The sequence below is a fragment of the Vicugna pacos genome, chromosome 11 (assembly GCF_048564905.1).
Source record: "Vicugna pacos chromosome 11, VicPac4, whole genome shotgun sequence".
NCBI lineage: Eukaryota > Metazoa > Chordata > Mammalia > Artiodactyla > Camelidae > Vicugna > Vicugna pacos.
The window spans coordinates 26717928-26973712 of NC_132997.1; the positions used below are offsets into that span (position 1 = coordinate 26717928).

General features: G+C 45.7%; 4 protein-coding genes across 10 annotated transcripts; 3 read left to right on the plus strand and 1 right to left on the minus strand.

The window, feature by feature from the left end:
* The first annotated feature begins 56846 nt into the window (after nucleotides 1–56846).
* FAM89A (family with sequence similarity 89 member A) lies at nucleotides 56847–76472 on the plus strand. The gene is made up of 2 exons (XM_015246229.3): nucleotides 56847–57193; nucleotides 75351–76472. Exons 1-2 carry the CDS (start codon nucleotides 56921–56923, stop codon nucleotides 75612–75614), a joined length of 537 nt encoding a protein of 178 aa, XP_015101715.2. The 5' UTR covers nucleotides 56847–56920; the 3' UTR covers nucleotides 75615–76472.
* Nucleotides 76473–85508: 9036 nt separating this feature from the next.
* On the minus strand, nucleotides 85509–99324 carry ARV1 (ARV1 homolog, fatty acid homeostasis modulator). Of its 2 annotated transcripts, none has more exons than XM_015246226.3 (6): nucleotides 99067–99324; nucleotides 94004–94123; nucleotides 91724–91877; nucleotides 88739–88963; nucleotides 87773–87919; nucleotides 85509–85658 (listed from the first exon to the last, which is right to left on the minus strand). In XM_015246226.3, the coding sequence occupies exons 1-5, from the start codon at nucleotides 99274–99276 to the stop codon at nucleotides 87777–87779; spliced, it is 852 nt and encodes a 283-aa protein (XP_015101712.1). In that variant the 5' UTR covers nucleotides 99277–99324; the 3' UTR covers nucleotides 85509–85658; nucleotides 87773–87776. The 2 variants fall into 2 exon arrangements, with proteins under 2 accessions (XP_015101712.1, XP_006212424.1); XM_006212362.4 differs by lacking the exon at nucleotides 85509–85658 and adding an exon at nucleotides 85927–86175.
* A 139-nt stretch (nucleotides 99325–99463) lies between these two features.
* Nucleotides 99464–170895, plus strand: TTC13 (tetratricopeptide repeat domain 13). 5 transcript variants are annotated; one of them, XM_072970963.1, is made up of 23 exons: nucleotides 99464–99817; nucleotides 115648–115742; nucleotides 119007–119082; nucleotides 122728–122798; nucleotides 132845–132910; nucleotides 134688–134780; nucleotides 137451–137567; nucleotides 138758–138868; nucleotides 144465–144547; nucleotides 146369–146510; nucleotides 146841–147015; nucleotides 148697–148853; nucleotides 152026–152156; nucleotides 152859–152991; nucleotides 153687–153779; nucleotides 156297–156380; nucleotides 157209–157293; nucleotides 162618–162727; nucleotides 165057–165192; nucleotides 166145–166224; nucleotides 168344–168422; nucleotides 168568–168647; nucleotides 170139–170895. In XM_072970963.1, the coding sequence occupies exons 1-23, from the start codon at nucleotides 99553–99555 to the stop codon at nucleotides 170251–170253; spliced, it is 2577 nt and encodes an 858-aa protein (XP_072827064.1). In that variant the 5' UTR covers nucleotides 99464–99552; the 3' UTR covers nucleotides 170254–170895. The 5 variants fall into 5 exon arrangements, with proteins under 5 accessions (XP_072827064.1, XP_072827065.1, XP_072827066.1 ...); XM_072970964.1 differs by having other exon boundaries at nucleotides 162621–162727; XM_072970965.1 differs by lacking the exon at nucleotides 115648–115742.
* A 19826-nt stretch (nucleotides 170896–190721) lies between these two features.
* Nucleotides 190722–222044, plus strand: C11H1orf198 (chromosome 11 C1orf198 homolog). Of its 2 annotated transcripts, XM_031681494.2 has the most exons (4): nucleotides 190722–191111; nucleotides 204163–204213; nucleotides 214798–215346; nucleotides 219136–222044. In XM_031681494.2, the coding sequence occupies exons 1-4, from the start codon at nucleotides 190779–190781 to the stop codon at nucleotides 219190–219192; spliced, it is 990 nt and encodes a 329-aa protein (XP_031537354.2). In that variant the 5' UTR covers nucleotides 190722–190778; the 3' UTR covers nucleotides 219193–222044. The 2 variants fall into 2 exon arrangements, with proteins under 2 accessions (XP_031537354.2, XP_072827069.1); XM_072970968.1 differs by lacking the exons at nucleotides 190722–191111; nucleotides 204163–204213 and adding an exon at nucleotides 205204–205332.
* The last annotated feature ends 33741 nt before the right edge of the window (nucleotides 222045–255785 follow it).

Sequence of the window (255785 nt, forward strand, 5' to 3'; positions counted from 1 at the left end):
TAAGACCACTGCTCAGAATCACAAGGAGGCTGCGCCTTTACCTTGCTCCTTCACTGGCTCCATGTTCCTCAGTTCCAAGGTGAGGCTTTTCCATACTTCTTGGGGCTTGTGGGACTGACTCTGCTGATGGCCATATTTTTGGAGGCCTTTTCTGTCTCTAAATTTAAAAATTTTAAAAAAATATTTTATTTTTTAAATTATTGAAGTGTAGTTGATTTATAATGCTGTGTTAGTTCCTGGTGTATAGCATTTTGAGTTAAACATATATATCTGTTCTTTATCATTATAGGTTATTACAAGATATTGAATATAGTTCCCTGTGCTGTACAGTAGAACCCTGTTGTTTATTTATTTTATATATAGTAGTTAGTATCTGCAAATCGTGAAGTTCCAATTTATCCCTCCCCACTTTCCCCTTTGGTAACGATAAGTTTGTTTTCTATGTCTGTGAATCTGCTTCTGTTTCGTAAATAAGTTCACATGTGCCTTTTTTTTTTTAGATTCCACATATAAGTGATATCATATGGTATTTGACGTTCTCTTTCTGGCTTACTCCTCTTAGTATGATCTTCTCCAGGTCCATCCATGTGGCTGCAAACGGCATTATCTCATTCTTTTTATGGCTGAGTAGTATTCTATGGTATAAATATACCACAGCTTCTTTATCCAGTCATTTGTCGATGGACGTTTAAGTTGCTTCCACGTCTTCGCTGTTGTAAACAGCGCTGCTGTGAACATTTGGGTGCATGTATCTTTTCGAATTAGATTCTTCTTGGAGGCCTTTTCTATACAGGATTAGCTCTCTTAGCCCCAATTTCTTTCCCTCCTTCTCCATCCTACACTGGCAGATCTCAGAATGGTTTAGTTTGTCTGTGTGCTGACAGCTAAGGGTCAAGAAGCAAGTGAAGGTGACACCAACATGCACAGGAATCAACAGGTCCCCTCCTCACCCTGAAGACACAGCATGCTGGGAAGGAGCGTTGGGTGCTGAAGAAGGAAGGGAAGAGGCTTCCCGGGGGGGAGCCACTCAGGCCAGGTGGAAGGGAGGATGGGGAAGCGTTGGGGTGGGGTGGATAGAGGCACTCCCCCCAGAGAGCCACTGCTGGCTTATATCCCGTCTTTCCTCCCGAAGCTGCCCTGTCCCCAGTTACTGCTTTGCCAAGATCTATGTCTACCTCCAGGCTTTATCATATGAGAAAGTTGCACCATCAGCCACCCAGGTGCTTAAGGAAAAACCCAGCAGTCCCCGTGGAGTCCTTACCTTTATCTCAGTCTCAGTTCGCCACCAAGTCCTGTTGGTTCTACTTGTGAAACTGACCTGTAATCAGCCCACTTTCCCCCAGTTCCATCTTCACCTCTCTGGTCCAGGCTCCCATCATCTCTCCCTTGGGCTAGTCCAATGCCCTTCTAACCTGACCTCCCTTAGTTCACTCTTGCCTTTTAAACCCAACCCCTATTAAGCGGCTACAGTGATTTAAAACACACACACACGCACGCGCACACTAGCATAGTGCATCACCCTAATCATTGCTTAAAAACCCTTCTATTGCTTCTCCGGGTCTTGTAATAAATTTCAGCTTCCCATTAGGGCCACAGCCCTGTGAGGGCACAGCCTGCCCTGACTCACATGTTTCATCTCCTGTCCTTCTCCCCTTTGCTGCTGGCCTCCTTGCTGCTCCCAGGATGCTCCCAGCCCTTCCTCCCGTCCTGTACTGAGGGTCCCACTGCTGGGAAGCCCCCTACACCCACCTGGCTCCTGGAGAGCCTTCTCTGATCTGCAGAAGGAGCACAGCTTCTCCTTGTTCCTTTCTTTAAATTTTTTTTTTTTTTAACTTAGAGAACTTTTCACGATCTGCAGTTGTCTTGCTTTCTGATTGTCGACCTTCCTGTGGTTTGCTCCCTGACCGGAAGTACAGCTTGGAGGGCAGAGACCACGGCTGTCTTTACTGCTCTGTCCGCAGAGCCCAGCGCAGTGTGTGGTATAGTCAGTCCTAAAGGACACTTGCTATTGAAGGAGCAATAGTGGATAAGTGGGATGACCCGCTGGCCCTGGGGTCTTGCTCAGGGCATGTGTGTCACTTACATTCTTTTTTTTTTTATTAATATTTTATGCATTTATTTTTGTGTTATTTAATCTCTTAATTTTGGCGTGGGGGGGGGAGTAGTTAGGGTTATTTACTTTTGGAGGAGGTACTGGGAATTGAACCCAGAACCTCGGGCAGGACAAACATGCGCTCTACCACTTGAGCTATACCCTCCCCCCACCTTCATTCTTAAACACAAGGGGGAGCCTGGGGCATGGTCTGGGAGGAAGGGAAACCTCCCAGGCTTGGGGGGGCCCCCGGGTCAGCATCAGGGATGTGCGCGCCCAGCCTGCCGGGGGCTGGAGAACAGTGGCCCCTCGCGATCCCGCAGAGGGGTCCCCTCCTCCCTGCCGCGCTGCCTGGCAGTGGAGGCGGCGCCGAGGCTGAGGTGGCCGGGCAGCCTGCAGTCCCACACGTGGAGGAGATCAGCACCGAGCCCCGCAGGGCTCGCTAAGCAGCTTAGACCCCATATCTGCCTCTGCTGTTTGCCAGCCATTCCGGGACATTCCGCTCACCCTCCTCTCTGGCCTCCAGCAGAGGCCGGCTCATAAAGGCCCCTTTCACCACACATGCCTGCGTCGTGTGCACCGCCTGGGGCGACTTAAGAAGGACCTAGAACTGGCTGTGTTTCAAAGACAAGGGAATCTGGTATTTATAGCTTTAGTGAGGGCTTTGGGGTGGAAAACACTAGTAAACTTCAGCTCTTGGAGGTCAGTTCTCTGTGATGTTACTGCAGGAAAAGTGCTGTTTAATAGCAGTGCTAACCGCATCCCTTGTGGAGAGGTTAATAACTTGCTCCCTGCGGTCAGCACACGGCTCCGCCCCTCCCTCCCTCTGCCATCCCCCACGTACCACTGTGGTCAGCACACACATCCTTCCGCAAGACCCACTCTGAGGGCATCCTCAGGCTTATGCTTTGTGATTCTCATTTCCAAGGAAAGGAACAGATTCCTGTTAAGTGGAAGAGTGTGTAGCCCCAAAAGCCAAGAGCGGAATTTGTGGGCTGTCACCGTCTTCTTCTTTTCCTGTTTGGAAAGCCATCATCACCATTAGGAATCCCAGTTACTCTGTGTGTGTGCTGATCAGAAATGATGTGCTGGATCTACTGGGGGAAAAAATGGGGGAAAACTTTCCTAAAAACTGTGGGTGTCTCCACCAGCAATGCTCTGGTCACCAAACTTGCCCAAAAAGAAGAAAATGAAAAGGAAGAATGTAGGACATGAGCTGAGGCCACTGATGGGGAGCCAAAAGACAAGGATATTTGAAATGTCAATGGCCAGAGGTATTTATCTATTCCTGCAAAAAGAAATAGATGAGTCATAGGGGAAACGAAAGTCTCCCCAGAGGCCAGAACATAAAGTCACAGGACAACTCGGCGATGGTTGTCATGCTTCCGGAATATTTATAGCAAAGAAAAGAAATCAGTCTGTCTAAGGTTGGGGAGCAAGTTGTGTTCGAGATGGGAGATCCAGCCCGGAGGGCTGAGGGCCATGCATGCTGCCGCCAATTAGAAGCTCAGGGTGCTCCAGGGGTGTTAATCTCTTACCTTATCTAAACATTACCACCTACTCTGCAGAATGGGCATCTCAGTCCTTATTTTACAGAAATGATTAAATCTTTCTTTTGTAAAGTCACAGAGCTAGTGTCTGGAAGCCCACATTTCCACATTTTTCCCTTCTTCTTCTTTTTTTTTTTAATTGATGTATAGTTGACTTACATGTTGAGTTAGTTTCAGGTGTACAGCATAGTGATTCAGGTATATATGTATATATTCTTTTCCAGATTCTTTCCCTTGTAGGTTACTACAAGATATTGAAAACAGTCCCCTGTGCTATACTGTAGGACCTTGTTGTTTATCTATTTTATATAAGTAGTGTGTCCACATTTTCCCTTCTTGGCCTGGCTGTAGAGTACTACGAGGCGGTCTGGTGTAGTGAACATGGCAAGGATTCTGGAATCAAACAAGCTTAGGTTTGAACCCCAACTCTAAGCACCTGTAGAGGAATTGTCTCACCTTTTCAGTTTAATTTCCTCATCCATAAAATCTGGGGCATTTTCTCAACAAAATACTAACAAACAGAATTCAACAACACATTAAAGGATTCTACCCCATGACCAAATGGGATTTATTCCCGGAATGCAAGGACTAGTTCAGTATACAAAAGTTAATCAGTGTAATACACCACATTAACAGAAAGAAGGGGGAAAAACACATGATCATCTCAATTGAGGCAGAAAAAAACATTTGACAAAATTCAACACCCTTCGTGATAAAAACACTCAACAAACCAGGAACAGAAGGGAACTAACTCAACATAATAAAGGTCATGTGTGAAAAGCCCACAGCTAACTTCATACTCAATAATGAAAGACTGAAAGCTTTTCCTTTAAGAACACGACAGTGCTACCCACATTCACCACTTCTATTTGACACAGTGCTGGACAATACTGGAAGTCCTAGACTGAGCAACTAGGCAAAAATAATAAACAAAAGACATCTGAACTGGAAAGGAAGAAGTAAAATTATTTCTGTTAACAGATGATATGGTCTCATACATAGAAAACCTTAAAGATTACACACACAAACACTCACACACAACTGTTAAATTAATAAATGAATTGAGAAAAATTGCAGGACACAAAAAACAGTCATCTGATGACTATTGGATTTTGTTCTGTTCAGCAGTTGCCTTGTCTGAGTTCTGACCGTGGACTTTGTCTTCCTTATGGCATGGAGCAGCTGGTGTCTCTGCTCAGCTTTTTCAGCTTCAAGCTGCTGCTCTTCTAGCCTTGCACCGGGGGGCGTTCTCCACCTAGGTGGTTAAGAAGTCAGCCAAAAGTCCAGAAGGAGTCTACACTCAGATTTAGGGTTCTGTTCTCCCCGAGGTTTCCTTGCTTCCAGCTGGTCTACCAGCCCCAGCTCTGTTCTCTGACACCATGGGCCATTATGGCAACTTTGACTTTGTGTCGCAGGAGCTGCGCATGAGTTGGAAACACATACAGTCAAAGCGCAGCAAAGGAGTGCCTGATGGAGTTCTGGCTTTCAAGAACACTTTCCTCCCTCACGGCTGCCTTCTATGTCCTTGAGCCTTTTCGGCACTCTCTTACTTATGCATGGGTTAGCAGTCAGCCAAGGATTTGGGTAGAATTTATACTCATCTTCAGTGACCTACCCTCTCTGTGGTTATTTTGCTTCCAGAATTTCCCACTGAACTTCCAGGTGCTCTGCAATCCTCAGTCCTAGCCTCTGACTCTTCAGGCCAGAAAGGCTTCAGCATTTTGCTGCCTAAGCTGAACACAAGTTGCGGAATATGCAGAGTCAAAGGAACGGCAAATACAAGTTTTATCTGGTGCAGCTCTGTCTTCAAATGTAGATTTTTCTCTTGTTTCTGCCTTTCTGCCAGTCTAAGGAAATCCTTAGACTCCCCCAGCCCCCCGCATCCCTCATAGTTTAGCAGTTAGCCAGGGATTTGGGCAAAGTTTATACTCATATTTTGGGGTTCATTCCTTCGAAACTTTCCAGATTTAAGATAGTCTAAACTCTATCTTCTGCCACTTTTTGCTGGTAAAGCTGTAATTTTCTAGAGTAGGATTTGGGGTTTGGGATGAAAAGTGCTCCCAGGCACAATAAGGCAGAATAAACTTGCTAATCTTACTCTTACAATCATCTTTTAAGAGTAAAATTTCCCTGCAGTTTCTATCTATTTGGGTCAATTTCCAGTGCCTTCAGATGGTTAAAAATTTTTTCTTTTACAATTTTTATAAAAATTTTTGTGGGAAGGCTTGTTGAAAAATTTCATGCCACAACATTAGTGGAAGTTCCAAAGAGGTTTTTTTGCTTTGTTTTGTTTGCTATTTGCTTTAATTAGCTTTTCCTCTTTTGGGCAGGGGGGAGAGATAGTATCAATATCAGTTTTGTGATTTTTCTTTTTGCGTACCTATCTTTTTCCCCATTTTCTTTTTTTTTTTAATTGAAGTATAGTCAGTTTACAATTTCTGATGTATAGCATAGTGTTTCAGTCATACATATACATACACATATTCCTTTTCATATTCTTTTTCAAGAATATTGAATATACTTCCCTGTTCTATATAGTAGAAACTTCTTGTTTATCTGTTTTATGTATAGCAGTTAGTATCTGCAAATCTCAAACTTCCAATTTATCACTTCCCACCCCTTTTACCCACTGGTATCCATAAGTTTATTTTCTATGTCTGTGAGTCTGTTTCTGTTTTGTCAAGTTCATTTGTGTCTTTTTTTTTAAGATTCCACATATAAGTGATATCATATGATATTTGTCTTTCTCTGTCTAACTTACTTCACTTAGAATGACAATCTCCAGGTCCATCCATGTTGCTGCAAATGGCATTATTTCATTCTTTTTTATGGCTGAGTAGTATTCCATTGTATAAAGATACCACAACTTCTTTATCCAGTCATCTGTTAATGAACATTTAGGTTGTTTCCATGTCTTGGCTACTGTAAACAGTGCTGCTGTGAACACTGACAGTGCATGTATCTTTTTGAATTAGAGTTCCCTCCAGATATATGTCCAGGAGTGAGATTGCTGGATCATATGGTAAGTTTGTTTTTAGTTTTTTGAGGAATCTCCATAGTGTTTTCCAAAATGTCTGCACCAAACTACATTCCCACCAACAGTGTAGGAGGATTCCCTTTTCTCCATTTTATACCTAATGTCCAGGGCTTTGAGCTGCCCTTAATGGGAGGAATAGGGTACAGTACGTGTACTTTCTTTCCCCAGAAGCAGAAGCCCACCACTGAGCTGTCAGTCTGTTATAACATAGCTGATGACCTAAGCAGGGTCTGGACTAAGGCCGTGGAACAGAGGTCCTTGCACAGGATCCCTCGCAGCTCTCAGGCAATGGAGCTCCTGAGAAGGGACTCAGCATATGGGAAAAGACTAACAGAAATCAGAACTACGATCCAAGAGTCTAGGAAGCATTTTAGTAGTACGGTTGCAGAAAGTGAGGTGCTAGGTGGCTTAGGAGACAAAACAGAGGGGCTTTAATGAGCCAGAGGATCAAGGAAGGCTTGGTTCTAAGCACAGTACTGGAACACATCCAACAGACCCATCCCGACCCATCCCAGGGTCGCGGGCTCCCCTTGGGAAATGGCTTTAGAGTGAATCTAAGGAATCAAGATACCTTGGGAGGAGGATTCCTTTTGCTGAGGATAGGAACCCCGATATAGAGTGTGACCCAGAAAGGAAGCCACCTCTCATCTGATCGGTTGATTGTTAACTTTGGCAAATTGACAGGGGTCTGCACCAAGGCCAGCCAGCTCCGTGCAGCCGCACCTGTGGGGATGGCAGATGTCCTGCTGCACTGGCTAGAGGGACCACAGGCCGGAGGCCCCCTACAGGACAGGCAGCCGTGGGACTCATGAGGCTGAGATCAGCAGGCGCTGGACGCTCCCTTGGAGTGGCTGCTCTGATGGCCATAGGGCAGGTCCAAGTTCCCCCACCTCCACCCCTCATCAAGCAGCTGCAGACTCCTATGAGCACGCCTAGGATTTCTTACCTATATCTAGGAGAGTTTATCCCCTGGGAAAAGCTGCTTTTCTGACTAGTCATGTAAGTGGCCACAGAAGCATCAAGGTTTATGATACTGATGCAGAAATGACCTGACTTGTGAGCGAATACGTTAAAGGAAGCACATTAGTCATTATTACAGCCCTCGTTTGAGTCTTGGGGCTGCGGCCAGGAGGGGAAGTGTGGGTTTTAGAAACGAAAACATCATTTTTAGGCAGGAAGTACTCCAACACCTCCTGTATCCTCACAGCCCTTCACCCATCTGGCTGCTGCCTTGTCACCCCATTTGAATTAGGGTGGTGCAGCAGGCTACGTAAGGACACAAAAGGGAAGGCTGTCTGGAGCTGGAAGCTCTCCACTGAGGTGGGCAAAGCATAACCTGATTCTCATCATCATTTTCTGGGAGCAAAAGAAGATCTCGGTCTTCAAATGCCCTGCAGACACACCCACCACTGACGCTGGAACGTGCATGTCCCCTCTTCAAGAGCATTCAGTCCTACAGTCCCAGATTCCCACTTAGCACTTGATGGAGATTAAGAGTGGAATTTCTCCTTTTGTTGCCTGAAAAAGCCCCTCCACAGGGAATTCAGGGGACACTACACTTTATGGACCCAAGACCTCTAACAAGATGGAAAGAAGCAACAACATTGCCTCCTGCTATCTTGGGCAGATTTCTTAGGGGGAGGAAATTGCGCCATTTTGGTGGAAAATAGACAGAACCCATATATCATCATAGAGTAACATCTTTGATTTTATATAAAACTCAGGTCATTTTTAGCTCTGATTTTCTCTCTTAAGGGCTGTCTCTTTCAGTTACTTAAAGCCAGGACCCCACCGGGACCTCAATCCTGCACTCTGTGTTGCGGTAATTACTCTATGTTCAAGCAATATTGTCTTTAGTGTTGAGAGTGATCTTTCTGCAAAGCAAATCTGATCTTGTCACACAGGGTTAGATGCCTGACCTCTGTGCCCCTGTGACGTATACATCGTTATCAGCACTCTTATCACACTGCATTAAAATCTGAGTGTACTTAATCTGTCTTTACTTGGCTGTGAACTTAACAAGGACAGGACCTGCCTATTACCCATCTGATAACCCTGACATGTGGCCAAAGCCTGAAACACAGATGGGCCTCAATAAATGTTAGTTGAATGAAGGATTGACTGAATGAATGAATGAATGACCCATGACTTTTTATTCTGAAAGGCTGTTCAACATGCTATCACTTGCTTACTTCCAAAGTGTTCAGGCATAAAGATTCAATTAAACTCTGTAAATAGGGTGTTTGGTGATGTGCCGGTCCAGTGCTAGCAACAGAGGTGCAAAGATTAAGAAACACAGTGCCAGGAAGCCTCGAGTAGCTCCCAATCTAGAAAGTGATGCTGCCACCTGTCCGACAGCAGATAAATACCACAGGCTGAAATAGCCTGACATCAGACGAGGTCAGGTCTGCCACCAGGAGATCGGGTTCAGGTCAGATTCTCCTGCTAAGTCAATGAGTTATGAGGACAGCAGCTGGCCTTTTCCAGCGTGCTTCCAGACCAGGAAGCAGGTCTGGGCTCAATAATGCAACGCCACGGAGCAATGACCCTGGGACAGGTGCAGGGGGTGGTCTGGCTGGCTGGGGCTGCGGAGGGCTGGGGGAGAGGATGTGACCTGTGAAGTTCCACTGCCCTCCGAGCTCTCACTTAGACAGTGTGGATATTTGGAATGACTTTTGGTGCATCTTTTAGAGGGTGTTGATAGAATGATGAGATTGCCAAAGCCTGTAAAGCCACCAGTGGTGCCACCCCTGGACTGAAGGCTTTTGCCCTTTACTAAAGTATCATCATGTGCCTATGACAGGGTAGGCCAGTGTGAATTTGGAGACATAAGATCCTTCCCAGTGTCTCAAAATTCACATAGAGTGAAAGGATATTGACTAGAAAGGCTCTTTTCCATTTTCATGATTTTTTCAGAAGCTAGGAAAAGGCATTACAGAGTTAGGTTTAACAAGGAAGATGGGAAGTAATCCCACTCCTGGGCATATACCTGGGGAAAACTGTAATTCGAAAAGACACATGCACCCCGAAGTTTATAGCAGCACTATTTACAACCGTCAAGACACAGAAGCAACCTAAATGTCCATCAACAGGTGACTGGATACAGAAGTTGTGGTATATTTATACAATGGAATATGACTGAGCCATAAAAAAGAGTGAAATAATGCCATTTGCAGCAGATGGATGGACCTAGGGATGATCATATTAAGTAAGTCAGACAGGGAAAGACAAATATTATATGATATGATTTATATGTGAACTTTAAAAAAATGATACAAATTGTATTTACAAACCAAAAATTGACTCAGATATAGAAAACAAACTATGGTTACCAAAGGGAAAAGGGCAGGGAGGGATATATTAGAAATTTGGGATTTAAAGAGACACATTACTATATATAAAATAGATTTAAAAAGACCTACTATATAGCACACGGAACTATATCCAGTTTCTTGTAATAACATATAATGGAAAATAATCTGAAAAAAAAAGTATGTACATGTGTAACTGAATCACTTTGCTGTACATCAACTATACTTCAATAAAAAATAAAGTTTAAAAAATACGAGGGGAGAGGGTAGAGCTCAGTGGTAGAGCACATGCCTAACATGCACAAGATCCTGGGTTCAATCCCTAGTCCCTCCATTAAAAAATAATAATAATAAATAAATTTTGAATACCTAATTACCTCCCCTCCAAAACAAGAAATTAAAAAAAAAAAAAAGGAAGATAGGAAAACTGTTGGTTCACTTAGTTGCTATCAGTGTTTTACTCTTAGGTAGATAGCTCCATTCAACAGTCCCTCAGTCCCTCATGATCAGTCACAAAGTTCAGGACAGAAGGTGAATAGTCACAGGAGAGCCAGACATCAGCCCAGCTCTGGTTGGAATACTTAGCCCCAGGAGGGAGATTGACCAGGGAGGGGTGGGACCCAATTTCTGGTCTAAATATGGTGGAAGCTCCTCACTGCCTCCGCTTTGCAAGAGGTTTTGACAGAGCAAGAGAGAAGGAGAGCCAGCGAGAGAGACAGACAGACAGACAGACAGAGACAGAGAGACAGAGAGCGAGAGCGAGAGAGACGGAGCGGGAGGGACGCAGCGCGTGTGCGGGGCTGGGGCGAGCGGGGTTGGGGAGGGGATCTCTTTGGAAGCCCGGTATGAGTCTGTCATGCTGCATCATCATCACAAAGAGACCAAATCTGAAGTTAAAAATGGCAAAGACTCAAAAGAAAATAAGTCATGCAGACTCGGTAATGACCTAATTAAAAAGCCACTCTCTCTGCTGCCGCGGTCTATTTATAGCCGAAACCGAAGCATCCCTGACAGGAAATAAAAATGACAGCAAACCTAAGCTTTTTAAAGCAGTGGGTTTGGGTTTGCTTAAGAAATCACCCTGGTGCTCGGGAGGCTGGATGTTTTCCTTCATGTAATTTTTCTATTTTCATGCGATTATTGGTTCAATTCTCTTTTCTGCATGAGATGATATTCGTGAGATGTACTTCCCATTCAGGGACTGAGGGGAGAGAAGGGAAAGGATCCTTTTGTATAAAACCTTTTGCTAAATACACGTGAACTTCATACATTCACCATTGTCCTCAGTATACCTTAATGCTTGTTCACAATCCTGGTTTTTCTGGTTATATTGTAACAGCTATTTTTTCCCCAGAAATCACCATAAATAACTTTATTATGTTTTACTAAAATTATCACAAGACCCAAACAATAAGATAAAGAATGATCTAGAGCCTTATACTTAGTGTTAAGAGAAAAAAGCACAGTAAGTGTAGTGTGAATAATCAGAGCCACATTTCTGAAACCCAGGTATCCGGACCTGGATGGAGGACCAGCAAGTTCATCACTGTCCTGGGAGCTGGGGCAGACTCCATCTTTCATGGAAGACTGCTTTAACAGATCTTTCAGATCTGTAAACAGTGTTAACATGAGACTAATTCAGATGTTTCAAAAGAAAAAATTGTATGGACCACCCCCTGCCTGCCATGCCCCAGTGCTGATTTAAAGCGTTTTTATGACGACTATAAAAATATGTATTTAAGACAAAATTTGGAGTCCTGATCCTGTGGCTCTTGTGTAACTCTAAAACCAAGTTGTGGCATTTAATCCCATGTGTCAACTTGAATAGGCCACACTGCCTACATATTTAGTCAAACTCCAGTCTAAATGTCACTGTGAAAGTATTTTTAGATGAGATTGATGCTTAGAGCAGTAGGCTCTGAATAAAGCAGATTTCCTCCACAATGTGGGTGGGCCTCATCTAATCAGTTGAAGGTCTTAAGAGAAAAGACTGCAGTCCCCTAAGGAAAAGGGAATTCTGCCTTCTGATGGCCCTCTGGACTCAACTTGAAACATCAATTCTTCCCTGGGTCTCCAGCCTGCCAGCCCACCCTGCAGATTTTAGATGCCAGCTCCCTCTCATGATTTCCTTAAAACTCTGTCTCTCTGTTTCTATCTCTGTCTCTGTTTCTCTCTCTCCACGCATACACACACACACCCACATCTTGTTGGTTCTGTTTATCTGGAGAACTCTGGCTAATACACAAATCTATAAGTTAGATGCTACAAAACCAATGAAATTGAGATGAACAACATAATGAGACAGAGCTTGTCAGTTTGGTGGCATCTCTGATACTGGGTTTCATGGTGGAAATACGGCTTCTCAAGACTATTTCAATTTTTCTATCTGTTTCTATATTTGACTTTAAAAACACCAATGCCAAGAAAAGTTGCTTATACAAATGCATTGTACAAAACAACAAAAATAACTTCAAGCAGTTTTTTTTTGTAAGTCCTGGAAAATTAGATCTTATATTTAATTAAAAATGTAACAATAAGCAATCTTCAAATAATTCTATAAATGGTTTAATTCATTGGAGGATAAGACTGGAGTTGTAGAATTACTTAAACCTACATTAAATATTATCTAACCTAATAATTGCTGGAATTGGGGAAAAAAGGCTTTCTTTACTGTAAATAAACTGCTTTCGTTGGTGCATTCAAGTACTGGACACTTCATGCCACCGCTCTTAAACATGAATAAGGTGCTGACTGCCAGAAAGCAGAGTCTTCAGCAGCAGCATGCTTGTCTCATCATCTGCACTAGCTGATGAAATTCTTCTTCTAGTGCTCTCTTCAAGCTGTTACAAATCCTTCCTTCATTCAGTGCGTCTTCATAGCACATGGGCTTCAGCTCTCAAACTTCAGATGCAAATGCAGGCACCAAACATTCTTGCGAGTCCTCGTTTACAATCTAGTCCACCAGATCATCCAGAATTTCCTTTTGTTTTTTAAAAAATCATCATTGACATGAAAGCACCATATATTTTAAAATAGTCATATTTCAGGGGGAGGATATAGCTCAAATAGTAGAGTGTATGCTTAGCATGCATGAGGTCCTAGGTTCAATCCCCAGTCTCTCCTCTAAAAATAAATAAACCTGATTATCTCCTCCCCTCCCAAAAAAGTAAAATTTCTTTATATGTAAAGAGCTCTTAAATATTAGCAAAGAGAGATGTGTAATCTTATTGATAGAGAAAGAGAACGAATAAAAATGAAATTACAATGGCACGTAAACAAACGAAAATACTTTGGCTTAGAAAAAATTAAACATTTTAAAAAAGACTTTGGTTTAAGCGTAGCCAATTAAACATACACATTTCTCCTTGCTCCTCTGATACCCTGCGTGTAATTGCAGAAAGTAATGAAAAAGCGCAGCTCCGGTGAGAGAGGAATGAGAGCAGGTGAGTGACATGATGTTGTTTTGGAAGCTGGGAGGCCGAGGTGTGGCTCCTGACTCAGCAGTCAGAGCAGAACCGGAGAGCATCAGAGGGGGGCGCAGGCTCAGCACAGACGCAAGAAGAAGGAAGCCAGTTCACACCGCAGCCCCCAGGGGCCCAGGGACTGGAGGTTCCGGGTACCTCTGAAAACGGGGGCACGGAGCAAGACCCCAGATAGGAAGATCTGTTGAAAGTGATTCAAAGGGCTGGTTATACTTCAGATCCTTTTCCATCGTGTAGCTGAACAACCGCCCCCTCCCAGCCCCGGCAGAGAGTCAGCGGCGGACTCTCCTTCTGAACGTGGGAACGCCAGGTGCGACTCAGCTGGGGCGGAAGTGGACATCCACACAGAGTGGTGACTCCCTCAGCCCAGCTCTCTCCCCATCTTGTGTTCAGAATGTTCATGGGCAGGAGATTGGAGGAATTTTCTCTGGGGGAAATAATGAGTCCAAGAGAAAAGAGCTACAGCTAATGGCCTCTGGGGTGGGGGGTGGGGGGTGGTTCCTACAATGCCTTTCCCACCTCATCACCTTGCAGGGAAGCGAAAAAAATGAAACATTCCCATCCATGCACACAAAGCTTCCAAACAAAGATTTTAAGGTCTCACTTTTAAAAAATTATTTAAAAAATTATTTATTTATTATTTGTATTATTTAATTATTTTTTATTTTGTTGGGGGGGAGTAATTAGATATATTTATTTTTAGAGGAAGCACTGGGGATTGAACCTGGGACCTCCTGAATGCTAAGTACGCGCTCTACCACTTGAACTAAACCCTCCCTGCAAGGTTTCACTTCTAAATATGAATGAACAGTTAAGAATTATGGGTTATGTCAGAAATGCCTAGAACATGAAAGGCAGAAGCACTGAACTTCCTGACAGCAACTCCAGAAGGTAGAAGACAAGGGAGGAATGCCCTCAGATTCTAGGGGAGTTACTTCCAGCCTGGAATTCCATATGCAGCCAAATTAATCTTATTACATTTGATGAACAAGGATAGAATAAAGGCATTTGTAAACATTGCAAAGCCATAAAAATTTAAATCTCAAGTACCCTTTCACGGAAAGCTATGGGACAATGGTCTTCACCAAAACATATTAGTAAGTAAAGAAAGAGGAAGATGGACCGTTAAGAAAATAGAGAATCCAACAGGAGGGAAGGGAAAGGAATTCCTAGGCTTTTCTGGTGAAGAGAATCCCAGAGCAATGACAGTGCAGGAGAAACAACCAAACTGGGGCAAAAGGACGGACGGCTCTAGAGAACATGTCTTGTGGGGATGGGCCATTACTTTATTTGAACATATTGGAGATTTTTTTTTATTGAAATATGGTTGATTAACGATGCTCTTAGTTTCTGGTGTGTAGCATAGCGATTCAATTACATATATGCATGTATATATTCTTTTTCAGGCCTTTTCCTCTGTAGTCTATTACCGTACACTGAATACACAGTAGGATCTTTTTGTTTATCTATTTTATATATAGTAAGTTTTATCTGCTACTCCCAAACTCCTAATTTATCCCTCTCCCGAGTTCCCCCCTTTGATAACCAGAAATTTGTTTTCTATGTCTGTGACTTTCTTTCTGTTTTGTAGGTAAGTTTGTTTGTATCATTTTTTTTAGATTCCACGTGTAAGTGATATATGGTATTTGTCTTTGTCTGACTTGCTTCGCTTAGTATGATCATCTCTATGATCATCCATGTTGCTGCAAATAGCATTATTTCATTCTTTTTTGTGGCTGAGTACATATTGGAGAAGATTTTGTCAAAGGTCTTGAAGATGAAGTATGCATACAAAACTAAGCAAACACCTGGACAAATCGACCAGGTTTGATTGCCCGTGGACGTGTGTCTTCTGGCTGATTCGCTTATTTCCTGGATCGTACAGCTGTCACTTTCTTAGAGAGCTTGTCACCTTGGCTGCTGTTTGGACTATGAAATTCTAGAATCCCAGGGCCTTCCGGCATAGCTGGGGACAGATGCAGGGTTGGACTCTTTTGTTTGATGTCCCGTCTGGTAAAGCTGGACTTCTTACACTTGCTTGGAAGTGAGTGAGCTTCTGGAGTTGCAATCAGTCCTCCATGATAAGTCCATGGATGCAGAAATTTTTAAAATAATTTTTTTTGTTTTATTTATGGGAGGGGAGGTAATTAAATTTATTTATATATTTATTTTAATGGAGGTGCTGGGGATTGAACCCAGGACCTGATGCATGCTAAGCACACACTCTGCTACCACTGAGCTATACCCTCCCTGCTGAAACTAGTTTTACTCTGTACCTTTGGAGATCCCCAAATTAAATTCAAATTAATTGAATTCAATTAAATTCAATAGATACTGTATTTGAAGACTCACTAGAAGCTGGCAGGTTACACACACATGAACACACACACACACACCCAGGAACACACACATACTCACACACACGCGCGCGCATGCATGCAGCCAGAGTGATTTTCCAAGCTGTGTTTCCGAAGGAAATCGAGTTTTAAAAGGTCTCATCCGGACTCACATCCATCAAAATGCCACAGAGCAGCTGGGCCAATTCAGCCCAGCACAGGACCTGCCAGCGAGATCCTACCTTCTGCGTGTGAGTCTGCTGGGAATTTCTGCCTGAATGGGAGCCCAGGACAAGGGCAGCCCGAGGTCACCAGCCCCTTAGAGCAGCCTGGGAATCGGTGGAGCAGGCTGCAGCTGCAGGAAGCCAGCGGATCCTGACAGAGCAGAGGAGGAGGGAGAGATGCGCAGGGATTTGCAAAGCCAAGAGACCCAAGAGAGGTGCTTGGATGTTTTTCCTTCAAGAATGAAGTGCATTCCCTGTGTCCCTCTTCGCGATGTCCTGAGAAGCCCGCTGCTGATGCCCGCTGCTCCAGGGTCAAGTGCCCACCAGTGTTATTCTCCTGGGTGCTTTTATCCTAGTAGGAGGGTTTTTCAGGAGAGAGAGGTAAAGGAAATCACGTGATGCTGTGAGTGATTTTTTTTTTTTAAATTTATGAAGCAGTTCCTTTCAGGATGAGGGAGCAGACGGGTTAGAAGTTGACACCCCAGGTTTTTGGGAACAGGGCACTGTTCTTTTTTGGACAATGTCCAGAACGTCTTCTATGAGGGAGTGTTTAGCTGCCTCCAGGTTGAAGGTGACCAGATAACTGCGCATTTCAATCTCCAACCCCTCAGTAACACTCAGTTGTTAACCCACACCTTGCGACCTAAATCAGGCTTTTTTTTTCTAGGTCCCGGGTTTATCCCTAATGCCTCCATTGCGGTGGTAGCAGGGGAGGACTCATTGCTAGATTTTGTTTGCTAACGCTTAAATCTTGTAACTAATTGAATGAGTGAAAACCATGTGTCATATTCTTTTCCTGTAGTCTCTTTATCTGAGTTCAGTATCAAAGTTTTACTCATCTCATAAAATGATTTGAGGAAAGTTCCTTCCCTGTGTAAGACTGAAATAATCTCTTAAATGTTTGTTCCCTATAACGTGTCTGGATCTCTGATTGATTTTTTAACTATAGATTTTATTCCTTTACTGGTTATAGATTGATTAAGGTTTACTATTGCTTTTTGAGTCATGTTTGATCATTTGTATTTTTCTTGGTGTTCATTTCATCTAAGTTTTTGCAAATTGATTAACATGAAACTATTCAGATTACATTTTAAATTTGCTGCATTTGTAGTCACAGCCCCTCTTTCTTAATAGTTTAATTTATTTGTGCTTTCTTCCTCATCTCCTTGATTAATATTGCCAGTTGGAGCTATTTCATTAGTATTTTGAAGAACAAATTTTTAGCCTTATTAATTCTTTCTACTGTGTGATTGTTATATATTCTCTAAATTTCTGCCAACTGTATTATTTTCTTTCTTCTTGGATTTTATTGTACTCTTTTTTTATCTTATTTTTAAAATTTAACTTATTTATTTACTATTGTATTACTTAATTATTCTATTTTGTCAGGGTGTGGGTAATTAGGTTTATTTATTTTAGAGGAGGTACTGGGGATTGAACCCAGGACCTTGTGCATGCTAAGCACGTGCCCTACCACTTGAGCTACACCCTCCACACCTAAACTTCTTAATTTGGATGTTATACTCATTCAGCTTGAGCTTTTTCTTTCTTTTGTGAGCAGTTTCCTTCAATGTTATAGTTTTTGCAATTTCACAAGTTTTTATACGTGTTAGGTTTGTTATTCAGTTCTAACTTTTAAAATTTCAAATACGATTGCCTCTTTAAACTTTGAGTTGTATAGCAGTGTGCTTTCTGAGATCTTCTGTATAAGGGAGACTTTTCTTGGTATCTTTTTTGTCATGGATTTAATTGCACTGATGACTCCAGTCTTTTGAAATTTCTTGAAGTTTATCTATGACCTAGACCTTGCCAGCTTTTAATATTACCTGTGTGCTGGAAAATAATATATATTCTCAAATTATTGGGTGTAATGTGCTTTAGATATCCATTAATTAGGTTTATTACTGTTCTTTTCAAATATTTTGTATCCTTAGAGGTTTTATTTTGCCTATTCAATCTATCAATTACTAAGAGAGGTATAGTAGAACTTCCCACTTTTGATAATAGATTTGAAATTTTCTCCTCATTGCTCTGTAAAGTATTGCTTTACATGTTGCAATGCTGTTTTATTAGCTACACAAGTTTAGGATTGTTGTATCTTTGTGATGAGTTCTTTCATTGTTGTGTAGTTTCCTCTGTGTTGCTAGTAATGTCTATTTTGTCTTTATTTTTTAAATTTTTATTTATTTTTATTTTGCTTTTTGGTGGGGAGGCCATTAGGTCTATTTATTATTAAGTTTTTTTTTTTTTTAGTGGAGGTGCTAGGGATTGAACCCAGGGCCTCCAGCATGCTAAGCGTATACTTTACCACTTGAGCTGTATCCTCCCCTCTATTTTGTCTTTATGTCTTTTTAAGTCTATTTTGGTTAGAATTTACCTGGCATATACTTCTATGTCTTTTTGCTTTAAGATTTTCCTTGAAAATTTTAAATGATTCTCTTGAAAACAACATACAGGATACAGCTGGATTTTTAAATGTAATCAATGTTTGTCTTTTAATTTTATAGTATAATCCATTTGCATTTATTGTGATTGTTAATATATTTAAATTTATTTATACTATTTATTTTTTCCTTATTTAAAATTTTCTTTTCATTTTTTCTTGCCTTCTTTTGTGTTGATTGGCTTTTCTTTCTTTTTACTATTTTTTTTTACTGTAAGAGTTTGAAAACTTGCTCTAAGAGTTTAAAATTGCGTTGTCCAATATCTAGGTAGCCAGAAGTCATATACAGTCATTGAGCACTTGATATGTGGCTAGTGCAAACTGAAATGTGCTGTAAGTGTCAAATATACATCAGATTTTGAAAGCAGGAGATATGGATTAAAAAAGGAAAAAAAACTGTCATTATTTAAGCATGAAATGATTGTCCACATAGAAAGCCCGAAAGAATCTACAGTACATTATTAAAATTAAAAAGAGATTTCTAACTACATGCTAAATGCAAAAGTCTTCAAATGTAATTTTCCCTCAAATCCATCTATACTTTAATACAACACCAATAAAAATTCCCAATACGGTTGTTTTCTTTCCTGAGACTACGTCTTCCTCACTTTCTTTGCTCACACCGCCCCTTCCTCCTCCTCTTCCTTCTCCTCATTGAATAAAGCCTGTTAATCTAATTCTAGAATTTATAAGGATGAGCAAAGGGTCAGAAAAAGCCATAATGCTACTTGAAAAGAACACAGTAGAGACCTACCTACAAATTATAATTAAGCTATAATTTTCTAAGCTATAATATAGTGTAGAATTAGTGCAGGATATGCCAATACAATGTTTTTAGAGAAAACAGAAATGTGTTTATTTGAATAGATGTCATAAAGCAAAAGTCTTCTATTAATGATTTTGTGTAGAATAGAAAGAACATTTCTTAACCTGATAACATACATTGACCTTCAGATATAATCACTTCAGATTTCAGCACGTGTAACAGTAGACTTTTAGAACATTTTCATTAAATCAGAAAAAAAAGACATAGATGACCACTGTTGCCAGTTCTGTTCAACATGTCAATGTGGCTCCTAGCCCATGTAATAAGACAAGTAAAAAAAAAAAAGGTATCAAAAAGAAAGATTTTTTTGAAAAAAATTGTCATTATTTTCAGAACATGAAATATACAATGTATATTTTCTTAAGACTATTAAGGTAGTCCAGAAAGGTACCTGGGCATAAAATACATACTTCAAAAATCCACAGAATTCCTACATATTGGCAATAACCAGTTAAAAGTGAATTTAAAAAAATCTCATTCTCACAAAAAAATCCCAATAAATTAGTTACACATGTAGAAAGAAGTGCATCTTTGAAAATGATCTTTGTAAGATCACCTTCAAATAATTTAGAAAAGGAATCATACCAAATATAAACTGTCCTCTAGATTATCTGAGTTGAGTGCAATGCCAATTCAAATTATAATAAGATTTAAAAAAACAATGTTTTTAAAAAATATAGCATTAAGTAAAAAGGCCAAATAGAAACTAATTGTGCAGTATAATCCTAACTTTATATTAAAAAGATGCTTGCATAGATGCATACACTGTATATGAGTATGTGTATATCCACATAGTCATTTCTAAATAGTGAGATTGTGATTGGTTTTATTTCCTTTTTTATACTTTTCTGCAACTAGCATGTTTTTATTTTTATTTATTTCTGTTGTGGTAAAATACACATAGCATACAATTTACCATCTTGACTATTTTCGTTTTTTAATTTTATTTTTAAAAATTTATTGAAGTAGAGTCAGTTACAATGTGTCAATTTCTGGTATACAGCATAATGTTTCAGTCGTACATACACATGCATATATTAGTTTTCATATTCTTTTTCAATTATAAGTTACTCCATCTTGACTATTTTAAAGTGACATGTGTACATTAAGTATGTTCACATTGCTGTGCTGACAACTTGAAACTCTGTCCCTATTAAATAGCAAACCCCTCCCTGGAGCATCTGGCAACCACCATGTACTTTCTGTCTCTATGAGTTTGACTCCTCTGGGTGCCTCCTGTCAGTGGGATCATGCTGTATTTGTCCTTCTGTGACCGGCTCATTTCACTGAGCACAATGTCCTCAAGGTTCATCCATGGTGCACCGTGTGTCAGAATCTCTTTCCTTCTTAGGAAGAACATATCTTTGGATTTTAAGAATTAGGAAGAGATCTACTAAGTGTTTGCACTTTGCATAAGCTTTTAAAAAAATTAACACTTTTCTGGTTGTAAAAAAATAATACATGGATCTTTTGCTGTGGAAAACAGTCTGGCAGTTCCTCAAAAAATTAAACATAGCATTGCCTTGTGATCCAGCAATTTCACTGCTGGGAAAGTACACAAAAGAACTGAAAGTAGACATGGGAAGAGGTATCTGTACACTCATGTCCTGAGCGTGTTAAGGGGAAAGTTGACATCAAGTTTTGAGAAACTGTCCAGCCAACTATTGAGTCCTAGTTATTCATTCAACAACAATGTCTTAGGTCAGCCCTCCCTCCCTCCTCTTTGGAGACGGCGTGCACTCTGTCTATGGAGTGTGTACCTACTTTTACTTTAATCTGAGCACCCAACCCCCACGCCTCATGGCCTTTTTCTTGCCTTTTGAAACAGCCTGCACTCTATGCAGTGTGTATCTCTCTAAATACATCTACCTTTACTCAAAAAGAACAAAAAAGAAAAAGTCTTAAAACCCTGAAATTATAGACCCAAGAGACAAAACTCTGCCCAAATCGAGCTCACCTTCCACTGGGCCTTAGATGGAGAGAGATAGTCTGTTTTGAAAATGGGATCCGGTACACCTTTTCCTACAGAGAGCCTTATAGGGAGTGATGCAGTTAAGGTGAACAAAGGGTTAAGGATTTTGGTCAACTAGAACGTAAGCCCATCAAACTGTTTTACAATCAAAGAAGTTTTTTCTGTTGTCATCTTCTGTTTAGAAAAACTGATCCACTGAATTATGGTGAAAGAAATGATTGGAACTGAGCCACAGGGGTGAGCAGGGATGGTAAATTTTGAGGAAGTTGTCCAGGGCTATAAAGTTTGGGGAAATAAGTTTCCAGACAGCAGTGAGAGCACCCCTGTCAGTCCAAGCCCACACTCTTCCGTCCTCATCTTCCTCTGGCCTTGCTGGGGCACACACAGGGGAATTCGTCCACGCTGGTGTGGGGAGAGTTAATGCAAACAGTAATGACATGCTGTTTGTTCCAGTTAATCTGCACAGACGTTTATACTGTTCATGTTCTACATTTTCCTCTGCAGAAATGCCGCCCTCCCCACCGTGTCCCCTCCCCTCCCGTCCCCCGCCTCCTTGCCCCACCATATCATGGCTACACTCACCCATCTCAGCCTCTGCTGGTGTCTGGGTCTTAGCCAGAGATTCTGAGATGAGGGCTTCCCAGGAGGTCCCAGGGTGCAGCCAAGTTTGAGAGCCACTGCTTTTGTCTTTCTTGCAAATGACAGTCACACACATGAGGAGCTCTTGATACTAACAAAAGTCATGATTGGTCCTTCTGTACATGTAAACTGTTCAATCAGTACGAGTGCCCTATGCTGCACGGCATCACTTTCTCTGTATCTTTTGTAATCAAAAAGTGTATTTCTTGTAAACCTAAATGATCTCTCAGAAGGAATCAGATATGATTCTTTTTTTAAAAACGAAGCTTTTCGTTTTGCTAAGCAGCTTGATGGGTTTGTGACTGCAGATTTGAGGGTGACAGTAAGAGAGGACTGAATTTGCACGGTTTTGCAATAACTGTGAAGGACAGAGGGCCGACCGAGGTGGAATCTGGGGAGGAGGAAGAGAAATCTGGGACCTGGTTTAGGGGAGGACCACAAGGAATAACCTTGATTCATCAAGTCATTTATTCAGAAAATATATTTTGAGCTCTTGTCACAGCCCAGAGCTGGGGCTTTTGTCATATTCAGGAAAAATAGGACTTTAGGAGGCCAGAAATATCTACTACCATGCAGATTTTAACCCCCTTGCCATCTCCTCTTCAAAGTCTTCAGTAAAATTTACATTTTTGTTACTGCTGTTGGTCTGGAGCTTGAAACTGGAGACTGTATTTTCCAGTCCAGTGATGCAGTGAATCGTGGAGAACACTTCAGCGAGGCAGATGCACCAGGAGGGAGCTAGTCCCTGGAATCTGTAGAATTTGTACGGAGAACAGGGACTTGGAATGTGGGGTCCAAAGGAATACTGTCTAGATCTCTAAGGCCAGGGAGCCCAATCCCAAATCTGGGTAACTCTTCGTTGTAGCATCTTTTCCCATCACATCTTAAATGTTGGTATTTAACCATGTCCTCAACTTACCCCCTCTTTTCTCAGTCTATGTGTTTTTCCAAGGCAATGTCTTCCTGGTCTATAGCCTCGGAAACCACCTCTATAGATTATAACTCCTCTGTCTCTCTGGTGCCTGCCTGTCTTCTGAGTTCCGATCCTACCCAAGATCCATTAGAATATTTTTCTTTCTCAATGGCATTACCCACTTCTTCCTTCCTAACAGACCTCAGTTTTGATCAGGTGTTCTCCCATCCCCGGACAGCCCCTGTGCCTTGGGGGAAGCGGACCCCAACCCTAGTCCCAGGAATTGGTCCAATTACACAAGGGATGTCCCGTCCCCATTGTCAGCAATGGGTTAAAAATGGGCGTGCAGTTGATACAGCCAAATGAGACAGGAAGAGAGATTTGTAGGAAGCCTCTAGGAAATGGCTTCTTATTCTTCTCTGAGGGCTGTGGGAAGCCACCCAGCAGATGTGAACAAGGAAGCATTTAGTCTCAGTTGCTACTGGCAGCCATTCTCCGAGCTGCTAGAAGAGCCAGCTTGAAAGTGAGGCCAACGCCGTGGATGGCAGAATGGAGAGACAGAAAGGGCATCTTAGATTCCAGAGTAGCAGACCTGTATCACCTCCAGATTCCTTCTTATGTGAGTCAGTAGATTTCCTAATAGTTTCAGCCAATTTTAGTTGGCTTTTCTGTTATTTGCAGCCAGATGAATTCTATTCAAGATGCAGAGTGATTTAAAATAAAAATCTGGTTGTATAAATCTCCTACTTAAAGGCTCCCCACTCCTGGAGACTGCATCCCTCCTCACTGCCTTCGGGCAGAGTGCACTGGATGCCTGTCTGCAAGGTTTGCAAGAGTGGACGGCAAAGATCACTTCCCAACTCTGCTTTGGTGATGCCATGGTGCAGTTTGCAATCGGCCACAGTGGGAGCATTTATACCCAGAAAGTTGGCAAATACTACAAATCAGAGCTTTTTTTTTTTTTTTTCCTCCAGAGAGCTGGTTGTTAAGCATTTACCAGCACACCACTCACTGCCTTCGTCGAACATTCCAGATCTTTTTCAGCTGGCCCAGGGTCTGCCTCTTCAGTTTCTTCTCCTTCCCTTAGATTCTCTGTAGCTCTGGCCACATTGAACCTGCCATTTTACAAATATGCTGTGCTGTCTCCTAGCCTTGAGGTCTTACGTAGGATGCCTTTTCCCTCCCCTTCAGGGCTGACTTCCCCACCAGGCACGTGAGGCACTGTGGCTGGAGCCCACAGCACTGGCAGGGACCCATGAACGTGTCTTAGTTTCTTTCAAAGTCAAAAGACAAAAATGAACTTTTAGATAAAAGAAAGTGCTTTAATACGTAATATTACATATTCATCCTTTACCAGTCCCATCAGTAAAATAGGATTTTAAGTATTTCTTATGGAAGGAACCCACAAGGACAGAAGTGCCAGGAGCACATGCAAGTTATAGCGCGGCCCTAACTCATCTATCTTTCAAATTCATCTCTGTGCAGCTTTCCTGTTTATCTTTTTGTGGGGGGCGAGTATAATTAGGCTTATTTATTTATTTTGACAGAAATGCTGGGGATCAAACCCAGGACCTTGTGCTTGCGAAGCATGCGCTCTGCCCCTGAGCTGTGCCTCCCAGCTATAAAGCTTTTCTAAATCATCCAAATTAATCCTCCTAGCCCTCACAATACTGTTTATACTTTTGAAATAATTCTCAGAACAATGTGGGATATAAATAAATAAAACTCCTGTATAATAAGACATTGTAATAACACTCAGTAAGTGTATGGATGTCTATCCTCTCCGCTAACTTACGAATGTTTTTGAAACCAGTGATTCTATTTGTGGGCAGAAATTCTCGGGTTCTTGTCTCCATGACCCAGCAGGGCAGCGCGGCCTAACCTGAGTGCCTGGCTGAGAAGCACAGTGGGAGAGTTGTGCGTGGCCAGGAAGGCGGTGTGGTCCGTGGCGCAAGCCCTTCGGTCCCGGGAGGCTGCAGAAGGTCCAGGGAGCCATCAGCGCGGGGGAGCGTGGCGAGGGGGGAGCTCGGCAGCCCTACCTCGAGCTGGAGTAGTGTGTGCTGCACCGCTTTATTCTTGGCTTTGATGGAGGCTTTAGAGACAAGCTTGGAAGAGCAAAGCCTCAGAGGGCTTCTGGGTTTTCAAAAGCTTATTTATTCACAGTGATTTGCATAAAATAGCCTCTTAAAGGGGGCACTGTTTTCTTTTTTCCAAAATGTTTATTGGGACATAATGAATCACAGAAATACTCTCTGGCTGCACCATCCTCAAAAGATGATGCATATACATCTGGTCGGAATAAGACACTTTTTTTTTTGATGGTGGGGGTTGGATGGATAAAGTCCCAAGCCACATATTTCCACTCAGGCTACATCTCTATCCTTTGGAAAATTGGAATCTATTCTAAGCTTCCAAGATGCCAAGAGGCCCTGCAGTGGGGTACAGATTCCTTGGATGATACCCCGTTTTTGATTCGTGTTGTTTTGACTTTTCATCTCAGATCACTGAACCGTCAGAGGTGTAAGTTCACTTCCTCGTTTTCTAGCCGAGGAAACAGAAGGTCACAGAGCGGGTGAGGGGCTGGATTGTAATCTGAGTTCCGCCCTCTCAGGCTGGGGTTGCTTCCCCCACTTTCTGTTTCCCCTGCCGCCCAGTCCTCAGGCGTTGCTTCCTTTTTTTTTTTAATTAAAGTTGAGTTGATTTACAATGTTGTGTTCGATTCCAGTGTACAGCAGAGTGACTCAGTTATAGTTATTCATTTTAGGTTATTATAAGCTATTGAATAGAGTTCCCTGTGCTATATAATAGGACCTTGTTGTTTATCTATTTTATATATAGTAGTTAGTATTTGCAAATCCCAAACTCCTAATTTATCCCTCCCTTCCTTTCCCCTTTGGTAGTCATAAGTTTGTTCTCTATGTCTGTGAATCTGTCCCTGTTTTGTAAATAAGTTCATTTGTGTCCTTTTTGAAGATTCCACATATAAGTGGTATCAGGTGATATTTGTCTTTTTCTATCTGGCTTACTTCACTTAGTATGATCATCTCCAGGGCCATCCATGTTGCTGCAAATGGCATTATTTCATTCTTTTTAATGGCCGAGTAGTATTCCATTGCATATACACACCACAACTCCTTTATTCAATCATCTGTCAATGGACACTTAGGTTGCTTCCATGTCTTGGCTGTTGTAAATAGCGCTGCTATGAACATTGGGGTGCATGTGTCTTTTTGAGTTAGTTTCCTCTGGATATGTGCCCAGAAGTGGGATGGCTGGATCATATGGTAAGTCTATTTGGTCTATTTTTAGTGTTTTAAGGAATCTCCGTACTGTTCTCCACAGTGGCTGCACCAAACTACATTCCCACCAGCAGTGTAGGAGGGTTCCCTTTTCTCCACAGCCTCTCCAGCATTTATTGCTGTGGACTTTTTAATAATGGCCATTCTGGCTGGTGTGAGGTGATACCTCATTGTAGTTTTGATTTGCATGTCTCTGATAATTAGCAATATTGAGTGTCTGTTTGTGTCTGGGGCATTGCTTTCAATCCTTTCCGGAACAGAGTGGAATTTGAGTAAGCAAGTAAAAGTTCAAGGATCCAGCAATTGATAAGTGGTTAACTATCCCTGGTCCATTGAGGACCAGGCCCCTGGGCAGACCAACCGAGTTACAGAAGTGAGGGGGGCTCCTGTGGACCTTGAAGTCCTGCTAGGTAACACCAAGGGTAGTTACTTAGTACAAAAGTACCAGCCATTGTGGTCTTGCCTCCGTTTGAGAACATCTTTGTCTTTAAACCTTTTTCTTAACAGCAACAGTTAAATTTTTCCCAGCAAGACATAACCTAAATGTTTGCCCTTTTCCAGGTTTAGAAAAGCTCCAGGTTCATGGGACCTCACATGAGAAGACACAGTTAAACCCCCTCAGCCTCGCTCTCTGTCACTTGGGTTTGTAGGGCACATGAGTTGGAAGGACCATGGGGGCACTTTTCCTAATGTCTCAGGCTGGGGGACGTTAAACCCAAACCTGAGCTGAGGCCATCATATGAGGAAGACAAGACTGCTGTTCCACTATTCATTCTTCAAACATGCCACGAGCTACCCCCATGTGCTGGTGCTGCCCTGGGCGGCAGGGAGCGGCCGGCACAGGGGCCCCAAATACCCAGGAGCTGAAGCCTGGGATTGCAGAGATGCTGTCTCCCTCTTGGAACTGTATTCCGTGTCAGAGTTTCTGGATCCTGCCGTGGAAACTCGCTGAGGGCCCAGGCTGTGGTTTCTCTGGCTCCTGGTTCGCAGTCAGTTGTCTGCTCCATTTGTGCTGTTCCTGACCCGGGTTCTTGGACTCTGTGTGCAATAGAAATTGACAAGAGGCCAGACAAGACCTCAGGCACGGCTTTACTGGGACTCCTGCTGCAGCACCAGGAAGTGAAAACAAGTGACAGGTGTCCTTGCTCCCTCCCTGAGTCGGGGGTTAGCTGGTAGGCCCAGAGGTGGGGCTGGAGGGGTGGCTTAGGCGGTCCGCCCACCCCCTCGGTGGTGCTGCGTGCACGGATCTCACACGGCCCTCTGCTTCTGCTCCTGGCACCTCAGAAGTGACAACTGGGTTTTTGTATCTTGTTCATAACTTGCCCTCACTGCTAGTGCACTCAGTTACATTTAGTCCCTTATTGTTTCTTTGTGTTCTGTTGCCTGAGGAGACGTTTGTCCAGGTGTGAGCCCTGCAGCACAGGGTCCCAGGTCCCTTCCTGTCTCAGTGCCTCAGTCTATCTGCCACGTGCCAAGGCTTCACAATGTGTGCTCAAATGGGGCAAACGGTTTAACAGACACTACCATCAAGGTTCCTAAAAAAAATCTCCAAGAGATTCCAGAGATTCTAGGTAAGTCTAGAAATAAGGAGCACTTGAAGTGGAATCATGACAAGTCCTCTCCTTTCCAGACAGATCCAGAAACACCATCCCCGTTTCCTGCCCAGGGACAGTTAGACAGGAGGGAAGAGGGCAGGCACAGCCATTCAAGGAATGACAGCAATTAACACAATTAAAAAATTCAACCCCCAGTTGGCCTTGAGAATTGAGATGGTGGAAGATTTGGCTTCTAGTAGACCTTGAGCTTCATTATATGCCCATTGTAACATACAAGCATGATAAATTACATGCCCACAGGTGCCATGACAGTCCCAAGGCGGACCACAAAAGGTCAAAGGGTGGGGGGTGGCCAGATTGCTGGGAATCCCAGCCCCTTCCCCGGGGTAGCGGAAGTAGTCCTCCCACTTGTAGGCATGAAGCTACCGAGCTCACAAAAACGCAACACCACGCCTCAAGGCCGCCCTTTTTCGCTCCCTCCTCTTCAGAGATGGCTGCACTCTGTCTATAGAGTGTGCATCTACTTTTACTCTAATCTGAGCACCCAACCCCCACATCCTGTGGCCTTTCTCTTGTCTTTTGAAACAGCCTGCATTCTATGCAGTATGTATCTCTCTAAATAAATCTACCTTTACTCAACTGTGGCTCGCTCTTGAATTCTTTCCTACACGAAGCCAAAGACCCACACTTGGCGGGGCATATCCCAGGGGCTCCAGTGAGACCTGGGACACGGCCCTCTTCATTCCCCACATCCGTTTTTCCTGCATTATTCTCCGTTAAAGCTTGATTTAGGAGTCAGGAGTCAAAGAAAGGAGACTGGAGTGATGACAAAGCGGCTGCTGGTAATGCTGAATTGCTATTATTTTGCTAAAACAATTATTTCATTCAGACGAGGCAGATTCTGCTGAGAGCTTTGCAAGCTCATCTCTGGACAGGCCTTGACCAGAGAGCAGCCCCCGCATTGCTGGCTGCGGCGCACGCCTGCACATGCACCCTCAGTGTCCCCGGCATTCCTGCCACAGCTGGCTGGGTCCTCGCAGGGTTCTGGGTCCTTCCTGCCCCGGTGGGCCTTTGATGCACTGCAGGGAAGCCAGAGTCACACTTTCGCCTTTGTAATGACACTTCCTGCAGCTGGTACTGAAGCCACGTGTTTTTTTTCCCTCCAACATCTGTCTCCCCAACCCTCCCGCGTCTGCCGGCTCCCTTTTTCTGTCCAGCATCAGGAAGGTTTCACAGGTGCCAACCATGGGAGGTGGGCAGGGTCAGAAGGGAGTCTGCCAAGACAGAAGCAACCAGTGGTCCTTAAGACAAGGCCTGGAAAAGGCCAGAGAGAACCGCTTTGCGGATCTGACACAGCACCTGCTTCCATACTTGCTCCTTAACACACGTAAGGTGAGCCCACAGCTCCTGCCAACTGTCTTATCATGTCGTGAGGGGGCCAGAGAGATTAGAGGAGCAAGCAGGGGGCTGATCTGGGGACCGAGCTTTTCTAGTGATGGTGATTTCCAAAATGTTTGTCACGCCATCCGGCCTCTCCCCACTTCCGGGCGTGTGCGGGTTTGCTGTGGCCTCACGGCCTCTCTCCCCCGTGGAGGCTGAGGGCCCACCTCTCACCCGCACGGCCTCACACTCCTGAGGCGCGGAGCAGGGGCTGAGTTCTTTATATCCAGCAGCAGAGGGATGGACAAGCCTTTCTGCCGGGACCTGGGGAGTTGCTTCTTCCAATAGGTCCTCTCTTTGCTTGTTGGACTGAAGCTTTCAACCAAAGAAGCTTAACTGAAGCTTTTATTGAAATTAAAATCATATCCGGAGCCCAAAGTATGCAGAAAAGATGTAACTCAGCATCTTTCCTGGGACAGACCCCCTTCCCCCAACCATGTCCTCTGCCCGCCTCTTGTTTGTGAAAAGACTTTAGCCTCCTCGGCCTCCCCAAGTTCCAAAGAACAAATTTAATCACAGAGGTGAGAAAATGCAGAAACAGAGGAAAAGAGTCACGCAAGACAGAAAATAATCATTTAGCCATTGAACCAAGTCAAGGACCTTTAGTTCCTCCTCAAGGGGCTATAGATGATATTCTAAGCCAAATATTCTGAGCCTTTTTTTTTTTTTGAGCTGTTCTGCAGACACTGAAACCCCCACCAGGTGGAAGAAGTTAACTGCATTCTGACCACAAGCACGGAAGCCCCAGACTGGATGGAACCAGCTTGATGATGCTGACTCTGATGACCTCACCACCAACCAATCAGAAGAACGTCCCCCAGCTGATCACACACCCTACAGACCTCCTCCCTCACTTTGTCTTTATTTTTAAGTATGTTTAGTGTTTTTTAAAATTCTTTTTTTTAATGTACATGTGCTGATTTCTTTTTTAAATTTGCTACAGATTTTATTTTTTATTGTTTCAGAGGGACGTAATTAGGTTTATTTTTTTTTAACAGAGATACTGGGGATTGAACCCAGGACCTCATGCATGCTAAGCTTATGCTCTACCACTGAGCTATACCTTCTCTGCTCCTTTCCATCTTTAAAAACCTTTCCCTGAAATCCATCAGGTCTTTTGAGCACCAGCTGCCTGGACTCCTTGTTGGCCCTGCAATAAACGCTGCACTTTCCTTCACCACCACCTGGGGGCAGTAGATTGACTTTACTGCATGCAGGGGAGGGGACCCACGTTTGGATCGATGACAAACATGACGCCGTGGCTGCTCTGTTGAAGCAGGGGAGGGGTGCTTCTGTCAGCTCCTTCTTTCCTCTGCTTGGGTGCATTTGTGGGGCCACTTGGAACCCCTGGGGCTTCTGTGAACAGAGCCTAAAAGACCACTGTGGTATGAAATGACTCCTCCACCCCGGGGGACTTGGGGTCCCAGGTAAGCACGGGGCTCCTCCTGGCCTCTTGGCTCCAGGGAGCAGAACTGAGGGTACAGGTGAGGGCTCCAACATCAGCCCAACTATGGGGGCAAAGAGAAGATCTTTCTAGAGACTTCAGTTCTCATCCCACCCCTACCAGCCCACCCCCTGCAGAAAAATCACTACCATGAACCTGGCCCTGGACCTTCTCTGGTTTGGTTCAACAGCAGGTCGGCTCAAAGACACCAAAAGCCACGTTCTCTCTATTGGTGTAACCCTGAAGGTCAGGATCCAGCCGCCGTCGGGGGTCCCAGCTTCTGTGCCAGGGGGCGGGCATCGTATTTGGCTCCAGTCTCTTCCTAACTCACCTGGGGGACTACCTTAGATCTTCTCACATCCTCCGCTGGCAAGCATCCTCACTGCCCTCCAGCCCTTGGTGTGCGCACCCAGCTGTACGTGCAGAGGGACTGCCCTGTGCTGGTTGACTGAGGTTCCCCAGGCGGTCCCCTGACCCAGCTCTTTGAGGCTGGGCTCTCACAGCATCCTGAGATTCAGATGCACCAATGGGGTGAGAAGAACTTTTGAACAAGGCTTCTTCTTTTTTTTTTTTTTAATTTTTTTTTAAGTACTATCAGTTATAACGTATCGATTTCTGGTGCACAGCACAATGTCCCAGTCATGCATATACATACATATATTCGTTTTCATTAAAGGTTATTACAAGATATTGAACATAGTTCCCTGTGCTATATAGCAGAAACTTTTTAAAACTATTTTTATATATATAGTGGCTAACATTTGTAAATCTCAAACTCCCAAATACATCCCTTCCTACCCGCTTTCGAACAAGGCTTCGTAACCTGACCTCGCTATGGTGCTATGATTTCCTCAAGCTGAGACTTCCACAGTCCCGCTGCCAGCCAGTGGTTGGATGACATTTCAAACCCAGGTCTGTCTGAGTCTGAGGGGCTGCAGCTCGAGCCCAGCCCCCAGGAAAACAGCTCCTGGTCCCTGGTGCTGAGAGCAGGCTCCCTCTGGAGCAGTTTCCTTTGATCCTGGGCGCAATAGCTGACCAACACCCTTTCCTCCTAGGGCCCCTTCCCATCTCTCCTGAGATTTTCTTTGGTAACCCAGCTCCTACTTGTATGCTCAGTCTTTCAGGAAACTTTGTCCCTGGGACTTTTCCCCCACAACTGGCCCTTGGACTGGTTAAAGGGTGGATGATGAAAGGAACAGAGACCCCCCCCCCCAACAATCTCCACGGTAGTTCAAGGGAGACAGAGAAAGGAGGATGATCCTGGGCCCAAAGAGAAGAAAATTTTGGTCTCAGAAATGAGTTAAGAGCATTCACCCTGATGAGAACAGAACACCGCCCCGGACAGTAGCTGGTAAAGGGTGTGGAGAGATGGTGATCAGAGCAGGGGAAGGGGGACATTTGATAAATATTCCTTAACAGCCGCCCCTCTAACTCCCTTGCTCTTTACCCATCAGTGGGTGAATGATTTCTGTGACTTTGGGTGGGCAGAGGGCAACATTACAGACCTCACCTCCGGACAGAGTCTATGGGCAAAACTGGGGTTAACAGATATTGCAGGAGGATGCTCAGCTGGGAAGGGTATCTTGTATCCTTTGATTGACATGTTAAAGAGAAGGGAAGGGAGGGAGGGAGGAAGGAAGGAGAGAAAAAGAAAAAAAGAAAGCCATTCAAAATTACAAACCATATAAAGGAGAAAACATGTTCCAATCCAGAGAACCACGACTGCATGGGTCTTTTTCAAAATCAACTCCCTAGATTTTCCTGTAAAAAACAAAGAAAGGGGAGCAAGCAAATTAGAATTCCTTCCTGCTTGCTTCTGAAAGGGTCCTACTCTCAGCAAGGCAGACGATAAACAGAGTTCTCTTTCAGCGAACACTGATTAGAGAAATTGCATCCTTTTCAAACAAAGGCCTGTGGACAGACCGGCTGTGAGGATCTTGGTCCTGTCCCCGGCATCCTGTCCCCTCAGCCCCACCTGCCTTGGAAGCCTGCCTTTCCCCAGTTGCCAGCAATTGCTTGTAAATGGCACACTGAGACTGTGCCAAGTGACTGAGTTTTGACCAAGGAAAATCCGGGCAGAAGGTAAGGTGTATTGCAGACACATCTGCTTTTATTTGCAGCCTTCGCACAGATGGAGTTTCAGGTTACTGTTTCCTGCCTTCCTTTGAAAGCAGCTTTGTCTTTTTCCTGGACAGATGCATTGCATTTGCTGTAATCGCACAAGTGTTGAAAGCAGCCATTTCTAAGGTGGCATCTGCTTTTATGACTCACACCACGAAAACATCGCAGGCCAGAAGTTTCCACCCATGTCTGGCCATGTGTTAGTGTAGAGTCATGTAGAAAGAGAAGATGCTGGCTACTTGGTGTACTCGTTTGCTGGGGCTGCCAGAACAAAATGCCGTAGGCCGGGAGGAACACACAGCAGATGCTTATTTCTCACAGTCCCGGAGGCTGGAAGTCCAAGATCAAGGTGACAGCAGGGTGGTTTCCCCGGAGGCCTCCCTCCTAGCAGATGGCCACCTTCCCCTGGGTCTCCACACCACTTTCTCTGTGTATGTGTCTGGGCCCAAATCTCCTCTTCTTACAAGGACACCAGTCGTGCTGGATCAGGGCACACCCCGATGACCTCATTTTACCTCCATTACCTCTTTAAAAACCTGTCTCCAAATACAGTCACATTCTGAGGCCATGGGGGTTAAGACTTCCATGTATGAATTTAATTTTGATTGATTGATTGATTGATTTTGCAATGAACAGTCTGAAAATGAAATTAAGGAAACGATTCCATTTAAAACATCAAAAAGAATTAAGTAATTAGGAATACATTTAACCAAAAGAAGTACGAGACTTGTACAATGAAACCTACAAAACATTTTTGAAGGAAATTGAAGAAAACCTAAATAAATTGAGACAGTCTGTACTCATGGACTGATGGCAATGCATTCCAAACTGGTAGCATCTAAATTCCCACCAAAAACCTAGAATGCTTTTTTGGCATAAATTTACAAGCTGACCCTAAAATTTATATGGAATAATAAAAACCCAGAATAATAAAAACAATCTTGGGAAAAAAAAGAACTAAGTTGGGTGATTCACATTTTCTGGGTTCAAAAGTCAGTACAAAGGTAATCAAAACAATGTGGAACTGTCAGAAGGAGAGATGAATGAACTAGAACTGAGTCAATAAATAAAACCTCATTAATGATCAATTGACTGTTGACCAGGCTCCCAAGACAATTCAACAGGAAAAGAACAATCTTTTTTACAAATTATGCTGAGACAACTGAGTAACCAAATGCAAAGGAGTGAAGTTGGACTCTTTCCTCAACCATGTACAAAACTTGAATTAAATGTATCATAAACCTACATATAAAAGCAAAAACTTGAAAACTCTTAGAAGAAAATACAGATGAAGATGTGCATAACATTACATTGGGCAACTTTTTTAGACACAAGCAAAGAAAAAATGGCTAAATTAGATTTCACCAAAAATAAAATTCTTTTGTGCATCAAGAAAGTATAAAGATAACCAACACAATGGGAGAAAATGTGTAGAAATAATTTATCTGATAGAAGGCTAGAGACTTTGTATCTAGACTATATAAGCAACTATTGCAAATCTAGTTTTAAAAAAAGGATGATAACCCAGTTTAAAAATAGTCAAAAGATTTGAATACAGAATTCCCCAAATAGTATATACAAATGGACCCTAAGCAGAAAAAGAGGCTTAATGTCATTAGCTGTTAGGGAAATGCAAATAAAAACCACAATGAGATGCCAATTCACACTCACTGAAATGACTAAAATAAAAAAAGACAATAATGTGTGAAAAAATTGGAATTTTCATAAAATTCTGATGGGAATGAAAAATGGTGCCAATACTTTGGAAAACAATTTGACAGATCCTCAGAATGTTAAACATCAAATTATCGTATAACCCAGCGATTTCATTCCTGGGTATATGCTCAAGAGAAATAAAGACATGAACACACAGAAATTTGAAGAAGACTGTTCATCACAGCAGCATTTTTCACAATAGCCAAAAAGTAGCAACAGCCCAAATGGCTATTTAATGAAAAAGAAACAAAATGTGGTATATCTACATAATGGAATCTATCTTCAGCCATTAAAAAAAATGAAATACTGATACATGCCATAACATGAACTTTGTAAATAATACACTAAGTGAGAGAAGCCAGACATAACGGACCACATATTTTATGCATCATATGAAATTTCCAGAATAGGCAAATCCATAGAGATATAAAGTCAGACTAGTGGTTTTCTAGGGCTGAGGAGTCCGAGGCTGAATGCGGAGTGACTGTGAACGTTATGGAGTTTCTTTTTTAAGGATGATAGAAATATTCTAAAATTAGTTTGTGGTGATCATCACACAAATATGATTATAGATTTTACTATACTGCATTGCACACTTTAAGTGGATGAATACATGGTACATATGACACATATATATATGGATTACATCTCAATAAAGCTGTAAAAATAAAGCAAACAAAAAGTCTTAGCATATTTTAAATTCCTTCCAAATTCCCCTCCGCATATGCGCACTCCATATTCTTCTCTGGTATTTTAAGCTACAGTGCATGTTGAAATAAACAGAAACGTTAGGCTCATTCTTTTTCCTACAGCCAATATTAAGTTTACCACCAAACGTTATGATTTTTCACACTTGCTCTTTTAATTACATTTCTTCCCTCTTCTTCAATGTAGTTTTTAAAAAATCTTGCAGAAGTCCTTTCAGGTCCTGGTCCATGGGCAGTACAATTTGCAAGTCCTTACGTATCTGTATTAGCCCAGGCTGCTTCCACTTACATGGCTCTCGGTCTGGTGATGAAGCAGATACGCCCTCACATTCTTTCAGAGATACTGGAGGTGACTATCCCTCTGTACCTCAGCACCGAGCTTTCACACCAAACTGTCTGAACGCTGTCGCTTCGCCTGGTTGGTTTTAGTCATCACCATCTGCACTGCATGTAGGTGCTCCATCATGGAATGACGTCGTCTGTGGCATCCTCTGGGCCTGGCCTAGCCGCCACTGGCTTGGACTCCTGTCGTGTACGAATCTGGGGGGACACAACTCAGCCCATAACATGCGGTAAAAATCATACTACTATTTTAACTTTAGCCCTTTCTGATGTAAAGAATGTTCTAAGGTTCTGGAAAAAAAGCCCCAAACCAGCCAAAAGCCATTCAACCACTTCTGCAAACGCTAGTTGAGGACTCTGGCTTGTTCAATGGGAACTTGCCATCCTAAGTACTATGTTATGGGCAGCACTGTCTATGGCAAATCATGAGATGCATCTTCCCATCTGATGCTTATTTAATGACCTCAGAGGACTTCATAGATTAAAGCAATGAGTGATGGATAAAGGATAAATAGATCCCTTAAGCTCTTAAAACTTCCATTATTACAAATGCATGGAGAAGACCATTTGATGGGTTTCTGAGCTCAGAAGTTGCCATTTGTGTGTCTGAAACAAATGTCTGTCTTTGTGCAGCACATTCTCCCACGTCAAGGGCCGTTAATTTTTTTTTCCTTTCTTGATGAGACTTTTCTATTTAGGTTTATTGGATCTTTCAAACAAAAGCTTTAAGTCAGGGTCATATGAGGTAGCATTATGATAGAAGAATTTCTTGTGTGACCAGGTCAATGAAGGAAGAGATTCCTAGTTTCATTGAAGAAAAGACATGTGACTCACCTCTGCACATGCTAATGGAAACTCAATTCCTCAAACTATCGTCTAGGAAAGCAATATCGCAAATACTTCTACCTCGAGGACAGAACCCGTGTTCATCACCAGTTTTCTCTTCTCACCACGCCCCCACATCCAAGCTTACAGCTCCCACCTCTGATTAATTCTCAGCTGGTGTCTTTCTTCTGATCTTAGAACCTCGAGACTTCTGAGCACTACTTTTTCCACTTAATTTTCACACAGGTAACTTGAACACAACATGACCCAAAGAGAAACCATAAACTTACTCCAAAACCTGCTCTTCCCTCCTACAGAGTCCCTGTTTGGTCAAATGACACCATCATCAGTCTGGCTGTCCTCCCATTCAACTTGCCAGTTCCTGCAAATCCTACTTCTTAGGACCTCTGGAATGCATGCCAGTCTCTCTTTCCTTGTGGCTAGTGTCTACACTCTGCCCTCAAGTGTCCTCTCATGGAGCACTGGAAAACTAACTGGTGCAGGGCAATACCGTGGTTAAGACCATGGTTGAGCGATAACCAATATCATGGTTTGAGCTTTAGAAGGTCTCGATTCAAATTCCAGCTCTGTCAGTTAATAACTGGATGACTTTGGACAAAAGACTTAATCTCCACAAGCCTCTGTTTCCTCATCTGTAAAATACAAAAAAATGTCTAAATTCATGGCGTGGTTAAGAAACTTTTAGGTGAGATAACATATGCAAAGTATTTGGAACTGTACTTGGAATATAGTTCTTCCATATCTGATCATTGAATTGCTCTGGTTGCAATATTTCAATGGCTCTCAGTTTCCAAGGCCAGCCACATTACCTCTCCAATCCCCAACTTAAAAAAATTTTTTTTAAATTGAAGTATAGTTGATTTACAATGTTGTGTTAGTTTCAGTTGTACATCATAGTGATTCAGTTATACATACTTACACATCTTTTTCATTATAGGTTATTACAAGCTATTGAATATAGTGCCCTGTGCTTTACAGTAGGATCTTGTTATTTATCAATTTTATATATAGTAGTGTGTATAAGTTAATCCCAAACTCCTACTTTATCCCTCTCTTTACCCCTTTGGTAACCATAGTTTGTTTTCTGTCTGTGAGTTTATTTCTGCTTTGTAAATAAGTTCATTTGTATCATTTCTAAAAAGATTTCACATATAAGTGATACCATGTGATACTTGTCTTTTTCTATCTGACTTACTTCACTTAGGATAATAACCTCCAGATCCATCCATGTTGCTGCATATGGCATTATTTCATTCTTTTTTATGGCTGAGTAGTATTCCATTGTATATATACACTACATCTTCTTTATCCAGTCACCTGTTAATGGACATTTAGGTTGTTTCCCTGTCTTGGCTACTGTGAACAGTGCTGCTGTGAACACTGGTGTACATGTATCTTTTTAACTTAGAGTTTTCTCCTGATATAAGCCCAGGAGTGGAATCGTTGGATCATATGGTAAGTCTATTTTTAGTGTTTTAAGGACCCTCCATACTGTTCTCTATAGTAGCTGTACCAATTTACATTCCCACCAGCAGTGTAGGAGGGTTCCCTTTTCTCCACACCCTCTTCATTATTTATTATTTGTAGACTTTTGAATGATGGCCATTCTGACTGGTGTGAGGTGACACCTCATTGCAGTTTTGATTTGCATTTCTCTAATAATCAGCAACATTGAGCACCTTTCCATGTGCGTGTTGGCCGTCTGTGTTCTTCTTTGGAGAAATGTCTATCAGAAATGTCTGCCCATTTTTTGGTTGGGTTGTCTGCATGTTTTTACCTCATCTGTGTTTGTGCTGTAATTCTGATTCATGTACTTACCTCCCTCAATGGCATCACTTCACCAAGGATAATTTGGCTTTATAGTAGCCATCCTCAGGGAACTTTTGATGGGAATAAAATTATTTACTTAAAAGATACCTTAGAGCAAAGAGGAAGTGCTTACAAACATCCAACGTTATACATTTTTTGTTTGTTTGCTTGTTTGGATTGATCTAAGAAAGTGTCCAAAAGAAATTCTGGTTCTCAATCTGCTTCCTTAAGAGATTTCTTGACCAAAGCAAAGAAAAAAAAATGTGAAAATCATAAACCTGTGTGTCCTTTTGTTAATCCCTTAATCACAACTCAAATCTCACTGCCTTTATTGTTACTATTCCTCCTTCTCCACGCTGTGCTCCTCTATCTCCTCGGCACCCCCAGCCCCACCCCCCATCTGCCCTTCTTCCTTTCTGAACAGCAGAAACATCAAAGTTCAATTTATCTTTTCCATTTAAATCCTCCTCAGAACAGAGAAGACCCCCTTGTGGCTGATGCTAAGCCCTGTTCTTGCTCTGAGCTGAGCGCTGTCATCAAAGTCTTTCCAAAGCCTTTGGAGAAATTAGATAGGATGGAGAGATATTTACAGAGAAGTTGAAAAATAGTCCTAAAACCTGTAATCCAGAACTCACGGATCTATACCATTTAGTTCATTCATGAGAAGGAACCTCAGCTGCCAAAAAAAAAAAAAAAAAAAAAAAAAAAGAGTTGAAAAGGCAGGGAGGGTCTGAGGATGACTTAAAAGGGCAGAGAAAGCCAGAGGGATTTTGAACAGCTGTAGACGCTGAGTAACATTTTTTGGATGCCATCTCCTGCTCCTTCCTATGTAAACACATCGGTCCTGCAAGCAAAGAAAAGAGGATCCTTTGGAGAAGGAGGAACAGGCTTTTCCACCTTTGGACAGCATCCGGAAGTAGCTCCTTAAGCAAATGTGGCCCCAGCTCTCCTCCCTTTTAGTAAATAGACTTAATCCAGAAATAAGTGCTTTAATATACAAGCAAGAGCCAGAATGGGAAAGAGACTCTTTGCCAGCCCTGCAGGTCCCTGCTGAGAACTCCAAAAGCAAAAATAAGTCTTGGAATAAATTCACGATCTTACAAAAGTGTCTGACCCTTTGCCTGTTTTGCAAATGAAGTTTCGGCGGAACACAGCCACCCTCATCTGTTGACATGTGGCCTCTCCCTCCTTTCACAACTGCGGAGCTGAACAGTTGCAACAGAGATGTCACGCTTTTTAAAGTCCAAAATGCTCACTGTCTGCCCCTCGGCAGCAAAAGGTGGCCAACCCCTGGTACGGAGACTAGAATAGATGGACACCCCCCCAGCCGTTACTCCCCAGACGAGAAATCTCTAGGCAAAGACATTTCTAGGAAGGATGTTAGGAAAACAACTGCTCGGCGTTAGGTAAGAAACTAAACGGGGGGTGGCGGTGGGGGTGGAAATAAAGTCAGTGACCAACTACATTGCTCCAACAGGGAAGTACGTACCTAATTTTCTGTTTTACCCTTAAATCAGAAGGAGAAACTTCTCAAAATGTTAAAGGCAACCTTGCAAATTTTTAAGTAATTCAGGGGCTATATATAAACTTTAAACCTACCGCTGTCTTAGTGTCAAGAACTCGTCAGCTGGTGGGCATCTCCAGTAACCCTTAGACGTCCCCAGTCCAGAACAGTCATACGTGGACCTGTAACTAAGGAACAGTCCTTCCTCTTTACGATGCAACAGCACTAACTTGATAGGGAGGGGTTTACGGTGCAAATAAAAATGCCAGATTAAATATTCTCTGGAGGGTCTCCTCCCTGAAAACTCCCCTATTCACAGTGAGATCATAGGGAATTTGGCTGTTGATTTACTGTTACTATAGTATCTGAATCAAGCCCAAATTGGAGGTATCAAGAGGATGCAAAAAAAAAAATGTTTAGATACAGGAGGATTTAGGAGCTAAAACAATTAAGGTTCAGGCTGATTTATCGACATCTCTATCCAGACTCCACAATATCCTGTTAAACGAGCAGCTGAAGAAGGAACGACACCAATCATTAAAAGCCTAAAAGAGAAAAAAAAAAAACTCATTATTCATGGCTTGTACCAGTCCACCTGACATTCTATCCTCCCTGTCAAAAAGGCCAATGGGTAAAGATATAGATGCATTCAGGGCTCGGGGTCATGAATAGAACAGACGTTCCTTGCTCCCCTGTAGTACCAAACCCACATCTAATTTCATCCTGGTGCCTCCCGAGGCTGTGTATTCAACAGTTGTAGATTTGCATTCAGTTTTCCTCAGTGTTCCTTTAGATCCAAAGTCAACGCTTGTTTCTGTTCCCCTGGGGAATTAATAACATGCCTGGACCCGGCTGCCCCAGGCGTTGAGAAGCCCCTGTCCTACTTCTCACAAGTCTTTAGCCAGGACCTCAAGGACCCTCCATTTCCCTCTTATCCAATATAGGATGGTCTTTGTTGTGTTCTAAAGGTGAGATGAGCTCTAAGGGTGATTCATTCTACCTCACTGTTTCAGCTCAGAAAGGGGATCAGTTTCCAAAGAGGAGTTACAGTGTTGTCAAAGTCCATGTCCTAGGACACGCTTTATCCCAAGGAGGTAAATCTCGGTCCCCACACACTGCAGGACCTTCCAAATTTCCCCACGCCAGTAACTAAGAGACGATTAAGAGGACTCCTGGGTCTCACTGGCTGCTGCAAGCAGTGACCTCCAGCTTCTCTGAAATTACCATGCCCCTGCGTGACTTAACCAAGCCCTTCGTAGCTGAGTCTCTTCCCTGGGACTCTAAACGTCAGTAACTTACTTTAATCTCTCTTGAGCCAGTGGCAAAGCTGATCCATCTGCATGCAGTCAGAACAGAAGCCAGACCAGCCAAACTAGGTTTGTCTCTGTGTGTGTTTAATTGTGATAGAGTAAGTGGATCTCATGTAAAATTTTCCAGTTGAACCATTTTTAAATGGACAATTCAGTGGCACTCACCATGTTGTGTGATCATTACCACTAGTTCTACACAATCTTTTGTCAACCTTTCATCTTTCTAAACAGAAACTCCATAATCCTGAAGCAGTAACTCCCCATTCCCCAACCCACAGACCTGGGTAATCTCCAATCTACTTTCTGTCTCTATGATTTTGATACTTTACATAAGTGGAATCATACATCTGTCTTGTAGAATATATTAGAACCTCATTTCTTTTTGTGACTGAATAATATTCTTTTGTATATAACTTGTTACTCATTTGTCTAATGATGGATACATTTGCTGTTTCTATTTTTGACTATTGTGAAGAATGATGCTGTGAACTTGACGGACATATCTCTGTACTGTTTAGGTCTGTGTTTTCAATCCTTTGAGTTATATTCTAGGCGTGGAATTGCTGGCTCATAGGGTAATTCTGTTTAATTTTCTGAGGAACCACCAAACGTTTTCACAGAGGCTTCATGATTTTACATTCTGATAAGCCTTGTATGAGGAATCCAGTTTCTCTACATCCTTGCTAACTAATTATACTCATCCTAGTAGGTGTGACGAGGTAGCTCCTTGTGGTCTAGATTTGCATTTCCCTATTGACTAATGGCATTTTTTTATATGCTGACTTCCCACTTGTGTATCTTCTTTGGAGAAATGTTTACTCATGTTCTTTGCCCATTTTCTTCTTTGATTTTTTCCCCTTGAAGGAAGGACTGGGGATTGAACCCAGGACCTTGTACATGTTACACACATGCTCGACCACTGAGCTATACCCTCCTCCCTTTGCCTGTTTTAAAACTGAATTGTCTTTTTGTTGTTGAAATGCAGACGTTCTTTATATAGTCTGAATATTACACCTTTTCAGATATATGATTTGCAAATATTTTCTCCCATGCTGTGTGGGATGGCTTTTAACTTTCTTGATAGTATCCTTTGGTACCCCAAAGTCTTAGTTTTGACTTCATTTTTTTTTCTTTTTTCGTTGGTTATGCTTTTGGTGTCAAACTTAAGAACACATTGCCAAATCCAAGGTCGTGAAGATCTTCCCTATATTTCTTTCTTAAGAGTGTTACAGTTTTGCTCTTAAGTCTTGGACCCATTTCTTATTTTCTTTGATCCATTTTGAGTTAATTTTTTAATTTGGTATCAGTTAGGAACACATTTCATTCTTTTGCATGTGAATATCCAGTTTTCTCAGTACCATTTGTTGAAGAGACTGTTCTATGTTCACTGAATCGTCTTGGTACCCTTGTGGGAAATCAACTGATCGAGGATGTGAAGATTTACTTCTGGGCTCTCAATTCGATTTCATTGATCTGTGTGTCTGTCCCTATGCCAGTTCCACAGTGTTTGGGTTACTGGAGCTTTGTAGAAGGTTTTAAAATTGGAAAGTGTGGGTCTTCCAAGTTTGTTCTGGTTCCAGGGTCTCCTTTTAATTTGATGATCCTTCCTGCTGAATATCTTTGTTATTCATTGAAAATATACAATATTTCTCAGCGCATAAGCTTACCTCCTATGAAATCCTGTTCCTTCCTCCCTTATATATTTTCACTCATTATTATACCTGGAACCATGGTATTCTTTTTTTTAAAAAATTTTTTTATTGAGGTATAGTCAGTTCACAATGTTGTGTCCATTTCTGGTGTAGCATCATATTTCAGTCATCCATGTAAGTACATATAGTTCTTTTCAGTAGGATCTGTTTCATTATAGGTCACTACAAGATATTGAATATAGTTCCCTGTGCTGCACAGTAGAAACTTGTTGTTTATGGTACTCTTCTCCTATTACTTAAAGAAGGGGAACTCAGAACTATCTAATGTCTGTTCATGAATGAACAGACTTATTATAAATTTTAGAAAAATGCAGACTTAATTTTGTTGGTTGATTGGCCATAACTTCAGACTGAACCAAGAAAATATCCTGTAACAAACTCACTTTATCTCTAGAACGTGGTTTCTTGGCAGCTGCAAAATCTTTCCAGATGGCAGAATTCACTGTACTCACCAGGGCTTGCCAGAGAGCTCCAGATAAGAGGTTTAATATATGCACGGAAAGTAAATACACATTTGGGGTAGTCCATGACTTTGGAATGCTTTGGAAACAAAGAGGACTCTTACCCTCAGCAGAAACCCTAGTTAGGAACAGGAGTGTGGTGGGAGAAGAAAAGAGTGAGGCATGGGGGCCCTGAGCCAGAGTGAGGACCACCTCCTTTGTGCAGGTGTCAGTGACCTTTCCATGTTCTTCTTTCCATGTAAACACTGAACCTAGTGTAAAGCTGCTGGTCATTCGTTTGTTTGCTTTTTGTTTTTTATTTAAGCAGAATATGAGGCCTGGTAAAGGGAATGCAGATGAGAACAAAGACAAAACTTTTTGCCTCCTGTGTGAATATGACTTACTTTGCAGCTAACATACTCTGGCTGTACAATTCGAGAAAGTTTTTTCGGTGCTTACCTAAAAGGACAAAAGGCTGGGAAGGAGTTAGGCTGCCTCCAATCCCCTGTGCTGTTTCTACGGCAAGGAAGACTGAAATACAACTGGAAGGAAGCTTTCAGGAAGGAGAGACTCAAGGAAGATTCAGCTTTAAAAAATAGCAGATTTGAGAAATGGGCGAATTCTTTATTCTTCCTAGATTTACAAAACGACAATTTAAATTTCAGATACTCCCCCTGCCCCTGCCTTAGTTGCATCCTCAGATGATGCCTGTGTAATTCTTGTTCTGGTCTCCTTCTTAAAATCCAGTACCCAGAAATGAAATGAGACCCAGCCTCTTTCTTTGACTCAGGGAAAGATGACTCCTTCTGAATGCATCTCTCTTTGCTGTCCTGAAAGTTTCCCTTTAACTATGTAAGCCTAAAAAGTGTATTTGCTGCTGGCTACAGTGGAACTGTGTTCTTGGCGTCTTTTCTACCTAATTGGAAAAGCTAAGTGAAGACGTTCTGGGAATAGTTCCCAGGGAACTACAGCTCCTGGAGACCAGAAGCTCCTACAGTCAGAGTATCTGAGCCCAGATCTGGCTTCCAGGCCATTATACCAAGTATCCTCAGGCAAGCCACTTAATTTCACCCATAAAATATGGATAATAATATGCACTCCCATCTGCTTAATCAGCTGTTATGATGACAAAATGAGATAATGTATGAGAAAGTGCTCTCTAAAAAGGGCACAGTACAGATACAAACAGTAGTTTGTATATAAAATAGATAAACAACAAGGTCCTACTGTGCTGCTCAGGGAACTATATGCAATATCTTATAATAAACAATAATGGAAAAGAGTATGAAAGAATCTATCTATCTATATATATATAGATATGTAGATATGTAGATATATATATATAGATAGATATAGATATAGTATAACTGAATCACTTCGCTATATACCAGAACCTAACATAACATTGCAAATCAACTATACTCCAATTTAAAAAAAAAGACATAATACAAAGAATGGTTATCTGTCAGTGGTGGGATTATAAGCCAACTGATTTTCCTCTTTGTGTTATCTATAATTTATACTTTAAAAAAATTTAATTTGCATTATGTTATATATTTTAAAAAGAAAGCAAGCAGTGCCACACAGATAAAAGTTATTAAGATTAATCTTTTGAGAGTAAGCTCTAATTTTATACATTTTCCTAATAAGATGCATAAATTGCCAACTTTAAGCCTCACACTGATGGTCTTAGAGTGTCTCTGTGGGATGTGAGCATGTGGAAAATAGTTACGCTGTGTATATAAACACCAAGAAAAATCGAAATAGGACTTTTCAGTCATCCTTGAGCAGGCCTAGGAACCAACCTGGCAAGAGGGTTCCACAGGCTAGACATCAGACAGGGAGCTTCGTACCCGAGACCAGGAGGGCACCAAGCCGGGCACCAAAGGGGGCCAGAGCCAGGCATGGAAGTCCACGCACAGCCCCGAGGGAGATCAGCTTGAAGGACACCCAGACTGGACAAACAGAGTGGGTTTCTGACAGTTGTCTAGAGCATCTGTTCCCATTCAGGACTGTTTGTATAATCCAGCTGGCAATCTGGTGGGTGGATAGCTGCACTGAGGGAACCAGAGACTGACTATAAATCAAAGGATGAAGTCAGTTGGCTAAGGATGTGGAAGAGAATGCACCTGGGCCCAAAGGAGCAAGAAATGAGGCCCCAAGTGGGAAGGGTGGGCACTGACAGAGGCCAATGGCCTGAGGATCATGATAAATAAAGGAGGAGATTACCCAGAGGGCAGGCGCCAAGAGTACGGGAAACGCTGAGAGGTCTCCTCCTTCGTAGTTTTGCCTGGAGCCCGCCTGGGGAAGGGCAGGGGGCAGTGACTGCTTTTAGATTTCTAGGCCCATAGATTTACCTGCCCCTGGACTTCTGATTGGAAGCTCCCCATATACTTCGGAACTCAGTATTTACCCAACCGACGTCTTCGTTGTCTCCTTGGAAGACCGTTGCTCCTCCTTATGTTCCTTCTCTTTGGGAGAATCAGCCTGTTTACCTGCTGCCTGAAACAGAAAGCTGGGCTCACCCATGACTTCTCTCTCCTCCCCCAGACCCAGTCAGTCCCTGACACCTGGCAGTCTGACCACCGCCACTCCACCCACAACAAAGGTGCCTTGTCTGCCTGTGTTCTGCTATATGACCCCTGTAACAGGTGTTCAAGAGGTAGTTACTGAATGAAAGAATAAGTGAATGAAAGATCCTCACTGCTATGACCTTGATTAAGACCTTCATCTTTTCAGATGAGCCGCTATGATCGTTTAGAAAAGATAGTTTGGGACAGCAAGCAACAATGCATTGACCTTCAATCCATTGACCACAATTCTGCCAAAGGGATCTTTTTAAAATACTCCCAATTCTTGTTATTCACAAGTTATGTCTATGAAGTTGCCACAAATGCTGAATTAACAAGTAGTGAACCATTGTTCCTAAGGGGAAATATAGGATTAGGTTCCTGAGAGCCTCTGGTCATAACACTGTCATCAACTCATCAGTAGATAACCTTGTTTTCCGTGCATTTCAGTTTAAAGATATAGCTTGTTTAGTGTATCATGCTGATTCATTAACACTGAACTCACAGCCACGGCACTACAATGAATGCCTGAACAACCTTATCTAATACACAGATTTTCTCCGTAGCGCACATTATAGCCTTCATCCCCTTACAAGCTTTAGACGGCACTTCAGCACTCAGCATGGAGACCATTTTAAATGACAGAATTGCCAACAAAAAGCACAAAAATGCAAAAAAAAAAGTGGTACTAAGTGGACTCCAGAAAGGTCACTTCTTTGGAGTTGGAGCTGAAGCAGGAAGGCAGAGTTTGCCCCATCCACCTCACCTGGGGACGTGCGTGTGGGGAGAGTCAGGTCTGTCACTTCTCTGCACACATCCCCAGATCATCACAAAAATGCTGCAAGTATTGATTTTGAGGTTATACACAAACTTTACCAAGTAGGTAAAGTCGCAGATCCAGAACCCGTGAATAACAAGAAGACACCACAAAACTCCATCATGTCGCCCCCTGCCTCAGCCTGTAGGGCTGGGCTTTGCCACTTCAATCATAGGACCAATTACGGATATTTAACTTCTGAGCTGACATGCTGGCCTCCTGTGCTTCCTGAAGGGAGAAACTGTATTCCTAACACATAACACAGTGGCTGGCGCATGGTAGTTATTTAATACATAGATTAAAAAAAAAAGTGAATGAACCAATGAAGTGAAAAAAATGAATAATGGTAGATCTCAGGGTATCTAGGATAGATGACAGAGAAGCCATTTCTTTAAAACTTATTTTCAACTTATTATTGGCCTGGAGTGAGTGCATAAATCTACTTAACTGATTAATTACACTTTGGTACCAGAGTCTCACTAGAAAAATATACAAGATAGGCAGCCATTGGCTGGGTCACGCTGCTCGTTGCTATGCAGTTGGGTTAACTGGCAGAGCTGAATAAAGCACAGCTCACTTTCACTCCGCTGCACAGAACACTGATGACTTTGTCTGAATCCATTCTATCTGATGCTCCCGATTCAATTTACATCCCAGGTTCCCTTTGCTCTTTGTGTGGATTCCTGGCCAGTGTGTGCTGAGAGCTTTTGGTCTTCTTCCTCCTTCTGTCCAGTGAATTGTAACCCTGTTACTTGATAGTCATTGAAACAGTGAGCAGTGCCAAGTGGGGAAACTCCGCGATTTTTAGTTTCAGTGAAGCTGTTATCAGAACGAGATTTGCAAATAGTGTTCCAACCACAGGATTCTTGGAAACACTCACCGTTATTAAGGGGGCTTTTGAATGGCTGATTTCAACTTGAATCCTGTCAACCAAGTGGCTTTTATTGTTTGTGACAGTCCCAGTGACCAGTATGGTCATTCTTTCAACTCTCATTTAGTCAGGATTAAAAAGGAAGCATGCATAGACATTCTCTGAGGATAATTCTCAAATCTCTATGTACCACCAGTCATCAAATACTCTGGGTTTTTTTTTTTTTTAATGTCTCTCGGGGAATGGGGTTATCGCTCAGTGGTAGAGGGCATGCTTGGCATGCACAAGGTCCTGGGTTCAATCCACAGTGTGTCTGCTATGGGGGGAAAAAAGGTCTCTCATATCTCCTCTCCACTTCATCCTCACAGCCAGGCCCTTGGTCAAGGGGCCAGTTTTAACTCCTGCGTGGACTAGAACATTCACTCCTTAATTGTTCTCGTCTTCTTCCCCCCTCCCCAACTGCATCCATCCTGGACCCCTGCCACGTTAATACTCTTAAACACAGATTTCGCTTTCTACCCTCCTCCACCACGTGTGGACGGTGGACTCTGTTTTCTCTACGCCATCTTGCAAGAATTCCAGGATTAAGTGATTCCTGGCCAAGAGACAAAAACACAGTCATCCCATTCCCCAAATGGATTTGGATGACGACTGGTAATAAACTCAGGTCTAACTCCAAGAGGAGACGGTGGACACGAGCCAAGGTGGGTCCATGAGGAATCGCACATGACCTGGCACCACACTTAACGCTGGATAAAGGTCACTAGCATCTTACCACATCACTGCTGCCTGGACAGTTGGACATGTTTTATTGGGAAAATGACTTTTCTCTTTGTTTCCATGCCTCTGCCCTAGTAGGGTCAGCGATAAATACATGAGAACTTTTGTTTGAAAAAAAACGAAACACAAATCTCACCATTCCTGCACTACGGGGATCTACACTCTGTCTCTGCTGAGCGAGTTCAAGAGCCCGAGCCCTCGACCTGGTCTCTGCAGCATCTCATCCTCAGTTTTCCTCTCCATTCAGATGAGCAGCCTCCTTCTTCCTCACGGGCCCACTCCATCTCCACGGCACCGCTTGCTGGCTCGGGTGGGCCCCGGTCCTGGAAAGCCTGTCTTTTACTCTTTAAAGGCCCAGAGAAGTCCAGCTCCTCTTCCAAGGCCTTTCATATTGATGGACCCCCGTTCGTGAACGCCGGTGGTCTGTCGCCTTCTATTTTGGCACTTAATTATTCTACTATGCTTGTGCTGTGTTTAACCCTTTCATACACGTAGCTCTAAATTATAAGCTCCTGGGGGTTTCCAGGACTTATTTTAGGCCAACTCTGTCCCAAATACAAGCCTTATATGTAGTCACCGATTTTTCTAGTTGCCATATAGAAAAATAAACAGGTGAACTTAATTTGAATAACATTTTATTTAACCCAATTCGTCCAAAATATTATTTCAACGTGTCATCAGTATAAGCAGTGGTTAATGAGATATCTTACATTCTTCATGTCACACAAAGTCTTTGGGATCCAGTGTACTGAACGTCTCAGTTTGGACCAACCACATTTCAGATGCAGTAGTCCTTTGGGGCCAGTGGCTACCATGTTGGACTGTACTCTTAGCCCTTCATATCCCGCACGGTTGGGTGACGGTATAATGTACACAAAGAGTGTGACTCAACAGATTGCTGTCACCCTGGAGGAAGGTCTCTGGCACATGTCCTTGACCCTGATCTGTTTGTTTTTCTCAGAGATGGCTTGGATAGTGCAGAGTGGTTGAAAACACCAGCTCCACAATGTGTGTATGGTTAACAAGAGTGGACTGTACACGTAAACATAAGAGGGTGGATTTCATGTTATGTGTTTATTACCACAATTAAAAAAAAAAAAAGAACATCCTCTCTGAGTCAGAGAGACCTCAATTTCAAATCTCACTTCCACCACTAACTACACACGTGGATGTGAGTCAGTTAATTTCCTTCTCTCTGCTTGCATTGTTCATAAATGGGGATAATTACCCCAACCTCGAAGGAGTGTTAGAAAGAGTAGATGAGATGCTGTCTATCAAATGTTTACTCCACTACACAGAGCATATTAAACCCTTAAAAAATATTAGGCTTCACCACTATCATTATCACCATAAATGGTATGTTTATTAATTTGGCAGATGAGATAATTCTGGGAAAGACAGATATTAAGTTAGATTAAAGAATCAAGATTCAAAAAGCTTTTCACAGACAGATTCATAGGTTGAATGAAACAAGCTGAAATTTATATAGGTAGGTGAAAATATTGCATTTAGGTTAAAAAAAATCTAACTACACAAAAATAAGCTGTCATCTGTCAGTAGTCCATATGAAAAGAGGCACTTTATTTTATAAATTAAAATTTAATTTAATTCTATAAATTAAAAATTTTATTTGACTAAATATACTTAGGAATGAAATTATCATTGTCCTTTTAATTTTGTTAGACATTTAAAGTAACATGGAAACAGTGCGGGAGGGTGTAAAGTAAAAGGTTAAAACTCTCCCTCTCACAACCTCTGTTTCCCACTCCCTTGAAGTAGGGAGCCATTTTCTTACATGTCCTTCCAGAAATGTCTTCTGCCTAAATAAACACATATTTCTTTATCTTTTTGCCCCCTCCTGTTCATCTATCTGCCTTGGGTCAATTTTGTGATCAGCCCAGACCGAGAACTCCAGAAGCATGGACGGGAAAATATCCTCCTCTATGAACAAGCAGGTGTCTGAAACCATGTTCCCGATGGCCACCTGGCTCCATTTTGGATGCCTGAACCATAGTTCACCTCATTTGGATTTTTAAAGAACTTTATTTTCATCATAATTTTTTAAAATGGAAATACTGGGGATTGAACTCAGGACTTCAAGCATGCCAAGCGTGTGCTCTACCACTGAGCTATACCCAACTCCCCCTCCCCCATTTGTTTATTCTTTTAAAATCTTAACACTTATGGGGATAGACTATTATTCTCTTGTGCAATTTACTTGAAAAGGAGTTTTAAAAAAAGTTGGATTAAAGTTCAATATTATTTCGAGGTGGGATGTGTCAACTCCAAACTTTAATTTGATTTTTTTTTTAAATTGAAGTACAGTCAATTACAATGCATCAGTTTCTGGTGTGCAGCACAATGTCCCAGTCAGGCATATACATACATACATTTGTCTTCATATTTTGATTTTAAGCTTCAAAAGAAGTAGGCTAGCAGTAAAATGGAGGAAAGAGTCCAATGCTATTTAGAACTTGTCAAACACATCTGGGATTTTTCACTTTCATGTGGACACCACCTTTCAAGAAAAGTACTGACAAACTGTATGTGTCTGGAGGAGAGTGATTAAGGGGGGAAAGGTAATTCAAAACCATGTCTTCACAGAAGACCAGCTGGAGGACTTCAGGATTTTTAACCAGAAGAATCAATATCCCAGAGGAATGTGCCCGCTGTTTGTATGGGAGGAAAAACAGCCATTCTAATGACCTCAAGGAGCAGTGCTTGAGCAGAACCATGATTCTAATAGCTGGGGGCATATTTTGACTAAGTAAAGACTCCGGTGGACATAAATGAGACAATGCATGTAAATGGGCTTTTTAAGTTGCCAGCTTGGAGGAAAATTCTTTCTAAAAATCAGAAAGGTCTGACGTTGGAATGGACAAGCTTCCCCAAGTGTGACCCACAATCATTTCAGATGTTTAAGGAGAGGCTGGCACCCCATTAACAAAAATAATCACCACGTTCTTAAAGCATTTCACCCATTATCTCAGAGAGATTTATTAGTCTCATTGAGCCTGGCTCATTGCCTGGCACAAAGTAGGTTGAAGTGCAAAGAAAGAACGGAGGAAGGGAGGGAGGGAGGGAGGAAGAAAGGGAGAAGTGAATAAATGATATTAATACCATCTTATCCACTGTCTTATAATCAAACATGAAGCATTATCATTAATATTGTCCTGTCACCTAAGCATCTTGCCTCTTCTTTGTGTTTTTCCCTCCCGCTCACGTGTCTATTTCAGTCTCCTGGACTTCTCACGCACACTGCACTTGGCCTCCCCTCTCCCACTAGATTTGATTACTGCTGAAAACCCTTCCGTTCCTTCTCATCTCCGAAGGGCATATTGTTGTCTGGTTAAGCTCCTCCGTGAGGTGCTTCATCTTGCACTTCAGAAAATCATGTCTGTAGCAGATTCTTCCCAAATGTTCTAATTCATTTACCACATTTTTTCTAGGTTTCTGCACTCTCTAGCTTCTTCTTTCTTTTTTTGATTTCAAAGGGCTAGTGAGGGAAAGTGTTTCTAAGGACTGGTGGAGGAGAGGTGCTCTCTCTTACGATCTGTTGCATTTCAAGTGTTTTAACCATCACTTCTAAGTGCCCACACTGGTCCAGCCTTTTACGCAACCAAACAGCTACCTGGATCCTGCCTCTGGCTTCTCCCCAGTAAGAAGACAGTAGCTTGTGGCAAGGTCCCATTATTTTATGAGCTGAGCAATCAGCTACCTTTAATGAACACCTTATTCCTTTTTCACCAGATGGGACTCTGACTAACACCTCCTAAATGTTGCACAGGTCAGATGAGAACAACCCATGAGGAATCTATCAAGTGCTAGTATTTCTGTTTCCTGTCCGTTGCTTTCTGCCACCTAAAGCAGGCTTTCATTTCCTCTCAATTCAAAAAATGCGTTAGCCTCTCAACTACTCCCCCAGCCTCTAATCTCTGTCTCCACCCCCAACCTGCTGGACACCCAAGTGCCAGTCTGATCCTCTAATGCTCAGATTGCGTTGCTTTAAAATGCTCAATAGCTCCCCACTGCCTAAGGAATAGAGCACGCAATCTGAAACCCTCCCCAGTCTGAGGTCAAAGCCACAGCTCTCACCTCTCTTGGAGCCCTTTGTCTCACAAATGCCACCCACCTTCCAACCAACTAAGACGCTTTCCGCCCTTCCCTGGTCTGGCTTCACTTACCCCAAGTCTGCTTACACATCAAGCTCAGTCTAAGTGAACATGCTCCTGGGATAACTTTTCGGAACCCCACAAGGGATCTTCCCCCGCTGGGAATGCCAGTGTTTGCTTTCTATTTCTGTTACAATGTTACCTCTCCTGATGGATGGTAAAGGCCTGGCAGTCATGGACTGAACCTCACCCATCTTTATGTTCATTGCAGAGCTTGGCACTGTGGTTTACACACAGTAGATATGTTACTAGAGCGTAGGTTCTTGTCTCATCACAGAAAGAATTTGGAGATGAGACAAGAGGTCAAGAAAGCAAAGGGAGCACTTATTAAATGATAGCACACTCTCAAGGGGAGAGCAGGCAGACTCAGGTGTGTAGCTGCACTGAGTTTCTTTGGCAAGCTGGTTACATGGGGTGTAAAAATGATTGGGTGGAATAAGTTCATTGGGGAGGGAGGCATTTGGGGTCGCATTTTCTGATTTTTATCCCAGCTCCACCTTCCCGAGGGGAGGAGGGATTTTTGTCCTTATTTAGTCTTGATCGGAAGTGTCATGGCGCCAGTGCATGATGGATACTTCATATCTGCAAGGCTAATTTTATTGTAATGAAGGCATAATGAGACTCAATGTCTGCCGGAGAATCTTCTGCCATCTTAGACCTAGTTGGTTCTAACCAATTTATGTCCTATCCTCAATGGCTTTGCCATTCTTTTAATGGTTATGCCCTGCCCCCTTCCCTCCTGCCTCAGGCACTCAACAAGTTACATCTAATAATACTTTCTTTAAAAAAATGTTTTTGTATCACTAGGTGCCTAGCATTGTGCCAGGTCACATAGCAGCTAAAAAAAAAAGACTTGCCCTTGTCCCTAACTAAATAAACAAAATGTTGTTCGGGTGATAAAGCAACAATTTAAAACCTATATGGAAGAATCCATGATTACACGCTGAGTTCTCGGTTCCACTTCGTGTATACACGGTTGTATATAAAGATCTTCAAAAAGCTTTGTGTAAACTTACGAAAAAAATTGTTTAACTTTAAAGATCCTTTCAGTTTACTTTTTTGTTTGTTTGTTTTAGGTGGTGGTGGGTAGGTAATTAGGTTTGTTTGTTTATATGGAGGTACTGGGGATTGAACCCAGGAACTTGTGCATGCTAAGCACACACTCTACCACTGAGCTCTACCCTCCCCATCTTGTGTATGCTTTTTAATTTACAACTTGCTTTAGAAATGACAGAAACATAAGAAATTACATCTTGAAATAAATACATTTGCTAAAATTGTGGCCAAATATATCACACAATGGCTCTCAGAGTATTCTAATTTTAGATCCTGCAACAAGTGAAAAATGTCTACCATGGACGAGAAGACAAAGTTCTCTCTCGTTAGCAGAATTTAAGGCCATCAGCTCCAAAAAGAAAGCTCAATCGGATTTTTAATCTGTTTGTCAGGTTAATCCTATTCTAATCACAACCCAAGTCATTAAACTTTTAGAATGATTACAAAAAAGCACAAAAAGACTCATGATATTCCAGAAGGCACACACCAAATGGGCAGGGGTTAGGGGTGGGAGGGAGAAGTGGCTGGATTAGTGACAGGACAGGACGGAGGGAGATGAGTGTGCCTCCTGGTGAGTCCTTGAAAATACCCACCGAGTTCACAGTGCGCGGCTGAAAAGGCTGGGAAGCAAAGCTTAGATTCACAGAATGTCATCAGATGTCGGCGACTTTGAGGTCCGTGCTCCCAAGTCCAGGTCCTGGACCTTGATCTACAAAATCTAAGAAGGGGTGTGGGTTAATGAATAGACCACTGAATTAAAAGTCTTTATGGTCTGACTTCCAAGAGCCCGTGAACAGCAAAATTAAGCAAAAGGCGGGGGCGGGGGGGGGGGGGGAGGCTGATTAAGCTGAGTAGGAGATGGCTGGAGTTCATTCTGGTTTGAGGTCAGAATGCTGGTGTTTCAGAATTAAATGAAAGCAAAACCACATATTTTCTGAAGTTTTTTGTTTTAAATTACTTCATTCCTGTTATAAGCACGAACCTTAAAAGATATCTGATATTTATTTTGCCATTGAATAAGCAGGTACTACCTAACATGCCCATGGATACAAAAATATTTGGTGAACTCTTGCATAATTACATTTTGGGTTTATACAAATAAAGTCTTAATCAGTACTACAGAAATTCTATTTCTGTAGAAATTTCTACTCACACTGGACGTTATTTGTTGATATAAATGGGACTATTTCAATGTGTTCAATTCATTGAGTAGATACCAGAACACAGAGCCTACGTCTAAAACTGTAGGGCTGGCATCAAGTAAACTGTCCCTCTTGGTCCAATACCAGGGACAAGGTGCTGCCATCCAGCTGGCCCCACTCCACTTTCCTTCTTGCCACCCGTAATCCTCTCAAGTATGTGCTTTCAAATGATTTCAGTGCCCTGATGCTCTGAAATTACTTCTTTTCTCATTGCACCATCACATAACCAAACCTCCTATCACCTCACTCCAGAGATTTCTGCTAGCTCCTGCAGGATAGACAGCAACATGACACATGAAATTAAAGGAATTCATGCCAGGGTGTGAATGAAAGGTCAAATGTACCATCCCTTTCCCTCCCTTACTCCTACACAAGCAAATCTGCAACTCTCCCAGACACCCACTGTTTAAATAGGGGAGTGAATGAATACCAGAAATCTGGAAATGTAAGTAGGCAATTAGTGGAAGATGAGGCATTGTGATGAGATGGAAAATTCTGGGCACTGAATAGGGTAGGAAGCTTTCCTGATACCCTCAAATCACACTGCTTGCCCTGCGGCTTCTACACGCTAGTTTCACCCACTTGCCAGGGGCCAGTGAGAGCTCCTGCCAAGCACTGATTCTGGAGAGGGCTCTGTGGGGTGGCAGATTAAAGGGGCCAAAACCCCACAACAGTGCAGGGCTTTTATGTTGAGTGTCTGAAGTGCTCAGAACACTTTATAATTATGATCCTATTGAATGTATTTAGAACAATGAAGTCTCTTTTGTAAGTAAAACCAGTAATCAGTGAGTAATAAAGTTATCCACTCTGCATATGCAGCATTAGTTTTAAAAATTTATTTATTTATTTTATTGAACTATAATTGGTTTACAATGTTGTGTTAGTTTCTGGTGTCCAGCAGAGTGATTCAGTTATATATATATATTCTTTTTCATTATAGGTTATTACAAGCAATTGAATATAGCTTCCTGTGCTCTACAGTAGGACCTTTTTGTTTATCTATTCTGTATATAGTAGTTTATATCTGCTAATCCCAAACCCCTAATTTATCCCTCTCCCATTTCGCCTTTGGTAACCACAAGTTTGTTTTCTGTGTCTGTGAGTCTTTCTGGTTTGTAAATAAGTTCGCTTGTGGTTTTTTTTTTTTTTTTAGGGTCCACATATAAGTGATACCATGTGGTATTTGTCTTTCCCAGCCTGACTCACTTCTCTTCGTATGGTAATCTCTAGGTCCATCCATGTTGCTGCAAATGGTATTATTTCATTCTTTTTTATGGCTGAGTAGTATTCCCTTGTACACACACACACACACACACACACACACACTATGCTAGTTTTTAATCTGCAGTAGCACTGTCTCCGCAAATCAGTCCCTCTTTACCTTTTCTGTCTCTAATCTGGTTCTAGCATCTGTCATTTTTCTTCTTCCTTGAAAGGGTAGAGGGTGTTTTGCTCTCTTTTGTCTCCCTCTCTGAGATGTGAGTCCTGAGTGTTTATTTTTGCCTCAGAGTTGATGGATAGTTTCTGAAACTTAATCCTCTTCTTCACTCTAACATTCACATTTAGAATTACTTCGTGTCCACAGTCAGGCTGAAAGACGTGTTTTTTCTTGTTCTGAAGCTCCCCGAGTGAACCTGGCGCTCTTCTTGGTGGCCGTCAGCAGGACTGGACGTTGCCATTTACTGAGTAGGCCAGCTCGCCCTGCAGTCTGGGTCTGGGGACACAGCCCTCCTGGCAGGAAGTGAGACTTAACCAGAGGCGGTCTGGATTCTGCCCTCGGGGACAGGCAGGGTCCTGCGGCCAGAGTCCGACCTCCTCCCCCTCGGTCAGCACGGACCCTGGATGGATCCTGGCCTCCAGGGACGGTGACGGCGAGCAGGAAAATCAGCACTGCCAAACCCTCTCCCTGACGTCCTGCCCGCCCAAGAGGGAGCCTCTGTACCCCGACTCCCCGCACCAGCCGGCCTCCTCAGGTCGCGTAGGAAGTGGCCCACCATCATCAGTAATTACGAGCAGCTTTGGGGGCTGGTCGGGGAGCCCACCTGGCCGGGAGTGGGGCGGCCGGCGCAGGGCCCGATGCCGCAAGGAGCGCGGGCAGGTGAGGCAGGAGTCTCGGGACGGTGAGCCGGGGCCTGGGGAGGGGCGCGGGAGAGTCGGGCGGGTGGGGCGCCAAGGGGGTGGGGCGCGGGCGGGACGCAGGGAGGGGCGGGGACGAAGACATGGGGCATGCGGGGCGGGGCGGGGCGGGGCGGGGCGAGGGCGGGGCGAGGGCGGGGCCGCGCAGCTATGGGGGGAGGTGGGCGGGGCGCCTCCGGGAACGGGGCGGGCCGCGGAGCCTGGGCCCGGACCGCGGCGGCAGGCGCGTGGGCTGGCCGGGCGGGATGAGTGGGGCCGGGGCGGCCGGCTCGGTGCGCGGGTTGCGGGTGGACGGGCTGCCGCCGCTGCCCAAGAGCCTGAGCGGGCTGCTGCACTCGGCGTCGGGCGGCGGCGCGTCGGGGGGCTGGAGGCACCTGGAGCGGCTGTACGCGCAGAAGTCGCGCATCCAGGACGAGCTGAGCCGCGGGGGCGCCGGAGGCGGCGGGGCACGGGCCGCGGCGCTGCCCGCCAAGCCTCCCAACCTGGACGCCGCGCTGGCCCTGCTGCGCAAGGAGATGGTAAGGGGTCCGCGGGCTGGGGCGGGGGTCCAGCCCGTCCCGGCTCGCCGTCCCGGGAAAGTTCGCCGGAAGTCCCCGCGGCACCCGCCAGTCTCAGGCTCTTTCGCTCAAGGCGCCGGCGCCGAAAGAGGGGCACTGTCCTCTCGACTACCCACTTTTGCTTGTCCTCTCTATGCCCACGACTGGACTCTCGCCCAGGGAGGGTCCCCCTCTCCAAAGGCAGACCGGGCGCCCCTAGTCCGGCCCCAACTGGCTCAGAGACCCGGTGGCGGGGGGCGCGGCGTGGGGCTCGCTCTTGGCCTCGGTGCGGGGACGGCTTGTCACCCTTCCCTAGAGTGCGGGCGACCTCCTCGGTGGGGGAAAGGCCTTCACTGCGCCCGAGGGCCTGAGAGCTGTGAGCGGCTGTTCCCTGCCCTGAAGGGGACAGCTTTTTGTCCGTTCGAATGTAGACAGCAGATTGGACCAGCTCAAGCCCCCTCCACCGCGCCGGAGGCGGCGCGTGCGGAATCGGATTACCACGGGGCGCTCCGGCCCACAGATGGCCCCGAAACGGAACGCTCACCGCGACCCCTCCGCGCGCTGTGTGCCGATGCCCCAGGCCCGCTGGAGAAAGACGGGGAGGTGCGTCCTCCCCGTCTGGGTGAAGCCCGAGTGGGTTCTGAGGCTTGTTTCTGGGCCCCAAACAATGGGGCTTGGTTTGTCTCAGTCCTTGGGAAGCACGTTAGGCGTCTGTGGACCAGGACATATGAGCACGGGCAGGGGCTTGAGTAGCAGGGAGCCCTTCTCCAGCTTTCTCCAGGCACAGGCTAGCTCAGAAGAGAACAGAAAAACTTCCTCCTTCTAACCCCCGTTGCTGGCCCCTGATCACCCTCCCCCTGCCGTCTTCTCTCTTTTTAGAATGTGACCATTCCTTTCACCTAGTGCAGATTTTCCCTTGTTCCTGGCATAGGTAAATATATACTTTAGTAAGGAAATATAATATATGAAAGTTGCTTTCTCCCCAAGAATAAATTTGCCAAAAATTTTATTCTAGGAATCCTTTAAATATGCATCTAGTGCATTAAGATATCGTTTAGAAAAATTCACTGTATGCATTTTTTTTCAGGAGCATATCTGTTCTGAAAACTAAGAATTAAGCCTAGAAAAACAGCCTTAACACTTTTTAATCAATGAGATATTGTCTTCCCACTCTGCAGCTGCCATTGAAGTGATTCCCAATTCTCCAGGAAAGGATTCTTTAAGCCTCTTACAGAATGACTTACGTTCCAAGCGAACAGTTTTTCTTTATTAATAAACACTCACTGATACCAGCATTGCACAGCCAGTGAATGGCATTTTAATTAGATGACTCTACACCCAGCCTGTTTACAGTCTGAACTTGGATGCAGCATAAAAGGGGGGTGAAAGAGGAAGACTGGTCCCGGTTAAGTTACACACTGGAACAGAGACAGGAAAACCTCAGGCCGGTCCTGTTGTGAAGCCGTCTCTGGTTTATAAACACGCTCTGGAGTCCTGCATACTCCCAAGCGGTGGCTTGGAGTAAACGTGCCATTCCCGAAAGTGTTTTTTTCCAGGTCCCTCCGCAGCCTCATAATTATGCCTTTGACCAGAGCTCTCTCTAAGCCTAACTATTTGAAGCACAAGGAAAATAAACAGCCCTCGTGGGTCTGTCTGATATTCAGCCGAGGTAAAGATGGAATATGGCTCCAGGGCCTTGACAAGTCCCTTTCAAGCAATGTCACAAGGTCTTTAGAAGCACTCTGGTCTTTTGGCTTTTTGAGATTTACTAACCTGGGGCATTCGGGGTCTGAGCGGTCACTTCAAACTGAGGCTTCCACTGGCTGGGTGAGGGGCTTGCAAGATTAGAAGTGGGAGTTCATGCCTGAATGATCTGCCCAATAGTTGGCGTTGATCTGTTTAATTTGAAGGCCTGGGGTCAAATCTCTGGCAAGGGACGGAACTAGACGTTCTGGCAGAATGTGATCGGTCCCTTTTTTGAAAGTCCTGTGCAAGCACAGAATAAGGGCCAGCTTCCAGCAGCAGTAATGTGGAAGGCCTCAGGGGCACAGCATTTTAACAAGGGAAAAGGATGTCAGGAGAGCAGCAGCAAAGCTGGATGGACCAATGCTCCCATTGGAATAGCGCAGGCGTGGTCCTTCCAACTGTGAGAGGACAGGGGACGGGCCAAATGGGTGGCGGGGCCAAAGCCTCAAGTAGCAAAGGAGGGAGTTAAACAGGAGAGCTGCACTAAGAGGAGTTAACCCGAGAGCAGGGTGTGCAGGAGGGTGAGCTGGGTGAGGGAGGTGCTAGAGCGGCGTGCATAGAGGGGATGAGAGCCTCCAGCCGCGTGGGGACCTGGAAATGTGACACAGGAATCCGATGGGTCTCACAGACACAGAAAACACACTGATGCTTACCAAAGCAGGGGTGGACACATTAGGAGTCGGATTTGTAGATACAAACTAGTATATAGATAAACAACAAGGTCCCACTGTATAGCTCAGGGAACTATATTCAGTATCTTATAATAACCTCTAATGAAAAAGAATATGAAAAGGAATATATATATATATATATATATATATATATATATATATATATCTGAATCACCTGAAACTGTACACCTGAAACTAACACAACACTGTAAATCAACTACACTTCAATTTTTTAAACAAATGTATCAAATGGAAGATACTTCCTTGAGGCAGAATCTGCAGGAATAGATGACTGAATATTACAGTCAGGGATGATGAAAAGGGGTCAGAGGTGACTTAAGTTATTTTTATGGCAAGTGCAGCTAAGCAAAATTATTGAAAATTGTAGTCCTAGCACCTAGAGATAATCACTGTTAATATTTGGGGGTGTCTCCTGGGGGGCACAAGGTGACACTTTCCTTACATCATCTTACTTAATTTTTATAACTTCTCCACGAGATGGGGCACTGAAAGTCTAAAGTTTTAAAAATATGACTCAGAATTTAAGTAACTCACCTAAGGTGACCAGCTCAATAGGATGTCTCTGGCTCCGAGAACCTGTTCAGTCATTGCATTTTCCTGCTTTTAGGGGCACGTACTACAGACATTTTCCAGGTCAACGTAGATGATAATGTCTTCAGTAACGGCAGAGCGTGCCGTTACCGGGCAGTGATAACCTTGATAATCCAGCTTTGGGAAAGTGGGGTTCATCCCAGCCACGGGGGAGTCAGGAGGAGTGGATGCTTAAGGGGGAAGGTGCTTTGCCATTACATCAGCAGAAGGGTATGTCAGACATTGCAGACTGTGGAGCTGGAGCCTGCAAGGGAGAGTCTGGCCTGGAGATAACTGATCGGGAGGACAGCGAGGGCAGAACCTGGGGAAGCTGGTGTCCAGGGGAGCCTGGGTGGTTCTGGCCCATGTCTGGCGACGCCCTGCTCTGCTCTGAGTCCTGGCTTCCACTCCAGGTTTCAGCACTTCCTGTCCTAGGGCCTTCCCCCCCCCCCCACCCCGGGGAAATTCTGTCTGAGCTGCTGAGTCCCCTTCCCCTCCCACAGCGGACCCATTTGGAGAGCCCTGAGGGCCACACAGATGGTTATTGCTCTTCAGACCTGAAAACATCCTTTAAAACAAGAAGCTGAGATTGCTGGGTTTTTTTTAAACATCAGAGAATATTTTTAGATCTTATTCAACAGATGTTTAGCGGGTGTCTGTTAGGGATAAAGTGCTGTGGAGGACACAGGGATGAACAGGGATGAACGGCAACTCTCCGGGGGTTAAGGAGATCATAACATCTGGCAGAGGCGGGCATCTTTACAGCAGTGTGATGGCTGTAGTGTAGACCACTTCTCATTTTTCATGACCAAACCCTCTGTATGGGTGATAGAGACTCAGTTTGAAGCAACTCTTGCAAGAGGAGAACCTTGTCGCGGGGCTGGGTGTATGCAGAGACAGGATGAGAACCAGGCTTCATAGGGACCCCAGGAAGGGCCCTGTATTCTTCCTCCCCTTGTCTTCCCTTTACATTTTTTTCTTATATTTTGGAACGTGGCTGCCGACCATCCACGCTCTCAGTTTCAGCCGCGCTTCTTCCAGTTTGTAAGTACTGTGTGGAAGGAAGCCAGTGGGCCCAGCTGTGGACGGGGGGAGGTCCGGCCAACCGGGGCCAGCTAGTGGGGACCGAAGGCAGAATGCTGTTTCACTAGGATGGTGTGCCCAGCTGGATGGGAGGTGGGGGCTGGGGCATCCCCCAAAGAAAGAACAGTTTGCAGAAATAGAAGACTACCCCCCCAGCAGCCTCTTAAGGTCAGCCCATCAAGCTTAGGTCCCCAAAAGAGTCACGTGAAAGCGTAGAGACAGATAGAGCCTCAGATGGGGAGGGGGTGCGGAACAGGAGATGGCGGGGGAGCATCTCTGAGGATCCTCGGTTCTGCTTCTCAAATCAGCAGCAATAGGTTCGAGGAGCTTGGACTCAGAACCTCTTTGTCTCTTTTTTTTCTTTTTTTCTTCCAACTCCCCAGTTACTTTGGTCACCTACCAGCGCATGAGTGGGAGGTGGTGCGCACAGAACTTTACAGTTCCTGAACTGCGGTGGCTTGGGTGAAGAATTTAATCTGAGGAAAAGGGTTTGACTTCTGAGAGCAGCAGCATTTAATCCCTCCCACATCTTAGTTGAGACAACAGCATGTCCCCTGGGCTTGTGCAGTGAACTGTATCCTGCGAGACAGGCATTCGCTCTAATAGCCCAAATCCCAGTAGAGCTCAGTCCCCACCCACACATGAAGCCGGTGCCTCAGAGAGGGGGTTTGAGTCTTTAGACCGGTTTATGGTGGAGGTCCAGTCTTGAGTCAGGCCTGTGAAATACCTTCTGGAAATAAGAGCATCAGCTCCCAATGTAGCATTTTTGATTGATGTTGATCAGAGGAGACCAGGGATGTCCAGTGACCTTTATTATTGTCCTTTTGTTTTCACTGGTCTTCTCATCAGCGTGGTTTATCGTGGTGTTCCCCAAATGGACCACTGGCCCTGGAATCCCCGGTGCTGCTTGCTAAAATGCAGATTCCTGGGCCCCTTCCTACACCTCCAGAATCAGAATCTGGGAGAAGGCAGAATCTGCATTTTTACCAAGCTCTTTAAGAGTTGGGACGTTAGAGGTGGGGAAGGTATAGCTTAAGTGATAGAGCGCATGCTTAGCATGCACAAGGTCCTGGGTTCAATCCCCAGTGCATTCATCGAAAAAGACTAGCTGAATAAATAAACCTAATTATATTCCTCCCCTCCAGCAAAAAAAAAAAAGTTGGGAAGTTAGAGAACTATATTCAATATCTTGTAGTAACCGATAGTGAAAAAGAATATGAAAATGCATACATGTATGTATATTCATGACTGAAACATTATGCTGTACACCAGAAATTGATACAACATTGTAAATTGACTATACTTCAATTTTAAAAAGCGCAAATTAAAAAAAAAAAGGTGAAAAAAATGTTGGGAAGCTCAGGAACCAGGCATCAAGAGCTTGAATTCTGTTATTAAATTCTGTGATATGATTTGGGCAAGCCTCTTAATTATTCTAGGCTACAGATTCCCTGTTGGGAAAATGACAATTACATGCCATGAAGGATCCTTTTGGCCATAGTAGTATAATTCTATTCCCCTCGTGTATTTATGGGCTTTTTCAGTGCCAACGGAAGTTTGCTTTGTCATAAAATAATGCGGGCACAGGAGCAAGGTCTACCTAATGCAGCGTGCTTCGTGCCCCCGGACCTTTGCACAGCTCTGCCTGCCTGTTGTAAATCCACTTCATGCAAAGAACAGGAGGCACAAAAGGAAGAAGGGTGCAAATTTGCTGTTCTTGGACTCCGTCCATCACAAATTTGGCTGTCTACATGGTTCTTAAAGACTTCAGAGTCTAATTCTCCCCATCCCGGTATCCACCCAATAAAAGCAAAAACTGAATGTCTTTCCAGTAGTTTGTACATGTGAAAGCACCCCTGTGTCTCTGGGGTCATGGACCTGGTTTCATTCACTTTGGAGGTTGTCGCTAAGTAAGTTATACACATAGTCCCACGATTTGAAGGTGTAAAGGACTGAAAGATAGTTTTTTTATACCACTTTAAACTTTTATCTATCACTGTACCTCCCTGTAGAAACTATAGGTTCACATTTTTCCTAACTCAGAAGTATCTCACAAATAGCACAAGCCTTCTGCTTTTTCTCCCCCTTTTGGTGAAAGGCAGACTCTGTGAAGCATGACTGTAAAAGTGCCCCAGTTGCTGGCACTTTGGGGACCTCTTCATTTACAGAGCCTCTCTGCATCCTGCAGCCATCGGTGTCCCCTGCTCCGGGCCCACGTCCAACATGGCTATAGATCTTCAAGGCTGGATGGGCAAGGATGTCCAGAGAGGGCTCTGGAAGAGGACTGTGGCCCTCATGCAATTACTCACATCCAGTAGCTGTCGGGAGCTTTGCGGTTTTGCTCCGGGAAAGCCCACCTCAACTCCGCAGGGGCTTCAGGCCCCAATGTGAGAAGCTAAATTTTTCACGATCCTGGGCAGGACATCTTACAGACAGACCACAGAGCCCCGGAGCAGGAAAGCAGCCCTGAGGCTGGCGGCTCAGGTATTGGCCCCCTCTTGCTCAGCGTCCTTTCTCCAGAGCCCCGGCTGCCTGTTCACCTCCATCTTTGCCCATGTTTCCAAGTGGTACGTAGGCAGGGCTCACAAAGACTGCTCCTTCTCAAAGGTCGCTCCGTCTTTCCTGTAGCTCATTCATTCCCCAACAGACACAACACAGAGATGTTCATTCTCCCCCAGGAACTTTGCAGACAGGAAGAACCCTGAGCCTTCCTGATGGTTCTACAGAAATTCATTAGGAGAGGTGGCCTTCCCAGGGTTGGTGAGCACTTTCTGTTCACTTCCTTGACTGGTCCTAAGAGCCGTGGGCTGGCCTGGTTTTGCTGGTGCGAGAATCCTGTCTTCCAGGGTTCAGGGAGGGAGGTGCTGTCCTTGGCTGGAGAAGTAGGGTGCAGGTAAGGGCGTAGGCTCTGTCCTCTGATCAGTGCTCTCTAGGGGAGGAGTAACCCCTGTGGTATGCCAGGCCTGTCCCAGCCTGGGGAGGCTGAGCTACGGAAGATTACCAAAATACACACGAAGAAGCGAACCTTGGAAAGAGGGTGTTTGGTGTTTTCTTAGGTTGTTGACTGTGCTTAGAATTGGTGATAAAATAACCAAGTTCCTACAGTTAAAGAGGACCTGCCAGTGCTTCACCTGCCCATGTTTAACGTTCCTTGTGACCACAGATAAACGAATTAAAACAATAAGGTATCATGTTTTACCTAGAAGATCAGCAAAAACTGAAAAGGATGATCGCAGTGATGGTGAGGGTTTGGGGAAATAAACACCATGAAACAGAATGGACACCAGCCACTTTCTCTTGCTTTTTCTGTCAGTTGTCTAAAAAGTACTCATTGCTGATGTGAAGTGTTCTATATATTGTCCAAGAACTCAGTTTTCTGATTTTTAGCCTCAGATTTTCTTCCTTAATTGCATCTACTCTTACAGAGAGGCCAATTCATTGGATATCATTCAAGAAGCTGACAAAATACAGGCTAACCTGCAGTGCGTGTTGAGTTCCCACGTAACTCATTAGTAAGTCGTGTTCTCCCCTCCGGTCCCACCTGGTGTTCAGATCAGCAGCAGCATGTCGGCATTCCTCATCTTGGGTAATGGACTTTCAGACCTTGGACGCACATCCTGGATGAATGGTCTGCTGTTTGCGGCCCCAGGATTGAGATGAATTGCAAGAAAGGCAATCCATTCTGCTTCTCGGCCCTCTCCCCTGCAATTTCATTTTTCTAAGTTTATCTTACAGAAATAGTCACACAAGTGAGTAACAATGCTTGTACATGGATATCTTTTGCATGATATATGAGTGTTATATAATAATATATCATAGTGATGGAGTCCTATGCAACTGTGGAAAAGCATGTGGTAACTATGTAAATGAACACAGATGTTCACAGTATGGAAAAGTAAGTTACAAAGCAGTACGTGTGTACCTTTGTGTATGTGGTAACTGTAGCTAAAAAAACAAATTGGGTATGAACAGTGTCTTGAGGGACACATGCTAAACAGCTGGAAGTGGATATCTTTAGAAAGTGGTTCTTAGAGTATGGTCTGAGGACACCCAGGGGTCCCCAGATTCTTTTGAGGGTCCATAATTATGTGGTGGTCATATTGACACATGAGTTTTTACAGTAGTACCTAAGGAAATGTATCAACAATTGGAAGATCTGAATAATTCAGTGCGTCAGTTTTCCACATTTTTCATGTAACATGTTTGATGTTGCAGTCACGCATGGTTCAAAGAGCCATTCAGAGTGGGAGGTTGGTGGATTTTAACGTAACGATATGAAAAGTTCATTGGCACAGTTTCAAATTCCACACTGCAGTCAGCCTAAGGATGATGTCAAAGAGAAAATACCCACAGTTACCTGAAAGGCTATTAAAATGCTCCTTTTTTCCCCCAGTTACATTGTCTGTGTGAAGGCAAATTTACTTCAACCAAAACAGCAGGTCACAAAGGGTGACGTGCAGAAGCAGATAAGCCAGACATTAAAAAGATTTACAAAACATCATTCATAAAATTATTATTTATGTTAACATATAATGGTTATATTATTTTTGAATGGATTAATACTGAAGTTTTTTGGCTGTAGTTACTAATAAGGTACCTGTTGAGAAGTATAACCCACATAAACAGGAGGTTTTTGGGGACCCTCAATAATTTTAAGAGTGTTAAGGAGTCCTAAGACCAAAACATGTGAAGGGTGCTGCTTTAACATGGAAGCAGGGAAGACTGGTTCATATAATTATGAGCCATTGCATTTTTCTTTTTTTATTTGAAGTGTAGTTGATTTACAATGTAGTGTTCATTTCTTGTGTACAGCATAGTGACTCAGTTATACATGTATATAGTTCTTTTCATATTCTTTTCCATTATAGGTTATTACAAAATATTGAATATAGTTCCTTGTTCTCTACAGTAGGACCTTGTTGTTTATCTATTTTATATATAGTAATGTGTATCTGCTAATCTCAAACTCCTAATTTATCCCCCTCCCCTTTCCACTTTGGTAAACCAAAGTTTGTTCTGTACATCTGTGAGTCTGTTTCTGTTTTGTAAATAAGTTCATTGTTTCCTTTTTTTTAGATTCCACATATAAGTGATATCATATGGTGTTTTTCTTTCTCTGGCTCACTTCACTTAGAATGACATTCTCCAGTTCCATCCATTCTTTTTTATGGCTGAATAGTATTTCATTGTATGAATATACCACAACTTCTTTATCCAGTCATCTGTCCATGCACATTTAGGTTGCTTCCATGTCTTAGCTACTGGAGAATCATTGCATTTTTAATACAGTTAGAATGTTTTATTTTTGTAGTGGCGGGGTGGGGGGAGTAAAAGAATGTGCAAAGACTTTCTTAAAGAAAATGGTTGATCACTTTTCTATACCTATGCGTAAGACAGAATGAGAGGAAATGGGCTTAATCGGTTAGTTTAGATAAACAAGAATGTCCTTATGAGAACCATTGAGTCACAGTATGGGCTCCATCCATCATTGTGGATGCCATAAGCAGAAAATTCAACTTAAACCACCTTTCCTAGTCAAGGCATTTATGGGAGGGTGTAGAGGTGGACTGAGCTTTGAGTCTGCACCCTGATCTGTTTTCTGTCTCTGAATCACAGTGAATCTTCTGAGTCAGCCCTCAGCTTGGTGTGGCTACAGCATTAACGGGAGACAGGCTGACCCAATGGCATCGGTGTGCTTCTGCTCAGGGCAGGAGCCACATGACGGTCAGAAGCGTGCTTAGTGAGGCCAGAATCACAGTGTACCAGGGAGCTTGGGCCCTGCAGGGGCACTTCTGTCCAGCTTGGGCAGATGAGTTAATAGCCCGTTCTCTACCAGATCTCATCACCGATGAAGCCTTTCTCTTTGGTTTTCCTTTTCTAAACAGTATGCAGGTCAGCACCTTTCTGTCAACACATCCTTTATTTAGAAATCAGCTTACAATCCATTAAGTCACTGCTGCCTTTATTACATTTCAGTCCTGTGGATGCAGACTAGACACCCTGATTAAATTTGGGGCATTTACTAAGTCTTATCTAAAATAAATTTATAAGCCATTCGTCGTGAATTCTTATTCATTACTCTTTTATTTTTGGTTACTTATTCTTTTCTTTTTTTAATTGAAGTATAGTCAATTTACAATTTTGTGTTAATTTCTGGTGTAGAATATAGTTATTCAGTTATACATATATATATTCCTTTTCATATTCTTTTTCATTATAGGCTGTTATAAGATATTGAAATATAATTCCCTGTGCTATACAATAGGACCTTGTTTATTTATTTTATATATAGTAGTGTGTATCTGCAAATCCCGAACTCCCAACTTATCCCTCCTCACCTCCTTTCCCCTCTGGTAGCCCTAAGTTTGTATTCTATGTCTGTGAGTTTGTTTCTGTTTTGTAAATAAGTTCACTTGTGTCATTCTTTTATATTTCACATATAAGTGATATGCTGCTTTTCTTTCTCTTTCTGGCTTACTTCATTTAGTATGATAAGCTCTGGTTCCATCCATGTTGTGGCAAATGGCATTATTTTATTCTTTTTTATGGCTGAGTAGTGTTCCACTGTATAACTATACCACATCTTCTTTATCCAAGTCACCTGTAGATGGACATCTAGGTTGCTTCCATGTCTTGGCTCTTGTAAACAGTGTTGCTGTGAACGCTGGGGTGCATGTATCTTTTCAAGTTAGAGTTTTCTCTGGGTATGTGCCCAGGAGTGGGATTGTTAGATCATAGGGTAAGTCTATTTTTAGTATTTTATGGAATCTCCACACTGCCCTCCATAGTGGCTGCACCAAACTGCATTCTCACCAACAGTGTTCATTACGTTTTAAAAAGATAAGTTTAGAAGTTCTCTCCTTGTGAGTCAGTATGTGTTCATAGTAGGAAATCTGGAAACTTCAGCAAAGCCGAAAAGTCAAGTCGCCCGTGACCTCGGCAGCGTGCTGCGCCGCAGCTGACTTCTCACGGCACAGAAGGCTGTGAGTGTCCAGTCCCGCTTTCCAGAAGGGGGAAATTCTACTAACAGGCATTTTCCCTTCCAGTCAGAAGCCTGCACGTGTGTGTGCCTATATGTGTAAAGTGAGATGATCGTACTAAACAGGCTGTGCTGTACCTTGAACCTTTGTGCCTGACAGTGCGTTGGTCCGTGCTCGGTTTTCATTGCATGCCTGAAACAGACTTTCTGCACCTGTCCCCATATGTGTGGGCTCCCTGTAGTGTAATTTCTGATTCTTTAGCTTAACTTCAGATCTAGACCACCCTGGCCGTCTGTGAGATGGGGTATTTTTCATCTTAGGTTGAGGAATTGAAGTGATAGGAGACAGTGGCCTGGCAGGGGACGGGGGTGGCTCCTTGCAGAGTGATCCCAGCCCAGGAACCAGGAACAAGTAAGACCATTGCCTGCATGTTTGTTCTGTTTTCTATTCATTGCTGTATTTGGGAAGGAGTTGCTTTTATGTCTCATAACCGTCCTAGGGAATTACCCCAACTTTTACTTTCTGTTTCTTTAGTAAAACAATTTTTCTTTTTTAAAAAAAATTATTACTGAAGTATAGTCAGTTACAGTGTGTCAGTTTCTGGTGGACAGCATAATGTTTCAGTCATACATATACATATATATTCATTTTTATATTCTTTTTCATTATAGGTTACTACCAGATATTCACTATAGTTCCCTGTGCTATACAGTATACACTTGTTGTTTATCCATTTTTGTGAGGAATCTTCTTGTATTTCAAAGTAAGAGATATTCTGCCAAAGTTCTCTAGGTGTTCTGTGTGAACTGATCTGTCTGTAGTTGTAATTTTTGGTGTATTTGTGGGAGAGGGTAAGCGAGCATCCTTCTACTCTGCCATGTTGGCAACCCCCAGACTGTTTTTCTTAAAAACAATGTTTTACTTCTAAAAAATATCCGAAAGTTTCCCCTGATGCTTTGTTTCTAATCCACAGACGTTTCCCATTCAAGTTTTCTTTCATCTGCTAAGCCTTGCATCCTAATGGTAATGCTTCTATTGTCATCTGGAAGTCAGGGAGAACTTCCTCCCGACAGCACCCCGCAAAGATAGGCAGAGACTCAGTGACCTGAAGCCCAGCTGGGAGCCTCCGCCCTGACGGAGGTGCATTCACGTGGCCAGCACATTGTGAATTCTGGAAACAGGACTGTTCGGCCCCATTGTTGGAGATGCTGTGGGTTGGCGAGCCACCTGTGTGTGCAGCAGGAGGGGTGCTGACAGCTGTGTTTGTGGGAAAAGATCAGGAAGGAAGCAGGAAGCCTGAACAGAGTGAGGAAGGAATCGTGCCGGCGGTTGAAAGCCATGGAGACTGGTTGATTGTTCTTGATTGTCTTGGAAGTCTGGAATAAGGGTCTACAGATTACAGAGTCTTAGAATTCTGTATTTTTCTTACATGAGCCTAACTGAATGTTTCAACTGTGCTTTCAAGAAAGACCGTGTGTTCTGAATCCAGCTGTGATGTAGGGGGTCAGCCGTCCTTCAGGGACACGTGGGAACACATCTCTGAGGTGGCAGCCTTCCCCTGCGGAATGAGGGCAGTGGTGGGGGTCCGTGGGCTTGCTGAGGGCACGTCCCCCACCACCTGCCCCAACACACCTTTTCCTGGAAGGAGGAGAAGTTCTTGTTTGTCGTGACTTCAGCATGTCCTAAAACATAGCTGCAGGCAAGTCCTCTTGGCTGGCGCTCCCCTCCCCTTCCCACATGCCCAGACCCTCTCCTTCAGGGTTGAGAGCCTGCCTTCTGGGTGTGTCCCAGCTGCGGATGGCGCGACACTGTAATGAGTGCTCAGGAGGGAGACTTGGTTTTGTGCCTTCTCCCATCAAGCAAGAGGTGAATGCTTTTTTGATGAGACCCACGTGGCCTGCGGCTGTCCTCAGGGGCACCTTGGGGTGTTCTGTGCCCAAAGAGCTGCCTTGAGGGTGGAATCAGGGACCTGCGGATTCTTGCGCAACCCACTGCCAGGTGTTCTCCTGGAGGGCATCCTACGTCCCCACAGCACAGTGCTGTCCTTTGGTCAATCAGCATCTGAGAGTTTCCTCTTCGGGGTACTCTGGTGTTGCAGGTCCAAAGGGAGGTGGTCGCTGCATGATGCGCTTGTCCTCTGTTAGGAGAGGGAAGACCGTGTGTGTCGCTGCAGCAGGAGGTAGAGGCGGGAAGAGAAGGCAAGCGGGGAGCGAGCGACGCTGGTGGCTGAGTCCATCCAGGTCTCAAGCGTGGAGGAGAAGCTGGTGGGGGGTCAGGCGCGAAAGGAGGCTCTGACAGATGTGGTGGGGACAGCGGGGGGGACAGTCAGGGAGAAGGGGCTCAACCTGACCGCTGCATCAGGTGCGGGTAGGGGAGAATAGATTCAGACCAGATTATGGGACGCCAGCTCGGGATTGGCACCTCACGTCTAGAAAATTCAACTGAAGTGGTTAAACCACCACTTCCGAGGGAGAGGTGTCCCGGCTGGGAAGCCGGGGTTGTGCCTGTGGCCACTTGCCTCATGTCCTCCAGCTCCTCTGGGGGATTGCTGGTGAATTAGAGGACGTTTAACCTAGTCCTCGAAGGAGGAGGTCCTGAGACACCAGGCGGGGTGTGGACGTGCGTGCGCACGTGTGTGTGTGTTTAAATGCCTGTTAAATTAGTCCAAAGGCTTGGCCTCCGCTGGCTTGTGTAACAGGCGTGTGCGAGACCGCGCTGGATTCCTGGGCGGGTCAGACTTGGTTTCTAGGCCGGCGTTCCACCCAGTGACAAGGCAGCTTTGGGAGTCGCCGGGCGGCTGCGATGCAGAAAGTTCCATGGCACCCGACTCCCCGCCCGGAGCGTCACCCACGTGGGCCTGGGAATGCCGTGGAAACAGCAACCTGAGCAGAACAGCCTGGAACCGCGCCCTGGGAGGAGCAGGGCGTCGTGGGAAGTCAGCCTCTGCAACCAGGCGGGGGCTGTAGACAGAGCCCTGGGGTCCGGGCTCCTGGATCCCCCGCGCCTGCCTCCAGCCAGCGCTGGAAGGTCAGACCCCGGTTGAGAGCACTTCGCTCCTGCTACTTCTCTCTTTGTCCTTTATTCACTCCCGAGTGGAAAGCGGTCTTGGAATCACCCAACCCTGCCGCGATCAGAGTGACCCAGTAGCAGCATCTCCAGGATTCTAGGTGATTGTTTTCCACGACTTTTGGAGCAAATGTGGGTGTGACTCTGGAAGACGTGACTTCCTTTATTAAAGTTTATATTCCTTGTATGTGTGAAATCCTAGAGAGGGTAGAGACATGTGACTTTGCTGAGTCTGCATCTTGTGGCTTGGTGGTTGTACTCCAATCGGGAAGCTGTGGACCAGTCTTGGCAAGTCCGGAGGAAAGGACTCGATGGTTAATGGAACAGAACATCATTACGAGTAGTTGAAGGGCTGAGGATATTGGCTTGGAGAAGACAAATTGAAGACAAATTGTTCCTTTCAGGGGGTTGGGCCAGTGGAATGAGATTATTTTCAAATGTTTAGAAGGTGGTTAAGAAAGAGTCATTACATTTGTATGCGCAACAGTTACACCGAGCATCGAAGGCTCTGTACAACTTCCAGGCTGGGAGAGTTGGACTTTGTATAAACAATAGTTATGTCTGTTTCAAATGAATGAACTGGTTTGGAAGATCCTCCTCTTTGGGGTTTGAAGTAGGACATGTGAGGTCCTTTCCTCCTTGAGAGTCTGCAGTTACCGCTGGGCTCCTGACAAAGCAGGTTTGCTGGGGAGCGAGCATCCTGTGTGGCTGCAGCAGCTCCTCGCCCCACATGGCCGGCCGGGGGTCTCGCTCCGGATTCAGGATGGAGTGGGGGATGGAGGTCGGGGCGGTACATGGGACGCTGCCCTTGTTGGAGCCCCGCCCCGAGGTACCTGCCATTCCCTTCCATGGTGAGGCCCTGCAGGCTAGCAGCACGGAAAACAATGAGACAGGCAGCGGTGGTAGCAGGCAGAGCCCAGAGCCGGTACCCAGATTCTGCGCTGCTCCCGGAGAGTCACTTCTCTCAGGACAGTGAACAGATGTGTCCTGGGAGAGGCAGACAGATATTTATATCAAGAACCTTGGTTCTTTCCTGGAGCTGGACTTCAGCATCATCTGGGCAAGTTTTAAAACACAAATGCCAGGACCTACTTCTCCTCCCGAAATACACACATACATGTGTCCTCGCGTGCACACACACATACTCACAGACTCATACTAATCAGGGAGAAGACTGATGGTGTCTGACCCAACAGTGGGACATTGTGGCCACCTGGTCACCCCTTGGCTTACCCCTGGCTTCCCTGTTCAAGGTGTCCTTTTTTTTTTTTTTAAATGGAAGTGTGATTGATTTACAGTGCTGTGTTAGTTTCTGGTGTACAGCACAGTTATACATACACATATATACTCTTTTTCATTCTAGGCCATTACAAGGTATTGAATACAGTTCCCTGTGCTATACTGTGGGACCTTGTTGTTTATCTGTTTTGTATATAATAGTTTGTAACTGCTAATCGCAAACTCCCAATTTATCCCTTCCCCGCTTCCCCTTTGGTAACCATAAGTTTGTTTTCTAAGTCTGTGACTTTCTGTTTTGTAAGTAAGTTCATTTGTATCATTTTTTTTAGATTCCGCATATAAGTGATATGTGATTTGTCTTTCTCTGACTTACTTCACTTAGTATGACAATCTCTAGGTCCATCCATGTTGCTGCAAATGGCATTACTGCATTCTTTTTTATGGCTGAGTAGTATCCCATTGTATATATATACCACATCTTCTTTATCCAGTCATCTGTTGATGGACATTTAGGTTGTTTCTATGTCCTGGCTATTATATAGTGCTGCTGTGAACACTGGGGTGCATGTAGCTTTTCAAGTTAGAGTTTTCTCTGGATATATGCCCAGGAGTGGGATGGCTGGATCACAGGGTAAGTCTATTTTTAGTGTTTTAGGGAATCTCCATACTGTTCTCCATAGTGGCTGCACCAAACTACATTCCAGTAACAGTGTAGGAGGGTCCCCTTTTCTCCACAGCCTCTCCAGCATTTATCATTTGTGGGCTTTTTAATGATGGCCATTCTGGCCGTGTGAGGTGTACTTTTGAGAGGAGGATACCATGGGGTCAGGTCTGTCCTCTCAGAACAGCTCAGGAAACTGTTTCTCCTAGGCGGCTGCCATTCATTTGGGACTAAGAAGCAGTGATTTATGACAGAGCCTCAGTGTTTGAGAAGCCACAGATTATCTGATCTAAATCCTCCATTCATAGGCAAATTGAGGACCAGGGCCCCCAGAAACCCATTGAAAGTGGCAGGGTTGGGCCTTGAGGCCACACCCCCAGCTTGTGGTCTCTTCCTAGGAGAACCTTTTAGGCGTTCTAGCGGGGAGGGTAGGTATCGCTCAGTGGTAGAGGGTATGCCTAGCAAGCACCAGGTCCTAGGTTCAATTCCCAGTCCCTCTAGTAAATAAATAAGTATACAGTGCTGTATGTCAATTATATCTCAGTAAGGAAGGAAAAAAATTAGGGTGGAAGAAATTCTAGAACAATGGCAAACTGCTGCAGAAACAACAGGACCTGCCTCTCCAGCTGGAAGTCCTCCCTGGAGCATCTTAGCTAGAATGCTAAGTCAGTGTCGGCTGGCTCCGTTTCTCTGGTCTGTTCAGCTGTAGTAAAAGCCCAGTGGCTGATGGTGAACAGAGTGGCCTGGAATTTAACACCCAGTCTTGTCACCAGATGAATGAACGCTTCTTCCCTCGTGTGGAAAATCTCATTGCTGGGTAACTGAAGACGAAACCCTCCGACACTCTGTGTTGTCCTGGGTGCTCATTCTCATGCATCTTGAGTGCTGGAGCCTCATGCCTAGTACACAGGAGGCATTTGATTCCTGCTTAATAAAATGGCTGGTATTTCATTTAATATACATAATAATATATATATATATATATTTCATTTAATCCTCCCAACAGCCCTGTAAGAGAAATTATTCCTTTTCAACATCAGCAAAGGCATAGAGATGATAACTTTCCCAAGGGCCAAGAAGCAGAGGCAGGTCTCCCAGCGTCTTGTTTAGAGTTTCTTCCATTGGACTCAGCACGGTCGGCCTCCTGGCAGCATTGCCCGGTGTCACCGACACCAGCGGCCCAGACCTGCTGGGTCAGAGGCTGCAGGCTTAACGAGATCCCCAGGTGATTCTGGTGCACAGGAGAGCGTGGCCGCACTGGTCTAGGTGGCATCTCTAGGAAGTGGATTAGCCCTTCTCTGTCTGGGATGGATGGAAACGATGCACTGCCTGTCCTGACTGTGCCCTTTTCCCTGGGGTGGGCCTTGGGGAAGGGAGGGACTTGCAGATAAAGCAATATGTGGCTTTTCAGTGTTCTTTGTTCTGTCCCCACTTGTGAAAATAGGAGAATCTGTAGAGGCCCCGGGTCTAACTAGACTTACGCACTCTGGGGAGTGATTGCACAGCCATCTCGGGGGAAGGCTGACCCTTGTCGGGAGGCGAGGGAGTCTGACCACCTGTGAGCCTGCAGACGAGCTGGTCAGAGGGCGGGTGCCCCGGGGGACAGCGTGTAACACTGACCGGTGAGCCACCGGCCCTGCAAGGGGACTCCTGTCCCAGGGAGTAGAGAATGACTGCAGGAAAGGCACACGCGGGTCTTCTCGGAATCTGATTGTGGCCGGAGGAAATGACAGCCTTGCATCTTGGCGCCCAAAGTGAAGCCAGCTGGGGCTTCCAGAATGTGCAGTGCTGTTGCTCCGCAGGGCGTGCCGGAGCGCCGGGGGCGGTGGGGGGCGGTGGCGGGGGAGCGGGATTCTGCAGGCTGGGGCCTGCTGCCCCGCAGGTGTGGTCCTTCCCCGAGTCACTGAGTAATGTCTGAGGTGTGGGCGTCACATAATTAAGGTTTTCTCAAAACGGGAGAGCCAGCACATTCAAGGGGTGCTCTGAGTCGTCTGCCGCTGGGAAGGAATGTGTTTGGCACGAGCGGCTGGCTGGCTACATGGGCAACTAAAAGTGAAAGGCAGTGCTGATTTCCTGTTATTCCCCCTGCCCGTTCCCTCAAGGTCGGCCTGCGACAGCTGGACATGTCCCTGCTCTGCCAGTTGTACAGCCTCTACGAGTCCATCCAGGAATACAAGGGGGCCTGCCAGGCGGCGTCCAGCCCGGACGGCACTTACGCTCTTGAGAACGGCTTCTTCGAGGAGGACGAGGAGTACTTCCACGAGCAGAGCCCCCTCCAGGATGGGAGGGGGCGGGGCCCTCCGAGGGACCTGCCACTGCCCAGCTCCCGGCTCCCCGGTGGCGACTGGATTCTGGAGTCCATCTAGAGGGACCGAGGAGGGAGATGACTCTCAGCCTGCTCTCCTCCTCTTGCAAGAAAGCCCCTCTCTGCTCCTCCGTTGTGGGCGGTCCTCAGGCCCTTGGGACCAGGGCTGCCAGTTTAATTTACGGGCTGGGAGATCCGGACAGATGCTTGGCGGCGGTCTGTTCGGATGGCCAGTTTCCGCTTAGGTGATGGGGAGGCCCGCAGTCCTCTCCCACCCTGGTCCTGAGGCACTGTGGCTGAGGATTTATCCTGAGGGCATAGCAGGAGGGTCCCCAGAGAAGACCTTCGTGGGTATTTCGTGCAAGATGAGATGACGTGTGTATAGCTAGTTGACTTTCTTCCAGAGGCCTTGCCTCCCATTTGCAATGTATTTAAGCTCACCTTTCACTGGTCCCTTCCCTCAATACATTCTGCCGCCTTCCTCGCTGTTTCATGAGCTTTGAAGCCCCTTGGCCGAGCTTTATTTATTTGTAAGCTGCCTTACTAATTGTCTGGGAGACCCAGAGGTTTTTACTGAAAAAGTAAACATGTTCAGGTCACGCCAATCAATTGCATTCCCTTAACCTGTCAAAAAATTTTTATATCATTCTTCATCCAGCAGACATAGGAAGAAGGAACATTGTACAGAGATACATTGAATGGGGGAAGAAAACTGGGGCAAGCCTATGTTTTGCATCATTCATTGGAAGATAGTGAACGTTTTTTGGTTTTAGAGATTCTGATCGCCAGCTAGTATGTTAGAAAGCAGACTCTTCCACTCAAACAGTGATCACCTGAAGCCTTACTGTATTTATTAACACCTTTTATGAACATTTTACACTTTGTAGGTTGCAGAGGAGGATAAAAATGCTCAACTCTCTGTCTGTGCTTGTGTATTCTTTTGGTCAGAACTAAGCAGCAGCCACTTTCATAACTTGAATGCCTTGAATCCAATCCACCTACTGCAAGAAAATTGCAGTTTTTTTTTTGTTTGTTTTGTTTTATTTTTTTTTTTTTGCCATTAAGAATTTGGAAGAAGCTGTATTTGCTCAATTGGCTCCTTCTTGGGGCTGTTCGACCCACAGCAGACCACCGCTCACAGGAGGGCTGAGCGCTGTTTAGTCACGGACTGTGCCGGACTGCGGGCCTCCCCTTCGCTTTTTTGCTTATTTAGTGTTCCTTCTGGGTCAGAGACAGGAAGTAAAATGCATCCTCGTGAACCAGCAGATTGCCAGGTGGTCATGTACACCATCCTGTTTCAGGCCCTGGGGTCAGGTGCAGAGAAGGAAAAGCGTTCCTGCTCATTTCCTGTGTTGAATGTAGTCGTTAAAACCAGGGATGGCCCTAAATTGCCGCCAGCATGTGACGTGACCGGTCGGTGGGGACGGGAAAAGTGAGAGGCATGAAACCAGAGGACCTCCCTCGGCTTGCCTTCTGGACCCTCTTCCTTGGAGGCTGGGCCCCTACTGAACAATGAGCTGAACTTGAAATCAGCTGTCTTCCACCTTGACCATGAGAATGACTTGGGGGAGGTTTTAGAACAATATTGAGCCTGGCTCGAGACCGCTACCCCCACCCCAACTCCCCCACGGGCCTCATTCTGATTTAATTAGTCAGGAGAGAGTCCGGGCTTCTGTAGGGTTCTAGAAATCCACCCCCAGGTGACTCTACTGTAGATTTAGTTGAGATCCAGTGTTCAAAATGTGGTCCATGGAGTCGGCGACACTGAGAGCAGGACTCAGCATCTCACCCCAGCCAGCCTTCTGCCCCAGGCCCTGCCCCACGATCCTTCTGCACAAAGTTCAGAAAGTGCTGCTCTGTGTCTGCCCAGCACCAGCCCTGTGGCTCCAAGAGGGCTGCAGCGTCTACTTGGAGCACTGAGGAGTTGCCTGGCCTGGCCCAGGGCCTCCGAGAGGGTGAAGCTTGCCGGGCTGGCTCCAGCTCGGGGAGCCCTGTAGCACGGAATGCGGGCAATCCCAGGGTCTGCTGCCTCTGGGTCCTTCGGGAACCGCAGTGATTCCTTGGCCTGTGAATTTGCGCGTGCTCCTCTCATCACTGCAGGATAGCCTGTCAGAGCTGGAATGAATCAAGGCAAGCTGGAGGCCTTTCCTTTCCTGTTGGGCTAGCACACTCCTCGCTCTGGGAGTGGGGCGGCGTCTGTACAGAAACCACTGCAGTTTTTAATACTCTGCTTGAAATATATATCAATCACTCCCAGACATTCTCTTATTCCAAATGTAGTGTACTGCTGTAAATATGGCTTGGCAGGGAATATTACAATTTCCCAAACCATAAAGTGTTTTCTAACATACCCTCCTTATGAAGGTTCCACAGATGATGAGAAAATAAATTCAGCCTGTGTCCTTTTTGGCTCCCTGGCATCCATCATTACCTGTAAGTTCCGAGCGGGACTGTCTTGTTGCTCAGCAGCCAGCAGAGAACCTGGCAGGTGATGAGATGGTCCAGCATGACCTGATGACAGTTGAAGAAGCCGTGGGTTGCTAGGTAAGGCGACGTACCTCGGAGTTAAAGAAAAGAACCACCAGGTTTCTAAGGCATATGAGCCATGAACCCAGACAGAATTGTTGATAATTTGAGTCTTGCAATTTACAAATGTCTCAGTTCCTCTGTCCCTGATGGAATTTGCAGTCAACCAACCCGACTCCTGGCTTCCATGTGTCTGTAACCTAGGGCAGTATCATTCTTCCAAGTAACATTTAGCACTTTTTCTGGGTCACATTGATCCAGGCACTGAGGACACAGGGGAGTAGTGTATCCCCACTTCCCCAGAGAGCCTAGCACGTGACGTTAGGTACTGCGGTGGGGGAGGTACCGCTGGCCACTGATTCTCAGAATCAGACCCAGCAACTCCTTGGGGATGTTGGCGGAGATAACGTCTGAGCTGGCTCTGAAGTAGGAGGACATTCTTCAAGAGGCAAAGAGTGAGAAGGCAGACAGGGTGGCTTCAGCATAGGCCCCCAAACCTTTTATGTGTGCTTTCACGAGACATTGTCCTTTTTGCCTAAAGCCAGGGCAGACTGACAGCAGAGCTGGAGTTCTCAGATGCAGCTTGGGCTCGGCATTGAAGACACAGGCAGGGGAAATTTCAGGGGATGATCCGGGACTGACCGCCCCTTAACCTTCATCGCAGTGATTTGTGTTTAATTATGTGTGGTGCGGGGTTTTCTCCTGGCTCGTGGTCTGACGTCTATGTGCACAGGCCTCATTTCTTTCCGAGGCTGTGATGAAAAACAACTGCCAAGTGTCTGGGTGACCAGAATCTCTATGGCAACCAATGTCCCTGTAGGCGAGTTGGCAGTTGAATTTGAGTCTCTTCTTTCTGCCCAAGGAAAACTGATTGACTCTAAAAGCCCAAGCATGTCCAGGCCTCTTGTCTTCATGAAGGAGTGTACTTTTCTTTTCAGTTTTATTAGGAAGATTATTACAGTTTGACTGCACATATACATTATATTGCATGTAAATACAATATACTGCATATTTTTTCAGTTTACATATGTGTACTGATCATTGTTTCTAAGAACAGATTAGAGCTTTAGCTTCTTAAACTTAGTCAGTTAGCAAAGGAATAAAGCCAACCACAAAATAGGAATCAACATAATGTGGGAATCCAATCATAAAGGACAGCCAGATGTGCTCACACATATTCAAGAAATCCATCATCTAAGTTATAAATAATAAGTAGTGTATCTGTGTCCTTGTTTTTTGTTATTATTATTTTTAGATTTCACATATGAGCGATATCATATGACATTTTTCTTGCTCTTTCCGGCCCACTTCACTTAGAATGACGATCTTCAGGTCCGTCCATATTGCAGCAAATGTCATTATTTTATTCTTTTTTATGGCTGAGTAGTATTCCACTGTATATATACACCACATCTTCTTTATCCAGTCATCCATTGATGGACATGAAGGAGTGTACTTTCAATTCAGAGGGTTGTATCAGCCCATTCTTTATGGAGGTGGTAGAGCTTCTGTTGGAAGGTAACATCTGGAGGTTATACCTGACAAAGAGCTGGCACCTGCTGGGTCAGTGTCATGGGTGAAAATGCAAGCATGAGGGCCTCCCGACCACCTCATGTGGGCTTTGAGAAGAGTGTCCCCAACCTGCCTGATGCCTTTGTTTTTACCAACTGTGATAAGGATGCAGGATTTTCCCATCTCACTCCCCTGGCCACCAGGTCTCTGAGGACAGGTCCCTGGATACCCAGGTGCCAGTCTGGTTCTCCTGACTCTCAGAAGGGACTGCACAAGCAAGCCTAGTGTCTACAGAACGTTGAGCAAAACCTTTATGAAATACACAAAGGAAACAATATTAGCAAAATGAAAGCCTGGAGCAATAGTAGGGAAGGAGGAGGTAGAGCCTTAGAGAGGCAGGTGCCTGCCAGAGGAGAGGACAGGGGAGTGTCAACCAGAGAATCTGCTTCGCCGACTTCAGGCAGAAACGCAAAGACCCCCTCTCCCTGCTTCCATCCGATCTCCAAGACAGAAGCGCGAATAAAAGTCAGTGACCAACGGGGCCTCAGGAACACAGAAGCCGCTGTCACCGGGAAGGCTGATTTTGGTGGGAGGAGTACTTAGAGTACTTGCATTAGAAATAGACATGGTTAAAGCCACAGTCAGCATACGACCTGGGAGCACTTCCCAATTCTCTTACAAGGACGCAGCATTGGAGAAGAGAAGTTAGAACTTAGCTCTGCTCTGCTCTGGGATTTAGAGACGAGAGCAGCTTATTTATCCTTCACTCCTTTCTCTTGCCCTCAGGATGGCCCTCAGGATAAGATGCTCAGGGAGAAAGAGGGGAGGGTTTCTAGAGCATCATTTGGGTTGGAGACAAGAAAGCTCCTATGAAATCCCTAAGTCCAGCATCATGGTAGGAAAGTCATGGGAATTTTTTTCCCACTATTTTGCAGGAGGAGTGGGTAATTAGGTTTATTTTATTTATTTTAATGGAGGCACTGGGAATTGAACCCAGGGCCTCATGCATGCTAAGCATACACTGTACCACCTCCCCAGAAAGCCATGGGGATTTGAGATTGAAGGCAGGCTGGGAAGAGTGCCCGTTCATCTGGTGTGTGTCCCTGTGCCTGGATGGAGATGGAGGTGAGTTTGGAGAATGAGGAGGGCGCTTGCTCACCAGACGCCCCCCTGCAGTTACTGTATGTCTCCAGCCAGCAATACTGCCCACCGCGGGGCTCTGGTCCTCCCTGGGGCTGATCCTCATCTGCCTTACTGGCAGAAATACCAGGGAAAACAGGTCCAACTCATTCCCCCTTGTGGTCAGACACCTTGTGACTTCTAGACCAGCTTCCATCAAAGACACACCCTAAATGACTGTCTCATTAATCAGTAACTTACCCCAGCTCAGGCACCCTGACCAAAGTACTTACAATGTGCTGGGAACTCACATTGGAAGGAGCCCAACTTAAGACCTAGAGGTTGAACGTATCTCCCCCAGCTGCGGAAGGAAGAGCAGAGACCCGCCCCCCAGGGCAGGAGACATGCTCTAGTACAGACCTGTGCCTGGCCACACATTTGTTTATTTCAGATGGATTGATGTGACTTACACACCACATTTGTGTCAAAAACAACTTAAGAGGAGGGTATAGCTCAGGGGTAGAGTGCGTGCTTAGCATGCATGAGGTCCTAGGTTCAATCCCCAGTACCTATGTTAAAATAAAGAAAGAAAAACCTAATTACTTCCCTCCCCAAAAATAAATAAAAAATTTAAAAAAAACAACAAAAAATCTAAGGCTGCTTTATAAAAATTCATGCAATACAATGCATTTTTTAAAAAACAAAAGTGGGCTTAGAAATTAGCACAAAGGGAACACAAGGGCAGGAAAGGGGAGATGGAGCCAGGTGCAGAATCAGCACAAGGAGCACCTGCTGTAAGAAAGACAAGTGGGTCTATTTGCCTGCAGAACATAAATGAAGGAGCGTCTGACCTTGAATTCAAATTAAAGCCACAGATCGATGGCGAAGGCTCAGCCCCAGAGCAGGTGTTTGCTGGGGTGTTTCCCTGCCAAGTGTGTCCAAGCAAGGTGACTTCTGGAAGACAGGGAGGAGTCAGAATGGCATTCTTTACATGTTGCCAGGGAATCTTGAGAGGTGCATGGAATCCGCTCCCAGCCAATGCAGAGAGAGCTCCTTGTTGTGCCCTGAAATCTGCCCCCCTGTGACTCTGATGAAGCCACAGATAAAAGGGTTAAGCTCCATAGGTGAGTCCTGCTCAGATATGGGAGGTTGTGTGTGTGTGTTGGGTGTGGGGCTGCTGTTAGCCAGATGATTTTGTGGTAGGCTGAAAAACAGCCCCTCAGAGATATCCGGGCCAAAGATAGAATTGCTGGAACTTGTAAATATTACCTTATTGGGGGGGGGGGGAGAAAAGGTCTTTGCAGGTGTGATTAAGTTAAGGATCTTGAGATGACCAGAGTAGCCTGAATTACCGAGGTGGGTCCTGAATGTCATCGCAGATGTCCTCAAAAGAGAGAGGCAGAAGGAGATTTGACTCCAGGAGGAGGAGGTGATGTGAGGATGGAGGAGGGATTGGAGTGATGTGCCCACAAGCCAAGGACCCGCAGCAGCCATCCAAAGCTGGAAGAGGCAGGGGATGAATTCTCCCCTAGAGCCCCTGGAGGGAGGGTGAAGCTGACTCTGGACCTCCTGCCTCCAGCATTGTAAGAGTAAATGTGTTGTTTTAAGCCGCAAGCTTGCGGTATTTGTTGGAGCAGCCCCAGGAAACTAACACAGGCTCTTTCCTCTTAGCCATTTATCTCCGTCATGACGGGGCAGCATCATTTAATCTGCTGGCCGAACACACTGTGTGACCCAGTTCAGGATGCCCAGGATATAGTTCAAGGATGGGCTCTTAGAGGCAGCTTCTGGGGTTATCGTGAGGATTAAATGAGTTAATAATTATAAGACCTCTAAAATAGTGCCTGCCACAAAGTATAAAGTACATGTAAATACTTGTTCAATAGGAATTTTAAAAAATACCCTGTTTTGGGTACTGAGGTCCTTGCTTTCACAGTGCTTTTCCTCTGCTGGCTTCTCAGGAGCCAGAGAACATCTCAATTTAGTCCTGGGTTACAACTTGCCCTTCAGAATGTGTTGCCAGCCTTGTGAATAAGGGTACGGCTGGGTGTGTTTGGTATCAGAAAAGTAACGGCACGACTCTTAAGGAGCTCAGCAAGTCAGCCTAGGAAAGATGTAAAATGCTCTTTCTCTTTTACGGCTTCTACCTTGGAGACAAAGGACTAATACTTCATCTGGTTCTAGTCTTTGGAGTTCTCTGTTTATTTGAAACTCTTGTTCTCTATTCCTAACTATACTTGAAAAACATTATCATTTTTCTTAACGAGGAAATAGTGACCGGGGTATTCTCCATTAGACGAGGAGTAGAGACCAAGACAGACCCGAAGGTCCCCCATTGACTAGCAGTGGAGACCGCGGTTTTAGTCCCAGTCCTGTCACTACATGCCTGTGTGACCATGAGCACATCGCTGTACCAATCCAGGCTTCAGCTTCTTCGTGTATCGCTGTGATTTTTAAAGTTACCAACTTTTCTGATTTGTTTACCTTGTTTTGTTGTAAATATCTAAAAAATCTCTTTCTTTGGCTCCTATGTACACCACGATGTTTTCTTCCCAATGTGGTTCAAAGGGCTTCAAATACTCTTTGAAAGTCTTTTCACAAAAGACCACTTGTCTGTTCTTTTGGTACCTTATTCATCCATGTTGCAACCTCATAAATTGAGGACTTTTTCTCCTCTGGTTCTTGGTTATGTTGAAAACTCAGGAGCTGGCGATGGGGTCTCTCCATGGGGCCACTGTGTGATGATGACAAATCTGCAGCTATGATTATGAGGCAGCTTTTCTAGGCCGGCTTTGCATGCTTTTTCAATAAAAGTGTGGATATCTAACGGTCATTTAATTTTTATGCCTTTGAGGGGATTTCCATACAAATACCTTTTGTCGTCCTTGTTGTGAGACCACAGTTCAGTGATCAGAGGGGAGGGATGGCTTGGAAGATGCAAACCTCATTCTGAAGCACCAAGGATGGCCATTCCCTCCGTCCTCCTGGCAAAACTGAGAACCCGGCTATCTCGGGACTCATATTTAAACAATCTTTAAAAAGAAGTCGGGGCAAAATTGAACAACTGTAAGATCTAGGTGGCGGATATGTGTGTTTTGACTGTACAGTTCTTTTGTACCATTGAAAATTTTCATAACGTTGGATGTGCAGGACCACTGAGAGCATGTAGATGAGATGAACTTCCGGGGCTGGGCAGCGGGATGGGGCTTGGGGACGGAGGACTGGGTGCTCTCAGGGTGCCGACAGGCCCTTGGAAGGCAGCCTCTCTGCCTTCTTTCCTGGAGTCTTGCCCTTTCTTTTCTCACACCAGGGAGTGATATAATTAATAGTACGCTGGGTGGAGTCTAAGATCAGAGCTGGATCAGAAGGGTTTCCCTTGCAGTCCTTACCACATTCTGCAGCCCTCAGCTACCTACCGTTCATGGACACCTCACTTGTATCGAGAAAATGGGTTTTTAATGCTTGTTTTGTTTTTAAAGATGAACAAATACGTTTATAGTGATCAGGACCGACCGGGATGTATTGAGTGTGAATTTACAAGCAGGTGATGTGTTTCTCTTCACTTACCTGAGTTAACAAAAATTTGAAAAGCTATGATCAGTTTATTTATTTATTTATTTTTGGTCACTCTTTCCCCCAATACTTGTTTTTTAAATTTTTCCCTTTTGGTTGTATGTCTTTGAACCGTATTTTCTTCCTCTCTCCTTAATGTTTACAGGCTCCACCTGGTGGTCAACAGTCCTCTCCATCCTAGGGCCCTTCTGTTACGTTTTCCCAATTGGTTTTGTTCTGTTTTTTACTTTGGATGCTTCTTTTTAGCCATGTTGGCTTCACTGTCCTGGGGATAAACTACAACTCAGGAGGCCCTTCAGAATCCAACCTCTCTGTGTCCTCCTGGCATCACCTGTAAAAATCCCACTGCCCACACCCCACCCTGCTGGACTGTTGGTGTTCAGTTTCCTGTGCATGTGCAGTATACTCTCTGCTCTCCAGGAACCTGCATTCATCATTATCCTCTCCGCCACAGATACTGGAAAGTTCCTTTCCTTTCCCCCTCTCGTTGGAAGACCTTCTTGACTTCTAAACATGCAACAGGTGTTCCTACTTTGCCTTTCCCAGGAACCCTATATTCACCCCTTTATAACACTTGAGACACTGGGCTGCAGTTACCCACTCATATTGCTAAATCCGTCTCTACTCAGTAAATTTCAAGAGGATCATGTCTTTTTTTAACCGCTGTATCCAGAGTGTCTGACCACACACAGCAGGTGCTCAGTAAATAATGAAAGAACAAATGAACGAAGCCAGGAGAGAGGAAAGGAGAGAGCAGATACTTAACTACTTCTTTAATCACAGCTTTACTGAGATGCCATTCACCCCTGTAGAGTGTACAGAGCAGTTGTTTTCAGTTATTTATTTTGGGATCAGCTGATTTTAAAGCCACTGAGTCACAGGGGAAAGCTACAGAATTCAAAATTCACAGCAGCTCAGTTCACTGTGACTTTATTAAAAGTGTTTCTATTGTTGTAAGAATATGAGACATTACTTTCAACATTAACACTTAAGTTAAAAAGATAAAAATATGTCGAAGGAATGAAACACAGATCTTCGCAGACCATGAACTCACGCTCCTCTCAATTCAGATGCTCAGCTGAACTGCCTACAACGTATCAGCCTTCACTTGGCGTACACACCACTCCCTGTGGCGACACCCCTGGTGTTGGTGTGAGTGTGTCTGTGTGTGTCTGCATGTGGTCTGGTTGTTTCCTGCCTGTGGGGGTGGGGTGGGGGGAGGGGCAGGAGTTTCTAATAACCATTGCTTTCTTTTTCAGGAAGTACATCCAGATCTTTGCTTCATTTGTCTCAACAGTAAGGAGCAACTTGGTCTGTAGTTTGTCTTTTAGTTTACGGATGCAGCTGGTCATGCCACGGAGAGTAAGGAATGAAACTGTGGATAATAAATGAAGTATTTAGGATGGCACATTCTGCTGAAAGTCAAATCGACAGATACTTATCAGGGCAGTCCCTGTTGAACGGGATGTGATAGTCCCTGTCCAACGGGATGTGACAGTCCCTGTCCAACGGGATGTGACACAGAGTAACCTCGGGTCTGGTCTCTCCTGGCACCAAACTGTTACCCGGGTTGCAGGAATCAGGCACAAAGACGTGGAATTTCAATAGAAGACACAAACACGTATAATACATGAGCTAACACACAGGAGGATAAGGGTTTCACACGACTGTTAAGAACAGGTGACCTTTTCCTAACCAGAAACGACAATGGATAGTTAGACGAGGAGGAGCAGTGACAGAAGCAGGGGCAGGGTGCTGGGTGCTAGGAGCCGGGATGGTCTCAGGAGATCTGGAACTCGACTGTGGGCACTGAGCTGGGCACCAGAGACTTCAGTTTTGGAGTCTTCATTCCACGGAGAAGCAGGTGACTGTCTGGTGAGGTGCTCCAGGCCCTGGGAAAGCAGGAGACGTGTGTGGATAAGCAGAATGCGGTGGGGAACATGGTGGGAACATGCTGGTTGGGAGAAGTCAGGACTGGGTTGTGGAGGACCACGTGAAAGCTCAGAGAAGACGGAAAGGTCTTCCTCAGGAAGAGACTAGAAACTCCTATAGACAGTAAGATAGAGGGAGAAATTCGGGGGGACACCGGGAGGGGTGCTTTGTAAAGATGGGCTCAAGGCCGGTGAGGAGGTTATTGTAAACTTTTAAGCAAGAGGTGATGAGGGCTGAGCTGGGGTCTGACAAGATGAAAAGCTACCAGGAAAGGGTTCTCACTTGGTGGGCAGAGGGGCCGGATACGGACTTCCACTGTAGAGGAGATGGCCGGGCCGTCCTGGCATCACTAGAACGCAGTGGAAGGGCTGAGGGGGTCCGGGCTGGAAGCCGCCTAAGCTGGGGGGATGGGTCAAGCCCCGCTCCCGGGGACAGGCGGGGGGTGGGGTGGGGGAGACAGGCCCAACAGGAAGGGCCTGGGCAGCAGCTTCCAGAGCAGGGCTGGGAGCAGGAGGACCCCGATGGGGCTGGCGGCTGGCTGCCTTCTGATTTCAGGAGCACCGACTCAGGAGACCGGGGGGAACCACATTTCACAAAGAGGAAAGGTCGTGAAGAACAGGCTGAGAGTGGCTGTTCCAGAAGAAAGAGTGTGTGGGCACATGGGCAGGAACCACTGCAGGGGAGAGAGGGCAGTGCAGGGCAAGGCGTCTGGAGAGTGGAGGGAAGACGGAGAGGGAGCGGGGCGGGAGGGAGGGACCTCAGCTCTCCGCCACCCCCCACCGCCTGCCCTGTGCTCCCTTCACCACCCGCCGCCCCCTCACTCCCCAGCACCACTCTCAAGGCTGCCCCTGTATCCTAACACAGATGCAGGGAGGGGCCGGCTGTGGTCCAGGCGGCTGACGGTGACCAGAGCGGGGAGGACATCTCCAGGCTGGAATCAGCCCCGGTGGGGGGGTGGGGGGGAGTTGAGCATAACTCCCAAACAGGAGGGAGTGGAGGACAGATGAAGACAGATGACCGAAGAGGTTCTGATGTCAAGAAGAAGGAAGCTCAAGGAGTCGGTAAGTCTCGATTCTGAGCAAAGTCAGAGCAGACATGGGAGTGGGGAGTGCGGGAAAGACTCGAGAACAGCTGCTTTCAGGCCCCGGATGAAGGGTTCCCTGGAGGTGACCCCGAGGCAGAGAAGCTGACGTCTGGGCATGTGAGGACGGCCAGGACGGGCCACCAGGCTTCCTGGAGAAGATGCTGGACTCACCCCAGCAGCTCTCAGGGCACAATGACAGAGGGCAGGAAGCTGATGGATTTCAAGGGACTCCTGGAGGCTAATGCACCAGCTGCCTGTAGGTTCCAGGTATGGTCAAAAGAGAGGGGAGGTGGGTCAGAAGTAGAGCAAAGTCGGAGAGGTAGAGAGGTAGAGAAAGCAGCCAAAGGCAGGGGTGGTGGGAGGGAAGGGAATGGCTGGAAAGGGTCAGAGACAGTTGTCAGCGGTACAGACTTCAGTGTCTGAGGTCTTAGTAGGAAGGCGTCTGCACACGTGAGCCCCCAGATGCTCTGTACCTCTTCAGAAGTCCTGAGATTTATAGATGGCACAGTCACTTCCGACGGCCCACTCCATCCTCTGGAAGAAGTAGACCATGGCGCTCTCCACCAGTAAGCCACTCAAGATGGCCAAAAAGGAGAGCTTACGGCTGATGTTTAGGGTCACTGAGAAAGGAAAGGCAACTGATAAGTTTTGAAGAGTTTAATTAAGTTACACTGGCCTGTCAACTATGTGCTAGTATGAATGAACTTGTTCTGTAAAGCTGACTCTGCAAAATCTCTATTCGTTCTTACTCATCCATGCTGTCCCCTTCTCCCCCGTTTCCATCTGCAATCCTTTTGAAAACCAAAGCATCTCCTTATAATAAACACTAAGCTGCTCCTCCTCAACTCAAGACACTGATTCTCATGAGTATTAAACAGAAGAATTAAAAATAAATTCTAAGGTTATAAAGAGAATAGTAGGGGAAAAAAAGGATACTGTTGGTGTTATAGTTTACAAGAGGATAAACATCATAGGAAGTCTCAGGTAACAGGTTCATTTAAAATTGCACGTCTCACAATGTATGGGAATCTGAAGACACCTGGGGCTTCTTATCCTTCCTCGGTGTAGCAGGATCTGTCCTGAGTTGGGAGACAGATACCTGCCACTCCAGCCTGGCTTGACACCTGCCCCCATGTAACTGTGGAGAAGTCACCACAAGCTCATTCATAAAGAGGAGGTGATGATGGCTGCCCTGCTCTCCCCACGGGACAGAGATCATGCGTATGAAAGCATTTTGAAAAGTGAAAAGTACCACATGGTTAAACTGAACAAATACCGCATGCATGCGGTGCACAGGGCACTATGGAAATGTCAGGCATTGCTAGTCTATGAAGAATTCCAGCGTTTAACACGTTATATAAAAACTGCGCTCTAGAAACCAGGCTTTACGTGTTTCTAGGAGTTGAAAGCTGAGAAGACGGGCTAAAACAGAAACATACCTCTAATTGCCTGAAAGTTTGATGTAAGGACGAATACTTTAATGAGCCTGAGGCACAGTGGGGTGTAGTCATGCTCCCAGATGACAGCTGGGATCAGTAAGAGTTTTCCATAGCTAGATAACAACAACGCTTTCAGCAGCAAAACGAAGTTGGGTGTTTTTTTCGCTGTTAAGGGTCGTTCGACCCACAGGAAGGTAAAAATGCCGGTGAAATAGGCAGCTTGTTCTAAGAGGAAATGGAAAATAAAACTATGAATGTCCCAGTCCAAACCATAGCCCCCTAAAAACAAAAAATCCACAATTCCAAAATACAGCTTCTCATCGGCCGCCCTTAAGAAATACTTTATCAAGATCAAATTTTCTTCTCTTCTTCTTTTTTAAGCAAACCCCTGCCCTTTGTGTCAGATCCTGCTGGTATGATTTCAGAAGCATATTTCAATGATTCTTTCATGAAGCACTTCATCATCCTTTGAGGAGAAAGTAACTCCGTGAGAATTTTAATTCTTAATTTTCCAAGGTTCCTTCTAGGAAGTAAGATTCTGTTGAAACATCTTCAGCCCTAGAGATCACCACAGAAAGACAGACAGGAGAAAGGCTCTGTAGCCTGAAAGGTGGAAGCTGTCCTAGGAATTACACTTGAAGACGTTTCCCGTTGTTCATTCTTCCACTATTTATTGAGTGCCTGTATCTATAAGATTTTGAATACTCAGTTACCTAGATTCACAACTTCTTTTACTCGTTTTAAGAACCTTCTTGAGTGTAATTCCTTATCCTTCCAGAAAGGATTCATAGACAGAGTCCAGATTAGAAGAAGACAGAGTTCCCTGAGGGGGGAGGGTATAGCTCAGTGGGTAGAGCACGTGCTTAGCATGCATGAGGTCATGGGTTCGATCCCCAGTACCTTCGTTAAATTAAAAAAAAATAATAAATAAATAAACCTAATTACCCCTGAAATTAAAATAAATGTTAATACATTAAAATTAAAAAAAAAAAAGAGTTCCCTGGTGTCCCGTAGTCAGAATGCAGCACAATCTGTTCCTTTTCCATCAACCAGGAATTTCACATTGCTTTAAACTGCATTATTCTTTGTATTAAGATTGCTAATGCTCTGATTACCCCGCTGGGTCTGTCCCTAATTCTGTTTCCTCCTATATGCTGTGTTATTGAGGTTTCTGCAGAATCAGGTTTTGCTGGAACACATGTATATTACTATAGGAGAAACAACTGTATTCTTTCTAAAATGTTTCATAACTGACTACAGCCAAAATAAAGAGGTTCCAAATCCAGGTGATTATGATCAATAAACATGATTGAGGATGGTTAACCCACACGGAATTTCATATATTCTTCATGAGAGACGCATTTTCTCCCTTCAGAATGACAGACGGGCTTGTCAACTGCAATGATCTGCTCCAACAGGCAGATCTTCTAGTCTGAGTTTTGAACCAAAATAAAATAAAATAAAATAAAAACACAATAAAGAACTCCCTACCAATGAGAACCATCTCAGCAGTGGTGGGCTGTCTCCCATTACTGGAGAGACCGCCTGGCAGGGATTTGGACAGGAGGGCTTCCCGCCCGGGACAGAGGGCAGGTGAGGTTCCCTCCACACCTTTCTAGCTCAGAACGTGGTGGATTTAGGAAGCGGCCCCAGCCCTCGGGCTCTGTACCATCTTTCACGAGGCAGATGCTAGGGAGCCCCACCTCCCAAAGGCTTCATGCATCAGCGGGGCTCAGCAGGAGCAGCGGTGGAGGAAGGGCTGCAGGGGAGGAAACGCAGGATGGGGCGCCGGAGACACCACCCCGTGGGGGTTATTGAGGGGACCATTTGTCCTTCCTACTTCAGTTTCCACAGCTGGAGATAGGAAAGGCGCCCCAACCCACCTACCAAAGAGGATGGCGGTGAAAACCGAGTTGATAATACTGTAAACACAGTGCGTAAGTTACAAAATGCTGTATCTGGGTAAAATACTCTTTGCAAGTTGTTTCAGGGACTTGAAACCTAACTATGGATTAGATTAAGACCATAAAAATGTTAGGTAACAGTAGGAAAAAAAATTCCAATCAAGTGTCCAAATAGCCACTGTAAGGTAGGCGCTACAGAAATACCAAACTTTGAAAACCAGCCTGGTTTGCTTTTTAGAAATGATGGGCATAAAGCAGTTTATCTGTAGAGATTTAGGAGGCTGTGCTTTAAAGCTTAAGATTCTGTTGGGTTCTGGTTCTTTGTTTAGGGGATGTGTTCAAGGATGTTTTTAATATTATTATGTACATTTGGGAATTCTCGGCATATAGCTGAATTTTAAAACCACAGGACTGGATGAGAGGGCCAAGGGAATGAGGGCAGAGACAGAAGGAAAAAGGACAGAAGAGAACACCCAGTCCAGAAATATGACATTGGAGTGGGCGGCAGACTTAACATTACTAAAATAATATTTCATTATAATGAAAATATTTTAGAAGCAGGAAAGCATGGAAACTGGTCAGTAATAAAACAGTCACAGAAATTAACATAACTCTGACCTACGTCACAAATTCAAATTCTGAAGAAAAGCAATTTCGGAACTTAAAAATTGGTGGGAAGCAGCCCCTTCCCCACATGCAGTCAGATAAATGACACATTTTCCCTATTAAGTGCACTGTGTTAGTACAATGTAACTAGCGTACTACACTGACTAAGGTCTGGCAATTATCAATCTGTTTTAATAAAGATGAGATTCAGGTAATCTTCAAATTGGATAATCAGAACTTAAACATATGCTCTGATCTGATAAGCGTCATTACTTCCATGCTGTACGTGTGGTAACAAATAAAAAAGAAAGCAGGTAATTTAGACAAACTCACCTTGCAAGTTAGTGGTACAGCTGCAAACTTAGTCTCAAATCCTCTGACTAGTTCTTCTTACCAGTGATTAAGACTATGTATCTTAATTTTAAAAATCAGAATAGTAGGTTAAGTAAGAATAGAAAGCATGGCTTCTCCCTACCTAGAGAAGCAATTGCAAACATTCTATAGAAATCCCACTCCTTGGCGTATCTGATAAAGTCGTCAAGATCAGTGCTCTGGCTGGAATCTTGAAGCTGCCACCATCGCAGGTACGCCTCACAAAGCAAACAGAAAACGCAGAGTTTCCCGTGCATCTGGAAGTCAGAGAGACACTGCCTTTCAGTCCGGCAAAGAAACACTTAATCGTGCTTACTACCAACAGGCGCGGACATAGCTAACTTCTGTCGTTTCGGAAGATGGTCCATCTGGTAGCTTTTCAAAGTCAGAGATGCCCAACTGAGTGTGTAACTGCATTCAGTTTCTAACCAGTAGTTCTTAATCAGCAACGTTCACCAGAATCATCACGTGGGGAGATTTTGTCAGACACAAAGGTCTAGGCCCCAGTTTTGATTCAGAATCTGTGGAAGTAAATCCTAGACACGCAGATTTTGAAACAGTTCTGGGCAGAAGGGTGAATTCTAATGTGCACCCCAAGTTAAGAATCTGCTTTAAATAGTAGTTTACCCTTCACTGTATTTTCTTTCCTCCCTCTTCCTTCCTTCCTTCCTTTCTTTCTTCCTTTCGTTCTTTTCTTTTCTTTCTCTCTCTCTCTCTTCCTTTTTCTTTCTTTCTTTTCTTTCTTTCTTTCTCCTTCCTTCCTTCCTTCCTTCCTTCCTTCCTTCCTTTCTTTCTTTCTTTCTTTCTTTCTTTCTTTCTTTCTTTCTTTCTTTCTTTCTTTCTTTCTTTCTTTCTTTCTCTCTTTCCTTTCTCTCTTTCTTTTCTTTTCTTTCCTTCCTTCCTTCTCTCTCTCTCTCTTTCTCTCTTTCTTTCCACCAGAGAAAGGTTTATTACAAGCACCAAGCAAGGAGAAGGGGCAGCTTGTGCTCAAAACCCCAAACTCCCTTCATCGTATTTTCAACATTCGTCTGATACACAGAATCAAGCAAGAATTTACGTGACTCAGCACTGCCGACAGCAGCAACAACAGATATAATCTGAAGATTTCATGAAACTATTAGTCTGAACATGAATTAAAAAAAAAAAGCTGCCCCTGGGCTGGATGAGTATAAATTAGTGAAAGACAGCAATTAAAAGCTAGTGAATCAGATGGAAGTTCTAAAGAGTCTGAAATTTTTGGCAAAGAGAAAATATTAGGCGGCAAGAACTGGCTCTTTTCTCTACATTTCTTCTGTGGGTTAAATTTTATTCATATAAAGTGGGGGAGAGAAAGTGTGCGTGCCAACCCAGAGGAGCCCAGGGACAACGAGGGCTGTGAGCGTCTGAGGCTCCTCCAGTCGGCACACGGGTTCTCCTGGCTGCACTTTGGAATCGCTTGGGGAGTTTTCAGAACTACTGATGCTGGTTCCCACCCTCGAAGATTCTGATTTAACTGTTCTGGGTGAGACCCTGGCTTGGAAGAATAAACTGCCATCCTCTCCCTTTCTTCCTGGTGATTCTACCATGTAGCAAAGTTTGGAGACTCGATGCTCCAGTCATTTAAAAGCTGCCTGGGTTATTTAACTTGGGGGACAGGGATAAATAAATTGCACTCTTGCTATCCATGTGAGCCCAACATGAGCGCTTCCTGACGTAGCGAATAAAAATACAGGACACCCAGATAAATATGCATTTTGGATAAACAATAAACACATTTTTTGCACATGTATGTTCCATGCAATATTTAGGACATATGCTAAAAAGTTCTTCATTGCTATCTGACTTCCAAGTTTAGTTGGGTGTCCTGTATTTTAACTGGCAACCCTACCCAAACTATTAAAAGAGTTCACAATTCAATATGCTAAATGCATATTTAGAAAAATCCAGCTTTTATATATTAGGACTTTTCTCATTTTTCACCCCATGCATTGCCTCAGTAGCAGAGTATAACATGCAATAAATTATTTTAAAAATATTTTTCTTTTAATGTTTGCTTACTCCCTTTAGGTGTAATTCTCTCCCCACCAAGTTATATTTCATTTTACTCTGTTCGAAATTATTCATGTCTGTTTCAAAAGGTAACCAACTAAAAGGCAATCCAGATTCAGTTTCATCAGTTTCCTGCCAGGGACCACATTCTTAAGTATACACTAAACATTGTGCACCTTTTAAAAAATTAATGCCTGCTATTTCTAGAAATTTCCAGACATCATTGAGAGAACAGACCCACCCTTGTTAGAACTTCTTTCTTTAAATAACGTTCTTTAATTCTGTTCAAAATTATTATCTTCAAATGCAAAATCATCCAGTAAAATTGGAAAATAAAAACACCATCACAACTTACGTTTATTTTAGTGTTGAAAAGAATATGCCTGTAGGCCTGGGCTTTGCATAAAATTGCATTAATCAAGATGATAACAGGATCATATTCAATGTATTTGTCTACGGGTTTCTGGCAGGATTTCTGAAAAGATGCAACACCATATTAGAACAAGCAAATTCAAACATTCTGAAATCTTAAAGGATTTCAAAACAGCAGCGTCTATTTTGGGTTTGTATAGCAATAAGGCTGCATCAGCATTTATCTAAATAAGCTCCCATTCAGATATGAGATGTTCATTTATATGAGACCTGGTTTCAGAAATGACAAAATATGATCTTCTTGGTTAGAAATATCAATCTTTTAATCTCATATTTAAGAAGCTAAAAAGATTTTTTTAAAGACTGATTTTAGGCAGGAAAGTATCTCAGAAAATTCCACTTTTAATTTATATGAATTATTTCAAATAAATATATTTACAATGTACTTTCATTGATAAATTGTTGCCTGTGGGCTAGATGACCCCAGCTGTGTGGTTCTTGAAACATGATTTGGAGAAAAGGGTTCAGAAAAGTAACCCTGCACCCAGAGCTTCTGAGAGCTACAGGGGGGTAAAGATACAGTGACACGGTGCCAGGAATTCTGACGTAGCGCATACCAAGAGAAGCCTGTCTTTTTCTTCAATACATTGAGAATATGGAAATAAAATGGGTCTTTCTCTGCTCCAGTAGACACTGGAGCTTGCTGGGCTGTGTAGCCTGGTTCTGAGTTACCCAAATCAAGGCTCCCTGGGCTTTTAGCAACTCCTATTAAGTGGCTTTTTTGGGGGGAGGGGAGGGGAACACATGTGATTACAATGTTATGAAATCCCAACACCATGAGACCATATGAAATACAAGTATAGGAGAGCAAACTCATTACAAGTGTGACATTTGAAACAGTAGCTACAAAGCTGCATCAAGGCTGCATCAATGAATGGCTACAACTGAAACCCAAAACATCTCAAAACTTTGAGAGGATAAAATAGAAACAGAAGTGTTACATATGCAAACATACTAGGATGGCCTTTTATTTTATTTTATCTCTTTTTTTAAACACTTTTTATTGATTTATAATCATTTTACAATGTTGTGTCAAATTCCAGTGTAGAGCACAATTTTTCAGTTATACATGAACATATATATATATTCATTGTCACATTTTTTTCTCTGTGAGCTACCGTAAGATCTTGTATATATTTCCCTGTGCTATACAGTGTAATCTTGTTTATCTATTCTACATTTTGAAATCCCAGGCTGTCCCTTCCCACCCTCTGCCCTCTTGGCAACCACAAGTTTGTACTCTATGTCTACGAGTCTGTTTCTGTTTTGTATTTATGCTTTGTTTGTTTGTTTTTGTTTTTGTTTTTTTTTTTTAGATTCCACATATGAGCAATCTCATACAGTATTTTTCTTTCTCCTTCTGGCTTACTTCACTTAGAATGACATTCTCCAGGAGCATCCATGTTGCTGCAAATGGCATTATATTGTCGGTTTTTATGGCTGAGTAGTATCCCATTGTATAAATATATCACCTCTTCTTTATCCACTCATCCGTTGATGGACATTTAGGCTGTTTCCGTGTCTTGGCTATTGTTAATACTGCTGCTATGAACATTGGGGTGCAGGTGTCATCCTGAAGTAGGGCTCCTTCTGGATACAAGCCCAGGAGTGGGATTCCTGGGTCATATGGTAAGTCTATTCCTAGTCATTTGAGGAATCTCCACACTGTTTTCCACAGTCGCTGCACCAAACTGCATTCTCACCAGCAGTGTAGGAGGGTTCCCCTTTCTCCACAGCCTCTCCAGCATTTGTCATTTGTGGACTTTTGAATGATGGCCATTCTGACTGGTGTGAGGTGATACCTCATTGTAGTTTTGATCTGCATTTCTCTGATAATTAGTGATATTGAGCATTTTTTCATGTGCCTATTGGTCATTTGTATGTCTTTCTTGGAGAATTGCTTGTTTAGGTCTTTTGCCCATTTTTGGTTTGGGTTGTTTGGTTGTTTCTTATTAATAGGATGGCCTTTTAATTGTATCAAAGTGCTAGAAGAAAAATGGAGTGCATTGAACATTATTAACCTAGCATTCCCAATGTAATGAAGAATTAGATTCAATTCCAATGAAAAGTTTCTCAGGCACAAGAAAAAATGCTCAATGTCACTAATTATCAGAGAAATGTAAATCAAAACTACAATGAAGTATGACCTCACACCAGTCAGAATGGCCATCATTCAAAAGTCCACAAACGACAAATGCTGGAGAGGCTGTGGAGAAAGGGGAACCCTCCTACACTGCTGGTGGGAATGCAGTTTGGTGCAGCCACTGTGGAAAACAGTATGGAGATTCCTTAAAAGACTAGGAATAGACTTACCGTATGACTCAGGAGTCCTGCTCCTGGGCATATATCCAGAAGGAATCCTACTTCAAAAAGACCTGCACCCCAATGTTCATAGCAGCAGTATTAACAATAGCCAAGACATGTAAACAGCCTAAATGTCCATCAACAGATGACTGGATAAAGAAGACATGGTATATTTATACAATGGAATACTATTCAGCCATAAAAACTGACAACATAACGCCATTTGCAGCAACATGGATGTTCCTGGAGAATGTCATTCTAAGTGAAGTAAGCCAGAAGGAGAAAGAAAAATACCGTATGAGATTGCTCATATGTGGAATCTTAAAAAAAAGAAAAAAGAAAAAAAAAAGAACATAAATACAAAACAGAAACATACTCATAGACATAGAATACAAACTTGTGGTTGCTAAGGGGACGAGGGGTGGGAATGGACAGCCTGGGATTTCAAAATGTAGAATAGATAAACAAGATTACACTGTATAGCACAGGGAAATACATACAAGATCTTGTAGCTCACAATGAAAAAAAATATGACAATGAATAAATGTATGTTCATGTATAACTGAAAAATTGTGCTCTACACCGGAATTTGACACAGCATTGTAAAATAACTATAACTCAATAAAAAATGTTATAAAAGAAAGTTTCTCCACTTCATTCATGTCATTACAGGAAGTATGTATGTTTTTCAGGTCATCAAGTGAACTCATGAAGAGAGGTGTGCTATTACCTCAAATTTAAATCTACCTAATAAATCGGAGGCATAAGAGGTTTAGGCCTTTTAGCCAAGCAAAGAGAAACCCAGTGTCTAACCAGAAGCCACAGACTCAGAAATCCTATATACATATGAAGAGCAGTTTTCTAGATCCCCTTCCTGTGCTACTCATGTGCAGAACACTTCTTCTCTTTATACAAATATGAACGGAAAAGACCAGAAATGTTACTTTATTTTAAAATGAAACTGCAGACTGCTCAGGGACCCTCTCTCTGTCCTTTAAAAGGACATCATTTAAACCCATCTTCAGACAGCATCGGAAGTCTAAGATGGGATTTAGACATTTTTTAGACAGAGGTAGGCAAAAAATAGCAGCAGGAGACACAGCAGTGTAGTCATTCCCTTTGCAATCCCTTGTTTGACAAATGTGTTCAGAGTGGCTATTACATTCAGAACAACAGCTCTCTTTACTTAGCCATTTCCATGGACCAGGCACTCCTGGGGTGCTAGATATCTACTTTGAGACAAAAGCTGTATCCTCAAGGACCTTAGAATTTACAAGGGGAAGGCAAATAAACATGCTATTCTAAGTGCTACAATGGCACGAGCACAGGGTAATGTGAACCCCAACAGAAGAGGCAGAAAATGAGCAGGAGCTAAAGAAGGAAGTGGGGTCAAGAATTTTTTATTTTTTAATGGAAGAAATGATAGTACTTATGTTGGTGGGGATGATCCGGCAGAGAGCAGAAGAGCATTGCTACAGGGGTGTCCTTAAGTAAGTGAAAGAGGATAGGATTTAGTGCACAAGTGGAGGCATTGGCTTTAGACAGGTGTATGAAGAGTTCATGCATAGGAACAGGAGGGAAGACTGAGCATATGAATAATGAACTCGGTTTATGTGGTTGCAAAGTTTGTAGAAGTTCTCTTTTCTTAGCGAAGCAGGAGAGGATATATGGGAAACTTGAGGAGAGAGAAGGTATTCTTCAGAAGAGTAGGAATGGGGATGGACTAGTGAAATGTACCAAGATGGCCAGACAGCATCAAGGCCCACATGAGGTTAGTGGTCATGAATATAAGGTGTTTTCTCCCCACCAATGCCCAGCTGCGGGGGTGCAGAGACAGATTAGGTAATACGCAAATAACCAGGGTTGAAATTTTGCCAAGTGAGGGAAACAGTTTGAGAGAACAGGAAATTGAGATTGTATGCACCAGAGGTTGACAATAAGTAGGTACACATTCACTCCCTCGTATATTACCACGGGCAATGAGGATTATCAGAAAATCATCAGGAGATCAGAAAAGGGATAAAAATGCATTGAGTGCCTATAATGTGACAGGTTCTTTGCTGATGGCCCCTTGAGAAATTCCAATTTTGTGATTTTTACAACGTGAGATCATTCTCTATAAATAGACTATGAAAGCAGAATTTTTACTTCCTCATTTTGGGTTTTTGTATTCCCAACGTCTAGCATAATGTTTTGTATACAACCTTGTACATTCAATGACCACAATGGACGAAACCTGAAAAAGTATTCTAGGAGAATTTACTGTCGGTTATTAAGTGCAGAGACGGTAACATTTATCCATCTAAAGGGAGAATACGGATGAAATAGCTTTGGCTTGAGCCCAAATGTCAACCTAATCCGATCTCTAAATTTCTCTGCGCCACTCCTGCACCCATGTCCTTCCAAGGATCCGCTCGCCCGGATCAGCAAACGTGAGCCGTGTGAGACAAGCGCTGTAGGGAATGACTTCTCTGCCACCGTACGTACTCATGCAAAGGCTGGACGGAGCCAGGAACGGGAATACCAAGCATCGAACTGTAGTCTTATTAGATGACCCTGAAACTCGTTGACTTTTGATTTTTATCACCCTAAAAAGCGGATACAGATTGCATGGCCTCTCAAGGTCCCCAAATCTCGCCGCGCCATTTTCTTCCCGAGGACACCCCACACCTGACAACTCACACAGATGGTTATCTTCAGCACGCCATGGCTATAGTCTCGGTACAACTCCTTGGCCTCTTGGTTGCATTCGATGCACCTGTACTGGCAGGAGGCCGAGGCAGCAGCAGCAGCAGGAGTCACTGCCACCCCATCCGGCTTCCCCTTTCCTGCTGTCACCCCCTCGGTGTTCCCCTTGCCCGGCCGAAGCCCACTCCGCCCACCAGTGCCCATTTCCACGCAACTGCGGCACAGAACTTCCGATTCAGTGGCGGGGAAGACGTCAGACGCCAGACCGGAAGCCTTGCGCCGCGCGGTGCTTGCTGGGACTCGTAGTCCCAGCACCGGAAAGGGAGGCGCCAGGTTGGCCGACCTGGGACTACAACTCCCAGCAGGCAATGCCACTCCCCTTTGCCCGCCCCCTTGCCACGGCCCACCTGCCTGCCGCGGGTTAAGGCCGGGAGGCCGCAGCGCGCGGCGAGGGCCGCCGCACATGCGCTTTGAGGGAAGATGGCACCTGCCGGCTGCTGCTGCTGCGGCTGCTGGGGCGGCGCTGTGGCCGCCGCGGGCGCGGCCCGGCGCGCCCTGGTGCTGCTGCTGCTGGGGGTCCTGTCCGCCGGGCCGCGGCCGGGCGCCCTGGCCACCGAGCACTACTCGCCACTGTCCCTGCTCAAGCAGGAGCTGCAGCACCGGCAGCAGCAGGAGGCCCCGGCAGGCGGCGGCTGCAGCCCGCAGTCCGGGGACTGGGGGGACCAGTACTCGGCCGAGTGCGGCGGTGAGTGGGCGGCGGCGGGCGGGCGTCCGGGCGCGCGGAGCGCTGGGGCCGCGGGGCCGTGGGGGCTGCGGGCTCCGGGGCCGATGTGCGGGCCGCCCGGGCCTCGCCGCCGCCGGGCGCGGCGTGTGCCCCTGCGGGAGCCGGCTCCGCGAGGTGTCACGCCGGGGCCGCTTCCCGCCGCTCACACCCACGCCGCTGCGCGCCCTCCTCCTGAGGCCGCCTTGGGGAGGGCGGTGAATGGTGAAAAAGCTGACAGCATGCACCCGAGGCCAGGGAGTCCTGTCCGCAGTCCTGGCAACTGTTGAAAGGGTGGAGGAGGAGATGGCAGGTGACCCGGGGCAGCCCCGGTCCCTGCTCCGGCCCCCTCGGGTGCGGTGGGAGCGAGGGAGGGACCGACCGACGAGGAGGTCCGGACCGTCTCGCGGGGCCTGCGCCCAGAGCGGGAATGCCTGGCCCATCTTAGGCCTGGAAATCAGGTTTCCTGACCTCCCGATTGATGCCTTGTATTAAACACAGCCTCTAAACATGCGATCCCTGGAAAAAAGGAGGGAACAAAAGAGGAAGCCCATCTTATCTGCTCATTGACATCTTGCTTCCATCTTGCTTCCAGTTGTTTAAGATTGACCTGTGATCTGTCAGGTGTCTCCCAGAGAGTAGAAAGGGCCCTGCGGGCTCCCTGCCAGTGTCTGTCAGAGCTGTGTGTGTATTGGAACTGGGCCAGCTCATTCATTAAGATTGGCAACTACCGGCCTCGGCTTAGTAAGAGGCAGATCTCTCAGGGGCAAAGTACATATGTACATTTTCTGTCTTTGCCTCAGGGTCAAAGACCTCTGTAATGGGTCTTTTCACTCTTTAATCCCCTGCCCTGCCCTCCTCTTTTCCTTTCCTCTTGCCCTGTGAGTTCCCTTAAGGATGGCTTTTGAAACATCTGGGTCTACCTGACTCACTAGGAGCTGGCTAGTTGCTTTTATGGCCTCACAGCAGTCCAGCATTGTCCACCTGGGAAGACAATTAAGTATTTTTTGGTTGAAATGAGATGTCAAGATTAGCACACTGTGATTTCCTTTTAGCACAATCTGACTTCCTTGAGGAAGTCTCACTCCTTGAGGGCCATGTGACTTCTGCCTTTTGTAGGAGGCAGTGGCCAGTAACAGCATAAATGTCGCGGCCAGCATGGCATAGTGGAAAGAGAATGGCTTTCCCTGACTCTGAGCAGGTTAATTGCTCATCTTTGCAAAGTCACCTTTTCTGTAGATTGAAGACACTGTTACCTCACTACAGGGTTTTCTTTTCTTCACAAGGATGCTGTGAGGAAAATGTGAAATAGCTAACATCCATGAGTGCAGTGCTTGCTGTGTTGTCAGAACTTTAGGTTGATCAGCCAGTTCTTTGTCTGTCAGAACACTGGTGACTACATCACAGGATGGCAGTTCCTTTTCTCAGATGAGAAAACTGAGGCACAATGAAATCTTCACTTACCTGGGGTCCTACAGCTGGAAAGGGAGAGGCCTAGATGATTAGGCTCCAGACAGAATTTGTCTTAAACACCAAGTGGTTATAGGTCAGAAAACACATATGTAGTATTTACAAGCATATATATGTACATAGTGTGTAAATCTTCATTTCCCTTCCCTCCTGGAGTCATGTGAAGCTCACTGCCTAAAAGAAACTGATTTAAATTATGAAATCGATTGATATCATTAATCTAGGTGGCTCATTTCACTCTGTGGCATCACGCTTCTGATGAGGGTTAAGAGTCCCCATTTGTAATAGTGATTTTCTTAGTTTGGAATTAAAAACGTGCTGTGGCAAATGCATGGCATGAGTCTTCCACACAGCCTCCCCTGGGCTGATGCATGTGTCCCAGTGGCTGCCAACAGGTGCCTGAAGTGGCTTGGCTGCTGCTGCCATCAACCGTGGGACGTAATTCCCAGAGTCACCTGCTTGTGCTTCTTGGGTCTCCCGGTGTCCCCCTGAGCTTTCCTGGCTGCAGTGTGACAAATGCCATCTCCGTCGGGATAGACGCTCCCCAGATGTCCCTCACTTCTCCCTCCTTATCCTGGACGACCAGGTAGAAGCAGGTGGAGCCTGCCCCGTCCCTGTCTGTTCCCGGAAGAGCAGACATAGCAGCAAATTCAAGATTGACAACGAACCAAACTGTAGCCTGAGGGGCTTGTGTTGTGGAATCAGTTCTTCAGAATCAAACAAGACCTGACCTTACCAGCTATTAGTCACGGCTCCATCGTTGCTGGCCTCTCCAGCCCCAAGCCTGTCTGCATCAAGCCAGCCCCTATTCAGAGGGCAGACACAGCAGCATGGCCACCTTTCAGGACCCTTCCCACCACTTTGGGGTTCAGGCGGCTGAGTTGATGCCTGCTTGGGTCTGAATCTGCACACCTTAGGATAAGCTGTGTATGTGTTCTCTTAAGACAGAACCCCCAGTAAGTGTAGGGCAAGAGAGAACGGCTGGTGGGAGCCGTCAATCTAAACAGCTCTGAAATCCAGACCCAACAGCCAGATCCAGGCCCCAGGGAGCAGCCTTGGTGGGCCGAGGGGACCCCCGGGGGCCCGGCCGCCCAGACAACAAGCGTGAATGATCTCCGTGCCCCTGGGCTGTGCTGTCCCCCAGTGCCCCTTCAACTTTTTGTCCTCCAGCATGTTTTCACATTTCACTTTTTGTTTGACAAGCGTGTGTAACCACACACTTCTGACCTTCTGTTTTCCTGTGTTGAAAATGATCTTCCTCTTTTAAAAAATGAATACTGTCATGTACGTATTTTCCCAATAAAGATCAATTTCTCTTCCCTTCCTTGTTCTCTTGGCCCTGTTTGTAGTTTGGAATTGTGGGGAGAAATAATGAACAAAAGCTTTCCCCAAATCCTTTCCTTCAGTGTTATACTTGTGAACGCGGTGCGTTCTTATTTAATGCTCTTGACACCAAAGTAGGTACTGTTTTTATCTCCAGGCCACCTAAGGGGAAACTGAGGTGAAGAGAAGCTAAGAAGGGTTGCGTGCTGGAGAGTGTAATCTGGCTTCCCGAACGTTTGTGAACTTCTCATCAGTAGTATTTGCGTATTGGTATAATTTCTCACTGGTGTTATTGATAAAGTCCTGTACCCTTAAGCTTTGTTTGTTGAAAGGTATATTCTTAGGTAACTTCTAGAATTTCATGTCTATCCATGTGCAAGGGGGCTTCATTCACTGAACCTAGGATTTTGAACTGCAGAGCCAGAGTGGGTCTGTTCTTTTAACTAAAAAGCTATTAATGTGCCTGAGAGATGCTCCTGGGTGTTCTGGACGCCAGGGTCCAGAACTGGCTGGGGTCCTCGGTGGGGGGAGAAACCAGTGCGCAGTCGGCCTGGCGACAAGTGCCCTGAGGAACAGAGAGGTGTGGGGATGTCCCTTTGAGAGGTGGCCGGGGAAGGTCTTGGCTGAGGTGACCTGAGCAGAGACCCGGGTGGAGTGAGACTTGGAGAGACCTTAGAGAGCTCTCAGCTCGACGCCCTGGTGTTACTGATCTGGTGACACTAGCACTGGGCATGCTTAATGGCCTCGGTCAGGTTCAGTGATTCAGTTACAACCGGAAGTAATTTTCTGTAGTTTGTTGAAATGGATAATCCCAGATTTGAGTTTATTTCATTTTCCCAGTTCTTTGTGGAGAACAGAGCATCAGTGTCTGAAAAGTAAGGTCTGGTAAAGTTGCAACTTTTCTGCTGATTCAAGAATTCAGGTTTTCTCCTCTGTTCTTCCTCCCAAAGCTAGGCTGCGTCTCGTTCCAGTGTGGCCTTCATCTGTATTAAATACGTCTTCATGTGTTCTTTACAGACAGTCCAGATGTATTTTTGTCATTCAAACGTGCATTTCTAGTACATGTCTCAAGCATAGTTTTGTTTTCCTTCTTTGAAAATGTATTAAGTGTTATTAAGAACAGTTGAATTTATGTGATTCCCGCCTCCCCTTTTCTACTGCCTTCTTGAGTTTTTTTTTTTTTTTTGGTCTGCTTCTAGATGAGGTAGTCCTGTAGTTGCTGTCTTTATGATGGTTTTCAGATAGCCACCTTCCTCTAACTGGTGGCATTATTAGCATGATGCATACTTAATGCCTCAAGTTCAGTGATTAGTTTACAACTGGAAGTAATTTTCTGTAGTTTGTTGGAATGGATAATCCCAGATTTGAGTTTATTTTGTTTTCCCACTGTTCTTTGTGGAGAACAGGGCATCAGCATCTGTCTGTCCAATCTGGGAGCTCTAACTGCCAGAAAAGGAAGGAAGTAGCTGTTAGCCCAGCTCTGTGTTTTTGACGAAGTCACTGAGACTGAAAGACGGTCAGTATTTATGGTGTCTCTCTTAGTTTAGAACTCGGTCATTTAAATACATGACAGGGGTCTTACTGCTCACAGCAGCCTTGAATCACTCCTGTGCCTCAGAGGTGGTGGCAGGAAGTCAGTGGGGGAAACTTACAACGAGAGCTATTTCCTCTTTGGTTTTGGCTGCGGGGAAGTTAAGAGCCACGTTTCGTGCTCGGTCATGGCAACTGTGGTAACCCTTACGATGAATGTGTTTGCTTGATCCTTTTCCCTTGGTCCTGATTTTTCTGTTTGTCATTGTCCACAGTTTTGCAGCAAATCTCTTCTGATCCTTTTTAAGGCACGCCCAGTAAATTTGCTGGCGAAAAAGAGCTAGCAGATTTTGAGCCCGAGACTGGGTTTCAGAGTGATGAAGAGATTTGTCCGTTGTTATCTTAGCCAGCCCAGGCCACCGATCGCTGGGAGGGTGTTTGCCCCTTGTGTGAACCGAACTTCGTTTCTGAGGAAGTCCTCTGGGTTTGGGTTGTCTTTGTAGCGAGAGCCCTAAGAAGCTGACGGCCCGTGGTATTTGCATACTCCTTAGCTTTTCCGTGTAGGTCTGGTAGAAGGTAAATGGACGGCTTTGGGCGACAAAGGTTAATACTGTTCCCCTCTGGTTGAGAGTCAGAGATACGTGACCTGGATTTTAAAATCTACCCTACGTGGGACACGAGTCCAGGAAGGGGCAGAGCACTTTCTGTATGAAAACTTTTCAAGGAGCCCCTCTTACGGCGTGTAGAGACTGCTTGGCTTCATTGCCCTCAGTAACTACTTGCCGACCATCCTCCTTTTAAAGCTTCCCCTTTTTACGATGTAGTGTTTTAAAGGGTTCCTCTCACCTTTTCATTTGGGCTTGTTATCTTGCAGATAGAGTAAGTACAAACTTTATTAAAGGAGCAGAATTTTAATCCTTTTTCACTTTGGGTTAAGGCTTTCCAACATTTTCCTCCGGCTAGCTTTTTAATTTTTTACTTTTTATTGAAACATGACACACATGCAGAAAAACGTGTGTATCACTAGTGGGAAGCTCCATGGATTTGCACCAAGCGAGTAACCCATGTAACCGGAAGGAACCCCAAATCAATCACCGAGAGCTGTTTTTTAAGCATGCCAGTAAAGTCTGACTCCACGTCACCCTTGTCTTCGTCTGGAAACACCTGCCGTGGCTTTATTTCTGGCTTGGGAACCTGCACGGTGCAGGGGACTTCCTCTGCTCAGGTCACGTCCTTCACAGGGACACAGGAGACCTGTCAGGGAACTGTCCTCCGCTCAGCACCTCTTCTGCAGAGAAGCCCAATTGATTGACTTCTCTTGTGCCCTTTTCCTGCCTGTGTCTGGGGTGTTCTAAGTGACACTGTGTTCTCTTGTGACTAATGCTCGCACATCACTGCCTCGATCTGCTTCAGCCTTCCCAGCAGAGCCGATGCTCTGTCACAGCATGTGTGGGCTCGTGAGAAGGTCCTCAGCTCGTAAAAGTATGTGCCACCCTGAGCATCTGATGCATTTTTCCGTCCAGTTTGTACCCCAGGCTAAGTGAATCGCTTTTGTGGGGAAGGCGCGCCGCCCAGCTTGTTGGCTGCGGTGCCCGCCAGCCGCCCGCCACCCGCTCGGTCCTTGGACTGGTGCCATGTCATTTGCTTCTGTGCCTCTTTCTCCATTCTGTGCAGCTGCCCAGCTCCTGTTCTTTTGGTTTTACTTTCTTTACGTGTGGCAGTACTTTTATGTGGGTTAATACAGGGTCAATCAGATTACTTTCATGCTTTGTTAAAAAAGCCATTCTGTCTCTTTAAGATGGCTTTACAGATCTGTGTTCTGGAGGATTAATTATATGTTGACTTTATAATCTAATTCTGAGTAGGTGGCCTCTATTTTCAAGTTGTTTTATGATAACTTACACATCTCAGGTACTGATGAATAATATTTTATTAGAATAGAAGAAGCATATAAATTTTTCAGAGGAGATTTTTTCCCGTTATGACTTTTTCCTGTTATTACATTCTAAAAGAAAAGTACCACTTGGGACCATCGAGCAATGTAATATACAATGTCCTTGATTCTGAACCCACTTGGGTCCGCTTACCCGCAGCACAGCAAAGCCAATCTCCTGACACTGGGTAGTGGTGGAGGAAAGTTCAGCATTTATTTGCAGGGCAACAAGCCAGGAGAACTGGTAACTTGTGCCCCCCAAACCCAAACTCCCCGATGGCTTTCAGGGAAGGGTGTTAAAGGCAGCATTTGTGGGGGAGAGGAGGGTACAGCTCAGTGGTAGAGTGCATGCTTAGCATACACAAGGTCCTGGGTTCAATCCCCAGTCTCTCCATTAAAAACAAATTAAAAAAAAAAGGCAACATTTGGGCTGAGGGTTGCAGCCTGTGGAGTTTCTTCTGATTGGTTGGTGGGGAGGTAACAGAGTGATGTTCAGGAATCTTAATTATCGCCTTCTGATTCCAGCCAGTCTGGGGTCTTGTACATGTAGCATGTAGTCATGTAGAACAGCATGGCGTCACCATCCTCCACCTGGTGGGGGGGGGGGTCTTAGTTTCTGCAAAGCAGCTCGAAGACACGCATCAGATTGTCATGCAGATCCCTTAAAGAGGAGACTGCTTTCTCACTGAACTATTGTTGAAGCTGTTAGTACATTCTTGCTTGACTGCCTTTCCTTGGTTTTCTGCATTCCCTCACTTCCCTAATTAGTAGCTGCTTGAGTCTGCTCCTCAGAGCTCAGGCAAGTCCTAGGAGACTAAAGCCTCTTTCTACAAACGAGAAGTGGGAGACATGGAGGGGCTTGAGGGCTTTGCATCCCAGGGGGCCCCGCAGGGTCCTGCTTGGTTTCAGCTCCTCCTTTTCTCTGATACTCCTCGACTCTGAGAGAGACGGGGCAGGTCAAGAAAGAGAGCAGAGTTTTGTAACGTTGCAGCGGAACTCGGTTTTAAGGGGACTCGGCTTCATCCTCCGCAGTGGTTGTCTTACAAATGCTGAAATTGATCGAAGCAAAGGCACTACAAGCCGATGTCGTGTAGCACCTGCTTGGCCTCCGGGTAGCACCTCCTGCCACAAGAGTGCTGCCTGCTCTTCCTGGATACCCTCCACCTGGGACTAGAATTCTCAATAAATATTTAGCATCTGGCTTCCAAGTTCCAGCCTCTCTGGAGGAAAAGCCCAGACAGCCTTGTTTTCAGGTGCACTTGGCCGACGGTCTTGTTATACCTAGAGGAGGTGGTCAAGTGGTGAACACAGCCGAGCAGCTGCGGAATTCCTTATAAAATGTTTCCTTCTGGCACTGGCCGTGGGCTTTGCTGTTTGCAAGCTTTCAGTCTGTCTTCACTGGCGGGACAGGACTGTGACACCTCCTCTCCTCACCAGAAGGTAGGGCTCTCCTCCTATCTAATTGAGAAGGAAGCAGAGAACGTCCACGCTTTCCCACCATCCTCGCTGATGCCCGCCTGCAGCCACACTGTTAGCTTTTACCTGCAGTCCTGTTGCCTTGGAGGACTCATGGCTTCTGCGAGACCAACTCCCTCCTGGTACCCGGAGTCATTCCCTCTTGTCTTCCGTCAGCACACACGTAGTTGTAATAGCTCCCTTCTCGGAAAAACAAGCAACAAAGACAGGACCACCGAGTCCTTCCAGCCACCACCTTGTCTCTCTGCTTCCTTTTACAGCAGAATTCCTCAAAGGAGAGGTTGACATGCACTGTCTCCGTGTCTCCGATTCTTCCTCAAACCTACTGCAGTCAGCTCCTGTCTCTCCATCAAAGATGCTTTTTTTTTTTAATGGAGGCACTGGCGATTGAACCCAGGACCTCATGCATGCTAAGCACACGCTCTACCACTGAGCTGGACCCCCATCCGGAGATGCTCTTCTTAAAGTCAGCTGTGTGTAAGGTTTAGGAGGAGAGGAAAGAAGCTGGATGGCATTGCTGTGCCTAAGTTGTTTATCAGTAGGACCCGCATGGGCGGAATGAGTGGTGACAAGTGTGCTGTGTACCTCTACTGATGTGACGTTCAAAGGCACGGCTTTCACAAGCCTCCACTCCGCTGTTCATCCTGTGACCTTAAACATGTCTATTAACGTTGCGCATCACTCCCCACGTGTACAGTGAGCCCAGGGTGTATTCTGTCCACCTCAGAGGACGAGGACCAAAACAAACAATGTTTGTGCAAGTGTCTTGAAAGCTGTAAAGTACTGTGAAGACCAAAATAAACTGAAGGAAAGTAGGAAGAAGAAATTAACAGAGAACCCCAGCAATTTCAGTCTGGATGTGTATACTGACATTTAACAATCATTCTGTGAACTGTGGGCATCATGTCTATTTCTCGTAATTGCCTTATGAAGATACGTGGTGGTAGTTATTCCCGTTTTACAAATGAGGAGACTGAAGCTGAGAGAAATGAAAGGACTTGCCCAAAATCACACAGCCAGTTAGGTGTCTGGTCTGAGTCAGTCTGGCTTCAGAGCCGGTGCTCTGAACCACTCTGTTACTTTGCCTCCAAATTAATTACATTTGTAGTCGGGGAAAGAGTAGATTTAAATATAGAAGATCTGGTTCTTTGCAAATACAGGTAAAATTTGGACAATTATCTAGCAAGGCTAATCAAGCAAAATGAGAAGAGAGGGTGAGAAGGGATAAATTGGGAGTTCGAGATTTGCAGATATTGACTACTACCTATAAAATAGATAAACAACAAGGTCCTACTGTACAGCACAGGGAACTGTATTCAGTATCTTGTAGTAACTTAAAATGAAAAAGAATATGAAAAGGCACATATGTATGTATATGGATGACTGAAACGTGATGCTGCACACCAGAAATTGACACAACATTATTAACCAAATGTACATCAATTAAAAAAAATAACAAAAAAGAAAGAAGAAAAATTCAGTGGGCCCTTGAACAGCCCAGGTTTGAACTGTGTAGGTCCACTTATTCATGGACTTTTTTTAGCAGTAACACGGCAGTAGTGTGTGATCTGTGGTTGGTTGAATCTTCAGTTGCAGAACCGCAGGTTCAGATGGCTAACGATGTTATATGCAGATTTTTGAACTGCACTGGGGGCTGGGGGATGGTGGTACTCCTAACGCCCAAGGTGTTCAGGGGTCGTCAACTGTATTTGCCTTTAGAAATCATTATAACTCTGTGTATAGCTGTATGACAGAGATGGCAGAACAAGTCAAGTAAATGGATAGTTCTTTAGAAAAAGGTAAATTACCAAGTGAATTCTCCCTCTGCCTCTTAAATATTGTGTCCCTACCAGGGTCAGCTCTTTTCTTCTCATGACACTTCCAAAGGCTTCCAAAGCTTTCTTAGAGATCCTAGCTGCATGCCCTGCTTACTCATCCACTGTAAGTTCATGCTTATCAAATTCCTCTCTCTGTCTGGCTCTTTCTCTGTAATTTCCTGACTACATGCAAGACAGCTCCCAGTTTAGCATCTCACAAGCACTTGGCTTGAACCCAAAGTTAGCACTTCCTTTCCCTGTAAAACCACTCTTCCTCTTCACTGTCCCATTGCCCTTAATGGTACCACTCCTTTAGCTGCACAAACTGGAAACTGCCTCTTTCCTCTTCCAAAGCCCCAATTTTTCACAAAGCCACATCCTTTTTACTTTGTATGTCTTTAGACAATGACTCCTCCATTTCAACCCAGCAGCCTCCACCAGCATTGGGACTTCTCCCATGTTTAACTGGCCACGGCCTCCACTCGGCCTCCCTGCTCCAGTCTCTGCTTCTTCTCTCCTTGCACCACCATCAGTGGTCTCTTTTCCTGCTTTAGCTTTCCGTGGCATCTTGGCATTAAAGGAGAAAGGGAGAAAATGAACTGGATACTAAACTCGAGAAACAAGAAGAGGCAGTAAGGGAAACTGGAAGGACTGAGTAGAACAATGTCAGAACAAATGCATTAGAATCAGAGCAACAGCGGAACTGATAACTAGATCCAAGAGCTGTTTCTTTAAAAAAGAGTAAAATAGATAAATCTGATAAGGCTAACGAGTAAATAGGAGAGCAGGTGCAAACGTATGTTATCAATGAGGGGTACTGCAGACCATAAAGGCCGTAAAAATTAAGAGATAACTGTGTAGAAATCTCTGCTAATAAGGTTAAAAATACGAAGCAATAGAAAAATGTCCAGGAAGATGAGGTAGAAGAAAAGATGAGATTCTGTAATGTGTCTTGAGAATATTTCTGCAGCAGTCACCATTAAATTATTTGCATGACCTAAACAAGAAAGAAAACAGACTTTTCTTAGTTCTGTGGACATCTCTGCCACTTCAATATAGCTGGTTGGGTTATTATTATAAAATAATTGAAGCCATAGTAAGTTATATATTTTTAGGTAAAAGAACAAATTTAACCTCCTGTTCCAGACAACTGAAATTACAACTGGAACAAACTATTTTCCTATCACAGACCTTACCAAACTAGCAAAAAACACTGATGCCAGAATCTAATACAGTTGCAGGTGTGGGCGGGGTTCGGGGAAGAAAGCTATTAACATAGTTATAAAAATCCTAAGTAAAATACTAGTAAACTGAAGCCAGCAAGCAATTAAAAGAATAATCTGCCTTGATCAATTGGAGTTTATTCTAAAAGTACAAAGATGGTTAAACAGTTTAAAAAAATTAAATTGATCACCTTAATAGCTCAAAGGAGAAAAATCATAATGTCATAAAGAAACATCCAAAATCACTTGATAACGTTCAGCCAACTTTCCTGATTTAACATTTTTGATAAAACAAAGAACAGAAGAATTCTTTCTCATACTGTAAAATAACGTCACTCTCAATCCTTCCTTTATATGGTGAAATGTGTCAATCTGAGAGTAACCGCATAGAGCAGCTTCCCACTGGATGCTTATAAATGTTAAGTGAAAAAGTTTTATTGTCAAAAGTTGAGGAAATTCTGGGTCATTAAATGAAGTGTTAACGTCAGGAATAAGCAGGGGTGCCTTTTATCAGTGATATTGTTGAGCATTTTGGGGGAGGTTTTATCCAGCACAATGAGATACTAAGTGAATATAAATATTAAAAAGGCCTTGATATAATTATGTGTAGCTGATACAATTATCATTTATAAATGGATACATTTTATATATATATAAATGGAGACATTAATAGAGCTCTTAAGAGTTCAGTAATGTGGGCAGATAAAAAATATTCAGTTCTAGTCAGCTAAAAAGACAAGAGATTTACAATGTGCTTTGTTTCTGCCTGGACCACTATCCCGTCCTGGCTGCCTCCCATGGACCTTCATCTGTTACATCCTTAACTTGGCTCAGATCTGCCTTCTCTCTCTTTCTGGCAGACAGCCAACCAACACTTCCGCTGCTTTGCTGGAGGGTGGCCTGGGGCAAATTACTTAGACTCGCTGCCTCATTTACCTCTTCTTTAAAACGGGGATTGGAAGGGCGCCTGGACTTGGTAACTGGATCAGTATTGGCTGATGTTGGCCGCTCAGTCCTCCGAAGCTTTCCCCAAGCACTGTGCTTCTGAGTATGCTGCTGTTCACAGCTCTTACTATTGCATCCTTCCGATTCTTTATGTGGCTGATTACTGTTGGCTTCCCCACTGAACTATAACCTCTATATACAAGAACAGGGATCTTTTCTGGGTTTGAGGACCCTGGAGGCTGAGGCTGTGGCTGGAACATAGTAGGTACTCAACAGATACGTACTGAACCGGTGGTTATCAACCAATTTTTTTTTTTTGATCACAACAAACTTGAATGTGTAAATCCTGTATAAAAATGATAAAATTCCACATAGGTTAATTAAAAAAACTTGAATAAATAGATTAAAATTTGTAAAGAAGTCAAGTATTCTCCCTTTCATTAATCTACAATGTTAATGCATTTCTAATAAATATCAGACAGGACTTTGTTTGTTTTGGAACTTTAACAAAATGACTGAAGTTTAGCTGAAGGAAGAATGTTTATCCAAATAACCAAAAAAAAAAAATGATGAAGCTTTGCTTTTACATGAAAATGTATGCTAAGGTCATTGAAATGATGCAATTAACTGAAAGCAGAATAAACATCATTATAAGGGATTAGAAAGTCTAGGGAAAACAACAACAAAATGCAGATTTACTGTAGAGAATTGAAATTTTATTTTTAAAATATTGAAATGATATATAATCTTATCAAGTTAAATAATGAAGAAAATTTAATCATATAGGAGAGCATTTATATTGTTAAAGTCCAGCTTATGAAACAGTGTAGCCCATTCAGTTCTCACAACCTAATGGTAATAATAGTAGCAAACATTTTTTAGCTCCTGCTTTGTGTCAGAAACTGTACTGCACACTTTGCTTGTATTTCCTTATTTAAATCTCACAGCCACCCCTGTGATGTAGTTAATCTATTACTGACCCCGTTTTACAAATGAAGAAACTGGAGATTGGAGAAGCCAAGCAGTGGCCAGGAGCGAGTAAGCAGTGGCAGAGAACAGGAATTCAAACCCAGCAGCCTGATTTCAGAACTGTCACTCTTAATTACAGACACCAAAGTGTTCGTGGTGGTTCCAAGTGCGTGGTGGTATTCTAAATGACTTTTATTGGTGTTCTGTGATTTTTCTCCATCTTCTACAGTGAACATGAACAACTGCTATAATTTTTTTAGAAGTAGGTCTCCTTTTAGACAGTGGACAGTTATCTGTCTGAGCCACTGCAGAAGGTGGGTATAAGTCATCTCAAAGATTCCTTAATAAAAGAAGTCTAGAATCAGACCCCAGTGACTCTAATGTATGATAAAGGTGGCATTCAAATTGAGTTTTCCTAAGTGGTCCTGGGATACCTGGCTGACCATTTGGAAAGTTGATGATTAGAAATTCTTTTCTGTATCTTAGGCCAGAATAGATCGGATATTTACAGATTAACAAAGGAGATAAGCAATTGACAGAAGAGACACAACTGGCCAATAAACCAAAAGTTTAATCTTACTAGTACTATTTCCGGATGGGAAAAGATACAAAGAATGGTGGCACTCCCATGGTGTCTGACCCCATCCACTTCCCTCGTGGGAATGAAATTAGTGTTACATCTTGAGGGGAATGTGGCAGTATATTTGGAAAGTCTTAAACTTACTTATACCCTTTGCCTCCGCAATTGTATTTGTTGTGCTTATTTAATTGCCTAATGGGGTAAATTTGCAAAAAGCATAGGCCAAGGATACTCACTGAAACAGTGTGTATAGTAAGAATAAAAGAAAAGACATCCTGACTATCCAATGGCAGGGCTATGGTTCAGTTCCACACAATGGAATGCCATGCAGCTATTTAAAGTTATATAGATGTTTGTTTATTGAAACTGGAAAGAATTCCACAAAGCAGAGGGATGGTTAGGAGAGAACACAGCTGTGTCTATGCAATGCTTAGTGTATGGTAGGTTCTCAAACAGTGCTTTTTTTAAAAGGAGGCAGAAAAAGCTTATAATTTAATGTATATCCAGTTGCTGACCCCCAGTTGTTACTGGTTCTTCTTGTCAGACTAAGGCCTTCCTCTGGGTCCGTGACTTCCCCGGGTCTGACTGCGCACCTTTGAAACTCACGGTTTTTATTTTCCAGCACCAACTCCCATTCCCTCACCGGGGTAGTCTGCTCACTGCCCCTTTGTGTTTGCTTGCCTTTGTGTTTTTGTGCACCACTCCTGCCCGGAATGCCCGTTCGCTTTCTGTGCCCCAGTCTGGACCCGTCCATCCTTTGAACCCTGCGGTGCAGTGGGAGACTTAACCTTCCAGCTTCGGTCCCCGCTCCCCACCAGGGCCATGTGATACTTCGCGTCCAGCTCCCTGTCCTCAGGACACACACGCGCGAGAATTTACCCCAGTTGTTCACATGGCTCCTTGAACATACTTTGATACTCTCTACTGACTGCTGAATTAGCATACTTTAAAAAGTAACTTATTAAGACAGAATTAACATGACATGAAGTTGACCACTTTTAAGTCAACAGTTCAGTGGCACTCAGTATATTCACTAAGTTAGTGCAGTCACCCCAGAACATTTCCATCACTCCAGAGTAAACTCCTCGTCCACTAAGCAGTTTCTCTCTGTTCTGTCCTTCAACTGCCAGGGTCACTCTGTCTCTGTGGCTTTGCCTACTCTGGATATCTCGTATAAATGGGATCAAGCAGGATGTGACCTTTTCTGTCTAGTTTCTTTCACTTAGTTTTTGTTTTGGAGGTTCTTCCATGTTGTGATATGTATCAATATTTGATTTAAAAAATTTTTTTTTGATGAAGTATAGTCAGTTTATAATGTTGTGTCAATAACTGGTGTACATTCTAAGTGAAGGAAGCCAGTAAGAGAAAGAAAAATACCCTATGATATCACTCATATGTGGAATCTAAAAAAGAAAAAAGAAGACATTAATGAACTCATCTATAAAACAGAAACAGACTTACAGACATAGTAAACAATCTTATGGTTACCAGGGGGAAAGGAGGTGGGAAGGGATAAATTTGGGAGTTTGACATTTGCAAATGTTAACCACTATGTATAAAAATAGGTAAAAAACCAAATTTCTTCTCTATGGCATAGGACTATATTCAATATCTTGTAATAACCTTTAATGAAAAAGAATATGAGGAATATATGTATGTATGTGCATGACTGAGACATTGTGCTGTACACCAGAAATTGACACATTGTAACTGACTGTACTTCAGTTAAAAAAAAACCTAATGTATAGCATCACAGCTGCTGTGAACATGCATGTACATGCACTTGCTTGAGTCCCTGTTTTCAGTTCTTTGGGCTACAAACCTTGGAGTGGAATAGCAGAATCGTGTGATAATTCTATGTTTACGTTTTTGAGGAACCACCCACCTGTTTTCTACAGTGGCCACACCATTTTACATCCTTTTAGCAATGCACAAGGGTTCAATTTCTCTATATCCTTGCCAACACTTGTGATTTCCATTAAAAAAAAATTATAACCATCCTAGTGTATGTGACGTGGTACCTCATTGGTTTGACTTGCATTCCCTAATTAATAAGGAAGTAGAACTTTTTTTATGCACTCAGTGGCTATTTGTGCGTTTTCTTTGGAGAGTTGCCAATTCAAGTCCTTTGCCCATTTTTAAACTAGGTTGTCTTTTTCTTGTTGATCTTTAGGAATTTTTATATATTCTGGATACTGGACTCTTAGCGCATACCTTTTAACATTAGGTCTTCCTGGCTTACTTTCTTCCTACTTTCGTGATTTTTTTTTAACCTCCGGTAAATACTGCCAAACAGGAGATGTCTAATGAAAGAATCTTACCAACTGTGTTAATTGTTGTGAAGACGATCACTGATGGGTGTGCAAGATGCTTGGAAACTAGAAAACAATGCACAGTTGTAAAGGTGGAAGGGGGGATTCCCCTCTTAGTGTTTTTTACACTTGTCCTTATTTTGGTTTTGTGGATTCTCAACATTTCTATTCATAGTTAAGCACCTAAGAGCCACAAATTTAAGGCGAGGAGGATAACAAGGACTGTTTGCTTTTCAGAGTCATCTTTTCTGAACTTCCATGACTCCGACTGCGAACCCAAAGGATCACCACCCTGTGACTCTTTGCTTTCCCTCAACACTGAAAAGATTCTGGTATGCACTTTCTGTCCATGACTTCTGTTACTGTGACCTGAAACTCAGTGATACTCATTCCAAAAGGCAGAGATCGCCTCTGTTTATCAACCAGGAGTTGAGTCCAGTTGGTTCCATGTGTGTAGGATAAAGATAAGTCATCTCATGTCTAGACACGCTGAATTATTATGACTTAGGGGTTGGATGGTTGGTCATTCTGGACCTAGGCCTCTTTACTTTAAAGTTCTGAGCAATAAAGGAGCTCATGGTTGAACCTTGTTTGTAGGAGCCTTATGGATGTGAAGGTATAGTATAATCTTATTTTTCCAGTCTTTGCCTGTGTTTTCTATCTGTGTTTCCAATCTGTACCAACTAAACTGTACAGGAGACCTCACCATTCCAGGGATCAGTACCTGCCACTGTATCACATCTGTGTCTGCCAGTCCATGTGAGCATGTGGGCCCCTCCAGCCCAGCTGCCTCAAGGCGCAAGGGTCTTCTTGTTCACACTTAATTCTCTGAGACTGAGTTAAATTCTTTCTGTGCCCATGGCTAACATTTTCCTTCAACATCCACATAGATACTGTTTGCTTCTTTTGTTTAAAATTTCCCTTTAGGATACTCTTTCTTTTCCAGACAAAACTCTGCCTTCTCATGTAAGAACTACTGAATATTAGTAATAATTGCAAACTAGAGAATGATCAACTGGTTTTACCTAACTCATTGCACAGCAGTCAGCTTGACACATGGAAACACTTTTGGGTTAGACTTGTCCCAAACCAGAGTGGCCTAGGTTGTGAAGTAGTGAGTTGGCCATCAGTGAAAACATTTAGGTCGACACTGGATAATTCCCACCTTGGATATGTGATTAGATTCTTAGAGTTATTAGGGACCTTCTTGCTGATAGTAATTCAAATATTTTCTGCTAGTTGCATTTCCAACTAGTAACCTATGGGAGAAAGCTTATCAATCTAGGCCCTTCATGATTCCCTAAGTTGAGAACATGGGAGTTAAACTGTTCATTTATTCATTCATTGCCCAGACATTTATTTTGCACCTATTTTGTGCCAGGCATCATGCTAGGTAAGTACCCAGCCAGACTGTGGTGAGCCAGATAGCTTGGTCCCTACGCTTACAACTCTGACAGCCACTAGTCAAATAATGATACAGAGAAGCAAGCACAATTGTGCAAATTGTATGAAGGAAAGACAAAGGGTCAACATAATCGCCCTTAAATTAGGAGAATCAGGCAGGACAGCTTTCGGGAACTGAAATGTCAGCAGGGACCTGGCAGGTGGGTTGGAGTTAGTCTACTAGCAGCGTGGGGCTGAGTCTGGCCCACAGCGGCTCAGCTCTGTCCACAGAAGACAGCTATCAATGCAGTTTTAGAAACGGGAGAGATTCTTTGATCAAGAAATTAATTTTTCCACATTATGCTTTCCCTGCCCACTTCTGTTACAGATTTTTATTTCTAATATAATCAAAACATTTAAATCAGATGTGCTCTTCAGTGTACTCTGGATGTTGCTTGGCAAATGATTTCTTCTTTTAGTGGGATTTCATTTCTGTTCTCATCTTTCTGCACGGTGGCTTGGCAAATGGTAGCCTCTCATTGAATACTGGATGAGTAATAAGACTTTTAAAGTATCAAAAGCATTGTTCGTAGACTCCTTTCCTTGGCTCTAAGCCATTTGTTAAACAGAAGGATGCTTTGCATCTATGTGTCTGCCTGTAAGCAGCAGACAGAGAGGAAGGACTCGTGTCTGGTCCCACCTGGTTGTGCGCACAGCGCTGTGATGCCTTACGGTGCTGTGCAGTGCTCTGCTTCTCCAAGAAGCCGGATGAGGTGCCCACGTGTGGAAGCTCCCAGCTGTAGGGCAAAGCGAGAAAGAGCTGATGGAATTTCTCCCTAGTCACCGAGGTTTTACTGGAAGAAATAAAGTGTAAACACTCCCAAAGCAGTGGAATCTTCAGATGTTTCCCTTTGTTCGGGGTCCTGAATGGGACAAAGTCAGTACTGTGTATCTCTGCTGACATGGGGTGCCCTTCTGACCTGTGTCTTTTAACTTGTGTTTTAACCAGAGGTAGATTATTCTTGACCTGTTTTAAAGGCAAGCCAAATACCACTCTGTATCTGAGCATCAATCCAGATTGTAACAGTGCAGGGAATCTAAGTGGAAATACCTTGTTACTGTGCTACTTACGTCAGGGAAGCCCAGGAGACCACGGTTAACGAGTACCAGTCACCAGCTAAACAGCACATGCATCAGTCAGAAGAGTCTCTATGTAATAGTAATTTAGCCATCATATATGCCTGTAGGCGTTTGTACTATGGATTTAAAAAATAAAAAAGGAGGAATTCAGATAATTGGGATGTCGCTGGTTTCTAAGCCTATAGTTTTGCCAAAAGTGGTATCTTCAGTCTTAACTATCTTAGCTTTTACTGCCTACGTGTGTGTACAAGTTTTAATCACATCTCAAGTGAATCTGGTGTGAAGTTATCGTTTTAATATGTACCCTGTAGGCTAGGCAGATCACAACGTTGTGTTGACAGTCAAATCTTCTGGCAAAGTGACAGCTGTTTGTATTATTAGCTCCAAAACACAATAGAGCCGTCATTTTGTACGGTGGACCCTTTCTGCCTGTCAAATCGTTCCAGTTACTCAGCTGGCTGACTTACTTTGTTTTTCCCCAGTTTCCACTTCTGTTTTAGCTCTTCTGCCAAACATGCACGCGTGTGTCTGCATCATCTTGTCTTGGGCGAAGCTACTGCATTAAGTAGGATATTTCTGTTCATCACTTGCTGTGCATTACTTGGTAGGATGTCTTGTTTCTTGGTCAGGTTTTGTTGGTCCTATTATGGCGTCATCTCTGTCCAACCCGTAGCTCTTATTTCTAAAAATATTTTTAAGAATGTAAGAAGCAACATTCTGTTGTCAAGCCACATTGGAGGACCAGTCACCAGCATGTGATCTTTGCAACATGATTGACGGCATTAAATAGTCTGTGGAGGGAGCCTTGAAGCAGCCAGGAAGCTTAGTCCCCATGAAAGTAAAATAATAGGTGTTCTTGGAAACTGAACCACCAATGATAAGGGGAGGAAGCAAATCATTACAGCACATCCCGTGATCTTGAAGAATGTGATGGCTAGGACTTAATGCAAATATTTTCCTGGTTCCCTATACATCAAACATAGCTTTGATTTTTTAAAAATACAGGTTTCACGATAACTTTTCTCTTCATCTGTGATAAGCTAAAATGTGCATTCGTTTGTTTTTTATTCCAGAGCCAGGCCAAGTCTATTGCCGAACAAAAGAGATTCCCATTTGCCACTGACAACGACAGCACAAATGAAGAGCTAGGTAAGACTTGGATCAGGGGCTCTTCCTGGGGTGTTTGCCTAGAGTTCATGATTAGCTGCAGAGCAGGTGGGCAGGATGGTGAAGCGGGCAGAACTCAGGGACAGGCTCTGCCGACATGAGGGGTTTGATTTCAGGTGTATTTGTTTATTTTAATGGTGGTACTGGGGATTGGACTCAGGGCCTCATGCATGCTGAGCACACACTCTACCAGTGAGCTACACCCTCCCCCTTTGACATGAGTGGTTTGAGCTTGGATATGGCATTCAGCCCTTGTGAGGGTCTATTATATGTCACAAAATAAAAAGGTTTGGATGGAATCAGTAAGGTCTGTTCCAACTCTGTGTTTCTATGGAAATTAATAACTGTGGTAATGAGTTCTTATGAGCTGTTAGCATTCATTAAAAGGTGATTTATGTGCTGGCATCAGCTAGGAGCAATCTAGAAGTGAAAGCAGAAGAGAATGACGCCTGCTTTAGTCTTCTGTGTAGTAAAATAGCTGGGTTTCAGCTAATTTTACTCATGGAGCCAGTCAGTTATCACTGGGTCAGACCTGAAATGCATGTGAGTGTAGAAAGGTGAGTTCATTCAAGCTTGCAAATGGGTCATGCAGTTTGGCTTGTTCAAGGCGTGTCTTAAAACAGGCTGGTTTCTCTGGGGTGTGATATGCCCGGGGCATGTCTCCCTCACTGCCTGCTCAGCTCACGCTGGAAGGAGTGGAAACAAAACTGAACACAGGACGGAGCGGTGCAGTGGGACAGATTCCACATGGGCGCGTGCTCCTGTGCGAGGGCCCAGTGGCCCAGAGTGCCTGCGAAATTTTTTTCTATCTACTTGACACATAATCACTTTCTCCTCTCTGTGGCCAGACGCAATTTATATTAAGATTGAGTGCTTTCTGAACTGGCTTCCTCGTCTGGTAGTGCAGATAACTGAGAGTTGACTGTTTTGAAAATATTTATCTCTTTTTTGTGTATGTTCTTTGATTACGCTTTGAGAATTAATTATCCTTTCGGGCATCAGATTTGGTCTCTTCTGCAGCCCTTGGATTCTGTTCAGTCTTGTATTCATTTATTAACTAATTCACTGAGGGCCTGGTCTAGCTCTAAGAATAGTCCTGGTACCCTGGGGATAGGATGGGCCCTGAGCTGGCTTAAGACCTTTTGAATCTCAGTATTTTTTTTTCCTGGAAAAATGACTTCTGTGAACAAACGTGTCGTCAGGAGATAGTAAGGATTTCTGGCAGATTCCAGCTATCCTGGTTTTTTTTCTTTATGACTTTGAACTCCCACAACCAAATTTAGATCCTAGTAATCATATTTGTGCAAGATTTGGCTTTTTTTTTTAATTTTAATTTTTTTGGGAGGGGTGGATAATTGGGTTTATTTATTTAATTTTTAATGGAGGGACTGGGGATCGAACCCAGGACCTCACGCATGCTAGGCATGCCCTCTACCACTGAGCTATATATACCTTTCCCCCAGCTTTATTTTTAAATGGGCACTTTTGGGTTTTTCTCCAAAAAATAGTTACTATTAGATGGAAAGATTTAAGACCTGCATTTGATCTCATTTGAGTGGAGTCCAGCAGCCTCGCCGTGAGCAACAATGGAAACACGTTCCTAAGTACAACTTTTATCCCTTAAAGTGGTTTTTGTTTTCATGGGTCCCTTAGTCATCTGTTCATTCCATTTACTGATTATGGGGAGAGAGATAGGAAATTCTAGAAATTTAGATCTGAAGGGAAGCTAAGAAAAATTTCTACAGGCTTGTGAAGCAAGACCCAGAGAGTAACGAGAGTGACTGAGGTCCTCACGACAGCACAGCCGGCGAATGGCAGGCCAGCATCCCCGCCCAGATCTTGGCTCCCCAAAGTCTCATCATCTCGTCATCTTCCCGGATTCAAAAATGTTCAAGTTCCTGTTTTACTCCCTTCATCAAATCATCGAGGACCTCAGATCACTTTGCTGTCCGACCCGGGGCCCAACAGTCTCGGCGCTGCCTTGACTTTTCTCAGGGGAGCGTGTTGGTTAGAAGGGTGGGTCCCCGGGCCAGGCAGCCTGGCTCCTGTGTCTCGCTGCACATTGTCTCTGTGCAGTTGGTTTAGCTGCTTCCTCTCCTTGTCTTCAAACGGGAATAGCAACTGTACCTACGTGCGCTGCAGCGAAGGGGTATGTGAGTTACACACAGTACGCTAAGTGCTTAGGGCTGTGCCTGGCACGTACTCAGGGCACAGTGCCTGTCATTACTGTTGTTGTGGTGGCTGGTTTCACTACTAAAGCTCCCGACCCCACCCCACCCCCACAGAGAGGTCCCTGGCTACCTCATTATCTGCTGCAGCTATCTAAACAGCATCCATTCCTATCATCCAGAATATGAGGTTGGCCTTAATTATCTTGTCAAAGAAATCAGGGTAAAAGCAGTTCTCTTTTCACGGTAAAGAATGATCCCGAAAACTCTTGAGTTGTTAGGACGCTCAGTATTTTTGAATTGTGCTTTTCTCAGGTTAGTTATAAAGATACTCTGAATCTCTTTGCATTTAATGTTTCTACTGAATGTAATGTTTTCGCTACTTTTAACTGTCCGGAAATTTAAACTCTGAATGACAGTAAGAGTTTTTGTTGTCTGTCTTCTTCTTCTTTTTTTTTTTTTTAAAGGTTTTTTTTTTTTCTTTTTTAATGGAGGTACTGGGGATTGAACCCAGGACATCATGCTTGCTAAGCACACACTCTACCACTGAGCTGCACCCTTCCTCTTGTTTCCTATCTTCTTGAACACTTATTAAACCCTAGAATTGGAGGATTACAGTAAAGCTTTTTTTTGCAAAGAAATATGGTCAAAATAGTATTACATTGAGTTAGGAATACAATTTTTTCAGGGATATTTGGGGATTTAGGGAGTTAGGGCAAATACAATAGATGGAAATATAATCTAGAATATTAAAATTTATTGTTTTTTGGACAGGTGAAAACCTTAGTCCAAATATTGCCATGTTTCAAGAGACTGTCACGGCTCTAATTTCAAAATACCACTTGAATTAACAATTTTTTATTCATTTTTAGAATACTGGATTAGCGCTTTGGTTATATGTTGAATAGAAGAGGTAAGGAAAAGACTGCCACCGCATTGCTGTGGTGTGAGTTATGTATGGTTAAGCATTATATTAGTATATATTAATCTGAGCCTCTGTTTTTGTTCTTACTAGTTAATGGGCAGTAAATTCAGCACTCTGTAAAAATCGAGATGTGATGCTATTTGAGAATTTCTTGTAACTTTCACAGTAAAATCACATTGCTATATTATGTGGAGATTATTCAGGCTTATTGCCAGCTCTCCTAGCTGGGAAACATCATAAAGATTATTCGGTTTTTGAAAGTGAGGGATGAGCTTAGAAAAAGAGAATTCCTTCTTGCAGGCAGATGTTTTATAGATGGCTTTAATAATTTAAATCTAGCCAGAACTATAGAAGACTGATTAGCAAGTGCTGAGCAGCAGCAGAATTCAATTACATCTTATTAACTTCTAGGTTTTCTTTAACTGCTTCTAGTCCTTGGAGCTACCTTTTAAGGTTCAGAAAAGAATTTAGTTACCATTTTCAGTCTGAGTTCCTTTGTTCGTTCCTTCAATATTTTTGTATTTTGTTTTGTAGCTATAGCATATGTGTTGGTTGGCAGCGGCCTCTATGATGAAGCCATAAGACATTTTTCGACGATGCTTCAGGTAATTTTTCTTCTTAATTATATAATTTCAAGTTGATGGTCACGACAAAAAAAGTACGGACTTCTATAGCTAAGTTGCTGCCATAACACATGGATTTGGAGATTTTACAAGAAAGTCAAGGAGATCAGCCCTGACTGAGCACTCTCCCAGTACAGGCCTTGTGACCTGCTCTCAGTTAATTTTGACCGCGTTACTTTATCGTGAAGGAGGTAGATGAGACTTAAGGAGGTCAAGCAGCTTGCTTGTCATCTCCTGACCATTAGGTGGCAGAGATGGGATTCAAACACAAGTTTCAAAAAGGCAGACATTAGCCTCAGTTTATTTTCCTCCCCGCCACGGTGTCTCCTGAGAGACGTGGACCCTGGAAATCCGTGGAATTCTGGTTGTTCACTCTATGCAGGAGTTGATCTGCATGGTTAAGTCCACTCGGGGATTTGTTTCTCACCTTAAAAAGTGTAGTTGTGAGACGCTTGATGATTATACTTGGGCCTCTGTAGATTGCCGGCTGCGTTAAAATCTGGTTAAGACAAAGTGCTTAAATATACGTGTCTAAGAGTTACAAAGGAGACCAGTGATGCAGCCTAACGTTGTCGGCCTTGTATCTCGTGTCATTTACCTGTATTCTTTTTTTTTTAAGGGCTCCACTTTCCTAGTTTTTTTAAAAATATATTTTTATTGAACTATAGTCAGTTTACAATGTTGTGTCAGTTTCTGGTGTACAGCACAATGCTTCAGTCATATAGGAACATACATATATTTGTTTTCATATTCTTTTTAACTGTACGTTACTACAAGATATTGAATATAGTTCCCTGTGCTATACAGTATGAACTTGTTGTTTATCTATTTTATATGTAGTAGTTAGTATCTGCAAATCTCGAACTCCCAGTTTATCCCTCCCCTCCCCCTTCCCTCCCTGGTAACCGTAAGTTTGTTTTCTATGTCTGTGAGTCTATTTCTGTTGTGTAAATAAGTTAGCTTGTCTTTTTTTTAGATTCCACATATAAGTGATATCATATGGTATTTTTCTTTTTCTTTCTGGCTTCCTTCACTTAGAATAACATTCTCCAGGGACATCCATATTGTTGCAAATGGCATTAATTTATTATTTTTTTATGGCTGAGTGGTGTTCCATTGTATAAATATACCGCAACTTCTTTATCCAGTCATCTGCTGATGCACATTTAGGTTGTTTCCACGTCTTGGCTGTTGTAAATAGAGCTGCTATGAACATTGGGGTGCAATAGGCATGTGAAAAAAATGCTAAATATCACTAACTATCAGAGAAATGCAAATCAAAACTACAATGAGGTATCACCTCACACCAGTCAGAATGGCCATCCTTCAAAAGTCCACAAATGACAAATGCTGGAGAGGCTGTGGAGAAAAGGGAACCCTCATACACTGCTGGTGGGAATGCAGTTTGGTGCAGCCACTGTGGAAAACAGTGTGGAGATTCCTCAAAAGACTAAAAATAGACTTACCATATGGTCCAGCAGTCCCACTCCTGGGCGTATATCCAGAGGGAACCTTAATTCAAAAAGACGTTTACCTGTGTTCTTGAAGGCGCTTGACTGTTAGCTGTTGCTGGCGGGTCTGTCCAGGAGAGCCCAGTGAAGGAGACATGGGCTTGAGAGTTAGAGACACCCGAATTCTAACCCACTCTCTGGCTTCCTGGCAAGTTATTTAACCTCCTGGATTATGGGGATAACAGCAACTACCCCCCAAAATAGTCTCATTCAGTTTAAATGAAATATCTCAGAAAGTACTGTGCTAAGTACCTGGCACGTAGTAAGCGCTCAGTTAATTCCAGCTCCTCAGAACACCATCCTGGCATTTTCACCTGTGCTAACCCAGTAAGAGCCAACAGATAGTTTACAGCCCGGTGAGCAGACAGTTTTAAAGTATTAATTTTGACATTTTTGCTCTACTTTTGTTGGCTTTTTTAAAACGTAGGATTAATTATGTTGATAATTCCTGTTTTCACTCTGAAAAAGTCCGTAAGATATTTTTAGTTATTACTTTAAGGTCCTTGGATCCCAGTGGCTGTGTGTTTGAGTGGTCGTATGCGGTAGTGATCTTCAGTGGAGTTTAAAGTACCATGGGCAGCTTATAAATAGTTTTAAAAATCGCCTTTCTGTTTAGCGTTGCAATATTTGAAAAAGTAAGCGAACACTTGTACACAGTTAACCCTTGATCCTGGTTTGAAAGAGAGGCTTTGATGCATCTATAGGAGCAAGCGTCAATTAATTTATGGGAACCAATCGAAGAAAACAGTATGAGCTTGCAGACATGTTATCAATTCATTCAACTTTTGGGAGAATATGATTACCATTCTAGTTGAATAATGTTAAAGAGAAAAACCTTAAGTAATAAAAATTTCCTAATTCTGCCACTCTATCATTATTTAAATAAGTTTTCTGTTTATGACCTTTTCAAAGCATACATCTGTTTTATAATCTGAATAGATGTGCTATTTTGTATTAGCTTTTCACTGAACTTTATACTGTAAGTGTTTTTCAGTATTTCTTCACAATCATAATTTTAATGACTGTAAAAATGTATTTCCCTTGCAACTGTATTCAGAAAGTAGATCAGAATTTTCCCCTTTGTGCTGAGAAAAGATACTAACATACTGAAGTTCGATAGAGCCTTTTCGTCAGTCTGCTGTGGGGTGCTTTCCGCTGGAAAACTGGGAAAATGTGTGGTTTATCAGATGGGACTGCTTTTCTGGTGATTCAGGCTTCTGATGGGGCAGGCGTGGGGGCTGGGGGAGCAGCGGGAAGGTCATATCTATGGGCCCCGGAAGACAGGGCTGGACGGTCATTCATAACACGCCCTTCCCTGGGGACGCGATGCCCTGGGCTTCCGGCTTCCGGCTTCTCCCTTCCCACCCTTCCGTTACATGCTTCCCAGCCTTTCCCACATCATGACACGTGTGGAAAGTCATATTTGCATGGCACACTGGACGAAGCAGGAGCAAACTGAGGGGCATCCACCGATGGCTCGGTGAAGACTTGTCATGGTTTCTTCATGTCATGTGACTATTATAAATACAAAATACAATGATTTGCTATTACATGCTAAAATTCTTTTTAAAAAGTTTAATCGGAGACCTGGTCCTGCTCCCCTGGACAAAACTTTTCCATATGAGGCTTTCTGTTTGAAGCCGAAGTACACAATTCCCATTTAAGAGCTTTTTGCTGATTTCTTCATATTCTTGAGAGCCAGTGTCATCAAGAAACTCCAGCTCGGTGGTAGCAAGTGTCCAAAGAATTGTTATTGCTACTTCTCCAATGGAGCAAAGCTCCTCTTATCATGACTCGGACTTTGCATCCATCCGTCTCTTTATATTGTGTTTTTGAGTATGACCATCATTTTCAATATAACTGCTCTTCCTTTTCTTTTATTGGCAAATGCAGCGATACTGTGTCTTGCAGCTAATGAAATTGGTCTTTACCCCAGCAATACTTTTTCATGTCCAGTATTCAGAATAGTGGTAAAGCATTTCTTCCACTACGCACGGGTGCCGAGTTAAGACTGAATTCAGCATCACTGTTTTTTTGAGTTCATTAACTTCTGACAAAATGTTTCTTTTGGACAGCCTGTGAATTTCAGCATGATGGCAGCAACACATGGAATCTGATTCCATTCATAGAAAGCTGAAGACAAGTGGGACCATGGGAGCTGGGCTTTTATTATATTCACCATTTTTTATAAGATCATTTAATGTGAAACTTGGATCTTTGCGGGAGGGCTGCTGACATTCCAAAATGACCTTTTGATGTAAAGCTTTTATATCATCTTGTCTTAACTGCACCATCAGAAAACTAACTTAGGAGATACTTCCACAATCCTTGTTGTTTCAAAGTGTTCATTTGAATATTTATCCAAATATGGTTTGTTTGGCACATTTATAAAGGAAGAGTGTATCCCTTGAGCATCAAGACTTCCAGCTGAGCACAGGTTCAAGGCTTAATAGATCTGTCTGTCTTCACTGAAAACTCTTGAGTTTAAAAGTGAATTGGTTAGTGTTGTCTGTGAGTCAGCCTCCTTGTGTCGCTTCCACATGAGCCAGCGCCTCGATCACAGTGTTCTGAGAAGTGGGACCCCTTCCTGGTTTCTGTGGTGCTTTGATCCTCACGCGGGGCTGGGTGATGTACATGCTGGACCCCCGGTATGAGACAGTTGCCTTAGGCTGTTTATTAGTTGTGTGACCCTGAGCTCAGTCTGATTCTGATCTGATTCTGGTGGAACTGAATTTGTGAAAGAATATTTTTTCTTTTTCACATTAGCAGGCAAAATGCCAAACATTCCTCTTCACGTGATTTTCTTTGTGTAGATAGGTATGTGCACCCCCGACTTACGCAGAACTTAGTCCTCATTACGCTGCTGTGCAGTGACCTTTTGACTTACTTGTTTGTCTTTGATTCAGTGACTTTTGAGTTTTAACAAAAAGCCAATCCTGTGGTGGAAAAATAGATATTTGTAAATGTTAAAGTCACCTTATAGATAATATTATGAGGATGGTAAATCAGGTCTTTATAGATTTTAAAAAATTGTTTTTTTTTGAGAATTGAGACATCTAAGTGGACATGACTCCTGTAAGATGGCTACATTATTATATCATGATTTTGCATTTGCATAAAGTAATACTGGAAGATTGAAATAAATTAGTTTAATTCATTTAAAATTCTGAAAAGTTTATAAAATGTAAATATTATGAGACATGTATACTCAAAAACACTTTAAAACGGTATGCTGAGCCCAGTATGTTTTTAGAAATAAACGTTGGTTTTTATTTGGAAAAATAATTCATTGTGGCATCTCATAAAGTTTTGACTTGTTGTTAACATCTAAAGCCAATGATAAAATAATAAAGTTGTAGCAATCAAAAAAAGTGATAAAATCTATTTAAATTTAGGAACCTGTAACACTACACTATAGCTCTGATAACAACCACAATAATTACGTATCCTTCTATCCTGAGACAAAAAATTCTGAAAAAGAAAATGTAGATTGAACAACAGAGAAAACCTAAGTCCCATGTGCATCTGTAAAGTCTTTAGTTTTTCTCCATCTAATTTTACTTTCCAGAATTTTTTTCCCACAGCAGAGAGGGATGTTTAATTGTTGTGGTGATTATCATAGTTATAGTTAATATTATGGGCTCCTGAATTAAATAATAGACTTTATTACTTCTTTCAATTTCTACAACTTTACCATTTTAAATGTTTTTAATAGTTTTACTTATTTATTTAATTTTTTGTGGGGGGCGGTAATTAGGTTTCTTTATTTATTGTATTTTGTAAGGCAGTCCTTCGGACTGAGCCCAGGCCCTCCCGCATGCTAACCATGCGCTCTACCACTTGACCTATCCGCTCCCCACCATTTTCTTTTTTAAATAACTTTTTCCTTTTTTGAGGGGAAAAGGTGTAATTAGGTTTACTTATTTATTTTTGTTTATTTATTTAATGAAGGACCTGGGGATTGAACCCAGGACCTTGTATATGCTGAGCACACGCTCTACCACTGAGCTGTCTCCTCTCCCTAACTGCATCATTTGATCTGTCTTTGCCAGAACTGAAAATAAGTCACTGCGACAGTCATGATCAGACCATGGGGAGCTGCGAGGGGAAGGCTAGGGGAGGGCCGCGTTAGGGCCCCTACCACTCCCTGCCGGAGGGGGCTGCGGGTAACATCCTTAGAGCCAAAACAGTGAACTGACTGCAGGAAGTTGTCCGTGTTCAGATATTTCAACTGTTACAGACTTTTGAATGGCTGTTTTTTTTTTTAATGGTTTAAAATGTTTTATTGCCACAAAACGTCACAGCTGCCATCACAGTGGCCCCCCAGAATCCAGCCCCTGCAGCACACCTGCACAGCAATACTGTCCTGAACCCTGCCTCTGGCCTTTTTCTCTCATCGGCTGCGTCCCCTTGTCCCTAACACATCCCCCTGCTTGCGGCCCCTTTGAGAAGGGCAGGCCAGGCAGGGCTGCTTTGACCTGACAGCCTTGAACGTTCATGAAGACTTTCTTAGCCGCCTCGTAAACTGCCAGTGTTTGTTGGTAACTGTAGGTGTGAAGGCTTACCGTGTGCCAGGCGCTGCGCTCGGGGCCACGAACACGGGAGGGCCTGTTGTCCTCCAGGGTTCTAGTGGGGTGACAGACATGCAAATGCAAACTAATGATGTAATAAGACGAGAATGACTTTAATGGACGTCTGAACAGCGTCTTCAGTGCAGAGGTTCCAGGTCACCTGCATACTCCCCCCTGCTCCCGCTGCATCCCCCTGCCACGACTGAAGAGGAATCCCCATTCACCCCTGTCTTGCGCAGTTCAGTGAATGGCACCCCCATCCCCCCGCATTGTCTACAGGAGTCTGCATGCTCTGCACATCTGTGGGCCACTTAACTGCATCACCAGCTCTGTCTGGTTGCGTGTTAAGTGTCTCCTGTGTCCATCTGCTTCTCCCAGCTCCATTCAGACCCCAGCTGAGCCACTTCCACCCTCCAGATGACAGGGGGGGGCCATCATTCCCTGGCTTCCCTCCTCACACCCTCCACACCCGTGTGCGTGTGCACACTACACAAATGTGCAGTTGAAACACACACATCTTTTGCTGTTGCTTTTAGGTTAAAGATAAAAATCCTTAATAAGGTCCCGACCTGCCTCGCCGGCCTTATCTCAGAGATGCTATGTTCCCTGCTTCCCACAGAGGCAGTCTGCTCCCTCTGCCTGGACCAGCGGTTCTGGGATTCCGCCGCCCCCTGCAGATCTTAGCCCAGGTGTCTCTTCCTCGGGGAATCCTTCCTAACCTTGCCTAAGTCTTTATGCATTTTCTAAAACACCACTGACCGCTCTAGTACTTAATGAAGATGTGACCTGACATTTATATTTGTGGTTCACTGGCTGTGCTCCAAGAAGACAAGACCGTTCTGCCTGCTTTGTGGGTTTTTGCTTACTGTGGTATTCCTGGCACACGGGACCAGACCTGGTCCTGAGCAAATATTTGTTGGATGAATGACTAACATCCACATGACATACAGTGGAACAGAGGAGAAGGAGCGTATTTATTTTCCAGGGGTATCTGGAAAGAACTAGAGAAGAGGCAGTGTATGAGCTGAGACCCTGAGGACATAAGGCCTCCGTGGGCACAGAGGTGGCGGGTGGGGTGTTTCACGTAGACGAGGTAGCGTCTGCGAAGGCACCGAGCTCGGAGAGCATTCTGTGTCTAGAAAACTACTAAGTAAGGCTGATTTCTAGAGTATGAATCGTGAGCGGGGGAGTGGAAGGAGGTGAGGCTGAAGGGTGAGGCAGGCAAATGACCAGTCTTTTCTGCAGAGGCGTTTAGATGTGACCTCACTGGTTTTCAAATGAGTTGAAATTGAAATGGAGTTTCAGGAGGACCTGAAATTCATTGGGGAGTCAAGACTAGCATTTTTTTAAAAAGTGAAATACATCAGACTAGAAAATATCCGATGAGATTGTGCGTGGTAAGGCTAGGTGTGCCGTGGTGAAGCTTTTGTTTCTGGGGTGTGTGTGTGTGTGTGTGTGTGTGTGTTGTGTACGTATGTGTGAGTATGCTGGGTTACAGTGTAAAATGGATTTCTTACTTTGGATTCAAGTATAGAAGGTCTGAATGTTGCTGTTGGAGGTGTTAAGGAGACTGATTTCAGCCAGGGGGGATGTCATGATCAGACGTACTGTTATGTAACTTGTAGTGTGGCCCGGGAGACTGGGTGGGAAGAGACAGGAACGCGGTCAAGGCCATTGCAGCAGGCATGTGAGGGAGGAAGGCTTCACACCCGACAGTGGCTGCTGGATCAGGAGGTGAAACTGCCAGGACTTTATGAGTAGACGTGTTGGTGGCAGAGATGAGGGTGACTCCCAGGGTGGCTGGTGTGGCCGTGTCACGTGGGTAGTGTATTTTGAGATCCTACAAATCTGAAAGTGGGGTTTCCGTACCCCGGAGCCTGTCCTCAGCCAGCGTGAGCGCCGCAGGCTCCCTGTCCCCCCCCAAGCCTGGCCGAGACGCTGCTCTGTTGACAGCTCTGTCTCCTGGCAGGTGCCGTCACCAGGGAAAAGCTGTGAAGACATTCTCACTTCAGTTCCTCAGCGGGGAACCCTTTCCCTGCTCCTCCTCTCCCTCTGTACTTGTCTCCCTCTCCTTCCAAACTATTTCCTTCTGCCCTTTTAAAGCCAGGAAGGATATTGGAATGTTTAAAGCGTTACCTCTGGATGGCAGGATCTTTAATTTATTTTGTGTGTGTGTGCTTTCCTTCGTTTTCTAAACTTTCTATAATTTAGAATCAATTTTCTATTTATTTGTTAAATACAGTATTTTACATTTGTAGTGAAGTTTTCTGTCATTTTCTGTAATACATTTTACTTAAAATACTTTTTTTTCTTATTATGAATGTGTGCGTGTTGGTTTTAAACAATTAAAAAGAATGCATCCGTGTATTAAGCACAATAGGCTCATACCCAGTAACCCCACTCCCCGGGGAAGATGACTCAGTGTTTCGGAGAGCTTTTTCCTGTGTACATCCTGACCACATAGTCATATCTCAGTATTAGTTATGAGAAGTGACTGCCATCCCTCTGTCCCTCTGTGACTTGTTTTCTTATTTAGCAAAGAGCACGGACACCTTTCATGCCAGTTACATCTAAGATAGAAATCAGAAATCCAAAACTATAGGGGAGCCAAGGAAACAGTGCAAATGAGGGAAATGAATTAATGTCATCTTGGGGCCGTGGGCAGGCTTGTAAGCTGACACATACACACCCCTCATCTAAACAGGCAGCCAATACTTAGCTCTAGATTTTTGGGTTGTTTTTCTTTTTGGTCATGTCCTCCCATTCTCCTGCCCATTCTGTCATTGTTGGATTTTTTTCAGTATTATTTTTCCAAGAGAAGTTAGAAATCTGTAATTGTTTACTTGAATTATTCCAATTTTCCATACACAGTGAGATCTGTCTGCTGGTGGGGCTGCGGCCAGGGCTGCTCCGGTTTGCCGCTTGCTATCAAGTACCTCCTTCTGTTTAAAGTAGCCTTTTTTGTTTCTGTTTTTCAGTGTCTAGCATCTTCTCCTTTTATTTTTTTCCCATTTACTTCTCATTGAAGTTGATGTGTCTCTTTCCACAATACTGCGGGACATGCTATGTCAGATTTGAAACTGACAACAGATTGAAACCGGCATGGTCCCGTTAAATCCCGCAGCAGTGTCAAGAGTTTCACTGGGGTCTCATGCCAGAGGCTGTTACTCTACTTTCTTAAATATAGAGGGAAGGATTCAGAGAAGAGCATAAGGGTTGCAGAGGCTGAGCTAAATGGAGACCAGAGGCATTTCACTCAGCAAGTGGGGGTTGGGAGGCACTTCATCCCACTGGCCCGGCCGTGTGCAGGGGCTCGATGGTGGGGCAGCAGATGCTCTGTCCTTGGGCTGGAGAGGGGTTTCATCCAGTCCGCGTGGGAGCAGGCTCTGGTTCTTATCGTGAGCCATTAGAGTAAGGGACCGTATTAATCCCCCGGCAGGTCTGTGGAGCTGACACGTCGCTTGGTCCTTGTGCTGGCTCCGAGGGGTTCTTTTCTTTTCAAAAATAATCTCACAACTGTATGAAAGGAGCCAAACTAGGGAGAGGCGTGGCCCAGCCCCTGACTCCTCTGTCCCCTTCTCCGAGCCTCCGTTTGCCCTGTAAGCCGTGATTGCTGGCGCTGCCAGTCACAGACGTGTTGAGAGGATGACATTTTAAGTCAGACGACCGTGTGAGCGAAGCCAGCACAGAGCTCAAGAATGCTGGTCTCTTCATTTTTTATTATTTTTTTAAAATACAAAATTCTCACTTGCGTCTCATTCAAATGAGCTGTCAGAACATAGGCCTTTTTGGCTGGGAACTGCGTACTGATTGACATGAATGGCAGTAGCATAATGTAGAGCTGTCCTCTGTGGCATGAACATGCTTTAAGCAGAAACTGATTTTTGTTTTGTTTTGTTTCATTTCGCTTATAGTTTTTGACGTGTTTCTGTTTTGGTCTGACTAGGAGGAGCCTGATCTGGTTAGTGCAATTTATGGCCGAGGGATAGCCTATGGAAAGAAGGGACTACATGTGAGTATGGAATAGTTACGTTCACCGTAGCACTTCCGGGGCCGGACTCGGACCAGGGACACGCAGGGGTGTCGCTCCAGTTCCCAAAGGAGACACTGGCCGTAGAGGACTGACTCCGCCTCCAGTGGCTGGGCAGTGGGGGGGAGGTGCTGGGAATTCCTACCCAGATTTGCCGAGGTCAGCTTCCCCGTACTTGCTCCTCCAGGGACAGCCTTTGCCAGACTAAATTTGATTTCATGATGAGCTGAACATCAGCCAGGAGAAGTCTGAGCCCCTTGCCTGAGTTCCTAAGAAATACTCACTGGCACAAGGAGAGACTGGGTATCAGTAGTGCAGTCAGACTTAGAATCTGAGTTCCTTTCATGACTTTTAAAGGTTGAGTAAAAGAACACTTTTCTTTTTTTGGTGAATTATTTATTTATTTTTACTGTTTTTATTAAAAAAATTTTTTAAAACAATAATATAGTCATAATATATTGATATAGCATTGTAACACATTGATTTCACCCTTTGTAGGTAAAGATTTGAGAAAACATTTTCATATACTCTGTATGAGAAAGTGTAAATGTAAAAATTTTGTTTTTCGTTTTCATATTTTTTTCCATTAAAGGTTATCACAGGATATTGAACATAGTTCCCTGTGCTGTACAAAAGAAACTTTATTTTTTGGTAGAATTTATTTTTAATTTATCATCTATTATACTTTCCCAGATGAGTATGTCTTTGTAGCCTTATTCCCTGTTTCTCTGAGGACTTCAGGAAGAAGGCTGTAATAAGTGTATTCTGCTCAAACAAAGGCACCATGGTATAAAAATGAAGACATTCCTGAGATTATATAGTAAACTAAAAATATATATATAAGCTTGAATGTCCAAATTTTTAGTCTAGAACATTATATATGAACTTTTTCTATTATTTTATATTAAAAATACTCAAATGAAATCATGCTTTGAGGGAGAAATGTCACTTTTGTATCTTTACCAATTAAAAAAAATTGTCCTAGTCACCTGCTGGCCTATTGGAAAAATCTTGTCTAATATTCGTATACTTCTGAGACGTGGGGGACTGAGAAGGAACTCAGATTTGGGAATAACGAGGTTGTTTAAGAAAGAAACAGTGTTACGTTCAGAGCATCACTCGATAACCCTAGTTAGGTTCAGGGCTTCAGTAAATGACTAGTGTTGCCCTAGTAAAAGTCAGAGATAAACGGCGTCTTCCTAAGCCTCATCCCTTTTAATTTCGTATCTTGATATGAAATTTGCTTGTATCTTTAATGTGTTTAAAATGTAAAAGTAACATGCTCCTATACCTTTGATAAAAAGGTATGTGCAAATTTTAAAGAGAACTTAACCTGGACTTCCTAAGGGGTAGATGTGTAGGCCTGGGGGTTTGATTGACAATGACTTGGCTCCTTTCTGGAGCAGTGGCAACAGCCCCCGGTTGGCAGCCTTCTGCACACTGGTGTCCACATGCTCAGCCCTTCACGTTTGTTGATGGGCTGTTTAAATAGCTTACATTGCGAAAATCCCTTGCTATCCGTGGAACTCGGGATAGCTGCTCAGGTCCAGGGTGCTATCGGTGGGCAGGGAGACTGGAGCCAGTTAAACAACTGTAATGGAACCCATTTAACTTGGCGGATCTCTTGCATAGAAGCTACATTCATATTTATCTCGAAATAAGTAGTTGTGTTGTTACCAAATGATGAGTTTTTCAGAAAATCAGTTCAACCTGGGTTTGAGTCACAGTGTATCTCATACCAAGCTAATGCCTTTTCAAGGACATTAAGAATGCTGAACTTGCTCTGTTCGAACTGAGCCGAGTAATTACCTTGGAACCAGATCGTCCAGAGGTATTTGAGCAGCGAGCAGAAGTGAGTGTACTTTTCTTTCTCCCTCTGTCTCTATTGGCCTAGTTGAATCTCAGACTTTTTTTTCCTGTTACTTGATGACTTACGCATTTTAAACCTCCCTTATAGCTATTGTGTTTTCCCTCCGTAGGTGCATAGATGCCCTTAAGCATAGTTGAAATTAATAGAAATTATGGGCCGAGCGAGACTGCTGATTTAGCCCATAAGAGTAATATTTAGTATTAAAATATACAGCTATGATGTGTCCGACGCTGTCCCAAATGGGTCACACATGTTGGCTACTGTACATATGACGTACTTTGGCCAAACAGTGCGACAGGATGGTCAAATGAGATTTATAGCCTTTAGAAGCATGTGTGTGTGTGCACTTGTGTATAATTCTTATGAGATATACCTGTCTACCTAGAGACATAGATCAGGTAAGGTGACCACAACTGGAACTTAGGACTCAAGCTGGAGACAGAGAGGCAGCATTTGGTGAAAATATCAGGTAATGCATGTGACAGTGGGCACTGAGAGGGGGTGCGTCTGCAGGAGCGGGAAGGCATGACCTGCCAGAGCTCGGGGACAGGTTGGCCAGGGGACAGGCGTTGGCAGTGTTTGCAGAGGCCCCACCGAAGGGGTCCTTCTGGAGCCGGTCAGATCCCATGTCCCAGGGGACAAGGTAGAAAATAGTGGTCAGGCCAGAGAACGGAGGGTATGCAAAGCCACCCCTTTTAATGTTTTTACATGAAGTGTGTCCATTTTGCCATTTTCATAAAATAACAGTCAACTATCCAGGTTTCATGTTGTATTTATTTTACTGCACGTTTAACCATGTTAAATGCCTTAGAATTTATGTTAATGTATTCAATCTGAATAAAACTTTTAATCTGATCTGGTGGGATGTCATAGTTGGACTAAAAGAAAAGAAAAGGACTTCCCCTCCCTCTTTTGGGGGAGAAAACTTAGCAAGTAAGAGGAACACTAAGTGTTTTAGTATTTTAAAAGCTGCATTTGTGATGTTTTTGTTCCCAAAATGATAGTGTCTTAAGTTATTGTTCAGTTTCTTTAAACGAATTTTATGTTTGATTGAGGATTTGGCTTTCCGAATGAACTTCTTTCTCAATTAGTAGAATAATTCATTATCTCTTGTCTATTTTGGATCGTAACACTAACCCTAAAGGTGAAGTGACTGTAATTTGTTCATTGCTGCACAAAAGCCCTGTGGCGTTTAGGGGGACCGTTTGGTGGCTCACTTGGTGACCACCTGCTCCTGGAAGGGGGTGCTGAAGGTTCCCCCCCTTACTCTGATGTTCCGCTGAAACATTATAACAAAGCATGTGTTTAATTCAGTGGACTTAGAAGACTGATTTAGCAGCTTTAAACAATTTTATATGTCTAATAAAAGCTAATTGTGTACCCCTAAATGATACTAATAATCAGAGAAGTAGTTTTCGGTTATCTTAAAAATGTCCAATAATGTTCGCCTTTTCTGGCATCACTGGGCAGCAATGTCATGACATAGTGAGTTTTCCAGCTAAATGATAGCATACCATTCATACATGGCAGACGTGACCTTATGAGCAATCTTTCACTTTTATACTTTCTGAAGTAGTCTGTATCTAGTGAACGTAATTTAGTGACTCTTTCAGTGACTCTGGTCATTATGTGCATGTTGCTTCTTGTGCTGGGGTGTGATAATTCAGTTGTGTCCCTGGGGGTTAACATACGAGGTCAGGATGTTTTTCCTTCTGCACATAACCCCAGACCACCATGCTTCTTGAATTCTCAGGGCGTATATTCCCTTTCGTTCCTCTTTTTGAGCTGTCTTTCTTGCCCCTGGCGAAGTGCCTGCCTGAATCTTCTCTCTTCCGCTGGTTTTAAGTTCCTGCAGAGGAAGAAAGCTGTTAGTGAAACTCGATGGCAGTGAGCTGCCATAAGAACAAAATCGACCCTGACTTAAGGCCATTTGTTCCAGATAAAACGCTTGTGCTTGATTGCGTGAGCACTGATGCCCATTTCGGGTTTTCTGCCGTCTCCTGGGTGTGCTTCTGCACTCTGGGCTGTCTTCTGCATTGTCTTTGTTGGCTGAGCACAACTGACTGCTGGATCAAAAGAGCGCTCAGAACAGGCCTGCAGATGTTTTGTGTCCTACTTTGGAGACCTTGACTGACGAGCTGAGAGTTGTTCACACGAGAGGGCTTGCAAAATGCCTGGAATCTGAGAAACTGCCATTCGGCACTGACTGCAGAGGGCATAGCCAGAGAGCGTGGAGGACTCTAATCCGTGTTTAACGGTTCCTCTGTTTTCGTGGTTCAAAGTTATCTTTCAGATGAACTTGACATGCCAGATTTTGTTTTGAAAGGTAAACAGTAGATTTCGGGGTGGGGGGAATGGTCAGACCTGAAGAGAAGCAACGTCTGTGATGACCCAGGGCGTGAAACAGTGGCAAAGCGATTGATTACCATGGTCATAGTTGATCAGCCTCCTCTCGGTGGGGCAGCCGCCCCTGAGCTGCTGACTTTGAACCTCACTGCGTCCTAGTAGGCGGGGCCAAGGGTCTCTGGCTGCCGAGAGAGTCACGCTGTGAGTGTGAGGTGGTGAGTCGGAACGAAGAAGTCAAAAACACTGGCAGTTGTAGGGCTCATCATTGGGGTTTCGCTCCCCTAATTACATTTTTGGATTTAATAGATTCTGTCTCCTCTGGGACGAATTAATGAAGCCGTGAATGACCTCACTAAAGCTATTCAGCTGCAGCCCTCAGCACGGCTGTACAGACACCGAGGGACGCTGTACTTCATATCAGAGGTGAGTTTTCTTCGCCTGGAAACGTTTCCTTCCATGAGGATGAAGGGTTCGCCTTTGCTTCTACGTCAGAAAACCGCTGGTTGATAGATTTGGGCTTGGGGCTGCATGATAAAGCGTTTGTGATATAAAACAGTTGCAGAAGGATTTCCTTTAGCTGAAATTGAACCCAGTGGAGAAATATTAAGTAGCAGGAACACATTTTCTTGCTTGAGATGTCAGCAGCAACTAAAAGGAAGACAGTGAGAAACAGAAGGAAAATTTGATTCACGGATTATTCCTTAACCTTTCTTGCAAATGTCAGCATAGGGAAGCAGGTACGCTGTGATAATAATAAGGCCGTGCAGTAATGCTGTGTGATAATTAATAATGTGATTATTAAACTCAGAGGTACAGTTTGAATTTCTTTGGTTGTTGCAACCCGAGAACTGTACCCTGAACTAACGTGGCTTCCCAGACTGGGGCTTCCCAGCCCAGCAAGATTCTCTGCTATTATCTGAGTGGTTATTTATGATTGCCATGTTATTTTTGTGGGTTTACAGTCGTTTTAATAACAATTTTCTATTGCAAAAGAAAATAGATTTTTAAAAGCCTCTGCATAACACGGTTTAAGGTTGAGCTCTGTCAGTCATTTTAGAACTATTTAGTATAATAAAACGCTGGGGCCAGAAAATGATTTGTAAAATTTCTCTGATAGATTATGACTTTAATAGTATTTAAAATAATATTCTTCTGGTGGTTGAGACAGTATGCTTAAATTAAACCTCTGAGTTTCTCCCATCAATTTAGCTGTTTACTTTTTTTTAAGGGGGAGGTAATGAGGTTTACTTATCCTATCAATTTAAATTATTTCAACAAACAGTGTATGTGTAGTGTAAGTATAGTTTACTTATATGAAGTATAACAAACATATAGTATAATCAACAAATCAACTAATGCTTATGATCATGAAACATTTCCTTTAAAACCAGAAAGGGCAAGGGGGGAGGGTATGGCACAAGGTCCTGGGTTCAATCCCCAGTCCCTCCTCCAAAAATAAGGAAATAAATAAACCTAATTACTCCCCTCCCCCCAAAAGCCAGAAAGGGCATAGAATAAATTGGGACTTTTTTTTTTCCTTCTACCAGTCAAAAGTAGGACATGTCCAAATATCTAACGAATGTGGATTTGTTTTTCCATTCCCCTTTTTGTAGGATTATGCAACAGCCCACGCAGACTTTCAGCAGTCCCTAGAGCTCAACAGAAACCAGCCCACAGCTATGCTGTACAAAGGGTTAACTTTCTTCCACAGAGGACTTTTGAAGGTGAACGCGCTGTGTGCTCCATACGACATCTCTGCTTTTCCTCTGCGTGTGGGAAGGGTTTAGCGGGGTTGAATCTGGCATGTTTTGAAATGACACCTCAAGTGTCTCACTGGCTTATCTTAGAAAGCAGTTTGAGTCAACATTATTTATTAAGCGCCTACTGTTTGATAGGTACTTGTAGGAAGATGCAGTGGGGGGAGGATGCAAGGTTATCAGGGAGAAATAATGCTCTATTTATGACAGGCACAGTTTACAAAGGCTTTCTCCACATGTAACTTATCATATGGTGAATGCACTGAAGGAAGTAAAGTAATTGAAGTGCTTTGAAAGCAGAGGTCAGGAAGGTTCATTTGATTGCGGGCGTTAGGGAAAGTTCAAAGAGCAGGGACACTGTTTCCTGACCTGGAAGGCGGAGCAGGGCCCGTGGAGAGGAAAGGGATGGCTTGGAAACACGGCCATGGTCAGTCCCGCGAGCTGAGCGCAAGGAGACGGGGCCGGACGGCTGGGCAGGGGTCCTGAAAGGTCTGGAGTACTCTGCTCAGTGTTTTGACTTGAGCCGGTGGGCCCAGAGGAGCTGTGAAATCCAGATTTGGGGGAAATAGCCAAGACCAAATCTGTACTTAGGACGTGGGTGCTGACACACCAGTGGCCGAGGAGGGTAGGGATGGGAGACGAATGACGAGACACTGGCCGAGCTCAGGTCAGAGGGTTCCAGACTGACTCGGGTCCTGTGGAGCCGCCCTGGCACTGTCCCTTGAAGACCGCTGCGGGGAGGAGTCATCGAGGGACAGGAGAGAGAGACTCAGTCCCCACTGACCCCGGGCATGGGGCGGGAGCACCACCTCCAGCCTGCCCACCCTCCTGCCTGTGACTCTGCGGGGACCCTGTCCCCCAGCCTCTCTCCTTCCCAGAGCAAAGGGGGCGGGAACCCAGCTGAGAGTGGAGCTCTGGCCGCTCACCTTGGCCTCCTCAGCGTCTGTCGCATAGTAGGCACTCTGATCCAGGACCCATCCAAGCAGCCTGATGACAGACAGGCTGGCCCGAGAGCAGAGTCAGTTGGCCCAGTTGGTGGAAACACTGCATTCTGACCAGGAGGTGACGAGTCTTCCCAGGGAGGGTCGCACTTAACCTGAAAGTTGAAAGCTGTCAAGAGCGCCAGGAGCATGTGGCTGAGAGGGGAGCCCTGGCAGAGAGGACGTGCATGTTGTTACTGAAGACAGTTCTGAGGGCCCGACACACACACACACGCACACACACGGAGGATGGGGAGAGGGTTTCAAAGGCCACAGGTTGTAAATCCTCCGTGTTCTGGACAGTGTCTGTCCCAGAGTGGGAGCTCAGTGAGCATCAGGGGAATGAGTGCATCTCAAGGACGGGGCAGGGAGTTGGGGCTGGGAGGCCTTGGCTGGAGCCCTCGCTCTGAATCTTAGTAACTGCCCCTCTGGACACGGGGCTTCTCCTCAGCCCCTCCTCGGGGAAGCATGTATCAAACAGAGAGGGTCTGACTCTCCGCCTCGTGGAGTGGCAGTGGGGATTACAGAAAATAATATGTGTGAAAAGCCCTCTCTAGACTGCAAACATAAATCGAGTCTTCATTATTATGGATCATTTGACATGTGAAATTTTAACCTAAGTTTTGTAGACTCTAAAAACATAACTCCCACCTGCTGGTTTGGTTTTAAACCAGAAGGGATTTTGCAAATCTTGTTTCATACACCTCGTCTCCCTTTTGCAAGTATGCAGAGGTGGTCCTAACACAGACCTGTCGCGCCTCCCCTTGGGATTCAGACCAGCAGTGCAGGCTTTGAGAGCAGTTATTTCAAATGTGCTTTGAGCAGCTGCCAGATGGACCCTTCCAATTTCTTTTGTATCTGCTCTCTAGTCCCCTCCTCTTCGCCTTCAGTTAAAAAATTCAAAATCACTGTACTGTGTTCAGAATCTGTCACTTGAGTGTTACTTGGAGGAGAAAGATTTGAAATAGAAAACAGTGCCAGTTATCTGTACTAACAGGGTAAAAATATTAGTTAAAGGAAAAAATGCAAACGAATGACTTTACTTTTAACCATGAAGCCATGCTTAGCAATGTGGGCAGGGCTCTTTGTGTTATTTCAAAATGAGGATTTTTTTCAGAAAAGAGCCGTAAGAGTAGAAACTAAGTAGAAACTGGACAAGGACTAAAATTCAGTCTGGTTTATTCCAAATCTACACAGTGAGATCCTAGAAATGGTGCTTCCATCCTCTGAATGTCAGAAGCCCCTCCGTGAACCAGTCTTACCAAGCAATTTGGTCTTTCCTCCTTTTTGCCATGCTCAGAAATACAGCATCAATGTGTGTAATAGATGGGAACTTTTCCTTTGCATTTTGTAGATCCGCTGTCCGAGGAGGTCAGAGTGTGTACGTATTGTCTCATTCATCCCAACGGCAACCCCAAGAAGTATAGGAGGAGCAGAGGGTGTCCCAGTTACCCAGATTGGAAAACTGAGTCAGTGGTGAAATGCCTTCATGACGTTAACAAACTCAGCTTAGATATCTCTGTTTCTCTTGTTAACTTGTAGAGACAAAGCGCTAAGTGGACCAATGAGTTCGAGCTACCGCTGTATCCTAAAGGTGGTCTCTCCAGGTCAACAGCAATTTAGAAATTAAGGGGTGATGGCTTATTTACTTGATGGTCACTACAGATGTGTTAGGATCACATTACATGACAAAGTTCACAGCTGTCCGATTCAGTGAATATATCAGACATTTTGGATTTTCCTAGGGAAAAAAACAAACAGCAAAAACTTTCCTATGGAATTCTATCCATGTCATAAGGATACTTCAAAAGTGTGTATTATGAACACAGATTTTTACAAGCCTTTACTTTGAGAGCTACCTGCGACTGTCCTGTTCGGTTACACTGAACAGCCCCAGAGTGATGACTGCCTACCCGCTAGGAAGGAGGATGGTGAGTTACAGTGGAGATGGTTACATCCGCCTCGCAGATGGATTCAGGGCCAGTTCATGTGCTTACAGATTAATTCATTTGAACGTAGTTTCTTTGTTCCCGATGGCTTAAAATCTTGATTCTGCTGTGTCCCCTCTTTGGCAGAATGAGGTAGAGAGCTGTGCAGTGATTAGACAGGAACCCCGAAACCAAAGACTCTTAAAAGCTGAAGAGAAATCAGACTTTGAAGAACTGTGGCGTCCAAGCATGCTGTAAGTGCAGTGAGCGGCAGGTGTCTCCTGGGCGTCTCCACTAGACGTCCACAAACACTCCAGACTTAACACGCCCCAGCCGGACGCGCTACCTCCCCACCGCCCCGCCCCACAGCGGTCCTCCCTCCTGTCCTCCCCCTCCCCACCCTAGTGGTCCTCCCTCCTGTCCTCCCCCCGCCATGCCCCACAGTGGTCCTCCCTCCTGTCCTCCCTCCACCCCGCCCCACAGCAGTCCTCCCTCCTGTCCTCCCCCCACCCCGCCCCACAGCTGTCCTCCCTCCTGTCCTTCCTCATGTTGATTGGCCCCCACCTCCCACCTAGGCTCTCAGCTGAAAAATCTTCCTACCCTCGCTTCTCCCCCAGACCCAGACAGCCACCAAATTCTGTCTCCGTTTGCCTTTAGAAGTCCCTCCTGCATCTGACCCTTCTTTTCTCTCCTTGGAGACACTGTCTTAGTTGGAACCTTCATTATCTCGTCCCTGGACCATGGCAGCTGCCTCCTAACTGGACTCCATCCTCTCCCCACTCCAGTGTGTCTTCTCTGTTTTTGCCAGCAGTTATCATCTTGAAAGAGTAAATTTGGGGAGGCTCCCCTGCTTGTAGCCCCATCCCTGCTGCTGCAGGGTAGCACCCAGACCACAGAGCAGGGCAGAGACATTTTCCTCTGGCCCCCATCTCTGCCCCCTCCCCAACTCCCACTCATGTCCCCTGTGCTCCTGCCCCCCCCCCCACTTTCCCACCGTCTGTGGGCTCTCTGTGCCGCCCTGCGGTACCCCTTCCCGTGTCCCAGATGCCCTCTCTCTTTCCTCAACCTCTAACTCTCTGAGACCCAGCTCACTTGTCACCTCCTCATTGAAGCCTCTCCCGGCATCCCAGGGTCAGTTAGCTGTTTCTTGCTCTTTATTCCTGGAGACTTTTACTCATACCTCTGTTGTAGCTCTTAGTTTGTATTCTAATAAGCTGGTCACATAATTGGCTGTCTAGTGACACTGTGAGTTCTCCGAGGACAGAGATAATGACCTCATCTTTGTGTCCGCTTCCTTCCCACTGCCCCCCGGCACATGGTAGGCTCTCAATACATGTTTGTTGAATGAAAAATATAGTTGGAAAAATCCGAAAGGATCAAGCCTCTGTCACTGCAGGGAGCCTAATTAAGGGTGGTCTTTAACATTTCTTCAGTGTTAAAGTGTATCTGTTCTCATCTCTCTCCCCAAACTGTAACCATTCAGTGGGATTCCTTAATGAGGAGGTTCTGTCCCCAGTATTGCCTTTGAATAGTTTCAAAGCCGGCCCCTCTTGTCCTGATGCCCACCCACCACCCTCCAACTCCGAGAAAATCAAGAAGCAGGGAATGAATGACTTTCTGAAAAGAATCAAGATTGTTCTCCTTTTGCAAAAGAATTCTGTGTGCCTACCAGGTCATTAAATATTTATTGAGTGCCTACCATGTTGCAAGGCATATGATATCTGTAGTGGTTTTCTGCTCTGAATGATCTAATCAAGTGTGAAATGATCTACCCCAGCAGTTTTCATGTGAAGTGTTTCTCATTAAAGCTCTTAGAGATCACGATACTTTGTAGCCGTTAAGTAAAGATAACATCTTCTCCTTGGGAAATGTGTGAAATGTCTTCCTGATGTTTTTGTTACAGTAAATAAAGTCATGATGAAAAGTTCATTCAATACCAGTCTAAGCCTAGGATGTTTATTCCAAAACGAATGGTACATTTTATCATCAGTTTTCACAGAGACAGTCCCCCTGCAGCCAAGTGCACTGTGGTCCCCGAGGGTTCCCCTAAAGTATGGTGCCTGGCCTGTAGCTCACACCTGGGGCTCTGCCCCCTACCCCCAGCTCAGGTTTCTCTTTTATTTTGTGTTACTGTTTATGTTTCTGCGTAGATCATGGGAATCCTTCAGAGAGCTATCCTAAGAGCCTTTTTGTTTGTTTTATAAACAGTTTCACCTTGGGCTTGCTTTTCTGTCTCTCTTGTTGGTTCAATTTTAAATACTACTGGTTGTGATCATTTGGGATTATTTCACACAGCTGTTAGGCTTACTTGTGTTCCCGAGGGCCTTTATGACTTAACGAAATGATGTTAATATGAAGGTGATATTAGTATTCAGAGTCCTGATGGAAAAGATAGCGAGAAGCTATTTTCACACACTTAAGGCTCTGTTGTTGTTCATAGTAATGCATTTGTTTACTCGCAGAATTAAATCCTCCAGACTCAGTTTATTATACTTTCTACCTCTATCTCTTTTTTTTTTTTTAAGTCCCCCTATTTAAAAAAAAAAAATCACTCAGAGACCATGTATAAGATATATTCAAGTCCTTTAGTGATTTAAGTGAAACTCAATTTTAACAGTAAAGCAAATGAATTATTTTTCTATCTACTTTTTACAGGAAGCTATTGAATCCTTCAAAGAAGCTTTGAAGCAGAAAGTTGATTTTATTGATGCATATAAAAGTCTAGGGCAGGCCTATAGGTAAGTAAAGTAATAATTGGGGTAGGAAGGAGGGTGTGGAGTGGGGAGACAAGTAGTGATTTTTTTTAAAACATGCATTTTTAAAAATTGAAGTATAGTCAGTTACACTGTCAATTTCTGGTGTAAGGGGACAGGGTGTATAGCTCAGTGGTAGAGTTTATGCTTAGCAGGCACCAGGTCCTGGGTTCAATCCCCAGTACCTCCTCTAAAAATAAATAAACAGATAAACCTAATTACCTCCCCCCCCCAAAAAAAAGTTATAAAAAAATTTTTAAATGCACTTCTTAACCAAAAGAGATGGTCATTCTCAATCACGTAGGCATTTCCATACTTGTTAAGATCTTCCCTGGAGTACAGAAAGAGCCTGGGTAGGAGGTAGCGTGATGTGTATTATGACGTCTTATCTTAAAACAACTTGGGCTCGTAGATGTTGGTCTGGAAAACATTAGTCCTTCAAGGGTTGTTGCTCTGAGTAGTTGCATTATAAGCTGCTGAGTTCTAGATGCTGCTGCTGTTTTAGGCAGTAACTAAGGTTGATGCCCACATCACTATGCTCTGTTTGGAGACTCCTAGAGCAGCGGGATGGAAGACGTTACAGTGATGGTGCATCTCTGTAGGGGGTGAGCAGCTGTGCCGAGACCCTGGCCTCCCAGGTACATGCACTGCCCTGGCCAGCAAAACTATTCTGACTTTTGGCTTAAATTTTTTACTTTTTTAACATTCTGACTTATATAAAGGTACTATAAAAAAGGAAAGACAGGAACAGAAATCCCCTTTAAAACTCTGTTAGGTGCCTGATTTGGGGAGGATTAAATTCAAGAGCTCATTTATGCCAAGTTGGAGAAGCTCTCCTTGTCTTGTGTTGTTCGTTTTATGAGAGGGAGGTTATTAGGTTTCTTCACTGATTTCCTCTGGGAGGAGGTACTGGGGATTGAACCCCTGACCTCTTGTGTGCTGAGCATGCGCTCTACCACTTGAGCTACGCCCTGCCCCCCGGAGAATCTCTCCTGTACTAACTTGGAGAAAGTGCGCCTGGGTTTGTTTTGGGTTGAAGGGTTGCTATTGATCCTTCCTGTCCTGCAGAATTGTTGGGAATATAAATTGAAAACAGATTTGAAAGCACCTAGCAAATAGTAAAGTGCTGTATAAATGTTACTGTTAAATATACTTTTTAAATATTCATTATTCGTAGAAAGTTGCCATATGGGATATTTTGAAGGTTCTTGTATCATTTATAAGAATTTTAATATATGAAAAAAGGCTGGTCAGTAATAACCATTTCCACTCTGAAAGAATCAGTTCTAAAACGTTATTTCTTTTTTTCAGAATTGTAAATTAGATAATAATTTACCAGATTTTAAGTAACTTCAGCAGCAGAAAAAAAAAATTAAACCTATAAATTTGATTCACAATGATATACCTCTGTGTGATTCTAACCTACATAGTATTTTTTGCAAAGGAGAAACATTCGTGTCTATCTAAATATCTAAAACTCACACAAAGTTTTTTTAGGGATTGGAGCTCATCATGAACTGGGGAAAGGAATTTGAGTAAGCATTTGTCTTTGGCAATCAATCAATTAATTTCCCCCCAAAGAATTTCAAGAGCTCTATGCTTAGCCTGTAACCTGCTAAGATTTAGAAGAGCTGAGTAGACTATGATGAGTCAAAGGCTGGGTAGCTATAAAGTGGGAAATTCAAAGAGCAAACACCCACCTCAAAGGATCTTATTTGCAGATGGGACCGTAACTCTGAGGCTAACTTACTCTGTGTGTTTACTGAAATGTCTCTACTCTGCTCATCGCTGTTGTTACATACCTAGAGAACTGGGCAACTTTGAAGCAGCCACTGAGAGCTTTCAGAAGGCTCTGCTGCTCAACCAGAATCACGTGCAGACCCTCCAGCTCCGCGGAATGATGCTTTATCACCATGGCAGCTTGCAGGAGGCCCTGAAGAACTTCAAGGTGAGCATCCGGAAGTGAGCAGCACTCACCTGGGATGGTGCGTCATTCTTCAACAAGGCTTAGTGAAATGCGTGTGTGTGTGTGTGTGTGTGTGTGTGTGTGTGTGTGTGTGGCGGGGGGCGGGGGGTGGTGCAGGCAGGAACAGGGCTTATACTTCCACAAAAGAAAAGAGGAAAAACCACTGCCTTGCCCGATAGACTAATTTACAGGGGATGTATTTGGTCTGATCTAACCCAGAGGGAAAGCATTCCTGATTCCAGATGAAAGAGTAAAGCACTTTGAAGTTTCCTTAAGTGGTACTGATACGCATTTTCTCCTTCAACACCTCAGCGCTGTCTGCAGCTGGAGCCGTACAACGAGGTATGCCAGTACATGAAAGGACTCAGCCACGTGGCCATGGGACAATTTTACGAAGGGATAAAAGCACAGACGAAAGTTATGCTCAACGATCCTCTCCCAGGCCAGAAGGCCAGCCCAGAGTACCTGAAAGTGAAGTATCTCCGAGGTAAGTCAGACACTTGCAGAATGGCTGGATTTGAATGCGTGAAGCTGTAGCAGTCAAGCTGCTTGTCTCTCTGGTGTCTTGTCTCCTATAGGAGGCAGCTGAGTGTCCGCGAAGCTGGGTGCCTAGTCCAGGGCCGCCCCTTGGTTACCGCTGGGATCTGGACTAGAGAGAGCCCGTGTCTGCTAAAGACCAGTCCAGTGCTTTTTTTCTCTGCCTGCCTTCCTTCCTTTTCCTTCCTTCCTTTTTCTTTCTATCTTTCTTTTGCCTCTTCCTCACATTTTTTTTCTTTCTGAAGTTAAAATTTTTTACTTAAGTGAGAAAAACATATTTTGAACTAAATGTGACAATCATCTAAGTATTCATGTCTTGTCATGTAGCATCCAGAGATACAGGAAAGTAACTTTTAATGAGATTTTTACTGTTAAATATAAACTTGGTATCTTTGATCTGTCATTCCTTCATATCAGAATCCCCACCTATTTTGGAGAATTTAAATTGGGATGAAGAAGAAAGCATACCCTTGAGTTATCCTTTTATCAGTCTGTCTTTCTTACTTTGTCTCTGCCATACAGAAAGATATTTTTGTTTTTTGTCTAAAGCCCAAATCTTTCCTTTCATTTCTTCTCTTTCCTGTGTTATCTTTAGCCCACTATATCAGTACTGTCCAAGTGAAAAAAATCGCAAGCCAAGTATAATTTTAAATTTCTAGTCGCCACATTAAAGAAGTGAAAACAAATGGGTGGAATTCATTTTAATAACATTTAATTTTATTTAACTCAATACCTCCATAATATTAGTTCAATGTATAGTTAATATGAAAACACTACTTATTGGCTATTTTACATTTTTTGCACTAGTCTTTGAATATGGTGTATGTTTTACACTTAAATTTCATCTCAATTTGGATGCAAAATTTTCATTGGAAATACTTGATCTGAATTTGGACTTCATAAACTTTGAAGTTGAAAAAGTAGGTAGATATATGCAAGCTGTTCCCAAACAATGCAGTTTTCTAATAATTGAGTAAAATATCAGCTTTAAGTTGAAATGAATTCCAATCAAGTAAAACTTAAAGTTCAGTTTCTCAGCCACATTAGCCACGTCTTAAGTTCTCAGTAGGCAGCTGGCCAGGGGCGGCCTTTTGGACAGCACAGCTCTTTACACTGCAATTCCCTCTTTTTTCCTGGTTTAGGAGAACTTGGACTTGTGAACTGTAGCCTGAAGATGGGGGCACCAATGTCCTGTTTTGTTTTTTTTTTCCTACACCACCTCCCTAGGGGTGAGCAGCAGTTGGTCAGCCAGTTGATGAAGTCACGTACACAGTCAGTTGATCAGTTGGTTCACAAGAAACTGGACTCTGTCTGACACTGAACTTGTGTTCCCAGACTCTGGGGTTGAAAAGTGAGACCCTTGGTGTTGCTCGTGGAAAGGTGGTTACAATTTAGCCAAAGAGGACCCAGATTAACCGGCTTGTCTTTGACTCTGGTGACCACCTCCATGATTCCATAGTAATAGTGACTTAGTGACACCTGGGGTGTCCACGTAGAATTCTTGTCATTAGCCAGCAGTTTGTCCTGAAGTGTTTGGACTGTGTACCAGTGGGCTGTAAAAGCTACAGTCCGCTGTAAACGCCGTCTCTTTAGCGCGTTGGGGTGTGTCAGATGTCCTTTCCCGTCTGCAGAGTATTCTCGCTACCTTCACGCACACCTGGATACTCCCCTTACGGAGTACAACATCGACGTGGACCTGCCTGGAAGCTTTAAAGACCACTGGGCTAAGAACCTGCCCTTCCTCATAGAAGACTACGAGGAGCAGCCCGGGCTGCAGCCGCACATCAAGTGAGTGCTCTCGGTGGAGATTTTTTTTTTCCTTTTCCAAGACCATAGGTTCATCGTAATATCTCGCGATCGATCTCGCGATCGATGAATTTATTTTCCGATTTGATTTGTCTGCACATATTCCTTTTAGTTTATCCAGTACCTCAAAACTTACCATTGAATGTCATCTTTCTCTCTAGCCCGACATTCCTGGCTAACGTGGGGGCACCTTTGAACTGCAGATGTGCCGATGCTTCTTGGTAGCCTTTGACAGGCATCATTCTTTTACCCTGTTACTTTGAAACGAATTTCTTAACATATTAAGCGTTTGAAATTACAGTGCTGCCCCTCTCCTACCGCAGCAGGGCAAAACGGCGATGCTAAGAGGCTATCCCGTTCCAAGACAGGTAGGTTTAGAATAGAAATTAACTCCTAGGAGCCTTGCAGTGCCTAGGAATTAGGAAAAACCCACACAAGTGTGCCCCCCCCCACTCCCAAAAATAAAGAAAGGAGGAGGTGTTCAAACTAGAGTGATGGATGGTGAGCGTGTTTTAAAGGAAGACGGTGTCCTGGGGGAGGGCACGTCACAGCTACTGCTATGGAATGCCTTGAGGTGTGGGCAGGACGGGTTCGCTGGCCTTCAGAGGGCTAAAGCGACCCATGCTGGAGGCACCCCCAGGATCTCAACAGAAGCAAATGCAGATCCTCCCTGGGAAGAAATTTCGTGTCAGTTTGCATCCCAAGTGTTCTCACAGATTAAGATCATTAGTGTGAGCACCAGAACCGAGGAGACAGCAAACAGAGCTGACCCTCTGGGGTTTCCGGTGCTGGCCCCGTTGAACACGACGCCCAGACAGCTGCAGGGGAAATGTTTGGAGACATAACGTGAGTAATAAGAACCATGAGATTATTTTTTTTAAAAATGACCAGACAGATTAAAAAAAGAATTGGAAGCTTGCAAAACTGAAATACAGTCTTTGAAATGAAGAACTCAGTCTACAGGCTAAAAAGCAGACAAGGTGTAGCTGAGAGAAAACTGCAAAATTGGAAAATAGAGCATTGGAAATTATCCAGAGTGTAGCAGAGTCACGGAGTTAGAAACCATGAAAGGGAGACGATGCAAAGAGCTAGCACGTGTCAAACTGAAACCCTAGAAGGAGAGAATGGAGGAGGGGCAATGTTTGAAGAAATAATGGCTTAGAATTTTCCAGAACTCAAAAAACACATAAATCCAGAGATTTTTCTCAAAAGTGGGGTAAATGAAAAAAAAAATCCATCCAGACACATCATAAGTAACTGTGGAGAACACCTGAGGTCAAGAGAAAAATCTTAAAAATAGAAATGTCATGTCTCCTACTGAGGGTCAATTATTGGACTAACTGTAAACTTTCCAACATCAACAATTTCTACAAATTAAAAAGTAAAAGTCAATAGCTGATTAGAAAAGGGAACGAAAGACACGAACAGGTAGTTTCAGCCCGCAGAAAGCAAGAATGGCAAATAAATGTATGGAAAGATGCTTCAGTTCATAAATATCTAAGGTCACATGAGATGTTTCACCCATGAGGGAAGCAAACATGACAGAGTCTGACTAGCAGTAATATTGACCAGAAGAGGGGTCAAGGGGGAATTTTATATGTTCCCCGTGAGAGTATGTATTGCTTTGGCTAGCAGTTTGTCATTATTTTATAAAATTGAACGTTTGCGTAAAATTGAACAGTCTTGCAGTTCTGCTCCCATATTCAAGAGGGGACCTTGTGCTTGTACACATATCTGCTAGGGGACCTGTTGACAACAGCGTTTGTTCACAACCCAAAACCGGAAGTCATCCCAAATGTCCATGAGCAGAAGCATGGATAAATGTGATGCTGCCCCACAGCGAGTGTCACACGGCAGGATCACAAATGACCCAAGAACTGCGTGGACGAGTCTTGAGATAGAGCGTTGAGTGAAAACAGCAAGTCAGGAGCCTTCAGCGTCGCAATCGTTTCCCCCACGGAGCTCATCAGCACAACTGTAGAATAAGTGGTTGAGGGATATACGTACGTAACCTGGTTTTGAAAAGAAGCAGGTGGGGGAATTCAAGATGAGTTACCTCCTGCTGGGAGGATAGGGAAGCCGTGCGCAAGTAGGCAGAGCTACAGAATGTTTGAGTTCTCCGGTGGGGTTGTATGCTTTAGTAGGTACCGATAATCAGAATAACAGAGGAAAATGTCTCCTTGAGGTCATGTGTGTTGTCTTCCACGCCCTTTTTAGAGAAATACACATGTGCAGAAAAGAGTTAGCATGGGGGACCTGAAGGCCGGGCCTCAGAGAGGGCTGCTCACCAGGCTGGCCCTGGGCTGGCATCTGGGAACGTGGATGTTGGGAGCTGCCCTGGTGCCCAGAGCCGAGAAGAGTGGCTCCCTGCGCCTGCACTGTGTGTCCAGACAGTGTGGTTCATGCTGATCACCTGCTCCCCGCTGGGGTCTGGGGTCTGGGGACTTGCCAGGCAGGGATGCTCATGGGATCAGCCCCCAGGGACATCCCTGGGCTCTGAGTGTCTGATGCCCATCTCACACAGGGAATGAGTGCTGCGTGTGCCCCTGGGGGGTCCTGGAAGTGTGCCTGGTTTCCTCTGGACCTCGCCCCACGTGCCTTTTCCCTCTGACGATTGTGCTGTGTCCTCAAGGTGACACGTACATGTGTACACGGAGCCCGTGAGGCCTGCTAGGGAGTTACCAAGCCCGGGGGTGTCTTGGGGACCTCAACACAAACCCATAACTTAGAATTGCATTCTTTGCTGTGAAAACTTTCCGCAGGTTGGGAGTCACATTATGCTTGGCATAACATGACCTGGGGCTGGAGTCGGGGATGGACACAGGGCAGGGTTTGCTCGCTTGTTGAGGAAGGCAGTCCACGCGGGTTCTGTGTTCTGGAGAAGTTCACAAAACAGATAACACCCCGAGGTGCCTTCTGAATTGCAAACTAGTTGTCAGCGATGCTAACAAGCATGTGACAGTGACTGTGCTCACACTCCCATAAACAGTCCTTCTTTTGAATTGTGTATGATTGGGTGAAAAGCACTGAAGGAAAGATTATTTAAGTTTCTCGATGATTTTTCCGGTGGAGGAAGTGACTGCTTTTCAGGTGAAACTGGATAAGCAGACGTCTGCTGTGGAAGTCTCTATCACGTCTGTAATGTTTCTTCCAGAGACGTGTTACATCAGAACTTTGAGAGTTACAAGCCAGAGGTCCAGGAGCTGATTTGTATAGCTGATCGTCTGGGATCCCTGATGCAATACGAAACACCCGGTTTCCTGCCAAACAAGAGAATACACAGAGGTATTTCAAAACTGTCTGCAAATGGAAGAATTTCTCACCAAAGAGCAAGGATTGTTAAAAACACGTTGGACTTTCCAATAAAGTCACTGGTTGGGCTTACTGAAAGTCTCCATGTGAGCAGAACAGAAATGCATAGAATCATTCATGCTGAATTCTGAAAAAGGACTGCTTCCAGCTTTGACTTCCATGCTGTAAATGTAGAATGTAGGTCTTGAGTCTTTTTTTTTAATTAAAAACATTAAAAAAATTTTTTTTCAAGGCGGAAGGTAATTAGGTTCATTTATTTATTCACTTAATGGAGGTACAGGGGACTGAACCCAGGACCTCGTGCATGCTAAGCACATGCTCTACCCCTGAGCTGCACCCTCCCCCCCAGTCTTGAGTCATTGCTGTACACCAGACAGCTCGCCCACCAGAGCTATCTCCTTACTGTGGGGTGAGGAGGAATTTGAACCTCAGTTCCTTTGGGAGGAGGCAGAGTTGGGAGGAGACAAGTCTCAGGTTGTCTCCAGTTTCTGCTGATAGAGTTGAGTTTTAGCCGGGACATCAGGACAGTGATGTATCTCTGGTCTTGTTAAATGACCAGTACCGGAGATTCTTCTCTTTTGTATGACTCTGGAGTTGTTCACCGAGTTGTCAATGAGAGTCATTTCCTTTAAAGCATGCTTATAAACTCCGTTCTCCCCGTATTTCTCCTTTCAGCCATGGGCCTGGCGGCTTTGGAAGTCATGCAGGCTGTACAGCGCACGTGGACCAACTCAAAGGTTCGGATGAACGGGAAGACGCGGCTGATGCAGTGGAGAGACATGTTTGACATTGCAGTAAAGTGGAGACGGTAACTGACTTTTAAATGACTCAGGTTCTGAATCCCATTTTATTTCTTGCAAGTAATAGGCCTTGCAAGTTATGTTTTCCTCTCTAAAGCTTGTCAAAAATTTCTGGCCTCATTATTCCTCGAAATACATTCAACTAATGTTTATGAAATAGGAATTGATTGTTACTGTGTTTCCAAGCACCTTTTTTTGTTTGTTTGTTTGTTTGTTTGTTTGTTTGTTTAAATGGAGGTACTGGGGATTGAACCCAGGACCTCAAGCATGCTAAGCACACACTCTACCGCTGAGCTCTACCCTGACCCCCAAGCACATTTTTAAGTGAGGTGTTGTAGAAAAAGCAGTCTCTCTGGAAGAGCCTAACATTACCTGTGGTACCTGTGAGTGACGTCAAGGGACCAGTCTTTCTATGGTTGGAGCGTGGGCCTGGCCAACCGGCTGCAGTTTGGAGGGGGAACCACTAGTCCTCCTTTTCATGAGAAAAACACTGCTCTGCTAGTAAACCTGTACTGACTTCTTACTTGGTCCAGTTGGAACATCTTTGTAGAATGTGCAGGCTTGTGGTTCATAGTTTTAGATGCACTGGGTTGAGCAGTTGTTCTCTCCCTACTTGTTCAAAGCTTTCCACATGCTTTATCTTTAATGCTTTGGAACATTCAGTTTTCGAAGGTCTTCGTCTCTAACAAGCTCTGTTTTACAGGATTGCTGACCCAGACCAGCCGGTGCTATGGTTAGACCAGATGCCAGCACGAAGTCTCAGCAGAGGTTTCAACAATCACATCAACTTAATCAGGTACAAGCCTTCTGTTCATCTTGGCACTTACTTTGTTCTCAGAGGCACTTATTTTGAACAGACAGTTCACGGAGACCATGAGCAACCGATTGCTCCCTTCCCAGTGACTTTAAAAAAAAATTATTTTATTTTTAGAAATTTTGGCGGGTGGTAATTAGGTTTATTTATTTATTTTTAAATGGAGGTGCTGGGGATTGAACCCAGGACCTTATGTATGCTAAGCATGTGGTCTACCACTGACCTATACTTACCTCCACCCCTGCTGGAACCTTTGTGACACAGATGAGCTCTGCACTTGCAGGGACCTGCCTGCGTTCCTTTGAGCTCATCCGGTTGCAGAAAGAAATTCAGTATATGCCGTGCCCCTTTCCCAGGCTCTTCCCTTTGATGCGAGCTCAGCTGAAGGGTAGAGTGACGGATTTTTGCCTAGCTGTCAGTCTATAAAGGGCCCTAAAACATCCTAGAAAGCAATTAGATGGAGAACATTGCATTCATCCTGATAATACTGCGTGGCTCCAAGAATTCTTGTGGTGGGAAACAGCTTCCCCATCCCTCCCTGCAACACGCAAAGGGTTTGAATCAATAACACTGTCTGGGCGCTAAGCTCCCTTCCCAGGAGGTTGAGCCAAGTTTGCTGGAGAGCTTTTGTTTTGCCCAGAGGTTCTGGCAAGTTAGGGACATGGGTGAGGTGCTCAGCTCATTCCCCCTCCCTTCTGAATAAATGATGAGCAGATATTAACAAGTATCAGCTCCAACGGGACCCACTGAATTTAATTTTAGATAAAGTTTACAAATATGGTAGTTGTGTCACATTGAAAATGCTTCCAATTCCAGAAACGGGCATCAAGAATATACTAAACTATACAACTTCGACATTTAAGTTTAATGGAAATGTTATTAAGGCATTTATTTTTTTATTTTTTAATATTTTATTTATTTTTGTTAGTGGAGGTGCTGGGGATTGAGTCCAGGACCTCATGCATGCTAAGCATACGCTCTACCACTGAGTTATACCCCCCCTGCCTCAAGACATTTATTTTTTCAATTTCTAGAAAATACATTTCTCTCCCCCTTGTGACTTGTACATTTCTGTTTTTTACGGATTCATGTGTGACATGTACAGATAGACTCAGCCAGCTTTAATCAAAGGCCACTGTCTGTGTGCTGGGCCACACAGTGGGGATGTACGGCCCCTGGCTTAGAAACTCAGAGCCTAGTGAGGAAGGGGGACCAGTGAACCACCACGTTGTGTGTTAGGAGTACTGGTGGTCATGTGTACACGATGCTGGGGTGCCCAGTCCAGCCTTCAGGTGATGCTGGAGCCGTCTGGAAAGATGGAAAACAGAGATGGGTGAGGCGTGGACCCACCCGTGAGTCAGGCATGGTCAGGGAGGTATGACTGGTGATTACTGTGTGATTCAGGGACTATTAGGAATCAAGACTAGAAAGACAGGCAGAGGCCAAAACATAAATAACTTCCCCCCCAAAAAATGTAACTAACTTATATCCATGCTAAGGCATTTTTGGTCCTGAAATGATGGAGAGCCATTCAGAGACCATCAGCAGAGAGGTGACCTGAGCATATCTGCACATCTGGATGATCACTTTGGCCGCAGGTGGCAGAGTGGATGGGAGGGGGCAGCGGCTTCCCTTGGAGGTGTAGGAAGTGGTCAGGATCAGGTGTGCCCAGACAAATGTCTGGAAAGCTTTGCGGGAATGAGTTGGAGGGGAAGAGGGGATGCAGAGAAGGCAGGATTGGAGCACTGAATGTGGGCTGGAAGTAGGGTGAGCCTGTTGCTGCTGGAGAGCATCCCATTGCCGCGCGGCCCCGTGGTTGCCCCAGTGGGCACGGGACAGAAAGCAGGTGAACACCTCTGGTAGCTGGAGCTGCGGGTGTGCGGGGTGGGGGTGTGAGTCACCGAACGTGCCTGCCGGGGAGCCAGGGAAGGATGTCTGGGAGCAGTTGGACAGTGTGTCTTGTGGGACACAGGTCCATCAGCTGTCTGTGTGCATCAGCGTGTGGGCTGTGTGTGAGGTTCTGGGAGAGTTATAAAAGTGGGGCTGGGGATAGAAGTGTGAGGGAGATACTATTTAGAGAGGTGGAGGAGATGCAGGCAGCTAGTCAACTAGACAGCAAGGAGGATTAGCAGGTGACTGCTGGGGGCACGGAGGTGGGCAGGGCATGTTGCCGAAGCCGGGCGGGAATCCATGCAGGAAATGGACATACAAGTCTGACCCCTATTTGAGTACCTGAAGGCTTTTCTTCCTGTCTTGGCCTCCCCAGGACTGAGTTGGGTGCCTTTCCCACCAGAATAAGCTCCAAGCACTGGTGGTTTGTCTGGCTAAGACAGGCCTTTGCCTCCCCCGTGCTTCGACTGCAAACAAACTGATTCCCCAGATTTCTTTGCCACATTATTCTCCCAGCTCCCTTATCATCCTTTGGAATTAATTTTGAAATTAAGAGGTTGCAAGGGACATATGCCTTTGTAAAAACATTCTTAACTTTTCTTCTCGCAGGGGTCAGGTGATTAACATGAGATACCTGGAATATTTTGAGAAAATTCTTCATTTTATTAAAGACAGAATCCTGGTGTATCATGGGTAATCTTTCACTTTTCTTTTTCATAATAATGGATAGATTTGATGTATTTTTACATCCATTATATGTATGAAACTTAAAAGCCGAGCCTAGTGTAGGACTGAACAAAGTGTATCAAATTTTCACATAGTGTTTGGAATCAGAAAGCCTTTCATAAGCATTTGTCAACCTTCTTTTTAATAGATTCACAAAATCCCTGGACCTCAACCAAATAGTTTTTATCTGAAACACAGTACTGTGGCTTTTCTAACCTCTTTCTCCTGAAAAGCAGGATGTTTCTTTGAATTTCTTAATTAAAGATTCAGTGGGGGATTTCAACCTTAATACTCATTCTCCATCACCTGAGAGGCAATACTGTCTATAGATGAAACAGTGAACGGAACGCTGGGGAAGAAAGAATCCTGGATGGTCGCCACCCCTAAGTAAACATAATTGGAGTAAAAACCTAGTACGATGTTCTATTTGAGCAACTTTAGTAAGAAAGACACTTACTTCTAATTTCACAGTTGGGATAGGAGAATCCGGGTCTTCTAGCCAAGCCCAGACCCGCGTACGTACACACGGACACTGGCTGTCAGTCCATCCTGCTTTCCCCTCCTTCACCTTCTGGACAGGCTGCTACCTCTCTCCTTAATTCTCATCTGTAGCCCACAACTCACTGGATTAAACCGTCCCATTACTCAGAGACTTCGGTTGTGGTCCACCATGTTGCATATTGGGCCATTCATAGTTAAGGTTGACTTAGTTCAATTAGCAGTAGTAGCGTAATTAACTGCTACATTTCTGTATTGATTTTAGTTGCTGTCTCTCTCACTCTCTCTCTTTTTAAGAGCTAATAATCCTAAAGGATTGTTGGAAGTCAGAGAAGCTCTGGAAAAGGTGCACAAAGTAGAAGACCTCCTTCCAATTATGAAGGTAAATTTGTCATCAGCATCGCGGTAGGTGTTTTTGGGGGAGGGGGGAATTGATAGCACTTTTTAAAAACTCATCGTTATTAAATGCATGTTTGTCAATGTCATGAGTATCTTAAGTTTTATGAATGGTGCTACTTGAAAGCACTAATAAAAACACTTCAAATAATAACGAAAATGAAATAAAACATTGGCATCAGACTCAGACCTAAAAGCCAGTCTGCGAGGAAGCAGTCGATACAGGAAACCGAAGAAAACTTGAAGATGCATAGAACTGAATTCTGCTTCTGGCCCCAGTGGAGTAACTGGTATTCCACTGCCCTTTTACACCAGAGGAGTAATAAAACTGGACGAAATACAAGGCAGCTGTTTTTGGGTATTGGACAATTACAGGACTGATTTCTGGCAGAGGGGAAACGTGAGGTGAGCCCCCTTTCACCCCAGCTTTCTGCCCGGGAGTAGTTAGCAGACGGCTGTGCAGGTATGTGGCGCCCAAGCCGCTCAGGAGACAAGCAGTGGGCACTGGGTTCTGCTGAGGTGGCTGGAGCTTGCCGGACAGCGCAGAGGGCAGGGAGCTGTGCGCCTGGGACGGGCCCCAAGCTCGGGGGGAGCTCCTCTCATCCTCGGCTGAGCGCTGGGTGGTGCCCCTGCAGTGAGACTCTGGGAGGCTCTCAGGGAGTGGCTGCTGTGGGGATGAGAGCTGAGCAGGGGCATCGCAGACTTCACAGGACCGAGGGATGCTGGAGTTCTTGGCCTCATCACCGTGCACCCAGACACGTCTTGATCAAATTTGGGGACTTCAAGATTAAAGTGAATTCCCTAAAGAAGTTAAACGTAGAATTGCCGTATGATCCAGCAATCCTCTTTCTAGGTATATACAACCAAGAAGACCAAAAGCAAGGACTCAGACAGATCTTTGTACCCCCATGTTCATAGCATCATGACTCACAATAGCCAAGAGGTGGAAGCAATCCAGTGTCTGTGGTTGGATGAACGAATAGATGAAATATGATCTGAAATAATACAATGCAGTATTATTTGGCCTTTAGAAAGAAAGGAAATTCTGGCACACGCGACAACAGGGGTGAACCTTGAGGATGTTATGCTGAGTGAAATCAGCCACTCACTAAAGGACAAGTACTGTAGGATTCCACTCACATAAAGTTCCTCGAGAAGTCAAATTTTTTTTTTTAGAAAAATTTTTAAAGAATTCTTTTGGCAGAGGGCAGTAATTAGATTTATTTATTTACGTTAGAGGAGGTACTAGGGATCGAACCCAGGACCTTGTGCACACTAAGCATTTGCTCTACCACTTGAGCTATACCCTCCCGTGAGAATCAAAGAGACAGAAACTAGGATGGTGGTTGCCAGAGGCTGGTGGGGGAGGGGAGACTGGGGAGCTAAGCGTTTAATGGGGACAGAGTTTCTTCTGGGGACGATGAACAGGGTTCTGTGGATGGATGGGGGTGATGGTTGCACAACAATGTGAATGTACTTCATGCCCCTAAACTACATTTACACATGGTTAAAACGTCAGGTTTTATGTTACGTATAATTTAACACATACACACAAATAAAGAGAACATCTTAGAGCTTCCAGAAAAGGAAAAAAAAAAACCAACTTTAAATACTAAGGGAAGATACCCCACTGATGCCTCCCTTCCCTGCAGCAAAGGTGGATCCTAGAACCCAAGGAAGGGAAATTTGTTTGACCAGCTATCCCAGTGTTCAGCTGTGAGGGTGAAACTCCTGTTTCAAACATGAGGTTATTCAGTTCGGTCAAGCCTAGATCCTCTTTGTCAAAATCGTTCAAGGACCTGTGTGCTCTTACACAGTGAACCCAGGCAGCGGGAAGGGTGTAGCTCAGTGGGAGAGTGCGGGCTTAGCATGCACGCGGTCCTGGGCTCGGTCCCCAGTCCCTCCAGTGAAATAAATAAATAAACCTAATTACACTCTCCCCCCCCCCGCAAATAAAATGAACCCAAGAAAGAAGAAAACGTGAAGTGTAAGAAATACTAGTGAACAAACACATCAGTGAAATGAATTGTCAATGCTTGTGGTTAAAAAAAGAAGTCTGACATTCAAGTATCAGATGATGTCACCGTGAGAGGTTGGGGAAAGTAGAGAAAGGAAGTAAAAATGTGCCACGGTACTTGTTTTTTCAGTGAAAGAGCATAATCAAGATACAAGCTTAAATAGCCATATCAGAAAAATAAAGGTAAACACTGAAGGAACAGAGACAGGGATGTGTGATCTTCTAAACCCCTAGGAGGCAGGTAAACGTAGGAAAGAAAACAAAGTCGGTTCAACCAAAAGTTTGCAGAAAGAGCAGGTGCGGGGGGAGAAGGTGAGGAGGAGACGTGTGTGACAGCATTAGCCCCTCCCATGGGGCGTCCATTCTCTGTCCCTCTTTGAAAGAAGGAACATCTCAGATCAGGGTCTTAAAGCCCAGGTGACACCTGCCACGAGATGACACTGAAAAAGTGGAAGGGGGAAAAGGTAGGCCAGGCAGGCGCTCTGAAGAAAAGCAGAGTGTCAGAAACACTTGAATTCAAGATAAAGGGCACCTCAGGGGACAGAAATTTTATTGTTTGAAAATATCAGTCACTAAGAAGTTACAAGTTCGTGGACCTTTCCTCCACCGAGGAACCTAACTGCCCCAGAATGTGCCGACAGCAGGTAGATTTCATTTGTTCAGTTAGTGGTTTGAGCTGTGACATAAAACGAGTCAGTGTTCTCCTTGTAGCTCTAATAGATGAGATTGATTTACATCAAATAAAAGTTGAGACATTTACATGAATGATCAGCGCTTGCCCATTTCTAAGGAATGATCAGGAGGCATCCTGTCGTGAACAAGGCCGAGAGCTGACCCTGCTCCCGGGGTCCCCTCTGCTCGCTGGGCTTGGGGGGCTCCCACACCCCATGCCAGGCCCCGGGTGCTGGAGAGCCACGCCTCCCCCAGGCCTGGCTATCGCGAGGGTCTGATGAACCGAGGCAGTGGTTCTTCTTCACGAATCCGCTGTCGTAGTCAACCTGCTCAGATGCCCCCTTTACCGCACTAACATGACATTCACAAGGAATACAGCCCCCCTACTCAAAAAACTCTTTAAAAAGTCACCGTAGTGCCATAAAGGAGTTCTAAAAGTAAGTCATTTATGGTAGAAAACCATGTATTTCAGTCTGTCAACATTCAGGCATGCCTTCATGAGAAGCCACAAAGATGAAGCCAAGTTGAGGGGCAAAAGGGTAGAGCTCAGGGGTAGAGCGCGTGCTTAGCATGCACAAGGTCCTGGGTTCGCTCCCCAGCCCCTCCATTTAAAAAGGAAAACGAAATATATGTGCCAGTTGCTTGCACACAGGTGTGAAATCTTGGTGAACGTGGCAGCTACAAACACAGCCCTGTATCCACGTGTCATTTGGCGACTCTAGTATCATGAGCTACGATGTCATTGGTGACACGGTTTTCCGGAATAGTAGACCACATTTAACAACGTTCCGTACAGATATATGATCTACCCTTTCCTCACTTTATAGGCTGTTTGCATTCCTGGAAAAGTCAGGGTGTATTAAAACTGTAACAAATGTTTAGTGTAAAGCGGAGTCTGCTCCCAGACCTGGGTGATTATTAGATCATATACAGGTTCTTCGTCCATGTGGAAGTCGTGACCGTGTGACTGTCCCCGGCACTGTGGGACCTCTAGTGGTGTTGGTCCCCATCTGCCAAGTTCCATGGGTCACCCCCAGCCCTCCCAGTCACTGTAGCCACCACACTCTCCCGTAAATCCCCCAAAAGCCCCCCAGGGGCAGGACGGCCTCACCGAGGGCCACCAGATGCACCCTATGGGAAGAAAACGGGTGCCTGGCTCAATTCTTGGCCTTTAGCTTGCTTTCCATAGGTGTTTAATTTAAATTTACTATAGTAGGCTGAATTACAAAGTCAGCTTAAGGAGATATTAACGTGCGTGTCTTTCTCTAAAAAGAAGCGTAGTGGCCAAAAAGGCTGCAGGCACTCGGCGAGCAGCTGAGAGGCCAGGGGGTGACCCACCCAGTGCCAGCTCCCAGTGCAGAGTCCCTGTCTGTCTGCTGCCTGGGAGTGACCGTCCCACCGCTACCCCGCCCTCCGCGCCTCCACCCAGGTTGTGGCTGCACTGGTATTTCTGGAGGCACACGTAGAAGTATTTGAAAATAGACCTTAGTGGGTTAAGCACTTGGTGAGTGTGATGCCTGGGTTCCTGTTCCCACTCTGCCACTCCCGTGTGCCGCCTCGGGCCGGGCCTCACCTCGCCTGTAAGATCGAGATCGTGCCCTGTCCTCTGGGCCCGTCTTGAGCATTGAAGGGAACTGGCAGGTACTAAGGGCAAACACGTTCTGCCTCAAAAAGTCCTGTCTTCACGCAAGACACCTCGTGTCTCGGCCATCGCTGCTGGCTGTCCTGCTCAGGGCCGCGCATCCCTGTCTCTCTCTGGACCTTGGTCACCACCTGCTGGGCGTCACTGTTTTGGGACAACCTCCCCCCCCAACCCCGAGCTGTGTCTCACGTAAAGCACAACTGCCTCTGATTTTATCATCTATCGTCTCCTTCAAGTCCGTCAATCCTAAACAAACCCTGGCCACACTACATAGCTGAACCTGGGGAGGATTTTTCTGGAGCAATGCCAACACCTCTTTCCTGGCTTTTCAGTTGGTCCAAAGCGTTTTAAACAAAAAGCTGATATCTGAGACTGCGTTCACGGTTGTCACCCCGGAGGGCCACTCCTAGCTCTGGGGAATTCCTTTAGCAGACTTGGCTTTGTCACTCTGTGGTCTGCAGAGTTGGGGTGTGTAGGAAGTTGTCCCATCGACGAGTAAGATTCTGAGTACTTTTCAGAAGGGTAAGAGCCTGCTTTAAAGAAGCACTTAGCATAAACACAGGGTGCTTTTTTGAATTACAGGATATTGAGTATGACTGTTCTACCATATAGCAAAGCTGCTGCCGATTCAGATGAACAAGAGAAAAAAAAAAAAAACCCAGAAAGTGTTCAGCAGTGAGCAGGACCCCTTGCCAGTGCAGGGCGGCTGTTCGCCTTTTGCTCTGAGGTTCTCTGCTGGCCTCTGGTCGGGGCTATGGGAAATGTGACCTGGGCTGAGAGTTTGGGCGGGGACGTGGTGACAGGCAGAGGCGTCCTGGGTGCTGATTGCCAGGACAGAGAATACACGGTCTCTTGCAGCGGGGACTCCAGTGACCCTTCTCGTAAACGTGAAAGTCAGAGCTGGCGCCGCAGAGTAGCAGTTGGGGGTTTGCAATGAATTCTCCACTAGTAACGTGAATTTTTCTTTTTTCCCCGAAAGCAGTTTAATACTAAAACGAAGGATGGGTTCACTGTGAACACAAAAGTTCCCAGCCTCAAAGACCAAGGGAAGGAGTATGATGGCTTCACAATTACTATCACGGGAGACAAGTACGTGTGCTTCTTAGGTGTGGGCGTACAGACGGGGGCTGGTGTCAGAAAGTGTGCCAGCTCCTGGCGTTGCCACGGGACATGGGGCCTTTGCATCTTCTGGAATGGAAATGATGGCGGTCCAACGTGTAGCTCAGACCAGCTATTTTTTTTTTTTTTGACGTGGCATTTAGCATGTTACACCAGCAGATAGATTTTCTGACTGTGCTAAATCTAACAACTTTCTAGATATTAAGTATGATGTCTGATGTGGTTTGTGGAAGGCGTTCTTCTGGGTTCTTGAAGTTTGTTGTGGCGAAGGCTTTTACTAATTAAATGAAAATAAAAAGATAAGAGATTGGCAGAGATTGAAGGCTATTGTTAGATTTTTTAAATATAGGTTTTAATGTGTTGTAAGTGTGTGAGTGCAGTTTTACTGAACATTTAGAATACACAGATAAGCAAAGGTTAAAAAATTAAGATCACTAAGTTATTTTCTTTAAAAATAGATTATACTGTACGTATTGTTTTATAACCTATTTCTTTTCTACCCTTACCACAAACAGTTTCCCATATTTTATTCTTAAGAGCACTTAAAAAAAATTAAAAACTTTTTTTTGGGGGGTACCAGGTGTTGAACCCAGGACATCATGCATGCTGAGCATGCACTCTACCCACTGAGCTACATACACCCTCCCCACTGAAAGCACTTTTAAAAACTGCCTACTACCTCATTTTAGGGATGTTATAGAGTTTCTTCTAGATTTTTTGTTATTGATCATTTAGGGTGTTTACCATTTTTTTACCTTATAAATGGTAGCCCTGCGAAGAATGGTTTTCTTTAATGATAATTTTACTTACATCTGAAATCCAGACTCCCCATAGGACCCTCCTTCCACCTTGGATCATGTGTGGAATGACCCTGACCCTCCGTGTTCACGGTCCTCCCCCAGCATGCTCTCCTCGCTTCTTCCCTGCGAGGCTCCACGATACCCGGGGGGCTTCTCCCACCGTTTCTGCCCCTCCAGCAGTGGGACCGTGTCCTCTCGGCCTCTCTGCCTCTCTGCCTCTTGGGCTCTGGCTTCCATGTCAGAACTTACACAGGAACTTCAGGAATAAACCCCCACTTAGCAACTTTCAGATTCTGTGACTTTTCCACATCCCTGAAGTTATGATCTCTACCTTGAGCCACTTACCAAAGTACTTTCCCAATGAAGATTATTCTCTCCCCTCAAAAGAAATCCCAGGGTTTTCTTTTGATGTAACAGTTTTTCCCCTACCTCTTCACCCATCCATGATTACATTCCCAGGCAGAAATGGAAACACTGAACAAAGTACATAAATCCCTTCCCAAAACATAGTATCTTTCCTCTACTTTTTCACCCCATCTGTTGTCAGTCTTGCTGGTAGGCTGGTGTCTCCGTCTCCCGTCCCCTGACTCCTGACGTTTCCCCTGGCTGCAAAAATCTCTACCCAGTCCATACCCTGCCACTGTCTGTTGAGACCAAAATCAGCTCCCCTGCCGGGCATTCAAGGCCTTTTGTAATGTGGCCTCCAACAATACTTCCTGCTTTCCCTGAACCACTTCGCCGCCAGGGCTGCTAATTCAGCTGGACTGCTTGTCCGTGAGGTCACCTCCCACCTTCTGGCTCTGGGCCTCTGTCACCCCCATCCTGACCTTCAAGACCCAGGTCCAGACCCCTTCTTCCACAAAGCATTTCCTGTTTTCCTCCACGTCTTCCAAATTAGATCTAACCTCCCTCCTTTGACCCTCTGATGAACTGTTACGCCCCCTACGCATGGTCTCATAATAATCCGCGGCCTTATCTCCCCTGCCTCCCTCAATGAAGGCAGCAGTTGTGCTGTATTCCTTCTAGAATCGAAGGCCCAGCTTCAGTGTTTCGGGACTGGCATTGTACAGTAAGTCCCTGTGTATCAGGTGTGTATCCTCCGTCGACCTGTGTGGAGCAGAAGCTTTGGGGAAATAAAAAAAAAATAAAGGAAACAGCGGAAGCCCTGAACTTGCTTTCTGCACACAGCTCCTCAGTCTTCAATCAGAACAGGGTGGCTGTCTGATAAAATATTTCCTGGGTGTTTAAATGCATTCTACCATGTTTAGATGTTTCCTTTTCTAGTAGCTTAAGCTCATGTAATAAATAGGTATGGTTAGACTGAGCGAAATCATATTTTGTGAAAAAGCACTGTCTGTGCTCAAAAGGGCAGGAGACACCCAGCCGTGTGTCCTGGGCCACCTCACCACCCTGTTGCTGGTCCCTCTCCAGCCCACCCCCGTGATTGGCTCTTTGAATTGTCTGACACATACCTCTGACATACCTTCTTGTATTTTTAGGGTTGGCAATATACTATTTTCTGTGGAAACGCAAACCACAGAAGAGCGAACACAATTATATCACGCCGAAATAGATGCACTTTATAAAGATCTAACAGCAAAAGGGAAGGTACTGATTCTCTCATCAGAATTTGGGGTAGGTTTCTGTTTGTTTCCATGCTTTTGTATGATTCTTTTGTAAACTTTTTAAAGCCTCTGCCTTTTCATTGGGTCTCTACCTTTTATGCTTGAAGTCAGCTTTAATTGACCAGTAAATATTTAATTTTTTAATACCCTTATAGAAATAATTCCCATACTTAGTAACTACAGGAATTCAGGAAGGGGGATGATAAACATCTGTAGTTACTATGTTATATTGCCATGAATTTGGGCTTTGTCAAGATTTAAATGAGCAAGTTGGTCCATGATGGTGACCAGTGCCAAATTAGTGACCCTTTCCTGGACTGCGACCTCCTTCCATTGCTTCCCCGACTCAAGTAGGGGGTTCCTTTGGGGCAGAATCTGCAAAATCACCTCTGTGGCTACAGCTGCCATTGTGCTGAGATCATGGAGGGCACTCCATCCACATTCTGGAATGGACACCTGCAGCCCTTGGGAAATGATTTTATTTCTCTGGATTTTAATCAGTTTATCCATGTAGTTAAGCATATTTATCACCTAAATCTCAGTGCATGGGGGCAGTGGGGAGTGGGGGGAGCTGCTGAACAGAATCTTGGGGTAGAGAGGCCTGTAGTTGGAGAAAGTACATTCAGTATTAGTAAGTGCTTTGTTTTATTTTAATCTCAATATATATCTTGACATTTCAAATAACATTATAGGAGACTCAAATGTTTATGTTTATCAGAAGAGGCTGCAGTTTCAAAGACAGGTGGGAAAATACTGCTCTAAAGTGAGCTGAGCACGTACCCTTTCCTTAGAAAAAAGGATGACAAATAGTATAAAATATCCAAGGGTGTGCAAAGTAGGTTCTTGTAGAATGAAATAGTCCTTTTCCTAATGTCAGTGATTCTGATGTGTCTTGTCATCTAACAGGAACCACGCATGTAATCTAGTATTTAACTTCCTGAGCACGTGTCTTTTTCTCCTAGGAGGCTGATGCTGTTTGCAACTTAATCTTATCCTTAGTTTATTACTTTTATAATTTAATGCCGCTCTCTCGCGGATCCAGGTGAGTGATATCCTGAATGTGACAGTTTTTGCAGTGAAGAACACTTTCCTTTTGCTTACACGTCCTGTTTGGGTGTGGGAACAGGTACCCCAGCAATGATGAGAGGCCACTTTTTGTTTTTTTTTCCAAAGCCCACCCCAAAATTATCTCCTTGATCTACCACATCATCAAAAGAATTACGGAAGGCAGTTCTCATATGACTTGCTTGGAATTTACAGGCCAGGGATTCATTCATTCAACAAAAACGTATGGAAGTCTCACTGTGTGCGTCCTGTGGTCGCTGTGTTTTAATTTCTGATATTAACCTTGACTGTTGGCCTGCCCTTTCCTCCCCTCGCCCCCAGTTTTTGGCAGTCATTGACCTCTAGCCCTAACCTTTCATACTTGCGAGTCACCAACCATTCCGTTCTATTTTTATTATTGTGAATGAATTCTTGCTACAGACGAATCCACCGGAAGTCTTTTAGATGTCATTAAAACAAAGAGGTGTCTGTAGAGCTTTCTTTTCATTCTCTTTTGTCTGGTACTGTGTCCAGAAAATCACGTGTACGGCCTAGGCTATTGTTGGCACGTGTTTGAACTTAATTGGCTGAAACAATATACTTGAATGTCTTAATCTTTAATGAACACTCGACAGCGAAACTGCCCTAAACGTGGTAGTAAATTTTGTTATAATGTTGAAAAGGCGTTGGGGGCGTGGGCGAAGGGGGTGAAGGGGGTGGACTGCGTCCTGGGCTCGGGGGGGTCACTCTAGTGCATACAGATGTGGAACCACAACGCTGTGCGCCTGAGACTTACACACAGGAACAAAATGGGGACATAAATACTGCACCTGCAGCCCAGCTCTCGTTGGTGGATGTGCGATGCGCATCAGGCCCCCACGTGCCCCCCACCCCCCAGCCCTGCAGGCGCTGCGCACACGCCCGCCGTGCCCCACGCGTCCTCAGGGCAGCTCTGTGGGGCCGGTCACGCCGCTCTTCCCCTCCGTCCCTCGGCCCTGTCGGTTCTGCCTCCTGAACGCCTTTCTCTCTTCCTGTGCTCCTGCTTCTGCTGTAGCTCAGACCCTGGTCATCTCTTGCCCTGACGTTTCCAACGAGCCTCCCCGTTTCCAGGCTTTTCTCCTGCTCCCGTCTGTGCCCCACGCTTCTTTATAGCTGTCGGCCCAGGTGCAGACGCGGGGGTACCAGGCGCAGTACCGGCCCCGCCTCCCTGCCTTGGTTGACCTCGGCCTCATCACCTCTCCCGTCCCCTGCCCCTTCGTGGAGCTCCCCGAGGGCCCTCGCGCTGGCCCCCTCCACCCCACCCCTGCCTCTGCCCGCACCTCCTGTCCCTCCGTGTCCGCCCGTTTCCCCGCCCTCCCGGCCTCCGTGGCTCCGCCCTCCCGGCCTCCGTGGCCCCGCCCTCTCGGCCTCCGTGGCCCTGCCCTCTCGGGCTCCGTGGCCCCGCCCCTGGCCCGCGAGGATGCTGCGCACGTGTCCGTGGCCTCCGAGACCCCGGGACTGACTCACTCGCTTTGGCGTCGGCCCACGGCCCTTGGGAGTTCTCTGTGCCGGTCCCTGGTACCTCTATTTAAAAAAACCAAAAAACTAATAGTAAATAAATAAATAGACCTAATGACCTCCCCCCCAAGTTTTTTTTAATTAAATATAATATATAAGCAGCTGCATTTTCTAATTCACTATCTCATAAGAATAGAGAAACCAAGTGGGAAGAAAACTGATTAGGAGAAACTGTTCTCAGAAGAATACTATTTTTAGTCACTTTTACCCTTAAATCAGTAAATATTTGTATTAGTAAGTTAGTAAGCATTTTTAAAACAAATGAAAGTGTTGTCCTGTTTAATAGCCAAAGAATTCTGTTTTGTTTTGTTTTGTTTTGTTTTTGTTTTAGGGGGAAGTAATTAGGTTTATTTACTTGTGTATTTTAGAGGAGAGACTGGGGATTAAACCCAGGACCTCATGCATGTTAAGCATGTGCTTTACCACTGAGCTGTACCCTTCTCCTCCAAAGAACTCTTAAAAAAAGTGGCATCCTTTACAATGGAAAACCCTCGGTGAGCTTTAACATGGTAGCTGTTTGTGGACTGGGACTGACTGGTAATTGTTATTTATTTAAATAGCGTAATAGCTTACTCAGTGATCGTGGGAGCGTTGATGGCAAGTGGAAAAGAAGTAGCAGGAAAAATTCCCAAAGGAAAGGTATGTTGGAACGGGAAGGGGAAAGGGGCATGTGTTTAAATCCCCAAATCTATGGATTTTTGTGTCAAGATACGTGAGTGAAGCAGATCCCAAAGGGAGCCCCTCTCCTCCATGTTTAATCACATCCTTAACTTGCTTTTTTCAGTTGGTTGACTTTGAAGCTATGACCGCCCCTGGTTCAGAGGCCTTCAGCAAAATAGCTAAAAGCTGGATGAACTTGAAAAGGTAACTGCCCAACAGGGGTCAGCACAAGAATATTACAACTGAGAAGGGGAAAAGTAGGGGCTTTCCATTACTTTTGGAGCTTCGTGAAAACAGAGTTGTACTCATTTCTATGAGTTATTATTATGCAGTGAATTTAATCCACTTTTCAAGGTTAAAATGTTTTTGCTATCACGTAGGAGCCTTTAATGGATAAGTGTATGGATGCAAATGAATAATGAACAAAGTAAAGGAACCAGTTTGTGAAGGAAAGTTGACAGATGTCTTATATGTATAATCAGACGTTCGTATCTCTTGGCTGATTCACCCTTTATCCCAGACTCTTGGGTCAGAATTCAGGACTGAGTTTGCAAACTGAGCGGGACCCGATTCAGACTGACTCTGGGTGGCAACACCCGGCCTTTCGTCTGCATTTTTCCTGCACTCCAGGTTTAGGGAAGGGGGTGCTTGATTGTAACTGAGGTGAGAAATACGTGTGAGTCAGGAAATGCCAGCCAGGAATCACCCCTGCCGATTACGGTGGGACAGCCAGCCCATGCTGACTTTTCGTGGCTCCAGTTCCCAGAAGTGCTGCAGGAAAGTGTGTAAACCGGGGGAGGAAATTAAACTCACAGACGCTGTCACAGTTATTTAAGAATAAGCAAATCTTACTGTTTGACCTTATTTATTCTTGCTCCTTCTCCGTGGTTTTTACAACCACCTCCAGTTTTGCCTTTCACGTCTATTTGACCTAGCAAGTGCTCTAAAAATTGCAGGAGAATTTCTGCTCTGTTTAAAACAGAGAAATTCATGTCGGCAGGACACTCTTGTTCAACTTGTAAGTGTTGCATTACAAAGTTAATAGGTATGCATCGTTCTAGGATATTCTTGTTTCACGTTCACTCGTTTACACAGTGTTTTAAAAACACAAGCGTGAGGTCAAAGACCTCGCTTCTGTTTCCTACATGATGTCACAGCGTTGCTCTTTCACCAGTCCTTTAAGGAAAGAATAACAATACCACCTTATGCTGAGCAGCTGCCGTTCCACCGTGTACTTAGACACCCAGCATCCCACTCCATGCTCCTGGTACCTCTATGGGTTAGGAATACGGTCCCGGGTGCTGCAGATGACAGAAGGGGGCTTAGACAAATCACTAAAGCCGATAAGGAGCGAGGCTGGACCTGAAACCTTGTCTTCCGAGTCCAAGTCCAGCATGCGCCCCAATGGGACATATGTGCATAACACTCACTGTATAAGTCAGTTTCATCTTCTTTCCCAAAGACTCTGGTTGAACTTCCCAATGGCTCACGGGGGAGCCTACTGCTACCCCAGTTCATGTGTCGCAGCAGAATCCACTCTGTTCCAAATCCCCCTGCTTGGTAATATGTCTGATGTCACACCTACGGGGTGTCAGAAAGTGAACACTGAACTAGGAATTAATATAACATAAGCTTTGCCTTTTTTGTCAAGCAGTGTTCACTTTCACACCCCTTCTTTGTGTTTTTCTTTTTTAGTATCTCACCTTCTTATAAGACCCTGCCATCCGTGTCAGAGACGTTCCCAACGTTAAGATCCATGATCGAGGTGCTAAACACAGACTCCTCTCCACGTTGTCTTAAGAAACTCTAGTTACGCTGTGGTATTTATACAAGTAAAGGGCCGGACCTCTTGCTTCTTAAGTTATTTTTTAAAACATGGAATTATCAAGAAAATTAGGTCCTTTATTACTTTTGATACCAATTTTTGATAGGAATTGAATACTTGAAATCATTTTCTTTACTCTTCGGAACCATAACAAAAATCATGGCAGAGAGTTTTGCTGGGACAGAAAAGCTCTGTGTCCGGGAGGGGAGGCGTGTGTGGTAGCCGGCGGCCTGTTGGTTTCATACAGCTCCATCCTCGCAGCGGAAAAAGGCTACTTCAGAAACCAAAAAGTGATCATTAAAAGGAACAAGACAGACAACAAAAGGAGAGTGTTTTCATTCCTTCAAAGATCTGGAGATTTTTCAAAGACCTTCTTTTTATGCGTATTGTGACAAGGCATCTTGCTTCCACCTCCCGTGTTGGAACCGTGGAAGACTCGTGGCCATCAGCCTGTGCCCGGAGCTCACGGCCGGGAACACCCCCGTTGAGTGATGCAGACAGTATTTGCCAGTGACTCAAACACTGAATTATTGAACCATGTTTGTTTTCTTTTGGTTTTTTTCCTCTTTGTTGGAAAAAAAAATAAACAGGGGTGATTTCTCTAAATCACCGGTTTTCGACACTGGATTATGTATGTTTTCATTTTGTGAGTGAGTTTTCCTTGTGGGTCGCAGAACAGTCAGCAAATTACTGATTTCTTTTTTCAGAGTAAATGTCAGTGAGTCAAGTGGGTTCACTGAACTGTTGCCATTTCCAAATCCTTTTCATTTTTCTCTGATTTTTTTGTTAAAGAGTTAAAAGTGTTCACTGCTTCCTGTTACTTCATTCTTGTCTCAGAGTCTTGCATGAGCATCGTCTCCAGTGTCTTCAGCTGGTGTTGGTGGGACGCGGCCATTTGGTCCAGTGAGACCCGCCCTTTGGAACGATGCTCTTCTGGATACTGGCATCTGCTTCAAAACGGCCACTGAGATGTGGTTCATGGTCTCATCTCCCCTGGATCGTGAGATAAACCGTCAGGCACATGTCGTTTTATAAACTGGTTTCACAACACAGGTCAGTTTTCCCCTGAAACTAAAGCTGTGCTCACGAAAGACAAGCATCTATATTTTCATTTCCCAGGTGAGGGGGTTGAGGTTCTGGGAGGGTTAATGATTTCCCCAGCACCTCCCGCTGTTGAAGCCCAGGTGCCAGGGTTCCAGCCAGGCCTCTCTGACCCCAGGGCCCGCCCTGCCCTGCCACAGTCCCAGGGCACCGAGGATTCAACTCCCAGGTACTTCTCAAGACTCCGAGAATACTTAACCCTTTTCCATCTATTGGTTATGTTTCTTTGCACTCTCAGCTTCATGTTGTTTTGACCAGACTGGTCTACCGAAGGACTTTGGATACCACAAAGGGGCTGTGTCCAGATATACTGTGCAGGTCTGCAAAGTGGGTGGAAATTGCAGAGATTAAACAAAGGAGAAATGAGTAGATTTTTAAACTTTTCCCTCTTCTTGCTTATTATCTCAAAGTCAAAATCTTTCAATTTTATCAGGGACTTTTCTTCACTTTATCACCAACTCGTCAAGATGTATCATGGTGAGACACCCAGTTTTCAATTAGGGAAATGATCCAAGTAAATTAGCTGACTTTTCTAAAATATGACAATATGTCTAAACCCCAGAATTGGAATGTATTTTTTTTTCTTGAAGCTTAGTTTACTGACCCCAAATGACTGCATTTCAGTTTTTATTGAAATAGCCCAGTTTCTCCTCGTATGAGTAATATGACTATCACATCATTAGAAAAACTGAAATGCTAAATTCTGTGATTGCAAGATATTCTGGGAAAACATTCCATCTTGTGCTCCAAGTCCCAAAATACTTGGGCCAAGCTGACTGTGGTCTAAACAAAATATTATGAGCAGTTTTATTTGGTGGCCAGCAAGGTAGCCCCTCCTGAGATCTTCTTCCCTTCTTTGAGGGCTCTTGTCTCAAGAAGACCATGAAGATTAGGAATGCGTTTTCATATCATGGTGTTTAAAAGTTCTCTCATTCACATCTTCTATTAAATTGAAAATTTTCACCTAAAAACCAGAGTTCCCTCATACAGGTTGTCCTCTGTTTAAAGCTTTTTTATCTATTTATTTTTTAACATAAGTCTTTAAAATTAGAATGGGAGGGCAGAGGGTGTAGCTAAGTGGTAGATTGCATGCACGAAGTCCTGGATTCAATTCCCTGTACCTCCATTAAAAAAAAAAAACAAGATAAATCTAATTACCTCCTCCTACAAAAAAAAAACCCAAAACCCCATAAAATTAGAATTAGGTTTGCTTTTCTCCTTACATTTTTATATCAAAACCTTTAGACATCCTGAGGAAACACGACTGCTGTGTGCCTTTTGTCTGTGTTCGGTTTTCTACCTTCTTAGTTACACTTACCCTTTTGATTTCAGGGCATGGAAATCGGGATTCTCCTGCTAGGTCTGTGATGCCCTGAGCCTGCTCTCCCTCTCGCTCTGTGACGAGAATCAGAAACACCAGGTTTGAGGTGTTTTTCTGCCCTAGGTCAGATTCGAGTGTGGAGGCTGCGTTCTTAGTGTTTTGCGGGTTGGTGTAATTCTGTACATGCATTTTGGGTTTCTTACACTACAGCTGTTACCATTAGAAATTCTTCAGATAACTCACTTGCCCACGAGCTGTCGGTCTCAGGACCCCTCTACCCACTAGAAAAGTTGAAAGGTGTGTGAGAGGGGATCGGGTTTAGTCCAGAAGCGTCACCCAGGACCCAGCCCAGTCTGTGAACAAGCCAGCTCTTCCCTCCCTCCTACAAAACCCCGACCCCCATCTCTCGACTTTGCCTCGGCTCCATCGCTACCTCCCCGGTCTGCTGTGGTGTCTCTTGACCCCTTTTGTAGCCCCCTGACTTGTTTTCCTGCTGCTCTGCTTAAATCCCACACAGCGTCTCCCTGCCATGAAATAAAACCTCATTTTCTACCGTAGCCCCTGGACATGGCCTCTCTCTGCTTCTCCAGCCTCGCTTCTTAACTTCTCTCCGCTCTTCCACACAGTCTCACCACACTCTCCTTTAGTGCCATCCACTCATGGAGGCTTTTCCTCCACAGGAACGTCCCAGTTCACTCCAGCAGGATGACCTGTCATGATGGCGATGCTGTCTTTCCCTCATCCGATACGGTAGCTGACAGCCACGTGTGACTCCTGAGCACTTCACATGGGGCTAGTGTGACCGAGGAACTGAGTTTTTAATTTAGTTTTAGTGAGTTTAAATTCAGATATGTAGCAACATGGATGGACCTAGAGATCATCATTCTAAGTGAAGAAAGCCAGAAAGAGAAACAAAAATACCATAAGATAGCATTCATATGTGGAATTTTTAAAAAGAAAAAGACGCTATGAACTCATCTACAAAATAGAAACAGACTTGCAGACATAGTAAACAATCTTATAGTTACCAGGGAAAGGAGGGGAAAGGGATAAATTCAGGAGTTTGAGATTTACAAATGTTAGCCACTATATATAAAAATAGATTAAAAAACAGTTTCTTCTGTAGAGCACAGAGAACTATGTTCAATATCTTGTAATAATCTATAATGAAAAAAATGACAATGAATATATGTATGTACATGCATGACTGGGACATTGTGCTGTGCACCAGACATTGACACACTAATTGACTGTACTTCAATTTAAAAACTAAGAAAATTTAAAAATAAATAAATTTGGATAGCTACAGGTAGCTAGTAGCTTTTATATGAGATAGCACAGCTTAGAGAGTCCTTAATTAGACTTTAGAATAAGCTTTTTCACAGAAATAACCTCAAATGCTGTTCCCTGGTGGTAACTAATTGTATTATGAATTTGTTGTAGACTTCGCTGAGTACCTGAGCTCTATTTGTAAAGTTGCTCCTACGAACAACATGCTCAAACTTTCAGCAGACTAACACTAAAAGATCCTCTAGGTAAAACTTGTTAGCAAATGAAGGATTGTATGTGGAACGTTTCTGATGAGTAAAGTGTGTGAAGTTCAGGAAACTAACTTCCAACTCTCCAATGCTTGCCTTCCTATAATTTAGAAATAAGGAGACAAGATTTGTGGGCATCAGAGGAGAGATCAGCAGAATCACCTAAAGAAGCCCACCGTGTCTCAGGCCGGCAGGACTTGGCCGTGTTCATGAACATAGCTCAGGATGTCTGTGACGGAGCCAGTGATTCCTTGCTCCTAAGTCAGTTCCTCCCCCCGCTCTTCCTTGTCTCATAACTGACACCTTCCCACCCCGCAGCTCTGGCCAGAAACCCAGGGGCCTCCCTGAATCTGCACTGGCCCTTCCCTGTTTCCCAACCATCGCCACCCAGTTCTCTATCACAGCCAGTCCAGTTTACTTCCAAAAGTGCCCCAGATCTGCTCTTGTCTGGCCATCAGCTCTGTCACGACCAAGCCCAAGCTGTTTAAATTAAAGTTAAATAAAATGAAAGCACACACTTGTTCCTCAGTCACACGAGCCCCATGTCAAGTGCTCAGGAGCTGCTGCTGGCTCGTGGCTACCATAGTGGACAGGGTGGATGTAGAACACTTCTGTCATCGCCGGAAGTTGTGCCGGATGGTGCCGCTACCCTGAAAACAGAGAATGCCCCCTCCACGCTTCTACAACAGACAACAATTGGAGCGGGAGTCCCTGAGGTTTCAAGCAGGAGTCGAGGTTCTAAGGAGTTTAGGCTAAAAATCAGAGTTTAGTTGCAGCACAGGGAAGTGAATGGAAGAGAGGAAAGAGAAAGGAAATCACCACCGGCTTGAAAAGTCTCCACTGACAACTGAGTCAGGGGCCTGGGGGCAGGCCTGGGGTCTGCATCTTCCCCGGTGTCCAGGGGAGTCCCACACAGGTGGTCCAGGGACCGCACCCAAGGAACATCAAACTGGGATATGAAAATTGACCTTGCTGCTTTGGGATTTTTTTCCTCCCCTTCTTGAAACCCCGGAGAACCAAGTATGAAACCCCAAGAAACAAACATGCTCTTGAATAATATTATCATTGCAGTTAGAATTATGGTAAGCCTTTTTCCCTTCAAGTGATGTTCTCACAAATATAAAATCACCCCAGTTCCACAATTTGTACGTCTGAACTTTACCAGTTGTTATAGCCCACAAAAAGTTGGGTATGCAAATATGTATGTAACTAATATTTCTCTATCATCGAATACAACTCCGTTCACAAGCTTCTTTAGCTCCTTTTTGGGCTCAATAGCTTACCCTCTTTTTAAACTTCTACCTCCTCTTCTTAAAGTGAAACATTTATAAAAATTGTAGTCCAGATGTGGTCTGGCCAGTGTAGAGTATAAAGAAGCTATATGTTTAAAAAGTCTTTTTATTGAAATACATACACGTTCACATCGATGAATTGTCACAAACCCAACACACCTTTATGATCAGCATCTAGACAAAGAAACAGAACATGGCCAGCACCCCAGAAATCTACATAAATATATGGACCTATGCATGATAAATATGTGTCATACATTTTATATTAATATGACAAAGACTGCAGTAATTCTCCCTTCCCTAGCGTGACTATGTGTATTTAATAAAGCTTTACCCTTTGACCTTTTAATCTCCATCGAGCACAAGCTTATTAATACTGTTCCATTCTTCCTCACACCTGTCCTTTTTTTCATTACATACCAAAGCTGCTTATCATGCAAGGTATTACCCGCCTTTCAGTTGTGTGTCAGCAAGAAGTGATTTCTTATTAGGATTAATCCAAGGAGAAAAATTATGTCTCAAGCTTATTCCAGCCTTTATGCCCCCATTTAAAGAAAATTCTGTCATTAGAACACAGTTGGTATTGTATATGTCTGTGATTTTACAAATGTATTGTCTACGATTACTTGCATCTTGAGTGCCTTTATTGACTCGTAAGATCTTGACTTCTGCAATTAATTCAGGATCAAGAACATCTTTAATAAAATACTCTTCATGCATCTATTCCCCATGTTGCTTGAGCCCTCTAATTTCCCTTGCTGTATCTCCTTCCTCCCCATCTTTGGGTCAACTACCCGATGCCCTGACACTGGTGTGCTGGTGCACAGGAGCCTAGCGCCAGCCCGCCTGGTGAGACCCGGGCCGGTTCAGCCTGGGCAGCCCCCGGCTTCCCAACACTCTGGTGGCACATGATGAGACCAGAAAGTAGGGAGATTGCACCCTGGTGCATTTCTTCTACAGTTTGCAGGGGCAATCAAAGGACCTTAGATAAAAGAGAAAAATGGTCTTGTCAAATTCCTGTCCTCATGCAGTGTGAATGCAATGGGTTCTTCGATGAGATGTCTTCTGCCAGTGGCGCCGAGCCTCCATTTGCCTGCCACGTGTCCTGGTTCCAGATGTTCTCATGACTAGTGTGGCGTGTTCACCGTGACCATCACGCACGCTGACTGCTCTGGCCTGTCAGCTCGGCACCAAACACAAGGAGGAGGGTACCAGTTCTTTATGTTGGCAACTGGATGGACATGGAAGGCTACAATCACAAATAATTTTTATATTTAAATTTGAAATGACATTCTAAAACTCAGTGAAAAAGTCAGCTTTATTTAAAGAAGTTTGGCTTTAAGTTTGATATTTCTCAATTACAATTTGTATATTGCTTTTAATGTTATTAGACCACATCGAACATTTTAGAAGGAAAAGCTTAGGAAGCAAAGTTTAAAACATTTTGACATTCAATTTATATTTTATGAAAATACATTCAAATTTTGTATCTGTTGACTTACAATTACATCTTATTTTTTTAATCCTTTAACTCATTACTAGAGAACAAATTAATTGAAAATCCTGGATATGATAACATTAGTGATTTTGCTGAAATGAAGGCAAGAAGGATAATTTTATAGAATTAATATGATTTGTGGATCATGTTTATTACTCAGGCAGACCTCACAGCGTATGGAAAACACCCAGAGACATGTGTAATGAATAAGTTCAGTTATCTTTGGTTTTTGCCCATTTTGGAATATGTGAAAGCTGTAGCCTTACACATATTTATCCTTTTGTTGTTGTTATGAAATGCACTCAGATAGGAGGGCACAGTCTATTTGACAGTGGATTTACAACTTCCAAATATTTAGACATATGAGAGGTGGGCTTCCATTCGTAGTCTTGCTCCAACACAAGAAAAAGGAAGGACACAGGACTCTGCTTACAAAAGCTCGTGGTACCCTCATTCCTTCTTTCATCCCATCCAACCAACCAACAGATGTTTGCTGAGAGCCCACCATAAGTGCTCAGCACTGAGCTAAATGCTGGGGAACAGAAGCGAAATAAGACACAATCTCTGCCAGCTGCCAGCTGAGGGAAGGAAACAGACAAGAAATCAACCGACACACACTACTGCGCATAAAAGAGACAAACAACAAGGACCTACTGCACAGCACGGGGAACGGTATTCAATTTCTTGTAATAGCCTATAATGGAAAAGAATCTGAAAAGAAAATATATATGTATGTGTATGAATAACTGAATCACTTTCCTGTAAACCTGAAACTAACATTGTAAATCAACTACACTTCAATAAAAAAAATGAAGAAAAAATTATAATAATAGCTCAGAGTTGTTGAGCATTTACACTCACTTGTATTAGCTCATTTGGTCCTTGTGTGAGACATGCAGAGGGGGAAATAAAATAGTACCTATGGGAAAAAATGGAAGAGGGAAAAACTCACGAAAGTCACCTAAGATCACATAGCCAGCAGCTGGTGGAGCTGGGATTTGAACCTTGGCCGTCCGATCCAGAACCTGTGTCTCTACCAACTTTAACAGTTGTCTCTGGAGGAAATCAGTCATCATGATCAAGAGAGAGAGAAGAGCTGTGACTGAGGGGTGAGAGGGGCCCTGGGACACTGACGTCGGAAATGCTGCTTTGTAAACGCTTGGGGTGAAGCCCAGTGAGACCACAGCGGAGCAAAGGGCATCTGTTTCTCTCCAGATAAGGGGTTCCATCCACGCCCGACAGACACTTCTGGTCTCACTGGACTCTCATCAATTTGGTAGTGGGGCATCATAAATAAGCTAGTTTTGAGGGTTGGGGGAAAGGCATCCCCTGATTTGCTCACTTTGGGTAATAGAGAGATTCCGTATTTGTAAAACGGGGCATAGTTCTTGCCAGGAGTCAGTTGGCAGATACTTGATGAGGTCCTAAGAGCTGCAGGGGAATTTCTCCTTTTAAAAGGCACCCAGGAAAGCAGGCTGAGCTGTGTGGTCCAGCCAGGCCCTCATGAGACACGTGAAGATCTTTCCCTCACCTTCTTCTCTGAGCCTTGGTGAGACATCAGAGTCCCCGGCTACAAAGCAAACAGCTGGTTGAAAATCATGGAGAAACAGGAGATGCTGAGTGAGTAAAAGAGCAAACCACGGAAGGTTTGAATGTGAGGACTCGTGAACCACAGGGTAAGGACATCTGCAGGCCATACCACTGGCGTGGCCACCAAACGCTGCCTCGCCCTTCCCGGGCTCCAGTCCTCCTCTGCAGAGACCCCTTGCCAGGAAATGAAGATTTAACATTTGTTGCTAAAATGGGCTTAAATGACAGCAACAAGCCCTGAAGTCTCTCTGCATATGGGCTCGGATTACTGCAATTTACAGGAACAGTTCTCTGTTTCAAATTAGTTGGGAAAATTACCCCGGCCGCAGGCTCTGAAAGGGAAAATTCCACTTGTACTCTGGGTCCCGCGCCTACGCTCGTCAACTCTGATTACAGCGTGCATCCCTGTAAATGCAAGTTAAGGCTCTGTTGACACCCTGCAAATGGATAAGCTTGCTTCTTTCCCTTTGATAGCACTTAATATTAGACAGTGGACCTGTTTTCTAGCAAGAACTATATCCAGTAAAGATTCTCTGTACCCAAGTTCAAGAAACTTACAACATAGATGTGACTTTTCTGGACGGAAGCTTTGCAGTGTCTCATTCAGCAGGGGGCTTAGAAAAATGAGAGGAAACCCTGAGGCTTGGCAGTTAGGGGACAGGATACAAGAGCCAGGGGTGTGGAGGGGAGGCCTTTGGCTTATGGGGACAGAGGGCAGGTGAAGATGACAAGGGGTGAGAAAAAGAGTGAAGTAATTCATGGAATGAAGAGGAATCCAGTCCCCGTTTAAGAGATGAAAGGGCTGGGAAATAGTCCACAGACATTTGAATGCTAAAGGGAGCGTGGTGTTAGCTTAGCCGCCCCAGGGCTTTACCAGAGGCAGAGAAGGATCCTGGGCAGAGGGTGAGAACCCAGCCCGTGTCCAGGAAAAACCAGAGCTGGACAGCAGTTAGGGTGGTAATGACAGATTTTATTCAGGACTGTTGCAACAGAGGACAAGAGACCTCAGCACAGACCAGGGCTCAATTTCAAGTACAACATGGGCAAATGGGAGTGGAGAGCCAAGGAGCAGAGCGGGGGCCAGTGGACGGAAAGTTATTAAGAGGAGGCATCAGTGAAAGGGGGGATCTGGGCAAAAAGACTTAACAGGATTCTTGCTGAAGACAGGCCAGGGTAGTCAAAGGGCCTTGGGTGGCGGGGGGTGGGGGCAGGTGACAAACTTGATCATGTGATGCGGGTTAAGCAGGTATCAAGGGTGGGATGCAGGTGGAACTGACTTAGCAGGGTTCTTGCTGAAAGTGGATTTTACAAGGAAGTGCACAGATGGCCCTGGGAGAAGCGCAGGAGTCTGACTAAAGTTGGGTCAACCAAGAATCTTTATTCGTGGGGACAGAGGGGCAGCTCTGGTCCCTCACCACGTGCGAACACCCAGTCCTGCTAGAATGACCCTGCACGCCCCACACCCCTCCCCACATCAGGCTGCCAGGTCCATCGCTTGCATCTGTCTCTGGGCCCAGCCCCCTGGTCATCAGAGGGGCTCCCAGCTAAGCCACAGAGGGCTTCCTCCCTTCTCAGCCTCCTGAGCTAAGTAAGGACATTTGCAGTCAGGGTGAGGACAGGACAGGCTGTCTGAGGGCCCCTCTGCGTGCTGTTTCCCTCCCCCACAGTTCTGAGACCACGGGAGCCCGGACAGTAGCATCTCTTCTGGGCAAGCCAGGGTCCCGCCTTGGAACACTGGAGCCTCCACGCTCCACGTCTCCTTCCCAAAAGTCGTTCCTCCAGGCACTCATGGCCTGTTCCCCACCGCCTCCCCACGCCAATGGGCAGCCCTCCGCCTCGGCCTGGTCTCCCCCCTCCCACTGTCACACTCCCAGAGCGTTCCCTCTGGTCCCCGAGAGTGGGGTCTCTCCACACCGCGTCCCTTGTGGACACCTGCCAACCAGTCATATCCCACTCCGTTCTTGTGGCGGAATTTAATTTTGAGATCCTAATAGCTTTGAGAGCTTACTCTATCAGGCACTCTTTTTTAAAATAATTAATTGATCGATTGATTTAATCTTTTAAAAATTGAAGTATAGTTGATTTACAATGTCGTGTCAGTTTCAGGTGTACAACATAGTGACCCAGTTATACATACATATATATATATATTTATATACACATATTTTTTTTCAGATTCTTTTCCATTATAACCACACTGTTTTCTAAATGTCCGTTTAGAAGCCTCAGTTCTGGGACACGGCTGAGCAGCAAACTGATTCTGGCCTGTGCGGGGCTCTCTTTAACATACTTCACATACACAGGGATTTGTCCTCATCATGTCGCGTGAACAGCGGTGCCAGGACCGGGCTGCGGGCAGCCCGGCTCCAGCGCCCACACCCTGCCTCCGTGAAGACACACGGTCCCTTCCCAGCCTGTGACCTCCTCCACCAGGGGGCCCGCAGGGAACGCCGGAGGGCCTGCTGGTGCTTCATAACCCTGCTAAGCTGGCTTATTCTTTGGAGCGAAGGTTTGGTCCTGCAGTCCTCCGAGGCCGTCAAGTCTGTCTTGATGTCCCCATCACCATTCCCCGCCCTCGGCTGTGCCACCCGCCGGCCGCCTCTCTTGCATGAATGGGCAAGGAGAGACTCCAGAGGCATCCAGCAGAACCCTCGAGAAAAAGCGGACGCCCTCGCCCAGACCCGGGCCTGGGCTGCCTGTGGGGCGGGCCCTGCAAGGGAGGGGGCGCTGGGTGCAGGGTGAACGGGAGGGCGTCGGGGGAAACGGCAGCGGGTTCAGACCCCTGCTCTGCACCCACCAGTGGGGACACTTTGGGCTTCCCTGTCCTTGACAGGGTGCTGTGAGCAGGACTCCCAGGCACGGAGAGGACTCAGCCAACCCTGTGGTCCCTCTTGGTTACCTTGTGGGCTGGCTGTCATCCTCCGCCTCGCCCGTTAGATGACAAGCTGGTTGAGGGCAGGTTCTTACTCATCGCTGCTTCCCGGGGACTAGCACCAAGGCTGGCACATGCTGGATGACGGATGAATGCGCATCTCTCCCACCAGTGTGAGACCCCATCTCTGACGCCATGTTCCCTGAGCTTGGGCAGATCACTTCCCTCTGAAGACACTAGTTTCCCCAACCGCCAGCTGAAGGAAATGTACTTTCCCTCTTCAAACATTTTTATTACAATATTTTAAATTAACGTATAATTGACCTATTAGTTCCAGGTGTGCAATGTAATGACTGATGCTCTGTAAACATTGCAAAATGATCATCACAATTAGTCTAGTTCCATCTGCCATCATTTAGAGCCACAAAAACTTTTCTCTTTTTTTGCTTGTGATGAGGACCTTTAAGCATTTTCAGATATTCAGTACAATATTTTAAAAGTTTTTTTAAATTGAAGTATAATCAGTTTATAATGTTGTGTCCGTTTCTTGTGAACAGCATAATGTTTCAGCCAAACATATACATACATACATTCCTTTTCATATTCTTTTTCATTATAAGTTACTACAAGATATTGAATATAGTTCCCTGAGCTATACAGTAGGACCTTGTTGTTTATCTATTTTATACATAGTAATGTGTACCTATTAATCCCAAACTCCTAATTTATCCCTCCCCTACCCCCTTACCCGGTGGTAACCATAAGTTTGTTTTCCATTTTGTAAACAAGTTCATTTGTATCTTTTCTTAAAGATTCCAGATATAAATGGTATCTTACGGTATTTTTCTTTCTCTTTCTGGCTTACTTCACTTGGAATGACATTCTCCAGGGACATCCATGTTGCTGCAAGTGGCATTAGTTCATTCTTTTTTATGGCTGAATAGTATTCCATTGTATAAATATACCACAGTGTCTTTATCCAGTCATCTGTCAATGGACATTTAGGTTGCTTCCATGTCTTGGCTATTGTAAATAGTGCTGCTATGAACATTGGGGTGCATGTGTCATTTTGAGTTAGACTTCCCTCTGGATATGTGCCCAGGAGTGGGATTGCTGGATCATATGGTAAGTCTATTTTTAGTGTTTTGAGGAATCTCCACACTGTTCTCCATAATGGCTGCACCAAACTATATTCCCTCCAACAGTGTAGGAGGGTTCCCTTTTCTCCACACCCTCTCCAGCATTTATCGTTTGTAGAATTTTGAATGGTGACCATTCTGACTGGTGTGAGCAGATACCTCCTTGTAGTTTTGATTTGCATTTCTCTCATAATTAGTGGTATTGAGCTTTTTTTTCATGTGCCCGTTGGCCATGTGCAATACAGTATTTTACAGTCACCAGGCTGTACATTACATCCTCAGGACTTCTTTATCTTAAAACTGGACGTTTGTAACTTTTGACCGTCTTTATCCATTTTGTTCACCCCTTACTCCCCTCTCCCATCCCACCTCTAACCACCATCAACCTGTTCTCTACACCTATGAGCTTGATGTGTTTTGTCTGTGTGTTTCTTAGCAGGGGAGCTGTCAGGACCTAGGGGCTAATGTGCCTACAACACCCAGAGCTTCTTAGATGAAAGTTTCTATTAAACAGCTTAGGAAGACTCCTGGACGTTGTCCCCAAAGAGACAATACACGGAAAGCTTGGCTTTTGCGTTTTTGACTCTGGTTTAGAGGACAGGGCAGGGCTTGGGCTGTTGGTTATTGATCATGTAACTGAGCAGGACCTTATGGGGCCTTCCTGGAACAGACCCACCCCACCCCCCAGCCCCCCAGGTCCTCTGCCTGTCTCTTGTCTGTACAAGTACTTTAGCCTCCTAGGCTTCCTCAAGTTCCAAAGAGTACATTTAACCAGAGAAGTAAGAAAATGCAAAAAGAAAGGAAAACAGGCAAGTAAGACAAAATAGTAATAATTTAGCCATTAAACAAAGTCAAGGACATTTGTTCCTCCTCAAGGGCTATAGATAATATTCTGAGTCATGTCCTTTGAGCTGTTTTGCAGACACTGAAACTCCCACCAGGTGGGAGAAGTTAACCGTGTGCTGCCCACAAGCACAGAGACCCCAGACCGGTTGGAACCAGAAGGTTGATGATGTTGACTCTGATGACCTCACCACCAACCAGTCAGAAGAACGTCCCCCAGCTGATCACACATTCTACAACCCCCCTCCCTCACTCTGTCTTTAAAAACCTTTCCCTGAAAGCCTTCAGGGAGTTCATTTCTTTCAAAGCACCAGCTGCCTGGACTCCTTGCTGGGCACCTGCAATAAACGCTGCACTTTCCTTCACCACCACCCGGGGGCAGTAGATTGGCTTTACTGCCCATGGGCAAGTGGAACTAAGTTTGGTTTGGTAAAAATATATGAACATAACTAATATTTCTGAGATGTAGCTTTCTTGACTTCTCTGATCTATGTTTTGTGATGTTTCAAAACAGCTTAATCAGAACTCTGGGGGTTTTAACCCAGTGATCCTTCTAGCGACCATGGGAGTTCACACTGGCTTTGTGGAGGGTAACAGCATGTGAGTGCTGGACCAGCAGGGAGAAGGGACAGGAGGGGAGGCGGGCAGGGAGGCTCCTAGGGGACAGCTTGCCCACAGGTGTAACCACTATGGCCTCCACAGAGTCACTTAGCTGTTGCTGGAGACCCTTGACTATCTCTGGGCCTACCACCTGCTGTCCACTGTGTGGTGGGCGTGGATGCTACAGACACTCCAGTACAGCTAGAGGGGCTGCAGCGAAGGGCAGCAAGATGGCATTTAAATCAAACTTTCGAGAATAGGTAGAATTTGGAAGGGTGGGCATGAGGAAGAAAGGCTTTCTAGCCAAACAGACTGCTGGGCACAGAGCTACAAGTGAGGATGGACCTGGCGGCCCTGGTGATGTGCTGGGAGGGAGGGAGGCCAGGGAAGGCCAGAGAGAGTTTAGGCTTAAGTGGTAACAAAAAGGGAGACATCCAACCAGAGGGTTTGTAAAGGAGGAGGAGGCTGGCAAAATACAAGGCAATTTGAAGGGAGTGGCTTGGAGTTGGGAAGACCAGGCATGCCAGGATGGGTGATGGGACTGGAGTGTGGTGGGGACAGTGGGAAAGAACAAAGAGACATTGCAAAGATCATTAAAAATTCAATACAACTTGTTTCTTGGTTAGACCTTCAGGATGAAGTTGTGAGCTGGACACTACATGATGGAGACCATATTCCTGGTGAGTCTCCCTCTTCCACCTACCTCTCTCATCCATCTGAAAAGCATTTATTAAGGGCTCCCCTTGGGCACCAGCCAGTGGCTCATTTACTCAAGGGCAGGAGACATCAGAAGAGGCGACCTGTCTTGCAGGTTAGACAGGGGTCAGGTTCAGTGACACCGCCACACGTATTTCCTACTTCCAGTGTTCAGCAGCCTCTCCCTCTCTGGAAATGCCAATGACTCACAGTGCTTGACAATTGTAATGTATCTATTACTCAAACACTGTTTTCACAGAGATTAAAAAATAAAATACAATCCCAGGATCTTAACAGACAACTGTTTTCATTTTTCCACATTTGTCACCATTCTTCATAGCATCTTGGTATTTTGATAATATTTCAGGTTAAAAAGATTCAAGGACATAGATCAAATCCAAGCAGGGGCAGTAGAGTGAAATGATCCCTGAAAGTCAGTTTTTTTTTAAATTGCATAAAGTTTTCACCAAGTCCTCGAGCTCTGGCTAATGATGAAAGGGGGAAAGCAACTCGTGTCTGCTGTCAAGAAGAGAGCTCCAGTGGATTCCACTAAACTCCTACAGAGAGCTGGGATGACCAGCTACAGGTCTCAAAGTGGTGACATTTACAAGCCAAGAGCCAAGAGCCAGTAGCCCATTTAACAAATGTCAGGGCAGCATGAAGAGAAGAACAGAAGGAAGAAAAATGCATTCCACATCTGAGAGTGTTTAGAAGTCAAGAACAGATAGTTTAGAAGAGAGAGAAAGAGAGTGGAATTTCCTTTACATCTCAATCAATAAATCATTGCCACATATTTTCTCTTCTCCAACAGCCATATTTTACCTCCCTTGTCCTTTCTCTAGCTATACTTATATACTCTCATTAAATCAAAGATTTTAGATGAATGTGAAGTCACTTCCACATTGTCTTAGTTCAGGCTGCTATCACAACAACACCGTAGACTGGGCAGCCTAGACAACAAACATGTATCTCTGATGTCCTGGGAAGCCCGATTGAGATGCCAGCAGATCCGGTGTCTGCCTCTTTCCTGCTTTGCAGCTGGCCACCTCCTCACGGGAGCAGGGAGAGAGCCAAGCTCTCTTGTAGCTTCTTCTCAGGACCCAGGCAACCCCCAGATATCATTACATTGGGGACGAGAGCTTCACCATGTAAATCTGACACACGATCCACAACACACAGGTATAACGCCAAATATGTCAGCATTGTTCTTCCCAGGATACCAAAATCTATCTGAGGTTAATTACAAAGGAGCAAACTGTCTCTTCCGTGCCTACCTACCTTCTTTTGGGTGTGGGTGATCCTGAGAACTTCACTGGTGCTAGGTCTTAAGGATGGGTTTTCTACATTTGGAGATAGTGAGGTGGGAATTTCAAGGGAAGGGGAAAAAAAGTGAACAATTGCTTCTAGACTTCTTTGTAGTCTTACAGAGGACTAAAAATCTCAGAGGCTTTTCTAAGTGTAAAACTTCAGACAGGTAGATTCTTCTTGCTGTTTTCAAGAAGCCTTTCAGCATTTTTCACAGAGCACTTAAGCTAATTGCCTTTGCTACGCAAAGTCTGACGTTGACAGAGGAAAGGACGCAGTTTTGAGCCTCTCGTGGATCACGTGGGATTTTCCCAGGGAAGACGGTTCTGTCCCTGTGAGCACCAGGAGTGCTTCACACCTGTCTGGACCTGGTGACAGACCATGGTTGTCTCAGTGAAAACTCTCCCTCCAACTGGAAAAATGACCCAACTCCTCAAAACATTCTCAGCACATTTCCTGCCAACAGTAGGTTCGTAAAACACCTCCTGGTCTCTTCCTTCTTGCCTCCTCCCTTTTTGTCTTGGTCATGGACAGTGCCCTCCAATGAAGCAGGGAGCCGCTCTCCTAAAATCACCAGGCGGGCTCTCTTCCACGCCTGTTTTTTCTGGGTGTGGGAGGAAAGCAGAGAACAGTCCTCTCTCAGGGCAGCATCTGGAATAACCAGTAACAGATGCAGGAATGAATCATCGTCCTCAGGGAGGCTGCCTGCATCCACGCCGAAAGCATCTGTAAGGACGGCCGGCTTCATCTACCAGACAACTGCCTGCCATGTCACCCGAAAGACTCCCCTTCTCCAAACTGTCACGTTTGCCACCGTGCCTGGAATTTCACCGCCACCGTCAATAACCAGCTCGCAAAATGTTAGACTTGGCTCTTAGGAGCAGGACTAGAATGCTTGCCCTGTGGTTTCTCATGACCTGGCGGGGTCGTCCTGGGGAGGGTGGGCTCAAAAATGATTCATTTGGGACAATGAACTCATTCACTGGACCTTTGTACTAAGAGCCTACTTGACAGTCCGCTGTGATGTAGGCACTGGAGGGGGAGCCCTGACAGGAAGAGGAGGGAGCATGCCCTTGTCTTCAACTAAGACCCAAGTCCTGAAATACCACACATGACCACCAGGGGGACCTACCTCCCGGGGACCATGACAGGTACAGCACACGCCAGCCAGGTGGACTCCAGGTCAGAGGGCTGGCTTCACTAGCATGGGGGACAAAGGACCTTTCACGTGTCATCCTCTCTTTTTGACATGCTACCCAAGAAGGTTGGTACAGTTGTCCCCAGCTCAAAAATGAAGAGGCTTCGCCAGCTTGTTAGCACCTCTGTGGTGGCCAGGGGCTCCCTACTTCATTGCTGCTCGGCTTTTCCCCAAAGCCGTTAAATCTTGTCAGCCCCCGGTCTCCCAGAGTTGCCCCAGGGCGACCTTCAGCCCTAGGGGATGGCCTTGCTCTTTGTGTGTCTGTCAATAGGTTTTTAAAAAGAGGGGCTGACCTAGGAAGATGAGTTTCAGGGCTGCAACTGTTAGCCAAGATGTCAGATGTGTAATGGAAACACTGGTCATCATCTTGGCTATTCAGTTATTATGCTGAAAAAATTAGTGCTGTTTCACTAATGAGTAATTTAGAAGCTTTAATAAACTGCAGCCATAAACCCAGTTTATTATTAACAATCCAGTAATTAACCATAGACACATTTATCTAAGGTTAGAGATTTAACAAAGAGCAAAGGAACCCCTGTGAATCTCAGCTCCATCCCCAACTATGAGGGGTGATGAGTTTTTTCCTTATGACTCAGTATTCTCACCTGTGAAAAGGGGATAATAATGCGAACTCTGTAATAATGTTCATTCGTTCTTCATTTATTCATTCATAATTCGTTTGACAAATAGTCATTGTGCCCTGACTTTGAATCAGGCACTGTTGTTCCCTAGAGTAAACAAGACAGACAAGTTTCCCCCTGCTGTGGTGTTTACATGCTGGTGGGGACTACAGAACTTGTCTGAGAAAAATAGCTGAAAACGGTCCTTGCCGAGGAAGAACCCCACAGTCAAGACAGTAAGTTTAATCCTTAGTTAAAGCACTTGTTCGGTGTCTCCATAATTTCTAAGAAAGGCACTCCAGGAACAAACAGTACCTTAAGGTCCTGAAGAGCTGACCTTGCTTGGAATACTGATCGCCCATCGCCCACAGATCTAGTAAAAATAACTGTATTCTCTCCGTGTTCACACCCTTCCTACCTCTCCCCTTGGTACTTAGCGGGAAGTGCAAATGCCTCAATGAGACGTTGATTATTAAAGGACTGCTCTTTGGACCACTGCAAGATTTTAAGGCATTTCAGAGAGTTAGGGACCATTTGCTCGGCTCTACATTTTGTGAAGAGTCCACTGAGTAAACCAGATCCACAAAGGACGAGGCCTCCACCCCAATTCTTGCAGAGAAGCTGCTCAACACTGGAAGCATCCCACTGTTTACCTTAGTACATACTTGGAATTTGGTTATCTTTATTTCTTCTCTGGACTGAATTTATATCTGTCTATCCATCTATCTACCTATGTCCAAATTTCAGCGAAGTCACTTGTTAGAGTCTTTTAATTCCCCTCAATTTCCTCTTAAAATCTGGAAGAAATTTTCTTTCTTTTCACCCGGATCATGTCCCTGATTTATCTCATATTATATTTATATTATGACTTCTTGGGCAATAAATTATATTTGATCTGAAACACTTAATCGGGTTGTGATTTTTTTTGCAAGCAATGTTTATTTTGCTGTGAAAACCACATGGGACCAAGTTTCTAACAGCACAGAAGGCTTCCTAGGTGAATTTCATAGCAACCTCAGAGATGCTAATTAAATTTCAAAAATACAACTTTAAACATCATCCACTTTATTAAACAAGGGTTAGAGGGGAGAAAGTGCAATTCAAGGTAGCCTGTATAGCATCAACTTAGAGACAGGATAGTACCAAAACCCTCAACCTCCTGGCTTCACAAATGATCCTTCACATACTGTGTGATCCAGGACACCTTACTTGAGGGGGAGGGTATAGCTCAGTGGTAGAGTGTATACCTAGCATTTACAAGTTTCTGGGTTCAATCCCCAGCACATCCAAGAAAAAAAATAGATAACTAAACCTAATTACCTCCCCCCCCAAAAAAACCCCCACAGGCTACATTATTTGGTGGCTTTTCAATATATTATGCTGATAACATTGTTGATAGCACTATCTTTTATTGCAAAGCTTGTTGCATTCATGACATTCTAAAAATATTTTCTTAGGAATTCTGGGCCAGAAGATAAGACCATCTCACATTTAAAACAGAATGTTGCAAGCTATTTCTATGACTGCGTTCAGAATTATCCAAGTGTTTTATTATTTTTGTGTATGTGGGAACATTGATTTATAACAGTATACAAGTTTCGGAATGATCCAAGTGTTGCTTCAGGGGCAAAGACCCTAAGTCACAGCCGATGAGCAGTTTTTTGTTTTAAACGTGGACATTTAATTCTCATCTGAGACCTGTTACAGTCTTGCTCAAATCAGTCAGAGACTAGAGCAGATGAGGGCTCTGTATAATTTTAGTCGCTGCGCTCTGGACACACTTCAAAACGGCAAACCTGGCCCCCACTGTTGAGATGCCTCCTCTGCCCGGCTATGAAAACTTTCTGCCGCTCTTGAGTTTTTTTTTTTTTTTTTCCCCAAACATCGAGTTGCCGAGAGTTCTTGTGATTTCTGAGATTCCAAGAGAAATCTAGGAGAAAGCGAAGGCCACGCGGCAGGGCTTGGGGAAAACCTCTTCACTTGCGAAAGCAAAACCAAGTATAGGTGCGCCGGCCCGCCGGCTGTCCTGCAGTTCCAAACTCCCTTATTTAGGGAAAGTCATGATGAGCTACCTGGCCCTTCGTTTTACTCCTCGGTCTCTTTAGGAGGCGCGGCAACTGGTTTTTTTTCAACACTCCCGACACTGGTCCAGTCTTCCCAGCTCATCCCTTCGGCGCCCGCGCTGCCCGGAGCCCACCCTGCTGTCAGCTCGGGGCGCCAGGACCTTGGCGCAGGCCTTGGGACGGCGCAAAGAAAGCGAAGGCGACGGCTCATCGGGGAAAGGGACAGAGTAGGAACAGGGCGGCCGGTGGCTCGGTCCAGAATTGCCGGGCTTTCTTAGGCACATCAGAGCGAGAAAAAAGTTTCCTTTGTCAAACAAGTGACCACGTGGCGCTATGGCGGTCACCACCAGCAATCGTGTCAGACCGCCAGGCGCGGACTTGGGGACCCGCCAGCCACCTCCTGAGCTGGCCAAGGGGAGCCGCGAAAAGTGGGGGTACCATGGGGACCCAGCAGAGAGCAGATCCGCAGGACCAGGGAGCCGCGAGGGGGTCGCAAGGGGGGACGTGCGGAGGGCGGGGCTCCCGAGGTGGGCGGACACGGGAGGCGGGGTTCCCGAGAGTAGGGGGGTCGCGGAGGGCGGGGTTCCCGGAAGCGGTGGGGCGCAGAGGGCGGGGCCCCCGGAGTGGGGCGGGCGCGCGGGGGGCGGGACTGCAGGGATTGGGCGGGCTCGGGAGGCCGGGCGCCCGGGCGCAGCGGGGCGCCGGGGTCCCGGGGGCGAAGGGCGCCGTGCGGGGGCGGGGCGCGGGCGGGGCGCGGGCGGGGGCGGTGCTCCGGCCGAGGGGCGGGGGCCGGGGCGGGCGCGGCGCGGGCGGGGAGCGGCCGGCAGGCCGGGCATGGCGTCCATGGCGGCGGCGATCGCGGCCTCGCGCTCGGCCGTCATGAGCGGGAACCGGCCTCTGGATGACAGGGAGCGGAAGCGCTTCACCTACTTCTCGTCGCTGAGCCCCATGGCCAGGAAGATCATGCAGGACAAGGAGAGGATCCGGGAGAAGTACGGGCCCGAGTGGGCGCGGCTGCCGCCCGCGCAGCAGGACGAGATCATCGACCGGTGCCTGGTGGGGCCGAGCGTCCCGGCGCCCCGCGACCCCGGGGACCCCGAGGAGCTCGCGCGCTTCCCCGGCCTGCGCGGGCCCACCGGCCAGAAGGTGGTGCGCTTCGGGGACGAGGTAGGTGCTCGCCGGGCGAGTTCCCCCCTTCCACGGCCCTAGGCGCCCCCGGCCCGGCGGACACCTGCCCCGAGGAGCCGCCCCTGCCGGGCGCGCGGGCAGGGGCTGGAGCGAAGCCGAAGGAACGCGGTGGGTTGGGGGGGCCGGAGCCGGAGGTCTGTGGGGTGGGGGATCCCTGGGGGAGTTTGTGGAGAATCGTCGAGAGGAGGAGGTCATTCAAGACCTGCCCCGCCGGGCAGCATGGGTCCCGAGAATTCTCCCGGAGCTGCAGACCAAAGTGGAAACAGCAAGGGATTGTAAGCCAGAAAAGTCTGGGTTCCAATCCGCTCTGCCACTGAGCTGCCTGGCTGCGAGTGACCTAACCTCTTAGAGCCTCAGTTCCCCCCTCCCTACCCCAACTCCCACCCCCTGAACTGGGAGTAATAGTACCCACCCCAGGCCTGCCAGGGGATGCAGTCAGCAAATGATAATATATATTAATATTAATATATGTGATGAGCTGTGTGAGGAGAGTGAAATTGTCAAGCAAGATGACAAGAGGGAAGAGGTGCCTTCCAAGATCAGGAGGTGAAACCCAAGATGTTTTCTGGGATGTTTCCGAGTGAGCCTGACGTCCAGCTTTGTTTTAGGGGTGGGCATGGCGGCCCCCTTTTTCTAACCCAAATCTAAGGGATGCATTGAAATGAGCTCTCTTGAGCCTTTGGTACATATAAGGGCATGCCTGGATCTCTGACCCACATGCTGTGCTGGGACTTCTAGAGGGTCATGGTGAAGGAAAAACACTGAAACGACACAAGAAAAAACTCAAGGGTGACCATACTAAGTCACAAACTTGGGAGACTCAGGCCTTCTGTGCTGCTCAGAAAGTTGGTCTTTTTCTTGGAAATGTGTTTAACTAAAACCTGTTCGCTGCCATTAGAATCTGCGGCTCTTTGGTCTTTCAAACTCAGCTTTTTCCAGGAGGGTCAAAGGCAAAGGGAGGGAGATGTATACAATGAGACATACAGCGAAAGCCACATCCTGTAGGGGCCGCGAGGCTGCGGGGGGAGGGGCTGGGCTTGCAGAGGTTTTCTGAGGAAGTTGTGGACTGTGGAAAGAATTCTAGTTAGGAATGAGGTTTAAATCTGATTTTCAAGCGTGGGTGTGCTGAGACATTTATTAATACAAAATGTTTGTGGTCATAAACCCACTTTACTGCGAGGGAAGTGTGAGAGGACAGAAATATGCTGGCGACATTGCCTTATTCCGAATTAAAAGTCTTCCTTAGATTTTAAACTCTGAAGGCTTTGCCAGGAAAAACCAGGGTGTGGTGAACGGAAGGGATGAGAATATAGGTTTAAAATGTATTCCTAGAGCTGAAACATTTTTAGTGTGAAAATCTGCATCTCTTCAAAGACGTCTGCAGTGTCGGTGCTGAGCCTTGGGTGATGGAAAAGCAGGCAGCCCCTCTTTGGAAAAGTCATGAATAAATAACTGAGAGGAAACAAACCTGCAAGTACTTACAGATGTTGGAGAGTGACTGTCCTTTTCCCTTAGCTTGCTGTCCGGCTAAGAATATCCGCCTGCCCGCCCATCACCAAAACCCCCACGCCATGTAAGTGTCCAGGATTGCTAATAAGGGGAGATGTTTTGTGCCCTGATTCCTTGACTGGGCGCCAGACCGAGCTCCTTGTGAATTTGTCAACCCAACGCGATTTAACAGCCAGCAGAACGTTTTGCTCTGACACCAGCATGTCCTTCCAGGAGCAGATCAGCCCTGTTCTTCAGAACTGACCTCAGCTCTGCAAAAAGGGCTGTGAGCATGTCCCAGAATGCCTCTGACTGACCTCGCAGCACAGGTGGCAGAGAGACAGAGACACACTGAGTTTGAGGAGAGGTACGGAGGGACGTTGCCCAGGGTGTATTTTTGCCTGCAGTGGCTCTGGGGTTTAACTGCACTAGAGAGTTTAAGGTGTGTTCTTGGGACTTGGCAGGAAGTTGGCACCAAAATGGAGCCGGTGGTCTCATGCCTAGGAGGAGGGCCACGCATGGAGGAGGGCTGGCTCCTGGGCATAAGAGGTGGTGGATAAGGACACAGTAGGGGGCGACCCCTGGGGAAGCTGCTGGACAGAGTGGCCTAGTGGCCACTTCCTGTTTGTTCTGTCTTGGGAAGTGGTCCCAGAGGCCTCCACAGCCAATCACGGAGCAGAGAGTGCTCCCCAGTGCCCTCTAGTGCCCAGCCAGCTGCACCACCCCCAGCATCCACAGGCCACCAGCTGATGGATGGCTGAGTGCTCAGGTGAACCACAGCTCTTGCTTGAGCCAATGGCTGACCTTGGCTAACAAGCAGGGTGGGTCTCTCGTTGATACTTGGGAAAGACCACCAGGGATACCACGTTCCCAGGGCTTTTCCTCAGGCTGCACTCGAAAGCGCCTGGGTGTGGCTGTCAGCCTGCGGTTTGAATTTTGGCTCTCCTTTTGACCACGGTCAGTCCCTAGCGTCTCTGAGCTTCGGTGTTCCCGCCTCTACAATGGGAAGAACATTACCAGGATGGTCATAGAGATGATGGGTGTGAAAGGCCAATGGGACTGAGAGATGGTTGTGATGGTGAGAAGGTTAAGGCTTCAGCCAATCTCTCCACGTCCACTTTGGAAAATCACTGACTCTCATGAAATGAATAAATTGCCCCTGTCGTTGAGCCTGGAGTTCCCTGTGAGAAGGCACTGCTCCCTGGTCAGCTCTGGGGCTGTGCCTCGGGGCACATGTTTGAAAGCTCGGTGGGCTCTGTCTACTGTGTGGACGTGATGCGGTCTGCCTCCTGGTCACCAGCCTCAGACTGTGCCCCCTTTCAGCTACCCTGAAGGCCAAGGACGGTGCCTGTTTCTCTGATTGCCCCCTCCCCCACCCCCACAGCAGCGTATTACATCACGTCATGCAAATGTAGCCTCTGAACATGACCATCATCGAGTCGTGGTTGATTTTGGGGAACAGCAAGTGGAAACTTGCTTGTGTGTTCGTGGTCACGGATCCTGGAGGCTGAGAGCGTGGTCGGAGCTCGGCTCACACGGCCACGTGGCCCACGTGGGGCTGTTCTGCGTATGACAGGTGTGGCAGCGTGTCATCTGTGTGTTTGTTTTGATCCTGGATATCTGCAAAGCAAGAAGACCAGGGTCCAGGCCCAGATTCACCCTTGCTGGGATGACGCACCCGCCGCAGAGACGGAGGCGGGCTGCCTTTGAACTTTGAAGCCGTGAGGGGGTCTTCTCGGTGCTTAGGTTCTTACCACCTTGGCCATCAATCGAGTGACGATTGCTCAAAGCCTGTTGTATTGGAAACGAGAGCCTTTCACGCTCTGGGGGTGCTTAACCTTCTCACAGTCTCACCAACTCCTTTAAAGATTCCCCCACGTGAACACATGATCTCAGTGCAGCTTCAACGCGAGGACACCAGCCCCACCTGCTGCCCTGCCCCCATCAGCTCCCCGAGCCCCTCCTGTGCCCAGAATCTGGAGGTGCTGGCCCCTCAGCAACAAAGGAGGGGCGCTGGGCGTCTGCTCACCCGGCTCTGGTCCCGCCCGCCGCAGCAAGGCTGCCCTCTTCGGGCGGCGAGGTTCTCCCTCCATGAGTGAGGGGCTCACAGGGCTTCCAGCTCACAGGCCTTGCTTGAAACAGACAGAGATGTTGAGGCAGGCCCCTGGGGTCAAGTGTTTGCTCTGACCATCACCCTGAAGGTATGTTTGCAAACTGGTGCTTTTAACCGCCTGACTTTCCCTGCGCCTCTTGATTACTGCGTTCTTCCTCTGGCAGTAAAAGTTTTGGACTGACCCACTGGCGAGATGAAGGGTTTTCATTTCAGAGGGATTTCGCCATCACCCCAGTCTGCTTCTGCTGATCCCTGTCACCAGACAGCAAAACCAAACAAACAAACCAAAAAACCCCTTGAGTTTTTAGAAATGTGTTGCTCTCTGCTCCCTGCCCGGGACTCCCAAACTCTTGCCACCGATCCGGCAGGATGTGGGCGCACTGGTGAGAGTGACCGGGTTCTGAGCTCCATGCTGCATTCTTGGCTCCAAATAGGCCCTAAGCAGGTGACCCCAGAAGTCTGCTTCTTGTGCGCCTGCCCGCCCCTTCACCTCTCTCTCAATAGGTGGGGCCGGGCGGGAAGGGTGTTTGCAGGTGCCAGCCCCAGAGGCCCCGATCTGGATTGTGCGTGCCGGAGAACACGGAGCTTTAAAGCCTTGGAGCCAGACACCCCGAGCCCCTGTTCAGCAGCTTAGTGTGACCAGCTGCTGTCGGGAGGAGGTGTTCCTCTGGCACCATCCCTAACACTCCTGCCACTGGTTCCCGCTGGCTGGCCTGTCTCTTACTCCTCCCGACCTGCATCTCTTTTTCTGGGGCTGAGTCTTGGCTTCCATGACCCCCGGACACCTTCCGCAGGCCTCTGCAGGCCCCGCGGCTTTGCCCAGCCCCACTGCCCACCCAGCTCCTGCTCTCCGCTGGCTGAAGAGGCCCCTTTCTCTGAAGAACTCGGGAGGCCGGGGGCCATTATGGAAAACCCGAGTCCAGCGGACCTCGCTGAGCCCATGCCGTCCAACCCAGGCCCTTGGGGCTGCCTGCGAAGGGCCCCCTCACCCCCACTCCTCAGGCCAGCCTGCATGTTTGTGTTTTAAAATAAACTAATTAAATTGTTACATAGTTTATAAAATAACATACCTGTATGTTACTGTTAAAAGTTTCGAACAGTGCAGACCGAAGCAGCATTGTGAAGCAGTTGGCAGTGTCCTTCCAGAACCTTCCTTAGTTATTAGATCCTTTTTAGATTTGAGTTTGGTTGGAGACGTGGCTTCCTGATGACCTGCGACCCGTCAGGTCCCCTCTTCCCCTTCCACTTCGGCAGCTTGACTTTCTTTTTTCAGCCTTTGGGGAAAAAGCACGAAGTTGGAGAATTGCTTTCTCAGTAATTTGGACTTGTTTTTTTTAAGAAAGGTGGAATGTGTAATTATGATTTCCACCTTCCGTCTGGCAGACGCATGCATTCTTTTAGAAAAGATGACAGAGTGGATGTGGCTTTTTGTGTCCCTGTTCCTGGGGTCTGTGCCCTGGCTCCAGGCAAGACGAAAACGTGGCCATGAGTCCAGTCCATTTCCACGGGCCTCGAGGGGGAGGCTGTGGGGCCTCTTCCACAGGCTTCTTCTTTCAGATGGACGGTCCTCTGCCCAAGGCAGCACCTGGCCTTGTACCCTGCAGAGCTGGGCTCCCTGGGAGGGAGGGCGTGGAACAACAGGTGGCCCTGGGAGCTGAGGCAGGGACACGGTCTCTCCCTGGCTCCTGAGGGCGTGTGGCCCAGAGGCTGCCAGGGAACAGGTTTTGCAAAGAAATTAAATGACAGGTTCATGGTCATGGAGCAGGGGAGGGGGAAGAGCTGGGAAGCACGTTGGTAGGTGTGGCGTCATCTTGTAATTGACAGGAGCCACTAAGCGAGAGAGTCCCTTAGTCCTGGCAAAAAAAAAATAAATACCCACTTCTCAAAAAAAAACACACACACACAAAAAAAACAAGGCCAGACCTGTCTGTTGAAACTTCCTGCTCATCCTCCTGCTCATTTCTTTAGGCATCCCTGCCATGCCATAGCTCCTCCCGTCACCACGTCGGCGCCGAGGTTTTGTTTCTGCTGAGGTCTGTGGAGGCCCAAGTTTCTGAATCTGTGTTCATGGCAGACCCTGCCCAGTCATTAAATCGTAACTGCTTTTCTGTTGTTGGAACTGCAGTTTTGGACTTGCAGCGATGGAAACTGTCTTATCTCAGCAGAGTTAAATATATTACAAGTCAAAGGGGAAAGCCTCTAGTCCATAAATAGATAAACAGTAGCCCCTAAGAATAAGCAGTTGGTTAAAAGAGCATGTTCTTCTTCCTCACTCCTCCCTTTTTTTTTTTTTAGTAGACTTAATTTTTTAGAGCAGGTTTAGGTTCCCAGCAAAATTGAGCAGAACGTGCAAAAGAGTTCCTGTATACCGCTTCCCCGACGGGCACAGCCGCCCCCAGGGTCAGCACCCCCCAGAGTGGCGCAGCGGTTACAGGGGATAAACCTGCTCTGACACATCGGCCTCACCCCCAGTCCGGAGTTTACATCAGGGCTCCCTCCTGGTGCTGTGCATCCTGTGGTTTGGACAAATGTCTGACGGCACAATTCCATCAGGACAGTACTATACAGAGTATTTTTCGCTGCCCTAAAAATCTGTGCTCCTCCGTTCACCCCTCTCTCCCCTCCAGCCCCTGGCACCAGCTGAGGCTTTTACTGTCTCCATGGTTTTGCCTTTTTCCAGAATGTCACATCATACAGTTGGCATCATACAGTAAGTAGCCTTTGCAGATTGGCTTTTTTTCACTTAATCATATGCATTGGAGGTTCCTCCATGTCTTTTCATGACTTGAGAGCTCATCTCTTTCTAGCGCTGAATGATATTCCAGCGTCTGGATGGACCACAGTTTACTTCCCTGTTCACCTACCAAAGGACATCGGGGCTGCTTCCAAGTTTTGGCAGTTATGAATAAAGCCGCTACAAGCAGCCATGTGTAGGTTTTTGGTGGACCCGCGCTTCCAGCTCATTTAGCTAAATGTGAAGGAGCATGATTGCGTCACTCCTGTTTTTAAGGTGCTCCTGCGTCTTTGAGGAACAGACCGACACTGAACAGCTCACCAGGAGGAATGTGCTTTGCGCTGGATGTGCCGGGAGGCCCAGCCTCTGACATCCCTGGGGGATGAGGCAGTTGGTGACGTGGGGGAGTGTCTGTACCACCCCCTTTCTCTATCTTACAGTATTTCACAGTTTAAAGTTCTTACCCTGACACCAAGATGCCCCATCTGTCAACCAGAAACTCCCCTAATTGAGGGACTTCAGGAAGACGGTGACAATGTGTGGTTCCAGCGAGCACCTCGCAGGGTTCCAGGATCCTGACGCGGCCTCTGAGTCACTCGAGATAAAGGAGATGTGTTTCTGGGGAACTTAATGGTTGGGATTCTGACCTTTAGAAACTCAGTTCTCTGGGTGGGGGGAGAAATTTGACCAACGGCGCGCGGAATTCCGACTCTGCTGCGCAGGAACGTTTCCGCTTGCGGTTCCGTGCTTACGGTAGTCACCGCACTTCCCATGCGCTGTGGTGGCAGGAGTTTCATATGACCTTTGAACGCTGGGAAGCATGAAATGAAAGCAGCCTTTTAACCGGACTTGCTGGAGCTTTGCAGCGTAGTAGGAGACCGTCTGTTCGCCTTGGTTGATTATCTCATGCGCAGAGTGTGACTTTGCCTGCTCCAAAGTGAGGCTGGTGAGAGCCGGCCCAGGAAACCCCTCGTGAGAGCAGCCTGAACCCGGGTTGCTTTAGCAGAAGTCCTTACTGTGGGGTGATGAGAGTCACCTCGCAGTATTTATTGAGACCGCCTCTGCCCGGGGGTGGGGTGGCCTGGACAGACAGAGGTGGGCCCCTGAGCCTTGGAGGTCAGCCGATGTGGTCTGCGTGGCCAAGTGTCCCCGACGTGAAGAGAGAGTCGAGGCCCTTTTGGAGGACTGAGCATTGGAATTACCTGGGAAGCTGTTGGTTTTTTAAAACGGAGCCAGGTGGGACCCACAGAGTCTTCGTGTTAAGACAGTGCCCTGGTGACTCTGATTTACAGCCGGACCTGGAACCTCTAGGCTGGGGATGCTCTTCAGACAGTCTCCGTCCCAAGACCAGTAAGGACCAGGAGGAGGCCGTCCCCCCGGCTGCCTGGGACAGGTGTGCCAGGGAGAGGGCATCTGTGGGGAGGTGCTGTTTGTTCAGACTGCGGTTACAGAAAGGCGCCCAGATTGTCCTTCAGAGAGGCCTGGGGTGCAAACGAGACTTCGGAAGCAATTCTCTGAATGTGGCAGGAGAGGTGCCGCTTCCTGTCCGCTGGCTGCCGGTGGCCTGGCTTTGTGCAGGGGAAGCTCAGAGCCGCTTTGAAAAGCCCACGCTCCTGGCCCCACTTCCTCAGGCTGACCCGGGGACACCACTAGGGGACACCGTTGTAGACTGCCATCCGTAGGCACTGTCCACCCCACGTGCTTGAGCCCTGATGAAATTCCCCAGCCCTAAAATGGAAGGAAATTATAAAAGAATAAAGGGCTTATGAGTCCCTGGTCCACTTTATTAAGAGGAGAGGCTAATATTGATAACATTTCACCTTTGAAATGAATTTCAAAAGTCCAGAGGTTTTCATTTTAGAATCATTTTGGAATGCTCATCACTCTGACTGAGAAATCAACCAGTGGTAGAGGATTTAGTTGCTTGTCACCAAATAATTTCAAAAGTAAAATCACTAAAATCCTTTAAAAGTGTAACAGTAAACAATTACACGCAATGCAGAACATGGCGAGTTTCAGCATGGTTGCTGTCGGTTGCAGCCTGCGGGGGGCAGTGCGGGGAGCAGTCCTGATGTGCAGCGCCTGCGGACTGGCGGGGAGGTGTCCCCCAGGGCCTGCTGCAAGCCCCCAGGTGGCTCACTGGGTCAGAGCGGGTCAGGGAGCTGCAGTGACACCACTGGGTGAAGTTACTTACAGGTGTACTTCCCATCCTGCAGATGTCGTGGACGTAAGTAACCTCAAGAGCGTAGGTAACGGCAAAATGGACTAAAGTAATTCAGAGATGATGGTTTCAGTATTTGTTACCTTTGACGGGGGTTTTTGTTTTGTTTTGTTTTTTGATTGGGGGGACACTTTTTTGAAAAATAAATTTTAATTTTGGGAGCCGTTTTAGCTTCCCAGCAAAAACAAATGAAAAGGATGGATTTCTGGCATACGCCCTACTGTCACGCAGGGACATCCTCCCGCACTATCAACACCCCCCCCCGACCAGAGTGGAATGTTTGTTACTATGGATGAACCTACACTGACACATACATCATTATTGCTCGAAGTCCATAGTTTACACTGGGGTTTACTCTTGCTGTTGGATTTTCTCTGAGTTTGGGAGAAAGTGTCCATCCTTGCAGTATTGGTACAGGGTATTTTCACAGCCCTGAAACTGCTCTGTGCTCTGCCCATTTCATTCCTCCTGTTTAACCCTGGCAACCACTGATCTGTTTACTGTCTCTGTGATTTTACCTTCTCCGGAATGCTGTATAGTTGGAATGGTACAATGTACAGCCTTTTCAGATTTTGTTTGTTGTGATAAAATACTGATAACACAAAACTGACCATTTTAAACATTTCTAGGTGTACAGTTAGTACATTCCCAATGTCATGTAGCCATCACCATCGGTCATTTCTCGAACTTCTCCATCACCCCAAAGAGAAGCTCTGTACCTCTTAAAAATTCCTCCCTCTCCTCCCCGCTGGTGAGCTCTGCTTTCTATCTCCGTGAAGTTGCCTAGTCTGGGTACCTCAGATAAGTGGAATCATGCAATATTCGCTCTGCTGTGACTGGCTTATTTCATTCAGCATGATGTCTTCAAGGCTGTGACACATGTCAGAATTTCCTTTCTCCTTCAGGCTGAGTAGTACTCCGTTGATGTATGTACCACATTTTCCTCATCCATCTGTTGATGAATGTTTGTGTTTCCATGTTTTGGCTATTGTGAGTAAAGGCACACGGGTGTCTGTTCAAGTCCCTGCTGTCTGTTCTTTTGGCTCTATACCTGAACATTGAATTGCCGGATCCAGTGTAATTCTGTGTTTAATTTTTCTGAGGAACCACCACGCTGTTCCCATAGTGGCTGCACCATTTTACATTTGAACCAGTGACACGTGAAGGTCCAGCTTCTCCACATCCTCGCAAACACTTGCTATTTTCTGGTGTGTGTGTGTGTGTTTTAAATAATAGCCATCCTTATGGGTATGAAGTATATTACTTTTGTTCTTAACACCATATATTTAACTCTAAGTTTATATAATTTAACTTTTCACAATGACTGTGTTTAACAACAGGTTCAAAATGCCCGCAAATGTCACAGTCAGCTCTCTTGAGTGGGTGCCAGCCTGCCCCGGGTTGCAGCCTCCTAAAGTGAAAATGTCTGGGCCCCACCGAGATCATAAAACACGCCGGCATCCACCCTGCACAGGGTAGCAGAATAGTTAACTGCTGGAGCTTCTCCGTGAGTGTGCATTCTGGCACCACAGGCAGAGAATGATCTTTTTTCAAAAGCACTGTTTCTGTGAGGAGGTAAACATTGTGTTGGATGAACATTTTCTGGATGAGAGCGAGAGCCCAGGCCTCTGGGACTTTGGATGGAGAGAACGGGGTGCGTGTCCATCCTGGAGTCCTTGGAGCTGAGTGGGGACCTGCAGAGGCTCCGTGGTGTTGTGCTGGCCTCTGATACTTGCCAGGCAATCAGGGTGTGTGTTCCGTGGCTCAACTGTGGCTTCCCCTCTGCTTTTCATCCTGTTTCTTTGGGATTTGGTTACCTGATGCTTCTTCCCGTGCCGTACTCCGAAGAAAAATTTCCAGGGAGACTCAGGGTTGTCTCTGGTCTGGATGTCTCTTACGGAGCATTTGTCTCTGAGGATAACTCTCGGCCAAATGAAGCCCACCCAGTGTTGTCCTGTGGTCTAAGCAGACGTGTTTTGGTGCTTCTGTAGTTTCTTTTTTCTTTTCTTTTCTTATTGAAGTACATTCAATTACAATGTGTCCATTTCTGGTGTACAACACAATGTCCCAGTCATGCATATACATGCATATATTGATTTTCATATTTTTTTCATTAAAGGTTCTTACAAGATGTTGAACATAGTTCCCTGTGCTATACAGAAGACACTTTAAAAAAATCTATTTTTATATATAGTGGCTAACATTTGTAAATCTCAAGCTTCTGTAATTTCTGATCCTGGGCGCCAGGGAGGCAGATGGGGGAAGTCTTCTAGGCGGTTCTACAGAAAGCATGTGTGATGGTCCACAGCATGTGCCTGGCCACATTTTGGTTGCCTGCCGATCACCGTGGGCGGAGAAGAAAGATCGCATCGTTTGTGTCCTATGCTCACACGTGCGTGTGTGCGCATGCGTGCACACCTATCGCCACTTTGCAATTCCGATGCTGTTTGCATCTGACTGCTTGGAGAGCCTGTTCTTGCCGCCAACGCTTTTTGTAGCTGGTGTGTGCAGCCAACGCCTGACATCAGAGCCTCAATCACATTTTTGTTTGGCACATTTATTTCTGTTCAGCGCATTATTATTTTTGATGAGCTCAGAACTGCGGAAATCTGAGGAATTTGCCCCTTGATTCGGTTTCCTGCTGGAGCAAACAGAAGATTATTGACTTGACACCAGGCTGGGGGGGACATCACAGGGGGGCCCCCTCTCTGTCTACAGCCCCCTTGGAATTTCAGCCAGTACGGGCTGCAGCCGCGTGAGCCCGCTGGTTCCCCAGGCTCCAGGCTGCATCTTTGTTCCCCTGAGTCTTGCGTTCACCCACCTCCCAAAGCCCCAAACGTTATTATTGCGATCTTTACGGATTTCGAGCTGCATAATTAATATTCAGAGGATAGATCATGGCACATGAGAAGGGATGTCCACTTCCAGTGTGTCCTGCTTTTGGCCAGTGGTCCTGTTCGCTTCCCTACCTCTGCCTGCCCAATAAATCTCCACGCGCTTCCTCTGTCCCCTGAGGTGGCCACTTGGCTGTCCCCCTCGGATAGAAGGAGAACATTTGCCAGTTGATTTTCCTTTGCTTTTTTTCCCAGGTCCACATCTAGAGTAAAAGGGAACTTACTTACCTTCCATTAGCCAGCTTTATTTTTCCCATCTGAAAACAAAGTCCTTCTTGTTTTATTGCTTCTAAGAGGAACTTAAAAGATCATAGAATTTTAAGGACTTTCAGGTCATTGAACTCAACTGCCCTCTCCTCCCCTGCCTTGAACACACACACACACACACACACACACACACACACACACACACACAGGGACCTGGACCCAGGAGGCCCCTGCAGCTAAGGCTTCTTAACTCACACCCCTGCCGTCAGCCCGCTTCCACTTTTGGAGGGACAGAGTTTGTACATTGAAAAGTAACTTGGGCCTCAGTGAAATTCCCAGTTGGGGTGCAGTGGCCCACGTTCCCTCTCCTTTTTAAAGTTCTGCCTGACAGCTGGGAATGGCAGGAGACAGCTTGGAGGCTGGCGATGGAGTCGGCACTGAGAGAGCTGGGCCCTCTTCACAGCTGGCTCTCTTCTTGGAGGAGGGGGTGCCGGATAACCTCGCTCGGGAGGCAGGGGGTGCCCCTGCGTGGGAGGAAGACACGGCATGCCTGGGGGGCTTTATCAGTTCAAAATGCTCTACTCCATTTTCAGTCTGTATCGCCCAGGGGGGTCCCAGTTTTTGGTTCAGAAAATGTGCTCCCCAGTAGAAGCTGGGCCCAGATGAGACATTTGCTAGTGCTGGAAGACAGCTGGGAGGTTGGAGGGGTGGCCAAGGAAAGGTGATTTTCCAAACGTTTGTTTTGAGCAGTAAGCAAAACCTCGTGGATCCAAGGTCAAAGTGCCGGTGACTGCTCTGAAGGGCTCTTTCTGGGCTGCTCTGCTTTAGGGCCAGAGCGATCTGAGTCGTCTCATAACGAGGCACTGGCATCCCAGGCATTGTCTGCATTGATTTGCTGATCATTGCCTTTCAGGTCTTTGGTAGGCACTTTGGGCGAAGGAGGGGGCTCAGATGTCAGCACTCTTTTCAAATGTCACTTTTTTTAGTCCCGCAAGGGGAGGGTGATTCTCCTTCGACAGATGAGGAGACCGAGGCCCAGGAGGCTAAGTCATCCTCAGGGCTGAGACTTGAGCCCCTGAAGCCCTGTTTCCTTCTTACTCAGCTCCCCTGTCATTGCGTCTGTCTCAGGGCCACCCAGGCATTAGTCCGATGTCCGTCTGACATGGGGTGGGCGTGCGGGGCCCAGCAAGGTGAGGGGAAAACCAGACCGGAGCGTCGCACGATTCTCTGCGGAGCCTGAAAACCTCAGGCTGGTTTCGAGCCAGGAGTTGGGATTCTTCCTAAATTTTGATGCCCCCGCGGCCTCGGCTGGTTGTTTGCATGGAGTATGTTTGGGTTTCGATTTGAGATTTATTCTTGAATTTTTGTTTCAGGACATAACTTGGCAAGATGAGCACTCTGCCCCTTTCTCCTGGGAAACGAGGGTAAGTTGGATTAAATTTAGATTCGTTTGCCCTTTTGAAAAGAATGGCGTCACTACAGATGCTCCTTTCAGCACTCGGGGGGCTCCGAAGCCAGGGGCCCCACCACGGGGTTGCAGGGATGCGCCCGCTGCTGGGATGGGGGGTGGGGAAGGAGAGGAGGCGGGAGGGACCTGTGCTGAGTTAGGTTTGATGATGGATTTAAGTAGGGGTTGGAGAGCGGGGGGGGCATATCTCAGTGGTGGAGCGCATGCTAAACAGGCACGAGGTCCTGGGTTCAATCCTTGGTACCGCCATTAAAAATAAATAAATAAATAAACCTACTTACCTCTCCCCCCCAAAATAAAGTTGGGGTTGTCACTGTGGGGGGCACAGAGACAGCCCCAGGTGTGGGGGGGCCCTTTCTCTGCTCACACCTCCCCTGCCAGCACTTGGCACCTTGGCGGGGGCTCCATGAGGCAAAACTTTGAGGGGAGCTCTTTTTGGGGGAGGGCAATAAGAGCTGCTTTTATTAAAATGAAATCAAAAGGGCAACAGAGACAGGAAGTGGGGAGGATGAGGGGGCAAGAGAGAGACAGTGGCGGAGACAAGACAGTAGATCTGTCAGAATGGTCTGGAAGAGCCAGCTCTAAGGCAGAAGAGCCCTGAGGGTGAAAGAGAAGTGGGGAAGGCTCCTGTCTGAGCCCCCGGAAGCTGGAGTAGCCAGCGGATACACGCACACGTGTCAGCCGGTGCGGCCCACCCTGGGGGCTCGCCCTGGCTCCAGGCATTCATTTATTGCTGCAGTATGACTGTTGCCAGAGTTGCTTCAGAGGGTCAGGCTTAACTGCTTTTAATTCAGGTCCCCATTCTCCCTCGTTGTCCCAGGACCAGTGTATTATTAATAAGAAGCAAAGTGACCAAAAGGCAGACTAGAGACCCCAGGAAAAGAAGGACAAAGACCAGGGTTCTCTGAGTTCTAGAACATTCGCTGCTGTGTGTTGGAGGGTTCTTTCCATGGTGGGCGTGACCATGATAGCTGTGTGTCTGGAGCAGCGCTCTGACTTGAGGTCAGATCAGGGCTTTCAAGCCCTGATATCCAAAGGGCATCACTTGTCCCCACAGTCGCTCACGCCAGCAGAGGTACCATACTGGGGGCTGTGAGAGGGGTGGGTCAGAGTGGGGGCGGGTGGACTACAGGTGACCTGAGAGGCCCTCATGTCGTGGTCTGTGTCTTAAAATGAAGGATTTACAAGGGTTCAGATGGGTCAGGACAGCTGGCGTTGCACACAGGCAGTTTTCCAGCTGAGCCTGATCGCCCCGAGTGATGCGGAAGCCTGTGGCAGTTGAGGGACTCTGTCACGAGAGAGTTGAGAGGGGGCTTTTGAGAGCACACGTTCCCGCGGCAAGCACAGATGCCTTCTGCCTTCAGGGTACCAGATCGTTGGTCCCAAACATCCAAAAATAGAGATGCAAACGTCTGCATCTTGCGCGAGCTTTTTATTGTTTTGTTTCCATGGCGGATTAATAACCCAAGTCTGTGCAGAGGGCAGGGCGAACAAAAATGTTGTGCCAGGGAGCTGTAGGGATCTGGGTGCTGGGGTGGCTGAGGGGGGGGTGGGCGGGAGCCAGGGATATCGAGAAGCAGCCTGGGATTGGAGCAGCTCTGAAATCCAAGCGGTGAATCCCTTGTCCCTTGAGAGTGCAAAGGACGTTGTAGGCGGGTGCAAAAGGCATCAGTACACTGGCACCAGCCAGGGTCCTCAGTGGTCCTTTTATATGGGCCCCCAGATGGGTATCGGGGGAGCATGAGCCCTTGAGACGACACCTGGGAACCGGCACGTGGGTCCTCTGCAGGTGGGACTGAGCGGCCTCAGGTACCGCGGCTCAGAGGCAGCGCAGGTGTCCCCGGACTGGGCCCTCTGTTCCATGACACCTCGGTGACGGAGACACAGAGAAGTTGAATTAGTTAAATGCCCTGAGCCCTAAGTCCGTCGTGTGCCCTGTGAGGACACCTGCTCTCATCATGAGATTTTACCTTGTTAAATTTTGTGGAGTTGGACGTGTTATCTGCCGCAGATGACACTCTGGGACAAGGCGGGGGCAGCACCTGGCGTGGCTGCTGAGAATGAGACTCAGCTCCTAGGGTCAGTGTGGGAACAGGTGCCTGGGAAATGCCTCCAGAACACAGAGTGCTGACAGGGTCCAGCGGGGATGCTGACTGTCCACAGAGACCAGCCAGATCCCTTAGGAACCTGCATCAGTGGAGAAGACTTGATAAAATCAAGTCAGTATGTGTTGCCCGTGCTAACTGGCTTCCTTTTGGTAAAACGCAGAATCTTTGTGGCTCAGAGCTCTCTGTTCCATTTCCCATTCCCTTAGCATGAGAGAACCAGCATAGGGCATGAACTGTGGGCTCTCTGCGTCCTCGCCTTTTGGCTTGCTCTCTCGAGGTCAGACTTACATAAAGTCAGAACTTTGTAGAGGCAACACAGAGAATGTTCTAGGGACCAAAGAGCCTAACCCCTACTCTGTTCCCAGGAACCTGTGTCCAGTTTGAGAACACCCGACACTCAGCCCTCCCCAGCTGTAAGCTCCAGTGCCCTGAGTGCTTGCCTCCTTTGTCCCACTCTTCTTAGGACTTAAAGATTGGTGGGACTCTCTTTGGAGAGCTGCGCACGGGCAGTGGTACCCGGGGCAAGGTGGCCACGACCTCTCACTGCGGGGCTGGAGATTCTCCCTCAGGTGATGCCTTGCAGCTTCGTGACTCGAAGCAGCCTTTTCTTTGCTCCTGATTCTGTGGGTCAGCGGTCTGGCCAGGTCTCAGCTGGGCTCTTGTTGTCGGCCTGGCCGGGGGGCTGCTCCTGTGCCGTCCGACAGCCGAGGGGAGCTGTCTGCTCAGGGAGAACTTGGCTTCTCCTGTGTCCATTTGGGGCCCCGCATGTCCAGCGAGCCACTTGGTGGTGGAAGAGTTCCCTGGGGCAAGAGGGGACACCGAGAAGGCCCCCAGAGGCTGAGGCTTGGGGACCACGGGGTCCCCTCTGCTTTCTTCTGCTGGTCACACCCTGGCACAGCCCAGCCCGGATCCAGGGCATGACAGAGACCGCAGCTTCTGATGGAGAGTTGCGGAGGGTTTGTGCCATTTTGAATCTAAGACTCCAAACCCTGGCAGCCCTGAAATTGGGTCCTTTTGTTGGATTGTGTGTTGGTCATACATTGATTTCTTTTTCAATTTTAATCTTGATGGTGGTAAAATACACATAACATGAAATGTGCTCTCTGAGCCATTGTGAGTGTACACTTCAGTGGCGTTAAGTTCACACTGTTGTGCAGCCATCCCATCATCCACCTCCAGAACTTGGTCCTCTTCCCAAACTGAAAGTCTGTTCCCTTTAAACAGGACCCCCTCACCCCCCTGTCCTGGCCCCTGGCAACCACCCTTATGCTTTCTGTCTCTATGATGTCATCCATTGATTTTTTCAAAAATTCAGCAGACATTGATTAGATGATTAGATTGAGTCAGATGTTATGTAAATAGTCCTGCTCTCAGAAAACAGCCCACTGAGCGGACGGCTGCATCTGGGGGCAGAACTCACGCAGGAGAAGAGTTTTAGCCACACAGTGCTTCCTTCAGTCACTCTCCCCGTTCACGTAACACATGTTTACACTCGCGATGGTGGGTATAATCTCATGCCTTCCTCCCATTGTTCAGTTCAGCAGACATTTGTTTAATGAGCGCCAAGTGTCCAGCTCTTCTTAGCTTCTTTCTGACTTCCCTGCCCTTCCCTGCTGAGGTCAGGATCAGCCGGACCCGAGGTCGCGACTGTCAGGCACAGAGCTGAGAGTCCCAGGAATTTGGGGTTTCTTCCCAGCATTGGCTCTGGGCTCCTTCCTTCAGGCCAGCCCACGGTGGTTCCATCTGCAGAGGAGGGACGGGCTGGCGCTGGGCTCAGGATCTTGAAACACACTCAGCTCTGATCAGGAGAGGCCTTGCTGCTGGGCGAGCACGGACTGGTCACCCTCGGGTTCTGCTCCGTCTTCCAGCCCATCCCTCCCTGCCTGGTCGCCCCCTCCCTAGGCTGCCCCAGGCCTGGTGCCTCCGCTGCGCTGACCTCTTCCATCACGGGCGGGAGGCTCGGAGGGAGGACTTCCTGTCCTGGCCGGGCCGCGCGGTCTCGGTCCTCATGTTTTCCACTCATCCGTCCGCTTGGCAGGTGTGCTGGCGGAGAGGGTGCCTGCGGGGCCCCAGGGTCGATTCCTCTCTCACGCTGCTGAGGTTTCAAGAGGCAAACCATTAGCACTTGGAATGCTCCGGAGGGGGAGTCCTTGGGAGGAGCGGATTCTTGGCATTCCTCATCCGTCTGGGCCGGGAATTCAGGGGAGACTCCTGCGGGGGCAGGTCAGGCCCTGGCGCTGGGCAGCTGGACTCTGGGGACCCCCCTCCCCCAGGCTGTCTGGATTTTTCCTTTCTGTCTGCCCCAGTCCTTCCCCTGGTGTTCAGCTGCCTCTTTGGGGTTAGGAAGCAGGCCAGGGTGGGGTGGGAAGAAATCAGTTCCTTGATTCCCTCTGTACCAAAGATCTCTGAGGGCCAACGGGGACCATTCACGGAGAAGGGAGGCCCCCTGGTCTGTCCTCAGGAGGAGAAGTGTGTGCCCGGGAGCAGTGCCTGAACCATCGAAGAGAGATCAGAGCCCTGGCCTGTCTGTGGCTTGAAGGCATCTCCTGCCCACGGGGGACAGAAGCGCCTTCCGTCAGGATGTCTGTACGTGGAGGGGTCCCTTGGCTCCCAGTTGTGCCTCTGCTTGGCCGTCCCTCCTTGCTGCCAGCCCAGAGTTTCTGAGAAGCACAGAGCCGCCCTGGCCCCTGGGCACAGCATCGCTCCGGCTTGGGGCCGCTCACTGAGACCCCGTTTCTGCCCAGTAGTGAAGTCTCCCTCCCCCCACCCACCCCCGTGCTTTCCCTGACTCACCTTCCTGAGATCCAGAGCAGGTCGGTGGGCCCCCGCTCTAGACCTTTCCTGGCTCTCTGTGGGGCACAGGGACGCGTGTGCAGTGCACAGGTGCAGTGACCAGTCTGCTCCCTCAGCCCAGGGCCCAGCCCGCCCCTCGGGCCCCAGGGGTCCTTCCTGCTGGTCTCTCCTCCAGCCGCTCAGCCCCATCCCACAGGCCTTGCCCAGCCCCCACCCGGCCATCCGTGCAGGTCCCAGCGCAGGTCCTGGCTCCGATGGTTCTCCCGGTCCTCCCAGCGGCCGGGCGGCTCCCGCAGCCCCCTCGTCTGTGCCGAGCACCTTCGGGCATCCCCGGGCTGGTCCTCACAACACCCCCTTTTACAGACCAGGAAACTGAGGGCGGGAGTGAGCTAGAAATCCGCCCAGGGCCACACGCGTCACCCTGGCTACAGGGTTCGGACTGTCCCCGCTCCGTGTCCCCTCTGAGAAGTGCGGTGCGAGGAGGACCCCCGGACTCATGTTAGGGTTGCTGGTGTCGGTTCTTTGTTGGTACGTCTCGTCTCTGTGAGGCGACAAGGCCCTGGCGGGCAGGGGCCGCCCTCCTCCCTTGACCTCCCTCACACCCACCAGCTGCCGTTTTCCCGGGCTCCCAGTGCCATGGGTCCCAACAGATGGGCACTGTGGACCCACGCGGGATTGTCCACTGTCCGCCCGGCTCCCTGGTGAAAACAGGGGTGTGTTATTTGGCCCCTGGTCCCTTGGGGTGAGGGGCGGGCGGCCCCCAGGCTCTGCCCCCGCCTCCCTGCTGCTGGAGGGGCGGACCCCCCCAGCCTCAGTGGCCGGGCGGTGCTGTCTCTTCCATCAGGTTGCCCTTCTCCTAGTTTTTTTAAACTTCTCAAAGTTTTTTGTATCTTCCCCTCTTCTTCTTCCTCTTCCTTCTTTGGAGGGGAAGGTGGGGAGAGTAAATGTTAAATGGTTTGTGAATTTATTAGGATTTGCTCCAGTAAACTATTACGTTTCCTGACAATGTTTCTGCAGCCTGTATCTCGACAATTTAGAGCTGCCAGCGGCTGCCAAGCCAAACAGTTAGTTTTGGCTGCCTGCTTCCCCCTTTACTGAAATATTACACATTCCTCTCCAGTGAGTGGGATGTAAAAATAGACACTGGGCTCAGTTGTGGCCTTTCTGTTTTTAGAACGGACGTGGCCAGCTGAGACCCAGTTCCCCACATGAGGCAGCTGCCGCTCAGGCCTGGCTCGGTGGGACCAGACCCTCCGGGCGCATCTCCCTGGGGCTCCAACCGCTGCTGCCAGGATTGAGGGCACGGCCGTCAGCATCACTGCGAGGGGAGAGGGCTTCCTGTGTATCCCCGTGTCTCCTGTGAGACCATGGATTTGACTCCGCCACTGACATCCTGTCCGAGCCCAGCCTGGCTAGGCTAGGGGCTGCTGACCCCTTGGGTTCTCTTCCTGGGCAGCGGCCTTCAGCTGAGCCCAGCTTCTGTTCAGCTCAGCCCTGGGGGATAGGGTTCCCGAGAGCTCTTTCTTCCCACCTGGAAAAGCTGACTTTTTCCAAAAAGAAGATAACTGTGCTGGAACTTCCTGACTTTCCAGCCTTCATCGCAGGCTCCAGAGCTGGTTCCCCTGCTGGCCTGTTGTGTCCCCATGGCAGAGCTGTCCCTTCCTGCTCCCTGATCTGCCCCAGTGTCAGAGGGCCACCCTCGCGGAGCCTGCCGTGTGGTGCCTTCAAGGGCATGGTGGGAGGGGAGGTCAGAGCCCCCTGTGGGCGGTGTGGGCTCTGGGGGAGTCTATGGGATGGGTTAGGAGCTGCATCCCATCCCTGCGGGGAGCATCTCAGCTCAGACTCCACCTCCAACGCCAGGCCAGGATGGGGCCTCCAGGGGCCCACTCACTTCTGGGCACGGACACTGCCCACAGGTCCTAGCCGTGGGCACCAGGCCTCTGGTGACCAGGGAAGGCAGGGAGGGGGCCAGCACCCAGAGGGGTCCACCGTGAATGCTACTGATGCCCCCCAGGGAGCTGGGCTGCCCCCAAAACGTAGAACAGGAGCAGAGCCGGGTAGCACTTACTGTGTGCCAGCCCAGTCCTAGAACAACAGTCCAGCGCAGTGAGAGTGGGCAGCATGCCCTTTTCACTAACAGGATCGGGCTGGCCCTTCACTGAGAGAAGCAGGTGGCTGTGGCTCTGGACCGGTAATGGTAATGGGGAGGTGCCTCTAAGGTGGCCCCAGGGCTGGGAGGGTACCCGGCTGAGGCCAGGGCTGGGAGGGAAGGGCAGGCCCCAGGGAGGGTGGAGGCGGGAGGTGAAAAGAGGGAAACCTCTGGAGCACAAAGGGAGCGCAGGGCAGATGCCATGTTCCCGGGACCCGCACAATGGCGCCACTTTGCGCGTGATATGGAGCCTGTTTCCCTGTGCCCTGGGTGCTGCGTGCCCAGGCACCTGTGCAGGTCGACAGCCCAAGGGTAGAAGATCTGGGGCACAGTCCTGGGGGTGGCCTTGTCCCCCACCCCAGACCCCACCCCGGTCCAGTTTTGTTGAGTCTGGGAGTTCAGGAGCTGCATCCGATGCGCTCTCAACGGGCAAAAAGGCCCTTTGTTCCCTTCTGTCCTCCTCCGCCCCTGCCTAACGGGCATGTGTCTTCCATACAAAGAACAAACTTTTGCCCTTTGGGGCGAGGAGTGGGGAAGAAAAAGACCCTCACCAGCAGAGCTGACCCAGGAGGACTGCTGTTCAAAAGGAGCTTGTCATCGTGTTTTATTTGCAGAACAGAAAACAACACCTGCTTCGGCAAAAAGGCTTAGAAGCCGACATAGTCTTACTGTTTTTCTTCTGTAAGTTCTTGTTTTCCTGGTTTTCCCCCAGAACCCCTGAAAACCAGGTAACCGCCTCTGTCAGCAGGGCCACTGTTCTAACCAGATGTCACCGCCCCTGAGGGCCGTCACAAGGGCTCTGTTGGCCCCAGAGGCCATGAGAGCCTCTGTGGTTCTGTCCCAGCCAGCCCAGTGCCACTTGAGTGTGCCAGTCGAGGACCTGAAGCAGTCCTGGGGCCACTGAGACCTCCTTCTCTCCCCAGCACCCCTGGATCGGCCCAGTGCTGACTTCCACATAGACACGTGTTCAGCCCAGACTTCCGGAGGCTTCTCCCCGACTCGAGAAACTGCTGATCCTAAAAGAGCCTGGGGTTGGATGAAGCGCTCAGTTTTAAGTGCCCTTCTTACCCTGCAATTTCCAAATCAGTGTCAACGCTGTTCTCTAAGTCTTGGTCCCCACTTCCAAGCTGTTTTAGCACTTGGCTTATTTAAAGAACCTTTTCTCTCTCTGCCCACAGCCTCCCTGTATTCTATTGTGGAATTTGGAATTATACGCGGAGTGTTGAGAATGGTTCACTCAGGAACAGCCCTTTAAAAATCAGATTAGATATACTTAGAGAAATCCTGCCTCGGACAGGGGTCTCTGGTGTTTGCACAGACGTCATCCCTGGTGGCCGCCGGCTTTTATATGCACTGTGCCGCCCAGCTCAGATGCAGGGCTTGGCATCATCCCATCCAGGTTGAAGTCCCAGCAGCGCAGTCTCTTAATGGACTGGTGACCTAGGACAATTCACTCCTTTGCTCCAAATCCTCATTTTCTCATTTGTAGAATAAAAACTTAAAAAAAAAACAACAAAAACCCAATAACAAAGAAAATCAGATGCTACTCTGTTGTCTAGCTGGTGGCATTAGACATTGGGGCAGCCCCTGGCAAACAAACTTTGGTAGCATGCACCCAAAACCACAATCAAAGAAAGGTTTATACCTTTGGTAGTTAGATATCTCACTTCTGGAAACCTACATGAAAAATGAACTCTGAATGGGAAAGAGCTGTATGCATGAAGATGTTCATGGCAATCTGAATTATAACAACAAAAGTTAGCCAGTTGTCCGATAATAAGAAGATGGGTGAGTTGATGTTTGGACAGCCTCTCAGTGAAATGCCTTGTTCCCATTAAAAGCAGTGACCCCAAAGTCCATGTGACACCAGGGATATGCTGAGGTTTAAGTGAAAACACACAATACCCCGAATTATATGCATAACGGAAGTGCAACTTCATAAAACACGTGTCTGAAAAACATTACGTGAAAATACAAAAGTAGTAGTTAATGATTATGGGAAAAGGGAAAGGTTATGAATGATTTTTTTTTCTAATTCCGACTTTTGGTAATTGTAGTTTTAATTCTTTTATTTTAAGAAGAAGAAGAAGAAAGGGGTGTATGGGTGAATAGAAGTGGAGAGGAATGTTCCAGATAGATTTTAGAGCTGATGGAGTTGACAGGTGGCTCGCTCTGCAGGGCATGGGGTGACACCCTCCAGGGCTTAGGTTCCACCCAGTGGTTTGCTGGTCAGGATGCTCGGCGCTCCCACTTGTAGAGGTTGCAGTGGTCAGCACCACTGGCTCGAGGAAAGCATTTCCGGGACTGTTGGATTCGGGGTGTGGACCCTGCGCTGCCCTTGGGGAGGTGCCCCTACCAGGACCAGGACTGGGTCAGAGCAGCGGGGCAGTGCCGGGAGGAAGAGGAAGTGGAAGAGGAAGACCCTGTCTTGCCAGCTCAGGTAGCCGTGACAGATACTGCAGACTGGGGACTTAAACAATAGACGTTTACCTCTCACAGTCCTGGAGGCTGGGAGTCCGAGATCGCGGGACGAACAGGGTCTGTCCTGGTGAGACCCCGCTTCCTGATTTGCAGACGGCCGCCTTCCCGCTGTGCCCCTCCATGGTGGGGAGAGACAGCAACTCTGTGTCGCTTCTCATAAGGGCACTAATTCTGTCACTGGGGCCCCACCCTCATGACCTCATCTAACCTCCCAAAGGCCCGACCTCCAAATACTATCACTTTGGGAGTGAGGCCTTCAACATGTGACTTTGGGGGCGCACAAACACACAGTCTGCGGCGGACATGAAGGTGGAGTGTCAGGCAGAGGAGGGCAGGGTCAGGCCTTTGGAGCTGCCTGCAGGCCTGCCCTTGACTGTCCTGGTTTAATCCGCACTGCAGTGCTGCTGTATTGACTGGGCACCCATCTGTGTCACCCCCCCGGGGGCGGTCACCCTCCCCAGGAAGGCGCTAGAACCCCTCCTTTAAAAAAAAATTTATTGAAGTATAGTTGATTTACAGTGTGTCAGTTTCTGGCGTACAGCAAAGTGATTCAGTTACACGCGTACACACACACACACACACACATATAAATATTCTTTTTTGGATTCTTTTCCATTATAGGTTATTACGAAGTATCGAATAGAGTTCCCTGTGCTGTACAGTGGGTCCTTGTCTGTGTATTTTATATGTACTACTGTGTGTCTGTTAATCCCCAAGTCCCGGGTATCCCTCTGGTAGAGGCAGGTGGATGCCTTCGTGGTCAGTCAGGTTCAGGAGTCCAAGCTGTTTGTAGCGCGTGATGCGACAGGGCCTGGCGCTCCAAGCTTCTGCCTGCACATTTTCAGGGATGTGATGGCAGACCTGGAAATAACCCCCCGAGGACAGACAGGAGGTTCCAGCAAATGGACAGCAGGCAGTGCTGACGCTGCTGGGGGAGCTGTGCGGGCCGGCGCCCTTGTTGCACGGACTGAACGTGTTGCTCTCTTTCCTCCCTCCCGTGTTCCCCCAGAGTCAGATGGAGTTCAGCATCTCCTCCTTATCCATCCAAGAGCCGAGCTGCGGCAATGCCGGCGAGCCCAGGCAACCGTCCAAAGCTCCCCAGGGCTCGCAGGCCCTCCGTCCCTCCCAGGCCGGCAAGTCCTCCAGCCTGGACGCTCTGGGTCCCGCCCGGAAGGAGGAGGAAGCATCCTTCTGGAAGATCAATGCAGAGCGGTCTCGGGGGGAGGGCCCCGAGGCTGACTTCCAGTCGCTGACCCCCAGCCAGATCAAGTCCATCGAGAAAGGGGAAAAGGTCTTGCCTGCCTCTTCCTGGCAGGAGCCGGCCCCGAAGGCCAGGGAGGCCCAGGCAGAAAGGCCCGGCGTCCTCCGCCAGGAGCAGCGAGTCCTCCCCAGCACCAGCCTGGACCACGAGCGACCCCTGCCCGCCCAGACCTGCACTAGCCCGCTGGGCGAAGCTGTCCCCGCTGGGCCCGTGGGGAAGCCGCCCTCCCCCGAGGCCGGGTGGCAGGCCACGGAGGACACAGAGGACGCCCTGTTCTTGGATCCCGTGCCCGCACAGGTAGGTGCCTTGCTTCAGGCCGGGCGGCCCCTTCCTCCAGGGGTGACAGGGGGGCGGCTCCCCCATGCCCACGCTTCCTTCTTCCTCCCCTGCCCTTCCTCGGAGGACTTTGGGTTCAGGGCTGCTGAGCTGTCACTCAGTTTGGTGGCCAGCAAACATGCAGGAGACGTGTTCTGAGTCCGTCTGGGTGCCGTGACCCATTTGCCTGTTATGCGGTTGTGCCCCAGACGCCCACTGCCCTTTCCCAGGTGGGATCAGGGGTGCAGCAGTGGGCAGGGGACCCACAGGGGGTCTGGGAGGCTGGGCTGTGGGGTTAGTGAGGAAGGGACCCACAGATGCCCTGGAAGAATGTGGAAGAAGCCGGTGGGACACGCGCCCCCCCCCCCCCCACTGCCCCGAGCCTCCGCCGGGAGCGGCCGGGCTTGTTCAGGGACCACGGGAGGCCTGCATCAGGAGTGATGGGCTGCTTCCCGTTTCTAAGAGGACAGGACTAGGTGTCCAGGGAGGGGTCCTGAAGAAAGGACCTCTTTCTGGGGATGGAAGAGAAGCCAAAGAAAGATCTGAGTGGTTCGCTGGGTGAGGGCGGTGTGTCGTGAAGAAAGGGTTGCACCGGGGACTAGGCAGTGTGAGTGGCTTCTGCACGTTTGCCCTTTTTTGTGGAGCCCCGACCACTGTGTTTCCTGGAGGGTCTGCATTGCTTCAGCAGCTTAGCAAAGAGAAGAGAATGTTTGCTTATGACTTTAAATGGAGCTAGTGTTGGAGATTGCTCAAAACCTAAATATATAGAGAAATGATCATCGTATTTCTGAGGGAGGTCATGGTTTTGAGACTTTGTTTTATGATGAACGAAGCAATGCTTTGGATAAGGCACATCTGAGGACCACTGCTGGGGGAAGACCGTGGACCGCTCACGTCCCCAGGTGAGGCCACGAGCAAGGTTCCCTGTCCTGTTCATCTGGGGGATGGGCAGTGCTTCCTAGAACATGAATGCTTCTGCCCATAGCTTCTCTGGATGGGTCAGGGTGCTTGCCCTCGGTCAGAGGGGTAACCGAGGGCACCCCCGGGCCTCCCGGGAGTGCTCCCCTGCTCCCCGGTGCTGACCCTGAGCTGGGGCCATGCTGGGATGCATGAGATCTCATTTTTAAACAAACACGTCTGGGCTCACGCAGCCTGCATGTTCTGGTACTTTCAGAGGAGCCCCCGGGAGGCTCTGCACCCAGGGCTGTCCCAGCAAAAGCGTATTAGACCTTTTCTTTGGGAGCTGCTTAGGCAGCCAGTGGCCTATTTTGTCTGGTTGGGTCTGGATTTCGGAGCTGGGACAAGTCACCTGTTGGCATCACCTCTGTGCACCTTGGTGGTTTTGTCCATGTTGGTGTCATCTAGACTCCTTGGCTGTCTTCTTCCTTCTTCCTCCGTCTTTTTCCTTCCTTCTTTCCTCCCTCCTCCTCCTCCACATATACTGAAAAGATTTTGTTATGGCTACATATACATTGTTGTGCCGCCATCACTACCATCCATCCACAGAACTCTTTCATCTGGAAACTGAAACTCTGCCCCCATTGAACAGCCCTGCGACCCCTCCTCCTTCAGCCCCTGGCAACCATCATTCTACTTTCTGTCTCTCTGGATTGGACTTCTCGAGGGACCTCATATACGTGGAGTCACGCAGTATTTGTCCTTTAGTGACTGGCATATTTCACTTGGCGTCATGTCCTCAAGATTCATCCATGAACCATGTGTCAGAATGTGCTTCCTCTTTAAGGCTGAGTAATATCCCACTGTGTGTGTGTACCACATTTTGTTTATCCGTTCATCCGTCCGTGGACACTTGGGTTGTTTCCACCTCTTGGCTGTTGTGAATAAGGCTGCCATGATGTTGGGTGTGCAAATACCCGTTTGAGTCCCTGCTTTCAATTCTGCTGGGCAGATGCCCGGAAGAAGAGCAGCTGGATCATATGGCAAGGCTGTGTTTAATTTTTGAGGAACTGCTGTGCTGTTCTCCAGCAATGACTGCACTGTGTCATACTTCCAGCAACAGTGCCCCGGGATTCCAGTTTCTCCGCGTCCTCACCAACACTTCTTTTCTGTTTTCTGTTTTGATAATGGCCATCCTAATGGGTGTGAGGTGGTATCTCTCCCTGCGTTTTGATTCACCCGTCTCTAAGGACTGGCGATGCTGCGTGCCTGGCCATTTGGGTGTCTTCTTTGGGGAAATGTCTATTCCTGTCCCTTGCCCGGTTTTAATCGGCTGTGAGTTTTGCTGTTGAGCTGTGGTCATCCTCCAGGTACTTCCTGGATCGGGGTGCCAGGGGCTTCCACGCCTCCCTGGTCAGCTGTCCTCCTGAAGAAGGACCCCTGTGACAGGGACCCTCTGCCTTCCATCAGCTCCACATCAACTCCCCAGTCTGTCCCCCCTTTTCAGGGTCTCCCTCATCTTAGGCCCCTCCCTCCCTTTGCAGCTCTGTGCCTGCCCCGGGTGGCCCCTCTGTTCTGTGTCTCCAGTCTCCCTGCCCAGTGGCTCCTTCTCGCTGATGCACACAGCTCGCCTCTGTCCCTGTCCAGGGCGCATTTGTATGATACGTGCGGTTTCTGTTTTTTTTGGTGGGAGGTAATTAGGTTTATTTATTTATTCTTAGAGGAACTGGGGATTGAACCCAGGACCTCATGCATGCTAAACTTGCACTCTACCACTTGAGCTATCCCCTCCTACCCTTGGAGGAGGAGGGTTCTTTTGTTTTTGTTTTCCTTTTAATGGAGGGACTGGAGATTGAACCCAGGACCTTGTGCATGCTAAGCATACACTCTACCACTGAACTATCCCCTCCCCCCTTAGATATGTGAGTCTTAGTTGTAAAGAGATGCAGGAAAGTGGGGAGGCGTGGGGAGACTAGGATGGGACACATGAAATCCTTTGGGAGAAAAGATTTCTGAGTTCAAAGCCCGGCACTCATCCATCCACGGAGCTCTTCCATCAGGGTGTGAACTGCTGCCGCATTTAAGACACTGGTAGGAAACCAGAGAAAGGAGCGCTTGTCTGAACTCCTTCGGCTTTCCCAGCTCTGGCTGTCTCTGCTTCAGTCTGAGAGGCAGGAAACTGGGCCCGAGTCCCTCCTGCCACCGCGTGGAGGGCGGGCCGTCAGGGCGTCCCCGCTCGGGAAGGCTGCAGCCACCGGCTCACCACGTGCTTGTGTCAGACCAGAGGAGAGGGGCCTCTCAACTCAGGCTGCTGGAAGCCGGTGGAAACGGGTCTGAATGCAGCTGCTCACAGAGTAACCCCATGTCCTGTAAGCGGAATGAAGACTGGCCCTGGGTCGGGGAAGATCCCCCCAGAACCTTCCACATCATCCGAAACAAAGAATTCTTTCTCCGTATTTTTTGTTCCCTCAACTTGGCCATTGATTTTTTGGTTTTGTCTGTCCCTCTGTGTGTCTGTGTGTTTCATATTAGAAAGACTCTCTCTGTGACTCAGTTTAAGCACACCTGTCCTTCAGAAATAGAAAGCATACTTTTTTCTCCTTTTCTCTGTGGGGGGGGGGGGTCCACAGGCTGCCCTCAGACATGCCTGGGGACAGAGAGGGGGTACGTGTCGGATCCTGGCAGAGTGTGGCTTGCGATGAATTTTATTTAATTTTCTGGGTCCCAGCACTGAGGCAAAACGAGGTCAGGGAGCCACCGAGATGGAAGCAGGCTACTTCATTTGGGTCATTTTAAATGAGATGCTGTTTTTAGATTATGCATAACTTAAAAAAAGCCTCATGCCTTACTTTGATGTTTTTGTCCCTTCTACAGGTCAGCTCGAGTAATGTCATCTTGAAGACAGGATTTGATTTTCTGGACAATTGGTAAAAAATGCGTTCGACAAAACAAACCAACCAAGAACCCCAAAATACTTTCCAAAGTGGTAGGCAAAGGAGGAGGAAAAAAAAAAAAAAAAAGACAGCATTTTCCTGTGTCTTTTCCTGGTTTCTGTACACTTGTTTCTTAATCATTTGGAAGCTGGTAAATGTTGCCTTGTCCAGATTCCCAGTTTCTCTTTTTTTGGGGAAGACCAGCTATCTATGCTATTTTCAATGATTTGATAACAGAAGTTTTTACATTTGGAATTAAAAAAACCAGACAAACTCTTAGGAATTCAGGAAACCTTATAAATAAAAACTTCTGCTCCAGCTCCACCCAGTTCTTCCCCTCCTGAGAGAGTTTTCTCCACCGTGTCACAAAATCAGAAAGTGATTTCCATGGCCTCTGCGTGGTCCCCTCCCTTTTAAAACTGTGCGGAGCCACCTTTGATGGTGGGAGTTGGAGGCGACCTCAGCGTGAGCGGCCCTGAACTCTCGCCCGATGCTCCCGGCTGCCCAGGGCTTCCCCAGCCGAAGCCGCGTGTCTCACGTCCTGTTCCTCCCTCATCCTCGTCCTTTCCAGGAAAGACAGTTGGCACATGGTAGAGGTCGTCTTTAAGCTGATACTTACTCAAGCAAATTATTCATCATTGTTTAAGAAGAGTTGCATGTTTAAAAGTTTTGTATTAACTTCGCGTTATTTTGTATCTAGATGTAGCAGTTGTAGGGTTACCGCTTTTCTTGGGTTCGACCAGCTTCCCCCTGTAGAGCCTCGCTGCTCCTGGGACCTGCCGAGTGTTGCCTGCCCTGCGCGTCTGCAGGAGGCAGGCCGGGTGGCAGGCGCCGCTGGCGGACCAGCATCCTCTGATCAGCCGCGTTAGGACCTCCCAGCGTGGGGCTGGCGGCGGCAGCGCTCGTGCTTCAGCCCGAGGACCGGTCAGACTGCGCCACGGTGGCCCCTCCCCGAGCCCGGAGCGAGGGCCGAAGCGCCCCTGCAGGCCTTCGTGGTCATGGCAACAGCATCTCGTGGCGCTGGACTTGGCTGCCGGCAGCGCTGCCGCTGGGGAGGGGGCTGGGAGCAGCTCCGAGGCTGCCCAGGGGGGCAAGGTGGCCCCTGCCCCAGATGGGGTGGGGTAGGATGGGAGGGGACGCCCTGTCCAGTGGCCCCTGCGCAGCGTGAGCCTGCAGGACATTCCCGAGCGCGGTTTCCACGTTGCTTCACTGTGTTCTCCTCACCAGACGCCTTAATCCCCGTGAGTCCTGCCGGTGAGCACCTGGTTTCAGTATCAAAGTGTGTCTTTTAAAATGCCTTTGTTTCATAGGACCTTCTGAAATGATTTCCAGAATATTTGAACCAGCTCCAGGGTAAAGACCATGGCGACATGTATTTTTTTCCAGGAAAGTTTCTGCCAAAGCTGTGGCCTGGCCAACTTTTGGCTTGGTTTCTGCCAATTGCGTTATGTCCCTAAACCTCATTTGGCCCCTTGGGGTGTTGGCTTTGACCCTTCTTTTTGGTGACAGATTGCATTGTGGTGAATACAGGTTCTTTCTGTACTGTGTGAATATAGTTGAAACATTCAAGGGGGAAAAAAGGTCCCTAGCATTGTGGTGAGGGCAAAATGAGTTTAGCAGTCCCAGCCGGAATCGTACGGTGGGTGCCAGCCCCTTGGGTCAGCCACTGAGCCTCAGATCTGGGCTCACCATCTGCTCCACTTCCAGCTTCGAGGGCTGTCGACTGTGTGAGAACCCACATTTGAAAGCAGGTTCCCCTAACGAAAGAAAGATATTCAGAAGTGAGTTCGCATTCCTTGGTGTAGTGGAGAAGAAAGATCTACATTCTGGGACAGACGATTAGCCCGGGGTGATCTGTCTGTTCTGTTGGGAGATGGTTCTAATTTCTTTTCCACTTTCTCCTGAAGCCCAGGATTCCCATCAAGCTCTCCTGGGAGCTGAGGGGGTGCGGGGATTATGGAGAGCTTCTGCCTTTTTTGGCAACATCTGAGGTCCAGTACCCAGTGGTGTTCAGTTATCTGCAACAGTTTAAAGTTGCGTAGAGTTTCAGCCTCCTGAGATTAAATGTAAAATCAAAACTTGGGAAATCCTAGAGGGCGTTCTAAAGCTGTGTTGCTTTGTTCTATTCTCGGAAGTGATGAAGCATGAGAGGGAGAGGTGGGGGCCTGGGGGACACCCACTCATGGGCCTCATCCTGCTGACCTGCGGTTCCTCCTCTTAGTCCTGGGTGGTCTGTGCAAAGATGGGTCCTGGTACCGTCCTCCTGGGAATCTATGTTCAGTGTTTCCACGTAAGGGAAAATTAAGCTCTTCTGTTTGCCACTTTTTCCCCTATGGATCAGGATAGGGTTTCTAAAACCAGTCATTTTCATTTATTGTTTTAAAAATACACATTTTTTCATGCATGCAGAGCATGCACGAGGCCCTGGATTTAATTCCCAGTACTCCTCTGAAAATAAATAAATAAACCTAATTACCTCCCCCTCTCCCTGCAAAAAAAAAAAAAAATACATACTTTTCAGCTGAAGCCTGAATGTGGTTTTGGGTCCCCCCTCCCTTGTCTGCCCCCGAGGTTCAGCTCAAGGATTCAGTGTCTTGCTTTCGGTGACTGCAATTTGCAAAATCACCACCAGGAAGTTAGAAACCAGTCTCAGTTCTTTCACCTGGGGTCCCTCCCTGCTGCCCTCTGGGTTTGGGGGTACCGCCTGCTCTGGGAACAGCACCTGCATGGGTGCAGAGCAGCCTCTCTTTCTTTGATACACGTTTTCAACAAATGAAAAATTCTTACTGACTACTTGTAACTTGGTTGTATTTTATATTAACAGCCTTTAATAAAGCCATTTAAAATTTGCTTGATGTGTCTTTTTGGGACCGCTGCTGGAGCCAGGATGCCTGCGAGGATGACTGCCATTGAACAGAGGAGGCTGGAAGGATTCATGCTAGTTAAAGGCAGATTGAAACATCTTCAGAAAGCCCACTTTTGCACAGTCTGGCTTTGCCCCCCCTGCAGGTTAGTGGGCAGCAATGGCCGAGGTCTACTGGCCCCCAGCAGAAGGGCTGGGCTTCTGCCCTCAGGTGACATGGAAGCCACGCACGGCTTTCCAAAGACAAGCTGATTGCATCAGGTGGTGGACTCAGAAATGCACGTGCGATCTCCCTGAAAGGTTGCACCTTGAGTATATTTGAAGCTGAGTCTTCCTGGAAGAAGTACAAACTCAAGCGTGGCCTGTCAGTCCTGTTCCATTCATTAAGATGCAGGTGGTAAGTTACCAGCTATTCATGGACAAGAATTTTTCGATGTCAGGTTTTAGAACTAATACCCCTGAGGAGAATGGGGCTTCAGGCTGACAGACTTCTTCAGTCATCACACAGAGTAGGGCCTTGCTGCCTTGGGGACCACAGATTTCCTGATAAGCAAGTGAGTTATGTATTTGCTGACTCTTTGGTATTCAGTGATTTGATGACATCTGTGGGCCAGCAAGTGTTAAATTACTGTATGTACACATTATGAGAGGAGGCAGAGTATCTCCCAAGCCCATAGGTTTGGCAACTTTCATGGTAGCTCAGTATGGTACTAACATAGCTACCCCCCCCCCCACCAAAAGTATTTCTCTGCAAGAGGGAGCCATTGACATAGAGATAAAACATATCTGGGTGTGTTCAGCACTTTGTAGCCCGGAGGGAAAATATTGAATCTGGGAGACAGATATGCGCTCTGTTGTGGAGTATTCATGGGGCTTTGCTAGAAGTTTCTTTGGTCTGATCCTCTGCTTATATTTAATCTTCTAATGAGCTTCTCAGCCTTCTGGGTGCCTTGATACCAAGATGGGGACACCCTAGGAGGAAATCAGTGATTCTGAACCCCACCCAAGCTCAGGCAGGAAGCAAATGAGCAGTTCTGAAGTATCAGATCAAGTTAAGAAAAACCAAGAGTGGTGATACCAACTAGAAACATAAATTAAAAGAAAGTAACTCATCATGGCAATCAAAAATACAAAGTATCTAGGAATCAACTTCAACAAGTATACAAAGACTTCTTTAAAGAAAACTATAAAAAAGAGATAGAACATGTAGAAAAAAATCTGAATAATCCTGGGGGCGGGGGGAGGATAACTTAATATTATAAAAATGTTCATTTCCCCCAAATTGTTTTATAAAGTTAGCACAACCTCAACAAAAATGGCAGTTGGATATTTATGGGAAATTTGATCAATTTATAACACTAAATGGTAGATGGAGAAATCATAGTTCACTGAAGAATGAGGGAGACCTTGTGTATTAGCTGGGAACACACGTTTGTGGGTGTTGGTGCCGGGACAGATGATTAGATCAACACAGTAGGCTGGAGACCTCGGGGCCAAACCCACACATATAAGGAGAGTTAGTTCACAATCAAAGTGGCATCACAAATTAGCAGGAGGAAGGAGAGAGAGAAATGTGACTTCCTACCCAACACCTCACAGAATGTGGGCTCCATATGGATTCAGGCCCAGATTATAAAAGGTGCACGTGTAAAGCTAATTTAGGAAAATATCATGTGACCTAAGGCAAGGAAGGACTTCCTTCATGAAAGTTCAAAAGTACAAACCATAAAGCAAAATACTGAATCTCTTCCTTGAAAACTGAGGATTTCTGTCCGTGAAGTAGACTATGGATAGAGTTAATTAGCTGAAAGGATGGGAGGAGATATTTGCTATGTCCATTCCAATAAAGGGTAAGTATCAAGATTACATAGGGCACTCCTCAACAAAAAGAGGCCAGCAACCTGAACAGAGAATTAATGCTACAGAAAATCCTTAAAAACTGTCGAGCACATGAGAAGCGACTGAAAATAATTGGTCGTCAGAGGGGAAAAATTAACTGGATGATGCCAAGTGTTGGCAGAAATGGGCTAGAGAAGTGGTTCTCAACAGGAGGGAGGTCTGCCCACCTTGGGGACTTTAGGTAGTGTTGGGAGACACGTTTTGTCATCACAGCTGAGGGAGAGTATGCTATTGGCATCTAGTGGTTGGAGACCAGAGATGTACCAACCACCTTACAGTGCACAGGACAGTCCGGCAACAAGGAATGGTCTGGTCCAAAATGTGAGTACTGCTGAGGCTGAGGAATCCTGGGACGGAAGAGCTGTGCACCCATTGTGTCAAGAGTAATGTCAAGAGTAATCTGCTGCTATTTTTGCAGACTAAGTGTACAAATATCCCAGGACCCCACAATTCCCCTCCAGGACATGTGTCTTAAAGAAATTCTCACATAGGTGCTTCAGGGAATACGTACAGGATTGTCCATTGCAGTGCTGTTTGTGGGAGTTGGAGGCAAGCTAAATGTGTGTCACCGGGAAGATCATTAGAGAAAATGTGATGGACCCACACCATGGGTTATTACGCAGCACTGAAAAGCAGCAAATTAGATTTACACAGGGCAACGTGGATGGATCTGAACAACTGTGTTACTTACTGCAAAAAGACAAGAAACAGTGGAATACAGAATAATACTGTCTGCATAAATTAAAACCATGCACAGAAAACAGGACATTTAATAATAGAATGATTGCCTTTTGGAGGAGGAGAGGTGGAAATAAGGGTGGCAGAAAAGAGATATAACAGAGAGCTCCAGAATGGACCAATGGCGATCATGTTCCCGTAGATGGCTGTTGGCGAAGAAGTCTGCCCTCTTTCGTCACTGAGATCTATTACTGATCTCTCCCATCAGACGGGACACTGTTGTTTAACTGGTGAGCTAGTTCAGAGGTGGCCCTTGGCCAGCATTGGTTAGGTCTTTCATGGCTGGGCTCTGGTTGTAATTTGTGTGACTCTAGTTGGACATCAGCCAACATCTGTAAAGCCTGAATCAATCCAGGTACAACTGAGCAGGTTGGGAGAAGAGCGGGGATTAAGAACTAGTGACACCTGATGCCCTGTTCCTTGGGGGACAGAGATCACATGGGCTGTGTGGGGTTGGGCAGTGCACTCTGCAGAGGGGAAGATGGTTCCAGTGCTTGCCCAATGCCTTCCCCGGAGCAACCTGAAACTTACCCCAACAAAGAATTTATCATGCAATAAAATCACATACTATACTGTGTGTGAGGATCTTTAAAAATTATTCTTAATATTCTTTTTTTTTTTTTTAATGGGAGTGCTGGGGATTGAACCCAGTACCTCGTGTTCTTAATGTTCTAACTACCTTACAGAAAGTGTGTAAAACATAGTCTATTGCTTTAACACAATACCAGCAGTTTGAAGCATGTACTACTAATCTTCTATTGTGAAAATATCCAAGTCTAAGTGGAAAGCCTGCGTCACAGGGATGGCCCAGACTGGAAATGAGATCCAGATGCAAGTCTGGCTACCACATGGGCTCCGACTGCTCTCTGAGCCATGTGTTCCATTGCCTTCCCTCCATCCCCTTGTTTTGCCTTCCTCCACAGCTTCATGGCAACATCTAGCCCCAGAATTGCAACAATATTATATTTTTCTTCATAGTTCCTACTGTGTCACAACCTGGCACTAAGCACTGGAGATTTCTTAGCGTCTAATACACACAGTTGCTCCCTCATGCAGCTTACATTCTAGTAGAGGAGGTAGACTAAACTAAACACACAAACAATCTTATAGTTGAAAATTGTTCAAAGTGAACAAGCATTCTGCTTCTGGCCATGATAGAGTAGTCAGGACTAGACTTCACCCTCTCATTATAAACAACTAGGAAACTGGAGAAAATATATGTAACAGTGACTTACATAGACTTTGGACAACCGTCATGCAAGACCATGATCCTGAGAGAGGGGAGAAAAGTGAAGTAAGGCTTATAATTGTCTTGACTTTCTGAGTTGAGGCATTTTTTAGACTGTGTTGCAGAAAGCCTCCTTGAGCTGAGGAGAATGAGTTTGGGGAGGAAAAGGTAGTTGGAGTTTGCAGGAGGGAACTGTGCAGAGAAAGAGTTCCAGAAATACACACAGGATTCCCCTTGAGTATGTTGGAAGCAATTTCCAGACTGGAGCACAGGGAGGGAAAATCCAAACAGAGCCTGGCAATCTTGCTAAGATGAGGAGAATGATTCTGGAGTTGGGGAGGCAAGGCGGACTAGAATTAAAAGGGCAGAGTTCCAAAAAGGAAGATTGGTGGAAATTGGCATAGGGATTCCCTAAGTCTTTGGCCAAAGACCAATCTGTACACGTATTGGGTGAAACTCTAAGGGGCCGGTCAAGAGCAACCTCCAAGGAAATAGCAGTTGTCAGGGAATTATAAGGTGAACAATTCTCAGCATTCACACAAAGCCTGGAATTATTCAAGTTCCCTTCAGTCAAAGTGCAAGTCACATTGAATATATGGGGCTGTCATCAGAGATCCTAGAAGGGCCGTGCACTAGAAGTGGGGCTAAATTAGCCTCAAAATACAGGCTACTCTAGATGTGCCCCAAAATAGTTTTAAACCCAAACATAGAAAGATCAAGCCAATTCCCAAATAATTTTGCTGCCTGCCAGAACATGTCCCACACTCTTTATAGGAATACTACAAAATCCAGCATTAAACATAAACATCACAATGTTCATCAATCAATCATAATTATTAGACATACAAATAAGAAAGGATATGTGACTTAAACAGGAGAAAAAAGACCAACCTAGAAATGACAGAGATGATAGAATTGGCAGACAGAATTTTAAAACTGCTATTATGAATATAACCCATACGCTCAAGGATGTAAAACGTGAAGAGAGAAAGGGAACTCATAGAGATAAAACTATCTTAAGTGAAAATTTCACCGGAGCAGATTAAAATTAGATGATACACTGCAGAAATAGGTGCATGTGAAGGCAGCAGTAGAATCTACCCAAAGTGAAGCCAAAAGATCGGGGAACAAATGAACAGAGCCTCGGTGCATGTGGGAAAATATTAACTGATCCAATATATGTGTAATCAAAATCCCAAAGGGCGAAAAGAGAGACAGAAGGATGGAAAAATTACTTGAAGAAATAATGGCCAAATTTTCCCAAATTTGATAAAAACTATAGACTCACAGATTAAAGGACTCAGTGAATCCCAAGTGAGGTAAACACACACAAAGACACCCCAAACCATGCTAGGAATCAGTAACAAAGAGAAAAACTACAAAAGCAGCCAGAGAAAAAGACATAAGTATGGGGTCAGGGGGAGAATTACTACAGAGTTCTCATCCCAAAATATGCAAGCTTGAAGTAAATGGAACCACATATTTAAAGTGCTGAAACATCATGACCAAGTGGGGTTCATCCCAGGGACACAAGGCTGGTTCGACATACGCAAATCAATCAATGTAATACATCACATCAACAAGAGAAAGGACAAAAACCACATGATCATCTCAATCGATGCAGAAAAAGCATTTGATAAAATTCAACACCCATTTATGATAAAAACTCTTGCCAAAGTGGGTATAGAGGGAACATATCTCAACATAATAAAAGCTATATATGACAAACCTACAGCCAGCATAGTACTCAACGGTGAAAAACTCAAAAGCTTCCCACTAAAATCTGGGACAAGACAAGGATGCCCACTATCACCACTCCTATTCAACATAGTCCTGGAAGTCCTAGCCACAGCAGTCAGGCAAGAGACAGAAATAAAAGGGATCCGAATTGGAAAAGAAGAGGTAAAAGTGTCATTATATGCTGATGACATGTTACTATATATAGAAAACCCTAAAAGGTCCACACAAAAGCTACTAGAGCTGATTGAAGAATTCAGCAAGGTAGCAGGTTACAAAATTAATGTTCAAAATCAGTTGCATTTCTTTACACTAACGATAAATCAACAGAAAAAGAAAGTAAAGAAACAATCTCCTTTAAAATAGCATCCAAAGTAATAAAACATCTGGGAATAAATCTAACCAAGGAGGTGAAAGAATTATACACAGAAAACTATAAACCATTGATGAAGGAAATTAAAGAAGACTTTAAAAAATGGAAAGATATTCCATGTTCTTGGATTGGAAGAATCAATATTGTTAAAATGGTCACACTGCCCAAGGCAATCTACAGATTTAATGCAATCCCTATCCAATTACCCAGGACATATTTCACAGAACTAGAACAAATCATAATAAAATTTGTATGGAACCATCAAAGACCTAGAATTGCCAAAGCATTACTGAAGAGAAAGAAAGAGGCTGGAGAAATAACTCTCCCAGACTTCAGACAATACTATAGAGCTACAGTCATCAAGACAGCATGGTATTGGTACCAAAACAGACATATAGACCAATGGAACAGAATAGAGAGCCCAGAAATGAACCCACAAACTTTTGGTCAACTCATCTTCGACAGAGGAGGCAAGAATGTACAATGGAATAAAGACAGTCTCTTCAGCAAATGGTGTTGGGAAAACTGGACAGCAGCATGTAAAACAATGAAGCTAGAACACACCCTTACACCATATACAAAAATCAACTCAAAATGGATTAAAGACTTAAACATAAGACAAGATACAATGAACCTCCTAGAGGAAAACATAGGCAAAACATTATCTGACATACATTTCAAAAATTTTCTCCTAGAAGAAATAAAAGCAAGAATAAACAAATGGGACCTAATGAAACTTACAAGATTCTGCACAGCAAAGGAAACCATAAGTAAAACAAGAAGACAACCTACGGAATGGGAGAAAATTTTTGCAAGTGAAACCGACAAAGGCTTGATCTCCAGAATATATAAGCAGCTCATATGACACAATAGGAAAAAAATAAACAACCCAATCCAAAAATGGGCAGAAGACCTAAACAAGCAATTCTCCAAGGAAGACATACAAATGATCAAAAGGCACATGAAAAAATGTTCAATATCACTAATTAACAGAGAAATGCAAATCAAAACTACAGTGAGGTATCACCTCACACCAGTCAGAATGGCTGTCATTCAAAAATCCACAAATGACAAATGCTGGAGAGGCTGTGGAGAAAGGGGAACCCTCCTACACTGCTGGTGGGAATGCAGTTTGGTGCAGCCACTATGGAAAACAGTGTGGAGATTCCTCAAAAGACTAGGAATAGACTTACCATATGAGCCAGGAATCCCACTCCTGGGCTTGTATCCAGAAGGAAATCTACTCCAGGATGACACCTGCACCCCAATGTTCATAGCAGCACTATTTACAATAGCCAAAACATGGAAACAGCCTAAATGTCCATCAACAGGTGACTGGATAAAGAAGAGGTGGTATATTTATACAATGGAATACTACTCAGCCATAAAAACTGACAACATAATGCCATTTGCAGCAACATGGATGCTCCTGGAGAATGTCATTCTAAGTGAAGTGAGCCAGAAAGAGAAAGAAAAATACCATATGAGATCGCTCATATGTGGAATCTAAAAAACAAAAACAAAAACAAACCAACAAACAAAAACAAAGCATAAATACAGGACAGAAATAGACTCACAGACAGAGAATACAGACTTGTGGTTGCCAGGGGGGTGGAGGGTGGGAAGGGATAGACTGGGATTTCAAAATTGTAGAATAGATAAACAAGATTACACTGTATAGCACAGGGAAATATACACAAAATGTTATGATAACTCACAGAGAAAAAAATGTGACAATGAGTGTGTATATGTCCATGAATGACTGAAAAATTGTGCTGAACACTGGAATTTGACACAACATTGTAAAATGATTATAAATCAATAAAAAATGTTTTAAAAAAAAGGTAAAATGAAAAAAAATAAAGTGCTGAAAAGAAAAATGGAACTATCAAGATAGAATTTAAGATGCAACAACAAAAATTCTTCAATATTGAAGGCAAAATTAAAACTTACATTTGTGTATATATATGTATATATATACAAAAGCTGAGAAAATTCGTCACCATCTAACTTGCATTACGAGAAATATTAAATGTAGCTCTTCAGGTAACGGAAAAATGATACTAGGCAGAAGATTGGGTCTGCACAAAGGAACAAAGAATGCAGAAAATGGTAGATATGTGGGCAAACACAAAAGCCTTTTTTAAAGATTTAAAAACATTCAGATAATTGCTCAAAGCAAGAATAATAATGTATCGTGGCATCTACAACATATACCAATGTAAAACGTATGACAATCATTGAAAAGTAGACGAAGAAATGGAAGCATACTATTATAAAGAGCTTATATTATACATGAAATGATTTAATTATTGAAAGTAGACTGTGGTCAGTTAAACATACAAATTGTAAACTGTATAGGAACCACTGAAAAATTAAAGTGATGATGGGCAGGTAGTAAGTTAACTGAGGAAATGAAATGGAATGTTAAGATCTAATCAACAAGAAAGCAAGAAGAGAGGAAAACAGAAACAGAAAAATGGGACAAATGCAACACAAATAGCAAGATGGGAGATTTATGCACAATTGTATTGACAATCATGTTAAATGCAAATGGCCTGAATACTCCAACTAAAAAGCAGAAATTTTAGACTGGCTAAAAAAGCAAGCCCCTACCATATGGTGTTTACAACAAATACACTTTAAATAAAAAAACCAAGGTAGGTTAAAAGTAGAAGGATGGAAAGGAATGTACCATGCAATCATTAATCAGAAGAAAGTTGGAGTAGATATATTTTTATCAAATTGGACTTAGTACAAAGAATATTATCAAGATAAAAAGTGTATTTCATAATAAAAGGGGGTCAGTTAATACCTCATAATTGTCTTTAATTGGTATATGCCTAACAATAGAGCTTCAAGATACATGAAACAAAGACTGAAAGAACTGAAAGAGAAACAGACGAATTTACACACGTAGTTTGAGATGGCAACACTCGCAGTAATTGATAGAACACGTAGATGGAAAATCACTGAGGAGATGAGATTGGATTATCATTCTCCACCAACTTGACACACTTGACATTTGTGGAACACTCTACTCAACAGCCACAGAATACACAATGTTTTTAAGTGTACGTGAAAAATTGACCAAGATACAGTATGTGCTGGGCCATACAAGAGGTCCCAGTAAAACGAGAAGAACTGAGATCATCCAGAGTGTGGTTTCTGATTGCAAAGCAATCAACCCCATCAACAGGCCCAGCCAACTGCCAGAAACATGCATGCACGGACATCCAGGGCCAGCGGGTCTCATGCTTCCCGTCTTAGTCAACCCAGGCGGCCATCACAAATTACAGGCAGCCATAGCCTGGGGGACACAGACAACAGATTTTTATTTCTCCCAGTCCTGGAAGCTAGAGATCCAAGATCAGGGTGCCACCATAGCCAGGACCTGGTGACCTCACGTGGTCCTGATGTGGAGGAGAGAAGGCTAAATACCTTCCTCTTGTAAGGACACTAAGCCCTTCATGGGGGCTCCACCTTCATGACCTGATTACCTGCCAAACACCCCACCTCCCAATACCATCCTATTGGGAGTTAGGGTTTCAACATGTGAGTGTGGGGAAGACACAAACACGCAGTCCATGGCACCAGCCAAGTGCAAACACATGAGGAAAACTTGCTGACAAGATGAGGAAACAAGAGGAGCCATCCCAGCTGAGCCCCGCCCAAACACGACCCCGCAGAATCGTGAGCAAATAAATGGTTGCTATTTTAAGTGCTGAATTTTGGGGTGGCTTGACGGACAGCAAGATAACTGTTATGCCTTTCCTACTGCCCCCGAACCCAAAGCCAACAGTGGATTTCTTTTTTTTTTTTAATGTATTTGTAGGATTCTTTTATTTTTTTATTTTCTTTTATTTTTTATTGAAATATAGTCAGTTTACAATGCTGTGTCAGTTTCTGGTGTACAGCCTAATATCTCAGTCATACATATACATGCATATATTACTTCTTATATTCTTTTTCATTATAGGTTACAAGGTATTGAATATAGTTCCCTATGCTATACGGTAGAAACTTACGGTTTATCCATTTTACATACAGCAGTTAGTATCTGCAAATCTCAACTCCCAATGTATCCCTTTGCTCCCCCCCCCCCGTAACTACAAGTTTGTTTCTATGTCTGTGAGTCTGTTTCTATTTTGTAAATAAGTTCATTTGTATCACTTCTTTTAGTTCCCCCATATAAGTGATATCATATGGTATCTGTCTTTCTCTTTCTGGCTTCCTTCCCTTAATACGATGATCTCCAGGTTGAGTTTCTGTTATGAAGAGGATAGGAGAGCAAAAGCGAATATAACAATATACATAGTGAATATTTTGAAGGTAACAACAAAAAACCCAGACTCACTCACAGATATAGAGAATAAACTAGTGGTTACCAATGGGGAGAGGTGCAAATTATTATATACAAAATAAGCTAGAAGGATATATTGTACAACACAGAGAATACAGCCAATATTTTATAACTATAAATGGACTATAACCTTAAAAAACTGTGAATCACTATATTGTACACCTGTAACTTATATCATAATTGTACATCAACTGTACTGCAATTAAAAAAATAAAACAAATTAAAAAAAAATCAAAAATACTAAAGATAACCTTGCCTTGTGAGCAGAAGCACCCAGTGACGATTTGCCCTGTGATCTTCATTTTGTGACGCAAAGGACCTACCTTTGCAGGTCCTTGGCCACCTACCGTGCATTTTCCCTCGTTCTCTCTCCATTGCTGAGTTGATCAATGGCGGCCACCTGGGATGTCAGGGAAAGAGGAGCCCTGGGATGATGATAAAGCCTCCTGACAAGGTTGCTGGAGGCTGGCGGGCACTCTGAGGATGAGCACTAAAGATAGGCTCTCCCGTGATGCCCCGCGTCCATCCTCCACGCCAGGATGGTCGGTCAGCTAGCGGGTGTGCACCGTCCCCAGTGCCGGGTCACTGGGGGGATGTAAAGACACATAAAGGCACCCTCGCTGCTCCCAGGAAGTGAGCTGGGGAGGCTGAGCGAGCTGCAATTGAAAAAGTATTCACTGTTCATCCGTGCTGGACCGTGAGTCACTGTCACTGACCCACCTATGGGGACTTAAGTTAGAGAACGGACAGGGGACAGGTGTGGGGCAGGTTGGGCGGCCACCAGGCAAGAAACAGCGTTTTGTCTTCTCTGCTCCTCTTGACCTGTCCTCTCTCAGATGTGACGGCTGTGGGAGGAGAGTCATCACTTTGCCCCTGGCTTCGAGGCGGTCTCGTCATCTGTGGTTGAGACAGCAAGAGCTCTCGGTACCTTTGAGTTATTATAATAAGAGTTACCATTTATTAGACACCTAACTTAGGCCAACTGGTGTACTGGGTGTTTTATTTTATGCAATTAAATCCTTCCCATACTCCCAGTGACGTTGGTATTGTTATTAATCCCATTTTACAGATAATGAAACTGAGGCTCAGATTGGTTAAGTAACTTCTCTGGGGTGACACAGCTAGTAAGTGACCAGCCTGGGATTCAAGCCCCGTCCGAGCACGTGGGTGATCCTTGCCGACGCCCTACTAGCCTTCAGACTCAATGCAGTAGTCCTTCCCTAAAAGAGAAGTCTGTCCTCTGAAATAGCTTCCTCTTTTATAACACCAGATTCACTGAGCTGTGACTCCCAAAGCCTTTGGGTTCTGTCTCTTTTTCCAGCACAAAAACCCTAAACAGCCCATTTTCCTAACTTCGCATCGGTCCCTCTTTTCAGAGGCTTATTTGTCTTATAGGCAAAAATTCCTCTGGTCACTTTACCACCCAATTTTACATGAATGATGTTCTTGACTTTTTAAAAAATAAAAGGTGTTGTTCCCTTGTCCTCCACGTGGCCCTCAGTGTCTGACGCTGCCAGTCCCACATGGAATGAAGTTCCAAGTGCCCACAGCAGGCACGCGTGGCAGCGCCGCCTACAGGGAGACAGGTCCCATATCTGAAGAATGCCGTCTCCGGGACGGGTGGCAGCCTCTCCCCCTGGGGACAAGTAGCACAGCCGAGGAGCAAAATCACCTTCAAAATGTCCCGCGGAAGCGGCAGCGGGAGGGGCCAGCCGGGACTGCCCTCCCCTTGGCTCTCAGACCTCTGTCCGCTGCTTCCCCTCTCGAAGCTCCGGTACCCTTCTCTCCAAATCAGCATCAGCATCAGCATCAGCATGGTACAAGATTTTTTTAAATTTCTGGCACAAAATAGTCACTGGGTAAACGTTAGATGACTCCACACTCCTTCGTAGCATGATATTAGGCTGCAGGGGCATTTAAATTATGTCCCTCAGAAACTATATCTTCATATATCACATTTAAACATAATATTTTTAAATCATATGGTGTGCTTTAGACGCTGTGGATCAAATGTATTTATTTCAAAGCCTGGATTACACAGCCTACAAAACATGTGTTTTTTCAGACTTCAGGAATCTGAGCGTCCTAGACTCTGGCGTGCGCTGGGCTCCATTAGTAGTTTTCAATCTGTGATATTTGAGTTCTTAAAGCACTGAGGGTAGAGGAGAGGGTAGAGCTCAGTGGTAGAGCACGTGCTTAGCATGCTTGAGGCCCTGGGTTCAATCTCCAGCATTTGCATTAAATAAATAAACAAACCTAATTACCCCCCCGCCCCCCAAAAAACCATTTTAGGGGACACCTTGGAGAGATTTGGTGGCTGGTCTGTCCCCTTCAGCTGGGGAGCTCTAATTTGATCTCTTTCCTACCTTGAGGCTTATATTAGATCTTTGTTGTGAAAAGATGTCCAGCAGAAAAACCAAGGTTGGAGCCACTGAGTCGCGTAAGCACTGTTTGCTTCAGTTTCTCTGAGCCTAAGGAGATATTTCAAGTCCTCCGAGCTGGCCTGGTTTAAGCTCATAGCTGCCCCGGGTTAGAAAGAGTTTTACAGGAGCTACTTGGATAATGCAGAGCCGTCCTGCAGAGCAGTGTGGCCACGCGTGGACACTGAGCCCTTGAGGTGCTAACCGAGATGTGCTGGAAATGCAAGTTACACCTTGGATTTCGAAGGCTTAGGACGAAAAAGAAGGTAAAGTATTTCACTGATAATCTTGTTATATTGATTACACATTGAAATAATATTTCAGATCCATAGGGTTAAATAAAATGCAATGTTGAAATCCCTTCCATTTGTTTCTTTCTACATTTTTTGGTGTAGTTACCGAAAAATCGAACATTTCCAAAGAAGAGTTACAAATAGCCAACAGGTCCACGAGAAGGGGCTCAATGTCAATAATCATCGGGGAAATGCAAATCAAAGCCACCAGGAGATCGCACGTCACACCTCAGATTGGCTGTCATCAAAAAGACAAGAAATAATTGTTGGCGAGGATGTGGAGAGAAGGGAACCCTCACGCACAGCTGGCGGGAATGTAAATTGATGTGGAGGCTCCTCCAAAAATTAAAAATAGAACTACCATATGATCTGGCAATTCCACTCCTGGTCATTTAGCTGAAGAAAATGAAGACACTGACTTGAAAAGATATATACACCTCTACGTTCATTGCAGCATTTTTTTATAATAGCCAAGACATGGAAGCACCCCAAGTGTCCATCACCAGACAAATGGATGTAGATACAATGGAATACAACTCAGCCATAAAAAGAAAGGAATCTTACCTTTCATGACAACGTGAATGAACCTTGGGGCCATCGTGCTGACTGAAATAAGTCCGACAGGCGTATGACAGCCACCTTATGATTTCACTTCTATGTGAAATCTAAAAAACAAAACAAAACTCAGATACAGAGAACAGATTGGTGATTGTCAGAAGGCAGGGTTAGCGGGGAGGTGGATATGGGTGGAGGTGGTCACAGGGTACCAACTTCCAGTTATAAGATTTAGAGAGATGACATCATGGTGGGAGGGTGTAGCTCAGTGGTAGAGCGCATGCTTAGCATGCACGAGGTCCTGGGTTCAATCTCCAGTCCCTCCATGAAATAAATAAATAAATAAACCTAATTACCCTCCCCCCCAAAAAATCACTTAAAAATAAATAAAATAAAAAGACAAAAAATCATGGCTCATGTTATACTTCCTTTGGCAGCGTAATGTAGCATTTTGTCCTCTCCAAAGGGCCTTCTGGAATACGCTTCCATTTGACTTGCAAACAGCCCTGTGTAGGACTGAGCTGTGTGAGGTGTGTGCTGGGTTCTCACAAGCCATGTGGACAGAAGGCTGAGGTCTCGTCCTGTTTACAATCCCTGTGACTTCAACCAAGTCTATGTCCATTTCTGTAAAGTGAGGACTCCTTGGCAGCCCCGCATGATTCTTGTAAAGCTCAGGCTGGACAGCGAACGAGACCCCCGGGTGGAGTGTGGGCGCCACCTCCTTGTAAGAGGATGAAAAGGCTTTTCCATGCGGAGCACGACACTTGTCCCTGCTGGGCTGGCGTCCTCTCCTGCCTCCTGCCGGGAGTCCACCAGGACCTCAGGGCCACACACTCCCTCCCAACCTGCTGCTCCAGTGAGTTGTCACATTAATTTGAGCAGAGAGTCCCCCTGCAAAGGGCAGGTTTGCCTGTTGGCTTACCCCGACCTTTTGGGATGGTGAATCAGGAAAACAAACAAAACGGACCTCAGAGAATCGTGCAAAATGGGCTCTGGGTCAAGGAGCTTCTTCAAGGCAGTGGCTTTTCTTGCAAATAACTAGTGGGTTTTGAATCCTTACCAGACCACTGTTTATAGTGACTCCTCTGCCCCATTTGTCCTCCCCCAGGATGATGGCGACCAGCCTTTCCAGCTTCCAGTTGAAAAAACAGAGGAAAATAGTGGTTGAGTGTTCTGTTCACAGGCACCCAACAAACAAGGGGAGAGCCAAGGGCAGTGTCCAGGGGCATGAGGAGCCAAGGGGGCGAGGCAAGGGGGGCTGAATGTGGTGGGAGGAGGGGGAGCAGCCAGCCGAGGGCCACCTGTGGGGAGGACGGGCCGTCGCACAGATGAGAGGTGATGACACTCGTGCTCCATGAATGAGGCTGAACACGCTCCTGTCTTGGAGAGGTCAGCGGTCCTCTTCTTGGCTGGGACCCCTTCAGCCTGGTGCACCCTCGCCGCCTTCCCCAGCGTCTCATGGGAGGACCAGCGTGGGGCCGGGAGCTCCATCCCACGCAAGGGTGTTCCGTGGGTTTGCGTGTTGTTGGATGGCAGGGTGGAGCGACCCCGGGAGCAGCCACACCCTCTAAAATGCAGCTTCTAAAAGCGTCCCTGAGGGCTCAGAGCTGGGTGGGGAAGATAACGTGGAATCACCAGCCCAGAGGTCTCGAATCCTAGACCTGAGCGCCAGCGACCCTGGGTGCAGGGTGCGCCCACTCCACACCTCGCTCTCCTTCCTTCTGGAGCACAGGGGTGACATCATTGGTGTCTCTGACCTTCGCTTACTGGGGGGCCCTCGCTGCTGGGTCCCACCTCCAGTCTCAGCTTGGGGAGTCCCAGGGAAGGATGCAAAGGCAGGGAGAGGGGTGGAGAATGGACTCTGGAAGCGCATAGACTGACTCCTTCGCAGCCGAGTGCCCTGAGGGTTTCCATGGCCTTTTTCAAAGGTTGTGCGGACCTGACAGCTTTGCTGAGAGGGCTGGCGTTGCAGTTAATGCAACGGACCGAAGCATCATCCTTAGGGACTCAGGGAGGCGGCAAAGGAGAGGGGCAGAACGAGGCTGGGTGCCTAAAAAGACGTGCATGCAGCCAACCGTCTCCCCGCCCCCTCACCCAGCCACCACCTTCCAAGGCGACACCTAGCCCCTCAAGAGGGCACGATGGCTTTTTGCAACTTTGTTTCCGTTTTCAGGCCGCTCTGATGAGCCTTTCCTCCGCTTCCTCCCGCCTACCACCTTGCCTGGCCGGCTCCCCGCAGAGGGTTGGTGGCCCTGCACTGCCATTTCCCTTCTGCCCCGTGTTCTGTGTCCAGCAGGCGCCAGGGCTGGGGTGGGGGACAGGGACCCCGGTGAGAAGCCCAGGGTTGGTCCCCGCAGACTCTGTCTGCCTTCCAGGCCCTGCACACCAGTTCTGCTCACCCGGGCCTTGTCCCCTTTCCGACTTGGGGCTGCTTCTGCAGTGCCCTGAGACAGACAATGCGTCTCCAGGGTGCTGTGGGCGGCAGGTAGACGGCCATTTCCTCTGGAATTGCTCACTGGGTGTCAGCCTGCATCCCCTTACCCAACTGATGCTGACGCAGGGTCTGGGGACCAGTGGGGCTCTGTGGCATCTCTCCTCGTCCTCAGTGCCACCCCCAAGGCCCCTGGGGCCCTAGGTCCTGCGCACCTGCGTCTAGGAGACTGTTGGTCCATAAACGACCCACTTTCTAGAACCAGACCACTCACCAAAACCGTCTCCTACCCGTGGTTATCTCCCCTGCCAGGGGCGCAGGGATGATCCGCTCCTATGACCTACAGGAAAGAGCTGCCTTACTAAGTGTCTTCTTGTTCAGAAAGCACCTAAGACATGTTCCTTAACCTTTTCTGTTCTCCAGGTTCCTCATCTGCACTTGGGGTGAAGGAACAGTTCTGTGGGGACGAAGTGAGGAAAAACACAAAGCAGAGTCACAAACACTCAACGCGAGTCACCGTCACGACTGAACCTGGCAGTAATGCCGCCTGAAGTCCACTCCCAGGAGCTTTTTCTCACCCTGAAACGTTGTGACCTCTATTTCCCGTGGCTTCGATGATTGCTCACGGCTTCACTGTATCAATGTTAATCTCATGCAGCAAATGCAATGCAGAAACACAGCTAGACATCTCACACACCCCGGTGCTGGGACCCCAACGAGTCCTTCCTTCCCCGTAGGGGGCTTCGGCCACCGGCATCTGCCCTGAAGCGCTGTCCTGACGGGTAACTCATTTTCGAATGTTCTGGATTCAACTTTAGCAACACTCGACATGGATAGCAGTCTCTGCTCTGTGGTCTTTTTTTTTTTTAATTGAAATATAGTTGGTTTACAATGATGTGTTAATGTCTGGTGTACAGCATAGTGATTCAGTTGTACATATGTATATATTTCTTTCATTATAAGCTATAACAGGATATTGAATATAGTTCCCTGTGCTGTACAGTAGGACCTTGGTGTTTATCTATTTTATATTTAGTAGTGTGTATCTGCAAATTCCGAACCCCCAATGTATTCATCATCCCCGGTAACCATCAGTTTGCTTTCTAAGTCTGTGAGTCTATTTCTGTTTTGTTTTTAAGTTCATTAGTATCATTTTTAAAGATTCCATGTATAAGTGATATCATATGGTATTTGTTTTTCTCTTTCTGGCTTTCACTTAGAATGAAAATCTCTAGGTCCATCCATGTTGCTGCAAATGGCATTATTTTATTCTTTTTTTGCTACTAAGTAGTATTCCATTGTATAAGTATACCACAACCTCTTTATCCAGTCATCTGTCAATAGACATTCAGATTGTTTCCATGTCTTGGCTATTGTAAATAGTGCTGCTGTGAACATTGGGGTGCATGGATCTTTTCGAATTAGAGTCCCCTCTGGATATATGCCCAGGAGTGGGATTGCTGGATCATAGGGTAAGTCTATTTTTAGTTTTTTAAAGAATCTCCATACTGTTCTCCACAGTGGCTGCACCAAATGACAGTCCCACCAACCATATAGGAGGGTTCCCTTTTCTCCACAGCCTCTCCAACATTTAATGTTTGTGGACTTTTGAATGATGGCCATTCTGACCAGTGTGAGGTGATACCTCCTTGTAGTTCTGAATTGCATTTCTCTGATAATTAGCAATATGGGGCATTTTTTTCATGTGACTATTGGCCATCTGTATGTCTTCACTGGAGAAATGTTTGTTTAGTCTGCCCTCTGTGGTCTTAAGAATTGAGTCATATTGTGACCGACCCGCGTGCTAGGACTCTGTAACCAATAGGAATTGACAAGAGGCCAGATGAGGCATTCAGGCAAGGCTGTACTGGGGCTCGTGCTGCAGCAGGAGGGAGTGGAAACGAGTAGCAGGTGCCCTTGCTCGCTTCCTAAGGAGGGGCAAGCTGGTTCCTTAAATGGGGTGAGGGTGGGGGCAACAAACAAACAAACAAACAAAACCCTACTGTCCACCCCGTGAGCTCCTTGTCTGCGCCCACTGCTCACCCAGCCACGCACCTGCATGGAGGCAGCAGCCTTAGACAGCCAGCTGGTGTCTGAGCTCTGACCCACACTGAGCTACCTACTGGGCATTAATGCAAACCATGAAGGTGGGAGAGGGCCTACCAGGAGCTCTTAAGACAGCTGTGGATGAGACGGAGCGACCATAGAGCCAAGGAAGCTTCCAGTCTCCAAGGAAGACCCGCTGGCCCTCTGGAGGCTCTAAAATCCATCAGGCAGACGGCCGCGGTACAGCGAAGAGAGGATGCCTGGCTGCAGTCCTGCTCTGCATGACATTGGCCAGCCTCCTCCTCTCCATCCACAGTTCCAGGGAAACAGGGATGGGGTTTAACCTGCAGCCCAGAGAGGGGCTCTAGGAGGAGGGGGGAACTCTTCAGAATGACACACACACTTTGTGTGTGTGTACGTTTTCCAGAGGAAAGGGCCAGAAACTATTCTTTTTTAGGTTCTCAAAGGAGTCCCTGACCCAGAAAAATAGGGGCCACTATGCAGGGTGACTGGTGGGTCCTTTGCATCACAGACAACCTTGATTTCTAAATGACAGGCTCTCAGTCCTGTCAGCAGGTTTCTGACATGGATAGAGGTATTGTCTGAATCTGACCCTGGGTGTAACTCTGAGGGGACAGGGGGGTGACGACTCTGAGGGGAAGCTGGGATGGGACAGTCTGGGGTCACAGTTCTACTTTTCCCTGCACTGGGGAAGAGACACACTCTCCGAAGTGCTGTGTTCTTCCTAAGTAATGAGAAGCAGATGCTCCTGGTAGAAACATTGCCTTTTGTTCCCTGTCCACAGGCTCCTGGGCGTCTCGGGTGGACAGACCGCTGGCCCCGCCCCACGCGGCCCTCCTGTGTCCTGGATGTCATCTGCCGTGGTTCCTGCCCCACGGCAGGGGGCGGCTGCCTCCTGGGCCCCAGGACTATTGCTGGGGGGCGAAGACGCCTCCTGGGGTGTTTCACAGCCACCCTGGCCATGCCAGCTTCTAGGTGCACAGTGACAGTGTTGTCAATTTTCTGTACAAAACTGCTTTTCCATGTCTTTCCCTGCTGTCTTTAGGACAGGGCAGAAATTTCATAAACAGAAGCCATCTGGGGCCCAGGGATTCCATCTCACAAGCGGGATGAGGTGAAGCTCTGAATTCTCAGCTGCACTTCTCCTTCGAGACCCCCTGGCCCCATACCTCTTGCCCTTTCGAGGGGACCACCCTGGCCAGGCCTCCGCACCGGGTCGGCCACCAGGATGTGGAAGCGAAAAAAGAGAAATACTCGAATCTCCAGAAGGGAATGATCCGATGTGTGAGTTCTTCAGGCTTTGGGGAGAAAAAGTTCCCCCTGGCAGGCCTCACATGGGTTGTTTCTGGAAATCCAGGCCGAACCGGCCCTCAGCCCACGCTCCCCACCGGCCGCTCCCCGGCAGCCGCTGCTCTGCTTTGAAATCCACACCATCAGACAGCCGGTTTTTCATACACATTTTTCTTTATCCTGCCCAATTCCAACTTTAAAACAGGCCTGCCAGTTTGAGTAGCCTTTTGGCAGGAGAGGCGGGGAGTTCTGTTCTCCACCCGAGGGCCTCGTGGTTAGTTCTCCGCCAGGCGCCTCCGCAGCCAGCCAGGCCCGGCTCTCCCGGAGGAAGGAGGCAGTGTTTCCCTGAACGAGAGGAGCCAGGAAGGTTTTCTGGTGACGTCCGGGTTCCTGAGCTTGGTGCCATGAACTACGTCTCTTTGATGACACGGCCTCCCCCTCAGCCCTGCCTGGGCCTGGCCGAGCCTCAGGGGACGGACGTGGAATTGATCCTCCAGGCCACGGGGACATCTTAGACCTCGAGTGGGGTTTCTCATCTTCATGGTGAAACATCGTGTCAAGACCTTGAAGAGACAATTCCAAGTGTTCAGCCACATGGGGTCCCCGGACCCAGGGGAAGTGACCCCCCTGATGTTGGTGAGGGCCTCGTGTTTGCCAGGACCATGTCCCCTGTGACCTGACAGTGCTCAGGGGGCAAGGATATAACTTCCCACAGTGAAGGTGCCCCCTGCAACTGCCCCGGCCACATCCTCCATCCCGCTCAGCACCGGGGGTAGGGACCCTCCGGTTGCCAGGTCCTTGGCCTTCCGCTGGGTTACTCCCCCCACCCCCAGCACCATGGGCGCATTTTCCTTCAGTTTAAATTCCTTGGCTGTGGGAGAGCCCTCGAAAGCCAAGGCCTGCTTCTGGGCTGCTGAGCAGGGCTGGGACTGCCCTGTCCCTCGGAATTCCTTCTCTTCGGGATGCCTGGCCTTCCTTCCCACAGCAGCCAGGTCACATCATGGCTCTTCCTAAGCCCTCATCCCTCTGCAGCCTTCCCTCCGCTTTTCTGGAAACAGAGTCCCTGCCTGGCCTCAGCCCTCCTCCCCTCTTCTCGCCTTCTCAGTCCCCAGCTGAGGTGTCCAGCTTCTGGTGGCAGGCTTTCCTCACCTGTAATAGGAGAGTGATGACAGGAGCTGCTCCTCAGGACCCTGCACAGGTTAAGTAGTCAGCACAAGGCTGAGCTGGCCCACGGTAACCGCTCTGTCCCCCAGAGCTGCTTTGTTCTGGCACTTTCGGAGGCAGAGGTGTCTGTGCAGAGCTTGTCCTCTGCTGGTCCCGTAAGCTTGTCCCTCTTACCCATGAGGAGCAGCTACTCCCTGCCCCCACCCGCTTCTCAGCCAGGGGGCATCGAGACATCGGGGTGACCAGGCCACATGCCTCTCCTGACCCCCTGGGCCAGCCCCAATGTTCTGGTAGCAGAGAACAAGCCCAGCTTCCCAAGTGCAAGCTTCAAGACTTCAGTTGGGTCCCATTGGCCAACACAAAGCCTGTCCCAGGGCCATCCAGGGTCAAGGGCCAGGGCCTGGGTCAGGGCGGGAGGAGCGGGGCCCCCATGCAGTCCATCCAGCCCAGACAGCGCGGTTTGTCCACCAGCAGGGGAGCATTCATCAGTCTGTGTCATAGTTGTGTGATAATTCACCTGTCCCTCCCTACCTGGCCTGCGTTCCAGCTCCTGTAGCGGCAGGAACTATGTCTAATTCACCCCAGCATCACCAGCGCTTAGCACGGTGCGGCCCCCAGAAAGCTCTCGCTGGCAGTTGCCTGAATTGAGTTGGTTCTCCCATCTCCACCTCAGTCTCAAAAAGCTCATTACACTCTGCCCTTCGCCAGATGTCCTCTGTCGTCTTTAATCACACGTCTTCCCTTGTCCCTGCTGCCCACTCCGGCCCTCACTGTCACTGACGTCTGAAACAACCAGTCTTCCCCACACCCTGACACCTCCAGGCCGGGTCACCTTTTATCACATTCAAACCACTCATCAGCATCTCAAAGCCCCTCTCACCTTTTAATAACAAATAGTCGTCTCTTCTGCAAAACTTCCTCCTCAGGTGGTACAGGACCCTGGACAGAGCCTGGTCCTGCGCCTCAGAAACACCCAGACTGAGCTCCGACTTAACACCTTTCAGCTGTGAGACTGTCACCTCGGGAAGGGAGCATCTCTTCACTATACAAGAGTCTGTTTTCCTCTGAGCCTTAACTAGCGACTGGTTCCCACTCCTCGCCTGTGACCCGAGTCAAACTCCTGTTCTGAAGATCTAGAGGTTTTCTGCACGTCCAAGAGACCTTGGAGCCCAAGGAGAGGCAGGGCTTGGGTTGAGGGGCTGCATTTTTGTTCTGGAAGTTGAGACGGGAAAACAGAGCTTCAGATTCAAACCCCTCTCTCCTCCAACCCACGGACCCCTGGGGTCACGCGATACTTCTCAGTTCTCTCTGATCGTCTCCTCACTTTTGTAAGAAAAGCTTTTCCTTCTTTCTGTGTCATAACATCAGGTTTCTTTAGGGTTCTAGCTCTTAGGTGTTCTCTTTTTACACTTGTATTTTTATAGAAGCTTGACTGTTCAACAGCTTATCTCAATGGACACCTTCCAAATTCCGTCACCAGCTCTGAGATCTCACAGTCCCACGTCCCATGTCTTGTCCAGATCCTTCCATACTGAGATGCTATAATTAGTCCCAATATCAAATAGAAGCAGGCTCCTCGTCCCAATTCGCCTGTTTTCCATAGCAGGGCCGTCTGCCTGCTGTCCGACAGTCACACATCAGCCGCCCGTGTCTTCTCCCTCCTGTGATGACTTCTGCCCCTTTCTCTTTTCCATCAGCGTTCAGACTGGCCCATCACTTTACTCCAGAAGGTTGTGGGGACGCAAGTAAGTAATCCCTTCTTTGTACCCTTTCCATCCTCTTCCAAGGACAACACCACCATTCCTGGATTTGTGGAAATCCAAGGAAGTGAGGCCCCGATGGGTTTTGATTTATCTGGGCCACGTCAGCAGCAGGGCTGCGGGTGGTGCTGGATAGTCCAGATGTGAGGGGGAGTGTGAGCATCAGAGGAACCAGATTTTCTGTGCTGCTCCTTCTCCCTCACTGAGGGAGGACCAACCCCACACCCTTGGTGAATGTCCTAAGAAGTCTTGGCCTCTGACCTTTTAGCATCCTCCGACCCGTGAAGGAGGGTAGGACTTCTTCCTGGTCAAGTTCTTTCCAAGAAAATGATCTCATTTTTCTTGGTGAAAGGTTTATTTTTAAGTGCACATTTCATTTTCCATTATTTAATAGACGCATGATGTCTTGCAGCTTCCTTCTAAGTGATTTCATACATAACAATTACATGCATAGTTCCAAGGCATATATGAGCCTCAATAAATCTATTTCTTTCAGTACCGTGGCCATAACAGTACACTGTGCAACATGTGCCAGTGGTATGGTTTGCTTTAGGAAAATTGTTAGTCTTGAAGAAAAAATCCTGGGACTTTGGAGAAGGGCTCAGCAGGCACCCTGTGCAGCAGATGCGGCTGGGTATCCCCTTCCTGGTAGAGTTAGACTGGGTGGGAGGGGCTGAGGGAGGAGCTAGAGTGAAAAAAAATGATTCCTGACACTCAAGGTAAGGCAGACTTTCTTCAGGCCCATTGTGAGGGCTCACTGCAATGGGGCTGTCAACAAAAATAATCAATAAACAATCAATAATGGGGGGGGAAGGGAGATCTTAGTGGTAGAGGGCAGGCTTAGCATGCACAAGGTCCTGGGTTCAATCCCCAGTACCTCCATTAAAAACAAACAAACCAAATTACATAATCCCCCCAAAAGAAATCAATCAGTTGAAACTGACCCAGAACTGACACAGATAATAGAATTAGTAGACAAGGACATAAACACTGTTAGTATAACTGTATTCCATGTGCTCAAGAAGCTAGAGGAATGACTGCAAATGTTAAGTAGGGACATGGATGATATAAAAACCCAGACGTCTAGAGATGAAAACCAGAATGGCTGAGATGAAAAAAAAAGTACACAGAATGGGATTAACAGCAGAGTAGACACTGAAGAAAAATAATTAGTAACTCTGAAGATGTTGCAAAGAAACTATCCCAATAAAACAAAGAGAGAAAAAAGATGGAAAAATATAGAACATGTAAGCTATGGGACAACTTCAAGTTGCCTTGACATGCCCAATGCAGAAAGCGGATGAGGAAACAAGCATACTTCTAAAAATAATGACTGAAAACTCTCCAAAGTTAGTGAAAACTATAAACTTGTAGACCTAAAATGGTCAACGGACACTAAATACAGAGAAACTACTAAGGCACGTCAATCACAATCACCAATAACAAAGAGAAAATTTTAAAAGAAGCCAGAAAAAAAAAAAGACACTTTATATACAAAGGACCAAAAAACAAACAAAAAAAAAGATGACAATAGTTTCCTCATCAGAAGTATCACAAGCTCAAATTACTAGAATCAGCAATGAAAGGGTAGCACCACTCTGTAAACCAACCATACTTCAATAAAAAGTAAAAATACAGATAAAGGAAAAAAAATGAAAGGGCAGACATGACAACAAATTTCACAGAAATAAAAAGGATTATAAGAGAATACAATGAGCAATTGTATGGCAACAAACTGAATAATCTAGATGAAATAAGCAAATTCCTAGAAATGCAAATATCAAGTTGACTCATGAAGAAACAGAAAATCTGAGACCTCTAATTAGTAAGGAAATTGAATCAGTAATCAAAAATCTTCCCAAAAGAAAAGCCCAGGACTAGATGGCTTCACTGGTAAATTCTACTAAACATTTAAAGAATATCCTAATCCTTCTCAAACTCTACCAAAAAATTGAAGGGAAGGAACACTTTCTATCTGATTCTACGAGGGCAGCATTAATTACCCTGATACAAAAACCAGACAAAGACACTCTAAGAAGACACTGTAAGAAAGAGAAACTAGAAACCAATATCCCAGGTGGATATTGATGCAAAAGCCCTCAGTAAAATACTAGCACACCAAATTCAGCAGCATATTAAAAGAATTACGTTCCATGACCAAGTGGGATTTACTCCTGGAGAGCAAGGATGGTTTGACAAATAAAAGTCAATTAATGTAACACATCACATTAATAGAATGAAGGAAAAAAATTCAGATAATCTCAGGTGCAGAAAAAACATTTGACAAGATTCAACATAATTTCATGATAAAGACACTCAATAAATTAGGAATAGAAGAGACCATCCTCAACGGGATAAAACCATCCATGAAAAATCCACATCTAACATATTCAATGATAAAAGACTGAACACTTTTCCCTTAAGATCAAGAATAAGAAAAAATGTCACCTTTCACTAATTCTATTCAAAATAGTACTGGAAGTTCCAGCAAAAGCAATTAGGCAAGAAAAAGAAACAAAAAACATCCAAATTCGAAAGGAAGAAATAAAATTATCTCTCTTGCAGATGACATGGTCTTGTACATAGAAAACCTTAAACAGATTGATTGTTATATATTTCTACCAAATATAATTACAAGTAAAGATAAATATAATGTGAGATTTCTGTGGAAATCTTTTCTCACTCTTTCAGGGACTTTTGACCAATTGAATGCTGCTTGGATAGGTTGCTTTTTAAAAAAACTGTACTTATTGCATATGGCAGGGATTTTCTGTGAACTGCATCATGATTCTTTTGTGTAGAAAAAGGAACTTGCACCTGTTTTCTGTCAAAGGTTTTTACCATAGTGCTCATTGCTTCAGTGAAGGCCCTCTGTATGCTGGAAATTTCTAGTATCTGGAAGGCATGATGCAGTCTCTGGAGCAGAACACCCTGGGAGATTAGAGCTGTGGCTGAGCCAGTGCCGAGGGCAGAGCCAGCAAAAACGTGCAGTGAGCAGTGCTTCCAGTATCCACAAAGCAAAGTCTCTCCTGACTCTTCAAGGGGATCAGAGGGGCACAGGAATACATATGCTGGGTCTGATGCAGGAAAATGGAGCGAGAGGTTGGCCCAGCACCCCACCAAGTGAGGGTCCTTGGCTTCACGCAGGAAAGAATTCAAGAGGGAGCCATAGTAGAGTGAAATTAGATTTACTCGTTCAGGGAAATACTCACTCCGTAGACAGAGAGAGGCAGCAGGTGAGAGGCGGCCCCAGAGCATGGGGTCGTCTAGGATGGAGACGGGGGTGGGGGTGGTTAGTTTTTATGGGCTTGGTAATTTCCTATGCTAACAAGTGGGAGGGTTATTCCAACTACTTTGGGGAAGGAACAGGGATTTGCAGGAATTGGGCCACCACCCACTTTTTGGCCTTTTATGGTCAGCCTGGGAACTGTCATGGCACCTGTGGGTATGTCATTTAGCAGCTATATTATTACAAGCATATAATGAAGCATATAATGAAGCTCAAGGTCTACTGGAAGTCAACCTCCCACCATCTTGGGCCTCCAGATCTACTAGAATTTGAATTTTCCGCCATCTTGAGCCTCCAAGTTTACTGGGAGTTGCATCTTCCGCCATCTTGGTTCTAACCAGTTTTTGTCCTGTCCTCAATGGCTGTGTCATTGTTTTTATGGCTGTGCCCTGCCTCCTTCCCTCCTGTCTCAGGTCCAATTTCCCTTCCTCCTCGCCTGTGGTCCACAAACATTAACTGGGCAGAAGAGAGAGGGCCCAACCATTAACGTGGGCCAAAGCTGTGCTGGGCACTTGGGACACACAGAGGTGGGGCAAGAGCAAGAGCACAGTAGAGGCGGTGATGGCCTCCAGCAAGACCGAGAGCATGGTTCCCGGTCAGGGGACAGCCAGCTAGCTCCGGGCTGCTTCCCTGAGGACAAGTCAGACTCAGCCAGGAATGTGCTTCGAGGTAAGCAGGGCTGTGCTAGCGCCCTGGGTTCTCCTGGGAGCAGTGAGGAGGGGTGACCATATTTGAAGCAGGAAGGTGATGTAGCTCCCGTCACAGCGCTAGCTGAGTGAGTGTCAGTATTTGCAGAATGCAACATGAAGATGTCTGTGGAAGGCCTCATGCAGAGGCAAATGTGGACACAATTCTCCTCCACCCTGTGTTGTCAGGGAGCCCAGAGGGGAGGAGGAAGACGTAGATTTGAGAGTAAGTGGCATAGAGATAGTGATTGAAGCCTCGAGTACACAAAACACAGGTGTGTGTAGAGTGAGATGAACAGGGGCTGAGGGCTATTCCTAATATTTAAGTTTGAACAAAATGGAGAGAGCATGGAAGTGAGAGGGTCAAAAAGTGGCGAGGGGTTGAGGGAAGGAAACAGCTCAGTGGTAGAGCTCGTGTTTAGCATGCACGAGATCCCAGGTTTAATCCCCAGTACCTCCATTAATAAATAACGGAGACTTTACCAAAAAATGCTCAATATTGCTAATTATCAGAGAAATGCAAATCAAAACTATGAGGTATCACCTCACACTGGTCACGATGGCCATCATTCAAAAGTCCACAAACAATAAGTGCTGGAGAGGATGTGGGAAAAAGGGAGCCTCCTACACCATTGGTGAGAATGTCATTTGGTGCAGTCACTAGGGAAAACAGTACGGAGATTCTTTCAAAAACTGAAAATAGACTTCCCCTATGATCCAGCAATTCCACTCCTGGGCAGATATCCAGAGGAAACTCTAATTTGAAAAGATACATGCACCCAATGTTCATAGCAGTACTATTTACAGTAGCCAAGACATGGAAACAATGTAAATGTCCATCAACAGATGACTGGATCAAGATGTGGTGCACGCGCACACACACACACACACACACACGTACGCACATATACACATATACAGTGGAATACTACAATACTACTCAGCCATAAAATAGAATGAAATAATGTCATTTGCAGCAACATGGATGGACCTGGAGAATGTCATTCTAAGTGAAGTAAGTCAGACAGAGAAAGAAAAATACCATATGATATCACTTATATGTGGAATCTAAAAAAAGGACACAAATGAACTTATTTACAAAACAGACTCACAGACATAGAAAACAAACTTATGGTTAACCAGGGGGGAAGCGGATGGGAAGGGATAAATTGGGAGTTCAGGATTTGCAGATATTAACTACTATATATAAATTAGATAAACAACAAGGTCCTACTGTATAGCACAGGGAACTATATTCAATACCTTATAATAGCCTATAATGAAAAAGAACATGAAAAGGAATATAGAATATATATATATATAAAACTGAATCACTATGCTGTACACCAGAAATTAACAAAACATTGTAAATTGACTGTCAGTTTTTAAAAAGGGGGCCAGGAAGACAGGAGAAGGTGGTAACAGGGCCCAGAACAGAGGAGTCCTTCACACTGAAGGGCGTGGCTGGGCTCCCAGGGCGGCAGAGACGTCACAGAGGATGGGAATTGATGGGTGTCCCCCTGAGCTGGCGGCGTCCCAGCCAAGGTGTCAGCACAGGGGTGAGGAGGCCAGTTCCAGTAGCAATGAGCAGTGGCTGTGAGGACGACCATCCAGGTGGAGGACTGTTCAGAATCTAGAAGATAAACTGTGAGTGACAAGAGGGAAAGAATTTAGAGGAGGGAGGAGCTGAGCTTGTTGACAGGCTGAAAGGAAGAGGTCCTGCTGTGGCCGAGAGAGACTGCTCTGGACAACCACGTCCTTCCCAGGACCCTGAGCCCCATCAGGGAATCAGATGAATGAATTCTCAGGCCCGCCAGCCCCACCTCTGCTGCCTCTGCCAGTCTTCCCATTCACACTTGATTTGTCTTCAAGGTCCCGGAGTTAGAGAAGGAATCATGTAATTGCACAGTGCAAGGGAGCCCAGAGAAGTTAAGTGGTATGGTTAACATCACATAGCAAGCTGGAAGTAAATTCCAGACTAACGAGTCTCCAAACTCTAAATCCAATGCCATTTCCGTTAGGTAATCATGCATTTGCTCCAGGCGGTTCAGTGCCTCGCTTGCTCTGTTTGTTCCCTCTCCTTGGAAGGAGAGGAACTTTTCCTCCCAGCTGAGTTCTCCTGAAAAGGATCAGATGAACTCCCTCCTCAGGAACATCCCTGGGCTGTGTTCTTCTGTCTAGAGGCGCCTTGTGTAGCAAAGAGAGTCTCTCCTCTCTCCAGCTGCATTTCTCTCTCCTTCTTGTCTCTTCTCCATCTTTTTCTCTCTTCTGTCTCTGCGGATGTCACCCTGCCCCTCCCCCACCCCCCTCCCCAGCCCCTCCCGTCTTCAGAAGGGCACAGCGGGCAGTGGGGCTGGGAGAACGCCCCAGCGGGGCATCAGGAGCCGCAAAGCCTACTGTTGATTCACAGCTGCGGTGTTGAAACAGCCTTCCCAGTGGTACTTGGCACGCGGTCTTGGCTCTCAGTAGAATGACGCTTTGTTATCATAAATGATCCAGTGCACTGAGCTGAGCTGGCACCGAAGACCTCCGCGTCCCTGCCAACCGGCTCACATGCTCTGGTACTTTCTGAAGCCGGACCCTTCAGTAGGAGCCCTGTGGCTCTGCTTAGGACGGTGAAGAGGAGCCCAGGGCAGGCTCTGAATTTTAGATAAAGGTGCCTGCAGCCTGTGACTCCCTCCTGGTAGGAACCCAGGGATTTGGTCTAAGGCTCTTTGGGAAAAGATTTCCACTCCTAGGGTTGGGTGCAGATTCTTTAGATGTGACACAGGACGCCATCAGACCTGGGAACAAGCCCTCTGGAGAGGGAGAGCTGAGAGGCAGGTCATCTCTGCTGCCTGAAGGAACGGGGCTGGAGGAATGACCTCTCTTTGCAATGGCCCACAGGCTGCCCCTGCTCCATCTCAGGGCCCATGGAAGTCTTCATTTGGAGATTTTTTTTTCCTTTATATGGTACTTTACTGAGGGCTTACCATATTCTAGAGTGTCAGGCACTGCCATCACATACACAAATTCCCATTTGTCACCCATTGTACATTTTGCATCCAGGAAAGTTAGGTCACAGGAAAGTTAAGATATACAGATTTGGGGGTTGGGGTATAGCTCAGTGGTAGAGCTTGTGCTTAGCATGCATGAGGTCCTGGGTTCAGTCCCTCGTCCCTCCATTTGAAAAAAAAGATACACACGGTCACGAGCCATGCTTTGGGTGCTAAGCTAGCCCCAGGGGAGAGGCAACTCCTCGCAGAGGGAGACAGGCCGAGCTGCAGATAAGGCTCCTCTCTGAACCTGAAATCCTGCAGCGGAATATCATTCCTTAAGCTGAAAGCTTTCAGCACCCTTCAACGTGTAAGGAGGAGAGGAGATTTGTTTTCCTTTAGTGTCGTTAGTCCCTTGTACTATTACATATTATTCTAAGAATGATGCTCAGGTTATTTTATAGCCTCATCGAATCTCAAGATTGGGAAAGAGGCCACTCCCGCCAGCTGAGCCTTGAATGTCTGCCCAACTTCTGCCGGAACCGGTAGCGGTCGGCCTTGGGTCGGCCTACTGTCCCTCGACTGTTCCTGAGCCCCTCTGAGCCTCAGTTTGGGTTGCTTTAAAATCCATTTTATAGGGAAGAGAAAACCCAACTTGAAAGATTGTGTGAATATTAAATGAGCTAATTAGAAAGTGTAACTGATCACCTGATGGAGCGAGATGAACTCAGGAAGCAACCTTGGTCTCGTCTTTCACCGTAATTCTCCCACTAGGCCCGGTCCCTCCCGGCCCTGGGCGAGACGTCGGGCAGGCCTCAGGCCTCCGCTGGTCCTCCCCAGGTAGCAGACAAGTCCATGGACACTGGAAGTCAAGAAGCACACTCTCAAGTCGGTAATTAAAATGTCTCATCCAAGGTCCAGATGGGCCATCGAGGTTGAATCCACTGACACAGTAACTGGACTAAAGGTCTATGTGGTAGTTACATATTTTGAATATCACCCCAAAGCCATCCCTGCAGTCAGGGGAGGAGCCGTGACCTGTCTAGATATATACCTATTGCTCCCAGTCAAGCTGAAGCTTCTGATATTAAACAATTGGAAATTAATAGACAGATGGGCCGAGTTTGATGTGTTCGTCCTCAGCTCAAACTGTGTCTTGGTGACCTGGTGGTTACCACCCTAAAGACGAACCCTGCAAAAAGATGCTTGGAAACAACAATCATTCTTGAAACTAAGGGAAAAATGCAAACGTGGATTGTCATTCTGACTGATTTAACAAAAACCAGCGGCTCTGTTAGACATTGACTAATTCAATATTATTTATCTACTTATTTTCTCTCGTACGTCTGCTCTTTATCTCATAGATCATGTACTTTTTATTACTCATTTTACTGAGGCATAATTTATATACTGCAAAACACAGCAATTATAAGTGTGCAGATGCTTTCTAGTAAATGTATAGAGTTGTGCAACCATCGCCACGATCCATTTTTAGTTCGTTTCCATCCCCCCGGAAAGCTCCTTCACGCTGTTTGCAGTTAATCCCCACTCCCAGCCCCAGGCAGCCACGGGTCTGCTTTCTGTCTCTGTGGGTTTGTCTTTTCTAGGAGCTTCATGGAAGTGGAAGTGGAATAAGCACGTAACCGCGGTTGATTCTACAACAGTTGTAATAATTCTGTAAAGAATGCTGTTTATCCATTCCCCTGCCACGGACTGTTTTCATTTTGGGGGCTTTGTAAAGAATGGTGCTATGAATAGTCACACACAAGCCTCTGTGTCTCCACCTCGCATTTTTATTTTTCATAGGAGGATACCCAGGAGTGGAATTGTTTATTTCTATGGTAAGCGTGTGTTTAACTTTTAAAGAAACTGCCAACCTGTTTCTCAAAGCGGCAGTACCAGTTTATATTCCCACCACCACCAGAGGAAGGCTCAGTTTCTGCACGTCTTCACCAATACTTGATATTGCCAGTCTTTTTCATTATCGCCACTGTATGTGTGGTATCTCTCTGTGGCTTTAAAGGGTAAGTGTGTGCATTTCCCTAATGACTAATTAGTGATGTCAAGCATCTTTCCGTGTGTTTATTAGCCATTTGTATACCCACCTTGGAGAAATGTCAATTGAAATCTTTGCCCATTTGAAAACTTGAGTTGTTTCTTTTTTTCTTACTGAGTTGTAAAAGTTCTTCATATATTCTAGACATAAATCATTGATCAGACAGATGATTTGCAAATATTTTCTTCCAGGTTGTGGCTTTTCTTTTTATAATGATGCCTTCTGAAAAGGAAATATTTTAATTTCAATGAAGTCTTATTTACCAAAGTTTTTTTTTTTAATGGATTGCACTTTTGGTGTCATGTCGAAGACATCTTTGCTTAATGCAAAGTCACAAAGACTTACTTCTGCATTTTGTTTTAGAAGGTTGGTAGTGTTAACTCACTTTTAAGTACGATACATTTTGAGTTGATTTTTTTATATGGTAAGATGCCAATCTAAGTTTGGCTTTGTTTGTTTCACATATGGCTCAGTGGGTATCCAATCCTTCCAGCACTATTTGTTGAAAAGACCATCCTTTCCTCCACTGAGTTGACTTGGCACCTTGGTCAGTTTAGCTAAAAGTATATCAATATTATTGAGCTTTCTAAGGACAAATCTTTCATTTTCTCAATTTTCTCTGTTCTTCAGTTTTCTAGTTCATTGATTTCTGCTCTGATCTTTCTTTCTTTCTTATCCCTTTCTTTGGGTTTAATTTGCCTTTCTCTCTCTCTTTGTCTTTCTTGTTTCTTAAGACAGAAGTCATTGATTTGAGAACTTTCTGCTCTCCTAAGTCCTACTTTAGTTCCATTCCATTAATTTTGATATGCTGTATTCTTGTTTAATTCAGTTCAAAATATTTCTGATTTTCACTGATTTTTTCTTTGATTCATGGGTTATTTAGAAATGTGTTGTTTAATTTCTAAAAATTGAGGATTTCCCAAATTTATCTCTTTTATTTCTGATTTCTAATTCCTTTGTGGCTGGAGAACATACTCTAAATGATTTAAATCCTTTTAAATATATTGAAATTTGTTTTATGGCCTAGTATATGGTATAAACTGGAGAACGTTCCATATACCTTTGAAAACAATATGTATTTGTTATTTTTAGGTAGCGTGTTCTATGAATGTCAAGTTGGTTGATAGTATTGTTCAAATCCTCTATATCCTTGCTGATTTTCTGTCTAGCTGTTCTCTCAATTACTGTAAGTTGGGTATTGAACTAACTATAATTGTTAAATCGTCTCTCTCTTCTTTCATTTCTATCCATTTTTACTTCATAAATTTTAAGACTTTGCTGGTAGACACTATTACATTTAAATTTGTTATATCTTCCTAATGTATTTATCCTTTATCATCATGAAATGTCCCTCCTTGTCTCTAGTAATATATATTTTTTTCTTAAAGTCTATTTTGTCTGATGGTAATACGTTCCCTCTGGTTCTCTTGTTGCTACCATTTGCATGGTATACCCTTTTTATCATTTTACTTCCAACCTATTTGTGAGTTTGTGTGTTTGTGTGTGAAATGTGTCTCCTCTAGACTGTATCCACTGAATCTTGATTTTTTTAATCCAATCTGACAATAGCTGCCTTTTGATTATAGTGTTTAGTCCATTTATATTTAATATAATTATTGATATGGTTGGATTTAGGTCTTCCATTTTGTTTTCTACATCTCACTTTTAAATCTGTTCTCCCTTTACTGCTTTTGTGCTAAACAGCTTTTTCAGCACACCATTTTGATTCCTTTGCTGCTTTACTGCAGTTTTGAGTTATTTTTTTAGTGTTGACCCTACAGATTACAGTATGCATTTTAACTTACACCATTTACTTCAGGTTAATACTGACTTCATTCCAGTAAAATACAGCAATATTGCTCTAATATACCTTCATTCCCTCCCTTCTCCTCTGTGCTGTGATTATCATATATCTCTGTATGTGTTATAAACCCAACAATATAGTGTTAGAATTTTTTTTTATAAAATCTTACATCTTTTAACAAAATTACAAGAAAAGAGAAAAATATATTTACACAATCTTTTATATTTACCTAGATACCATTTCCAGTACTCTTACTTTCTACCTGCAAATTCAAATTACCATCTAGTGTGAGGCCAACAGATGAGAAGACAATTGCCATTGAAAAAATAACTTGTTATGTTCACAGATCCCAAGAAGCGGGGGCACCCTCTGCCATCCAGAGCCACATGGGGAAGCACCAGGGTCAGTCATGAAGCAGGAAGAGCGAAGGAAAACTGTGGGTGAGGGTTTTTATTGTAGTTTCCATGGAAGGAATAGATGAGGCAGGGTAAGAAGGCGGAGGGTTGGCTAGTTTGAATAACTCTGGCAGGATCTAGGGCATAGGGTCTGTCTCTGTTGTCCAGTGGGATGATTAGGGCAGGCGGAAGGTGGCGTGGAGTG

Excerpts from the sequence above, each read along its gene's own strand:
- ARV1 (XM_015246226.3), bottom strand. The coding sequence starts at position 99,276 with ATGGGCACTGGTGGGCGGAGTGGGCTTCGGCCGGGCAAGGGGAACACC. Across the intron at positions 91,878-94,003 it reads TTTTCAACACTAAAATAAAC|ATGCACGGGAAACTCTGCGT; the intron begins GTAAGTTGTGAT and ends TCTGACTTCCAG. Across the intron at positions 87,920-88,738 it reads AAACTTTCAGGCAATTAGAG|TGACCCTAAACATCAGCCGT; the intron begins GTATGTTTCTGT and ends TTCCTTTCTCAG.
- FAM89A (XM_015246229.3), top strand. The coding sequence starts at position 56,921 with ATGAGTGGGGCCGGGGCGGCCGGCTCGGTGCGCGGGTTGCGGGTGGAC. Across the intron at positions 57,194-75,350 it reads CCCTGCTGCGCAAGGAGATG|GTCGGCCTGCGACAGCTGGA; the intron begins GTAAGGGGTCCG and ends CGTTCCCTCAAG.
- C11H1orf198 (XM_031681494.2), top strand. The coding sequence starts at position 190,779 with ATGGCGTCCATGGCGGCGGCGATCGCGGCCTCGCGCTCGGCCGTCATG. Across the intron at positions 191,112-204,162 it reads TGGTGCGCTTCGGGGACGAG|GACATAACTTGGCAAGATGA; the intron begins GTAGGTGCTCGC and ends TTTTTGTTTCAG. Across the intron at positions 215,347-219,135 it reads TGGATCCCGTGCCCGCACAG|GTCAGCTCGAGTAATGTCAT; the intron begins GTAGGTGCCTTG and ends TCCCTTCTACAG.
- TTC13 (XM_072970963.1), top strand. The coding sequence starts at position 99,553 with ATGGCACCTGCCGGCTGCTGCTGCTGCGGCTGCTGGGGCGGCGCTGTG. Across the intron at positions 148,854-152,025 it reads GGGCTGCAGCCGCACATCAA|AGACGTGTTACATCAGAACT; the intron begins GTGAGTGCTCTC and ends TGTTTCTTCCAG. Across the intron at positions 156,381-157,208 it reads AGAATCCTGGTGTATCATGG|AGCTAATAATCCTAAAGGAT; the intron begins GTAATCTTTCAC and ends TCTCTTTTTAAG.